The 277,516-nt window shown below is 51.5% G+C and overlaps 6 protein-coding genes, 1 long non-coding RNA gene and 1 pseudogene across 27 annotated transcripts; 6 read left to right on the top strand and 2 right to left on the bottom strand.

The window, feature by feature from the left end:
* Nucleotides 1–9,937: 9,937 nt before the first annotated feature.
* SLC12A3 (solute carrier family 12 member 3) lies at nt 9,938–41,918 on the top strand. Of its 5 annotated transcripts, none has more exons than XM_045533681.1 (26): nt 9,938–10,239; nt 11,247–11,390; nt 12,748–12,823; nt 13,559–13,654; nt 13,898–14,037; nt 14,396–14,506; nt 15,418–15,529; nt 15,697–15,827; nt 17,601–17,685; nt 18,564–18,718; nt 18,983–19,090; nt 19,529–19,652; nt 21,332–21,433; nt 22,446–22,601; nt 23,091–23,190; nt 24,015–24,126; nt 24,489–24,629; nt 25,561–25,667; nt 27,013–27,095; nt 28,216–28,293; nt 28,958–29,059; nt 29,762–29,873; nt 30,407–30,493; nt 33,531–33,666; nt 35,134–35,201; nt 41,213–41,918. In XM_045533681.1, exons 1-26 carry the CDS (start codon nt 9,958–9,960, stop codon nt 41,352–41,354), a joined length of 3,090 nt encoding a protein of 1,029 aa, XP_045389637.1. In that variant the 5' UTR covers nt 9,938–9,957; the 3' UTR covers nt 41,355–41,918. The 5 variants fall into 5 exon arrangements, with proteins under 5 accessions (XP_045389637.1, XP_045389636.1, XP_045389634.1 ...); XM_045533680.1 differs by having other exon boundaries at nt 11,244–11,390; XM_045533678.1 differs by lacking the exon at nt 28,216–28,293.
* A 7,542-nt stretch (nt 41,919–49,460) lies between these two features.
* HERPUD1 (homocysteine inducible ER protein with ubiquitin like domain 1) lies at nt 49,461–60,042 on the top strand. Of its 2 annotated transcripts, none has more exons than XM_045533675.1 (8): nt 49,461–49,798; nt 52,451–52,528; nt 52,618–52,692; nt 53,844–53,974; nt 55,959–56,081; nt 56,666–57,016; nt 58,312–58,417; nt 59,288–60,042. In XM_045533675.1, the coding sequence occupies exons 1-8, from the start codon at nt 49,652–49,654 to the stop codon at nt 59,450–59,452; spliced, it is 1,176 nt and encodes a 391-aa protein (XP_045389631.1). In that variant the 5' UTR covers nt 49,461–49,651; the 3' UTR covers nt 59,453–60,042. The 2 variants fall into 2 exon arrangements, with proteins under 2 accessions (XP_045389631.1, XP_045389632.1); XM_045533676.1 differs by having other exon boundaries at nt 49,528–49,798; nt 52,621–52,692.
* A 6,926-nt stretch (nt 60,043–66,968) lies between these two features.
* On the bottom strand, nt 66,969–68,086 carry LOC123625296 (annotated as a pseudogene).
* Nucleotides 68,087–69,153: 1,067 nt separating this feature from the next.
* LOC123625295 lies at nt 69,154–72,490 on the top strand. 2 transcript variants are annotated; one of them, XR_006730450.1, is made up of 3 exons: nt 69,154–69,213; nt 71,560–71,744; nt 72,442–72,490. It is a non-coding gene; the product is annotated as an uncharacterized LOC123625295 (long non-coding RNA). The 2 variants fall into 2 exon arrangements; XR_006730451.1 differs by having other exon boundaries at nt 72,439–72,470.
* Nucleotides 72,491–84,654: 12,164 nt separating this feature from the next.
* NLRC5 (NLR family CARD domain containing 5) lies at nt 84,655–151,625 on the top strand. 7 transcript variants are annotated; one of them, XM_045533667.1, is made up of 51 exons: nt 92,545–94,647; nt 95,033–95,364; nt 99,183–99,300; nt 101,260–101,668; nt 102,868–103,178; nt 104,027–104,086; nt 105,507–105,575; nt 106,726–108,400; nt 109,388–109,471; nt 109,617–109,700; nt 111,400–111,483; nt 111,620–111,709; nt 112,351–112,410; nt 113,857–113,922; nt 114,370–114,453; nt 115,881–115,964; nt 116,945–117,034; nt 118,697–118,765; nt 119,552–119,620; nt 120,316–120,414; nt 120,803–120,886; nt 122,202–122,291; nt 123,044–123,088; nt 124,076–124,165; nt 125,120–125,203; nt 126,855–126,938; nt 129,300–129,389; nt 129,580–129,642; nt 129,954–130,037; nt 131,858–131,941; nt 132,715–132,804; nt 133,166–133,231; nt 134,195–134,278; nt 134,365–134,448; nt 136,636–136,722; nt 137,657–137,737; nt 138,491–138,574; nt 138,833–138,925; nt 140,696–140,779; nt 141,160–141,243; nt 143,887–143,970; nt 145,465–145,548; nt 145,925–146,008; nt 146,342–146,425; nt 146,550–146,627; nt 147,355–147,438; nt 147,524–147,595; nt 147,868–147,951; nt 149,213–149,296; nt 149,571–149,654; nt 150,513–151,625. In XM_045533667.1, the coding sequence occupies exons 4-51, from the start codon at nt 101,457–101,459 to the stop codon at nt 150,613–150,615; spliced, it is 5,850 nt and encodes a 1,949-aa protein (XP_045389623.1). In that variant the 5' UTR covers nt 92,545–94,647; nt 95,033–95,364; nt 99,183–99,300; nt 101,260–101,456; the 3' UTR covers nt 150,616–151,625. The 7 variants fall into 7 exon arrangements, with proteins under 7 accessions (XP_045389624.1, XP_045389628.1, XP_045389629.1 ...); XM_045533670.1 differs by having other exon boundaries at nt 92,546–94,647; nt 119,570–119,620; XM_045533668.1 differs by lacking the exons at nt 92,545–94,647; nt 95,033–95,364 and adding an exon at nt 84,655–84,713.
* A 7,220-nt stretch (nt 151,626–158,845) lies between these two features.
* Nucleotides 158,846–201,857, top strand: CPNE2 (copine 2). 2 transcript variants are annotated; one of them, XM_045533659.1, is made up of 16 exons: nt 158,846–158,955; nt 173,554–173,765; nt 176,865–177,044; nt 178,672–178,746; nt 180,723–180,794; nt 181,900–181,983; nt 182,265–182,354; nt 183,254–183,352; nt 183,798–183,884; nt 185,287–185,346; nt 186,500–186,633; nt 188,151–188,205; nt 192,117–192,168; nt 193,409–193,542; nt 199,929–200,165; nt 201,458–201,857. In XM_045533659.1, exons 2-16 carry the CDS (start codon nt 173,586–173,588, stop codon nt 201,563–201,565), a joined length of 1,647 nt encoding a protein of 548 aa, XP_045389615.1. In that variant the 5' UTR covers nt 158,846–158,955; nt 173,554–173,585; the 3' UTR covers nt 201,566–201,857. The 2 variants fall into 2 exon arrangements, with proteins under 2 accessions (XP_045389615.1, XP_045389616.1); XM_045533660.1 differs by lacking the exons at nt 192,117–192,168; nt 193,409–193,542 and having other exon boundaries at nt 158,886–158,955.
* A 5,049-nt stretch (nt 201,858–206,906) lies between these two features.
* PSME3IP1 (proteasome activator subunit 3 interacting protein 1) lies at nt 206,907–240,072 on the bottom strand. Of its 5 annotated transcripts, XM_045533662.1 has the most exons (8): nt 239,814–240,011; nt 239,409–239,523; nt 226,449–226,586; nt 225,620–225,718; nt 225,101–225,222; nt 220,679–220,812; nt 216,942–217,006; nt 206,907–207,877 (listed from the first exon to the last, which is right to left on the bottom strand). In XM_045533662.1, exons 3-8 carry the CDS (start codon nt 226,573–226,575, stop codon nt 207,660–207,662), a joined length of 765 nt encoding a protein of 254 aa, XP_045389618.1. In that variant the 5' UTR covers nt 226,576–226,586; nt 239,409–239,523; nt 239,814–240,011; the 3' UTR covers nt 206,907–207,659. The 5 variants fall into 5 exon arrangements, with proteins under 5 accessions (XP_045389618.1, XP_045389620.1, XP_045389619.1 ...); XM_045533664.1 differs by lacking the exons at nt 239,409–239,523; nt 239,814–240,011 and adding an exon at nt 240,018–240,072; XM_045533663.1 differs by lacking the exons at nt 239,409–239,523; nt 239,814–240,011 and adding an exon at nt 231,684–231,975.
* A 205-nt stretch (nt 240,073–240,277) lies between these two features.
* RSPRY1 (ring finger and SPRY domain containing 1) lies at nt 240,278–277,216 on the top strand. Of its 4 annotated transcripts, XM_045533658.1 has the most exons (16): nt 240,470–240,781; nt 240,886–241,026; nt 250,619–251,123; nt 255,779–255,831; nt 257,144–257,256; nt 258,275–258,401; nt 259,092–259,150; nt 261,025–261,091; nt 261,784–261,915; nt 263,020–263,135; nt 264,080–264,223; nt 266,238–266,349; nt 268,276–268,378; nt 268,711–268,863; nt 272,697–272,801; nt 275,703–277,216. In XM_045533658.1, the coding sequence occupies exons 3-16, from the start codon at nt 250,774–250,776 to the stop codon at nt 275,797–275,799; spliced, it is 1,731 nt and encodes a 576-aa protein (XP_045389614.1). In that variant the 5' UTR covers nt 240,470–240,781; nt 240,886–241,026; nt 250,619–250,773; the 3' UTR covers nt 275,800–277,216. The 4 variants fall into 4 exon arrangements, with proteins under 4 accessions (XP_045389612.1, XP_045389611.1, XP_045389614.1 ...); XM_045533656.1 differs by lacking the exons at nt 240,470–240,781; nt 240,886–241,026 and adding an exon at nt 240,278–240,438; XM_045533655.1 differs by lacking the exon at nt 240,886–241,026 and having other exon boundaries at nt 240,302–240,781.
* Nucleotides 277,217–277,516: the final 300 nt, after the last annotated feature.

Below are 277,516 nucleotides of genomic sequence, written 5' to 3'. Positions count from 1 at the left end.
CCCCTTCTCCACACCCTGCAAGGAAGGCTGCTAAGGCCTGCCGGCCCCTGGGTCTGCCAAGTCCACAGAGGTCTCTGTAAGTACAGGATTCCTGTCCCAGCCCTGAAGTCTTGCTCTCCCCCCGTCAGCCTCAGAATTCTGTCCCCTGACCAGGCTGTCTGTGCAAGGTCAGGTTCTGGCTGGAGGTGTGGCGGGATGATAAATCGAAAGCATCGTGGTGATAAGTCCAGCATGTAGCATGCGTTCCGGGGCTGGGAGCAGTTGCAATCTGTGACCTTTTATTTTGGACCTCAGTGGAAAGCATTTTAAATGGGGTTTGAGAGCCAGTTACTGGCCCTGAGGACGGAGAAGCAGGACTGGGGGCTCTGTTTTGGTCGGATGGTGGAAGAGGCTTGGGCCTGTGTGTTGACCAGGAGGGGCATTTTGAGGACCTGGGGCAAGGGATTCTGCTTGGGGACATGCAGACGGCTGGGGGGGTGGGGTGTATCCATCCTCTGCCTGAAGTGGCGGCTCCAGCTGCCGGGGGCCTGCGTTCTTTCCCTGGAAGGGGCTGCACAGAAGAGCTTCAGCTCATTCCCTTTGCATGCCCCCCCCACCTGCTTGTGTGCATCCTGGGGCCTCTGGGTGGCCATTTCCTTATGAATCACCTGGGAATGTGGGTCTCATACAAGTGCCCCTGCGACCCCATCGTGGGGTTTAATGGTACGCTGTGGGACAGCGCAGCTCCTCCCGAGCTGGGGCTGGTGGCCTGTGACTGTGGAGGGGGAACTCACTGTCGAGGGGGTGGTGGCAGATGGGGCGAGGGGCCACTGCGGTAAATGTGTCCCTGTTTATCCAGCCTTCTTAGAGCTGAAGGCTTTTCAGTGGGGTGAGGCTTCTTTCCGAGTCCTCAGTTAAAAAACCATTCAAATGCCACCCAGGTGGCAAGGGAAGGAGACAAAGTTGGGGCCACAAAGTTGGGGCCCCCCCAACATGAGTGGCATCTCAGCTGTTCCCTGGAAATGGCCAGATGTGTACAGAAGCGAACAGCGCCAGGCACATGTGAGGAACGACAGTGGGAAGTGAGGCCGCAGAGCTGGCAGTGCTAGGCGGGGGCGGGGGAGACATGTTCGCTGGGGAGGTCGGCTGGAAATTCTTTTTCCTCGGTTGTCCCAAATGTCTCCTTCCTATAGTGCCAGGCTGCAGGCACCGCCCTTACCACACTGGGGACTCTCCCTCCCTCGGGGTAGGTCTCTCGGGTGAGCTTTTGTGCTGATCAGCCTGGCAGATTGGCTGGCTTGAATTTTTAGGAAAAGGTAAACCAAACCAAAACGAGCACTTTGATTCCTCAGAAACAGATGTTTGGGATGTGCCCCTGGTGGCCGGCAGCAGTCATTACATCAGAAAACACAAACTGCCCAGGAAGGGTTCTGGAGACTTCTTTGAAAACTAAATTCTGAAAGTAAAGAGCTCCACAACAGTGGGGGTGGGGGTGGGAAGGGGAAGGGGTGAGGAGTGTTGGGCCGGCGGCCCCCAGGCCGAAGGCTCCCGAAGCACAGAGCCCTGAGCCCGGGGACCAGTTCTAGCTGAGCAGCAGCTGGGCATTGCAAGATGGCCACGAGCTGTGCAGCTGGACCGAAAGCTAAGATCCCTTTTCCTGCACTCGGTAGTCGTGGGACCGAGGGCAGTCGGTGATCAGTCTGAGCCAGCTTGCTTGTGTGGAAAGCAGGGATGCCGGGTCCTATCCCACCAGGCCACTGGAAAGATTAAGTTAATTCACACAAATCGCCTGCCTGTTCCCAGTCACAAATGGGCCTCAGTACGTACAAGTGAGTTTTGGCCGCCCTGCGCCCTGCCGCTTTAGATGGGTCGCTAAGGCTGTGGGTGTGTCCTCTACCACTGGGCTTCTGTCTTCGCGACAGATTCGTCACATGCATGCAGGTGGAATCCATTGCCCCCACCGCAGGGATGGTGCTTTGGGGAGGGTGGGCAAGAGGCAAAATTAGGTCAATATTGGTGGGCCAAAAATTTGCTATCAGGGGACAGCAGACAGTGATATGTCAAGTTCCACCGTGGTTCTGTTTATTCAGTGACTGCTAAATGGAGAACGCGATTCAACAGACATTCATGGGCCTGCCCTGTGCCGGGTGGGGAGCTGAATGGAGATCCCTGCCCTCCAGCGAGTGACAGTAGGGATGCCTGTGAAACGGATCCCTCCTCCCAGGCTGACTCAAGAGCTTCACTGAGCGCTGGCCGGGGCCTTTGGGGCTGAGAGCTATGGGGGGTTTCTGATGCTGAGGCCCCGTCCCTGCATTCTGAGGCTCGCAGTGCGGCTGGGGAAAGAGAGGAGCAGGTATATGTGCACGTGCACACAGACACGCCATAGTGAAATAGAAGCCTTAAGAAATGCCACAGGAAGGAAGGGACATATGCAGAAGGATTCCCAGTGGCCGGGGGTGCGGGGGGCCGGCCTGAGCGAGTCGAGGCTGCGTGGGTGTGCCCAGGATGTGGCGAGCCCCAGGGCCCCTCTTGGCCGGGCCCCAGCTGGCCTGTTCCCTACGTGTCCGGCAGTGCTGTGCAGCTGTGAATCTCTCCCACGACCTTGAAGCAGGAGAAACGGCGGGACTCAGGTGAGTTGAGGGGCCTGCCAGAGGTCACAGGCCTCACGCTCAGCCCCGCCCCGGCCGAGCGGAAGCCTGACTGTAGGGCACCACCTCGTCCAAGAGGTGAGTACGTGGGGGTTAGGGGGGCATCTGGAGTATGTGTGGCCCGTGAGGCAGAGAGGTGAGTCAGGGGTGGTCTGATTTGGGGGCACACACTTGTCTGTGCAAACGAATAAGGCTGCCTGCTGCCCTCGGGCAGAGTCCAGCACAAAAGGCTGGTGGCCGTCTTACGTAGTCATGTGTCTGAACACGAGGAAAAAGTTCTTTAAAAGCCTTTGATGACCTGAAAGCTCATTTTTTTTTAAAGATCCTAAATCAGCAATCCCTTTATTGAGAAGAGCCAGATTCCGTGCCACACACGGCCTTGGTCAACACGTCGTCTTTCCTCTAGTGCCGGCTCTGCAGTTCCCAACCGTGGCTGCATCTTAGAATCACCTGGGAGCTCTTACAACTAGCGGTTTCCAAGCCACTGTTCCCCCTGAGCTCCTGACTTAATCAGCCTGGGGAGGGGCCTAGGCGCTAATTCGTGTTTTTTAAAAGCTCCCAAGTGATTTTCCTGCCCTGCCAGGGTTAGGAACCCTTGTTCTGGCTGAAAGCAGGGAGAGGCCAGGCAGGCCAGTGGGCCTAAGTGTGGACACCACCACTGCCACCATCCCCAGGCCCGTGGGTCAGCTCGCCCTCTCTGTACCCAGCATGATCAAAGCCAGCTGTCCAGCCTGGTTTTTGATGGTGGGTGGTTAACCAGTAAAAATGGCATCAGATAAAGATCATCAGTGTGTGTGGGCGTGGGGGGGGTCAGGGGACACACTTTCCAGGAAGTCACAAGTGAATGAGCATCTGACAGCTCTGGTTGAAGCCCTGGCCACTGATCAAAGACGCTTTTTTCTAGTGTCCAACTGTCCCCGACCTTCCTGTGCTCACCGCTGGCAGGCACATGCTCTGATGGGGGCTTGTCCCGAGCCTGCCTGTTCCGTGCACAGCTCTGCCACTACAAGCTCCCTGGGCTTTTTCACAAATCCCCTCTCTTGATCATCAAAAAAACCATTGGCTGGGTAGAATGATCTTCATTTGACAAACTGTGAAACTGAGGCACCTGGCCAGGAAGCCGGTGATGCAGAGCCAGGCCAGGCCTCTTTCGGCTCACGTCCCTCCCACTCCCCTCAGGTGTCCAGGGCTGGGCCTGGCTTGGGCTCAGGCAGCTGAGCTTTTAAAAGCAGCGCTGAGATTCTAGGCCGCTAGACCCCGTCGCAGGAGCAGGTCATAGGCTCCTAGGCTCCAAAACTGTCCTTTAAAGAGTGTTCTGATTAGACATGCACCTGTGGAAATCAAAACGGTCCAGAATGACCACGTGTCCCCTGTTGCTTTCAAGAAAAAAAAGTTTCCATCAAAGTTTGAGAAAGTAAAGGTGTGTTTATAAATGAAAGGCTGAGGGTGACAGTGGGCTTGACGCCTTGGTTTCCCGGGAGGGCACATTGGCAGAGCCATCGGGGTGGAGGAATACATGGTCCTAGCTGTCAATACAGGGCTGAATTTTCACTGGAGTCACTGATTCCGTTTGCGTTGCTGCCCCAGGGCTGAGCTGAGGCCACTCTGTGTTGGAAATCTGGGCTAGGCCTAGATGGAGGGATGAAGGGCTGATGGAGATTATTTTCTTTATGAGGAGTGGAAGAAGGAAAAAATTGAAATCTTACTTTTTTATCAGATAGCAACTACTGAGCATGACTCCACTTTTCATCTTGGAAGCCAGGAAGCTCAAAGCTAACATCGGGCCTTCTCTCTCTTAAATAATTGCTTATCTTTTTGCTTTATTCTAATTGAAATGCCCTATACCCCAGTCTACCCTTGCCCCGGCCAGAGGAAGTTATCCCTTCTCTGGACACATGTAGCGTTTTATCCAGGGGTTTATGCTTTATGCCTTGGCATGTCGCTATTTGCTGGCCTCATCTCCTCTGACAAACTGTGCTCCTGAGGACGGTGACATTGTAGCCTGTCTGTGTCTGATACATTATTAATATCTACGCTCCTTGTGGAATGAATGTTGGCCAAATAGGTTTGTTTAAACATATCTGTCCATGAAGAAAAAGGAACCAGTAGTCCTTCCTTCAACAATGAAAATGTCTTAACTCATATGAGTGTTTTCCTTTTTGCTGTAGCTATCAGTAGCTTCGAGGACTTTAGTGTCCAACTGCTGTGACGTTGTTCAGGTAGAGGACCAGGATTGCAATAGACACAGCCATGTGCTCCGCAAGGCTCCAGAGAAGCCCCGATTCTTGGTCCTGGCTGCTGGAGAGGCTGCAGCCCAGCCTGCGGCTCCCAGGCCTTCCCTGCGCCTGGTACCTCCACAGCTGCCCTGCTGTCCCCGTGCTGTGTAGGGCTCTGTGTCTGTTCCCTCTTCCCCGACGTCATCAAGTCTGTGAGCCCCTTGCGGGCAGGGACCCAGCTTCACTGGCTGGGGAAGATGTTTGCACGGGCTCGTCACTGTGCCAAAACCGGAGGAGCCACAGCCCAGAGGAGGAAGCGGCGGAGCTCTGGTATTGTTGCTGCAGCTGGTGTTGTGAATCAGGCCGACGAGCAGCGCATCCTCTTACCCGGCTATTTCACGACACCAGGGTTGCATCATACCCATCCTCTCCAGGCGAGCCTCGCGGGATCGGGTCGGAGGCAGGACGTGGGGCTGGGCTGGGCTGGGGTGGGGAGTCTGTGTGTGAACGATTGTTCTGTGCAGCCCACTGGATCCCAGTCCAGACTGTTCCTCAGGATCACTGCTGATGCCTGCCCCTCACTCCCTCCTCTGCCCAGGCCCGCGGAGTCTCCAAGGTGGGCTCCGGAAAACACCTGCCGGAGGTTCCAGGTGATACTGACGTCCGGGAGCAGCCAGGGTCAAGCCCTAGGGCTCATGGCTGGGGCTCTTGGCTACTTTGGCCTGACCATTGCCATAGCCTTCTCCTGGCCCTGTTGCCCTGGGCCGGCTTTCCAGAAGCAGGTAGGATCTGATACCCCAGGACAAAGGCCGGCCTGCTTGCCCTGGCATTCCAGGCCTTCCCTACTCAGAAACAATGCCACCATCGCCCCCGTTCCCTCCTTCCTTCCAGCCCCTGCCCTACACGGATCCACATGGTGGTCCTGTCGGCTCTGCCTTCAAAATGTATCTCGACACCCTGCTGTCCTCAAGGCATAGGGCTAAAAACAAAGCAGGACAGAACAAAGTGTCTCAATTTCGAACACTTCTCCCCATCCTGCCATCCCGCAGCTACTCCCCTGGCCTGGCCACCACATCACACGCCTGTGGTGGCCCTGACTAGGCTTGTCTTGGCCTTGCCTCCCTCGGCCCATTGTCCACACAACAGCCAAAGTGACCTTTGAAAAATATAAACCTGACCATCACGTAGTAGAATATGAAACTTCCAACTCCGGCCTATAAGGCCAGATGTGCCCTCTGCCATGTTTCCAGTCCATGTCCTTGGTCTCTCTGCTCCAGCCACACGGGCCTCCTTGATGTTCTGGAAGCCCGAGCCACACTCCTGTCGCAGGGCCTTTGCACGTGCTCTCCCCGCCGTCTGAACCCCTGTGCTCGTACCTGCTCGCTTGTGGGTGGCTCCTTCTCACTGTTGGAGCCCAGCTCAAAGTCCTCATCCTCGGAGAGGCCTAATGCTCTTCCTAAGAAAAAGCTTTGTTTTCTTAGTAGCATTTATCACTAAATGTACGATAACAATTGCTTGTTTATTGTCTGTCTCTCTCACTAGAATGTGAGCTCCGGGAGGGCAGGGTCTTTGTCTTGTTCCCTGTGGTGTCCCTCTTCCCTAGCATAGGGTGTGGTATATAGTAGGTACTCAATAAATGTAGAATGAAGAAACAGTTGGACCCCGAATCTCCCCCCATTTCTTCCCTCCTGTCCCCCTTGCTTGTGACAGCCACTCAGCCCAGGCCTCCGCCGGACGGGCGAGAGATACCTGGCACCGGTGCGGGTGTCATTTCCATTTTGCTGCCTCGGAAGCTGAGACTCGCCCAGGTCAGGCGACTCACGCAAAGTCACACGGAAATTGCCAGAGCTGAGATTCCCGAGGGCAAATCGCTCGGCTGTGCTCAGGGCGTGTAGAGTCTCGGACCCGCAGGGCTCCCAGGCTGCCTGGCCTGTGGCTTCTCCCGGAGGCTAAAGTCCTGGAAGGCAGGGACTGTGTGTGACCCAGCAGTGTGTCCCCCAGCAAGGACAGTGCCTCTGTGAACGCTTCTCAAGTTGGTTGAATCCCATCTAAACGCAAGAATCCCCTCTCCTAGGGGTCTGTGCTTTGGGACAAGGTGCCCGACAGCTGCTTGTTCTGCTGATAAACCGTCCAGGGGTCCTGCTCAAACCCACCCCACCCCACAGAGCGGTGGAGGGGCACGGAAGTGTAATGGAAGCAGCGAAGTTCCCCTGCAGGTTTGGGAGGGTCTTGGCACTGACACGGGCCAGGGGTTCTGGTGGGAGGAGGAAGTGACCTGCCCAAGGTCACCTGGCACAGTCACGGCCCCTCACTGCCCATGGGCGGGCGTGGTGTTGCTGGAAACCAGCCCTGGCCCCCTCAGGCCCCTTCCTCTCCCCAGATCTTAATCAGGAATTTTCCACGGCTGCCCAGGCTCGGGGTGTGTGGGATGGTGTGAGGGCATGTTGGTCAGGTGGCAGTTTAAGAGGGAGACAGACGATAAGATCTTCCCTGGGGGCCTCGGGAGGGAATGAGTAACTGGCAGGGAGGGGCCCCCACAACTCCTCTCCTGACACCTCCCAGATGGGGCCCAGGGAAGTGGCAAATGGGCCATGACAGGGCCTAGAGCGGGGGCTGGGGACACACACCTGCCGAGGCCACTCTGAGGAGGGGCTGGAATCCAGGGAGGGGGCGGGTAGGCCTGGGGGGCCGTGAGAGGAGCCCTGAGATTTAAAAAGTAGCGCGAATGATAAATATACACACTTTGCAAAAAAGTGCACAGTTGTCATGACCTTTTGGGCTTGGTGCTGGGGTCCTGTCGCCCTCGGCTGGCCCTGTGATGCCGGACTAGGGGCCGGATCCTGAGCTGGGGGAGTCCTGGGGAGCGGCCCCTGCATCGGCCCCGCTGGTGGCAATGGGCAGCCAAGGGTTTCTATGGCAGCCGCGCAATCCGGCGTCCCCTTCGTTATTCAATCAACAAGCGTCTACTGGATGCCCACCTGCGCTGTCACAGGTGCTCGGGATGATTACTGGACAAAACAGGGCCAGACCCCTGCTCCTGCGGGCTTCCGTTCTAGTGAGCTGGGTGAAATTTACGCCCTGGCCCCGGAAAAATGCACTGTGGCATGAGAACTTGACCACGACCTTGTGGGGCTCCTGGACCCTCACCTTGGAGGGCGACTCCATGATGGTTTGCTGCTCACGCGGTCCGAGCCCGGCCAGCTGCCCCCTGTGCACCCCGGCCTGTCTGGACAGGGAGTGCCCGGGCAGTCGGCACCCGCCCTGTGAGTTCCCGACTAGCTAGTGCCGACTCGCCGTTGGAGGTCGTGGGGCCCCAGGGACACGGAGCTGGCCCCCTGGGGGCCGGTGTGAGCTCTCAGAGCCCCGGCCTGAGAGGCAGGGACGGGAGGGAGAGCAAATGTGTGCCCCCCATGTTCCTCCTGAAGACTGGAGCCTGAGCACAGGCCTAGCTCAGACGCCCAGAGCTGGCGGTGGCCTTCTGGCCTCTGTCCCTCCCCTGCCTCCAGGAGCAGCAACTCATCCCTGAGGCTCAGGTCAGGGGTCCCCTCCTCCAGGAAGGCTTCCTTGGCTGTCCCCACCCTGAACCTCCTCCAGGGACATCTCTGCCATCATTGCGCTCCCGGCGCAGCTGTTTCCATGCCCATTGCCCCTAACTTAGCCCTGGCCCTGGCTCTGGGCTGGCACGCGCATTGCCTGCCGTCTGTGTCTCTGGCACCTGCCACCACCCATGGCTTGGTTGTCGAGGGAATGGCTGCAAGATGGAAAACCCAGAAGAGGTGACAAAGGGATCAGTGATTCTCTTGTGAGCCGCTAGGCCACCCCACCCCCAGGTAGCAGACTCCGAGACAGCGGTGAGTGTGCAGGGCTCTTGGGGTCGGTACCTGCGGGCAGAGGGAGAAGGGGGCTGCGGTGTAGACTCCAAGCCCAGCCAACCCCAGCGAGCTCTGGAGCCGGGATGGCCCTTCAGAGTCGGGCAGGGCCCCAGGCCTTTGTGCCCCAGACCCACCAGCCACGGGATGCTGGTATCTGGGGAAAGGTGACTGCAGGTGAGGCCATCGCCATAGGGGTCGGCACCACGAGCCCGGGTGGCAGCTGGGGGACACGTCATTCATTTCCAGAAACACACCAAGCTCATCTGTTGAAACCTTGACCCACCTCTTTCATCCCCCACAACTCCGATTCCAACCACTGCCCCCTGCAATGGCCTGAGTGCCTCTGGTGACCAGAGTGCTGCCCCCACTGCCACTGTGCATTCAAGGCAAAGCTGGGTCCCAGTGTGGCGCCTGGAGGAGCTGGGAGCACTTTGTCCTTGATGGCGTCAGTGGAGGGGGGAGGCGCTGGCTCCCCGGGCTCTATAACCCGGTGGCCCTGGAGGCAGAGCCTGGGGCAGCCAGGCCCACGTGTGAGGGGACACTGAGGGGACGCTGAGGTGCCCTGGAGGCCGCTGGCTGGCCACAAGCCCCGTTGGTGCACACAGAGCACAGCTCGGATCAGCTGAGCCCTGGCTTGGGCTCCTTGTCGACAATGGCTTATGTGTACGGAGGAATGTCCCTGGAAGGACACACGAGACGTTGGGAGACAGAGGTCGGAGCTAGAGAGGCTGGATTTATACATATACGTGTGTGCATCTTTTAAAATGTCACGCCATTCATCTATTCAAAAATACTAAATAAATAAAGACCATATGCTCATACGAGAGGCTTTTGAAGCTGCGTAGGGTGGGACCTGTAGCAGGTCCTCAGGCCACCAGGCCATCTCTAGCGTCCCTTACAGGGTCCCCTAGGGTCCTCTCTGCTGACTGCCGCTTCCTGGATCCTGGCTGGTGCCTCCTGCTGCCCCCAGACACAGACGAGCCACTGCAGGACTCAGGGGCGTGTCTGGCTCTGGGCCAGCCCAGCCCCCCAGACCCAGGCGGGTCCCCTATCTCAGTGATCACACGGTGGGTGGAAGCCGTGGGCACGTGCTCACCTCCCGCCCTGCCGGGGACCCTGCTTGCCAGCCGTGGGCGGTTTGGGCCGACCTCCCTGCCTCCTCCCTGGTGCAGGCCCAGCCTATAAAACCACCCTGAGTGTCCTTGCCGGCCCTCGCCCCCTCCCCCGACACCCAAACGCACAATGGCAGAGCTGCCCGCGTCAGAGACGCCCGGGGACCCTGCCCTGTGCAGCGGGCGCTTCACCATCAGCACGCTGCTGGGGGGCGATGAGCCCCCGCCGCCAGCGGCCTATGACAGCAGCCACCCCAGCCACCTGACCCACGGCAGCACGTTCTACATGCGCACCTTTGGCTACAACACCATCGACGTCGTCCCTGCCTACGAGCACTATGCCAACAGCAACCTGCCCGGGGAGCCCCGAAAGGTCCGGCCCACGCTGGCTGACCTGCACTCCTTCCTCAAGGTAAGTGCGGCTTCAGAAGACTGGCCACTTCCCTGCTGTGTGGCTTTGACCCAGTTACCTAACCTCTCTGAGCCTTGGTTCTGTTTGTGCCATGAGGACAAATGAATGCCCTCATGGGCTGAAAGGCCCCAGTGACAGAGCAGGAGTGGGAGCTGTAAAGCTTTGGCCCATGTTATAATGTTTACTGTCTAATCACTGGCAGCCCAAAGGTAGAGTGGGCAGCTATAGAGGTAATGAGCCTTCAGTCAGTGGAAGCATGCAAGCAGAGGTTGCCCATACCTGGGCGAGACGGGGAAAGGAGGGGCACGGAAGGTCCACCTTGGAGAGGGGGCTCACTGGGTTTGCCACCTGGGAGGTTGGACTGTGAAGAGTAGGGGGCTGGGAGCTGGATCGTCACAAGCCCTGTCTGGCCTCACTTTTCCCATCTGACAGTTGGGCAGAATCATTCTTGGTTCTGCAGCTGGGACTTGCTGAATTCACAGGGCTCCTCCCCACCCCAGAGCAAACCCCGGGGTTGGTCCCCACGGACCAGACATGGCCCTTTGCTCCACACGGGGCTGCTGAGTGGTGACACCAGGAAGAAAGCCCTGGAGGAGGGGGCTTCAGTCACCTGGGGCACAAACTCCCCAGAGGTAGAGGCCTGGGTCCCAGGCTCAGCCCTGCCAGGGACCCGCTGTGTGGCCTTGGACAAGCTGCTTCACCTCTCCAGGGTGACGCTAACCCTGCCCCCCCCCTTCCCAGGCTGCACAACTGCCTGGTCAGCTCCAAGGCCACTGCGCTCCCGAGGGGAGGGGGTGCTACGAACAGGCGCGCCCAGGACTCCCAGCCTCCCGTGGTGTCTGCTCCCCGCTGCCACCGGGGAGCCCCTCAAGCAGCTTGACACCCAGGGAGGCCGAGGGGTCTGGGGATACCTGTATCCCACAGAGGCACAGGCCAGGGGCTGGGTACAGAGACCCAGTCCCTAGCACCCCCGCCTGGCTGACGCGTGGTCTCCGGGCTCCCAGCAGGAAGGCCGACACCTGCACGCCCTGGCCCTCGACAGCCGGCCCAGCCGTGAGATGACCGACGGGCTGGTGGAGGACGAGGCAGGCGCGGGCAGCGAGAAGAGCCCAGGAGAGCCCGTGCGCTTCGGCTGGGTCAAGGGGGTGATGGTGAGTGGAGCGAGGCTGCGTCTGTGTCCAGACGTGGGGGTGGGGAAGCGCAGCCCCGTCGGGCTCGGCTCTGACTCTCAGGTCCCAGTGGCCGGGGCAGACCCAGGGCCCAGCCTGGGCCTCGGTTTCCCCATCTGCACAGTGACCTCAAATTTTCTCCGGTTTGTGCTTCCGGACCCCCTTTTTATCCCCTAGGCTGAGACCTGGCCCGGGGGAAGATCTCTGCTTGGCCGCTCACTAGTCGTGTGGCAAGTGACCTACCCTCCCTGTGCCTCGGTTTTCTCATCTGTCACACGGTGGGAATTAGATGAGTTAATGGATGTGAAGTCATTGGCTCAACACCGGCCGGGGAGTTATTAGAAGAAGTTGTATTTCCCCCTCAATGCCACCAGGTGGCAGCACCAAACACACAAATCCACAGACTAGTATAGTAATTTTTTTTCTCGTTCTCCACGGAGGAAGGGAAAGGTCTGACGTAGCGTAGGACACGAGTAAGTCCCCAGACAGGAAGGGAGCAAGGGAACTTGGCTTTGGAAGACATTATGGGACTTTACAGAGAGGACCACATGGGATGTAGGAAAAAGCTTTAGTCCAGCTCTGGGAGGCAGGAGGCCGGGTTTTGATCTTACTCTGCCAGCTGCCAACTGGCTGTGCCTCAGTTTCTCCATCTGACTCACAAGCCCTCCCCCCGCCCCCAGAGGCTCATATTCAGAGTCTGGGGTCCCCTCCCGACTGTGCTGGCTGGAGGCTGGCGTGGCCCTGTCGAGCATCTCAGAGCAGATGGAGGACCTCAGACACTTCCCTGGGCTGTGAACGCCGCACACCCCTTTCCCAGCATGCAACTGGTGGGGCCGAAGACCACACCAGCCCCTCCACCTGGGAACGTCAGCCTCAATCGTGGCCTCTGGCTTTGCTTTAAATTTGGAAGCTGAAGTCACAGCCATCTGAGCTCTGATTTCTGCTTGTACACGGAGCATGGGCTCAGCTGGCATTTGCTGAGCTCCCCCTAAATGCCAGGCCCTGGGCCAACAGCCAGCCGCTGGGGCCAGGCGGGGGCTGGCAGACACAGGACCCTGGGCTTGGGGCAGGGTGCGGGTGGTGAGGCTGCAGCCATCCTCAGCCCTCGCTGGGAGGGCCGGAGAGGGCGTGGGAAGGACAGGCGGGTCTCCGGGTGCCTGTCACCCGCCTGCCTCACAAAACCGGAGAGTCAGACCTACTGAAGTGGGAAAAGCAAAGAAAGGACCCGGTGTCCCCTAAGCCTAGGTGCCTGATGCCACGCCATGACCAGGGACAGGGACTTGTGTGTTTGGCCTTGGGGTGTCCACCCAGGTGGCCTCTGACCCCACTCTCCCCCCAGATCCGTTGCATGCTCAACATCTGGGGCGTGATCCTCTACCTGCGGCTCCCCTGGATTACGGCCCAGGCGGGCATCGGTGAGTGCCGCCTCCGGGGAGGGGAGGGAGGGAGGGGTGCTTGTACCCTGGTCCTCCAAGGCCCCATGGGCTTGGGCTGCAGAGACCTCAGGCCAGGCCTACTCCTCCCCGGTGCAGAGCTGGGCCCCTGAAGTGACAGGGGTCAGGGTGGTGTGGCAGAGGCACACTGGTTGTGGAGTCAGCAGACCTAAGGGCTCTCCCTGACTCTGTTTCCCCTCAATAAGCCACTTAACCTCTCTGAGCCAATTTCTAATGTGGACCATGCACTCCGGACAGACTGGGATTCAGATGCTAGCGCTGTACCATGCTGTGTGACTTTGGGCAAGTTTCTTAACCTCTCTGAGCCTTGGATTTCTCATCAGTAAAACGGGGGTGCTAACTATGCCTGCCTCACAGAGCCATTGTGGGGTTTATATGATGCAGGTAAAACAGCACAGGAGTTGGGACCCAGAGGTGCTCATCAAGTTGTAAGTGTTACTTTATATTTTATTATTAAAGGAGGGTACCTTCCCTTCCATACCTACCAATCCTTTACATGTTGGCTAATGAGCTCCCTGGCTATTCAGAATATGCCAGGAGGTAGACAGAGACCCATTTTTCAGATGAGAAAGCTGAGGTTCAGAGAAGGGAAGTGACTTGACTTGCATGGTGACTTAGTAGGCAGACATAGGTTCCTCCCGAGGCTCCTCCCCTGGGAAATGCCCTGAGTGTTGGGGCGCTCACCCCCCCCCACAGTCCTGACCTGGATCATCATCCTGCTCTCGGTGACGGTGACCTCCATCACGGGCCTCTCCATCTCGGCCATCTCCACCAACGGCAAGGTCAAGTCAGGTGGGCCCCCCGTCTCTACCCTGGGGACGGGTGGGTCTTTGAACTGCCCCTCCACGGGACACCCCAGCTGCTCCTGTGGTCCCGGTGAGGGCTCCGGGCAGGCTGTCCACACCACACGATGGCTTTGGCTGTCTCCTGCCCCGTGGGCCCCGGGGTCACCCCGTCCTCGGCCTCTGCCTGCCCCGAGTCCGATCCGGCCACCCGACCCCTCTGGTTTCACGGCTCCTGGCTCTGCCCCGATAGGTGGCACCTACTTCCTCATCTCCCGGAGTCTCGGCCCAGAGCTAGGGGGCTCCATCGGCCTCATTTTCGCTTTCGCCAACGCCGTGGGTGTGGCCATGCACACGGTGGGCTTCGCGGAGACCGTGCGGGACCTGCTCCAGGTGAGGCCGGGGCGGGACCCCGGGCGGAGGGAGCCTGGTGCCCCCCCCCCCTCTATCTGGGTCAGCTGGGGCCTCCTCCACTCCTCCCCCTGGATTTCACCTATCAGGAACCAAGGCCACAGTCTGATCACCGTGGGTGACAGTAACAATCTTATTAAATAAGGACCATTCCCACAAGTCTCCCTCAAGGGTGCACGTGGCCTTTGGGCCACATTTTGTCCAGGCCCGTGTGCAGCGGCTGCTTTGAGGGACCTATTGGCAGGGAAGGAGCGTGAGGTTGCACTTCCCGTCAGAGGCCCCTAAATGAGAATGAGGGGGCGTCCGGGGGGCGGCAGGCAGCCTGGCCTGTTCCCCGCAGGAGTACGGCACGCCCATCGTGGACCCTGTTAATGACATCCGCATCATCGGGGTGGTCACGGTCACGGTGCTGCTGGGCATCTCGCTGGCTGGCATGGAGTGGGAGTCCAAGGTAAGGAGGCACAGGGAGCCGGGACGTGGGGGTCGTCGGGTGGAGAAGTGGGAATCGTGAGACCTGGGTTCTGGTCCCGGTCCTGCGTCCTGTGTGTATCGGCTGGGCATCACGTTCTGCAGCTGTGACAAAGGGCCCCCAAGGACCGGGGCCTGAGCCAAGAGAGGCTGTGTGTCTCTGTTGTGGAACAGTCCGGGTGCAGCATGTGGCCCAGGGCAGGCGTGGTGGCTCTGGGGGGTCCATTACCCAGACCCCTTCCGTCCTGTGGCCTCCGTCCCTTGGTGTGGCCCTCGTTCGCTTGCTCCGTGGTGGCCACGGCACCAGGCCCACGGCGCTGTCAGAGGGAGAGGGAAGAAGAGCCGGTAGGGAGGGCATCCCCTGTCCCTTGCCCGCCACGCACAGCTGCAACGGAGGCTGGGCAGTGTGGGCTTCGTTCAAACCATGTGTCCAACCAAAAGTCCGAGGGCGGGACCCGCCCCCGCGGCCCTGCCTCTCTCCCCCGTGTCCCCCGCTCTCCGGCTCTGGCTGCGCCAGCCTCCTGCCCTTCCTCGATGCACCAGGCTGAATCCCCGGATCGTTCTACGGCTCGTTCATCCTCCTCCTTTAGGGGGCTGCTCAAACGTCTCCTTGGAGACTCCTTCCCAGGCCACCCTGCTGCAGTAGCCACCCGCCTAGTCCCCATCACACCGCTTGTCCTTACTCTAAATTCATCTTCCTCATCCGCCAAGACGAGAGCCCTTGGCCATCCTGTCCACTCTGTTCCCCCAGCTCCTTGGGCAGAGCTTGCTGCGCAACGGGTGTTGAATGAATGAATGAATGAATGAGTGAGTGGGTGGGTGAGGAACGGAGGGAGGGACCCTGGGCAAGTCCCCCCGGTGGGGCTTCCTGAAGCGGCGGCATCCTCTCCCCAGGCCCAGGTGCTGTTCTTCCTCGTCATCATGGTCTCCTTTGCCAACTACTTGGTGGGGACATTGATTCCGCCCTCCGAGGACAAGGCGTCCAAAGGCTTCTTCAGCTACCGGGGTACGTGCAGGTTGGGGCCCCGACCATGGCTCTGGGGACGGGGACAGTCTGTCCGGGAATCTGGCCCACTATGTGGGCACCGGGAGGGTGGGATCCAGGGGTGCCGGAGGGGCTGACAGCCCGCCAAGCCCCCCCCGCTGTCCCTGACTCGGCCCTCGGTTTTCCAGCGGACATATTCGTCCAGAACTTGGTGCCCGACTGGCGGGGCGCGGACGGCAGCTTCTTCGGGATGTTCTCCATTTTCTTCCCCTCAGCCACAGGCATCCTGGCCGGGGCCAACATCTCCGGGGACCTCAAGGTGAGCTGAGTACTCGTCCCTCCGGCGTCCTGGCGCTGCAGGGGCTGTGGGCAGGGTCTCGCTCCCTGCCCAGCAGGATCCGCCTCTGGCGCTGAGACCAGTGGGCAGAGCTCCTAAAATACAGTCTAGTCCGGTCCAAATCGATTCCATTCCACCCCTCTGAGACTGTCGACGACCCCAGCTGCGTTCCAGACCTCGGGGGACACCCAAAATGCTAATCTCCCTACTTCCTGGGACTCTCAGCCTTAGGGGAAGACGGGCCCCGCTGTGACCTTCCAGAACTCAGCCTTGATCACGCACATCTTTGCTGGGCTGACAGTCCAGGGCTCTCCACTGCCTTCATGCAGGCAGGCTTTTTGGCTCGGCATTCAAGGCTGCAACCTGTCTGTCCAACCTCATCCCTGACTGTGGCCACCATTCCCACAACCCCTGCTCCAGCCCCAAGTTTCCTCTGCTTTGCCCATGTTGCCTGTCCCTCCTCCACACCTCTGCCTGTCCTGCGCTCTCTATCTGCAATTCCATATCCTTGCTTTTCTGTCTTACAAAGCTCTGTTTGTCTTTCAAATACCTCCTGCAACTTTATATCTCTCCCAGCCCTTCCATCAGAGTCATGGCTCCCCACGAATGTGGGGCCGGTCATGTGTCAGTTCCCCTTGCATCTGAAGAACCGCCAGCCCCCACTGTCTCCCTCTTCCCTTGCAGCTTAGAGTCCGGCATGTACTGGGTGCTCAGTACATGTTTGTTGACTGAATACTAGTGAAATGCAGTGTTAGAGTAGAATACAAAGCGCCGTACAGTGGGGGAGAAGGCAAGGCTGATATTGGCAGGGGCTCCAGCAGAACTTCTGGGTGGAGGTGGGGCTGGGGCTAGAGCTTGGCTTTGAAAGAGGAGAAGCCGGTGGAGCCTTTGTGGGCAGGAGGATCAAAGGAGGTGGCGGCCAACGAGGCGATCGGCCAGGAACCTGGCACCGTGCTGGAATCACAGCCACCCCTCAGCCCGGTCTCCAGTCCCGCTCAGAAGATGCTCCTTGACGCATTTTCTTTTTTCTTTCTTTGTTTTTTGAGACAGAGGCTTGCTTTGTTGCCCGGGCTAGAGTGCAGTGACATCATCATAGCTCACTGCAACCTCCAACTCCTGGCTTCAAGAGATCCTCCTGCCTTAGTCTCCCGAGTAGCTGGGACTACAGGCGTGCGCCACCACACCTGGCTAATTGTTCTGTTTTACAGAGACAGGGTCACACCCTGTGACCACTATGTTGCCCAGCCTGGTCTAGAACTCCTGGCCTCAAGCCATCCTCCCATCTCAGCCTCCCAAAGTGCTAGGATTACAGGCGTGAGCCCGGCCTGCTGCATGTTCTTAACCGGATTGAGAACTGTGCATTGGAGACAATTTTGAAGCACGACGGGCTCTAACTGGCTGTGCCCTGGGTGGTTCAGGCGGGCCCTGGGAATCAGAGAGTGTTTGTCTCAGTCCTTTATCTGGGGCGGGGCCGGCAGAGGCCTGGTCTGTGTGCCCCGAGGCGCCTGCAGAGGTCGCCCGTGCTCAGACAGCCTGGATCCCCCCAGCCCCTGGGCCTTGGATGGGGTCTCAGCCCCTTGATCTTGGTGGCGTCCGTCCGCCTCTGTGGGTCCTAAGCACCAGGCCCCTTCCTCTCTGTGCCAAGGTCACGGGAGGCTGCCCCCCGCGTTAGCCTCAGACAAGAGCTGGGGCCTGGGAGGAGGCCAGAGGTTGCCTGACGCCCTCCCTCCCTTCCTCTCTGTCCCTCTCCTACAGGACCCTGCTGTGGCCATCCCCAAGGGGACACTCATGGCCATTTTCTGGACCACCGTGTCCTACCTGGCCATCTCAGCCACCATTGGTAAGTGGCCGGCCCAGCCACCCCGCAGTGTCTGTGAGCCCAGACCACTAGAGGGGACCCGCGGGTGGGGTTTGACTCTCTAACAGGGAGAGCTGGGCTGGGAGGACGTGGCGACCCAGGATGTGAAGCCTTGAACCCTATTCTGGGGTACCTTGGCCATGATGGGAGCATCTTCACGGGAGGGGTAGTTTGTGGTGGGGTTGGGGGGTCAGACCGGGCTCCTCTGATCCCTCCAAACCTTGAGGTTCCAGATTCGCAGCATAGAACGTGCTCCAACCCTAGGAATAATAATGAGGAGGAGGAGGAGGATACTAGCAACTGACTCACCACGTGCCAGCCCTTGACGTGGCCCAGCACATTTAATCCCAGTACTGTCATTTCCCCTGTTTTACAAAGGAGGCAATGGGGGCTCAGAGAGGTTAAGTGACCAGCCCAAGGTCACACAGCTACCGAGTGGTGGAACTGGCTTTCAACCCAGGCCTGGGCTGTTAACACCTTCCTTGACCAGAGAGCCTCACAGGTGCGCCTGCTCCCTGCGACCCGCTTTGAGGCAAGCTGTGCACAGGTGGCCAAGGGACTTGGCCCGGGCCTCTGCTTTAAGGAGGACATTGTGATCGTGGGCAGGTCACTTAGGCTCTCTGCAACCCTGTAAAATGGCCACGACAAGAAAAATAATAGTAATACCTGCCTCCTCGGGTGTGGCCAAGTACTTAGCGCGGCACCTGGCACGTGGTAAGCGCGCCTACGTATTAGCTATTGTCATTATTATCACCTGTGCAGCTTGCCCTCTGCAGCGGTGACCCGCGTTTTGGGGGTGGGAGAGGACAGAATGAGGGAGGGAAAGGAGACCCCCCCCATGCCCTCCTTCCTCCCCTCAGGCTCCTGCGTGGTGCGTGACGCCTCGGGGGTCCTGAACGACACGGTGACCCCGGGCTGGGGTGCCTGCGAGGGGCTGGCCTGTGGCTACGGCTGGAACTTCACCGAGTGCTCCCGGCAGCACAGCTGCCACTACGGCCTCATCAATCATTACCAGGTCCCGCAGGGTGCCCTGGGGCTCGGCAGGGGGCCGCCCGCCAGAGGCAGGGCCGTGGGCCGGCAGTTTGCAAGGACAGGGTTTGGGGGCTGCAGCGCTCGGTGCTCGGTCCTGCCTGTGGGCGGCCCTGGGATCGCCAGGGGAGGGCTGCGGACTCGGTGGAGGCTCAGGGCCCGGCTCCTGCCGGCAGTGGGGACCGGGGTGCCCCAGGGGGGTCTCGGCTCTGCCCCACCGTGGGAGTCCCTGAACCCCTCGCCCCCGCAGACCATGAGCGTGGTGTCAGGCTTCGGGCCTCTGATCACGGCTGGCATCTTTGGGGCCACCCTGTCCTCTGCCCTGGCCTGCCTCGTCTCTGCCGCCAAAGTCTTCCAGGTGAGGCCACGGAAGGGGGCGGGGTGGGCGGTGGGGGGTCTGGGTCGGGAGGCCCAGCTAGACGGGGCCCTGGGTGACCACTGCGAAGACCCGGAGGTGTCATGTGACCAGGGTCTCCAGCTGGAAGGGAAAGGGGCGTTCTGAGCCGACCCCTGCAGCAGGCAGCCCCTCCCTGCGGTGTGACTTGAAGGACAGCTACGGTTCCCACCCGCACCTCACCTGTGCCCCTGCCGGCCTGTGTGCACCCCCCCGTCCGAGTTTCACCCCAGGCGATCGGCCCCTCACTGTGTTCATGGTGAGGTGGGGGGCTCACCGCCACTGGACAGAGACAGGCATGAGGACCCAGACGGGGGACGCCCTGCTGAGGCCAGAGAGGGCCCGGGGCAGGGCAGGCGGCGCGTCCCAGGCCAGGGGCGAGCGAGGCGTCCGCTGCCGCAGTGCCTGTGCCTGGACCAGCTGTACCCGCTGATCGGCTTCTTCGGCAAAGGCTACGGCAAGAACAACGAGCCCGTGCGCGGCTACCTGCTGGCCTACGCCATTGCTGTGGCCTTCGTCATCATCGGTGAGTCTGCCTGGCTGGGGGGCTCCCTCCCTGCCGCCCACCTCGGCCCCAGCGCTCAGCCGGGCCTGGCAGTCGGGGGGCTGTCGGCGGAGAACTCTCGAGGGGGGGAGGCCCCACCCGGTTAGACACAGGGGGAAGCCATGGACCCTTTCCCACCCCCATGCACGTGGCTCCCAAGCCACGCCAGGCAGTGGCCCTTCTGCTTCGTTAGAAAGGGACTTACCTGCTCTGCATCCCTGTGTCTTGGCAGCTGGCAGCCCCTCCCCAGGTCTGAATGAGCCCCCAGGACACCTTTGGAGCCCAGGACAAGCTGCCATGTCCCTCCTCGGGAGCGGACACAAATGGCTGGGTCAACATCCTCATAGGTGTATAAACTAGACAAACCCATTTCCCAAACCTTGGGCTTCCAGACCCCTTGGGCTTCAAGGTGGGAGATGCCTTAGGAGAAAGAGCCCAGTTAGTCAGTTGCTTAGATTGACTTTCTGTCCTGGCTCTGCCGCGTGCCAGCTGTGTGATGTCAGACTAGTCACTTGACCTCTCTGAGCCTCCGTCTCCTCATCTGCATAATGGGAGCCATAGTGCATAACAGGTGTGTCACAGATGGGCCGGAAGATACCGTGCGTGCATGAACTCACCCACATGGACACACCCACACCCTCGTGTGCATGTACCCAGTACTTCCTGATTAACTTAGCCAAAGAGGCAGAACTCGCTAGAGACAGGTGGCCATGCCAGCAAGGACAGTGGCCATGCTGTGACATGCCATTGCCCTGCTCCCTAGCAGGAGTGGGGTTGGGGGAGGCTGCTGGCACCTTCCTGCCACTGCCGAATCCCTGCTGCTCGGGCCGGCACCACCAATCCGTCCGACTTGCCTGGACAGTCTAGTCACTGTCGCCCGAGGGAAGCTTTCCAGACACTGGGCACTCCTGGATCCCAAACCAAATGAGGAGGCAGCAGGGCCACACTCGGGATGGAAAAGCCTAGTCAGGCCTGGTGTCCCTGGGCCCAGACACCCATCTCCCGCCCAGGCACCCTGACTGAGATTCAATGTCCTTCTGTCTGGGTGGTTCTGGCTTGACATCAGACTGGGGACCGTGACTTCGGACGCTCGGGGCGGGGTTCTGAGGGTCATTAAATGGAATCACAGACAGAAGAACCCAGCACATGAGAGGCGCTTGTCTCGTTTTGGGACCCCCAGAAGCAGGCCCTGGGACAGGGATCACACGCAGGTTTTATCTGGGGGTGCTGGGGGTGCTGGGGACAGTGGCAGGGAGCGGGACAGTGAGACAGGGAAGAGAAGCAGCCAATTCTTGAGCAGGTCACCACTGTGGGCAGAACTGTGACATGGTCTTGGGTGTCCTGGCTCACGCTGCAAATGTATTTCTTACCGTAATTTGTGATCCAAAAAGCGTGACAGCCACTGCCCTTGGTCCTCCCATGCCCTGATGGGGTCTACTCCCACGCTGCCCCCCACCCTCTTAAAAGCCAGCTTACAGTTTACAAAACATCGTCCCTTTGAGCGTCACAAAATGATGGACCCATTTCACAGATGAGAAGATTGAGACTGACTGAGCCTCCATGGCTTGTCTGGGGTCCCGCACCCTGGGAGGGAGGGTGCCAGGCGGCTCCTTGGCAGAGTTGCCCAACAGGCTGTCCTCTTTGTCCCTGGGTCCCTGAAGCCGAGCTCAACACCATAGCCCCCATCATTTCCAACTTCTTCCTGTGCTCCTATGCCCTCATCAACTTCAGCTGCTTCCACGCCTCCATCACCAACTCGCCCGGTAAGCAAGCCCTTCGCCCGCTGCACGAGGGGGCACCTAGGGGCGGGGGCACTGGGGGTGGGCGGGAGTGGAAGGCACAGGTGGGGGTGGGTGGCTCCATGTCTCCTCTCAAACTGAAACCGATTAAAGGGAACATTCATATGACAATAACAGCAGCTGTTCTCTTTCAAACACTGCATTTTCCATGGGTTAATATGCTGTCTACAGTCTGTAGAGGATTCTCTAGTCCCTCTGTCACCAATTTTATAGAAATTAGGAATCTGATTCCTCAGACAGGGAAGAGAATTGCCCAAGGTCGCAGCTGGGGCTGTCACATACGGTGTTGCAGGTTGCACACTGCACAGCTCTGGGGAGTGCCATCCATACCATAGATATCACAGATTCATGGTGAAAAACTCCTGGCAGATGGCAGTGAAGGGTCTTGAGGAAGCCGGGCGTGGTGGCGTGCATCTGTAGTCCCAGCTACTTGGGAGGCTGAGGCAGGAGGATCGCTGCAGCCCAGGAGTTTGAGGCTGCAGTGAGCTATGATGATGCCACCGCACTCCAGCCTGGGCGACAGGGTGAGACCCTGTCTCTAAAAAAAAAAAAGAACCTCAAGGAAAAAGACTTTTTTTTAACTAGCCCCAAATTGCCAATGTCCATTACCAGGCCACCCTTTATGTAGGCCTCAATGTGCATGGTGTCCCTGTCACTAGTGGCAGTGGCAGCCCTGGTGTGTCCTGCGGGCGTGGAGCTAGGCAGAGTCATGTCCTTCCCCCTCCATCTCGCCCCAGCACTGTTGCTGACGTGGGACGTCCCGTATTTGGCCACAGCTGGACGTTTCCTGCTTGGTGTAGGCTGTGGCCTCGGGGACGTGGCAGGGAGTCGGGCCGTGGTCCTCTCCGGAGCCTCCAGGCCCAGCCCCGGGAGGGACCCCTTGGGCCCACTGCCGCCCAGCCCTGCCCGGCAGCTCTGGCCCAGGAGCAGGTTCCCGAGTGCCAGCCGCGCCCCCTGACCCGTGCTGCCGGCCCAGGGTGGAGACCCTCGTTCCGGTACTACAGCAAGTGGGCGGCGCTGTTCGGGGCGGTGGTCTCCGTGGTCATCATGTTCCTGCTCACCTGGTGGGCGGCCCTCATCGCCGTCGGCGTCGTGCTCTTCCTGCTGCTCTACGTGATCTACAAGAAGCCAGGTGTGTCTCCGCTGCGGGGCTCGGCCGGCCCCCCGAAGGGGTGCGCCCGCTCAGCGCCCACCCCTGGGCGCCTGCACCCGGGAGTTCCCTGCCCGAAGGACGCCCAGTCGGCTTCCGGGGCCCGCACCTCTTCCCCAGCCCGTCCTGGGAGAGGGCCCCTCTGGGGTGCACGCCTGGGCCTCGGGGCTGCTGCTGGAGGGCAGGGGGCCCGGCAGGACAGCGAGAAGCAGGACTCCAAGGAGGCCCAGAATTCTGAATCTGAACCTGGGCTTCCAGGGCCATCGCGAAGGTCTGTGTGACAAGGGGATTTTGCAGAGCTCGATATCTTGACATACAACTTTTAAACATGCAGCCATCCGGTCTGGGTGTGGGCGCGGGCTGTCCGCCCCCAGGTGCCCAGCACCCAGAGAAGGCCGGCCTCCCCTACTCCTGCCCTCTGCGTGTCTGGGCTCCTCGGGGGAGTCCTGATCCTGCTCTCACCCCCTCCAGAGGTAAACTGGGGCTCCTCGGTGCAGGCCGGCTCCTACAACCTGGCCCTCAGCCACGCCGTGGGCCTCAACGAGGTGGAAGACCACATCAAGAACTACCGGTGAGCAGAGCTCCGGGGGCCCCTGGGCTGGCCCTGCCCCTGCCCCGGGCAGACCCAGGGTGGGCGCAGCCCCCACTCAGGGGGGAAACCAAGGTGGAGGAGACCCGCCCAGCCATCAGGTAGAGCCAAGCAAGTCAAGGGACCTCTCTGTGCCTCAGTTTCCACAGTGGAACACGCTCTGTTGTCTGGGCAGTTTGCTGTTATAATTCCCACTGTGACAATCCCTTGAGACCGATGGGGATAAACCTCCCCCGGGTGCTCTTCAAAGCTGACTCCCCCCTTTGGCGAGGAGAATACACACCTGCCGCCCCTTCCCACCAGGTGTGACAAAGATAATTGGGAAATACCTGTCATGTGAGCCAGGTACTTGCAAAGCGCCTCACACAGCCTCACAACGCTCTAAGGTCCAGGAAATTGCTAACCCCAGTCCCCAACGAGGACACTGGGGCACAGAGAGGTTAAGTAACTGGCCCCAGGTCACACAGCTGGTGAACTGCCGGTTAAGTCTGGCTCTGATTGACCTAGTAATGGCCTTTGACCACAAGCCAGTGCTGCCTGTCGACACACAGGCTGAGTCACTTGCCCAGGTAATATGGTGGCTTTATCAGTGACGGGCTTCCTTACGGCCAGTCTTTATTCTTCCCACCACCATGCTGGGCCGGGCAGGGCAGGGAGGAGCACCAGGTGGCGAGTTTGGTGGCTTGAGCAGGAAGGACAAGGGAGACCCGGTGTGGCAGCCACCAAAGGAGGTGGGAGGTGCCTTCAGCATCCAGACCCCTGTGGACTCTCCGGTGATGGCTCACGCCCTTGTCTCTCCCCCTCAGCCCCCAGTGCCTGGTGCTCACGGGGCCCCCCAACTTCCGCCCGGCCCTGGTGGACTTTGTGGGCACCTTCACCCGGAGCCTCAGCCTCATGATCTGCGGCCATGTGCTCATCGTGAGTGTCCCCTGGGGGCGGAGCAGGGTGGTACGCAGGGGCAGCGGCCTGATGCAGGTCCCCTCTCGGGGCAGAGTGGGGACCCAGCTCCGTCCCCTTCCTGGCCCTCTCCCCACCACCCTGCCTCTTGCCCGGTTCCTCTTCTCCCTCTTCCCCCTTCCCTTCCTCCCCCTTCCCTTCCTCCCCCTTCCCTTCCTCCCCCTTCCCTTCCTCCTCCTCTTTCCCTCCCTCAACTCTGCAAAGGAAAACTCGGACCTCTAGGTGCTGCTGGGCCCATGCGGCAGCCCCAGGGCAGGAGAGGGGCTGAATCTAGGCCGGAGGGTAAAGGCAGCCCCCGATGTCACCTGCCCTGCCACCCACAGGGACCCCACCGGCAGAGGATGCCTGAGCTCCGGCTCATCGCCAGCGGGCACACCAAGTGGCTGAACAAGAGGAAGATCAAGGCCTTCTACTCGGATGTCACCGCGGAGGGCCTCCGCAGCGGCGCCCAGATGCTGATGCAGGTGCCCTGGGCTCGGGGCCTCCCGACAGGGCTCGCTACTTGGTGTGACACCGTGGGAGGCAGAAAGCCCTGGGGGTCGCGTTGAAGCCCCCTCTTTCCCGTGACCCAGATGTGCCGATTCAGGGCACTTTCTCCGAGTGCCCGGGACCCGGGAAACTGACTCGGAGGGCCGTGCGACCTCGGCCAGTTCTTGTTTTTATCTTTTAAAGATACAATTTGCATACACTAAAGTAAAACGCATTAAAGGTATGGTTTGACAAATGTTTACATACAGAGACACCACCCAGTGGTGTATGGCCACCCCTCGGATCGAGATCTAGAATGTTCCACTGGACAATTCATTTTACTACTCAGTTTTCTCACGTGTTAACTGAGTTTTCTCATATGTTCTGAGTCAACATATGAGAATCCTTTTCAATAGTTTTAAATGTGTCTCAAAGTTAGAAAAAACTATCTGGGGTCTCTTTTTGGGGTTATGGACATGTTTGGCAGTAGAGGTGACGGTGTTGTGAACCTACTAAACATAGCAGATGTACTAAATGCCACTGAAGTGTGCACTTTAAAATGATTAACTTTGCTGTGTGAATTTTGCCCCCCATTTTTTTTTAATTTTAACGTAAAAAAGAGATAAATACAAAAGCTGTATGTATTAGATGACGCAGGAATACCCTAAGCTTGACATCCAAATTCAAGTGTCTTAGCAGGAGCTGGGAGTAGGACAGTCTGGTCCTTGGCCCAGGCTTGGAGAAGCCACAGGGGACGACTGTGGGTGACCGGGGGGCTGTGTCTCCTGAGCCCCCGCAGTGTTGGGTGGGGGGTGGCTGGAGCTGAGAGAAGCCCCCCTAGTCACAGAACAGAGCCCCCACGGGCCGTGACCGATGGTGGCACTGTCCCTCTGCCTGTCCCCTCACCTCGCCCCACCCTCCCGGCAGGCTGCTGGTCTTGGGAGAATGAAGCCCAACATCCTGGTGGTCGGGTTCAAGAAGAACTGGCAGTCGGCTCACCCAGCCACGGTGGAAGACTACATTGGCATCCTCCAGTGAGCGCGGCACAGGGGCACAAGCTGGGATCTGCTGATTTGGGCCACTGGGGTTTGCTGGGCCTTGGGAGGGGGGAGGGAGGCAGTAGGTGCTAAAAGAAGCTGAGTGCACTTGTTCAAAGCTGGGGAGAAACAGGCTGAGGCCGCCCCACCCTGACCTATGGGTCACGGACTCCAAAGTCGGCAGGGATCGGGCACGTAACACCGAGAATGACGTGGGTCAGGTGTGAGACAATAAGGAGCAGTGGGGACTGTGGTAACCTGCAAAGAGCAGCTGCTACTTGGCTCTAGCCTGCTGTGCCTGTGCAGAAATGTAGGCCCGCTGTTGCCAGATAGTTTAATTTTTCAAAGTAGCTGAAAATGTGGGTTTTAGGTGAAAACCTTGTGCCCCCCCGTGGGCTTTGGAGGGCCCACAAGTAGTCCGCTCCAGAGCCACTAAGGTGGTGGCACTGAGGACTGAACTCCCTGGGGATTTCAGGGTTGAGTCTAAGCCCTGTCTCCTTCAGCTCTTGCTGTGCAAGGTCCCGAGAGTGCCTGCCGGGGTAGCTTCCTACACGGATGTTGCAGGGAGAGGCAGTGTGCAGTGTCGCTAAGGAACTCGAGGCTGAGGGTTGGGGCCTGGGGCCTGCTGCCAGGTCTGCTGTGGCCCAGAGCAGCTGTTTCCGCCGCCTCTAACACAGTGACACCAGGAGCCGTTGCGATACCTCCTCTCTAGGCTCCCTCCTTCACAGCGTGCAGTCCTGGAAGGTCCCTGTCCCAGGGACGTGTGATTAAAGGTGTTCAGAGAGGGAAATGGGCTCATACCCTTACGGTGGGCTCTTGCGCTCTGTGTCAGTCAAGAAGGAAATACACTTTTGGGGCAGGAATCTTCTAGACATGCCATAGAGATGGCCTACTGCATGAGGGAGGCCGTGGCTGTGTGCATGTCTTTCTTTAGGTTCACAGTCTCAGCTGTGTCATTCTAATCCCAGCCAGTCACTCCCTTAGTTGTGTGGTCACAGGCAAGTTACTCCCCAAAACTCAGTTTTCGCATCTGTAAAATGGGAGACAATGATTACTATCCCCACCTCTGCGGGCAGAGTTGTGAGGATTAGCCAATGTACCGGGAGAACAGGGCTTGACTTGGTTTCCCCCAAATACAGAGTCCAAAGACCATAGAGCTGGAGGAGTCCTGGGGGGGCTCTCCAGTTCTGCCTGCATGTTATACAGATGGGGAAACTGAGGCCCAGAGAAGAGAAACGGTATGGTAGGAGGCAGGGCTAACTCTGGACATCCGGTCTCCTGGGAGCCAGGTCACCCCTGGGGGGCGCCGGGGAGAAGCGAAACCCACCTCCTGTCTTTGCAGTGACGCCTTTGACTTCAACTACGGGGTGTGTGTCATGAGGATGCGCGAGGGGCTCAACGTCTCGGAGGTGATGCAGGCGCACAGTGAGTACGCGCCCTGCCTGCTCAGCACCTGTCAAAAACCAGAACAGGACCCCAGAAGGTTCTAGAACCCAATTTATTAAAAGCGTGGCAGGAAGCGAGGGAAAAACTAGTAAGGAATAAAAGGTCACAGACTCATAGAAAGTCAGCCCTCGATGGCCCCTTAGAACCTATGATGTTTCCGAGTGGAGAACCAGGGCCCAGAAAGGGGAAGTGACCATCATAGTTCAAGGTCAAGCTCGCAGCTGGGAGCAGAGCCAGGACTAGAACTCAGAGCTCCCCGAATCATAATCAGGGGATAAAAGGGTCCAGCAGAGAGGAAACAGGGAGAGGGGACAGGAGATGCTTACATAAAGCCGCCGAGTGTGAAAACACACAACGGCAGCGGAAACGGGACGTTTGGTCTGGACGACTGTCTCTGGGCACCGCGTACGGCTGTGTTTACGTCTTACAGTCGTGTGTGGCCACGCAGACTCTGAATTGGGACTATTTAGGGGTGTGAAAGAAATGGCACATATATGACAAAAACTGGGGAGCCCGGGGGGCTGGAATCTACGTGCCTTGCAGCAGGGGCCAGGTCTACTCTGTGCCGGGGGCGTGCCTGGCACGGTGCGGCGGGACAGTAAATATTTACGCCACCACTACTCCCAGAGTAGCAAATATTTACTACGGGCCTGACTGATGCTCTCTGAGCACTCTGGGTACAGCAGGGACCAAAGCGAAGTCTCTGTCCTCGGAGCTGACATTCCAGTGGGAAAGGCAGACGCTTAGGTAGACCCATGAGTCGTCTCAGATCGTGGTCATGGTCTAAGGGTACGAACGCGGGGAGTGGGGACAGGAAAGGCCTCTCCGAGGAGGGGGCCTTTCGCTGAGAGTGCCAGGGCCGGGCCACCCACCGCCAGGGCCCCGGTGGGGAAGAGCTCAGCCTGCTTTGGGCGCGGGAAGGCAGCCCAGTGGGGCTGGGGCGTGGGGGGCCAGGACAGGCGGCAGGTCAGAGGGAGGCTGCCCCGGAGCGGGGTGGGGGGGCCGTGGAGGCCAGGCAGCAGCCGGGCCCTTCTTCCCAGTGTTAGGGGAGCCCCCGCCAAGGAGAGCCTGTGAACAAGGCTGCCCCCGTCTTTTGCAGTTAACCCTGTGTTTGACCCGGCAGAGGACGGCAAGGAAGCCAGTGCCAACGGAGCCAGGCCCTCTGTCTCTGGAGCATGTCGGTCCCCCACTCAGAGGCCCAGGGCACCATCTCCCCGTGGGGCAGCTAGCTAGTGGCTGGTCACCTAGGAATGTGGTCGAGGGCAGCCAGTGTTTGCATGTGACAGTGGCACCCGAGTAATGGGGGTTGGGTAATAGCAGAGGCTCGGCCTGTGTCAGAGATCGCAGGGCCTGGTGGGGAACTCAGGGTGAGGGCGTCATGGGGACCCACGCGGAGGGCTCTGGGGCCTGTGTTCTGCCCCCTCCCAGGCCCCTCTGGCCATGCTCGCTTGTTCCGGGCAGGGAGCACTGGGAAGGGGTTCTGCTTCCTCCTCTCCCACTGGTGCCCTGGGGGACAGGGGACCTGCGGTGCAGGGCTCTGTGCGGGGCACAGGGGGGTGACGAAGAGAGCAGAAAGTGCTCCCTACCGACAGGACGGGCGGCCTTAGGGGCTCCCCCCACTCCCATGCCCCCCAGCGTCCCGGGAGGGAGGAACTGGGGGCAAGTCAGGTCCACGTCCCAGCACCGTGTGGCCCTGGCCCAGCTCCAGGTCCCCTGCCCGGGAGCCCGAGTGTCAGGAAAGGCATTAGCGGTGCCCTGGCCAGGCCTGCCTAGGTGCGAGCCTGCAGCACAGTGCTCTTGGCCCGGGGGACGGATGGTGACCTGCCTGTCCCCTCCTGCAGCGGCCCCCAAGGCCCTGGTGCAGGAGGAGCAGGCCAGCACCGTCTTCCAGGCCGAGCAGGGCAAGAAGACCGTCGACATCTACTGGCTCTTCGACGACGGAGGTCAGTGCCCGGCTGGCCAGGGGTCGTCCCTCCATCCTCCGCCTGCTTGGCCTGCCCTTCCTGCCTGCTCTCGTCCAGGCCTCCGGGGGGACCCAGAGCCCAGCAAAGGGGACAGGGACCCCTGGGCCCACCACTGAGCTCGGGGGAGCCTGGCTGAGCCCCTCTCCTGGGCCTCCTGTTTTTTGGTGGTAAAATGCGGAGCTTTAAGGGAGGAGCTGAGGTCAGCATGAGCTGGAACCTTCCGACTGGACAGCCCTGAGGTGGTCACAGGCACATGACATAAAGGGGGAGACAGGCCAGGGCACAGGAAGGCTGCAGGAAGCATTTTTCTTTAAAACAGGACTGTCCACTTCATTGTTCCTACCTTTGATAGAGTCACAGGTGGACAGAAAATGTCTCGCTCCAATAGAACGTGGTCCAATTTTCAGTCTTCGAGAACTGCCAGCGACCTAGATTTTCATGTGCGACACCCCAGTTGTTAGATGCCAGTTTGTTTATTTAAACACATGGCCCAGGCCCAACAAACCTGGCCCCACGGAGCACCACACAAAACCTGGGTCTAGGCAGGTGTGTTCGTTACACAGATGGGTAAACTGAGGTGCAGAGACAGGAAGGGGCTTGCTACCAGGAGAGGGGCCGGGACCCCGCATCCTGCTCTGTTCCAAGAGTTTCTGTCTTGACCCCTGGGACCCTCCCTGCCAGGCCTCACCCTCCTCATCCCCTACCTCCTCGGCCGCAAGAAGAGGTGGAGCAAATGCAAGATGCGCGTGTTTGTCGGGGGCCAGATCAACAGGATGGACCAGGAGAGGAAGGCGTAAGTGGGGGGACAGCACAGGGCCTTTGGCGTATTAAGCCGTTGCCATCCGGCTTCATACTCTGCGTTCTGTGCTGAGTTCTTGCGTGTTGTTTTCTCGGGCACTCCATAAGTTCCTTGGCTCAACTTTCCTATCCCTCAGACCTTCACTACTCAAAGTGCGGTCTGTGACCAGTAGCGTCGCGTCCCCTGGGGGTTGGTTAGCAATGGAGACTCGCAGGCCCCAGCTGAATTAGAATCCGCACAGTAACAAGACCCCAGCAGATGCGTAGACACGTTACGGTGCAGTGGTACAGAAATGGTCGCCAGATAGGTGGGAGACACTGGTCAGTTATTTTCCCACGTCACTCGTCGTCATCGACATACTGGATCTGTATTTTTGTGCATTGTCTGCCCCACCCCCGTGTTAGAATGGCGACCCCACGAGGGCAGGGTTTGACCTGTTTTGCTCACTGCTGTGTATTCAGCAGGCACTCAGTAAAAACGAGTTGAATGAATATTTGCAGTTTACAAAAGCTCCGTCTGTCCTCCAGGATCATTTCCCTGCTGAGCAAGTTCCGACTGGGATTCCACGAAGTCCACATCCTGCCCGACATCAACCAGAAGCCGCGGGCTGAGCAGTGAGTTCTCTGTGGCGGGGGTTCCAGGCAGAAGCACCAGCTGTGTCCCCCACGGTCCCCTCTGCCCGCGTCCCCCTTTCTCCCTGGTGAGCCCAGAGCGGGGGCTGCCCCCCAGCCCCACCTAGGCGGGGCTCACGGAAAGAAAGAAGAGTCACTGTGTACAGCATTTATTTTTGCATTTGTGTTTCTGCTCCCCGCCCTGCTGGTCTTTTGCATATCAGAGCTCTGGTCTTTGCCAGAAATACGCCTGGCCTTGGAGACTGATGAATGTTCACATTCATGCCTTTCTTGGATCAGGTGGTTTTTAAGCTCTTTCTGGTGCAGGTTGTGGCTGTTCTGCCACTTGAGCCAAAATTTCATCATAAGGGACCCCCCCACCCCCACCGTCCGGGGGTCCAGAGAGCCTCTGGCTTTGTACTCACGAGCTCAGCCTGCTTGTACTCACGAAGGCCGATCTTACCCACGAAGGTGACGCTGGTTCAGTATTCTGAGACCTTGCTGTGCGTCAGGAGACCCTGAAGGGCTTGTGAAGACACAGCTTTCTGGGTCTCACCCCCAAGATTCTGATGCAGTAGGTCTGGGGTGGGGCCTGGGAACCTGCATGTCTAACAAGCTCTCAGGTGATGCCGTGCTGCTGGCCCAGGCACCCCACTTTGGGAACCCCCGTCTGATGGCCCACCCAGGTAAAGTGCTTAGCGCAGCGCCCAGCCCAGAGTCAGTGTTCAGTGAATACTGGACTTGTGGCCTCTGCCTCCTCATGGCTTCTGAGCGCTCTCTGCATCCCGGCCTTCCCCCGCCCTGCCCGCTCCACTACAAACCGCCGTCTTCTCCAGGTGTGGCTGCCTGATTTCAGTTCCTGTAGAAGGGACTGCACCTGGCCCGGCTTGTACCTTCCTGCCAGGCCAGGGTGGAGGTTACTGTGCAGCCTATTTCTTGGCTAACTTTGGTGCCGTTGACCACAGCCAGAGGTGGCAGAGTCATGTACCCAGAACCCAGGGTCAGAGAGCACAGCTTCTACAGGGACTGTGGCAGGGCACGTCCCTTCCCAGGGGATGAGGGGACCACTGGGCAAGGCAGCTGCTGCCCCTGCTGTTATGTTAACATGTTGGTGCTGGGAGTGGGGAAAATGTTGAGTGGGGGCCACACATGGGGGCTCACATCTGTAATCCCAGCACTTTGGGAGGCCGAGGTGGGAGGATCACTTGAGGCTGGGAGTTCAAGACCAGCCTGGGCAACATAGCCAGACCCCATCTCTACAAAAAAAAAATTTTTAAAGACGAAAAAAATGTTGAGTGATCTGGGCAATAGCTTCCTTTCTCCCTCCATGCAATGGCAAGTGCAAAGAGTTTCAGCAAAGCCCCGTGCGAAGTTGTAGCAAGGACCAATCGTGGGGTCAGAGGGGATCATTTGCTTTCTAAATGATACAGCTTCATATTCTTAAAATATGAGATTTACAAACAGGATTTGCATTATGTCAATTAGTCTGCACGAGGTTTTCCAGGCCTCTCTCTCCTCAGTGAATTAAGTTTCCTCCTGAAACCTCCTAGCCCTGACGTCTCCCTAATCTCCCCCAGCTGTGAGCTGCACGGGGAAGGAAACCAAGATGAGGGGAAAGAACTGTTTAATAGTGATGGATACGCTGCCTGCCATTTGCAGGGGCCGTGCTAGCACTGCAGGGGCGGAGATGAGAAATTTGCAGCCCTGCCCTCCGCGCACAAGGGCAGGCTGGAGGAGGCCAAGGGCAGTCAGAATGCTGCAGAGACCAACCAGGGGGCCAAAGAGAATAGGGTGATCGGGGTTGGTGGAGGAGCAAAGCTTTGATGAACAGAGAACGCTGGGGGAAGAACTTCCGGGTGGAGGGGACAGTGGCAGTAAATTACAGACCCCCCTGAGCCCCTCTTATCTTTAAAATCCCCTTCCCCCAGCCTTCAGCTGCCTCCAGCTCCTGGACCACTCCTTTCCTCCCTTGCACAGCCCAACCCCAGAGACATTTGTGTTCCTCGTCACCCCTTCCTCCTGCCTTCGTCCCCCAGCTCGTGCCAGTCTGGCTCCACCCCTGCTGCCCCTCTGTCTGGGACCACCATGGCCAGTGTCATCAGTGACCTCCACATCCCCCGATTCACAGAGCCCGCTTCTGTCCTCACCTGTCCCCACCTCTCAGCTGTGCTCAACACAGGGGTCCTCCCACCTCCATGGTCCTTCTGCTGGGTGGTCCTGTGCTGGCTCTTCCCCCTTTACGTGACTTGCACTGTCGGCACCCTTGGGGTGTGGCCCAAGACCCTCTTCCCTTCTCTCCCTTTACTCTGCCCCAGGTGAGCTCAGCCATCCCTGTGGCTTCAGATGGTGTCAGCTGAACGCTGACCGGCCCTGACTCTCTCTCTGTAATGACGCAAGTCAGATTGCCCAGAACCCCCCAGCAGCTTCCTGTCTCACTCAGGGCAGGTGACAAAGGCCTGTCCGACCAGCCCTCCCTGCCTGTCTGTCCTCACCACCTCCCTCTCTCCCTGGAGCTCTCCTTGCTCCAGCCACGCGGGCTGCTTCGCGGCCCCTCACCCAGGCCAAACCCGCTTCCGCCTCAGGGCCTTTGCACATTCCTCCTCTGTGCTCCAGCACCCCTGCCCCGTGCACAGCCGGCCTCGGCAGGACAGATGTCCGTCAGTCCCAGACAGGCCCTCCCCACCCTTGTTATTCTCTGTTTGTAGCTACACAAAACGTTCTCTCCATATTTATTTGCCTATTGCTCATAGCCCAGCAGACCGTGAGCTCCGTGGGGACGGTGGGGAGGGGGCACAGTCTGATTCGTTCCTTGTTGTGTAACCCAGAGCCTGGCACAGAACCATGCTCAGTGAACACCTGCTGAACGGGCGGGCGGGCAGAGGGGGGGTCAAAGCCACTTCGATGTACATGGCAGCGTCCCGTGGGCTTCACCCTGAAACGCAAGTCCCGTGACACCCACCTCCAGCCCCTCCACGACCTGCTTCCGGGAGCCGGGGGGTGGGGGCGTCTCACCTGGCCTCACCTGCTCTCTCATCCTCAGCACCAAGCGGTTTGAGGACATGATCGCACCCTTCCGCCTGAATGATGGCTTCAAGGACGAGGCCACCGTCACAGAGATGAGGCGCGACTGCCCCTGGAAGATCTCAGATGAGGAGATTAACAAGAACAGAGTCAAGGTGCAGGGGAGGGTCGGGCCCTGCGGGAGGGGGTGGGGGTCAAGGTGCCCACTGGGGCAGGACTGCGTGTCCCGTGTGTCCCCTTGACCCTCAGCCCTGCCTTCCCCTCCCTGCCCCGAGCCCTCCTCAAGCCATAGATGCCCAGGCTGGAGGGCAACCCAGCTGTGGAACTCAACGCTGTGCTGGTGTGACAGCCTGGTCCTCCTGCCGCCTTGAGTGTCCCCAGCAGTCCTTCTCCCCCTCCCGCCCCATTCCTGTGTGCCTGGTGGCAGGGATTTGCGAGATGCGTGGTGAGGGTGGAGGTGTAGTTTGTCCTGTGGCCAACAAAGCCACCTGGCCCAGACACGGCCCAGAGCCACCCTGCCCCCTTCCTAGATGGCCCCTGCAGGACCCTCAGGGCTGAGAGAGGGGCGTGTGAGTGCGTACACGTGGGGATGATGTGTCAGCACTGCTTAAAAGGACTGTGTGGCCCATCAAGGTGGGCCAGCACCAGGAGGGCTGGGGACAGGGCCGGACCTCAGGGCTCGGGGCAGGGACAGGGACAGGCATCAGGGCTCCTCCCAGTGGTTCTCCGCGAGGTAGTGTTGCCCCCAGGAGCACTTGGCAACCTCTGGAGACATTTCTGGTTGTCACAGCCAGGTGTAGGGGGTGCTGTCATGTAGCAAGCAGAGGCATGGGTGGCTGCTGAGTGTCCTGCCATGCAGGGGACACTTCCCACAACAAAGGGCCATCTGTCCAGAATGTCAACAGTGCGAGGCTGAGAATCCTGGGTCTAGGTTAACTCCCTTGCCCTCAGTTTCCCGGTCTCTAGAATGGGGTGTGCATTCACCATTAGACCTGAGTATCAACCATCCATGAATAATTTGGAGAGAGACCCCCGGCGCAGCCCCACGCAAGCTTTGGGGAATTCATTGATCTGTCGGCCCGAGCTCCTGCCCCAGAGGCTCACTGGGAAATGCTGGATAGCGCCTGGTGTCCACAGGAGGCTCCCGTGCTCTGTCGGAGAGGACTGGAACCTTCCATCCGTGCTCTGAGTCCACTTGTCTTTGCCGTGTGCCGGGCCCCGCGCCTGCCGCTTCCGCACTGGTCATCTCGGCGGATCCTCCCCGAGCCCCTGGGGGTATCATCAGGCATTGCACGGACAGGACAGTGGCTCGCTCAGGTTCTCCCTGCTAGGAAATGTCAGGGCCGATTCGGACCCAGTGAAGTGTCCCCTCTTCCCTCCACCCCGCTGGGGACGGTGACGAAGTCAGGCGAGTCGGCCCGGGAGGAATTCTTGCCGGAGGTGAACTTGGTGCTTGATTACCGCGGGGTCTCCTTCCTCCCTGGAGGTGGGAATGTCCGTAATAATTTAGGGGGAATGATTCACATATCCAGTTGGAAACATTAAAAGAAGCCCGAGGACTTGGCAAGGAGTCGAGGGCTCTTGAGGCCGTGGGGAGTGACCGCTTGCCTTTCCCGCCCCAGTCCCTGCGGCAGGTGAGGCTGAACGAGATCCTGCTGGACTACTCCCGGGACGCCGCCCTGGTCGTCATGTGAGTAGCGCCTGGCCGGCAGGGGACGGGTCTGTCGGAGGTCAGGAGTCTGGGTCCGGGAAGGGGCTTGGCAGGTGGGCACCGCTGAGGACCCGAGCTCTCCCCTGGGAGGCAGAAGGGCCCCAAACTCCTGTAGACACAGTCAACACAGCCCTGGCGGCGTCTCCTCCCATGGCCAGGCCTGCGTGTGCCCCACGGCTGAGCGCCAGCTGGCAGAGGTGTGGGGCTGCGTGCGTCCCCAGCTTTGGTGATCCCCTCTGGCCACTGCTTTCTCCTGTGGGCCGCCTTTTCCTGCCCAACTCCTCATGGCAAAGGGGGACCCAGCTCATTCCAGAAGGAAATCGATTCCTGGTTGCTCAGGGACCGTCTAGCCCTCTGGGCATCGGCCATCCCCAAATGATGTTGGTGCCAAGGCTGCGTGACTGAGACGGGGCCTGTCCAAGCCCGGCTGTTCCTATGGAGCCCTGTTAAGTTCTGAGCCACCCACAGTGGGTGTCAGCCAGGGCTGAGCAAGCAGAAGATAGGGTGGGAGGGGACAGTGGCACAGAAGGGGTCTCAGTGTGGCTGTGCTCTCTCAGAGTCCAGTAGGGAGAACACAGTCAGCCCAGCCGAGCCCTCTGAGTCCTCAGCTCAGCTGGGAAGGGCCTTTCTTACACTCCCTGGGAGCCACCAGCCTCGAATCCCGCAGGGCAGCCAAGAAGCCTGCTGAACCTGTTTTCTCATACCCTGAATCCAGGACTGACCGCACAATTTGCAGAGCCTGGGATAAAATGGAAACATGGGGCCCCTTGTTCACAAATGATTAAGAAGGTCAAGACGTGGTCCTCCTTTTCAAAGCAGTCTCCTTACATTCTGGTGTGGGATGTATTGAATTCATTTTCTTAGAATCTCATGGTGGTGGGAAGAAGGAAAGGGCAGCGGCGGGACACAGTCGATCACAGGTGGTAACTGTCATAGAGGACATGGCCCACGCTGTCTCTCAGTGTTCACGCAGTTGAACGTTTCCACAAACCTGCAAAACGCCTTCTGCCCTGGGGAGCAAGCACAGATAGGGCACTGCGAGCAAGCTTGCACCTCTCTGCAGAGAAGGCCCCAAGCCTGGCGCCACACCCCGATCCTGGAGTGTGTATGCGGATACCCCATTCCCAGACCTGCCACCGTCTGACCTGGACTGCAGATGCCAGGACGTAAGGACGGGGATTTTGTGGGAAGGGACCTCAGACCACGCTGCCCACGGAGGGTGATAAAAGCAACTAAAACCCTATTTTTCCAGCACTTCGGTTGCTCAACTACTGTACAAGTTGCACAAATCCCCACTGTTGTATCTGCAATACCCTCTTTCGAGAGAGTGCCGGCAACGTCCCTTTTAGGCTTTGTAAGTCCCCCTTTGAGGAGATCAAAATGGCCCATAGGTTCAAGCAGATAAATAGATAAAGCCTGAGGACACCCTCCCCCAAGGAGTGCCGAATGGTCGCAGCTAAGCAGCCAGTCTGGACACCTGGCCCGGGGGTCTCTGCACGTCCAGTCTCGTCTAAAGAGGTTCACGAGGGTTCAGGAGGCGCCAGCATCACCTACCCTTCCCTGGCAGGACAGAGTGAAATGTTTGCTTCCAGTTTGGTCAGCAGAAAGTGGCCCAGGCCGTGCGAGACATGCTCAGACAACACTCAAATGATACTCCCCACACTCGAGTGGAGTTTAGGAATTAATCCATTCAGGCTGCTATATCAAAATACCATACACCAGGCGGCTTAGAAACCGCAGAAATGTATTTCTCACAGTTCTGGAGGCCGAGAAGGCCACGATCAAAGCACCAGCAAATTCAGTGTCTAGTGAGCACCCGGTTTCTGGGTCACACCCGGACTTCTCGCCGTGTCCTCGCTTGGCAGAAGGAGCCAGGCGGTTCTCTGGGGCCCCTTTTATAGGAGCCCCAATCCCATCCATGAGAGCTCCATGACCTTGTCACCTCCCAAAGGCCCCACCTCCTAATACTGTCATCCTGAAGGTAACATTAAGTTTAATTTTGGGGGGACGTGAATATCAGACCATTGCAAATGGTTGTGATTTACCAAGTTTTTGTTCCTCCCGGTCTCTTCGTATGTGTCAGTACACGGCAGCACATACAGATTCCTAACGACTCCTGACATCCTACGCAGCGTGGGAATCATTCTTGTCAGCAGATTAGCATAAGAGCACAGAAGTCTGACAGCAGACCGTTGCTAATCCTTTCCGGGGACTAGGCACTTCCCATGCCCCAGATGCCACCCATGCCAGCGTGTGCTTTTCCTGAAGGATGACTTGCTCTGTGTGTTCATTTCTCCGACAGTGATATAACTCACAGTGTAGTCAACTGGGAGGAACACTCGCAACACTTTCCTGTGTGACGTAAACAAGGCATTTAAAAAAAAGTGTCAAGATGGTGACAGCAGAGCGTTAGACCAAGCATGGGACCCTTCTGAGCACAAGGCCCCGTGCAACTGTGCAGAGTGCACACCCAGGAAGCTGGCTCTGCCCAGAACGATGCTTCCTGGGGCTTTAGGGACATAAGTTTTTTGTACATAGAAAGTGCTCTGTGCTTCCTTGGTGTGAGAACTGGGATGAGGCAAGGGGCTGGGTTTATCTCCAAGCCTCTGGCCAATACCTAGCAGAAAATGTTCCTCGGGCAGCATTGCTAGGGTGGGGTCAGGGTCAGACAGTGGACGTGGCTGCATCCTGGGGTAGCTGCCCAGACTTTTCCCTGCCTGTGGCACCTGCCGTGTGCGCGTGGGTGTGCCAAACCCTGGCTTGATGAGTGCCACCGCTGTTCAGAGAAGCAGGCTTGCATTTTGTCTTTGCTATTAGCCCACTGTTTGGCCTTAAGTAACTGCATGTCCCTCTAGCCTCAGTTTCCCTAATTATAAAAAGAAAAGTTTAACGAAAGTATTTCCAAGATTCACACTAATGTGCTGTGATTCTAAGTTTATTTGCCATTAAAATGAGTCAGTCTCTCAGGCCACAAGATGAAGAATTTCATCCTGGGAGGTGACCACCTGTTGACATTTCTCCCTTCCCACCCCTAACCCCTACCCCCAGCCCCTGACCTCATAGGCAAAACCAATCCCCCACCCACCAGCCTTTGTGGGATTAGCTGATACAAGCAATGATTAGTCCAGTCGCCTTAGAGAAGACGCCTGCCCACGTCCCACCCCACACCAGCAGCTACAGCTGTTGCCCAGAGGGCCCGGCTGCTGGGCCAGCTCCCCTGGGAGGCCAGAGCAGCCGCGTCTCTGCACAGCTGATCTGCCATTTGGACACATGCCCGCGAACCACCAGGGGAATGTGGAAAATGCAAATTCTTCAGTTCCTCCCAGATCCGGGTTTGGGGTGGAGCCCAGGAACCTGCATTCCCCAGAAATTTGGAGGGAGGAAAAAATCTCCCAAGCCTTGGTGAAATAACAAAATCATATAGTCTAGCATTTCAGAGAGCACATTTGAACCATTTTCTACAGCCGGTTTGAGGCAGCGCCTGGGGGGTTGCTGTCTACTAATCAGCAGGTTATCTGCCTAAGGGCCCCTGCTTGAGCTCGGATACCCCTGATAAGCCCGGCTTGTAAACAGCCCCACGGCCCTTGACTAGACTAACAACCTGTTCCTCTTGGGTCCAAACACCTCCTTTTTCTATAAAGACTCCCTCCTCAAAGCTAAATAGTCCTAATCAACGTGGCATCTAACTGATTGGACCTCTGTGATACTCAAGGCATTGAGCTGTATAAATTTTCAAAACTCTACAAGTCCCCATTTTAGAGACGAGGAAACAGCCTCAGAGGAGTGAAGCTACTTGGCCAGAATCCCACAGGTGGGAAGTGGGGACTGGATCTCGAGGTCTGACTCCGGTTCTGGAGCTAGCAGGGCTATCGTTCCACATCTAGGTTAGGCCCAAGGCTGCCTTTCTTTGTGGCTAAGAGATGCGGTTCTGAACACAAAGATCCTCTGTTCTGGTGCGGCTCATTTCTGCAGATTAGCAGCTTAAGGGGCGCATAGCCTGTGAGCGGCAACAGAATGCGTCACTGATTGGCGCGGGGGTGGGTTGAAGGGCAGGTGGACAGGCTTTGTTGGGGGAGGAAACCTCATGCTGAAGCCTGAAAGTCCACGGCAGGAGTGGCGGGTGTCCCCTGCCCTGAAAATGCAGCCACCAGTTCCCTCGTGGTCTTTGAAGTTCCTGAATTCAGTCCCTAAAAGTCATGTGGTCGTTCCCAGATGGCGTTTTCAGCCTCTGGCATCACTGTTGAGTCAGAAGAGTTTGGTTTTGACACTCCCATGTCCGTTTTCCCTGGAAAGTCACCAAACGCATTTGAACTGAGATGACAGTAGCTTGATGAAATGCCCTTGTTCCCACTGGCCTCCCCCAGTTTTCGGGATCGTGCCTTTCCGAGGAGAGCCGTGGTTGTCCCAAGTGAAGTTGCTGGAATTTCAATCACGAGGCAGCTGCTCAGGGATCCCAATTACCCTTCTCAGCAGAGCGGGGCGTTGCAGTGAGCAGAGGCAGCTGGGGTGGGAAGACCCCAAGACCTTGGTTCCAGTCCCAGCTCTGCCACCATCGCTTGGTGGCCTCATGCCGGTCGATAATGACAAGTGTGGACAATAGCTGCTGGCGCCGTGAAGTGCTCACTACGCGCCGAGCATTGTGCTCGCCCTGTGTGTGCTTTGTCTTCTGTAGAGCTCACGAACACCCTCTGGGGCAGGTGTTTGTGTTCTCGCTTTGGGGAAGAGACAACTGAGGCCCAGGGGCAGGGAGGCATCGTGCCAGGGTCCTGTGGCTGAGGGAGTGGCCATGCCACACCCAGCTGCTCTGACCCCAGTGTGGCTGGCATCCTCCCCCTGCCTGGGTTCCCTCGGCTGTGAAGGAGGCGATGCCGCAGCCCTGCCCGCTCCCAGGGCAGTCCTGAGGTTCAGGTGAAATAAGGGCTGTGATGTTGATACTTTAGGAAAACACTGCCAGGTGAGTCCCACGTAAGGGGCTGGTGGCCCAGCCTCGCTAGGCCAGCTGGATCTGAGAGACGCGGCCTCCTCCAGAAGCCAAGAGCTGGGCAGCCATGGCCATCCCGATGCATTTTTGGAATTCTCAAGATTTCAGGAGAAAAGTCACTTGCTGACATAGCCGGGAACACATGGCTGAACAGCGTTTCCCGGCGTCCTGCTAACTGCGCAGCGTTGTGCGGTCGGGACAAGGGGCCCTCCAAAGGCAATGGCGGAGCTGCTCCCGGACTTCCACCCAGGGCAGGAGGTAGGGCGAGGACACTCAGGTGAATCACGCAAACACATCATGCTGTTGTGGCCGCAGGCAGCTGTGTGGCCAGAGAAGCAGGCCTGGTATGATGTGGGTGACCTGGGTTCACCCTCTTAACACCGTGCCAGACTGTGTTCTAGGCTCAGGGACAGGGGTGAACAAGACAGACCCAGCCTGCTCGTGAGTGAACATACATCCTAATGGGGGAGACAGACAAATCAAAAGATGCTTTTGAGATTGTGGAGGGCCGTGAAGACAGTAAGACGGGGTGATGTGAGAAAGAGGTGGCCTGCCCTGGAGAGTGACCAGAGAGAGATGCACTTTCAGAGACCCGAGTGATGTCAAGGAGCCCCCAGGTGGAGCAAAGGCCCCGGGGCAGGAGCAAGCTTGGCAAGTTTTTTTAAGGAGTGGAAAGAAAGCCCCGTGGTGGCTTCCAGGTGTGAGCGAGGCTGGGGGTGGGAGGAGGTGAGGTTGTGCGGGTTGTCACAAGGATCCGGGTTGTCACAAGGACTAGATCCCTCGGGCTTTGAGGGCCATGGCTTTGTTTAGAAATGCTTCAAGGCTGAAGACACATTTTGAATAATGCATTTAAGGAAAGCAGAGAGGTATCTTTTGGTTGGGTGGGAAGGAACTCTGGTTGGGTGGGAAGGGGACAGTAAACATACCTACTATTCAGAAAACCTCGGGCTGGGCTGCGTGGGCAGGCCCCTTGGTGATTTCTCTTGCACTGCTTCTTCCTGCCTTGCAGCACCTTGCCCGTCGGGAGGAAGGGGAAGTGCCCAAGCTCGCTGTACATGGCCTGGCTGGAGACCCTGTCCCAGGACCTCAGACCTCCGGTCATCCTGATCCGAGGAAACCAGGAAAACGTGCTCACCTTTTACTGCCAGTAACTCCAGGCCTGGCCATCCCTGCCCGAGGCTGAGAGTGCGTGGGATGGGTTGGAATGTGACCTGCTCCAGTTCACGGGGACAAGACTCGGATTTTATTGCACTATAAGTGCTAGCATCTGACAATCCCGCTGAAGACGACGGAAGATTTCCCAACTGTGGCTGAACTCCACTTTCATCTGATCTGTCTTCAGGGCCTTGTTTTTATGGGCTGGAGAAGCAGCAGATGGAGTAGCTCTAAAATTATCTGAAGGGTCCTATTCCTTTTAAAAGTTTTCTTTTGATCCTGATAACCACTCATTAAGATTTCAGCCTTTGATTGATATGCAAATTTGGGTCAGAGTGGTGGGTGTGAATCGGCAGGAGTTCCTAAACAAAGCCTCCTTCCTCCTCCTGCCGGGGAAACAAGAGCCCCCACTGTGTGCTTGCAGAGTGCCCCCAGGAACCAGGGCTCCTTGAGCCTCCACAGTAATGCACGTTCCTTTAACCCTCTCACTCCCTGCACTTTCAATACTGGGTCTTGTCAATAGAAAAAAGGCCAAACTCCATAAAATAATTTTAAAGAGATTTATTCTGAGCTAAATTTGAGGATTATGACCTGGAGCCACGGCCAACAAGCCTTGAGCAAGTGGACTCCGTGTGGCTGGGTTACAGTTGGGTTTTATACATTTCAGGGAGACAGGGGTTACAGGGAAAGTCATAAATCAATACATGGAAGGCATATATTGGTTTGGCCCAAAAAGGTGGACCACCTCGAAGCGGGGGCTTACAGGTTACAGGTGGGTTTAAAGATTCTTTGACTTGTAATTGGTTAAAGAGATAAATGAAGCTTTGTCTAAAGGCTTAGAATGTGTTAAGATAAGAAGCTGTTAATCAGAGACAGGCCACCAGACATACATTTGTTATGTAAATTGAGGACCCGCAGGTTGGTCTTAAATACCCTTAGGCCGGTTAATGGGTTACAAAGGATGTCTCCAAGAAGGGAGGGGGCATGATGAGGCACGTCTGACCCCCTTCCTGCGGGCAGGCAATTTAGTTGTAGGGTATCTCCTTGGCCAAGAAGGGGTCCATTCAGTCAGCCAGCGGGGGATAGCCTTAAGATTTTTATTTTACTTCACAGTCTTCGGAGTCTTCCTTAATGCTTTAGACCAGGGACTGTCAACCCTTTTTGCTGCAGCCCACAGTAAGGAATGTATTTTATGTTGAGACTTGCAATGTACAGGCACAGCGACGGGGAAACAAAAGTGTTACAAAACAATACTTATCTTACTTTTTTATTTCTCTCTCTCTCTTTTTTTAAATAGAGACGGGGTCTTGCTCCTGCTCAGGCTGGTCTCGAACTCCTGAGCTCAAGCGATCCTCCCGCCTTGGCCTCCCAGAGTGCTAGGGTTACAGGCGTGTGCCACGACGCCAGGCCTCTTTTTCTCTTTTTAATGTCGGTTGTAATCCACTGAAATGATTTTTGGACCCACTGATGGGTGGGAACTGACAATTTGAAAAACACAATTGACTTTCCCCGGCGCCCTGCATTTGTCCACGCATGGGGAGCTCAGCTCATTTGGGGAAAGGCCACTGCGGGACATCGCTGCAGTTTACCCAGCTCATCACATAGGGAAGAAAAGGGAATTAACAAAACAGGCAAGGAGGAGGAGGAGGAATGTGAGAGTGTGGGAGTGTCAAGAAAGAGTTCTAAAGAAGGGGCCAGACTGAGGAAGTCAAGTGGAAGGGTGTTAATTTCAGGCATGGTTAAGAATGGGGAACAAAGATGTCAGGAATGGGGGAGCGGAAATGGCGGTGAGGTTGGCAACAGATGGGAAGGACCTTGGGCAGGTCCAAGCCCAGCCCAAGGCCAGTGAAAGGGTAAGGGAGGGGGAACCACCCATAAGAGGTGGGAAGAGAGCAAGTGGCAGACCAGACGGGGCTGGGGGGGTGACTGTGAGATGGGGCTGGAGGTGGGAGAGAAACTGGGATGATGGAGATGGAGGAAGGACTTAAACCCGGCTCAGGGAAGGTGTTCAGGTCACCACAGGTTGAGTGTTTGTGCCCACAAAGCAAGGGTACAAGAGCCATTGAACGCCAGTGGGTGAGACAAAGTGAAACGGCTCTAGACATAACCAAGCAGCATAAAGGTGAGTTGACTGGCGAGACAACTTCTTCTGATGGCACTAGGGGGATGGCACTAGGGGGACTGGAGGAACAGGCATCTTTGGTTTCATCAGCCTCCCTAAGGGCACTGCAATGCCCACTTAGTGATGAGGGCTGAAGTCTCCTTCTTTGGGTTGGAACCCAAAGGACTTTAGCATTTCTCAGGTCATCCCACTGCAAACACCAGAAGACCCTGGGTTCTGAGGCTGTTCTACAGCCCCCACCGTCCTTTGATGGCATCAAGCTTGCGGTGAGAGACTACGACTGGCCGAGCTTGCTGGGGACGGCTCCTCTGCTCCTGAGGGACCTCGAGAATGGGCCTGAGCCTTGCAGCTGGACCCCGGGACCAGCCCCCCAACTCCAGATAAGGCAAAGCCTCCACCAGGGAATGCCTGCCTTTCGAGAGCCATGTGGAAAACAATTTCCTGGTTCTCCAAACCTCAAGGAGTCCTTGGTCCAAGAACAGAGACTGTTTTGGCTTTGGGGGCTTAAAAAATTTTTTTCACTATGTTAGAAACAGTGAATTTTTAACAATAATAATAGCTTTGTTTAAAAAAAAAGGCTTTGAGTTAACAGTGAAGCCATAAACAATGAAATGAATAAAAAATATGTTCACTTAGTCAACAGAACTTATTTGTTTTGGAACATGCTGTTTTTCAACTCTGCTGAGTGTTTTGAAAAAATTAACTATTGTTTTTTCAACCCTGGATTGAACTTTTCTCTGAGCTTCCACGAATTCTGTAGGTCACATTACCAGGTTTCTACATAAATATTTATAGGAGCCATTTATTTTCCCTTTGCTTCGTTTACACACGTTTGCAGACTCACAGGGAGCCCGTTTTCCTCAGCCTTTATGAAAGTTCCCCCCAGCATTTTCGATCTTGCCTCAAGCCGAGAGAAGAGAAGTCGAGTGGAAAGAGTCATGCCATGGCCACCAGGGGACTTGGATTTGAGTTTTTGTCTCTCCCCCAGACTGCTGTGTGACCTCAGATATGCCCCTTAACCTCTCTGAACCTCAGTCTGTGAAACGAGAGAACTGGACCAAAGCAGGTGTCACCAGCCAGCTGGCCTGCTGATGGCCGTGGTGTAGCCCAGGCACAGTTGACCAAAACTGTTGGTGCAGCAGAAGGCGGGGGCCTGGGGGAAGGGGACACATTCTTCAGTCACCACCGCCCTTTCACTTCCTGCTGCCCTGCTGTGTGAACCTTTTGTTCAGGGGATCTCGAAGGCTCTCCAGCTCATAGTTTGGCCTATCAGGCAACAGGAGGGTAAAAGATTTTGGTCCATGCTGGCCTCTCCCTGCCTTTAGATGACAAAGTGCTTCACATTACTGAGCTTGTGTGGTGGGAAGTCCTATCCCCGAAGTCCTCCCTTTCGCTGTGTGTGGAACACCTGACCCACGGGGGGCGGTCACAGGGCCCGGCCTCGGCCACACCGGCCACCCCAGCAGGGTCTCTCCTCTTCTCTCCCCTGGGATCCACTGGCCAGTTAGCTCCCGATCTTCCCCTCAGCATTTCAGCCTCCACATTTAGTATCCTCCTTCACTTCCTGCCCAGACCTGCTGTGGCCTGGAAGTTGGTACGGGACGGCCCATTCTCCATCCAACAGGCTCTCTGAGCGCCACGTCCCCAAGCAGAAAACTGTGGGACAGTCCCAGTTGGGACTGAATTCCCTTTTAGACACCTGCCTGGCCTCTCTAATATGACGGCAGGGGGAGGAGGGTTTCACAGGGATAAGATCAGCTAGAATGTTCCAGAAGAACCACCTGGCCGGGAGGCCCCTAAGCACATGCAAAACAGCCAGGTTTCGCTTGTAGCTATGTATAGCTCAGGAAGTCAGAAAAAATGCTGCGAACTCCAAAATTGTTCACAGAAACAGGCCCCAGGAAAGCCCAGCCGCCAGCTTCACTGGTAACTCCCTGCTTGAAGCGAGGTTTAATCCTGTGACCGAAAGCACGAATACGACATAAGTACCCGCTTCCTGAAAGGGAGCACGACAAACTCAGTTCCTAAAAATACTTTGAGAAGAGCAACCTGGCTGGGAGGCCAGAGAACAGAATGTCGCATGGACGAAAGACGGTGGCAAAAAAGGACAAGTGTTTTTATTCCAACTCATATGAGATTTACAAATAAAACGCTCTATGTTTGCAGAAGAGGGAGCAAAGATAAAGTCAAGGGAATTAGGAAAGATTGGTAGGATTCAACAGAAAGACAGAAATGAGAGCTGGGTGGGGGTGGAGGAAGGCATTCCAGGTGGCAGAAATGGCTTGAGCAAGGGCTAGAGTAAGGACAGCCCTAGGCACGTTTGGAGAACAAGAAATAAACCAGTTTTCCTAGAGTCTGATGGGTGTGGATACAGGAACGTAAGACTGAGAGAGTCGTAACGTGAAGGCCCCAGCTATGAGGCTGAGGAGCTACTGAGTAACTCAGAGGCACTGGGCTCAGCATTTTCCAAGTGGCAGAGGGAATGGAGAAGAGGGAAGAGGTGGGGGACGGCATGAAGAAATAGAATATTCCAGAACTGGGAACTGCCAGGATGTATGTGTGGAGATAGCACCCCAAACGTTGAGCCTAGGCACTTGTAAGATGAAGAAGCTGTGTAATATGGAAGACAGGAGGGTAAGAACTGGCAAATAGGTTTGGCTTTGGCGCTCTAAGTGTGAGAACACCCAGCTGGTCGGAACTGGTCCTGGAGCCTGGGAAGAGCTCAAGGTGTTCCTCGTTAGCTGAAGCTCTTTGAGAACAGTAACATAAGGACATCTGGGAGTCACGCTCACGCAAGGGCTATGGAAGGCACAGCTTGGGCGAGATCAAGAGGGAAAGTACAGAGAACAGAGGGCCGAGGCTAGACCTCGGGCAGGACTGTAGTAGGAGGCAGGATGAAGAGGAGACAGCCAGTAAAGCAGCCTTGAAAAGAGCAGTGCAGGGGCAGGAGGAAAAGCCAGGTGAGAAAGCACCAGAGACAGGGTAGGAGGACAGAGGCGACCACGTGGTATCTGTCTGAAAACCAGCTGCAGCCACCAAGTGCTGTTGGATTTGGGGTTCTCGGCACCACTGGGAGCCTTGTATAGAATAATTTGGTAAAGTGGTGGGTCAGAGACCAGGGATTGAGGAATGAACTTGTGGAGGGGTAAGGAAAGCAGTGGACATGCTCATAGACCTCATACTTGAGCAAGCCAGCAACGGGGAGAGCAAGGAAAACAGGGTGGAAACCTGAGGGAACACAGGCTCGAGGGAAGGTGTTCGATTGCTGTTATCTTAGGGGGTGTACTAGTCAGGGTAACGCTGGGCTGTGCTGCGTAACAAATTAGCCTCTAAATGTTAGTGGCTTACATGACAAAGATCTATTTCTGTTTTACAAATATTCCTGTGACGGCCAGGCAGCTCTTCAGGGCCCCTCTTCTCCACATTGTCTCAAGACTCAGTGATGGAAACTACTCCCATCTTGTGAGGCCACCACCTCAGCCAGTAGCTTCTCACCCGTTGGCGAAGGTGCTGGGTGAGATCTTGGGGGACAGCCCTAGAGGGCAATAGATTGTACCTGCAGACAGGTAAACCTTCAGATCAAGAAAGGCTGCTAAGATGCAGGCCACCCTAGGAGGAGCAGCGGGAGGGAGGGAGTGGGGAAAGAGCTTCCTTCAATGAGGCGAGATTCAAGGGTTCTTTCCTGGAGAAAGGCAGGTTGATTAATGTGAGGAGGTTTTCAGTACCAGCAAGGTACAGGGGGAGGGGCTGGCGCCTGTTCACAAAGAACCAGACCCAGGATTAATTCCTGAGACCTGCGCAGTGGACGTGGGTATGGGGCAGGAAAGGCTGACCCGACCAGGTCAGAGACAAGAGAGTTGGAAGAATGAGGTGTTTGCCTGGGCTGGTACAGACAGGAGGAAAAGTCCAGGGTTGAATGGGAGGGCTGAGCAAGCAGAAATAAATTCATAGAGGAGATGAAAAAGTCCCACCATTTTAACAAGGATGTTGCTAGAAGCTATTTCTGTAGCATTGTTGCCGAAGTGCTCCGTCTAGTCTGAAATCAGCTTGGGGAAGGTGTGGGTTTTATTTGGGGAAAACAAAAGAAAGAAAGAAACATGCAATCCACATTACACTTACGGTACAGAAAAGATTCTGTGTACATGAAAAGGTATGTGAAATTTAAGAGAAATAATTTTTTTCTTTTCTCTTTAAGGCACAATGCTGGACTGCAGTCAGAATATTTAGAAGCAGACTGATGGGGAAACAAGAGCATGGGCTTCTGAGGTTACCTGGGGCCTCAGAGATCAGCCATGACCCTTGTCCTAGAAGCTGGCCCTGGAGGGCAGGGTCCACCTGACTCTTGTTTGTCCTGGAGCCAGACCAAGGCAGCCAGGAGGGTCATAAACCTAGAGCAATCTGGAGCATTCACACAGAGAGATTATTAAATCAGGTAGACGCCACCTGCCTACTGTCCTGTCCAAGACTTTTAGTAAGGATTTTTGTTGTGTGGTGATGGTTATTTTATTTGGATGCCTCCCTCTGTTGGAGGAAAGGCTGAGAAATAGCCTTTAGAACTATTTCTGAGAAATAGCCAATAGAACAGAAAAGCCTGGGCAGGTGTTTTGTTTTGTTTTGTTTTTTAATTGTGGTAAAAGACATAACATAAAATTCACCATTTTAACTATTTTTAAGTGTACAGTTCGGTGGTATTCAGTACAGAATGTTATGCAACCATCACTACTATCTAGCTCCAAAACATTTTCATCACCCCAAAAGGAAATTCTGGACCCAAGCTTGGAGGGAAAATGACGTGAACGTGCACACACGCATGCACGCATGCACGCCCAGACGGAGAATGCCACGTGAAGGTGCAGGCAGAGATTGGGGTGATACACCCACAAGCAAAGGGATACCAAAGATTGCCAGCGAACCACCAGAAGCTAGGACTCTCCCTTACAGCCTCAGAGGGAGCCGACCCTCGACACCTTCATCTCAGACTTTCAGCTTCCAGAACCGTGAGACAGTATTCCTGTTGCTCAAGCCACCGGGTCTGTGGTTCTTTGTCACGGCAGCTGCAGCAAACTAATACATCCGCCAACCAGACCAGGCTCCTCCTGTTATCCTCCTGCCCTTGTCAAGCTCGGGACACACCTGGAAAAACAGGTGTCCCAACGGACTTGGAACAACAATGGGACCAGGACAATGTCAGTTTTGTTTTTCAAGACTTTTTTTCCTACAAAGGAGGAGGGAGCGCCCACAGCGGAGTGGCCTCTGTGGTCACATTTCAGGAATCTGAGAGCGCTGCCCTCTTTGTCTGAGCCCGAACTAAAGGAAGCACGTGTGTGTCCTGTAAAGAGGGTCCCTCAGGGTAAGCCGCAGTGGCCGGCTCGCCATGGTAATAAGGGTGCTGTCATTGGGGGTGGGACGTAGCCAGCTAAATTGGCAGCAGCTGCCTGGATGTCGCCTGTCTCCGTCTGGGGAAGATCGGGACTTGCTTCTTGCTCGCCCTTCTGCCGGCGTCTGGGCAGCGCTCTGGGTGGGCCGACACGGGGGTCCGCCCAGCTATTCTGGGGACCGAGGCCAGTGTCAGGCGGGGAGGCTTCCCCTGTAGGCCGGCGGCGGCGCGGCCACCGAGGGGGGCACGGGGAAGTGGGCCCTGTCGCCAGGGTGCAGATGGGCGGGGCTGCCGCTTTGTGAGGAAACCGTTTGCAGGGCCGCCAGACCGGGGTCAGCCGGGCTGCCCACGCCGCACCCCCGCCTCAGGCGCCTCCAGCGTCCCGAGCTGGAAGCGCCCCCCAGCCCAGCTCCCCAGGGCCGAGCCTCGCGCAGGCCGCCGCGCACCCCAACATGGCCGCCAAAGCCGGGCTCCCGGGCCGCGGCCGCGACCTGGGGTGACGCAACGGCGGCGGGTTGCATCAGCCCGCGCCCACGTGCTCAGCCCGCCCCGCCGCCGCCCGGATCTGGGCGCCGATTGGTCCACGTTCGGGCAGTGCCTCCGCCTCAGCCAATGGGCGGCAGCCACAGAGCGTTCTGGCCGCGGCGCCTGGGCGCGGGGCGCCGATAAAAGGCTTCCGCGGCGGGGGGCGCGCGCCCCAAAGACGGGAACCGTCGTTTCGGAGCTCGCGGGCGGCCGGGACTCAGCCGGCCTGGGACCTCCGAGCGCAGCCGAGCAGCCACAGCGCCGCCGACATGGAGCCGGAGCCGGAGCCGGAGCCGGTCACGCTCCTGGTGAAGAGCCCCAACCAGCGCCACCGCGACTTGGAGCTGAGCGGCGACCGCAGCTGGAGTGTGGGCCACCTCAAGGCCCACCTGAGCCGCGTGTACCCCGAGCGTCCGGTGAGAGAGCCCCGACCTCCCGTTAGGGGCTGCCACGTCCGCCTCTCCTTTCCCGTAGCCGCCTGCTTCGCCGGCTTCCTCTCCCGGCTGACCCTCGCCTGGCCACCTACCCCAGGGCTGTGGTCGCCCGCTTCCCTACCCCTCCGCCCTAGGCGCCCCTTTCCTTGCCCAGTCAGTGGCTGTCACCTCCTGCTAGGCCGCCATCACCCACCCCTGCGGCGGGCTGCCGTCCTGTGTCACTGGCCTCCCCGTGTCGTGTTCTCAAGCCCCCCAAGGCTGTCACACTCCTGCCCCACCTCCCCAGACCCCTTCCTCGTCCCCAGGTCTGGCTTCCGTCTTTAGCCAAACCACTGAAACAGCAGTTTGACCTTGGGTGAGTCGCTTCACCCTCCAAGCCTCAGTTTCCACCAAGTGGCCGAGAGACTAGGTGTTCCTAATTTGGCTTGCATCCGGTGGCCAGAAATAAGAAACAAATAAATGCTGTGAAATGAGGTTTCTGAATGTAGCCTCTGCACGGGGAGAGGAGAGTGGTGCCAGTGCCCGGCCGGTGGCCAGAGAAGGATGGTGCGCGCCCAGGCACAGTGTGCTTAACGTCCCACACCCAGTAGCAGGACGTGGCTCTTCCGCTCCCTGTCCACCTTCCGCCCCGGCCCCTCCCTGTCGCGCAGGACTGCACGGCCATTGCTTGGTCCCAGGGAGGAGCCCCGTGCACTTTGTGGCAGAGAGAGATTTAGAAGGGAAGCAGGCAAGAGTCGCCTTGAATCTGGTTTTAAGACTTCAGTCCCTCAATTAGGGCGACTTCCTTGCTTTGTTTTGGTTGACGTATCTGTCAGCATCAACCTCAGCGCAGCCCGCCCTCCCTACCACGTGATGAGGCTGTGAGCTGGACCTTCCTGTATTTACTTTCTGCTCTGATATTATGTAAGTGTCAGCAGTGTTCTTTACTGCCCACAAGTGTAATACTCGATCAAACAGGAGAGGGCATCCAGGCAGAAAAAGATCGTGAAGTTGTGCGTTCTTCTCTGAAGAGTTCCAACCCGTGGTAGCTCCTTGTGTCAGTTTTTTTTCCATATGGTCAAGAATGTAGAAGTGAGTTTTCCTTCTCAGTTGGTATACTAGAATTTGCTTATTGATTTAGTAAGCTTCCTTTCCAGTGTCCTTTAGAATTCACCTCGGCACACTCTGCAGTTTCATCATAGCTGCTTGGAAGAAACTAGATGGTCATGCTGCTGTGAGATTAGGTACACAAATTGGTGAAGCAGGTGTAGCCTCTAGTTGCATCATTTGGTAAAAGGCAGTGTTTTGGCAGAGAGTTTTCCTTGAGGATTTCCTTGGGTGAGGGACATCACGCCTATCTGTTAAAGTCTAAAGACCTAGGACTGTAATGTAAATAATAGATCTCTCGAGTGTACGAATTTGTGTTTAAAAACTGTTATGGCGGAAGCATACTTATCATTTGTTTTCTGTAGTCTAAAATGGGTAATGTGAAAAACTCTGTAATAGTTGTTTGTTTAACATATTTAATTTTTTTTCAAATCAGCCCTTCTGGGTGAGGACACAGTGTTAATTCAGGTCTTTAAAGGCGGGGAGAATAATTCAAAACCACGGGAAACTGTGGTTTTCACCTCTTTTCTGGTGGTTGAACTCTTTACTGTAAAGCAGGACTTCACGTATATATACAGTAGATAGTACTTTACAAATTCATGTGTATAGCATTTACCTATAAAGTCCATCAGTGAGAACAGTGGTGAACACAGCATCCAATATGTTTATTTTGCTTTAGTTACACAGTGCCAAAAAGTCCTGATCTATGTAGATAAGTAGATGCACTTTTGTTTCTGTTTTCTTTTGTTTGTTTTTAAAAGCTTGCTTTGTAATCCTAGGCTGTTTGGCAGGAACACCTTTATCCCAACTTTTGCATAACCAGTTATTCTGAAAAGAATAGGTTGACAAATTGGTAATTGCCAGTGTACTGACTTTGGTACGTATAATTTTAGACTTATTTTTTTAGTACAGTTTAAGGAGTTAAAAATAGATTTTAAAAGTGATGTTTGCATAAAAGTGTGTGAAGTCCCTAAGGTATGGGAGAGAAGAGGGGTTGGTATCTTGACTCTTTAGAAGCAGGTGACCTTGGACAAGTCAATTTCTCAGACTTTCTCCCCTTAAAATATAGATACTAAATCTCATAGGGTTGTTGTGTTTGTATGTCGGGAAATCCATGGTGTGAGCTTCAGTTTAGAATTGCTTCATGTTATTTCCAGGGCAATGCTAGGTGGTTTTGGTGAAGGCTGACCTTGGGAGTACCCTGAGTTTTCTCTGAAACCAAACTCAGTTGCTGTAGGAGCCCTAAATAAAATCTGTGTTTTTAGTGACACAAAGCAGTTTCACTCGGAGTTAAGAAGTCAAGTATGTTGCCATAGGTTTTGTGGACTGGAGATAATTTGCCATCCTAAATTTATTTGCATGTGAGAGACCAGTAAGCACTTTCTAAATAAAAGTTTTGTATATAGGGCCTTTGAAACCGTATTTTCTTGTGATGCAAGAGGGAAAACACACATATTAAAATTATTTGTATGAAACAGTTTCTTATGTGTTTGGAGACTTGTGAGGGCTAAGTGCTAACCTATGTTTACTCTTTCTTTCCATGATCAGCGTCCAGAGGACCAGAGGTTAATTTATTCTGGGAAGCTGTTGTTGGATCAGCAGTGTCTCAGGGACTTGCTTCCAAAGGTACAGCACTTCCACGTTCACTTGTGAATGTTTTTAAGCATCTACCAGATTGAGTTCACGTCCTTGAGTAATTCCTTTATTGCTTTTAGCAGGAAAAACGACATGTTTTGCATCTGGTGTGCAATGTGAAGAGTCCTTCAAAAATGCCAGAAATCAGCACAAGGGTATGCCTGCTTTTTCATGATTGTAACAATTTGTATCATTCAGACTCTCAGGGGAGTAACAAAGGAAGTTGAATAAAACTCTTCAGAGAGATTTTATAGTCTTTTTACCAAGTAATATTTTACTTCTTCCCCAAGAATTAGAAACTGTGTTACCAATACAAGTGAGCATTTACTATAATAGTAGTAGACCTATCTGTTAGTGCTATACTGGAAAAGTGGAGTTAGACATTACAACTTCTTCTGGAATATGATTTGATGTACAATACTGTGTAACCAGATCACTGGACTCGCAAGGCACTTGAAAATGGGTTTTTATTGATTTTTAGCACATAAGTTTCTTCTAAGGAACTATTAACTTTATAAAGAGTAAAAAAGTGAATATATTTCCTTTGGAAATTTTCACGGTGATTTATTTAGTTGGATTGGAAAAGGCCACAGTATTTATCAAGTGATCTCTAAAGACTTACATATGTTTTGCTTTCTTTCCTTTTTTTAAAGAGATGGAGTCTTGCTATGTTGCCCAGGCCAGTCTTGAACTCCTGAGCTCAAGCGATCCTCCCGCTTTAACTTACCGAATATCTGGGACTACAGGCATGTACCACGGTGCCTGGCTCTAAAGACTTATGTTTGATAGTCAAAAGCATTAATTTTTCATTTCACAATGTTTATTCAAATATGCACTGTTAATATTCCAGTGTGGTGATTCAGTCTAAATTTGTATCACAACTGTATTTGCTAAGACGTCCGAGCATAGCATAGGAAATTCCATTTCCTTTAGGTTGCTAGCTAGGTTGTATTTATAAATCTTGTTGGTCAAATTTAATTTCTGGGATGAGTAAATTTAGTACCATAAGACGTATAAAGCGTTATCAAGAAACATTCTCACCAATAACATCCTTGGGAAATTTTAGTGCAACCTGTAGCACAGTTACTCTAGGAAAAAAATACGAATTTTTTTAGTGTCTATATATTGAAAATTCTGTTGAACAAATTTCAGAATACTTTTTGCGTAACATTACATCTATTTTATTTTGTCATGATCAAAGGTGGGAGGTAGGAGACAAGCCATTTACAGCAAAATAATTGTTTTGGCTTGATTTCAGACAGTTGCATCAGATCCTTTGTTCTGTGTTCATATTACACTTACTTAGGTCGCTGAATCCACAGAGCAGCCTGCTGGTCCTAATCAGGGACGGTATCCTGGGGATTCCTCAAGCGACGGTGTAAGGCAAAGGGAAGTTCTTCGGAACCTTTCTCCCTCGGGATGGGAGAACATCTCAAGGTGAGTGTTACAATAAAGAACTAGGTTTATACAACATGCATGTGCCTCATTTGCATCAATTTAAGAATAAGATGTGTTTACACATATGTAGTCAGAACTTCAAAACGTACAGAACTTTTGCTTTATGAGAGATTAAAGATCTCATATATTTAACTTCTCTTAATACGCAGCCTTTTAGTAAAATATTTTTAAAAGTGGGTGACACATGTATTGAAAATGCAGGCATTTGTCTTCCTGCGTGGGTGTGCTCTCTCCATTGTGCTGACCACTGGGGTGCCCTCACGATAGGAAATCAGTGCTGCTGTGGAAAGAAGGGCTGTGGTTAGCATTGTGCAGCTGCTTTGCTGAGTGGCTCTGTGCTTTGTTTATTGTAACAATGGAAAAAACGTCCATTTCTTTAGAGCAAAAGCCAGAACTGACTAAATGCTCTGATGTTTGGATTTTTATCATTCCTGGAACCACCTTGTTATGAAAGTACTTTTGGGAAAAAATAATTTGTTAAGTACAAGTTGAAATTCTCCAATTCCCCTGTGCTCGTTTTCTTAGATTTTTGATAAAGCGAGGTATTTGATGAATGATGTTTTCTTTTCCTTAATGGAACCTTCAAATATACACAGAAGTAGAGGGGACTGACTGTATAGTGAATCCCCACACTGTCACCCAGGCCCAATGATGATCAAAGATTTGCCATACTTGCCTCATCTATTGCCCCCTTCCCTTTTTTTTTTTTTTTTTTTGAAGTATCCCAGACATGATGTTATTTCATCCCGACATACTTCAGTATATAACTGTAAAAACATTTTAGTTATCTTATGTGTTTAGAATGCCATCATCCTCAGATGTAACAAAATTTAAAAGCACTTTATCTTCTCATTTCCATGCACTGTAACTTTTTAAATGATCAAAAGCAGTATCATACCAAGACTTAGTTGTATTGGAATACTATTTTAGAAATATTCAGGGTATGGAATTTGGTTAAAAGATTGTCAGCATATAAATTGGGTAATTATTGGATAGAAAAACTTAAAATTCCTTCCCTTATTCTGGCTGAACAACTTGAGAATTGAGGCCCATATTTGACTACTTGAATTTCACCATATTTAAGCTTTTTGATTTCATCTAACAAATATTTATTGAACATCCAGTGCATATAACTTTGCTTAGGGATATGACTTGACCTGCAGGGATGACCACATAACCAACTCCTGATCTTCCTGCAGTTCTATTAAAATGTCCATTTTGTGAGGTGCTGCCAAAGGAGTTGGCTGTATAAGAAGCACAAAGCCAGAGTTGACTCCCACGCATGTGCCCTGCCTTAAACGGTTGAAGGCTGTGTTGCATGATTGAAGAAACATGAGTTGGCCTCAAACAAAGCAGGTCTCTAATCCAGCTCTGCCACTTACTGGCTCAGTGACCGTGTACAAGTCCTTTGGCTTCCCTAAGCTGTGCTTGGGCTCTCCTCTGTAAAATGGGAGTGAGAGCCTCCTCCCCACAAGATTGCTGGGGATCTAGTGACCTGTACGAGACACCCAGTGGTCAGTAAGCATGCCCAGGTGATACCACACGCACACATAACTATCGATTCAGATCTAGGCTGGGGGGAGAAATTTCCTTCAGGAAAGACTTTGGGAGAAATGTGGCTTTTGAGAGGTTCGTGAGACTCAGCAAGTCAAAAATTGGGTGGGATCTACTTAACCTGAAAAGGTTAAGCGTGTTTATACGTCTGTGCACAAAAGCAGCAGCTGGCAAGGGCTGTTGTTTTCCCGTGGGATCTGGGCCGTGGTAGGGAGGGCTCTGTCGTTCAGCACTTTCCGTGCTTGGGTTACACAGGTGCATCGTGCAGTCATCTACCGTGTAACCACCATAAAGCCCATTCTTCTGTCTCTTTGATTTGAATATCTGATTTTAAACTTAGTTTTAATTTAGTCCTAACCAACTCATAATGAGTGGGGTTTTTTTGTTTGTTTGTTTTATCTATGTATAGGCCTGAAGCTGCCCAGCAGGCATTCCAAGGTCTGGGACCCGGTTTCTCTGGCTACACACCCTATGGGTGGCTGCAGCTCTCCTGGTTCCAGCAGATGTACGCGCGGCAGTACTACATGCAATAGTGAGTCCTTCCCACCATGCTAAGTGTGGCTGGGGCTCCCAGGAATTGCGGGAAATTCCACCCATGTCACCTGTAAAGTTCAGAATGGAGAGATGAGTGTATTTTCATAAGTCTCTGCAGAGCCCTGCTCTGCCTGATTCTGAGGGTGGAGTGGAGCGTAAATGACAGCTGCTACCTGATTTGTGTATTGATGCAGGGTGTGTTGTCTGATACATAGTTTAATGACTTTATTTAGAATATGTTACTTCCTTTTCAATTTGTGATATCTTTAAAGCTTTGTGAAAATTTTAATTTGCTACTTTGCCATAATCTTGTAGTGAGTGGCCTTGATACTTAATTCCACATGAAATTTACCATGTGGCTTCTCTTAGAGAAGGTATTTACAGATAGGACCCAGAAAAGACATTTATAGATATGACTGTTAGTAGAGAAATTCTTCACTAAATTGAAGAAAAATCAAATGTGTATGTACTTACTTAAAACTCTTAGCAGTAAAAGACTTCACTATAAATAAGGTTATGAGAGCCACAGTCTTCATGGTGCCTTGCTCTCAACAGTATCTGCCTGTATCATTTTTATTTTAGTTTAGCGGCCACTGCTGCATCAGGGGCTTTTGTCCCATCACCAAGTGCACAAGAGATACCTGTGGTCCCTGCACCTGCTCCAGCCCCTATTCACAACCAGTTTCCAGCTGAAAACCAGCCAGCCAATCAGAATGCTGCTCCTCAAGTGGTTGTTAATCCTGGAGCCAATCAAAATTTGCGGATGAATGCTCAAGGTGGCCCTATTGTGGAAGAAGATGATGAGATAAATCGAGATTGGTTGGATTGGACCTATTCAGCAGCTACTTTCTCCGTTTTTCTCAGTATCCTCTACTTCTACTCCTCCCTAAGCAGATTCCTCATGGTCATGGGGGCCACCGTGGTTATGTACCTGTAAGCAGATGGTTTCTCTTTCCTTTCACCCCCCCTTTACGACAAATTACACTACACTGTGATTCAAACCAAGTAGATTTTGCTCTTTTTTGAGCAGTCGGTCATTACTAAAGGAGTTGTGTTTAAATTGTATATTATTCCAGTACCTTCAGTACAAGGAATTCATGGTTTAGTTGTATGTTCACAAGAGCACATTAATATTGTGCTAATACACGAAGAATATTTCCTCTTTCTCTGCAGATAAGGTGCTTTTCAGACTCATGAACCACAATGATATAGCCATGCTGAGGCACGGAAAGGAAAATTTTATTTGTTTTGAATAAGAACATATTTGTCTTTATCAGGCTGCATCTGCCTTCTAGGATAAAGTCAGCCACCGACTGTTAGTGTAGTCCTGAAGGGCCAGGGGAGCTTCACAGAGCTGATGCTTGGCTTTAGCTGTGGCCTAGAGCAGTAGTTCTCAAATGGGGATGATTTGCACCCGCCCTCCCCAGGGAACATCTGGCAGTGTGTGGAGACATTTTTGGCTGTCATAACTGGGAGAGGAGGTCCTCCTGGCATCTGGTAGGTGGAAGCAAAGGATGCTAAATTGTCTACAATGCACAGGACAACTCCCACAGTAAATATTTTGCCCAATATGTCACTAGTGCCAAAGCTGAGAAAGCCTGGTCCAGAGTAATGGGTCTTTGTGGTTGAAACTAAAAGCTTTTCCTTTACAGTAAAAATGGATTTTTTATTTCAGTTTTTAAAAATTAAAAAAATTAGGGAATATTTAGAATATAACAAACACTCATATATACACAATTAATCATTGTTAATATTTTGTCATATTTGCTTCAAGACTTGGATTGGTTTATCCAAATAAAACCTTTAGTCAATTTTTTCTATAGTCTCTAGAATCATACATTTAAGTGACCAAATTTAGGATATTGTCATTATGTTATATACTGCATATAATTACAGCTTTGGGTGTGTGTGTATTTTCCCCCCACTGTGTTCAGGTTTTCAAGTGTGAGGTTCAGTTCCACTAAATAAGCATGTATTGAGCACATACTGTGTGCCAGGTGCTGTCTGTGTTCCTGGGTGAACAGTGATGAATAAAACAGTCCCTGGGTTCGAGAGCCTGACAAGCCAGTGAGAAGGTCTAGGAGACAGTGTTATATGTCTCTGCGGGTGGTCTTACCCACAGCTTCTCACCCAGGTGCTGCTGTGATTAGAGGAGGGGAGTCTTAGATTCTTGAGTCAGTCTCACTGTGCCATTAGCTAAGACGGACTTTTATGTGCTTCCTTTGAAGGCATCATGTTGGGTGGTTTCCGTTCAGACAGAGGCCAGTTCAGAACTTCCCAAATGATGGTCGTCCTCCTGAAGCTGTTAATCAGGACCCCAACAATAACTTACAGGTATGGAGTCTCCACGGAACCTGGGGGAGCTTGACGTGATATGCCAGGCCCTCAGATCCTGAACCTTTAGATTTCTAGCCTTATGGATTACCATTTTATTAGGCTAAATGTTTCATGATTTTTTTCAAATTTATTTTTAGAGTAGCAGCTATTTTTGTTTTTTTTTCTTTTTTTTTTGAGACAGAATCTCACTCTGTTCCCCAGGTTAGAGTGCCGTGGCATCAGCCTAGCTCACAGCAACCTCAAACTCCTGGGCTCAGCCTATCCTCCTGCCTCCACCTCCCAAGTAGCTGGGACTACAGGCATGTGCCACCATGCCCAGCTAATTTTTTTTTCTATATATTTTTAGTTGTCCAGCTAATTTCTTTCTATTTTTTTTAGTAGAGATGGGGTCTTGCCCTTGCTCAGGCTGGTTTCGAACACCTGAGCTCAAACGATCCACCCTCCTCGGCCTCCCAGAGTGCTAGGAATACAGGCATGAGCCACTATTTTTAAAGTGTCGAATGTGCCATAAAACCTATCAGGTACTTTAGTCTTGTGGCAATTTGCATTATTGCATATGTAAATAATGTTTTTTTAAAGCAACTATTTTGAGTGTTCAGCTCTATGAAGTGGTTAACTTAATTACTGGTTTAATAATAGTTGAAGATATTTGCTTCATTTGCTTTGTTCTTTGCTGTCTGGAGTATTCAAACTATGAAGACGTCATCGGCACAGTTGTGCTGTAGAAGTTTGAGAAAGAGCCCTGCCCAGCTTAGGGCGTCATTTCCTGAGGTCCTGGCTGCCTGGCTGCTGCCTCTGGGACAAGGAGCCAGTGGGGTGGTGTCATCGCAGCCGAATTGTTGACTCATTGTGTTTCATTACCTGTAGGAAGATACCGATCCTGCAACTGAAGACGCCAGCCACCTCCCTCCAGACAGGGACGCGCTGGATGACGAGCAGACCAGCCCTTCATTTATGAGCACAGCATGGCTCGTCTTCAAGACTTTCTTTGCCTCTCTCCTTCCAGAAGGGCCCCCAGCCATAGCAAACTGATGGTGTTTGTGCTGTAGCTGCTGTAGGCTTTGACAGGAGTGGAATGGATCATCTGACTCCAACCAGATCCTCCTCACCTGGACATGGCAGTGACAGAGTTACTAAAAAACCAACAAGGATGATACGCTTTTGTGATCAAGCAAAAGCAGAAAGACGTGAAGCCATGATACAAATTGACGAACAAAAAATGCCCAAGGCTTCTCATGTCTTTATTCTGAAGAGCTTTAATATATCCTGTATGTAGTTCAATAGGCACTGTAAGTAGAAGGCATTAAGTGTCGCATGTTTATGCTTGAAGAACTTTTCCAGATGTGTCTGCATGTGTGTTTGTATATAGAATTCATAGATGCAGAAATGGTTCTGCTGGTACGATTTGATTCCTGTTGGAATGTTTAAATTACACTAAGTGTACTACTTTATATAATCAATGAAATTGCTAGACATGTTTTAGCAGGACTTTTCTAGGAAAGACTTATGTATAATTGCTTTTTAAAATGCAGTGCTTTACTTTAAACCAGGGGGAACTTTGCAGAGGTGAAAAACCTTTGCTGAGTTTTCTGTTCAATAAAGTTTTACTATGAATGACCCTGGCAGAGCCTCCTGTCATCCTAGCAGTTTATTCTGTGTCCATTTTCTCTAGATAGTCAGCAGTTGAGTTGTTGATTTTTAAGTAACCTGAATGGTTCTTTTTATAAAAAGACTATTTGTACTAGTGAAGAATGATGAAGTAAGGCCATGACAGTGGTTTGGTGTTTGTTTGTTTGTCTGTTTGAGACAGGATCTTGCCACGTTGCCCAGACTAGAGTGCAGTGGCTGTTCATAAGCATGATCATAGTGCGCTACAGCCCCAAACTCCCAGGCTCAAGCAGTCCTGCCTTAGCCTCCCAAGCAGCTGGGACTATAGGTACGTGCCACCGCGCCCACCTTGAAAGTTTTAGTTTACTAAGAATAAGAATATACTTGTGTTTCCCCCCATTTCCTTATTTAAACAATACTGGCTTATGCAGGAACCCATCAATGTTAAATTCCCAAAGTTCAAAGCCAGTGCCGTTGAGTACCTTCCACCTTGGCGATTCTGCAGTATTTTCATGCTCAAATGTCATGCTTTTGTAAGCTGAGCTTACTTATGTGATACTAATCCATTCTTTATTAATCTTGAGACTAATCTTAAAAGCAAAGTTCTATGTATTTTCACGTGTAATATTTAGGGGTAGGATGCTAAAGGCCTGGTCAGTAGTGTTCTTTTTGGCAAAATAGATCAGCCTTTTGTATCATGGTTGTGATCATTTAACTTAATTTTTACTGGAAACGTCACTTACATCAAATAAACATCCACTGAGCAATTCATAGCAAGATGCTGGGTAGGTACAAAGTGTTTTATGTACGGTTGGTTATGCTTTCAAGGGCTGCTAAGATCGTTAAGGAATTAAATGGCAAAAAGTTTCAAATAGCAGCCTGGCTCTCCAATAGAGGAACTACCAGAAGGCTGTGATTATTGACAAATTGTGAGCCGATGCTTGAAGGCAGAAATGACTCAACACTGGAGTTCTTAGAGTTTTACAGGCAAGGAAGTAGGTGTGAAATGATGGAAAGGGTCTTTGGAGCTGGACAGAAGGGTCACGGCATGAGCAAAAGCACAGCCATGGGCCTTGCCCCTCCTGCCAAACAGCTGGCTTCTGGGCATGCTTGGGAATTAGGTCTTGGTGGTTTATTAAAACGATCATTAAGAACTCATAAAATTGGCCGGGCAAGGTAACTCAGGCCTGTAATCCCAACACTTTGGAAAGCTGAGGCGGGAGGATCACTTGAGGCCAGTTCAAGGTGACAGTGAGTTAGGATGGTGCCACTGTACTCCAGCCTGGGCAACAGTGAGACTCTGTCTCAAAAAAAAAAAAAAAAAAAAATTCACGAAGTCTTGGGTAGAAAAGCCTGTTGCTTCTCTGAGGCCAGGACATTACCATTTGGCAAGGAGCCTGAGGCCCCAGGTTGGTGGCGGGGCTCATCTCCTGTTTCTACAGTAGCAAGGCCACGCCCCCTGCGGTGTCAGATTGTGGGTTAAACTATGGATTCCATGGGCCCAAGATAAAGAACGCCAGGAAGCTGCCCCTGAGCAGAGCTGACCAGGGTTCAGATGGGCCCAGTCCCCACTGGAGCGAACGGGGGACCTTCAGACAGCAGCTAAGGCCCTAGCCAGCCGACGGGCCGGACGTGGGGGAAACGGCAGTGGTTTTGCAAGAGCTACCAGTGTGGTATGATAACATGCCACATGCTCTCTGAATACTTAGGAAGTTACTGGTTTGGGTTTTTATTAAGCAGTAATTAAATAGCTGAAAAACAAAACCCCAGATGTCAGCTTTGGCCCATAGCAGCTTTTTAAGTTTGCTTATTTTAAAGTGTATTTTCTTGAATCCTAGTTCTGTAGTAGAATCACTCCAGTAAATGAGCTCTATGGTCAAGTAAATTTTGGAAATCTCAGGTTGAGGCCTTCTGGGGCCTTTAATATGCTGATGTGCCTGAAGCTTGGGCTTTTCCTTCCTGACAACTGCCTAGGACTGGTCCGTGCGGCCACATTTTGGGGAATACAGTTATAAGTTATTACTTAACATGTTTGGCATTCTAAATAGCAGATACTTTGTTAAAAGTGACATTTTACACAATAAACAATGGAGGTAAATTTTTTCTTTTTTTGAGACACGGTCTTGCTCTGTCACCCTGGCTATAGTGCAGTGCCATCACCATAGCTCACTGCAACCTCAAACTCCTGGGCTGTAGCGATCTTACTGCCTCAGCCTCCCAAGTAGCTGGGACTACAGGTGCAAGCCACCATGCCCAGCTGATTTTTCTATTTTTTGTAGAGACGGGTCTCACTCTTGCCCAGGCTGGTCTCAAACTCGTGGTCTCGAGTGATCTTCCCACCTCAGCCGCCCAAAGTGCTGGGATTACAGGTGTGAGCCACCTCCCCGGGCTGATGTGAATACTGTTTACACAGCCAGGAGGGAGGTAAGGACTCGTACCTATCTACAGTCTGACAAGGGAGAGGCTCCAGGTCACCTGAAGAAATCTCAGGTTTTACATGGTGATCACTTGGTCCTTTTCAAAGTACTTGGATGTGCATAGTGTAGTCTTTGTCTGAGAAGCTCACCCCGGGATCTAGGTGCCCTCCCGTTCTGCAGAGGCTTGCAGAGGGGCGACACTTGCCCAGGGTCACAGACGCGCAAGGGGCAGTGCAGACGCATAAGGGGCAGTGGAGACTACAAACGCTGCCTCTCAGGCGGTGGACTTTCTCTTTCGCATTCACTCATTCAGCAAGCATTTTCTGAGCAGCCTCAAGCCCCTTTTTTATAATGTGGACAGCCCAGATTTGGTGAGTTAATCCTTCACCGCACGCCCAGCGATGCCAGATCCAAAAGTTGTGACTGGGAGAATGACAACTGAGATCTGGAGGTTTCTATCCGCAAGCGCACTGCGCACGTGCGAGTGCAGTGTCCTCCCTCGCCACTGCGTGTGCTCCTCCAGGGCAGGGACCGTGTGTGTCCAGTTTGCTCCTGGATGCCGGCGCACGGCAGATGTGCACACAACATGCTGGAGGAATTAATGGGTCTATGGTGGGAAGGAAAAGAGGGCTCTGTTGGTTGTTTTTCCCTTCACCCCTGTCTGTCCCCTCCTTCAGTCCCGAGTTCCAGTCCCACCTGCTCTGTCACCTGCCCACCTGTGGTAGGGCCCTCTCTGGTCTCCAGGGTCCTCATTGGTGAAATGGACATAGCATCTCTCTGCCAATCACGCATATTCATGCAGTGATATAAATGATGTGAAAGGGCTTTGAAACGTGGTAAATTAACGAGACTGGGTCACAGCTCTTCCTCATTTCCCAGTTCCTGCTCAGAAATGCCCTGCAAGGTCCCCAGCCCCTAGCTCTGTCCTAGCCCTTGGAACACTCTTTGCCTGCTTTGGGGAAGAACGGCATCCCAAGGACAGGGAACTAACATTGCATCTCCATTTCTCCCCTTTGCTATTTCCACGATCGCTCTTCCACCGAGACAGTAGGGCCGTTTTCCTGGCTGCTCGGCCTACTCGCTAGACCCAGGGGAGGGGCTTGTGCCTGTCACAAAGGGCATTCCGTGACAGGGTGATGCAAGGGGCGGGTGTGACATAAATACCAGAGAACGTCTGGGCATATCCCAGTTACTCATTCTGACTTCTCTGGACCAGCGAGTACTTAGAAGTCTCCTTTGAAGATGACAAGAAAGCTCCCTCCGATTTCTCGGCCTCGGCCCCAGCCTCCACCTCCCGCTGTTCCTTCATGCTCTTGGCCCAAAACCGTCCTTCCTCCCCTTGCTCCTCAGCATCGCGCCCCGCAGCCTCCTCCCCAGAACCACGCGGCTCTTTCTGTTCTCTGCCCCACCGGTTTCCCCGCTCTGACTAATCCCCCCGCTTCCCACCGCCCCACCCCGAGGCTCTCCATGTCCAGCTCCACCTGCGTTCCTGCCCGCCTGCCGCCCCTCTGCCACCCCCCGGTCCACCTGGCTCCCCTTAGCTGCTACTCCCCCCTCCAGGCCCCCACCCCTCCTCCCAGCCCTGCATCCTAGGCCCCTACACTCTCGTCCCTGCCTACTGTCCAGTCACCCCTGGCCAGACCTGGCAGGTCCCAAATCTCCTGGGGAGATGGTGTCCCTACTACTGGGACAGTTGTGGGCAGCCCAGAACTGCTGGGACGGCAGCCTGACCTGGTGGACGCCAGGCAGGCAAGACACTGGCAGCCGGCGTGCACCTCGGTGAGTTACAGGACCCTCGTCCACGCGTGGCCCCTGGTCATCTCCTGTCTGCGCTTGGCCTTCACCCCATCTTGTTAATCCCCTTCGCATGCCCGGGATGCCTTTAACAATTCCCCCCTCTAGGCAGCCTGGTCCTGTCCTCTCCTGCCGCACCAGCCAGCCTGCGTGAGCCGCTGCTGCTGTGACTGGCCTCTCCGTGGAACTCGGTCTGTGACCACAGAGCACCCTGGGGGACCCGCGGCAGAGAAGAGCAGGGTGAGGAGTGGGAAGCGTCCCGCCCGTTGGCAAGGAGGCGGGTGCTGGGGTGTGGTGAGTGCAGGAAAGGGGAGCCCTGGCCGCCCCCCTCCCCCCCTGCCCCCGGCACACAGGGCACGAGGCCCTGCTATAGAGAGACAGGGACTCAGGGTGGCTCGGTTTATAGTTTTTGGTCTGTTTCCTCCCAGACTCCATTTTTTTTTCACCCCAGGATTCTAGAACCGTGCCGGGGACTCTCTGCCCTTCCGAAATGTCTCCTACAAAAGGGGGCGGGGCCTTCCATTGTGTTCTCATCAGAGGTCTGAGGCTGAGCCCCTGTCTCAGCGAACGGGACAGGGAGCAGGTGTGGCAGGCAAGAACATGTCCAGAGCCTGCCCGAGTGACAGCATCCAGTGAACAGATGACATTTTTTAAAAAGTACTCTCCTCAAACTGATATCTTTTTCTTTTTTTTTGAGACAAGGTCTTACTCTGTTGCCCAGGCTAGAGTGCCATGGCGTCAGCCTCGCTCACAGCAACCTCAAACTCCCGGGCTCAAGTGATCCTCCTGCCTCAGCCTCCTGAGTAGCTGGGACTACAGGCATGTGCCACCATGCCCGGCTAATTTTTTCTATGTATTTTTAGTTGTCCAGATCATTTCTTTCTATTTTTAGTAGAGACGGGGTCTCGCTCTTGCTGAGGCTGGTCTCAAACTCCTGAGCTCAAACAATCTGCCTGCCTCGGCCTCCCAGAGTGCTAGGATTACAGGCATGAGCCACCGCACCTGGCTTGATATCTTGATTAAATAAAATCTCAATCAAAATTCCAACAGATATTTTTAGGGAATTTGACAAGTAGCTTATAATTTGTATGGAAATGGACAGGGACAAGAATAGCCAAGACTCTCCTAAGAGGAAATTCTCTCCCACCAGATACCAGAACTTCCTACAAAAATGAGAGTAATTCAGATTAGTGCAGTACTCCTGCAAGCAGAGAGAGAGAGAGAGAGAGAGAGACAAATGACGTGGCATAGAGCCCAGAAACAGAGTCACACGTGTGTAGACACTTTCTTTAAGACAAAAATAGCAGGTCACAACAGTGGGGACTGGGCTGTCTTTTCAATAAATTGGTGCAGGGTCTATTGGATACTCATTTGGAGAATAAATTAGGCTGCATGCCTCCTTCCCACGACACACAAAAATCAACTTCAGGTGAAACATAGATGTAAATCTGAAAGGGTAAAAATAAGAAAAAATAAAAATATAATAAAAAGAATTTTACAGATGTGATTATATTAAAGATTCTGAGATGGGGAGATTATCCTGTATAAACACAGAGGAGGTAAAAAAAGAATGTTAGAAGTCCAGGCAAAGCAATCAGGGAAAGCTTCCTGGAAGAGGTGCCCTTAGAGGCAGAAAGGTGAATGGCAGGAGCCGAGGGCCGGTTGGTGGAGCCAGGCTTTGAGAGCCAGTTGAGCTGGCAGGACAGACCCTGGGCACAGCCTGGTTTTCAGACTCTTAGTCAGTGGTGCGAGGGTAAAAGTTCAACAACAAGCCCTTGGGGAGTAGGGCAGGAAGCCTGATCTGCAGCCTTTGCCGATTTCTAGGATGTCAGTACTCCCAGCATGCCCGGTTTGCAGCTACCAAGGTGATGTCACGGAATGCAAAGCTGGTAAGAGACGCACAGCGGCTCCCCGCTGCACAGCAGTCATTTCCACTGTACGGAGACAATAAATGGCATCAGCAACCACGCGAGCATTCAGAGTAGTAAGTCGAAGTCAAATAATTCAGAAGTGACGAATTTTGAGTAGTAACTTTGTTTTGTTTTGTTTTGTTGTTTTACTGCAACACTTTTATTTTTCCTTACACAATGACGTGTTGCTGGGGCCCAATGTTTTCACATAACAGTAGAAAACCAAAATTTGGGATCTCCTAAAGAATTGAGTACAAAAACCTTACATAAATTAAAAGGATGAATAAATTTACAGGTGTAAATGCAAACTGCTTCCAACTGAAGCCAAGTAACTGCCCTTGATGTTCCCACAGGAAAACGTCAGGAAAGACAGGAAAACTGGGTCCTCAGGCTTGGACTCCTCCAAACCCTGCTAGGCTGGCAACACAGAAAGGACTGGGTCAGGACGCTCGCCGGCCCCTGCAGAAGTCCCGGAATGGGCAGCTCTGACGCACGGATACCCTACACACACCGAGCCTGCTGGCCAGATACCCCGGGCCAAGAAGTGACTGAGCCACAGGTCTTAAGGGTTCAAATCCAAGACATGGACAGGGTATTAAACAATCAAGGGAACAGTAAACTTGACTACAGGGTAAAAATCAGCAACAAGTTCTACAGTCCAGTGCTGATACCAGATATAAGCTTCAAGGACAAATTTCTTTTCAAAGGCTTATTCCAGTTGCGTGAGGCTAGCATGAGGTGTGTGCATTTGCCAGAGCAAATGGATACCTCTGGATCAACTCAGGCAGCAAATACCACGCATATCTGCTCGCAGTCCACTTAGAAGCATTTGCGGTGGACGATGGAGGGCCCGGACTCGTCGCACTCCTGCTTGCTGGTCCGCCTCTGCTGGACGGTGGGCAGCGAGGCCGGGATGGAGCCGCCCGTCCACACCGGGCACTTGCGCTCACGGGGAGCGATGATCTTGACCTTCATGGCGCTGGGCGCCGGGGCGGTGATCTCCTGCATCGTGTCGGCGATGCCCGGGTACCTGGTGGTGCCCCCAGACAGCACCGTGTTGGCGTACAGGGCCTCGCGGGTGTCCACGTCACACTTCGTGATGGAGTGGAAGGTCGTCTCGTGGATGCCGCAGGACTCCATACCCAGGAAGGACGGCTGGCAGAGCGCCTCTGGACACCGGAACCGCTCGTGGCCCACGGTGACGGCCAGGCCGTCGGGCAGCTCGGAGCTCTTCTCCAAGGAGGAGGAGGATGTGGCAGTGGCCGTCTCCTGCTCCAAGTCCAGGGCAGCGTAGCACAGCTTCTCCTTGATGTCGCGCACAATCTCCCGCTCGGCCGTGGTTGTGAAGCTGCAGCCGCGCTCCGTGAGGATCCTCATGAGGTAGTCTGTCCCGGCCAGCCAGGTCCAGACGCAGGATGGCGTGGGGGACAGCGACCCCCCGTAGATGGGCACCGTGTGGGTGACCCCGTCTCCAGAGTCCATGACAGTGCCAGTGGTGTGACCAGAGGCGTACAGGGACAGCACGGCCTGGATGGCCACATACATGGCCGGGGTGCTGAAGGTCTCAAACACAATCTGGGTCATCTTCTCCCTGTTGGCCTTGGGGCTCAGAGGGCCCTCGGTCAGCAGCACCGGGTGCTCCTCGGGGCCACGCGTAGCTCGTTGTGGAAGGGGTGGTGCCAGATCTTCTCCATATCGTCCCAGCTGGTGACGATGCCGTGCTCGATGGGGTGCTTCAGGGTCAGGATGCCGCGCTTGCTCTGGGCCTCATTGCCCATGTACAAGTCCTTCTGGCCCATGCCCACCATCGCTCCCTGGTGCCAGTGGCGGCCGATGATGGAGGGGAACACGGCTCGGGGGGTGTTGTCCCCAGCAAAGCCAGCTTTGCACGTGCCAGAGCCATTGTGGATGACGAGCGTGGCAATTTCCTCTTCCATGGTGATCGGCAGGGGAGCTGAGCGGCCGGCCAGCGGCGGTGAGTGAGACCGTAACTTTGTTTTTTATGTCACTTATTCCATTGTAATTTATAGAATTTAATTTTTAAGAATAGCTGTGTTTAATAATTGGCTCACAAAGTTCCTAAAGATGTAAAAAGTTGACTCCCACGAGTAGACCAGTTTCCTCCAGCGCTCCCTGAACTCCGTGAAACCGCCTCGTGGAACTTACGGAGCTCCAAGGAAGCGGATTTATCAGCGAGTTCTTGCTGTTGAGCACTTGGCTAAAACCGAGCCAGTGTTGACTTAAGGTTTTGATACTTTGTTCATTACGGATCTTTTGCATAAATTTTGATTATTTTTACAGCAGTAAAATATACATAATATAAAATTTACCATTTTCACCATTTTAAGTGCACAGTTTTGTGTCACGGAACACATTAACACCGTTGTGCAACCCATCTCCGGAACTTATTTCATCCTGCAAAACTGAACCTCTGTACTCAGTAAACACTAACCCCCCATCCCCTCTTCCCCCAGCCCCTGGCAAATTCCATTCTACCTTAATAAGAATTTATGAATCGATACTGACATAAATAAATGATTGAATAAATTAATAAATGGGGAAGAAGAGAAAAATCTATGTAGAAGAATTTCGAATAAATCACATAGCTGCTTCACCCGACAGGAGGACAAACATAACTGAGGGCTGTCTGAGCGACTGTCTTTCAAAGAGTACCGTTTAGAAGAGGGTGGGGGAATAATTACCTTTATTATTCGTATTATCCGTAGACATCTGACAAGTATTACCTCAGTCTGGTGGTCAAGGTCACCATGAATTATGTCGATAGTAGGTGCCCTTGATGCCATGTGATGAAATGACACTTGACCTGTGATCTTCCTCCCAACAACCCATAACCCAAATGGTTTAATCATGAAAAATCAGCACACAAAGCCCAACAGAGGCGCATCCCACAGCACGCCTGACCAGTGTTCCTCAGAACTGTCACGGTCATCAAAAACAAGAACAGTCTGAGAAACTGTCACATGCAAGAGGAGCTAAGGAGACACGACAACTAAATGTGATATGGTATTCTTGGTGGCATCCTGGAACAGGAAAAGGATATTAGGTAAAAACTGAGGACATCTGAATAACTATAGATTTTAGTTAATAGCCATGTATCAATATTGATTCATTAATTGTAACAAATGTACCATACTAATGCAAGATTTTTTTTTTTTTGGGACAGAGTCCCACTCTGTCACCCTGGCTAGAGTGCCGTGGTGTCAGCCTAGCTCACAGCAACCTCAAACTCCTGGGCTCAAGCAATCCTCCTGCCTTAGCCTCCCGAGTCGCTGGGACTACAGGCACACCTGGCTAATTTTCTATTTTTAGTGCACTTGGGGTCTTGCTCTTGCTCAGGCTGGTCTCGAACTCCTGAGCTTAAGAGATCCTCCCGCCTCGGCCTCTCAGAGTGCTAGAATTACAGGGTGAGCCACCATACCCGGCCTAATGCAAGATGTTAATCATTTCACTTATAGGGGGCATAGGATGTATATGTGAACTTTGCTCGGTTTCTCTGTAAATCTAAAACTGTTCTAAAAAATTAGAGTCTATTACACATTCACATGGGGTTTACCTTCTCCTCCACAACACAGTTGTGCAGGTTAGAATTAGGGAGGAGGGAGGATGTGCCAGGTTATCCTGTGGCCCAGCACTCCCTGCCCCCTCCCTGCCCCAGGAAGCCCCTTCCCCAGCTGCCATGCTGCCAAGGTTCTTGTCCTCTGGCTCCATTATTCTCAGAGGATGGGCGTCAAAGAACAAAGGGTCAGTGTGTCCCAGTGGCTGGGACTCCAGCACTGGAGCCCAACTTCCTGAGTTCAAATCCTGGCTTTAAGGCTCAGTGTGGTGGCTCACACCTGTGATCCCAGCACTTTGGGAGGCCAAGGTGGGAGGATCGCTTGAGGCCAGGAGTTCAAGACTAGCCTGGGCAACAGAGTGAGACCCCCATCTCTGAAAATTTTTTAAAAATCCTGGCTTTACATTCCTGTGTGACCTGGAGCACGTTGCTCTTTAATCTATAAAGCGGAGGCACTCAAGACACTTCAGGCGGTAGTTGTGAAGATTAAATGAAGACAGGAAACAACACAAATGTCCACCGATGGTTGAAGAAGCCAACAAAGTGGGTACAGCAACACAATGGACTGTTAACCGCATAAAGGAAGGAGTGCTGACACATGCCACGGCGTGGATGAAACTCGAATGCATTATTCTAAGTGAAGGAAGCCGGGCACAAAAGGGCACATATATGATTCCATTTACACGAAATGTGCAAAAAGGCAAATGCATAGAGATGCAAAGCAGCTTCGTGGTTGCCAGGGGGTGGGGGAGAGCAAAATGGGGAGTGGCTTGTTGGCTACAGGGTTTTATTTAGGGGTGATGAAAGTGTTCTGGAACTAAATCGATGGCTGCACAACACTGTGAGTGTACTAAATGCCACTGAATTGTACATGTTAAAATGATAAACATGGTGAAATTTCACTAAGTAGTAAATATGATTCAACTATAATAAAAATGATTTGATCAGGCGCAGTGGCTCACGCCTGTAATCCCAGCACTCTGGGGGGCCGAGGTGGGAGGATCGTTTGAGCTCAAGAGTTTGAGACCAGGCTGAGCAGGGGTGAGAGCCCGTCTCTACTAAAAATGGAAGAAGTTAGCCAGGCATGGTGACGCGCGCCTGCAGTCCCGGGGCTGGTGGTGACAGCCAAGGGTGGGCTAGTGGCCCGGCCTTTACAAACGGTATCTCATTTTATCTTTTTCATATCCCCCCAATGGCCCTGCTTGACAAATAAGGAAACGGGAGCTCCAAGTGGCTAAGTGGCTTGGAGGTCACACACAGAGAGAGGAAGTGGCAGGGCTCACATGCAGCCCAGTCTGAGCACAGAGTTGTGGCCCTGGGACTCAGCCACCTTCCTGGCACGTCAGGCTGTCCCGGGGCCTGGGTCACTGTTTGTGTGTCTGTCTGAGGCCCCAGGAGTGGGGCAGACACTGTTCGGGGATCTGATCTTTATCTTAAAGCCAACTTTGTCCTCCCCAACCCCCTGAACAGGCTCAGCAGAGGTGGGCTCTGCTGTATGCAGGTACAAGGTACCGGAGCCTTGGCGATGTTTCCAGGCCACTAGGGGGCGCTGGCGACGCTGCTCTACCTTTGGTATGAAAATTCTTGCCGCTAAGTGGGTGGGGTGGGGACGCAGGTCGGCTCAGCTCCTGCTCTGTGTGACCTGGGACTCCAGGTCACCCTTCTGTCAGAGAGGATAATGCCATCCTAGACCAACGTCAGAAGAGATCGAAGATGGCAAAAGTGCCTTGAGAGGTTAAAAGAAATATTGTTGTTATCCTTAATACATCATCAATAATTCAGTAAGACCAGACTGCCATAAAATAGATTTCATTAACATATAACTGTTATTCATAGTGGCTTAAAATACAGGATTTGGAGTGGAGCAGACCCAGGATCAAAGCCCAGGAGCTGTCCTCGCCATATCCACCTCCGTTCGGTGGGTACAACAATAGTAACGGCCTCACGGAGTGGCTTTGCGGATTAAACCAGGAAATGCATGTGAGCTCTCAGCACAGAGCCGGCCACACAGCACATGCTTGGTACGCGGTAGCTGCTTTTATAGTGTCGTATTCTGTGTGCTCAAGCCGGGACCCTAGCCAGAGGCTGGTGTGGATACAGGGCCAGAGAATCTGAGTGTGTCCCACTGACCACCTTGCCTCTGGTCCCTGCCCTCTGGTCCCTGACCAAGCCCCCTGCAGCACAGATCCTCCATCGTGCCCACCCCTGAGACCCAAGGCCCGACTCTTCTCCTTGCGTTCAGGGCCCTCCCGGGCCTAGCGCCTACCCTCCAAACCCCTCCCCTACCCCCGGTGGCATCTCAGCGAAACCCTCTGTATTAGCTTCCTATTTTCTGCTGTAACAAATTACCACAAGTTTAGTAGCTTCAAACTACACGAGTTTATTTTTTTACAGTTCAAAAGGCTAAAAGTCCACCACGGATCTCACTGGGCTGAAGTCAAGGTGTCAGCAGAACTGGCCCCTTCCGGAGGCTCCGGGGAGAATCGATTCCCTCGCCCTTTCCGGCTTCTGGGGGCCGCCCCCGTGCCGTGGCTGGTGGCCCCTGCCCCATCTCCGTGCCAGCGAGGTCTGGCCGCTCTTCCCTAGTCACACCTCCCCCTCTCTCCTCTTTCAACACCCTTGTGATGACACTGGGACCACCCCCCGCCCTCCTCCCCGCAGCCCCCGGCCCCTCCTGGGCCCGTGACGCCTTCCTCACTGGGATTGTCCCCCCAGCAGCCGGAGCAGCCACTTGTCCATCGCCAGCGGCCGGGAAGAGCAGGCGAAGCCAAGTGCATCCTCCTCTCTGTACAGAACGTGCCTGGGAAGCCAAGGGGACGCTGCAGTGGGCTGCACGGCTGCCTGGGGTCAGCGCTCCCGCCCAGCTGACGCGACCCCCGGCCCTCTCTGGGCTGGAGGGCGGAGAGAGGGTCCTAGGTCCTTGGCTCTTTGCAGATCAGTCTGTCGCCTACGAGACCAACTCCGCCAGCGACCTCCATGTCAACACACAGCTGAGTGGGGCATGGACACGCTTGTAGCTCTGACTCGGGTGGGGCAAAGGCAACAGGTGCAAACCTAAACATTTGTTTATTCTGAAATTTTTAAAAAAGACAAAAAAACCCAAAAATACCCACGCAGCTGAGTATGTGTCCAGTGTCCCCTGGGGAGGAAGGGAGGCTGGACTCGGGTGGGTGGTGGCCCCAGCAGAGCGGGAGGGGTGCGGTGTGCATGCCCAGGGCTCCGAGGCCACCCATGGAGGCCCAGCCTGGGAAGCTTGTGGGGTCCGGGAGCCCAGAGCTGCTCATGCCCTCGTGTAGTGTTGGGGTCACTCTGCAGCCTGCGGCCCAGTGCCCCCGGCTGCTACCCATCTTTCCGTACGCTGCTCCTGCATGTCTGAGGGGGGCCTGGGTGAGTACGCCACCTCTGTGGCCCCCTCTCCCGCACGGGCCCCATCCTGTGAGTGCGCCCACAGCCCCGCCAGGGTCAGCCCCACCCAGGGCGTGCCTGCGGGCAGCCAAACCTGGGGGAGCGATAGTTTCAGTGGGGTCCTTTCCACCCCTCCCCATCGACACACCCTCAAAGGCTGGAAGAAACAACTAACAGCTATTGAGAACTTGCCATGTGCCAAGCCCGTTGCATGAATTAATTTCATCCTCACAACCCAACCCTAGGAGATAGATTCTGTTATTATCCTGCTTCTTACATACGGGCAAACTGAGGCACAGAGCAGTTAGGAGGAAAAGAAAGACTCATATCCATCATCCCAGGCATTACACTAACTCACAGCTAAAACTCTAGCCAGGCTAAATAGCTTGCTGAGGACACACGGCCCGCCACCGGGGGACGGCAGCAGGATTTAAACCAGCATCCTCTGACCCCAGAACCTGAGCTCCCAGGTAGCATCCTCTGACCCCAGAACCTGAGCTCCCAGGTACCCTCCTCTCCTGCTTCCCAGGGCGAGACTCTTTGTCTTGGCCAAACCCCTCCGTCAAGGAGCTGTAAGTAGCCCCGTTGCACAGAGGAAGAAACTGAGGCTCAGAGAGGCCCAAGTCACACAACCAATGGCAAACCTGGAATGCAGGAGGGAGCTGGTGGGTGGGGCCTGGGGAAGAGCCCTTGATTCAGGCATTTCTCTGCCCCTTGGAGCAGATGGACACGTGTGTGTGACAGGTGTGGGCGTCACGGGAATGCTGGGATGGTGTCATGGTTCATGGTCGGGCCTGGGGCTCTCCCTGAGGCTCAGTGTTCTCAGCTGTGAAATGGGAGCAATAATTCCTCCTTCCTGAGCCGAACGAGGACTCCGAGGCTAGCAGAGCCCTGAACGGTGCCCGGCAGGCAGAAGGCGCTCAGTGGACACACAGGGCTAGTCAGGGGGTCACCGTAGCGCTTGCTGCCCTCAAGCCCGAGTGGATCAAGGCTTGAGGTTTGTTGAGAAACTTCATCTCCTTCACCCTGAAGCTGGTCCTGAAGTGAGGCCAGCTGACCGACTGCAGTCCTGGGTCATGCCCAGGAGGCTGGACACCCGCCACCCCTGCCGTTCCCAGAGAAAGTGCCCCCCCCACCTCCCCTTGGAGGCATCCTTGCCACACCCTGAGAGGTGGACAGGACGAGGAATAGCCTCATTAGCACATAGATGAGAAAACAGAGGGTCAGAGAGGACAAGAGTCCTGATTCGCCAAGTCAGTGGCAAATTGGTGATGGAGTAGGGCCGAGGGCACAGGCCTTTGGAGCCCAGCCGGGCCCTGAGCTGCTACCCCGGGCTGCTTCCTTTTTTCCCAGCCCTGGGACCCCGAGTCGGCTTCATCCCTCCCACCTCTGGGGGAGCGGCTGCCACTGTTCTGACGGTCCCTTGTCCTGGCCATAGGACTCCGGTCTTCCATCGCTTGTCAGCGGTTTCCCCACCAGCCATGGCCAAGTAACCATCCACTGCCTCAGGTTGCCCAAGATCTCCTGTCAAAACAAGGGCGTCACGGTCAGTTCTTCCGTGATGGTGAAATTCTTCTCCCCACGCCCAGGCAGGTGGCATTTTGTGACTTACGCTCTTGAAGAGGTGAGGTGAGTGCAAGGGAAGGCGGGGAGCAGGGGACCTGGCCCATAGATGGGCCACTGGGGCAGGGGTCTGGGGGCCTCTGAGGCCTCAAGATTCTTTTCACCACCTCTGCTGGGATTGATTGTTTCTTATACATGACTCCTGATGACCAAAATCATATGATGCAAGCCATGAGGGGTGCACAGGGGGTTTCCACAGTTTGAGGAATATTTTCTTCCTTGAGTGGAGGGACAGGGGGTTTGTTTCACAGGTCCACAAGCCTCCGGCCACAGCCGTTAGGGCCATGTGGATTTCCACATTCAGACCGTGTGGATTTGGAAAGGCAGTACCGTGTGTGTGCACACTGGGTCCATTACAGAGCACCCCGATAAGGTCGGGGTGACTCCCCACAGTCCAACACTGGCATGTCTCCTCCTATGAATACGCACATGAAGCGAGATAATAAATACCATTAAAATCGCCTCCCGTCCAATGGCCAGGTTTTGGTGCCAAACTTAAGAAAAAAACTTGCAGTTTTCAGACCTTGTTTGATCTTATAATGGTAAATAAGGGAGTAAGGATCAGTAGTATCCCTTATGCTCGTTTGTGTAGCGTCAGTATTTCCTAACACCTTCAAAACTAAAGAGAAAAGCAATGTAGTAAGCACATTGTGGAAAATAGAGAAAAGTACTAAGAAGAAAACCACACCCATAATCCCTTGCCCAGAGACACCCCCTCCCTGTCCCCACTGTGGACACTGGGTGCATTTCCTTCTGGCGCTTTATTATTTTTTAATAAACTTTAAAATTTGGGGATAATGTTAGATTTGGATAAAAGTTGCAAAATAGTACAGAGAGTTCTCACATCCCCCTCACCCAGTTTTCCCTGATGTTAGCGTCTCGCATAACCTGCCACACTTGTCATGGCTGAGAGACTAACGTTGACGCACTACTGTAACCAAAGTCCAGACTTTATTTTAATTTCCCTAGTTTTTCCACTGATATCTTTTTTCTGTTCCACGATCCAATCTAGGATAGCACATTGATTTAGCATTTATCTCTTTGTCCCAGAACTCAGCAAGTATTTAGCTTTTCAAAAATCTCAACATTTTTTTTTTTTTTTTTTGAGACAGAGTCTCACTCTGTCACCCAGGCTACAGTGCCGTGGTGTCATCATAGCTCACTGCAATCTCAAACTCCTGGGCTCAAGCAATCCTCCTGCCTCAGCCTCCCAAGCAGCTGGGACTATAGGCATGCGCCACTACCCCCAGCTAATTTTTCTATTTTTAGTAGAGACATGGTCTCGCTCTTACTCAGGCTGGTCTCGAACTCCTGAGCTCAAGCGATCCTCCTGCCTCGGCCTCCCAGAGTGCTAGGATTACAGGCGTGAGCCACCATGCCTGACCCTCTTTAACTTTTGTATTATTTTATTTTGGCCTTTTCCTGTGGATATGGATGTATTATATTTTATTCACTTATTTTTTGTTATTTAAGAATCTGAAAAATTCAGCATCCTTGTTAAAGAAAAAAAATTATGCAATGACATTTGTGAAAGCACAGTAAGGAAGACTCTACTCAGGACCATCGTGCTAGGCATGGGGACCGTGGCAGTGGGGTCTGGCAGCGATGGGGCGAGACCAGACTCATACCGAACACGGCGTGGGCCAGGGGGGACTTGCAGCCACGGAGCAGGGTGGGGTCAGCGGGGCGAAAATGACTAAGGTTGAAACCTCAGGGGTAAGGGGAATTCCGGCTAAACTGACGCGGCCAGGATTCTTGCTGCAGTCAGGCCATGGGCGTTAGACGCCACCCGGGGAAGGTAGAGGCTGAGGGACCCAATCAGATATCAAGGGGGATCAAATATTGAGGGTGGGGGGTCCTTGCCAAACTGACTTGCAAGAGTTCTTACTAAAACTGGATTCACAAGGAAGTGCACAAATGGTCCTGGGAGAAGGTTCGGGAGCCTGACTAAATAAAGTTTGGTCAAGCAGAGTCTTTGTCCTACTATAACAAACACCTATTAAACACTTACCTGCCCCCGACCCCCACCACCCAGAATGTCCTGTTTCATTCCAAAGAGCTTCGTTCCCCCAGCTTTCCTAGGCTTCTGCTCTTGTTTCTGGTTTGTGAAGACGTCCCTTCTCGATCTCAAGTCTGGCTGTGGACATGTTTGTTTAAACGTCTGTGTTAACCGGGACGTCCCGTCCATGTGTTGGAGCTGAAGGGAGCGCTTCCAGGAGGGGGGACCTTTGGCTGGATCTCAAGGGGCAGGGACAGAGCCATAGGAAGGTGCCCTGGCCGAGGGGAACATGACGAGGGCGTAAGGAGGGCAACACCAGTGTGGCTGGGGCAGGGTGGTTTGGGGTGAAGGTGTTGCGGGTCAGGCCGACAGGTATGTAGAGACCATCTCACGGAGGCTTAAAGACCAGCTGAGGGGGAAGTAGAGCCCACAGAAGGCTTTGGGGTCAGGGAGGGAGGAGATGACACTGTTGGTTCTAGTATAGGACCGTGGGATTGGGGATGAGTCCTGGCCAAGTGACAGAGAGCAGGAGCCCTCCAGGGTCAGCTGGGCCCACCCCTTCTCTGTACACAGGGAGCTCCAGAGGCCTGGAACCAACAGGACACTTGGTCTAAGTCACACATCACATTCATATTAAAGCCCATAGTTTCTGCAACCCCAGCAGTTCATTCATTCATTCATTCATTTTCAACAATATCTGTTGGCTTTTACTCTGAGCCAGGCCCATATAGTCCCTGATATCATGAAGCTAATAGTCTAACGGGCAGAGATAGACTATAACTAACTAGCCAAACAAAAGACTATGTAACCACTAATTGTGCCTGGGACTGTAAAAATAAAAATCGGTGGTCAGGGAAGAAGGTGCGTATACAACTGATAGCTCAAAATCAAGAGGCCATTTGAAAATTATCTAGTGCCATGGGCCTAGTGCTCAGACTCCCGGATCCACCCCCAGAGTTTCTGGTTTGGTAGGTCTGGGGTGGGGCATTTCTAACAAGTCTCCTCTCGCGTGATGCTGATGCTGCCAGTCCAGGGACCACACTCGGAGTGGCAGCCATGCAGTGTGTTCGTCTCTAGAGTGTAAAAATGCGGATCAATCCAACGTCCAGCAGAGGAAGCCTCACCTGGCTTCGACCGTGGTTTCATTTTGGAGGTGGAGGAAGTGAGCCCCACAGGAAAGTCCTGAACCACCTTGCTTCTGACCAATCAGGAGGAAGCAACTGGGAATGGGGCTAAGTCAGAAACCGGGAGAAGAAGTGCCCACGTGACTCCCCAGGTCCTCACCCCAAAGCCACAGGTGCTGGGAACTTCCCTCGGTTTCCAGAGGACAAACGGCCAGGCCTGACCCAGTTCCCAGCTGCGCCTGTCCGATTGCTCACGTGACTGGGTATTGGTGGGGCAATATGGCTCCTTCCCTCCGGGGCTTAAGGCCTGGCTGCAGAGAGGTAAGAGCCCACCTAGACAGAGGAGGAAGGGACGCCAGGAAGAACGGAGGGAGGCCCAGCGCGGGGAAGGCACTGCCGGGCAAAGGCCTGGCAATCTCCAGCGAGTGCTGCGAAGGCTCCTACGGAGGGAGGGCCGTGCAGGGTGCACGGTGCTCTCCTGGAGTTTCTTTCTCGGGGCTGTTGCAGGAGGGGCCCACAGAAGGTCAAATCCTCATCTCTTGGATTTCAGAATTACGCCAAAGACCGTTTCCAACTTGACCAAGGTAGGTGCTCTTGGGTAGACTGGGAGAAATGAGCCCTTAGGGCCTCATGCCCTAAGGAAAGCAGACGGAGGGCCCTAAAGGAAATCAGGAAACGGGACCAAAAGAGATTTGACCAGATGATCCCTTCGCGTCTCTCTCAACCCTTCCCCCTGCGTGTCTGCTGGGACAGCCCTTGTGTTGCGGAAAGGGGATCGTGGTGGTAGGCATTGGCGTTGGGGGAAGAAGAGTACTAGCCACGTGGCCCCGGGACCTTGATTTCCCCTCTGTAGAATGGGCTGACAATCCTAGCCCTCCCCAGGGCCTAGGAGGGACCACTTTGGGGAGGCACCCTCTGCGGGAGAGGAGGAGGAGGTGGTTGGGATGTATTTCTTCATGGATGGGTATGTGGATGAATGCTCGCCCGGGCTGTGTGGCCATCTGCCCCGTGGGTCACTCCCAGGGAGCGCTCACCATGGGCCTGTGACTGGCGGAGCAGCTCCGATTCCGTCCAGAGCTTCCTGTGGTCGGTCATCACCACATGGGCATCCCTGAGGTCATGTGTCGTAAGCGTGGTCTGGAGGGGAGGCTGGGGCAAGCCAAGCCTGACAGAGGCTCTCACTTCACCTCGTAGGCCCCTCCCAGGGAGAGCCCCAAGGGCCTGTGACTCCCCAGACTTAGCAATCTTGGGTCCCTTCCTCCCAAGACCTCTCTCCCTGCTGGTGGCAATGCATGCCCAGAGTCACTTCCTTGTTTACTGCAGAATCTTATCTCTGCCCCCCCCACAGGATGGCTCAACCCACCTTCAGGACACAGGCCCCGTATTGGCAACCTGATGTGGCAGAAAGAACCCTGGGCTGGGAGGTCAAGACCTAGTTCTAGCCTAGCCCCAAGCCTCAGTTTCCCTTTCTATATAATGAGAGCGTTGAATACGGTGATTCCCAAATTCCCCTTGACCCTGACATTGTAGGATACTTGGAGACTCTAGTGGTGGAATCAATCTCAGACACTGTAACAGAGGTGTGCCAGGGGTATTTTAGACAAGGCTCTGCTGATGGCTTTCTGTTCCCTTCCCCACAGAGTATGTTAAGCTGAATGTGCCTTCATTTTGAATATCTGCTTGTCCGTGTGGTTTTGGTAAAGAGGAAGGGGTGAAAACTGGAACTTTCCTGGCTGGGGGTCTTGGCCAGGCATCCTGGCCTCATTTCCCTATCTGTTGAAACCATGGGGTGGATTAACTGTGTTCCTACAACCCCTGCAGGGAGACCACTCTGCATGGTTGCAAAGAAAACTTTGAGAAGCTCCACGAGGTAAGAAGTGACCTCCCAGGTGTGCCTGAGGAGTGACACCTGCTCCCTAAGCTTCCTCCCTGGGAGGGCAGATCAGCTAACTGTAGTTTTTGTGGCCACTGAGGGATAGGAGGACACAAGTTTGGAACAGAGTTGAATTTCTTGGGGCAGCACAGTGACAAGTCCTGCCACCAGGCAACCTCTGCTGTTCCCATCCCCAGAAGCACTTGCCCTCTTTTCTAAATCCAGGAGAAACAAATGTTTATGGGATGTTGGTCCAAAGGGGCCTCAATATGTCCTGCTGACCAGGGTGCCTCGAGCCTTGGGCAGGCCCCGTGCCCCAAGAAGGGGTGACTGGGGCTCCCTCCCCTGCCCCAGAGCTCGACGTGGTGTTTACAGCCTTCATGGACAGCAAAGGCCCGGACCTCTGCAAAATCATCAACCCTGAGGTTATCACTCACGATGAGTAAGTGAAAAGCCGCCCACCAGCCCATGTCTTGGGGAGAGAAGCTCAGACAGCATTTTTGGGGTGATTTGTGGCTGTTGGGGAGACAGGCAGAGGGGTCTCCACCGGCTCGCTGCTGGTGGCCTGGGAGTCAGCCCAGCCTGCTCCTCTGCCCTGCTGCCCTTCCTTCCAGAGCTTCCATCTGCTGCTGCAGATGGACTTTGGCTCCCCTGAGCACCTGCTGGTGGATTTCCCCAGAGCTTGAGCTAGAAGGCTCCAAAGAGGCTGGGATGGAGCTCAGCCCGGAAGGCGCACAGCCGGCTCACAGCCGGAGCCCTGGCGTCTCCTCCATCGTTCTGGGGCTCAGGGCGGGAGCAGGGGACCTGAGACTGGCTCCCAACGCCTCCCTATCCTAAAGGCCCTTTGGGGTTAAAATACTGCACTCAGGAGCTGGGGGGTACTTCCTCTGCGGCCGGGGTACCGGGGACGGGACAGGAGAAGGGACATGTCTCATCACCCCTGCTCCTTTGCTGGACAAATCTGACAAACCGAGCCCTGACAGTTCACTCCTTTCCGCTCTTCCAAGGCAGCTGCCCTCAAACCCTCCGAGCTCCCCAGTGCCTGGAGGAAGAAATCCAAAACTGTTTCCTTGGGACCGAAGGTTCTCCCTGATCCGGCCCCTGAGTACCTTCCGAACTCATCTCCTATAACCCACCAGTCTCAGCCAGCACCTGCTGGTGCAGCCCCTTTTGTAGGACAGTCCTAACAAGCCCTTCCCTGGCAGGCCCCCTCCAGGCAGCCTTCCAGAGCCCCTCCCAGCCTCCAAGGCTAGATCAAGGCCCAGCCTCTCTGGGACTCTATGCCGATCACCCACACCCTCCAGCACTTCCTTCCAGGTTCGGGAAGCTGACACACCTGTGCACCACTTACAGGCCTCAACTCAGCGGGCTTGAGGCTCTGACGCCAGGTGACCAAGACATACCTGAGTGGGCAACGAGTGGGGTGCCCCTTCAGAGGGGGAAGTCTTGAAGGGATGGCACCATGCTCTGTACCAGGTCTTCCAAATCCTCCCCTGTCCCCGCCAAGTGCTTTCTTAGGCCTGTTTCTCTTCCTCCCTCGGGGCCCAAAGTGAGGAACTGAGTCACTAAACTGGCAGGCGCACTGGCAGGGCTGAGCAGGCCGTGCTCAGAGGGCCCCTGCCAAAAACAGTCAGGGCTTCTCATCAGTCCCTGAGTCAAAAGTGGAAATTCCAGGCCTTGGGATATTAGCCTCTGGGCTGGTGACACCAGGTAGGAGCCACTCTCCACCCAAGAGTGCCCCCTGAAGGGGGCTGGGACGGCCCTCCCTTTATGCCACAATGACAAAATCAAGATAACTTGGCAGCTCTGGGCAGTTCCTTCCTTAAACGGAAACTGTCGCCATCACAAGGGACAGACAGAGGTCACTGGCACCTTGTCCCTTGTACACCCCAGCCCAGCTGGGACCCCAGAAGACCCCAGGGCTCATTTTCTGCTCCAGGAAGGAAGGTAGGTGCATCCTCCAGCTTCCTGCACCGTCCTTGGAGAGCATCTCCCCGGGTCTGAGCTGGGAGGTCACTTACATGTCACTGTACCATCCAAGCAGTACATTTAGCAGAAGGAGATACGGTATCCCAGAGGGCCAGAGGCTTACCAGGATAGGACTGACCTGGCCCCTCTCCTAAATCCCGCCCACCGCCGTACAAGCCTAGAAGCTCTGACCTAGGTCTACCTCAAAAGACCAGGATATCTCCTGGCCTCGGTGGGGTCCTGGCCCCACCCAGATCAGTCAAGTTCTGCGGGAGAAAACAAGGGCTTCCCAAGGCCAAGGCCCTGTGGAATCACATCCTGCCACCTGGGACCAGACCTTAGGCAAATGGCAAGTGTCAGGGGAAGGCCTGGCCTTCAGACCGGGGTCTAATTTCAGCACCCGCAGTTTCCAGTCCTGCCACCCTGGGTCCCTCTATGCTGCCATTTCCTCCTCTGTTAAGTGGGGTGATAACAATACCTTCCGCACAGGGCTCTGGCAGGGACTGGGTTAGCCTAGGGGAGTATCCCATGGTGGCCAAGAGCAGGGGCTCTGGAGCTGGCCTGCGTGGGTCCACACTCACTCCTCCACCTCTTGCTGTGTAACCTGGGCTTGTTATTTAGCCCCTGTCTGCCTCCCTCCCTTCCCCTGTAAAAAGGGAGGTCACAGAGTTGCCGTGAAGATTAAAGGAGAAAGCACACGCACCTGGAACCGGGTCTGGTGCCTCCTAAGCACTCCATGAACCCAGCTCGTTGTGCTTCATGCAGATGAGGAACGTGGCACACACAGGGCCCGGCTGATGTGGTCTCACTCCACCCTCCAGTTCCTGGACTCAGTTTCCCACTCGCCTCCTGTGTTCTCTCTACTGTCAACCTTTCCTCTCACAGCTTAAGTTCCCACCCAGAAGTCCCAACACTCAAGATTCCCTCTGATCTCCAATTAGCTTCTTCACACTCGAGTGTAAATGACTCAGAGCCATTTATTTGATACTGCAGGAGTGCACACCTCCAACCAAAGGAGCGGGGTGCTAATGGCAGACTTGCAGGCCACAGGCCGGGCTGAGGACAGGGAGAGCTTGGGGACGTGGCTCTCCTAGAACCCTTTGGTGATGACCTTTTCTGGCTGGCCTGGAACCACCAGCGTGACAAGGGCACTGGGTGTAAGACCCAGCTCTGCTTCCGATTGCTGTGTGACCTTCACCAACTCACATGACCTATCTGAACCTCAGCTGCTTCATCTGCCTAATGGGACAATAACCTTTGTCCTGCCCTACTCACAGGGCTGCTCAGAATAAAATGCATCTGAAAGTGATCAGCATTTGTCTCTCTAGACTGTGGTTATTTGTCATGGGTCTGTCAGCACAGGGGGGCAGGCCACAGTCTTTCCTGGACTTTGTGTAGGGCCGGTCGTACTGTAGGTGCTTAGTGAACGGGAGCTGAATCCTGACTTGGAACATAATCAATCCCTCCCACGAACAGAGCTGACAGGCCACATCCTCATCCACTCCCTCGCCACGTTCCGCAGCAGCCTGGCGAGGTGGGGAATACCCTGTTTGGCAGATGAGGAAACCGAGGCCAGGGTGATCAGGGCATTTGTGTAAGGTTACACAGCTAGGAGTTGGTGATGCTGGGAGTCACGCACAAGTGATCAACTGCAAAATGCACGCCCTTCCCACTCCGGGCTGTCCTGTCATTTCTAGGTATCTGAGCTGGTCCTAGAAGGGAGGCTGTTCCAGTCTCGCTGGGATGTGGGGCCTGCAGAAGGGGACGAAAATATAAGGGCGGACTTCAGGCACAGACTGTTGTCAGCCTCAACGGCAGGTCATCCAATTCTCATGACCACCCCACGGGGAGGTATTATTATCATCATGCCCACCTTACAGAGGGCAAAACTGAAGCTCAGCAGAGTCAAGGCATTCGGCCAACGTAACACAGCCTGATCAGTTGGAGAGTGGGACTTGAACTTGGGATGTCTGATGCTGATGGTTGACTCTTGACCACTACCTTGCAGTGCCCTCACCTGGCCTGGGAGGAGGGGAGCAGGAGTGGTCCGGGAGGGAAAGCTCTTCACTGTGGGAATGTCACCCGGAGGCGGGTGCAAGGCCTTCCTAGCAGGGGGCAATATGTCCTCGGCAGGAGGAGGGCCGTCCCTGTCCCAGGGCCAGGGCAAAAAGCTCGGGAGGTTGTAGTTGGACTGGTGGCCTCTCAGGACTGCCCTGACCCTCCTGGGGGAGTCACCTCCCCTTGGGCCCCTTTGGTCCCCACTCTCGTTCCCTCCCTCCTTCCTCCTCTCCCACTCTCTGCCTGTGATTCCTGTGTGACTTGGACAAGTTCCTTCACCTCTCTCCGCTCTGAGCCTCAGTTGCTCATCTGTGAAACGGAGTGACGCTTGCATCTGAGTTTTAGAGTTACGTTGAGGATCAGAGGAGACAAATTAGTAGACGGTGTCCCAGGTGAGCGGGCCAAGGGCTCAGTTAACGAGACATCCCGGAGGGCACCCAGGCCAGCAGTCTGGACCCCGGCTTCCAAGTCTGTTTCTCCTGCACAGCAGCGTCTCCTCCCTCCCATGCTGTCCCGTCTCCACCGAGGCACGGAGAGGGGGACACAGCCCCGGGTCCTCCCGCAGCTCCCCGACTCCCGCCCGCCCGCGCTCCGCTGGCGAGCCAGCCTCCACCCGTCTGCCTGAGCGTCTCGCATCCACGACAGGGGAACAGGGCGAGCGCTCCATCTCCCGGGAGTGTCGCTGGGTCTGGGCCGCGACGGTGGCGGGGAGGCGCAGGGGCGCGGGCGCCGCGGGAAGCAGGTGTGCCGGGCCCCCGCCCGCCTGGCGCCCGCGCCCTCGGCGCTCTGGGTCCGGGCTGGCACCCCGAATCCACGTGATTTCTCGGCAGCAGCCGCGGCTCCCGTGCGCAGCGAGCCGGCCGGCCCTAGGCGGCGTCCGCTTTCAGTTTCGAGCGGAGCGCGGCGCAGCCGGAGCCCGAGCCGGAGCCGAGCGCGGCGGGTGAGTGCGGGGCGCGGCGCGGGGCCGCGGGGCGCTCAGGGGTCGGACTCCGCACGGAGCGGGGAGGAGGGCGCGCGGGGGCCCTGCGCTGGTGGCCGGGTGGCCGGAACGGTGGCAGCGCGCAGCCCGCTACCTGCGGAGCCCGGAGGGCGAGTGGCGCCTCTGCAGGGGAGGGCGGGCTGGGGGCCGGGTGCGTGCCTGTGCCCCCCTCTCCTCGCGCGGCTCCTGTCGCCTCCCTCCCTTGTTTTTCTGCTTTTCAACCTTTCATGATTTTCTAAAGAACCACGGAAGTCACACCGTTCGTTGTACACAATTCAGACTTTTTAGCGTCAGAAACTTTTTATTCTGGAAAATTCCAAACATACACCATAGTAGAAGGGTAGCGCGGGTGGAGCCCTGGGAACGTTCAGGTTTCGATACAACGAAGCCGCATCACTCGGCTTGGGGAGTCACCGGCCCGACCCCGCTCGGTTTCATCTCTGCGGCCCCTTATTTGGAAACAAATGGCAGATACCCCGGCAGCTCAACCGAAACGTTTCAGAATGTGCCGAAAGATAAGGAGTCTTTTAAAAACATAACCACGGTATCATCAGCACACCTCAGACATTTTAACAGGAATTCCTTAATATCAAATCTCCACAGACTATTTCTTCTTCTTTTTTCTTTTTTTTAATTTCAGAATATTCCAGGGGTACAAACGGTTAGGTAACGTTTGCACCCCCCAGTCAGAGCTGCAAGCGTGCCCCTCCCCCAGACGGTGCGCACCCATTAGGTGTGAATATGCCCGTCCCCTCCTCTCCCCTCCACGGACTATTTCTAATGAACATTTTAACCTCATAAGTGTGAACACATGGGTATATTGTTACTTGCTTTTTGCCTTTGCATGTGGTTTTCAGTCCCTTTTGTCACCCAGAAAGCCAGGACCTGGAGTTCTCCGGGGTGGCCATTTGGGGAGGTTGAGGAGAGGCCCCAACTTCGGCACCTTTCACATCCATTTTATAAGTTGGAGTTCTTAGCGTTTCATTTTTAAAGGATTGGGAATTCTGCAGACATAAAAAGCACTTTAAAAACTGGCATGGTCGGGCACAGTGGCTCACGCCTGTAATCCTAGCACTCTGGGAGGCCAAGGCGATAGGATCACTTGAGGAGGTCAGGAGTTTGAGACCAGCCTAAGCAAGAGTGAGACCCCCCCCCCCAATCTCTACTAAAAAAAAAAAAAAATTGGGGCAAGGTGGCGAGTGCCTGTAGTTCGAGCTCCTGGGGAGGCTGAGGCAGGAAGATCGCTTGAGCCCAGGAGTTTGAGATTGCTGCAAACTAGGCTGATGCCACGGCACTCTAGCCCGGGCAACAAAACGAAACTCTGTCTCAAAATAAAATAAAAACTGGCAGTTTCCAGCCTCTAAAACCCATGGGTGACAGGAGGTGGGTGGACCCCAGGCTAGTACCTGGAACCTCATCCTTCCAAATTGCTTTCCTTCTCTCTAAGGGAGAAATAGCCCTGAAAAATGCTAGAGCTTTGTCTCCTGCCAGAAAACACAGTGGGAGGTCAAGTGGATGACTTTCAGGTGTATAAAGACCATCAGCTTGCTCTCCTTAACCCTTATTGAGCCATGGTCATTGATTAAGCCACCTGCCTTGTCTCCAGAAGAACAGCACCAGGTTGACTGGCACACTGCACTCTAGCCTGGGTGACAGAGCAAGACCCTGTCTCAAAAAAAAAAAAAAAAAAAGTTGATGAAGGCATCCAAACAGAAGGGAAAGTTCTCTGGAAGAGTTTCACACGATTCTTAGCCTCATTCCCAGACCAGCTCCAGAGGTGCCCGGCCGTCAGCAGTGCCTGGGCAGCTTCCCCGCATTCAACGCAATACCCGCTTCCCCTCTGGGGAAAATGCAGCAAAACTTCTCAAAATTTCTTTTCCCGTCTGTTACGGGTTGAATTGTGTCCTCCCCCAAAAGACATGTTGAAGTCCTAACCCCCAGAACCTCCAAATGTGACCTTATTTGGAAATAGGGCCATTGCAGATAGAACTAGTTAAGATGAGGTCATATTGGAGAAGGATGGGCCCCTAATGCAATGCCTGGTGTCCTTCTAAGAGAGGCGCGATGGGCAGGTGTAGACAGAGACACACGGGAGAAGGCAGGCATGTGACAACCGAGGAAGAGATTGGAGCGCCGCGTCCAAGGAATGCTAAGAATCGGCAGCGGCTGCCAGAAGCAGGAAGGGGCAAGGAGGGATCCTCTCCTCGAAGCTCCCGAGGGAGCACGGCCCTGCCCACAGCCTGATTTCAAACCTCCGGCCTCCAGATCATCGAGAATAAATTTCTGTTGTTTTTAATTCCCCCAGTTCGGGCTACTTTGTTATAGAAAGTACAGCAGTGCTGTGACAAAGCTTGGGGACTAGCACACCCTCCCGGCATCTCTCCTTCCCTTTCACACAGGGCTGGACTAAGAATTAAGCAAATTAATGCAAGTGCCAACACTTTGTCAAAGCTCTGGAGCATTCTAAGGACTTCGGCTGTCTTTCTTGGCCGGGTCTGTTTTCTGAATGTTGGTTGGTGGCCGAAAGTTTGCTTTGGCTACAACGCAGTCAGCAGGGAAAACACCTAGATGATTTGGAAGCAAAAGAAAGAGAGAGAAGAGAATGAAGAAAATTGGAAATATTGACTCGTCTGGCTGTTGCTGGGTGCTGTCTGAAGAAAGGGGAAGACTCTGGGCCCCTCAGACCACCATGGGGAACATGTCGCTCCCATCCGCTGCACCCAAAACCAGGTGGAAGTGGTGAGGCAGGCAAGCACTTGGTTATGTGTGGGACTTGACACCCATAAAATAAGCATGATCACATAACCCACATGATGGGTAAAGTTGGCGCGATCCCACATTCTGTGCTTTAGGGAAGTCCTGAGTGTTCTCAAGCCCTCTGTAGAGTTGAAAGGTAGGAATAGGTGTGAACTTAGTTTTCCTGGTCACTTCTGACTCCAGACTCCTCTTCTGCACATATACAAGCTACACACACACACACACACACACACTTCCCCCCCCTCTCGCAAATGGTAGTGATCTCCACCTTGTTTTTATGGTTTTCTTTTTTTTTTTTTACTTCTCTTCTGCTGGCTTCCCACACCCTCCCCAATACCTGTTATCAGGCTCCCGTATTTGCAAATCTCAGAGATAAATAATGATGTCACCTGTAGGTGGGTCCATAAGCTGTCTGTTAATATCTCTTGCCCACTTAAAAAAAAAAACAAAAAACTTTTTTTTCTTTTAATAATGATTTGAGACCTGAAAAAGAAGACTTTTTTATTGAGATGGGGTCTCGCTATGTTGCCCAGGCTGGTCTCAAACTCCTGGGCCTCACTCAGCCTTTAGAGTAGCTGGGATTACAGGTGTACGCCACTGTGCCGGCTCTTTTGCCCACTTTTCTATTGGATCGTTGGTGTTTTTCTTATTGAGCTATAAAAGCACTTTTAATAATAAGGAAATTAGCTCTTTGTCTATAATATGTGTATACTACCATTTTAAATGGTGACATAGTTGTCCTTAGAATGGCCAAACCCTATCCATCATTGTTAGACATTTAGATTGGGTCTCATTTTTTCCTATTACACCTGGAATGTTTCCCCTGTTTTCTGTAAAAAACAAGATATGATATTTTAGTTCTTCCAATCGCTCTCACCAGAATTCCCCTTACGAAAGGAAGTATTTCTGGGAAAACACCTTGATAGGATTTGGGGTGGGTGGGACCTGTGTGCAAGGTGGTGCACGGGGACAGGGCAGGGAGGCTGGAGACCCGGCTTTGCAGGGGTGAGGTGCTGGATTTGCTCCCTGGAGGAGGGGAGGAGGCGAAGGCGGAGGGAGGGTGGCGAGAGGGCGTTTTCAGTGGGTTGGGGAATGCCCCATGCTCCGTGGGAGGTGGGCACCAACAGCAGGCTCTGCCTCCACCCCTGCAATCGAGAATGCTGAGCTTCCAGTGCATGCCAGGCCCTGTCCTAGGCCCTCGGCTACTGCTGGGAACACAACAAAGTCCCTGCCCCGTGGAGCTGAGGTGCCAGTAGAAGCAGAGGAAAAACAAGAAAATAAGACTTGCAACACAAAGTCAGGTGCTGGTGGCTGCATTGGAGACAGATAAAGCGGGTGAGGGGTGGAGCGAGCTGGGGCAGAGGGAGGGTCACGTTTGGAATAGAGAGGCCAGGCATGGCCTTGTTACTCATTAGGTCACACTTGGGACACTTGAGAGAAGACTTGAGGGGACTGAGGCAGGGAACCATGAACCACGATGTCTGGAAGAAGAGGGAATGAGGCAGAAGGAATGGCAAAAAAAGAAGAAAGGGGAGAAGAGGAGAAAAGGAAGGCAAGGAAGAGAAAAAGTTGTTTAAAGTCTGCTTTCGTGCTCACAGTTGCTGCTTGTGAGTGAATTTTTTGCAAGCAGTTTAACAAAGGGCTGGACCTGGAGCGGGAGCCCTGGGCAAGGGGACACCGTGGCATTGCAGCCCCCCACCCCTGCCGCAGGAACTCCAGATCTGTGGGGAGGCCGCAGCCTTCCAGTGCGTGGTGCTGCAGGCGGATTGGTTGGTGGCCCAGCCAGTCTTCTCTATCTGAGCAAAGGTGGGGCTGCATAAACGTCAAGGTGAACGTCCTTGTAGCGAGAGCCCTGCTTACGTTCTGGATTGCTTCCTTAGGCTACATTCCCAAAGTGGACCTCTAATAGGATATCTGGACTTCTATTTTTGAAGTGCTTGAGACTGTGTTGCCAATGTATAGAGGCTGCAGACCCTGGGAAGCTTCTGGATCCCCCAACACCCATCCCCTGGGCGGAGGGATGGGGCTTGTACTGTGACGTGACCCCACCCCAGCCCCTTGCCTCTGTCCCTCTGCCCCTTGGGGTGCAATGGTGGAGCACTCACGCCTTGGGGAGCTGGCACTCTGAGGCATACAGATTTTATTGGGGTGTCATGTTTGAAGAGGGAAATAGCTTACTGTTTTATGCTAGAGAGTCTTTTCCCTGAGTGTTTTAAGGTGTTCTGTGCATTTCTGGGCTTTGGAATCCTCTTATTGAAATGGACAGGTCAGTGTTTCCCCAAATACTCATCCAGTAGACGACAGCAAGAGCATCTCAGGAGGTGTGTGGACGGGACATCCAATTAAATTGATCGTCAACTGGGAAAGTTGTTCTCTTTTCGGTTCTCTTTCATTCTTCCTCATTAGTCAACGAGAATGTCCGCGTCAGGTGCTGACGTGTCTGTCAACCTCTCGTTCTCCCGATCTCTTCACCGAGGGGAGGCCAGGCCTCAGTCCCAGCCCTGGGCCGGCAGCAGTACCCAGCTGCAGTTCAACAGCGTCATGCTCTTTTGTGTTTTCCTTGGGTTTCTTTTTGACTTTACCTTCATTTCATGACAAATGACACTTTTTAATAAAGTTAAAAGTGAGATGGTTGCTAGAAAAACTTTAAGGAAATGATGTTCTGATTCTCAAATAAGGCAAAAACAAAACCAGTCCTGAAACATGGGTAAAAGTCTTAGAAATTATACACATTCCTAGAGAGTGGGATTATAGGGGAAACGTTACGTTGTATATTTCTGCAATGGTTAGAACTTTCCGCATGAGTGCAGGTTATATTTGCATGCAGAAAAATAATAAAGATATATTGAGGCCGGGTGCAGTGGCTCACACCTGTAATTCTAGCACTGTGGGAGGCAGAGGTGGGAGGATTGCTTGAGGTCAGGAGCTAGAGACCAGCCTGAGCAAGAGTGAGACCCCGTCTCTACTAAAAAGAGAAAAATTAGCTGGGCATGGTGGCACATGCCTGTAGTCCCAGCTACTCAGGAGGCTGAGGTAGGAGGATTGCTGAGCCCAGGAGTTTGAGGTTGCTGTGAGCTAGGCCGACGCCACGGCACTCTAGACCAGAAAACAGAGCAAGACACTGTCTGGGAAAAAAAAAAAAAAAGACATATTGACATGATACTTTCATTCTGAAGGAAGACATTTGTTGAAGGCAGTATTGTGTTTCAGTTAGGAAACAGCCTCTGGAATCAGCATAGACTTTAAATGCATGTTTTGCTGCTTGACTTCTTGGAGGCTGTTTTTTCATCTGTAAAACGCAGGAAATATCTGCCTAGAAACGTTGAGAATCAATGGGGAAATGCAGGTGGAGTGCTGTGGCCTGATGCCCGGCCTGTGCTGAGAACTCAGGACCTAAGAGCTCACTAGCATTGGCTGCAGACTGGACATGTCCTTTCATTGTTCATGTCTCCAACCCTCATAGTGACTCTGTGAAAAGGATGCAAAATCATCACCCCCATTTGCAGAAGAGGAAACTGTGGCACAGAGAGGTGAAGAAACCTGCCCAAGGTTGCACAGCACTAAAGTGTTGAAATCAGGATTTGAACCCAGGCCTCCTGATCCCAGTGGCTCTTTTAGCAGCTCTACAGTTGGGCTGGGTAGAAAGAAAGTAACACCTGTGCTTGACATATACACGAACCATGGCTCAAAGAGGACAGGGACTTGTCTGTTGTCACCCAGCAAGTCAGCTGCGGCAGTGGGGCCCAGAACCGAGGCTCCAACCTCCAGCCCCTCAAGCCTTTCTGTTTTGTGGGTCTAACAATGTTGGCTGGGATAGAAAAGAGTAGAGTTCAGATGATCCAACCTGGAAGCAAAATTCCTCTTCTAGCTCCAAAGGGCCTACCCTTCCAGTCACTGATTTCTTTTACTTTTAAAAAATTTTAATCCATATAATACATGACTAAATCCTCCTTGCAACAAGTTAAACACCTTATCCCTAAAGCTGAAATCTCCTTTACTCACTGCCCCTGACCCCATGTCTGTCCCCTCTGCCGAGGTAACCACTGTTTGGCATGTCATTTCCAGAGTGCTAAGCCTCCACATAATAAAAATAATATTTACACAGGGCTCACTGACTTCCCGGCACTGTTTTAAGCACTTTACATCTATTAATTCATTTAAACCCCACGACAACCCCGTGAGGCAGGTGCTGCTGTCATCCCTGTTTTACAAATGAGAACAGAGAGGCTCCATAATTTGCTTGGCATCACACAGTCTGAAAATGGTGGAAAGGTCTGTCCCAAATCTAGACCATCTGGCCCCAAAATTCATACTCTTAATTTCTAAGTTATAAAACCATGCTATTGTAGACCTGTGGGTAGAAATGTAGTATTGCTGTTTCGTCGTTATGTATTTTTAAGGCAAGAGATATCATTTTGTGCATATCATTGTACAACGTGTCTCGTTGATCCCGTATTACGTCTTGAGGGTCCAGCCAAAGATCAGGGTGCCAGCGTGGTCAGGTTCTGCTCTGCTCTCTTCTGGGTGCAGACTTCTGACTTCTCGTTGTACCCTCAGGTGGCAGAAGGCGGGCTAGAGAGCTCTCTGGGGTCCCATTGACCAGGGCTCCATCCATGTGCCCTAATCACCTTTCAAAGACCCCACCTCCTGATACCATCCCACGGGGGTTAGGATTTCGGCGTAGGAGTTGGGGAGGACGCAGACGTTCAGTCCATAGCACCACCCATTCGGGGCCTTGGGGGTCTCCACGTGGGTTTCCACTGAGAAGTTTAGTTGTGGGGGCAAAAGGTAGATGCGCTTTGAGATTTAGGTAGACGTCCGTGCCAATTTGCCCTGCAAAGTGGGCAAACCGATTTCCAGAGCGCACATCTGAACCGCGGGATGCAGGCCTTGTCCCCTGTGCATCTAGAGCTTTCTGTGTCCCCTCCCTCCACTCCCAGACGGGCGCGAGACTCCTCTGGGATCCTCAGGCCTGACCCCTCTGCACGGCCGGAGCCGAGAAGGGAATTTCCAGGCCTCAGTTTTATTTTCACTTTGGCGCGAGTGTGCTGAGCCGCGGCCCGTGCGGGAGGAGCTGGCGGTGCCACGGAGCTGGGGCAGGAGGTGCCAGGGCAGGGCCCGGAGGCTGAGGGAGGCGCCCCGCACGGGGAGGGGCCAGGGCCGGGTGTGGTCGTGGCAGACACACTCAGGGTGTTCGTTCACCTGAACATGGCCGCCCCGGTGCCCTCCCCACCCGGGGCCTTTGAGGCCTCTCGAAGGGAACAGTCACCTGCTCCGGTGGCTGGAGAGGCAGGGCAGGTCTGGGAGCGAGGACCCCCGGTCTCTCCCCGCAGGGATTGGGGAGCTGGGCGTCACCTGCAGCCTAGAGCAGTAGCTCCCAGACTTGGCCACAGTTGGCACCCGGGGAGCTTCCAAAAGTGCCCCCAGGAATTGTGCTGCAATTAGTCCGATTAGTCCGGAGTGTGACCTCTCAGAATGTTTAAAAGATTTCCCCCCCGCTCCCCACCCGGCGATGCTGATGTCAGACGAGCTTGGCAAACGGAGAGGGCTCTGGAGGCTGGAACGTGCCGGGGGGCTTCTCCTAGAGCCCTCACCAGCCCCCAGCCACTTCCCACGGCTGCTGGACCCAAACTGCCAGGGCTAGGCAGGAGAGGCAAGGCCTGGTCACCTGCTGTCCCAGCCAGGCTAGGGCCGGCAGTAGGGTCCCTTGGTCCCTGAGGAAGGTGCGTCTGGAAACCCTCGGGTGCCCTTCGGTGGGAAGTCCAACAAGCCTCTTGAGCAGGAAGGTGCTGGGGTGAAGGGGCGGTTTACACACTGACGATGTGGGCTGGGACGCAGATTGCTGGGTTTCCAGTGACAATGAGAGAGAGGCCTTGTTGGATTTGGGACAGCGACCACCCAGGCTCAGGCCTGAGGCCCCGAGCGCAGACTTGGATTGGGGTGCAGGCTCTGGAGTCCCGCGAGAGGCTGCGACTTTCTAGCTGGTGACCTGGGCGGGTCCCTGCACTGCTGGGAACCCTGGTTTCCTCGTCTGTAAAGCCCTGGGACTTGTGCTTTACGTCCTGCAGGGCCCTGCCCTTGTGAGGGACCCTAGAGAGGATGGTTTTCAAAGGAAACAGTCACGCCCGCATCATCATGGCCCCACAGAAATGGCGGTGCCGTGTCGAGGACGTTTGTCACCTGCGCTGCCAGCGTTGGTGGGTGAGGGAGGAAACGGCTGCGAACCTCCTGAAGGCTCCCCCCGGGGGGCCCAAGGGAGGGGGTGCTGCCTCCCCGAAAGAGCCCACTGGGCCAGTCTGGCCCTGCCCTTGCTGCTTATTCGCCGTGAGTGCCAGCAAGGCCTTGCCCTCAAAGGGCCTCAGTTTCCCCATTTTTACAGTGGGCCCGCGTGGACCCCACAGCCAGGGCTCTCAGCTCCGCCCCCTTTGGGTCCAGGCTCGGCATCCTCTGAAGCCCTGACGTCATCAGCCTCCCCTGGGGGAGGCAGAGGCCCTGGGGTCTCTGTCGTCTCCCCTCACAGGGCTTGGCGTGCAGGATTCTGAGAGGACCCGAGAGTCTCTGTGGCCACTAGTCCCCCCCAGGGTCCCCACTGCAGCAGCACTTTCTGTGTCTGTGGGGTGTTTCTGTCCAAAGTCTGCAGCCATGGCTGTCTTATTGCCCCACGAACCACATCCTCTCTCACCCTGACGCTGGCCCTGGCGCCCCTCCCTTCCCGCCGCCCTCCGCCCCTGTCTCTGTCCTGTCCTCTCCCCCCTGCCCGGAGCCAGGGCCGTGCCAGGGCCCCCAGCCCCGCAGCTCCCTCTGGCCTGGCCTCCCGGATGCCCCCGGAAGCAGGCAAGGCCGGGGAGACGCCCCGGTACCGCTGAGGAAACTGAGGTCCCGTCTCCACCGCAAGCCTCGCGGGGGCTCCCCCATCCAAGCCTCGAGAGGCAGGAACAGGGAGGAGCCGCAGAGGCCTGTGACTCAACTCACATCCCCCCTTCATCCCTCCCTTCCTTCCTTGTACCCTTGGCCGGGGGCGGCGACACGGAGGAAGCAACATCAGTGGCAAGAATAGCTAACGTGGTCTGAGTTTTTATCGCGCGCCCCGTTCCGTGCCAAGGACTCTGCGTGCCTCCTCGCACGGCCGCCTTGCCAGGTAGGCACTGTCGGACCCCCGTAGCAGACGCCCCACCCCAGCCCGGATTGCCCCACCCACCGTGGGTGTCGGCCACCAACACCTGCAGCCTTCTCCAGAGGACTGCCCGTGGCTGATGGGCGTTTCCTGGCCCACGGCAATGACGCCTCTCTCCCCACCCCACTGGGCAGGGACTGACGTGAGGTGTGACAGCCCAGACCCCGTGCCTCTGGGCAGGACAAATCTGGGTCGGGCTGAAGCTAGATTCTCCTGAAACCACATCTTTGCATAGCTTCTTCTGCTACCCTGTCTTCCTTCCCTGACCCCCCAATAAATAACTTCTACGAGAATCCCCATCTTGGCCTCTGCTTCTAGGGACTTGACCTAGAACATCCCCATTTTACAGATGAGGACAGCGAGGTACCAAGAGGCTAAGTAACCTCCCAAAGTCACACATCGGGGAACGAGTGGACTCCAACCCAGCGCCCTGGAGCCAAGGCATTTGCTCTCACCCGAGGTCAGGCTCTGCCATGCCCTCAAGGCGTCCCCTGAGGGAAGCTGATGGGCCCAGAGGAAATGACACTGCATATGGCAAGACCTGAGACAGAGGAGAGAGGGCTGAGGAATGAAGCCCAGGGGCGGGGCACGGAACTCAGTCTGGCGAGGCAGCGGGAAGACTTTCCTAAGAAGGCAGCCAGAGCTGCGCGGGGTCTGGAAGGAGAAGGGGAACTCTGCAAGGTGGGAAAAAGGAGAAGGGGGTGTGAGGCAGGGAGCCGTGGGAGAGACAGGCGAGGGTGGGGGGCAGCGTCTCGTGGGCAGGCCGGCAGGTGCAGGAGATGGGGAAGGGGCGTTTGCTTATTCAGCCTGGGAACCTTTCCTGGACACCTGGTGTGTAGCTGCCTCGTGGAGGCCCAGTAACGTTGGCGTGACTTTATCCTGGAGGGGTGGGAAGCTGATAGGAGATTGAGACAGAAATGAGGCCGCTCCAGAGCTGAGCTGTAGGGGTAACTCCGATCAGAGGGTATATGCACACGCGCGTGTGGGTACATGCATGAGAGTGGACCAGAGATGGGACAGCTCTCCAGGCAAAGGGAAGAGGAGGGGCGAAGGCCTGGGGGCTGCAGTGAAGGAAGTGGCATTGGTGTCTCTGCTCCCTCCGCTAACCTCTGTTCCGGCAGCACCTTTAGGATAGCAGGAGATTCCCGAAGAGCACAGCCCCCAGGACAGTCGAAAGGGGCCATCTGCTGCAGCACTGGAGCCAGGGTGGGGTGAACCTCCCTTGAAGCCCCCTGGACTAGAGCCCCCACGAAGCCTCCAGGGGCACCCCTGCCCTTCTCCCTCTTGCTGTCCCGTCCTGCAGTGGCAAGAACGTGGGACTGCAACCCCGTGTGCCTGGGCTTCCGTTCTCACTGTGTGACCCTGGCTGTTTCCCCGCCTTTCTCTGAGCCCCGTATTTGATTACCGTGTCTCAGGGACACGTTGGGGATTCCTAGAAGTAACATTTTGAACCGAAGGCCCCATGTCCCTGGCTAAAATGCAAATACAAAAGCTCGAGAATTCGTTGGGTTTCATTTTCTCTGTTCCGTTTGCAGCAGTTTCGCTCTCCTGTTTTCCTGTGGAACGGTAATAAAATTTTATGCATTTCGATCTCTCAAACCTCAAAATTCATATGCAAAACAAAAACTGCTGGCCATGCATGGAGAAATTTTTTTTTGTTGTTTGAGACAGAGTCTCGCTCTGTTGCCCAGGGTATAGTGCGTGGCATCAGCCTAGCTCACAGCAACCTCAAACTCCCGGGCTCAAGTGATCCTCCTGCCTCAGCCTCCTGAGTAGCTAAGACTATAGGCACACCACCACACCCGGCTAATTTTTCTGTTTTTTGTACAGATGGGGTCTCCCTCTTGCTTAGGCTGGTCTTGAACTCCTGAATTCGAGTGATCCTCCTGCCTCAGCCTCTCAAGTAGCTGGGAGTACAGGCATGTACCACTGTGCCTGGCTAATTTTTCCATTTTTTGTAGAGATGGGGTCTCACTCTTGCTCAGGCTGGTCTCTAACTCCTGAGCTCAGGTGATCCTCCTGCCTTGGCCTCCCAGAGTGCTAGGATTACAGGAATGAGCCATTGCGCCCGGCCTTAAGTCCTGCCTCTTTCTTGTTAATGGCTGCATAGAATTCCATTGTATGAATGCACCATAATTTAATCATAACATGTCCCCTTTGATGGACATTTAGGTTTTTCCAATCTATTACAAGCAAGGCTACACTAAATATCCCTGGACATATGTTATTATGCACATTATGAATATATCCATTGTTTAAATACCTGCATATAGAATAATTGTTAGGTGTGGTTCCATGACATTTACAATTTTGGTAGGTAAAGGTTGTATCAGTCTGCATTCTCACTAGCAAATGCATCAAAGGACCTGTTAAGTCACAACCTTGCCAACTGTGAAATTTCCTCGAGAATCTAAGAGCTAGAAAATAGCATATCATTTTTAGTTCTAATGTATATTACTTTCATTTTGTGTGAGGTTGAACATCTTTTCATACATGTAAGAGCCACAGGGCCGGGCGCGGTGGCTCACGCCTGTAATCCTAGCACTCTGGGAGGCCGAGGCGGGTGGATCGCTCGAGGTCAGGAGTTCGAGACCAGCCTGAGCAAGAGCGAGACCCTGTCTGTACTAAAAATAGAAAGAAATTATCTGGCCAACTAAAATATATATATAGAAAACATTAGCCGGGCATGGTGGCACATGCCTGTAGTCCCAGCTACTCGAGAGGCTGAGGCAGTAGGATCGCTTGAGCCCAGGAGTTTGAGGTTGCTGTGAACTAGGCTGACACCACGGCCCTCACTCTAGCCAGGGCAACAGAGTGAGACTCTGTCTGAAAAAAAAAAGAAAAAAGAAAGAAAGAAAAAAGAGCCATTAGTATTTCCTTTTTTTGCTGATGTTCTTTGCCCACTTTCCTACCAGGTCCCACTGGATTTTTTGTTATTGGTTTTTAGTAACTCTTGATATATTAGAAACATTTATACATTTATGTCTTTGCAATGTGACCAGCAGATATTTTTCCAGTTTTTCATTTGTCTTTGACTTTATCTGTGGTATTCTTTGGCAACACAAAAATTTTAATTTCTATCTGGTCAATTTCATCCAGTTTTCCTTGTAGGATTTCTGAGTATTGTGTCATGCTTAGCAAGGCCCTCTCTACTCTGAAATTATTTTTTTAAATACTTTTTCCCATGTTTTGTTATGGTACTTACTTTTTTCAAACTTCTTTGTTCTTTCTATGTGAAATATATATAACACGTAGAAAAATATAAATGTACAGCCCTGTGAATTGTTATAAATTGAACCTATAGTCTTCTGGTATTTTCATGGTTTTACTTCTTACATTTAAATTTTACCCTGATCTACACTTTATTTTGCTATAATATGTGAAATACAAATCCATATTTATTCTAAAAGAACACTTTTTAAATGTTCATGAGATATTTTAAAATTAATTACATAACAGGCAAAAAAGGAAAATCTCAACATATTCCCCAAATCAGAAATTGTACAGGATTTATCCTTTGTATGGTAGAGAAAACAAAAAGTTATTGACAAGGACTTAAAAACAACCCTCAATTAAATGACTCAATTCCAGATTATAATTTCAATTTACTTAGTAACATAAGGAGATTTATGGAAATTGGCCAAAAGGGCTTTATTATTTTTTAAAAGGAAAAGATCAGAAATGGCCTAAGCAATAAAGTTGATAAATTTAAAGAATAACAAATGGCCTCAGTAAATCAGGCAAAAGAAATAAAAAGATAAAAATTTCAAAACTAGAAAAGGGAAAATGCTAGCAGAATTGATAAATGAAAGCAAAAGTTTATTTTTTAAACATAAGAGATACCAACTGCTGGTGTATCTGTTAAGAATAAAAAGACAGTAAAATAGCCGCTTGTGTTCCTGTCCATTCCGTGTTCTTAAGTGAGATCTCTGTGTGTTAGGCAGGAATTTGTGCCGGAACATCTTTGGATCATGCTCTTTGTGACACAGCGACCCGTGCCTCTGGGTTTTCTCTTGAAGCAGAATGTTTACTCATGATTGTTTAAAAACTACTTTATAATGTAATAGGAAAGAAGATTGTAAATCCCAACCTTTGGGGAGTTTTATATTTGGGGGGAAAAGGTTGTCATCCGCAGTGAGGATCGTTCCATTTTCATCTGAGTAGATTATCCGTAATAAGTTTGCTGGATTTGCTGCGTATGAGGTGATGCCGCAGGCCGCTGTATAGTGAATGTCCGAACTGGAGGAGGAAAAGGTCACCCTTGGGGCTGGGTGTGGCGGGAGGTGACACTGGGGAGGGTCAGGCTTTGCAAACTGCAGCTACACAAAGGGTTGTGGTGGAGAAGAAAGGTCTGTGCATGAAGTTGAGGGGACTGTTTCTGGCTCGAGTGTGCTCAGAGGTGTCCCTGGCAGGCAGGGACAAGGGCTGGTGCTCTCTCTCCAGTGCTCCTCTTGGAGTTGGGAATACCAGGGAGAACTCCCTGTCTTCTCTCTCCTTAGGGGTCTGTGCTGTGGGAACAACCTGTAAATGAAGCTCAGGGCACAGGACGCAGCCCAGACACCTATGAGAGCCTCTCCATGGGGACCCTAGAGCACCCATGATGAACCAGGAAGCCAAGTAGGTGGTTTTCTCTCCCCTTCTCCTCCTCTTTCCCCCTCCCATGCACTCCCTCGCTCTCCTGCTACCACTGACACTGCTCCCTGCCCTCGTGGGCTGCCCCCGACACAGCAAACCTTCAGCTTGAGAATGAACCTCATCAGACACAGAAAATCAGGAAGGGCCTTGAGGCAGCATCTAATCCACCCAATTTATAGATGACATAACTGAGGCCCAGATAGGGAAGAGACTTGCTTGAGGCCATACTATGAGTGTATCAGCTAGGACAGGCTAAGTTATGCTCCAGTAACAAACAACCTCCAAAATCCTGGGGGCTCCTGATAACAAAAGTCTATTTCCTGCTCTTGCTTCTGTGTGTTGTGGATTGAATGGCAGCTCTACTCCACATCGTCCTCTCTCCCGAACCCGGGCTAAAGGAGCAGCCACAGTGTGGAATACTGCCAGCCCCTGCAGTAGAGGAAAACAGAGCACAGGGGATCACACATTGGCTCTTAAAACATCTGCACAGAGGGGACACGTGTCACTTTTTAGTGTAATTCATTGGCCAAAGCAAGTTTCATGGCCATGATCAATTTCAAGGGGGTGGGGCAGTACAATCCTACCAAGGGCCTAGAAAGAGGAGAACGTATCTGTGAAGAGCCTGGTGCCTGCAGCAGAGGGTCAGGAACAGAGCTGGGACAGGAACCCTCGCTCTTGACTCTGGGCCCAAGGATCTTGCAACAATCGTCCTCCCCAAGGCTGTTTCCCACAGAAGTCTCGGTGACTAATGATGATATCATGTGCTTTTTTTCTCCCAAGGATGTTTATCCTTAAAAAGCTTCATGTCTTTTCTTTTTTAACTTTATAATTTTATTTTTTATTTCAGAATATTGTGGGGGTACAAATATTTTGGTTGCATATAATGCCTTTGCCTCGCCCAAGCCAGGGCTACAAGCGTGCCCTTCGCCCATTAGTTGTGAGTCTACCCAGCCCCATCCCCTACTTCACATCTTATTCTAAGGGGATAGAACACAAATGGTGGAAACAAAGACAATGTGTTAGGCTGATTGGAGGAGAAATTTGAGGATGAGGAACATCCCCAGAAATCACACCATCCAGGCACCGCTCCCTTCCACCTGGCACCATGCTGCCCTGGGTGATCTCTTTACAGAAAATATGGGCTTTGGACACCATGGCCTGGAGGAGAAGTTATGCCCATGGCCACGCCCTTTGACCAAGATCACACGAAGTCCAGGAGCTTTGCCTTATCTGCAGCCATCTAGGGCTCCAAGGCCTTGGAACTTTACTGGCTTGGGGAGCAAGAAATCTCAGTTCTGATGCTGGCTCTGCCGGGGACTTGCTGTATGAACTGGAGCACATCCTTTACCAGCCTTGGCTGTAGTGTTCCATCTGCCAGTGGGGATGGCCATGCCTACTGAGGATCACGGATGTGAGCGTGTTTCATGAATTCTAAATCTCTGTGCCTGAGCAAGGACCCACTGCTGCTGGTCTAGTTGAGGAGGGTGACCTCTGGGGACATGCCCAGTGGGCCCCTGCTGGGTGCCTAGGGAGCAGCTGGGGTCTAAACCCAGGACACAGAGTCTTGTGTCCCAGCCTCTGGGTGTTGGTGAGGCTGGATCCTGGGGAGCCTCCCACTCTTTTCAGAGTTAGAGGTGGAATCTCTGGAGTTATAAAGATAATATAAGATATATATAAAGTGCTTACAACAGTGCCTAACACATAGTAAGTGCTTTCCAAGTGTTTGCTACGATTATTAAGGAAACACGAGGTGTGTCTGGAAAGTATACAGCCATGTACTATGAAAAATAGAGATCTTTATTGAAGAAGATACAAGAAACATTGTACATAGGACAATGACACCTCAGTCCCCTTCAAAGTTGGGACCTCACACAGTTCTCCCAATGTCTCTTACCCTAACCCATACTCGTTCAGCGTTCTCAGGTGTTCTGCTTGTTGCAGGCCTTCCAGAACGTGGATCACTTTCACCAGATTCTCGACCATGTTTGAAGCGTTTGTGCCACACTTTTATTTGCACTGTACTCATTGCATCGTCCCGAAAGCCTTCTGAATCATCCGAATAGTTTCTGTGGAGGAATGTTCAAGCCTAAAGCAAAGTTTGAAGCAGACTCGTTGCTCTGCTCGCTCAGTTATTTTGAATGCCACAGCCATGCAGTACGCACGCTCACTCCACGGCATCTAGTGCCCCACGGACTAGGACAGTAATATCGTCATTGTGCACGCATGCGCGTCCCAGTCCATTCTCCTCGGCTGCCAGGTTACATCGATGTTGTGCAAACAATTCTCGTTATATTAACAATGACTGGATACTTTCCGGACGGACCTCGTACATCTGTGGTTCTTTCCTAAGGTTAGAGTAATAGGAAGGAGTTGCTGAATCAAATGTACTATGCACTGTTTAGGCTTTTGCTATCTAAGTGCCCCTGGCCCTACTCCCACCAGCAATTCTGTGAGAGTTCCAGTTTAGAAAAGGGAGAATTTTCTTAGAGAGAGGAGATGGTTTATATTAGCTGGGATTAGAGTTCATTGTGAGTAGCATGAAATCCTAAACAACGGTGGTTTAAATAGAAGTGCATTTCCCTGTCATATAATGGAAGTCCAAAGTCAGAGAGTCCAGGGCAGGTGAACAGCTTGAGTCTCCACTGGCTTCCACCTCATGATTCAACATGGCTACCCAAGGTCCAGCCATCACATCGACATTCCCGCCAACAGCAAGAAGCAAAGAAGGATAGACAGTACTTCCGCTTACATCCCACTGGCCAAAACGTAATTACATGGCTACATATAACTGCAAGGAAGACTGGGAAATATAGTGTATTCTAGATGACCAGGGAATGTTCAGGAGTTGTAGTACTAAGGAAGAACAGATTTGGGGGGACAACTAATTGCCTCTGCCATGAAGTTAGCTCAGACTGAGATTAGCACAAATTGTCCATGGAAACAAGAATGATGGTCCACAGGGGACCATCCACAGGGGATGAACTAGACCATTCTGGAGAGCCAGGATACAGGTACAGATGGGGTTAGGGAGGGGTAGGGAAGAGGCAGAGTAATGTCTGAAACTGATCCCAGGGCAGAGGCATCAAGACTCCATGGAGGCCAGGTGCGGTGGCTCACGCCTGTAATCCTAGCACTCTGGGAGGCCGAGGCGGGAGGATCGCTTGAGGTCAGGAGTTCAAAACCAGCCTGAGCAAGAGCGAGACCCCGTCTCTACTAAAAATAGAAAAAATTAGCCAGGTGTGGTGACATACACCTGTAGTTCCAGCTACTTGGGAGGCTGAGGCAGGAGGATTGCTTGAGCCCAGGAGTTTGAGGTTGCTGTGAGCTAGGCTGACGCCATGGCACTCTACCCCGGGCAACAGAGCAAGACTCAAAAAAAAAAAAAGGCTCCATGGAGAGGCCAGTTATCTGCCTATTTTCTGTTGCTCAGTGTGGCTTCTTGAATGCATGGGTTCCCCCCAGCTCATCTGTTGGCCAATTCACCTGTCTCCCACCTCACCTGTCCGCCAGCTCACCGTCCCCAGCTCACCTGCCTACCTGTCCCTCTAGGCAGGTCCCCATGGACCCCGTCGGCATCCAGCTGGGCACCGGGAACCTGTGGAGCTGCCTTGTGAATCTGCTCAGCAAAGACCCAAAATGGCTGAGCGACAAGATGAGCTTCTTCTTCCCCAACATGGACCTGGGTTCCCAGAACGAGGTCTCAGACCCCGAACAGAGGGTCATCCTACAACTGAGAGAATTGCACAGCCAAGGTCTGGACACCTGGCAGTCGTTCATCTACTGTGTGTGCATGGAGCTAGACGTGCCCCTGGACCTGGAGGTGCCACTGCTGAGTATTTGGGGCAGTGAAGACGGAAAGGGTAGGTGGGACAGATGCACAGCAGGCAGCCTAGCCCCCGCGTCACGGGCAGTGGGCCCAGAGAGGCACAAGAACCCACCTGAGTCACAGAGAGAGGGCGCAGCTGAGCCAGGAACAAAATTCTGTGTTTCAGGGTCATTCCCAAGCAAATTCCCTAATGCCACAAAATCAGCTGGGGCCTGGAGGACCCCTCCGTCCACCCTGCTTCACCCCAGTTGCTCAGGGAGGTAGGATGCACGGAGAGAAAGGACCGAATGACTCCTTCCAGTCCTAAAATTCCAATTAGCCCATAATGCCCAAGAAGTGTCTTTTTGCAATGTGGTCACAAGCTACCACAGGGAGAGACTTCTGACCTCTACTGATAGGCAGGTTTAACTCTGTTCAGTGGGCATTTATTGGGCACCTTCTGTTTATACACTGCACTGAGGGGAAACAGAGGACACTGAGGGGCAACTGCATCCTCGGAGAGCAAGTAGGAACTCACTCAAGGACTCTACCACAAGGCAGATGTGGCAAATGCAGGAGGTTGGGGACACATACACACACATGCACACACACAGTGCATGCATGTGCACAAACATGTATACATACGCACACAAGTGTGCACACATGCATACCTGTGCATGCACACACACAAACATGCATGCACATGCACAGACCTTTCTGCCCACCACTGCCTGCAAGGCTCACCACCAGCTTTGCCCTGCAACAGATAACTGCTCATTTTATCTCTCCTTTGCTGGGTACCCGCCCTGTGGGACGAGCCCTGAGCCAGACACCGGGCCAGAGCCGGTCCCCGGGCATCCCGCTACATCCTGGTGGTCCATTATATTCTCCTCTCTCTCACAGGGTCCCCCAGCCGGCTGGGAGGCAGTGAAGAAAGCCAAACTGAATCTCAGCTGCACCACGGTGAGGCCCGGGGCTGAGGAGCAGGAAGGGGACAGGGAGCACTGCTGAGTCCCCACCTGCTGGAGGAGGCTGGTGGGGGCTGGTCACAGCCGTTTCCCATAGACCATCCTCCTCATCTGTCCCCAGTCCGTGTGCATGTGTGCCACGCCCCTCACTGTGTCTCTCAGCCCCGCCTTCTCCCACTCGTGACTTTCAAGGCTTTAGACTGTCCTCTTGTGGGTTCCCAGGGGTCTAACCTGGAGCCCCTCGGGGAGCCTGTTCTCACTTTCCTGTCCCCAGCCCTCAGGGCCTGGTCTCCCAGCCCCAGAGAGTCAGGCTTCACCAGGGAGCCCTAACCACCTCCTCCCCATTTTCACACCTCGGGCTTGACACCCACAAGTGCTGTCTACACCCCGGGAGCTCAGGGGGTCAGTAATCAAATGGTGGCCACCTGCTGATTCATGGGTCACACTCGAGTCTCAGGGCCTTTACTTCTACAGAAGTATCGACTTCTTAATTATCACCGTGCACGGCAGTAATGTTAACAGAGAACACCCGCCCTGCAATCCCCGCTCCCCAACGAAGCACAGCTGTTTGTCCAAGTCCCGGGTCCGTGCTGCCCCTCACCACTGAGCTGGCGTGATTGTCTCACGGCCGTGACCAGCTCTGGCTGGTGCTTGGCCAGTGAGTCCCTTGTTGGTATAGGACGTGGCTAAATATTGACGTACTCTCAAACGGGTTCCAGCCCCTCTCTGCGATTCAGCAACTAAAATGTCAACACCTGGCAGGTCGAGGGCCCCCGTGCACTGCTCCAGGGGCTGTTCTGATTGGTCGCCAGTGCCTGCAGTAGGAGTTTCCTACTTTGCTTCTTAAAATTCTTTCCTGGGTCCTCTTCCCTTTCTTCCCCCCCTCACTTCTCTCCCCCTTCCTTCTTGTTTTCCTTCATTTCCCAAACTCTTCCAGAATGGCAGCAAAGTGACTCTTGGAAATCCAAGCAGTGAGACAAGACTCATGAAACCATTAAGGGAAGTGAGGAAACGTGGGTGATAAGAAATTGGGGTGATAAAACACGCTAGCGCAGGAGGGAGGTCGCAGGCCTGGCCAAGCCCACTGGAAGCTTCGCTGCCACGGCCAGCGGTGGCCGCCACAGAGCTCGGTCCTGCCCGGCTGGGAGACGGCCATATAGTGCTTGGGGCTGAGTGTCCAGGGGGCTGCTGGCTGGCGGCCCTGCTCCCTGCGTGTTGGGCTGGGAGACCCCCAGGCCCAGAGCCTCCAGCCCTCCTCCTGGGGCCTGGAAGCCCCCTCTGCAAAGCGAAGCTGGTGTTGCTGCAGCCTCTGCCTGCCACCTGCCTGTGGCATGGAGGTCCCCCAAGGTGCTGAGTAGCCCCTTGGCCCGTGTCCCCAGGCCCCACCCCCCACCCCTGCCTCTGCTCTTTTTCAGGCCTCAAGCGCCCTCATCAGAGCTATGAGTCCTCCCCTCGCCGGAAGCAGAGCAGGAAGCAGCAACTAGGTGGGTACCAGGGTGGGGGGGACCTGAACGTGGGGACGGGGTTGCCTCGGAGACAGGACGCAGACTCTGGATGCTGCCCCTGCCAACAAGCCTCCAGTGACTCTAGGCTTCCAGGAGAGAAGGGTTGGAGGTCTGGCGGTCAGAGGGCAGGGCTGGGCTGGCGGGGAAGGGCGTCCCTGTCAGGCTGCAAGGGGCTTCTCCAAAGACGGCTCTGCGGGAGGAGTGACAGCACCACAGCAGGCTCCTCCAGGGACACCCTATGTCCTCAGGGTTGAGGGAGCCCCAGGGAGGGGACCGGCGTGACCAGTATGGGTGGTGAGCAGGGAGGGAGAGTGATGTGGATGCCTGGGCGAAGCCCCAAGCAGAGGCCTTGGGGGCCCATGGGGGACACGGGGTCACAAAGGGCTGGCCATGTCAGGGGCAGAGGGGAGAGAGAACTTCTCTCCTTCTTGCCCAGTCGTCCAGAATGTTCCTTGTTCTCGGCTGGTTGTCCCACTAACTGGAATTCTGCCCACCCCCACCACTTCCAACCATGGGCATATCCAGAGGATTCACATCTACACAAAATAGGCCACTACCTCAGCCACCCTCCCCAGTCTCCCCTAACGGTGGCCCCAGCCCTTCCCCTGGGCCACCTGAGACCTCCCAGTGACCTGGGAATTAAAAGGTTAACACCAGGCACTGTAGGGCCCAGCTCCCACGGTTCCAATTGGTCAGTGCCTGGGCCCACGGACTGTCAGCCTGGGCGTTGCACTGCAGAACTGAAATATTGGGGAGGGACACAGGGGACTCAGATGTCACAGGAAGAGGCTGTTCCAATAAGATGTTGCAAAGTGCCCCGTTTCCCTCCCCCGCTGTGACTGAAGACCTTACCCCACGTATACTGTTGCAGAATGCACAGAGCCGTGACCCGCCCTTCCGCATCCCCACCTCCCTGCTCATGGGCCTGCCAGAGCCTGTGATTCCGCAGAGCCGACTTCTTCTGGGAATCTGGGTGGCACAGAACCCCCTATTGTGCTCTTGACACCTCCACCCCGCCCCCCCCCACCCGGTGCATATGTAGCTGGGGCTAGAGGCTCAGTAAGGGGGTGGGGCGATGTGGCAGAGGACCAGGGGCTCCTGCCCTCATGCCATTTCCCTGCCCCTGCAGAGTTGGCCAAGAAGTACCTGCAGCTCCTGAGGACGTCTGCCCAGCAGCGCTATGGTGACAGACTCTCAGGGTCAGAGCAGCCCCTTGCCTCCCACCAGCCCTACATCCCCCCAATCCTGCAGTGGACGCGAGCCACGGTGCCCTTGGACACTCAGCAGGGGGCCGTTATGGGAGACATCAAGGCAGAAGATGGCACTGACGTGAACATCTGGGACCTCTTCAATCCCAGGACCAAAAAGGGCCCAAGAGTGACAGTGCTCTTGGGGACGGCCGGCATGGGCAAGACCATGCTGGCCCACCGGCTCTGCCAGAAGTGGGCTGAGGGCCAGCTGGAGCACTTCCAGGCCCTGTTCCTTTTTGAATTCCGCCAGCTCAACCTGCTGACAAGCTTCCTGACGCTGCCCCAGCTCCTTTTTGATCTGTACCTGAGCCCCGAGTCGGGCCCCGACGCTGTCTTCCAGTACCTGACGGACAACGCGGAGCGAGTCCTGCTGGTCTTTGACGGGCTGGACGAGGCCCTGCAGCCCTGCTCCGGCGGGGACACGGGGGGCCTCGAGGGCCTGGGCCCAGCCCTCTCCCTCTTCTCCGGTCTCTGCGACGGGACCCTCCTGCCCGGCTGCCGGGTGATGGCCACCTCCCGCCCCGGGAAGCTGCCCCCCTGCCTGCCCGCGGAGGCGGCCATGGTCCAGATGTGGGGCTTTGACAGTCCGCGGGTGGAGGAGTACGTGAGCCACTTCTTTAGCGCCCAGCCCTCCCAGGAGGGCGCCCTGGCAGAGCTGCGGGTGAACCGACGTCTCCGGAGCATGTGCACGGTGCCTGCCCTGTGCCGAATTGCCTGCCTCTGCCTCCGCCGTCTGCTCCCTGCCCGTGCCCAGGGCCAGTCTGTGGCCCTCCTGCCCACCGTGACGCAGCTCTACATGCAGATGGTGCTGGGCCTCAGCCCCCACGGGTGCCTGCCCACCACGACCCTGCTGGGCCTGGGGGAGGTGGCCCGGAGGGGCCTGGAGACCGGGAAGGTTGTCTTCTATGCGAGAGACATCCCTCCTTCCGTGATGGCCTTCGGGGCCGCCCACAGCCTGCTCTCCTCCTTCTGTGTCTACACTGGCCCCGGGCACCTGCAGACCGGCTACGCTTTCACCCACCTCAGCCTGCAGGAGTTTTTTGCCGCCCTGTACCTGATGGGCAGCCCCGAGGTGGACAAAGACAACCTCGCCCACCACGTCACACTCAATTCCCGCTGGGTGCTGCGGACCAAAGCCCGAGTGGGCCTCTCGGACCACCTCCCCACCTTCCTGGCGGGCCTGGCGTCCCGCGCCTGCCGCCCCTTCCTCGGCCAGCTGGCAGGGCGCGGCGAGGCCTGGGTGGGCGCCAGGCAGGCTGCTGTCGTGCAGGTGCTGCGGAAGCTGGCCACCCGCAAGCTCACGGGGCCCAAGGTCATAGAGCTGTGCCGCTGCGTGGACGAGACGCAGGAGCCTGAGCTGGTCCGTCTCGCTGCCCAAAGCCTCCGCTATGAACTGTCCTTCCACAACTTCCCCCTGACCCGCGCCGACCTGACCAGCCTGACCAATGTCCTGCAGCGCAGGGAGGGCCCCATCCACCTGGACTTCGAGGGCTGCCCCCTGGAGCCCCACTGCCCCGAGGCTCTGGTGGGCTGTGGGCAGGTAGAGCATCTCAGGTGAGTAGGGGTGGGGGAGGACCAGGGAGGGAACTGGATAAGAATCTGGAATATCGGAACAGATGGCCCTGACTGCCCCTGGCCTGGGATGCCAGTGAGGAAGCTCCTGGCCCCGGCAGCACCTCTGCATCTGGTCAAATCCGTCCCTGTCTGGTTTTTGAACTCTCCGCCTCTCCCCGTCTGTCCCGGGCTGGAGCCTCAGTCCAAGCTGTGCTGCTGGAGGCTGTTTGACTTCAGGCAGGTCATGGCACCTCTCTGGGCCAGAGTTTCCTCCTTCCTAAAATGAATTCATAATAACTAAGACCTAACTCCTACGGCAGTTGTGAGAATGTGATGGGAGAATGCATGAAAAATTCTTAGCCCAGAGCCTGGCAAAGCCTCCATAGACATTTTAGCCAGAGAAAAGGCTACGCTGCAGTTACAAAGAAACCTCCCAAATACAGCAGCTTAAATCATGTAGAATTTTGTTTCTCTGTCATGGAAGAGCCAGTGGTAAGTGGCCTAGGTCAGTGGGATGGCTCAGCTCCATGTGGTCACACAGGGACCCAGGTCCCTTCCATTGCTGCTCCGCCAACCCCTTGGCCACCCTGTCTGCACAGTCAGAGTCGGGTCCTGGACATGTCTGTGCTCTGGCTTGGGGAAAGGGAAAAAGCACAGAGGAAACACGCCAATGTGTTAACGCTCAGTCCTGGAACTAGATCACGTCCCTTCCACTCACACTCCATGGGTGAGAACATAGTCGTGTGGCCGCATGGAGCTGCAACGGAGGCTGGGAAGTGTCATCTCTGGCGGGAAACCAGGTTCCCAGTTATAGGTCTACTGCTGCAGATGGAGTGGAGAGTGGATTTTGGTGGACAATGAGCAGTCTCTGCCATAATGTGTTTGTCACTGTTGCTGCTACTATAATAGACCCCATCTGTCCGGAGGGATGACCTCTTAGCCCTGCCCAGCACTGATCCTCTGCCACTTTGCTTCTTCCCGTGGCAGCTTTAAGAGCAGGAAGTGCGGGGACGCCTTTGCAGAAGCCCTCTCCAGGAGCTTGCAAACAATGGGGAGGCTGCAGAAGCTGGGGTGAGCCGGGGCTTGGAAGGGAGAAGGGTCTTCATCCGGTCACGCCTGGCACTCTTCTCCTCTCCCCCCATCCTACACGGGGCCGATCCCCAGCCTACCCCCTGCCCCATCCCATTCCTCCCCACCATCTCTGCCCACCCTGTAGGCTGGCAGGAAGTAAGATCACTGCCCAAGGCATCAGACATCTGGTGAAAGCTTTGCCCTTCTGTCCGCAGCTGGAAGAGGTCAGGTGAGTGATCTCCAGGAGGGCTCTCTGGCTGGGGACAGGAGTCACTGCCTGGGGCTCCCTTGGGGCAGGGCTGGGTCCTGCATATTCGTCAGAGTATGACCAGCAGTTTTTCAGTGAGACCCAGAGAGGGGAGGCATCAGTCCAAGAACGGGGTGGGGCTGAATCCAAACACAAGGTCCCCAAAGACCACAGGGCAGGGTTTCTCTCTCCTGATATTTTTGGCCATCTTGGAGGGACATGAGTTTTGAGGCTCCATTCCCTTCTTTCAGCGACCTTGGGAGAAGAGAGGCAGTGTGGAGGCAGGAGTCAGGCACTGTGGGTACACGCCCCTTTATGTTAGTGCACACATGTATGTACTTGCACAGACGTGCATGCTCATCTGCACAGGCATATGCCCCCCACACGTGCTCATTCATAGGTGTGCACACGTGCGTCACACACGTGCACACTTAGATGCATGTGCACACCTAGACGCGCACACACACTAACTAAGCTCATATGCACGAACACATTCCTGCCCTGTGTCTGGGGCTGAGTACCGTGGGGAGGGGGAGGGCCAGGCGCCCTCCCCAGCAGCTCACGGGCAGGACTCCTGCTAGTTTGTATGGCACCTTTATGAGCTTTGGAAAGGCACCCTTTGTCCGGGCAGATGCAGCCTGGCACTAGGTTGCGGCACTCGTCGTATGGAGCATAAGCTGGACCACAGCCCCTGTCGTCCCCTTGGCTGGGTGTCTTTGTACACTGATCACTCTGGTCAGGACAAAGGTTTGGCAATATTGAACCTGTTGACGCTTTTCTTTCCTGATTATTGAGAGTGACTTTATTTTTTTATTTTTTATTTTTTTTGAGACAGAGTCTCACTTTGTTGCCCAGGCTAGAGTGAGTGCCGTGGCGTCAGCCTAGCTCACAGCAACCTCAAACTCCTGGGCTTAAGCGATCCTACTGCCTCAGCCTCCCGAGTAGCTGGGACTACAGGCATGCGCCACCATGCCCGGTTAATTTTTTCTACATATATTTTTAGTTGTCTAGATAATTTATTTCTATTTTTAGTAGAGACGAGGTCTCGCTCAGGCTGGTCTTGAACTCCTGACCTCGAGCGATCCACCCGCCTCGGCCTCCCAGAGTGCTAGGATTACAGGCGTGAGCCACCGCGCCCGGCCTAGAGTGACTTTAATCTTTTCTCCTGTCACCCACCATTGCTGTCATTCACCCTCATCTGTCCCCATAGCCAGGCACCCAAGCGAGGCTGGGCTGTGTACTCCATTTGACAGGTGGGGGAAGTAGGGACAGAGAGGAACATGCTTGGCCTAGGGCTCTGGGGGAGTCTAGACTTTGCTCGTCACCCGGGGGCCAAGAGGCCCTGATGAACTTGGGCCTTGGGCAGTTCCCAGACATCAGCCCTGGGAGGAGGGTGCTGGGTCTCGTTATTCCACCTCATGAGGACTTCAGACTGTCATCTGGATCCCTTGGGCCACCAGGCAGAAACTGTCCCACAGGGGATGAATAGGGACAGATGTGAGACCCGAAGAGGGTCTTTCCTCCCAGCTGTGCCTGCTGGGTGCCAGGGAGAAAGTCATCAACTCTTTCTGGGCCCCTGTATTATGTCTCCCACGTGAGAGTGCCCATCCTGTCACCTGCCGACTGGGGCTTCCCAGTCCCAACCCCAGGGCTGAGAGACTGGGCCTTGATCTCCTTGCAGTTTTCAGGACAACCAGCTCAAGGACCAGGAGGTGCTGAACGTCGCGGAAGTACTCCCGTGCTTGCCACGGCTCCGGAGGCTTGAGTAAGTGGTCTTTCCACTCCCCTCGCAGCCCAGCCCCTCTCCCTGCCTGAGTGACCCCCCTTCCTTGCAAGGCAAGGAAGGTCTGGGGCCCCTGGGGAGGGAACTCACTCCTGACACCTCTGCCACAATCATGCAGCCTGAGTGGCAACAACGTCTCTGTGTCGACCCTGCTCTGCTTGGCCAAAGTGGCGGTCTCATGCCCTACCGTCAGGACGCTGCAGGTCAGGTGAGCAGAAGGAATGGGATCCTGGCCTTGGGGACTTTGAGAAAAGGGGGGGGGGTATGGGGAACGGGAAAAGGAGGAGGCCCCAAATCTGAACGATAGATCTGCATGTGTGTGCCCGAGTCTGTTTTACTCATGACTGTATCTTCAGAGCCTCACTCAGCCCTGGCACCTGGGGTTCGATGAGTAGCGAGTGGATGGATGAACGCATGATTGCATGGACGCCTGGGTGGGTGGACGAAGGGATGAATACAGGAAACACAGGTGCCGCCTTGTCGCTCTCCATGGTGCTGAACCAGCACTGCCAGTTCAAATCATAGGGTAGGCTGGGCGTCATGCGTCTTAATCCTAAAACACTCGCAACTTCTATGTTTTAAAAGACTCTCAGCTTTCCTAATTTTTCTCATATTTCTTATAAAAAATTGTTTTCCTGACTTTCTGAAACACTCTTGCAGGCTTCATCAAGCAATGACACAGTCAGGATTTTACATGCCTGTTGTGGAGCACTTTTGCCAGTTCTGTTTCTCAGTCAGTCATGAAGTCAGCTTTCTCTGGACGTTTGGGGCAGGAAGTGGTTCGCAGGTGGGGGCTGATGTGCTGGGTCCCAGCCCGGGGGGTTCATGGCTCGGTATCTGACCCTGCAGGGAGGCGGACCTCATCTTCCTGCTTTCCCCACGCGCAGAGACAGCTGTAGAGCTACAAAGGTAAGAAACCAGGAGGCGACAGGTCTTGGCCCATCCTGAGACGTGGCCTGGGCCCAGGCAGCTGAGGGGCGGGGTGGCTAAGAGAGCCCAGGAAGAGCTGGAGTGTGGAGGGTCTTCCTGTGACTGCAGCACTGAGGAATGAATTGCTGCTCAGAGTTGGCAAAGGGCATTAACTTCCTCTAGCATGTCTGGACCCCGTCTGGCTCCTGTGGGAGGCAGCAGCCTCAGAAGTCTCGGAGTGAGCCAGACCCTCGGGGAGCACATAAGATACCGTGAGACTGGCAGCACTTGTGTGGGAAACTCTTCCCACTGAAGAGAAAGGGGGAGCTACTGTGGTCCCTACATCTTAGGGTTGTTCTGAGAGTTAAAACAGTGAAGACATTTAAAGTGCAGTTGGCACTCAGACGCTGGCTATTCCAGCCGTGCCCGGATTCCAGCTCAGCCAGTCTTGGATGGGCGAAGAAAGGGAAGCTGCTTTCCCCTGGAGGAACATTCCAACTGTGCCCCCCACACTCCTCCCTGGCTGAGACTCAGAGACAGGTGATCTCTGTCCTTGAGCATTCTCTGTCCCTGCTCCGACCCTCAATTTCCTCGCCTGTGTAATGACCCGCTAGGACCAATGTCACTTTCCTCTCCAACCATCTAGAGCTGTGATGCCCAATATGAGTCACTTAGCGCCATGTGGCTATTTCAATTTAAATTAATTAAAATGAAGGAAAATGAAATTTGCAGTTAACTAGTCACATTAGCCACACTTCAAGTGCTCAGAGGCCACGGGTGGCTGGTGGCTCCCCCAGTGGATGGTGCAGACGCAGAACGATTCCATCACTGAAGAACGTGCTGTTGGCACCAATCTAGAAGTCTGTGGAACCGGGCTCGTAACCCCTGAGCTTCCCTGAATCCCCTGTCGCTGCCCTGGCCCAGTGGGAGGGAGTCTGGAAGCTCTGTGCTTTCCCACAGCCTGGGCCCACTCACGTATGGCTCACGCTCCCCAACCACAGACAGCACATCTGTCACGCGAATGGAGACCGTCACATCATAGACAGTAGCAGCGTCTGTTTACTAAGCTTCAGTTTGGTGCCTATGCTGTGCACTTGAACACACAGGGTCTCATTCCATCCTTCAGGTACTCTGTGTGTTAGATGTTGTCGTCCCATTTTAGAAAACGGAAGAGGGAGGCTCAGATGGGTGACGTGACTTGCCCAAGGCCACACAGCTACACAGGACAGAGCCACAACTTGAATAAAGGTTCCATTTGATCTCAAACCTTTTGTTCCTGCTGCTCTTCTGAATAGTACCTGAGCGCTTTCAAGCAATCGTCTCTGTTCCTGATTCACTGTGGGTTGTGCTGCAGGGTCTTTAGCCCCTGGAAGCCAAGGAAAGAGGCGTGGTCTACCAGGCCCTGGACTCCTGAGCCCAGGCCAATGCTTGCTTTGTTCTTGCCAGAGCTCCAGACCTGCAGGAAAGCGACAGCCAGAGGAAAGGGGCTCAGAGCAGAAGCCTGACACTCAGGTGCCTCAGGGGGATCTGTTGCCTTAAGGAGAGGGATGTGGGGGGAGTCCCGGAGGAGGGATGGCAGGGGCAGGGAGGACAAGGGGAAAAGCAGACGGAGGGGAGGGAAAGGCTCTGAACAACCCATCCTGGCTTGAATAAGAAGCATCTGTCATGAGAACAACACTAGCAACAATTTAAAGGACCGTTGCTACATACATGCCGGGCACTGTGCTAAATGTTTTATGTCCACTGCCTCATTGTAATCCTTTTAAAATCTCTGCACATTATTATTCCCATTTGATAGGGGAGGAAACTGAGTCTCAGACAGGTTAAGTGCCTTGCCCAAGATCACGCAGCTACTAAGAGGCGTGGCCAGGACTAGACCCTAAGTCTGTCCCTAGAGGCTGGAGGGGGAATGGTGTAGCTTTTTGCCCTGAGCTCCTGTGTCCCCGACCCCTACCCCAGGCTCCAGAAGTGTCAGCTCCAGGTCCATGATGCGGAAGCTCTCATAGCCCTGCTCCTGGGAGGCCCCTGCCTGGAAGAAGTAGAGTGAGTGTCACGGGAAGCCTGTGGCCGGAGCCAGGAGGGGGGCGGGGCAGAGTGGGCGGGGCCTCGCCTTTGGGTGGGTGAGTGGGGGAGGGGTGTGCTGGCTCCTGTGCTGGAGGAATGAAGTCCTCACAACAGCTGTCACTATTGAGCCTCTTTGGTGCTTGTCCTGCGTGGGGTGCTGGCCTAGGGGCTTTGAGTACGCCCTGTCATTCAATCCCCACGTGTCTGTGACGTAAGTACTGTTGCTATCTACATCTTACAGAGGAGGAAATTAAGCCACAGAAATGTAAATTTGCTCTGGGTCACACAGGCAGGAAGAGTCTAGGCCGGCGTCCATGCCCCAGGCAGTCTGGCTCCCAGCCTCATCCTCCTCGTACTGCCACCTCTGCCATTGAGGTCCACAGTGACACCACACCTGGGTCTGTTTTCCAGACCACGGCCCCTCAGGGTCCCTGCCTGCCCCGCCACCCTCTGTCTTTCTCCCAGAGTAGAGCGGGATGACCTCCTCTTTTCAGGATAGAGAAATTTCCACGATGTCCAGTTCTTGGGCAGAGCCAATGAGAGTAGGGTTTGGGGATGGGTGGAGGTCCTGCCATGTCACTAGGAGGGGTTCCCTCCCAGGAAATCTCCAAACAGGCATGGAGATGGAGCGATGGAATGCACTGATGTGTTTTGAGGCGAGTGGCCCCACCAGAGGGTGAGGTGGATGGGGCGAGGGCTGCCTTGGTGATCAACTCTTGATCCTTGACCTTGTCCTACTGGGAGAACCAGGACAGGATTAGAAGGTGGCATTTACCAGGCTCCACTACTTCCAGCCACCTCGCTACCACTGAGCCACCCCACCCCCAGCTCTGTCACCTGCAGAAACAGCCCCTGGCCCACCTGGTTACGCACACCAGACACCACACAGCTCCCTTGCCTTCCCCTCATAGCCGGTCCACCCTGGGTCCGCTTACCTCCTCGGTAGCTCTCAAACCATCCTTGTCATCCACCTCCTTCACCCACACCACCCTCATCTCTCCCCTGGATGACCTCCTTGCTGGCTTCCCTGCTGCCACCCTGGCACCTGCACCTGGCAGAGTGATCTGCATTTCACTGATGCCTGCCCCCTTCGCTCCTGCCCACTGCTCAGGGCAAAGCCCAGATCCTAAAGTCCTGGGCAGTGCAGAGCCCTGCCCCCGCGTCCCTAGCCCCATGTGCCCCCACCGTCCCACTCAAACTCCCTTTCGGGGATGAAATACGCCATTCATTGTGGAAGCACCTAGGGCGTTGCCAGGCATCTAGTGTGCAGTCTGTCCACTTTAGTTATTATTACGGTTCCTTCGTGGGAGTGATGCTTTGACTGAAGCACAAAGGACTGCGTGAGCGCTGGGGCTGGGGAGAGACTCCAGCCCGGCAGTCCAGGGCAGCAGGCCCCTCTGTCTCAGCCTCTCAGGGAACCAGCTGGAAGACGAAGGCTGTCGACTGATGGCAGAGGCTGCACTCCAGCTGCGCATCACCAGGAAGCTGGAGTGAGTTGCCCGCCCCACTCCTGGGTAACAAAGAGGGCCCCAGAGAGCCCCGGATGGTCGCTGCAACCCCGGTCCCATGCCCACGGTCAGCAGCAACAGTGCTGACCCACTGCCATACCACTTCCTCCCACCTCCTGCCAAGTTGGGATGGTTCAACCACACCTTGCCTTTGCCTCTGGCATGGGCTGGTGTCTTAGATCCAATCATTTAACCCCCCACGTGTGTAAAGCATGTTCGTCGTGCATTCCAGGTCGTCCTTGCAGCAGCCCCAGCGTGGACTGGGGCAGGGTGTGGCACTGGGGCGGCACTGGGGTGTTGGGTGCATGGGTGCTCGGGTGCTGGGGTAGGAAGTGGTGTGTTCGGGTATGGTACAATGTTGGGGGGAAGGGGCAGGCTGTGGGGGTGGCGGGATGGAAAGCAAGGACATTGGGCTGCCAGCTGTGCTGTGGTGCTACGTGTATGGGGTGGGGTGGTGTTTGGGGGAGTGGGCAGGGGGGGTCTTAGGATCGTGTGGGTTGGGCTGGGGGAGTGTTGAGGTTGGGTAGCGGTGGTCTGGGGCTTTGGATTTAAAGCCTGGCTCTGTCACTTAGTAGCTTTGTGACCCTGGGAAAGTAACTGAATGTCTCTGGGTCTCAGTTTCCCCATTTGTAAAATGGGATTACGTGAAGCCATATATGTGTAAAGCCCTTGGTACCGAGCCTGGTACAGGCAGTGCTCAAAAGTGGTGGCGATTTTACAGATGAAGAAACTGAGGCTCCAAGAGGTGAAGACACCGCGTCAGTTCTTGCCACTTTATTCCCTGAGTGGGGCAGCGGGTCATGCATCACCCACATGGATCCTTTGAAAGCCCTGGTCAGGGACTCCGGACATCCCATGGGTGACAGCCAGCAAGCTGCTGAGCCACGAGGAGGGGGCTGGCGCTGTCTGGGGCTGGGGACCTCAGCCACCTGCTGACGGCTGCCGCCTCCTCCTCTCCACAGCCTCAGTGACAACGGGCTCTCGGTGGCCGGGCTACGCTGCGTGCTGAGCACACTGAGCACGTGCAGGACGCTGGCAGAGCTGCACATCAGGTGGGAGCTCCGCTGGAGCTACCTGCGCCCCCCTAGCCCGGAGCACGCGCTCTAAAGCCCTTGGAATTCCATGCAGACCCAGGCCTTTGGGACGGATAGAAGATGCTGCGGGTGCCCTGCCCAGGCCCCGTGACAGCCGGTGCCCCTGCTCCCGGCTGCTGCAGGCACTGGCTGCCCACAGCTCACACCGCCTCTGGAGATCTGCCCTTGGCTGACGGGGGCCAAAGATGCCCGGGAAGTGGCACCCCACCCCATCCCCCAACCAGGACTGGCCAGTGAGAGGCAGAGGCTAAAAGTCTCCAGCCCCCTGTCTCTGGGGTGGGGGACAAACTGTGGTGCCCCTCATGCTCCAGAGCTGCTCGGGGCGCCAGGCTGAGGACCTGCCTTGCTCGGCTTCCTCGGTCCTGTACCTGTTTCTCCCGGGAGCCGTCCCTCAGCTCATGATGTGCCTGCCCCACTCACAGGCCAGGCTGTGCCGCCAGGGAACCGACCTCGGACGGGGCTCAGTCTCATTCCTGAGGGTCTCGCTGTGTGGAATGGGGAACTGAGGACAAATGCTAATTGATGTCAACACAGCTCCCACTCGGAGGGAGGCCCTGTCGTTGGCTCTCAGCTGAACAGGGTGGTCCCTGCTTTAAACACCTATCGAGGGAGGACAGGGTAGATTAGGGGACCTTGGTTCACTTTACACGTTAATTCAATAAAGCGTCCCTAGTGTGTTCCAAATGACACTCTGTTCCCGTCTAGGAACTAGACTAAAGAAATCATGACTGCAAACACACGTAGCTGCAGGGACGTTCACCTCGGTATTAGTTATAATAGGAAAATAATGGAAATAACTTGAATGTTTACCAGTTGGATATTAAACTAAGTTACTTCCAGAGAGAACTCAATGGAACCATGAAGAAAGGATAATATAGTTACAGGTTTAATACGGAAGGATGACTTATGGTTTAGGAAGTAAATGTAAAACATTTTAATTCATCATCTTAAAGCTTTTCAAAATGCTGAATGGTAGAAAGAATGGGATAGTCCATTCCGATCAATAATTAGCAATTATTAATAATTATAATTATTTGTCACCCTTGCTTTTTTTATTTTTATTTTTTCTTTTCTCACAGCAGTTAGAAACCATGAAAACCCTTGCTGCTTCTATGTCTTAAAAGACTAAATTTTGAAAGAGAATCTATAATTTAATCTATATTTTTTTAAGAAAAAAATTATTGCATTAGAAAGCGAAAGTTTTGAAGGGCCCTCTGGGAAAGGCTGGCAGTGGCGATCCAGTCAGCTGAGTGCAGGAGGAGGCCACCCTCAACTCCGGGGAGCAGGGACACTGCTTAGCAGAGGCGGGAGGGGTGCAGCCGGGGGCGAGAGAGGGCACAGAAGTGAAGTTTTCTTTCAAGGGCTTGCCCAGGAAAGGAGGGCTGCTTAGGCAACACATACCTTTGTGCAATCTCTGTGCAGAAAGAGGTCAGGCCTCGAAAGGTCAGAGGAAGTCAGAGGAAGTGGCTGCAAATGGAGGCGGGGGATGGGGGGATGGGGGGGGCAGGGGGGGTGGCAACTGGCACCTGAGAGGCCCCTCCAGGCCAAGGTTTAGAAATGACACAGAGCATCAGGGACCCAGTAGCCTCTCACTTCTTCCCTTCTCCCTTGTCTCTGCAGCCTGTTGGACAAAGCTGTGGTCCTCACGTTTGCCCAAAAGACGGAGGAGCAGGAGGGACCCCAGAAGAGGTAGGCCCCAGCCTGACCCCAGCCACACTCCAGCTCAGGGCCGTCCCCTCTCCAACCTCCACGCCACGGTGCCAGCCCACTGCCCAGGAGACCCGGCTGAATCCACAAGGGAGTGGGAAGGGAGCAGGCTTGGCAGAGGATGCGGCCCCGAGGGGGAGAGTCAAAAGGCAGAACGCCTCCATCTTTCATGGTACCCAAAGACAGCCCCGAGGGTAGGACGTAGACAGCACACTGGGCAGGCACGGGGTGGCCAGAGAGTGATGTTCTGGAGACTGAGGCCCTTCAGCCTAAACCCAGAGGATTTTCTGGCCTGTAGCTCTGATCTTGGTCGGAACATCTGGCTCCCTTTAGCACAAGGACACCTGTTGGGGATGTCTGCCTCCTCCGGGGTGCCTTCCTGGATTGCCCCAGCCCAGCACGTGGGCAGAGACTCAGCGCTGTGCTCCTCAAGTGCACCCATGATCTTTTCGGTGGGGTCTGAACTGTTGAAGGCTTGATTAGAGCTGGGACTGATAGCTTTGGAGCACTGATGAGGAGGAGGATGAGCTTAATGATAATGGAGCCGAGGTTCACTGAGCGCTTACTGTGAATACACCAAGCACCGGACTCGGGAATTCATAATTCTCCAGCGAGAGGTTAAGTCCAGGGTCACACAACCAGGAAGTGGAGAAGCCAAATTGGAACCAAGGTCTGACCGACTCCGGGTGGAGTGCGGTGACTGAATGGGGAAGGCCAGGCTGAGGATCAGGCCACTGCTCAGCCTGGCCTTGGCGTGTGTCCCTCCAGCGCTGCATTTCTTGACAGCCTCGTGTCCCAGATGCCCTCTGAGCTGCCCCTGAGCTCCCACAGGATCAGGTACAGTGATGGCTTCCGGGCCCCAGGTGTCATTCCAGCCCCTTCCCTTCCTCTGCTCAGAGCCTGTCCCCAGGCCCCACATACTCCCACAGCAGGGGACACTGTGACCCGCTGTGTCCAGGGGTTGTGGCCTGGCTTCCCTACCTCCCACCTCCCTGCCCAGCCCACCCGTCACCTTCTGCAGCCCAGGGGGGCCCCACTCCCCTTAGCTCCCCTGAACCCCACAGCTGAGGGGCCGGGGGAACTCTGGCCGGAGAGCGTGGGGAGCACTGACCCCTTCTCTGCTGAGCCTGGGGATGAGGCCAGGGCTCAGCTCAGCCCCCGGAGGGCTCCCATCAATTCACTTCTCGCCTTCTCTCTTGTTCTGTGTCTGTCTGATCTCCCTGTCTGTCTGTCTGTCTGTCTCTTCCTCTCGTTCCTTGTCTCGCTCATAGTTTCTCTTTTTCTACCGCCCCCAGACCTGTCTGTCCTCCTTTGGGGTGCTCGTGCTTTTTGTCTCTCATCTCTGGGTCCGTCTCCATCTCTGCGCCCCTCTCTCTGCCTCTTCCCTGCCCGTGTGTGCTGTCCTGTGGCCCCTCTTTGCCTGCCTGTCTGGGTGCTGGATGTGCCCCGTCCGCCCTCCTGCAAGCCTTGCTCTCTGCCTGCGTCTTGAGGCGGGGCGGGCGCTGCAGGGCTGTGGTTTTGCCCCTCTGCAGGCTGACACGCTGCGGCTTCCAGGCCAGGCACCTGCAGCAGCTCTGCAAGGCGCTGGAAGGAAGTTGCCACCTCGGTCATCTCTGTCACCTCCAGCTCGAGTGAGTGGTCTGTTTGTTGTAAGGCACGTGGGTGGGGCCGTCAGAGTTAGCAGATGCCAGTGTGTTGGTGTCTTGTCTTACTTTTTTAAGATTTAGGTCAGCCGTTCTTCCCCTGATGAAGTCAGGAACCCCTTAGAGAATCTGGTGAAAGTGGTGACTCTTTCTCCCAAAATACAGGTCCCCCACATTTGACGCCAGGGGTCCATGAACCTTGGCATCAGAACCTGGGGGGAGACCCCGGCAATGGGATCCCCCAGTGAGATCTGGCCTGGCAGCCCAGGGCTGTGTCCCCAGTTTCAGGAAGTCACATGGCTGGAGGGGAGGGACAGTGCTGCTGGCCACCCACTCCCACCTCCACTAACGTTTTCTGTCCCTTCCCTGTCCCCAGCTTCTCAGGCAACGCTCTAGGGGACGAAGGTGCAGCGCTGTTGGCTCGGCTGCTCCCAGGGCTGGGCGCTCTGCAGTCCTTGGAGTGAGTATCCACTTGGGCAAAGCCTCTAGGCTTGTCCCCAGCAGGATGGGGGTGTGGGGGTGTTCTGTGCTCAGTCTGCCTCCTTCCTGGGGTTATTGTAAGGATTAAATCAGGAAATGCACGTAAATCACCCGACACACATGCTAACTGTAATAAACGGCTAGCTAGTACTGTGATTCTTATTCAAATAGAGATCTGCCTCTGGGACTCAGTAATCCAGCTGCTGAGTCAAAGTTTCACTTCTCGGTGGCCCTGCACCTGGGGCCGGGCAGCATGGTGGGAAGTATTAATATTACTGATCAACAGTCGGCAGCCATTCTGGCCCCGGGTGCAGGGAGGGGCTGTTTGATAGGGTTAGGACAGGGAAGGCAGAGAGGTTTTATACCCCAGAGGACACCCAAGCGGGGTGCCCAGGGCTGTGGGCAGGTGCTGAGTCCCTGGTAGAGAGAGGGTGTTGAGGGGAGTTTCTGGGCCAAAGCTAGAGGAGCCCTGCGAAGTCATACACAGGGCCTATATTCCAGGCTGGCTCTGCCACTGGCTCTGCTGTGTGACTTTGGGCAAGTTATCTCACCTCTCTGAGCCGCTGGTTCCCAGTCAGTAAACACATAAACTGCAAGTGTGGCCGCTGCTTGTAGCTACAACCTCTGGAGTGAGTGCTGTGGCCTGAGGGTGCCTCCTGCCCAGGCAGTCTTTCTTTGGGATGCTGGCAGGGAAAGGTGTCCTCTGTTCCTGTCCCAGCCTCACAGTCACAGGCAAATTATGTGCAGAGAGGAGCTTTCAGGCACGTCCCCATGTGACCTCTCAGTAATGCAGACGCCTGGACGACCTGACACTTGTCAGAGTCTGCACTCACCCTAGCAGTGTCCCCATGCCAGAGGAGCAGGATGTTAAATGGCAAATAAAAAACACTATAAACAGTTTGGTGGGGAGATCACGAAAAGAAAGCACAGCTTTTTCCCTGCTTTCTCAGCAAGAGGCCCCGTGTTTTCATTTTGCACTCGGCACCACCCCCTGTGGCAGGTGGGGAAACAGAGGCCCGGCTCTAGCCCGAGAGCTCTCCTCAGATCCGTCACAGCCCAGGGGAACCACCGGGTTCTCAGCTCTGTCGCCATGTCACCAACCTTGGGCAAGGCCTTGCCTGTCTGTGGGCCTCGGTTTCCCCACTTGTACGATGAGGAGTTGAAAGGGGCACTCTCCGACCATCCGGGGTTCTGTGTCCGGAATCGGGGACAGCCCTCCGCTGCCCCATGCTCTGACCACAAGGGGGTGTGTTGAGTCTGGGGGACGCCCATGATGTCCCTCCTGTGCTCTGCAGCCTCAGTGGGAACGGCTTCTCCCTGGACGCCGTGCTGGCTCTGGCCCGGTGCTTCTCTGCGCTGCAGTGGCTCTTCCACCTGGACGTCAGGTGAGCAAGGGCCTCTCCCCCTGCCTCCCCCACCCCACCGCTCCCACGTGGGGCCCCTCATCTGTCGTGTCCGTGATGTCTCATCCTCAGGGCCTTGGTGATACCAGGTCCCGTGAGCACGCGATGAGTGCTGAATGAATGAATGAGTGTGGCCCTGGGACACTCAAATTTCTTGAAATTCATCACGAGACAGTCCATTCTCCCTTACTCACTCTCTGAGCAGAGACTTTTAAGAAAACTGGGAGCTCCCTGGGGGCCACTGGGTGCACAGGGACTTGCCTTAACTGTGGAGCTGAGGAGGACACGGAAGGGACGGTCCCAGCCAGCCAGGTGGCCCCAGGACATTCAGGGCACAGCAACCATGGCGTCAGGGGGGTCTGCCTCCCCTCTCCTTCCCCAAGGATCCCAAAGAATGGGAGGTGCCATCGCAGACGGACTGGGCTTGGTTGCTGAGCTGCTGTGCAGCTTGGAGCAGGTCCCTGGGCCTCCCTGCCTCAGTTTCCTCATCTGTAACATGGAGATAATAATAAGCCCTTACCTCATGGTTTTATTGCGAGAATCAAAGGAGATAACGTGGGTGGTGTGCTTCGTACGAGACTCGGTGGATGCAGTTGCAGATTAATCTACTTATTATCGTGTTTGCTGAGGGGGCAGACCACCCGGGCCCCCTGGACCTGGCTGGTCTGCTCTCTGGCCGCTGCCTGGGGAGGGGCCCTCTGCCCTGTCTCAGGCTGCCGCTCCTCTGCTTCCAGCCTTGACAGCCAGCGCGTCCTCCTGACAGGCGCCAGGAGAGGCAGGTGAGGAGGGGCGCTCTGGGGAGGGGTGGGCTCCCCGTTTGCTCTGGCGCCCCCACCCCAGACCCGTGCTGACCACCCTCGGCCCTGGGGTGAGCCACCCGGGTCTGGCGCGCTAGAATCCCTCACTTCCGCAACCCCGTCCCCGTGTGACTTGCCAGCAGTCAGCTGCCGGATCTCTGTCCTGGAAGAAGGCAGCCCTCGGGGCGGGCAGCGGGGCGGCCCGGGCGCCTGGAGCCGAGCAGGTGCCAGCAGAGGGCCGCTGCAGGGGAGCCCACGGGGAAGCAGTCATGTCTCTGTCTCCCGGGGACTTTTGCAGACTCGTGACTCCATATGAGTCACTGTCCTTTCATACTCTGAATATCGCGTTTGAGAAGCCAAGAACCGTTGGTGCTCTGGAAAAAAAACATTCCACATCTTTGCAGTAAATGGGCAACGCTGGTTTTAGCCCTTCGCGGATGTTCCTGGCTGTCCCCTAGCGGGGCTGGGCCTCCTGGCGTCACTCGGGAGTGGTGGCAGCTGGCCCCTGGGCACAGGGAATCCACAGCTAAGGTGTCCGGGGGAAGCATGGGCTTTTCAGACAGGTGGGCTGTCTGAAGCCGGGGGGTGGCCTGAGGCCGGGTGGTCTTGCGTCCCAGGCTAGACTGTCTGCTTCTGGGGACCCTCTGGGTTCTTGAAGCCAAAGGAACTGAGGTACAGGGAGGCAGAAGTCACGTGAACGCCAAGTTCATGGTCAGAGAGGGGAGGGACTCTGTCCTGCATCCCCCTACCTGGTCAGGGGCTGCCCACCTGGACAGGTATAAGCTGCTGGCTTTGTTCTCTCTGCCTTCCCTTCCCTGGGCCTCAGTTTCCCCATCTGAACAACAAGGGGCTGGACTAGGATCTAGTGGCTTGATTGTCTCGACGGTCCCTTCCAGCCCTGACTTCTGAGTCTAGGAGTCCAGTGCGGATGACTTGAACTTTCTTTCCAAATGGTTTCCCCCCTCCTAGGGACATACGGGCTGGTGGATTTTTGCCGGACATCCCAGCTGGAGCCGAGTTCTCGGGGTCCGGTCAGCGCTGCGCCCCCAGGAGCTTCTGGTACCGTCTTACCCACTTCTTATCTGGGGGTAACCGCAGGGCTGGTGAGGGGTCAGGGAGGGGGCGGAGCTGGGGGCCTTGGGCTGCGGATTGGGATGCAGGGAGGAGAGTCTGAGAAAAGGAGAAATAAAGAGGGCGAAGGTGAGGGCTGGTGGCGGGTGGGGAGCTGCCGGCCCCTTAGGGAGAACATTCTCTTTGGAGAGAAGATTCCGCATTTCTCTGAAGCAAAGAGAGCAGCCCAGCCGCTCCCTGCCCGGGGTTGCCATCGGCTGTGGGGGCCGGCCTGTCCCCAAATGCACCACGCATCGCCGTGAGGGGCTACGAGACCCCCGCTGGGGCTCTCCCCTCTCAGGCCCTGATTTCCTCACCTAAGAGAGAGCGAGAAACTTAAGCTGAGGCCCCCACAGTTATCCAGAGAGGAAAGCGAGTAGTGCAAAGGCCGGGGGAGCGGAAGCTGGGCTCCCGGGAAGCGTATCGGTGTGGCTGGAGCACAGACGGGGGGCCGGGGGGAGTGAGGCTGTGGGAAAGGCATTCGCCTTTAGCCTCAGGGTAATAGGGAGCCACAGAATGTTTTAAGCAGTGGAGGGGTCTGGTCAGATTCACAGTGTTAACAAATGACGCACTTTCGGGGTAGACAGGGGTTGTGGGAAGGCAAGAGTAGATGCCAGGAGGGTGCCACATGGTCCAGGGGAGTGAGGAGGGTGGCCTGGGCTCAGGCAGGGGTGGCAGGAAGGCCTTGGAGAGTCACTGTTGAGGGCAGCTGGGCACTCAGGGTCCTGTACTGTCGCTGTCGGTTGTGGGAGGGGGAACAGGGGCTATTGGGGAGACTTTCTGGGAGAGGAGAGAGTGCCCTGCAGGGGAAGGAGCCTGCAGCTTGGGGTGAGGACTATTGGGAGAAGGAAAGAGCCCCTGGGTCCTCTCTGATCCCCTGCCCTGCCCACTGCCCCATTTCAGCCTCAGGGAGTGTCAGCTGGAGCCGCTGAGCCTCACCCGCCTCTGTGCGACTCTGGAGCAGTGCCCGGGGCCACTGGCAGTCCAGTAAGTAGCAAAGACACTGCCCCAGAGGGCACCATGTGGGCATCTGTCTAGTGACCCTGGAGGGGCTTCCTCATTAGAGGCCAGGAGGGCCTTGCGAGTCCCTTCCCCGCAGACCCCCTAGCCCAGCCCCAGGGGAGTGCCCTGACCTATTGTTGAAAGGTGGGCTATCTCCCAGCAGCCCCCAGCCTCAGGCACCTCACCCCTCCCGCTGGGAGGTGCTGTACTGGGCCTGGGGACGCTGTCACCTGCCCCGTCCACTCAGCTCAGGGCACGTCCTGAGCCCCACCCTGGCACTCACTCGGGCCTGCCTCATGGCTGGAGCTTATCCTCAGCGCACCCCTCTGCCCCCGGGGTTGCCACCTTCCCCACCCCAGAACACCTGGGTCTGAGACCAGAGACTGGGCTTGGAATCGGCCACCTGCAGTCTGGGTGACTTTGGACAAATGGCTTTAACTCCTTGGACTTTGATATTGTTTGACAGGCAACTAGCGTTTGTCTCATAACTGTACAGCTTGGCTTTCCCTGAGCGTCAAGACATAGGGATCCAACCCATTTGTTAATAAGCGATTTTAGAATGGTTTTAGACTTGATTTATGGAAAAATTGTAAAGAGAGTTTAGAGAGTTCCCTCACCCAGTTTCCCTTGTTATTAACATCTTACGTTACTGTGGTACATTTGTCACAATCGTGTGGCCAGACTTGGTGGCATGCACCTGTGATCCCAGCTACTAAGGACCCCAGGCCATCCCTGGGACAGAAAATGTGCGACTTGGGCCCTGCAGAGGTTCCACAGGAGGCTTCTGGCTGCAGAACCATGGGCTGCTCCCCCCACCCACTCCCCCACCCAGGTTTCCCCCACCACCCAGAGATAAAGCAGGGGAGGTGGGCAGGCCCCTGGAGGCCCCAGTGAGGGGAGGATGCAGCCTGCAGGGGGCAAAGAAACTGGGTGGGAGGGAAGAGTAGGCGGCAGAGGGAGAATACAGTCCACAGGCCTCTGGGGGGCGGGGGGGCGGCTCCAGGCCCTGAGGGGAGGGGCCCTATGTGATCCCAGGGCACACACAGACTCTGGCCATCCCTGTCCTCCAGCCAGAGCAAAGACGGAAGGGGGACTATCTGGACTTTCTCCTAAGTGCGTTGGGTTCTGATAAATTATCTGGACAAGTGCTGAGCTGGTGGGTCTGGATTTGATGGGCAGAGACCAGAGCCAGCCCACACCCCTCCTTGGCTGCCCTGTTGACGCTGAATTTCTAGTACCCTATTCACTGCTTTGGCTTAAGGCAGCATTCTCTTCTCAACAGACGTGTTCCGCAGAACACTAACCTTCATGGCCCTCAAATAGCAACCCTGCTAGTCCACTTGGTTTGGAAAACAGTCTGCCATAGCCTCTTGGAAAGTCATAATGCACAGCAGCACATTAAAGGCTCAGACAAGTCCTGCAGCCAAGAAAACTAATTTCATTTAACCTAGTATTTTACAAACCTGCAAGATTGTCCTCTTCTTCCAGCCCCAGGGATAACTCAAGGACCCAGTGTTGGGAGGGAATGTCTCAGGCAACACTGGGTAGGTCCCATGTCCAGAAGGCTGTGGCTGTGAGGCCGGCTCCCTGCTTTCCGGGCAGTTTCCCCACCTGACTCACATGCTTTGCTTCACAGACTGTCCTCTGCGGTCCTGAGTGACCAGAGCCTGGAGACCCTGCTGCACTGCCTGCCCCGACTCCGCCACCTGAGCCTGCTGCAGTAAGACCCCCATTCCCTGCGCCTGTGGCCCTGAGGCTCGTGTATTGCAAAACCGGCCCCCGCCTCCCCCTTCTTCTTTCCCTGGGGCGCTTTCGTCATTTTATCTGGCACAACCGGGACTTAAATCTGCTTCCAGCTCTACCCTAATGCTTTGTCAACCTGGGGAGGGGATGACGTTATTTGTCCCTCTGGGTCTCAGTTTCTTCATCTGACAAATGGGGTTAATATTCCCCAACCCCTCCCCTCCCCTTGGGACTCAAACAAGGTCCTCTAGAAGCACCTTAAAGATCGGAAGGCCTGTGACAAGTGGAATGTCACACTTCTCCCCGTCCACAGAAGGTCACACACCCCTAGAAAGGGACTGTACAGCTGTCACTCACTGCTTTTCAAAGGTCACCATCTCACTCAGCAAAAGGGAAATTGAAACAGCTCCCCCCAAAGTATTTAAAAACTCTATTTTCTAATTTCAGCTCAGACTGGTTAGAATTTAAAAAGGATTTACTTGCAGTATTCTTTTAGCAGTGGGGAAAAGCAGCTGTGGCTGAGATGAAAGAATACGACAGGAAATTAAATGATAATATAATATTAATAACAGTGACGTAAGGGCTAAGGCCGAGGCTCTCCGGGATGCCTAAGGCGGCTCACATCACCTCCGGAGTCTCGCTCCTCCCAGTCGGGGAGGGAGGGAGGAGACGTGTGACAATGTTGCAGAGGTGGCAAGGGCTGTCCTGCTCACAGGCCCCTCTGTGGTCCCGCCTTGCCTGGAGAGAATGGCTCAGGAAGGGCTCCTTTGGACATAGCAGGTGGCAGGTTAAAATGAACAGGTGGGAAACTGAAGACCAGAGGTGGACTTGTCCATGCCTGAGTCACGCAGCATCACCCCCGACTCATCTGGCGTTGGAATGGGTGGCTAGCCCATTGCCAGGACTTAAATGTTGTACTGCTCAGCCAATACACTGTGCGCCTGCCATGGGCCAGGCAGTCTGGGGTGCTGGAGGGCACAGCAGAGGACAAAGTGAGTAGATCCTTGTCTTCTTGGCACTCACCTTGCAGTAGTGGGCGCTGAGCCATCACCTAAGTACAATCACTTCTTCCAGGGGATGTAAAAAGTGGCTGGAGAGGTGATTTAAATGACAGCAGGAGTGGTCAGCGAATGTTTCTGAGAAGGGGCACTGAGGTGTGACCTGAAGGAGGAGAGGGAGCCAGTCCTGTGCAGAGCAGGGAACTGCATTCCAGGCAGCGGGAACAGCATGTGTGCGGCCCTGAGGCAGGATTGAGCTTGGTGGGCTCCTGGAGGAGGCCAGTGCGGCCAGAGCACAGTGGCTGGCGGGAGAGGAGGAGGGGAGAGATGGGCGGGGGTTGGGTCGTGCAGGGCCTGGTAGCCATGGTGAGGAGTCTGGATTTTTGTGCAAGGCAATTGGAGGGGCAGAGGAGTGATTTGCGTTTTCAAAAGCTCGGTCTGAGTGCTGGGTAGAGAAGGGGTTGGGGACAGGACGAGAAACGAGAGCGGGGAGAGCTGTGCACAGCCAGGCAGAGAGGTGACCGAGCTGGTCGGTGGTGGGGAGGGGACAGGGGGAGGACTCAGGGTGGACCCTGCGAGCAGAGCTGACGAGACAAGCTGAGGCCGGGTTTAGGGTTTACTGGGTCAGGAACTGGAGGTGCTGAGGCTGCCTCCGAGGACAAGGTGGACCCGTTTCGCTTTCGCTAAAGCGGTGGCTCTCAACTGGGAGTCACTTCGCCCCTCAGGGCACATGCGGCAAGGGCTGAAGACATTTTTGGCTGCCTTAACTGCGGGTGAGGGGTGCTCCTACTGGCACCTAATGAGTAGAGATCTGGGTGCTGCTAAACGTCCTATAGGGCACAGGACAGCCCCCAACAACAAAGAATTATCAGGCCTCAAATCCCAGTAGTGCTGAGGTTAGAAAGCTCTGTCCGAAGGGCCTGAAGCTTCCCTCCGTCTGTCGGCGAGGACTCACCCGCTAAATCTGCTTGCAGGGAAAGCAGCGTAATGGTCCCAGCAAGCAGGAGTGTCACGCCAGGCAGTGCACCCGCTTGTTGTAACTAAATCCTGGAACACACCAGGAGGACCAGCATGACGGGTCCTGTTTTCCAGATAAGGAAACTGAGGCTCAGAGAAGTTGAGTGACTTGTCCAAGGTCACATAGCCAGTAAGCAGCACTGGGACTCAAACTTAAACCTGCCTGAGCCCAAGCCCCAGTTTGTCCCCCCTGAGCCCCCCCACCTGCTTTCTTAGCACCCCGCTGAGCTGCCAGCCTTCCCCATCCTCCCTTTCCTCACCCTTCAGCCTGTCCAGGGGCCTCGTCCGCTGATTTCGCTTGGCTCTGCCCCTTCCCTTCCCAGGCTGAGCGAGACGGGACTGTCTGCAAAAAGCCCTTTCCTGCTGGCCGACGTCTTCAGCCTGTGCCCGTGGGTTCAAAAGCTGGATCTCAGGTGCGTCGCCCTGGGACGACCGGGACTGGTCTTGGAGGGTTGTGCCCTGAGTCTGGTGGGTGTGAGGGGGCAGGATGAAAGCAGTGGGACCCAAGTCAGAGGCTGGGCTTTGGGGGGAAGGACTGCCGGCCCCTGGGGGACATCCTGAGGCTACGGCCGAGGGCGGCTGACCCAGTGCTGTCTGCTCTAGGTCCCTGCGTCACGCAACCCTGCACTTCACATCTAGCCGGGAACGGGAAGGCGTGTGCTGTGGGTAAGTCCCCGAAAACCATGCCCAGGCAGCCAGCGGATGTCGGGGACCCGTGGACCTGCCTCCTGGGTGGCCAGAGCAGAGTGCAGACTGCCTGCCACAAACATCCCCCGGAAGGCCCCTGGGGGGCACTGGTTTCACCCAACGTGAAGAAACGAGGTGCAGCGTGTGCTGTGGGGTGGGAGCAGTGGGTGTGGACACTTCCAGAGGGTCTGAGCTTGGTGGAGTCCCACCTGGGGCTCCGTGGCTGCACCCGGCCAGGGGAGGGGTGGTCTGAGCGGCCAGACACGCCATCCCCGCCCTCCGCCCTGCAGGTTCACGGGCTGCGGCCTCAGCCGGGAGCACGTGGCGTCACTGTGCCGGCTGCTGAGCAAGTGTGACGACCTCAGCCAGCTGGAGTGAGTGGAGGGGGGGGAGGAGACATGGGACGCACCCTGGGTGGCTCTGGAGGGGACCATGAGTGACCGTGTGTGCGCCTGCATGCCCGTGTGCCCACCTACACCTCTCAGGACCAGCCGTCGGGATACCTGGGACTTCGAGTCACGTCCCTAGGGCTTCCGTGTACCCATTTCCTCTCTCCCGTCCCCGCTCCTGCTGAGGTGGAGCTGGTTCCATGGTGTCCCCCTAACTTGGACAGCCCCTCAGAGCCGCAAGTGCGCGCGAGCTCTGCTGGCAGGTGGGGGCTGGGAGGAAGGATCCACTGCTGGCCCGGCGGGTGGTTAAAGTAGCAAAGGACTCAGCCTGACAAGGGACCCAGAGCCGGCAGGGTGGGGTCTCGCGGGCTCTTATGTTGCTGAGATGGGGTGTTCGTGCACCCAAATGGCGCAGCCCCCATGTGGCTGGGAAAATAATAATAGCTAACCCCTGCTGAGCCCTGCTCTGCTACTCTAAGTACTTTCCATGTTGTCTTTGTCTTTCCCGTAACCCTAGGTACTGTTACTGTTCACATTTTACAGATGAGGGAACTGAGGCACAGGGAGTTTGGGCACTTGCCCAAGGTCACACAGTTAGTGCAATGCCGGGTCTTTGCTCATAGTCATTAGGAGTCCGGCCCTGGACCAGTGGGAAATAAAAAGAGCTTGTCTACCAAAAATCCCAAACAAGTTAAATTTCTGTTGTGATGTGGCCAAGAAGATAAATGTGGCTGATGAAAATCAAGTATTTTTTAATTTTAATTTTAATTTTTTTAATAGAGACAGGGTCTTACTCTGTCACCCAGGCTGAAGCGCAGTGGGGCAATCATAGCTCATTGTAACCCCGAACTCCTGGCCTCAAGCAATCCTCCCACCTCAGCCTCCTGAGTAGCTGGGACTACAGGTGTATGCCACGATGCCAGGCTAATTTTTTAATTTTTTGTAGAGATGGAGTCTCACTATGTTGCCCAGGCTGGTCTCAAACTCCTGGCCTCAAGCAATCCTCCCATCTCAGCCTCCCAAAGTGCTGGGATTACAGGCATGAGCCCCCATGCCCAGCCTGAAAATCACATATTTTAAAGAAAGATGAATAAGCAATATGTCTTTGAGTTTTTCTGTTTGTCATTGTAGAAGGAGATTTTTCTTATTTTAAAGACGATTTTATTAAGTGGCTTCATGAGACAAACCAATTTTTAAATGAAGTTTCTCAGCAAAAAATAAAATAAGCATCAAATGTGTCAAAGACATAGGAGGAAAATCAGATATTCCTGGGCACACTGGTTACATTGTTTCAGAAACTGTAGCTAAATGAATGCTCCCTGAAGCGAAGTAAGGAGGTATTTAGGGGTTTCTGATATCGCCTTCCCAAATTGTAAGAAGAAATCTATGGGGTCAATGCATCCCCCATTTTTTTTTTTCCTGAATTTCCTCTTGTCCAAAAATTGTGGCTCCCAATGGATGCAGGCCCCGGGCATGGTAAAAGCTAATCGGTTTTTCTCTGACCCCCGAAAGCCTGCGGGAGGCACAGGGGCCCTGGGAGTGGTCGCCAGCTATGGGAGTGGACGCTGAGGACTGGTTACTGTGGTGCTGGTGAGGGGGGTGGCAGGGATATAGGAGTCGGTGGTAATTCTAGTGGTGACAGAAATGGTGGTGGTGGTGGTGGTGGTGCATCGTGGTGACAATGAAGGTGGTGGTGGTGGCCGCATGGGGACGTACAGTGACAGCGATGGTAGACGGTAGCTGTGGGGAACAGACACAGGTGGAGGGGACATGTCTGACCACCAACCACTTCTTCCGTCTTGCAGCCTCTCAGCAAACCTGCTGGGTGACGACGGGCTCAGGTGCCTTCTGGAATGTCTGCCGCAGGTGCCCGTCTCTGGGTCACTTGAGTGAGTGGGGGCAAGGAGGGAGACTCCCTGGGCCAAGAGCATGAAAGCATGAATGGGCTTCTTCCGGGGGCATCCGTAGGGACCCCCAGAGGACAAGAGCTGGGGAGGGAAAAGGGGTGATTCTTACCTTGACCCACCCCTTGGGTTGTCTCTTCCATCCCATATGCCCACCATGGCGGGCCCCCCACCAGACACCCAAGAGAGGTTATGACTCATGAACCTGCCCCTCAACCTACCCCTTCAGCCAAGCTGACCCCAGGGCAGGGAAGGGACATTCCATCCCTAACCAGCTGATGTGGGATTGCAGCCACCCCGGCTCCTGGTCCATCCTGTCCCTGATGTTCCTCTGACCCAACTGTTGGGACACGAATTTGGAGGTGTCCCCGCAGCAGGGGGAGAGTCCTTAGGAAGTCATCCACATGCTTGCCCGATCTCCCCAGTGACGTGGGAGACTGATGGCCAGAGCCAGGATGTGACCTGTTGCTAGGCAACTGACCTTTATGCCCTGGGAGTCCCAGACCCACATGGGGCTGGACCACACGGGCGGCCCGTGCAGTGAGTGCAGCTCGGAGGACTCGGGCTGGGGCCAGTTCTGCCTGTGTGGTGTCCCTGCCGGGCCTCGTTCTGGGCCTCAGCATCTCCATCTGGAGAATGGACGCTTAGACACCGAGGCCTCTCTTCCCCAGAGACGACAGCCGGAGGGGCTGGGGGGCTGGGCAGGGCTCCACGGAGGTCCTGTCCCCACCCCATCCCGAGCCTCTTTTCCCTTCCAGTCTGAGTCACAACAGCATCTCTCAGGAAAGCGCCCTGCGCCTGGTGGAGACTCTGCCCGCCTGCCCGCGCGTCCGGGAGGCCTCGGTGAAGTACGAAGTCAGCGCCACTGGCTGACGGGGGGAGCTGGACTCCCCCACTCGCGCCCCTCCGCTGTGTGACCCAGGGCGACCTCCGCCTCTCTCTGAGTCGGAGTTCCCTGAACGTGGGCTCGTGGTGCCCAGGGGCCACGGGGACCAGAGATTGTGGGGGTGGGGCAGGCCAGGTGTCACCATCCTCACAGGGTGAGTTGGGAGTCTCCGCTGGTCAGCCAGGGGCTTGCCTTCTGTGGCTTTCACCCTCCCTTGTGCCCGTGGGCACAGGCCCTGTCCCTTTCTGTGTCCCCAGGCGCCCTGGTGCCCAGGATGCTGGCACGCCTGGGCGTCACGCTTCCTCCCCCTCCTCTCTCTGCAGCCTGGGCTCCGAGCAGAGCTGCCGGATTCACTTCTCCAAACAGGAGGAGGCTGGGAAGACACTGAGGTGATCCCCGGGGACGTGGCGGGGACAGGGGAGGGCAGGCGGGAGAGGAGGCTGGCCCAGTGGTGGCCTCCATGCCTCCCTCCCCCCTGGGCCCTCCCCTCCTTCAGAGAGCCTGCGTCAAGCTCACCGCCCCCCACGTCCTTCCCCACCCACCTGGCCGCACGCCCCACGCACACCCGGCACACACACGCCACCTGTCATGCACACCCCACATAACACACACCACATACACAGGACACACCACGTCCCGCAATACACACACATACCACCTGCAGCACACACATCCCTTATGCACATACCGTGTGCTCACAGCACACTCCCACACATGCCACACACATGCCGTGGACACACAACACATACATACAACACACGCACACACACACTTGAGCCACAGGGGACTTCGCTGTTTGTTACCGAGCGTGCTCTGCCCGAGGAAGCGGCCCGGCCTCTGCTCACACGGGCACTCGGTCCGACGTTGTCTTCCGTGCCCTTTCTGAGATAAAATTCTCCAAATCCTCTAAGATTAAGGGGGCACACGGAGGGCAGGGCTGTCGCCAGGGTCCCAGGCGCACCCCGCTCCCGAGGGAGCTCGGCCGGAGCGGGCTGTAGGGCAAGGGAGTGGCCAAGGGCTTGGGGTCCACAGTCAGACCTGGATCGAAACCCGGTTCTGCCCGCACCTCCCGCCAGCTTTGTCTGGGCTCGCCAGTTTCCCCCACCGCGAGAGCTGGCTGAGCCTGGGGTCTCGGGCTCCGTGAGTCCCTCGCTCCTAGCACTTTCTTGGCGGGTGGCTTCTGCCCAAAGAGACAGGAAGCTCCCAAGGCAGGAGCCACATCTTGGCCTTTCTCAGACCCTGCTCAGGCCTTTGCCCCCAGGGGCTCCCCGGTGGCCCGCGGGGAGGCCGGGAGGAAGCAGACGGGGCCCCCACTGGCCTCACCCCGGCTCCGCCCGGCCTTCTGCCCTCAGGCTGAGCGAGTGCAGCTTCGGGCCAGAGCACGTGCCCAGACTGGCCACCGGCCTGAGCCAGTCCCTGCAGCTGACAGAGCTCGCGTGAGTGACCAGCCCAGCCCGCGGGGACAGTTGAGGGGCAGGGGCGCCCTGGCAGAGCCACCCCAGTGACTGACCTCTGTCCCCAGACTGACCCGGTGCTGCCTGGACCAGAAGCAGCTGATGGTTCTTCTGAGCCTGCTGAGGCGACCAGCTGGGCAGCTCTGCCTCAGGTACCTTCTTCCTCCCCGGCCCTGGGAGCCCCCGTGGCATGAGTGGGGGCAGGGAGTACGGGGCCCCCCGGGATTATGGCCATGGCCATTTCCTGCACCCAGAACCCTGCCCCCTGGACCCAGAGTAGACCCTGCGCATCTGTCCCAGAGACAACTCCCAAGACACCCAGAGAAGCTCTCCCTCCCTGGGGTGGGGACTGTACTTTGGGATTTAAGGGGGAAAAAAAAAAGCTCCAAAGGCTACCCAACGGGTGACAAAAATAACATAAAACAAATACCATGTTTGTCTGTTCACCATGTTAATTTTAAAACATTCAGAATAAAAACATAAGCAAAAGGTAGAGGGAATAGTTTTTAAAAACCCCTATTGCTATGACCTGAGTTTGACAATTGTTCGTATTTGTCCATATTTGCTTTCATGTTTTAGTTTTGGTGCTGAAGTGTTTTAAAGTAAATTATCGATCTTATAAAATATCACTCCTAAATATTTTACTACAAATCTCTGCAAAATAAGGACATTTCCTACATAATCACAGTTCAGTTAGGACACCTGAGCAACTCAGTGGCCATCCTTAGCGTCGGGTGTTGCCTGGTCAGATGTAAAATTTCCCCGCTGTCCCCCAGATAGGGCAGCTGGCTTGTTGGGTCCAGGATCCAGACGGGGTCCACATTTGCATGGGGTGGTGACAGTCTCATGATTCTTCTCATCTGAGTCACCCCCCAGCGTCTTCTCCCATGTCCCTGTCAGTTGACAAAACCAGCCACCCACCACGCAGTCGACTGTCCCCTTTCTGACTCTGTCTGGTTGCTGCCTCGTGATGTCAGGGAGTTTCTTCCTCTAACCTCTGACTTTCCTATGAACTGGAAGTTGGAGCGACAGACTCAATGACATTCAGTTTACATATTTGTGCCCAGACAAACTTACTTCACAGACAGTGCTGGGCACTTCTCCCTGCAGCCTACAATGATGCACATGAGACCCGGTTGTTCCCCAAAATCACTTTTTAAAAAATTGTGATCCTTATACACATAAAATTTACCATTTTAATCATTTTTTTAAGAGTTGGAGTCTCGCTCTGTCATCTAGGCCGGAGTGCAGCTGCACAATCATAGCTCACTGCAGCCTTCAACTCCTGGACTCAAGCAGTCCTCCTGCCTCAGCCTCCCGAGGAGCTAGGATGACAGGCGCGTGCCTCCGCACCCAGCTATTTTTTTGTTTTGTGTAGAGACAGGGTCTTGCTATGTTGCCCAGGCTGGTCTCAAACTCCTGGGCTCAAGCGATCCTCCTGCCTCAGCCTCCCAAAGTGCTGGGATTACAGGCATGAGCCACCGCACCTGGCCCATCTTAATCATTTTTTAAGTGTACAGTTCAGTAGTGTTGGGTACATTCACGTTTTTACACAACTAATCTCCAGAACTCTTTTCAGCTTCTAAAACGGAATCTCTGTCCCCAGGAAAGAACAAAACCCTGTTTCCCCTCCCCCCGAGTCATGCCAAGCACCCTTCTGCTTTCTGTCTCTATGAGTTTGACTACTCTAGATACTTTATATAAGTGTAATCACGCAGTATTTGTCTTTTTGTGACTGGCTTATTTCACTTAGCATAATGTCCTCGATGTTCACCCATGTCATAGCATGTGTCAGATGTCCTACCTTTTGAAGGCTGAGTAACTTTCCATGGCGTGGCTAGACCACGTTGTCATCTACTCGCCAGGGTTGCTGCCACCTTGTGGCTATTGTGAATAATGCTTCTATGAACACGGGTGTGCAAATATCTTTTTGAGTCCCCGCTTTTAATTATTTTGGTTATAGCTCCAGAATTGCTAGATCACCCAAAATAACATTTTAAAATAAAACTTTCCTTAGTCTAAAAATAATACAAACTCGTTGTAGAAATTTGTAGAAAATCCAGAACATAAACTAGAAAATAGTGCTTTAGAAAAATTCAACATAGCTTTAAAAATAACATTTTCTGCTTTGATCGTTGCAATAATTGTTGGAATAAGAGCGATGTTAATTTCCTTTCTTATGCTTATGCCTAGCTGTATAATTTTTATAGTTTTGAAATAAGCACAAAAACAAAAAGCGTCTAGGCCCCCTTTGGCACTCCTCCCCTCCCCGCCCCCAAGTGTGCCAATTGGCTGCTGCTAACCCAGGGGGGCCCTACCTGTGTCCCTTTCTGTGACAGGGTGGAAGAGCCGTGGGTGGGCAGAGCCAGGGTGCTGGCCCTGCTAGAAGTCTGCACCCAGGCCTCGGGCAACATCACTGAAATAAGGTGAGTCCAGGGAGGAGGAGTTCTTGGGATTCTTCTTCTTTTCATGACATTGGGACCTTCCCTCCTCTTGTCCTGTGGGGTAATTGCTGTGTCGCCAGTGAGGTCTCTGTGTCCCCAAGATGGCAGGAGTTCCTGGGGCATACTTGTGGTGCTACACGTTTGCTAGGACCTGCGCGGTAGTCAAGCCGCAGTGTCAGAGCAAAGCTTCCCCAGGGTCGAGATGAAGGGCTGCTGGGTCCAGGCAGCCGTGGCCGGGAGCCCAACACTGGTTGCTGGGAAGTGGCCCCTGGATGCAGTAACACACTTCATGGCTCTGCGACCAGAGATGACAGGATGACGTGGAGTAGCTAAGAGCAAAGGCTTCGGCATCCCACTCCCCTAGTTCAGATCCCAGCTCAGCCACTCTGTCCTGGACCCCCTGCTGCTCTAAGCAAGGGGCGTAATCACACCCCTCATGAGAGCAGGTAAAGACGCTGTCACCTGCTGCTTCCTCTCCTCCGGGAGTGACCAAGGAGATACTTGGGGGCCTTTAACATTCCCCTGAGCCCTCTCCCCGTAACCACCCCCATTAACATAACACTCAAGTAAAGGCAGAACTCAGGGTGCAAATCCAGCCTCCAGACACACCCCCACCTCTTCCACCACCCTGTGGCCTTGATCCCGTCCCTCCGGAAACCTTGGTGCTCTCCTTGGACCTCTCTGGTGGCTTTTTGTCGTGTTCTGAAAAGCCTCCTCGACTTACTAACTTACAGTTGTTGCAAAGGCACCACTTTGAGTGTATGTGACTCAGGGAAGCAACTGCTCTGCCATCCTAAGCTGGTCCCTGGAGGGCAGGAGGGGACCCAGGCCAAGGGTCTGGGAGTCAGAGGCCAGGTGGCCCCGGTGCCAGGGACAGCCACCTGGGGCCTCACGCCGGCTGCCCCTCCCTCCTCAGCATCTCCGGGACCCAGCAGCAGCTCTGCGTCCAGCTGGGATTTCCTCACCAGGAAGAGAACCCGGAGGCTGTAGCCCTCAGGTGGGACCAGCGCCTGGGGCTTCGGGAGCAGTCGGCCTTGGGAGGGGCGTGGCTGCTTCTCGCCTGTATTCCTCATGCCCAGGCCTTTGATGTCCAAAGTCTTTGCTTGACCTGTGAGGTGTGGCCCAGCCACTCAGTCTGCATTCCAGCCCCGCCCCACCCCTGTTCTCAGCTCCTCTCATCCCCACTGGCTTTTAGTTCCCTGAACACCGCCTTGCTGTCTTTGACCTCAGGACCTTTGCACAGGGTGTTCCCTCTGCCCAGAATGTTCTCTTCTCACCCACCCTCTTCCTCCTTCTTCACCTGGCTAACTCATCCTCATCCTCCAGGTCTCAGCTTAAACGCCACCACCTCAGGGAGGCCCCCTAAACCCCATGACTTAGATGCTCCTGTCTCACAGATGCCTGGACAGAGTACCCCTCATCCATACAGCACAGTTTGGGAAATTAAATTGCCACCTCTTTTGAGCAAATGCAGCCCTCCAGGTATACATCCTGGGGAATAGAGCATGATCTCAGCCCCAGCTCACCTCCTTGGCTGGGTGCCCTTGTGCAGTGAACAGCCTGCACAGCCATACCGGCTGCCCCATTGGGACCCCGTCCTTCCTGGGACATCTCATAATTGAATAGCAAATGACGGGACTTTGATCAGCATTTATTTTCCCCTACACCATAAGCTGCCTGCAGGCAGGGACTGAATTGCCCATGCCGGAGCAGGTGTTCAGAAACTGGCCCCCTCCCTGTCTCCCTCCAGGTTGGCTCACTGTGACCTTGGGACCCACCACAGCCTTCTTGCCAGGCAGCTGACGGAGACGTGTGCCAGGCTGCGGCAGCTCAGGTCAGCGCCCGGAAACACCTGGGACCCTGAGTTCCCGGGTTGACCCCAGCCCCCACTCCAGGCCACGTGTGACCCTGGCATTGGCATTTCCCTGTGCGGGAGAGAATCACGTTTGGCCAGTGAGGGGAGAGCCCAGGGTGGCAACGAGGAGCTCTTGGGGGGGGTCCTTTCCCCACCCTTGGCTGCCCCATCTGTATGTGACAACCCCTGAGCTGTGTCCAGTCTGAAATTTTCTGGAATGTACTTGGTCCCTTTCAGCTTGTCCCAGGTCAGCCTCTGTGATGACGATGATGCCAGCGTCCTGCTGCTGCGAAGCCTCCTGCTGTCCCTCTCTGAGCTGAAGAAATTCCGGTACGCTGCCCCCTGCAGCCCCGCCCCGCCCCGACACGGCCCCTTAGCCCCCCGCCCGGGCTCAGAGGACCCTGTGTCCCACCCTGTGGACAAGAACCACAGGTCGCCCTGAGGTGATGATAGGGGTGCACAGTGACAGACATGACTTAGTAACACTGAGCCACATGGCAAGAAAGTTATTCCCTTTTCAATGCTCTTTCTTTGTTTTAATAATTGCCAACTAATAAAAAAGCTACAAGAAGACTGAGAAGAACTTCTATGTACCATTTGCCCAAATTCACCCTTTGTCAATATTTTTCACATTTGCTCGTTTCCTCCCTCCCTCCTTCTTCCCCCCTCCCCTCTCTCCTCTCCGTTTCTGAACCATTTAAAGGTTAAGTTGCATCATCATGCCCCTTTGCCCCTTAATATTTTAGTGAATTTCCTAAAAATAAGGACATTCTCTTCCATAACCCAGTCAAATTATAAAACTCAGGATATTTAACAGTGATACACTACTGGGATCTAAACCACAGTTTATACTCCAGTTTTACCAGTTGTCGCAATAATGTTTATTGCACTTTGTTCCCAGTCTTGGGTCTACTCCAGGATCACACACCGCATTTAGCGCCATCCGTCTTTAGTCTCCTTCAGCCTGGAACGCTTCCTCAGCCCTTCTTTGTCCTGCACGCCGTTGTCTCGGACATGTACGGGCCAGTTGTTTTACAAAATTTCCTTCAACCTGGGCTTGCTGATGTTTCCTAGTGCTTAGATGTGGCACCTGCATTTGGGGCAGGAATGTCACACAAGCGACACTGTGTTCTCAGCACCTCGCAGCAGGGGCACATGCTGTCTCTGTGTCCTCTTGCTGGTCATGTTAACTGTGATCGCCTGTAAAGGTGGTAGCTGCCAGGCTCCTTCACTTGCAAAGTTACTGCTCTTCCCTTTGTAACGAATATGTATGGTGTGGGGAGATACTTCGACTACGGAAGTACCCTGTTCTTCCCCCAACTTTCACCCACAAGTTCTAGCATCCATCCATAATTCTCACCTGAATCAACTGTCAGCATGATGGTGGCAGAAGGGAGTTTTCCCAACTTTCAGTTTTCTTTCTTCTTTTTTTCTGAGACAGAGTCTCACTCCGTCACCCCAGCTAGAGTGCAGTGGCATCATAGCTCACAGCAACCTCAAACTCCTGGGCTCAAGCGATCCTCCTGCCTCAGCCTCCTGGGTAGCTGGGACTACAGGTGCCTGCGGCCACGCCCAGCTAATTTTTTCTATTTTTGATAGAGACTGGGTCTCGCTCTTGCTCAGGCTGGTCTCCAACTCCTGAGCTCAAGCGATCCTCCCTCCTCGGCCTCCCAGAGTGCCAGGATTACAGGAGTGAGCCACCTCGCCTGGCCCTTCAGTTTTCTTTCAATCCAACTGATTACCTCAAGAAGAAACTCTCTGGGACTCACAGGTCTCTCCAGTACTTCTTTAAGGATGCAGAGCTTGTGGTATACACAGTAGCGAGCTAGACTTTACAATGATACTAAGATACGGCATAAGTTGTGAAGTTGCTACCTGAATGACTGTGGTTTAGGGAATACTCAGCTAGCCCACGCTCTTGCCTGCAAGCTCTGTCTTGGCTTCATGAGTCCACGGTGGAAGAGATTTATGCAGGGAAGGCCCTCACCCACTGTCCCCGGGAACCACATCCTGCCCCACACCCTTGCCCTCTGCCACGAGCATTCAGAGCTCTGAAGACCCAGGACTTCTGCCTGACCTGTTGCCCTTTGACCCCCCCAGGCTGACCTCCAGCTGTGTGAACACCAAGGGCCTCACCCACCTGGCCTCGGGTCTGAGCCGCTGCCACCACCTGGAGGAGCTGGAGTGAGTCGCAGGGCGGAAGGGTCTGGGAAGGGACGGCCCAGCTGAGGGCAGGGGGGGGGGGAGAAGACAGCCGGGCCTTAGGTGCAGTGGACAGTGGGGGCTCAGCGGGTGACCTCTCTCCCCGACGAAGGCCAGCAGTTCCGGGTGTTGCCCAGGAATGGCTGAGCACTGTGTCCTTGGTCTCAACCCCACCTGTGGGACTCCAGAGCCTGACCCCTGGGGCGGGGCATGATGCCCCGGGGCGGCTGGACCGCAAGTAGGAGCTGCAGACCCGGCGGCAGCATCCCGGGCACTGGGGAGGTGGGGGAGGGACTTTCACAGCTCAGCTCCAGGGCCCGAGCAGACTCATCTAACCCTCACCCCACGCTTGGTCCCCCCAGCTTGTCTAACAATCAGTTCTTCGAGGAGGGCACCAAGGCGCTGCTGCAGGCCCTCGAGGGGAAGCGCAGTCTGAAGACGCTCGAGTAAGTGGTGGTGGTGGTTAATGGGGAAGGGGGTGAGTGGTGGTGGTTGATGGGGAACTGGGGTGAGTGAGTGGTGGTTGATGGGGAAGGGGAGTGAGTGAGTGGTGGTCGTGGTTCGTGGGGAAGGGGGTGAGTGGAGGTGGTTAATGGGGAAGGGGAAGTGAGTGAGTGGAGGTGGTTGATGGGGAAGGGGAAGTGAGTGAGTGGAGGTGGTTGATGGGGAAGGGGAGTGAGTGAGTGGAGGTGGTTAATGGGGAAGGGGAAGTGAGTGAGTGGAGGTGGTTAATGGGGAAGGCGGGTGAGTGAGTGGCGGTGGTGGTTGATGTGGTGGGGGCAGCGGGGAGCATGCCTAGGCGTCTATGCATCTCTTGTGAACACAAACTATCAAGTCTCTGGATGGACCCAGCTGAGCTTTATGTCCTCCCAAGAACTGTTATTTCCTCACTGGGCTCTGAGCACCGTCAAGAGGCTTGGTCACAGGAAACAGAATGCATAACTCAAACCAATCCAAGACAGAAATGTATTGGCTTATGTCATGGAAAATTGCAAGGCAGCTGACTTCAGGCATGGCTGGATCCAGGGGTCATATATTCGTCAGGTTTCTCACTCGCTCGTGCCTTCTCTGTCCACCGTGGCGTCTTTACCAGGCAGGCTGTCCCTGCAGCTGCAGGCCTACTTTCTACCTGCTCATTGGAGAGGAAGCACCATTCTCCCTGTGTATGCCACAGAAGGCCCTAGATCGAGTCCCACCGGACTTGCATGGGTCACGTGCCCACCCCATCATCTGGACTTAGGGGTGGTATTTCAGGGTGCTACTAACAGAAGAAGGGGAAGTAAACTCTGGGCAGAAGGAACCCAAAGATGTCCACTGCCATTTGTCTACAGTTGTTTCCTTAGTAACTGGCAACTCTTACTCTCCCCTGTAATTTGAAGGCACCAAATTCTTAGAAATGCCTGAAACAGCCTCAGTCTAAAAGACAGGTTCCCATCCTGCAGAGGTTCCTTTTTAAACAGTACCTAGATAGAAAATTGAACAGGATGTTTTCTGCTTCTAATCTCTAAGTTTTTCTGATGACCAAAAATACACACTGGCTATAAAAAGTTCCGTCATTGTAGAAATATGTTGACAATGAACATGAAATCCCCCGGAGATGACACCCCCTGGGACAACTGTGAACGAAAAGTTTGTGAATTTTTCTCCAGAGCCTTTTGACTTTTTGCCTCTTAGCAATAAAATTCTTCCACTTTGGCCCTGTTTGCTTGTCCTGGGAGAGGGTCAGGTGGGGGGAGGGGTGGGGTTGAACTTTGACCACGGGGCCCTGCTGTCCTCCCACCAATCTGGGTTTTTGCCTGAGCCCTCCATGTGCCTGCACCTCTGCTTAGCCATTTGGAAACTTTTATTTGGGTGCTTGGAGGCCCAGTGGGGTCACTCATTGGCTCATTCATACATTCAACAAATACGTATTGACCTGGGCGCCTGGTCCAGGGCGAGTTGCCGGTGGTACCGTGGAGGACAGGACAGATAGATCCGTACCCCCGAAGCACTCCCGGTCTGGTGGGGGCCTTGCCTTTTCTTCTGATTTCCCAGGTACCTCTTCCTGCTCCTTAGCTCTTGCTGCCTCAGTTTACCCTCCCTACAAAGTGAGCATAATGGTATCTTGTCTGTCTGAAGGAAGGGGATGGCTCCTCGGTGCCCAGAGGCCTCTTCCAGTTTCAGATCTGTCATTTCCAAGTGTCTCCTCCTACAGGAAATTCCCCTCAAATCCAGCCAGCTGGTTCCAGCTGTCTGCCTGTGACGGATTAGGTAGGGCGTGGACCCTGCGTGGAAACCTCACTGCCTGGGTTCTCCTGTTGACAGAATAACCCGCTGTCCTAGTTCGCCTGTGGCTGTCCCAGTTTTAGCACCAAAAGTCCAGCGTCCAGATAACCCTTCAGTTCCGGGCCACCCAGGACAGTTAATTGTCCCTTGGTTCCACCTCTCAATGTGTGAGCTTGTGCAAGTCCCTTAACCTCTCTGTGCTCTGGTCTCCTCATCTCCGGGGATAAGAGCTGTCCCTACCTCCTAGGGTTGTTGTGAGATTAAATGAGATAATGCATGTTAAGTTCTTTCAACAGAGCCTGGCACACAGTTCGTGCTCTGAGGGGGCCTTGAGCAGCGTGCTCCCCTGGTAACACATGGTTGCAGCCCAGGACCAGGACTCCTCCAGCCCTGGGTCCTGTTGCTGAAGCTGCCACTTTCTGTGTGTGACCTTGAGCAAGTTCTCTAACTCTCCGAGCCTCTGTTCCTCATCTGTAAAAGAGGGATGATAACAGACCCACCTTCCCAGATGGCCCCAAGCCCTGTGTGTTGGCTAAATATCTGATCGCCGTTATTACTGATCAGCAATCTGAGTCCAGTGTGATTCAGAACACAGAACTTCTTTCTGCCTGGCCTCGATAATTCATGCAGAGATACAGCGTTTGAATCTCCCAGTGCAGTTTGTTCTGTATAATTTTTATACCATGTGGATGTGAGTGGCTCTCTTGAGGTCCCTGGGCATGCTAAGCACAGAGGCCTCAGACCCCCAGACTGGACAGGGCCTCAGTCTGCACCTGGGACCCCACCCCAGTGATGCCACCTTCATCTGGCCTCCTTTCCTGCAGCCTCAGTCATCTGCCGCTGGGCGGCTCCGCCCTGGCCATGCTCACCCAAGGACTAAGCCACATGACCCTCCTGCAGAGGCTCCGGTGAGTGAGCCAGTGACCCCACGGGAACGAGTGGGCGGGCACGCCTGGCCCTGTGGGAACCACCGCCCAGGGAGCACCGGGGACACCTCCCTGGGGACCTCCACGGCCCCCTCCCCCCCACAGCCCCATGCCTTCCCAGGTCAGTGCCCCTTGCTTTTGCCTTCCTTCTAATGCCACCAGCTTCCTCCTGGTTACAAAAGTGAACTGAAGGGCTTAGGCCCAAATCCTAGAACAATCCTTTATGTGTACACAATTCACCCTGGGTTCTTGTTAAAATGCTAATTCTGATCCCACAGGTCTAGAATTCTGCCAAGATTTTGCTTTTTTTATTTTTATTTTTTATTTTTTTGAAACGAGGTCTCACTATGTTGCCCAGGCTGGAAAGCAGTGGCTATTCACAGGCATGATCGTGGCTCACTGTAGCCTCAAACTCCTGGCCTCAAGGGATCCTCCGGCCTCAGCCTCCCAAGTAGCTGGGACCATAGGCCTGAGCCACCAGGCCCGGATTCTGCATTTCTAACAAGTTCCCACGTGATACCAGTTCTGGGGGCCACAGACCACACTTTCAGTCGTGACGGTCTAGACTCAGATCTAGTGGCGTTCATACAATCCCTCTGTGATTTCACTCTCTGCCCACTAGGATAAACACACATCACACTTGCTTTTAATGTGATTTTCAAAATATGAAACATTGTGACTAAGGACAAACCCCAGCAGTGGTGAGGTTTATTTTTAACGTGCTTTATTTTTATCCAAGTCCCCACCACCACGCACCCCTCCCCGCCTCTGGCCGAGTAGAGTGGGGAGGAAGTGAGGTTAGAGAGTTTGGGAAGCCATATCACGTAGCACGATTGCACCCAGAATTAATTTACGGAAAGGCGGTTCACTAAAATTTAATTTGCAGAACAAAAGAAAGCAAAAACAACCCTCAGATAAGTTCTTAGTGAGGGGCTAAGACGGACCGTTTGCCTCTGTTGTTTTGTTTTGTTTTGTTTTTCCCACTCACTGAGGCTGGGCAAGGTTAGGCGCAGAAAAGACAGTCACCTGGTTAAGGAGGAGACTGCCATTTGCACAAACGAGAACCCGATATGCCCCGGAGAACTGATTTGCCCGAGTCGTGGAACCCAAGTGAACTTGGCATTCAGTGGGGCTGGCCTGCAGTTCCCTGACGCGGAGGCCGAGGCAAGACCTGGCAAAGCCAAAAACTGTAGCGACTGCTCCCAGGCCAGGGGCTCTGGGTGTCACCTCCACCCAGCCTGCAAGTCACTGCGAGTCACTGTCGTGCACAGCTCAGCCCTGGGCCTCAGTTTTCCCACCTGGACACTGGGGACAGTCTTCCCACCCTGCTCACCACTGCCCCAGCCCCAGAAGTTTTGTGACTGGCACACGAGTTCCTGGTGTGTAAAGGCTTTGCAAACTGTAGAGTTCTTAGCACAGCTCCTGCAAAGACCTCTAAGCTCCTAAAGCCTCTTGGCCTGTTTGCTGCTTTTCCAGACTGAGCAGGAACAGCATCGGTGATCTCGGTTGCTGCCACCTTTCTGAGGCTCTCAGAACCGCTACCAGCTTAGAGGAGCTGGGGTGAGTTGCCTGTCCTTCCCCCAGACCCAAGACAACTTTGGCAGGGAGGGACGGCCAACGCAAGAGGCCACTTGAGCACACTCATGACTTCTTAGTCATCCACTTCCCCTCTGTGTAACCAACCCCAGGCCTAGGACCTTGGGAGACCCAAAGATAGGATATAGGAGTGTCCACTGCAGCAAGAGGGATTTGGGTCAGACAACAGGGAGAACATCTAAACAAAAGCCAAGAGTTAGGAGCCCTCACCCAACATGGGGTGATGGGGTTCTCACGGTGTGAGCTGAAGCCCTTCTTGGGACTTCAGCCCCTCTTCTGCCTGGGGGGGTGTGGACAAGGGGAGATGGTGCAAGGCTGAGGAAGCTGTTCTCTCCCCAAGATTGAGCCACAACCAGATTGGAGATGCTGGTGCCCAGCACTTAGCTGCCATCCTGCCGGGACTGCCTGAGCTCAGGAAGATAGAGTGAGTGGCCAGCCCTACTGAGAGGGGCCCGCAGGGGTCACACCATCGTCCTGGGAGACACCGGCCCCTGGCTCAGGCCAGTGTTGTAAAATCTCCCCCGCCCCAACCTCAGTGTCCAGGCGGTGGGGCTGGGTGACCTCCTGGCTCTGACTCTGGGACCTAAAGCCACCCAGTCCCTGCTCTTCTCTGGGTCTTTCTGCCCCACCCGGCTGGGAAGGAACATGGTGGGGGGTTGTCTCTGAAGCCCCCTGCAGCAGGGGTGGCAGCCCCCACAGATGCACTGGGTGGGGCCGAGGGGGCGTCAGGGGAACCGATGGCTGTGTCGTCCCGCAGCCTCTCAGCGAATGACATCGGCCCCGCCGGGGGAGTGCAGTTGGCGAAGTCGCTCACTCTTTGCAGGCACCTGGAGGAGCTGATGTAAGTGTCTGCCCTCTGTATCCCCCCAGGCCCACCTGGCCCTGCCCCTCCCCCAGTGGGCACAGGGCAGCGCGGGGGCCCAGCGGCCGGCCGGTGCTCAGTGCTCCTTCCTCTCCTCTTCCAGGCTTGGCCGCAATGCCCTGGGGGATCCCACGGCCCTGGGGCTGGCTCAGGAGCTGCCCCAGCACCTGAGGGTCCTGCAGTGAGTGGCTCCTGCCCACAGTGCATGCGAGGCTGGCGGGGGCGGGGGGGGTGTCCCCTGGGAGCAGCGGGCGTCAAGGCTGAGCTGCCCTGCCCGAGGGCAAGCTGTGGCAGGTCCTGGGGCTGGCCGCCCCTCTCCTGCCTGCACCCCCCGACCTCTGACATCCAGAGCAGGGAAAGCAGGGGCCCAAGCTAGTCCTGGCTCTGCCACCACCCCTCTGCGTCCTTGGCCAAACCCCTGCCCCTTCGGAGCCTCAGTTTCCTCATCTGCAAAAGAAATATGACGATCCCTGCTCAGCCTGCCCCGTGAGCCAGTCTCTGAGGGCGAATGAGAAATGCCAGCAAAGGGCTCCGTGGAGAAAGCACCAAGCAGCACGTGCTCGGCACTCCACAGTTTAAGTCCGTGGCCTCATTTGAGCCTCACGGCGGCCCCGTGGGGCCAGGAGTTTTACGTGCTCCGTTTTCCGGGCAAGGGAAGGCGGCCAGGGCAGGTGTGGACGGCTCACCTCACTAACACACGAAGGAGCCGGGCGCTGAACTTGGGATCTCAGACCCCAAAGCCAGGCCCATGCTGCCCACCCAGGCTGTGTGCACGGGGAGGGGGCTCAGGGTGGCAGTCACCCAGAGACCGTCCGAGATCTGGTGCTGCAGCCCGAGACAGGGCTGGGGGCTGCTCTGGAAAGGACCCCAGCCCCCCAGGCTCCCCTCACCCCTTCCCCGTTCCCCAGCCTGCCGTCCTGCCATCTGGGCCCGGAGGGGGCACTGAGCCTGGGCCAGGCCCTGGACGGATGCCCACACCTGGAAGAGATCAGGTACGTGGGGCTGCCCGGCCGGGCCAGGGGACAGGCCAGCCAGGGTGTGAGGGTTCCCCTCACAGCTATCTCCCCTGTCCTGCAGCTTGGCAGAGAACAGCCTGGCCGAGGGGGTCCCACATTTCTGCAAGGGGCTCCCGCTGCTCAGACAGATGGAGTAAGTCACCTCCCCTGGCTGGCTGGGGACCTGCGGCTGGCGGGGGGGGGGGGGGGAGCAGCCCTTCTCTGGCTGAGCCTGACACCTGGGGAGGCCTTGGAAGAAGCCTCAGGGGTGGTGTTGGGGCCGGTCAAGAAAGGGGCGCTACTCCCAGCCTCTGCCCCAGGGCCTGGCCGCTCTGCTCCCTTCTGCTCTGACGGTGGGAGAAGGGGACCTGCTGGAGGTGCCCCGGACTCAGACACCCCCAATCTGATCCCCTTCTGCATCCGCAGCCTGGTTTCCTGTAAGATTGACAACCAGACGGCCAAGCTCCTTGCTGCCAGCTTCCTGCTCTGCCCGGCCCTGGAAGTGATCTTGTAAGTGACTGCAAGCGCCCTGAGCTGAGAAAAGCAGGTGTCTGGCAGGGTGGGGGCAGGGCAGGGGGGGTGCCCAGCCTGCCGTGTGGCCTGGAGCTGCTCCCTTCCTCTCTGGCCAGTCCTCCCGTCTGTAAATGGGGAAGGTTGTTCTTGCTCAGACCTCTTCTCCAAGACTTTTGAACACTTGAGCTGCCAGTTAGCTTCTCCTGCCTGTTTCCCATCTGCGGAGAGCTGGGAGGGGAGGTGGGACAGACGGTCTCTAAAGGAGCTTTGTCCCTGACCGTCCCTTTGGGAGGCAGCCGGACAGACACCTTGCCTGGCTTAGGAAGCCTCCGCCCGTGAACCTCTGTTGGTGTGGAGAGGGGCTGAAGCCCGCAGGCGCCCCCACCCTGGACTGCCTGCTGGCTGTGCCCGGCTCCCTCTTAGCAACCAGCATCCCTAAGACTTGGGGACCCTTGGCGCCGCGCCATGGGCAAACCAGACTCCAGGACTAGCCTGGGACCCGAACTATGGAATAGAAGAAAATGCTGTTTCCCAAAGTACAGGACACAAATGATCACAGGATTTCAGTTTGCATCCTAAAGGTTCTAACCCTTCAAGAGAAAGTCTCACGTGGGTGCTAGCCCATCGTTAACACCGGACCCTGGTGGTTCTCCCCTTTGTAACCAGCAGGGGCAGGCCACGGACCCAGCACCTTAGGAAGGACGTAGGTTCCAGATAGAAGTTGATACTGTCGTTTGCACTGTATTTATCCTTGTCACTACCCTCTATTTTGGGTCGTTAGCACAGGTTTTCCATTAGTAATAGTGGTAAATGTTTCCTTTTAAGATTAATTTCTTACAGTAAGAAAAAGGCGGGGGAGGGCCAATTAAAAACCGTGACACACAGTAATATGGGAGGTGCGTGGCTGTGGCACAAGTCACGATGGAGGCACGGGCATGGTGGGAGTTAGGATCATGACAAGTATCTGTGAGCCACGGGCTCTGACGGCCAGCCCAAGCCTGGAACCCTCGGGACGGCCGCGCCCAGGCTGTTCTGGGTTCCTTAGCGCAGGACTGGGGTGGGGGTGGGGGTGGGGAGTGGGGAGGAAGGATCCATGTGCACCCTGACGTCTTCAGGGGAGGGTGCACAGCACCCGATCAGGTGGCCTCTCTTGCAATCCCCCCACCATTGACCCCCAGCCCGACCCACCCACTGCCCTGTCTCCACCCCTCGACCTCCCTGCTGTCTTGCCGCTGACCTTGGGACCCCTCCCCTGCAGGCTGTCCTGGAACCTCCTCGGGGATGAGGCAGCTGCTGAGCTGGCCCGGGTTCTGCCGCAGATGGGCCGGCTGAAGAGAGTGGAGTATGAGGAGCACATCCAGGGGGGCAAGGGAGGCCGGGAGGGCTGAAGGGGACCCAAGTCTTGGGGAAAGCAAGAAGGCCACGGGGTCAGTCCCCTGCCTCCCAGAAAGTCCCTCCTTGAGTTGCACACTCTGGGTTCTAGCTTCAGCCTTCACACTGCACCTGCCACAAGCCCCCTGTGTCTGTGGGTCCCTGAGAAGGTGGTGTGGGGAGACCCCTCACCGAGTCTCATGCCTGTCTTTCCCTCTCCCCTTCCCCTGCTGCCCACCGGAAAGCCTGGAGAAGAATCAGATCACAGCGCGTGGAGCCTGGCTCCTGGTTGAAGGGCTGGCCCAGGGGTCTGGCATCCAAGTCATCCGGTAAGAGGCTTACAGGGGCTGGGATGGTCGATGGGAGGCCACACCAGCTCTCAAATCTAAGAGGACTCCCTGTAGGAGGAAGCAGGGCCTGGGTTGGGGATTATCAAAGGAGATTTAGACCACTCCACCAAGAATTTGACAGCAAGCAGACCTGGATCAAATCCCATCTCTGCTATTTGCAAATTATATAGCTTTGTATTGCCAATTGTATAACTTAATTTGTGTTATAAAACTCAACCTCTCTGAACCTCAATTTTCTCATCTATAAAATGAGGATATTGATAGTGTCTACCTCAGAGAGTTGTTGTGAGACTAAATGAGCATATAAACACTGAGCCCAACACCTGGCACATAGTAAGCACTTAAAATGGTAGCTGTAATTAGAGCGACCACATACAGTTGTTTAGGTTGTGCACTGTACAAGGGCATTGCCTCCTAAGGACACCACTCACATCATACACACATTAGATTTCTAGTGGATGGTAGTAAACTATCTTGTTCTACCAAAATCAGTACCTTACGACAATTTCAGACAGATGGAAGTAAAGTAGCTTGAAGAAGGGGGAGCCTTTTCCTTATTTACACAAATGTGCCATACAAGCATGGCCCTGGCTGGGATCACTGGCTCTCGGGAAGAAGAGAGCTCTCTCCTGCATGGGGGAAGTCAGGAGGTGGGTGTGGGGGACACTGTCCCCCCAGGGCAGCCATGCGGGCCTAATACCTGCCTCTGCTGGCTACCTCTGGGCACAGCTCTTCCCTTTCTGGGCCTGGTCACCTAGTGTGTAGACGGGACAAGGGGCGGGGACAAGAGGATGGATGAGCAGCTCCCAGTGCTCAGTGCCTGTCTCTGCCCCGCAGCCTCTGGAATAACCCCATTCCAGCCGACGTGGCCCAGTGTCTGCGGAGCCAGGAGCCACGGCTGGACTTTGCCTTCTTTGACAAGGCCCCTCAGAATACTTGACGGCCCCTCGAGACCTTCGGAATCCAGCCAAGTGACGCCAACTTCACCCACCGGGACAGAGGGATCAGGAGAGCCTCCGCTGGGTGCCCAGGAGGGAGGGGCGTGTTGGTCGTGCTGCAGTCCTCAGGGAGGACTTTTTGGGGACCGAGAGCCTGGTCTGGCCAAGGGAGTACTCCGCATCCCATGTGACATGTGTGACCAGTTGGGGACACGTGGCACCATGAGGGTGCCATGACAATACATGACACGTAAGGTTATACGCAGCAGTATGACCTTTTGACATATGGCATTACCTGAAACACGCAGTTTGGCACATGTGGTCAAAAGCTGGGTCTCAGCACTGCAAGTGGTAGGAGGCATGATTGGTGAGCCATATATGACACATGACAAATGTCCATGTCACATGACGTGTGGCTGGCTGGCTGACCTCAGGCTGGCTCAAGATCTAATTTATTACTTTTTAAACCAATATGTATTTATAGACTGCATCTCCGGCTTGGCTGGGCCGGGGAAAGTGTTCTGCTCCGAGCTGGGAGGGAAGAGTAGCCAAGCACTGACCGGCTAGCGGCCCGAGGGCCAGGGCCGGGGAACAACCTGGGGACTCAGCCATAAGGTCCCCTCCTGCTTCAAGCCTCCGTTTCCCATCTGTAAACTGGATTATCTGTCTCCCCCTTAAATAATGGCTTGCAAGGACTCTGGGCCCAGGTCTAGGTAGATCCAGCCTGACCTTGGGAGTGACGGGCCCAGTGTATCCTGTGTAAGGGACAAAGCCGGGTCTGACGGGGGGAGTGTGCACTGCTAAGACAGTTAGTCACATCCACTGGATCCAGCTACTACCTCAGCAGGGTGCACGTGAGCCCCACGAGCTCCACATGCCATTCAGTGTTCCTGTTACTTCCAAGGAGGACCAAGGGTGGCCCTGCTATACTCCAAGCCTGCAGTCCCCAACCCCCAGGCCATGGCCCAGCACCCATCCGTGGCCTGTTAGGGAAAGGGCCGCGCATCTCTGCCTGAGCTCTGCACCACACCCCCCCCACCCCATCCCCAGTCCGTGGAAAAGTTGTCTTCCATGACACCAGTCCCTGGTGCCAAAAATTTTGGGGACCACTGCCTAAGCCAAGTTTGATTAATAAATGTTGGTCTTCCACTTCTAGCCTGAGTCTGATGTTTCCTGCTACCCCACTGAGGTCGGGAGTGGTTCACCCCCAGCCCCGGGGCGGGGGGGACTGGAGAACAGAGCAGACAACAGACAGGTATGCTGAGAGGAGCACTGGCCAGGGAGTCAGGAGACATGGGTTCAAGTTCAGACCCTGTCTCTAGATAGTCACATGATCCTGGGCAAGTTACCTCCTCTCCCCAGACCTCACCTGCTATACAAGCGTGTTAGAGAAGCTCAGACGGAGAGTATCATAGAAGCTCAGGATGTTAGAAAACAGGTGATATTTGGCTTGCGTAAAATTTAAACTCTTTTCTAAATTAATTGTCAATATTTCAAATTGGGAAGTTTTACATAAAAATCCAGACCCTGGTTTCTTTTCAGTGCGAGTCCAGCATTCCCACTCAAGAGTAATAATCTGCTGGAGCCATGTGACTGTGCCCTTTAGATGGGCCACATGTCCCCCCATTTGCTGCCCTCCCCACCATCCCCCATCTTCACACCCCGACCCCACTCTCTGTGGCTTCCCTGGTCCTTGCGGAAGCTGGCAGACCTCTGGCCGAGAGGGTTTAACGTGGCTCTGGAAGTCAGACAGGCATGGAGCAGAGTGTGCCTTAACCCCTTGCGAGCTGTCTTTGGGGGCAGTAACTGCGCGTGGGTTAGTGACACCCCCACACGCGCCCCCCAGGACTGTTGCAGAGGTCAGGGAAGCAAGGTGTGCAAAGACCCTGGCACAAAGATGTAAAGACTGGTCGCATGCTAGTTCCCTTCCCTTTTTAGGGTAGGATATCATGTGACGGGGAGAGGTGCCTGCAATGACAGATGAGCACCCTCTCATGCCAGCGGGTAGAGCAAGTTCACCGTAGCCGGAGCCTCCTGCTCCGTTGTGGACAGACGGGCCCGGAGGGTGCAGTTACGGCTGAGCACCACTGGAGGGCGGGCTGGCCCACTGGCGAGTCCTGGGCTACCTCCTGCAGCGCCGGACCCAGAAGGAACTAGGAACTTGGCAGGTGATGCTCACGGCTCGTCCCCCCTGGCCTGGGAGCCTGGGGTATCCCAGCCTGCTGGTGGCTCACCCAGAGGACTTGGCCCTGACCTTTGCCGCCCTCCACATTGTTCCCGGCCCCCCGCCAAGCATGAGGAGAAAGTCCTCCGGCGGCGTGCCAGGCACCCACATGCCTCATGCAGGGACACGCTTATCGGGCCAGGGTCAGGGCACACCTGGCATCTAATGGGCCCATCAGCCTGGTCACGGGGGAGGAAGTAGGCAGGTAGAGAAACCGGGAAGTTTACCCAGAAACCCTGGTCCCCGAATTCTGTCTCCGTTCCCTGGGACATGACGCCAAGTTGACCTTGGGCCTCCAGTGTGTCCCTTCACGCCGAAGGGCTGGAAGGTGTCACTTCTCCTTGCCCAAGGCTGGAGGATGAGCCCCTCAAAGCCTGGAAACGCCTTGACAAGGGAGTCAAAACCGAGGAAGGAACAGAAAGTTCCAGCCAGAAACGCCTGGCCAGGCGAAATGTACCCAACGTGGGGGAACCCAGAGCTCTGGGACCCTATTTTCATTTGCTGCCTCTACATTTTACTTTTCTCTTTTTTTCCCTCCTCCATCTCTGCCCAAATTCTGCACTCCAAGAAACTTTCAACAGCTTCCCTGAAATAAGCCACAGTATTGTGAGCAGGCAGAGCTGGCTGGGCCCGTATCAAGTTGGTGCGAAATCGCGTTGTTCATTTTATTAAGAAACTTGCTCTCCTGCCACCTGCTTGCTTGGAGGCCTTGACTGCTTTTCTATCCAGCACTGACGCGATCCAGTCTCCCTGCCCCCTCCCTCCCAAAAGTAGGCTCAGTTTAAACACATACATGAAAACAAAATTCAAAGAAAAGTAAGGCTATGGGCCAGCGAGCAGAGTGATCAAAATGACACGGCTGGTTTCCGCACGTGAGTCTTCTCACGAAGACTGTGACCGGGCTGGTAAGTGCGCACGTCTATCTGCAAGGCTGGGATAAGCTCATGTGGCTACTTTGTCACTTGGCGTCCGTCCTATGACTTTACAGATTGCATGTCCACCTTTCTGACGGATGTCACAGAATCTTCCTTCCCATCTGCACACACCTGAAGTCCTCCCAAATTGCCTCCTCTGTCCCAAACACACAGCTGTCCGCAATCCACTGACCAGCCAGTACTTCCCAAGCCGTGAAACTGCAGTTAGAAAAGCTGTAATGTGCATCGAGCCACCTGGGGATCGTGTCGTTATGCAGATTCTGGTCCTGCAGTTCTGGGGCAGGGCCTGGGATTCAGCATTTCTAAGGAGCCCCCAAGTGGCGGCCATGCTGCTGGACCCCACTTAGCTTAGCGAGCCTGTAGACGGAGTGGATTGCAACCTGCCCGCACATTAGAATCACGTGGGGAGCTTTTTAATACACCTGTTTTCAAAAAGGAGTATTTAGAAAGCTCCCCGAGTGATTCTACTGAGCACCACAGCGGCGAGCCCCTGGTCTGGCGTGTGCTGTCTCTTGGAGAGGCTGGGCAAGCCTCTGCACCTAGACCCTTATTTTGTCCTGAGGATCCTTGTGACCCTCCTTGCCCAGATGATGACACTGACCCCAGAGATTTTTCCTAACTTTCCCAAAGGCACAGAGCTGGTAATTGGTAGCACCAGGAATCGAACCTGGGAATTTGTGATTCTCTGTGGTCACCCACAGGTGATGCCTCAGTTTCCTCACCTGCATGGTAAGGAGTGAGCAAAATGAGATAAGGCACAAGGACCTGCTTTCTTTGGCTTCAAGGATGACCTTACAACTCACTCCTGTGTCCTCCTGGGGAGAGTTCTGGATCCTGTGTTCCCTCTCCTGCCTGGCTATGTGCCCTGCGCTGCCTGGTTGTTTCTGTAGAGCATCACAGCATGATCTTCTCTACCCAACAACCACAGGAACAATCTAGTCCATTTCGCAGATGAGAAAACTGAGGTGCAAAGAGGGATCTCTACTTGCCCAAGGCCACACAGCAAGTATTTAGTGGGGATCGGATTCCAAGCCTGGCACAGAAGGGAAAGGGGGGACCTTGAGGCGGTCCCCGGCTGGGGATTTAACAGCCAGCAGGTGTGTGTGCTCGTCAGCGAGAGAGGGGCCCTCGGGACGGTGGGCGGGCCGTGTGCTTGGCTTCTGCTCTCAACTCCACCCTGCATGGCCAAGGCCAGGCTTGAGGCATGGTGGCCCCCTGCCAGGGCGGGACACACCATCTGGACATATCCGGAGGTTCCAGGAGAGACCATTCAGCAGCTGGTTCGGTAAAGATCCTCCCAGGGCTGGGCTCAGGAAGTTCTAGGGACAGCTGGTCTTCCTCCAGCCTCCCAGCCACCCAAGTGGAAAACTCCACCCCCACCCCGTGTGTCCCCAGCCCCCAGCACCCTCCCCCTGGGCCCTTGGAAACCACACTTTGTGTCTCATCCCACGCACTCCAAACCCATCCTGGCCGCCCAGAAAGGCACCTTTGTTTGCCCTAGGAAGGAGGGAACAGAAGGGGAGCTTTCTCCAGAGGCCCACTGGGGTCCCCCGGGCTAGGAGCCTGGGCCCTCAGGCCCCACCACACATGCACACACACGCATACTCCAGTGCACGGTGACCGCTGAGGGAGGTGTCTGGGGCTGACAGGAAGGGCTGGGAAGACCTGGGGGCTGCCAACCCTGCATCAGGGTGACCACAAGCCTGGAACTTAAAAACAGCACTCACACACTGGCCCCAGTGTCTACACATGCCTGGCACTGTGCTGGCCAAATCGCAGTCTTGCCCAACTCTGTCTCATTAATCCTCGCGACCATTCCATCGGGCAGATATTAAGTCTATCCCACTTGACAGAGGAGGAAACTGAGGCCCAGAGGAGTGAGTGCTCTCGCGCAGGCAGTACCTGGAGTGGCTGGGATTCAAACCCACGAGCATGACTCCACGCCTGAGACCTGGCGCTGGAGTCGGCCACACCTGCTCCAGCCAGGAGCTCCTTGACGGGACGTCTGCTTCACTGCCACGTTTCCATCTCAGCCCCCTGCGGCAGATGGCATTTTCTAAAGACTGGCATCACAATACCTCCCATCCCACATGCTCTTCCTACTATGTGACAGCGCCACTCTTCTGTGACTACAACAGCAGTGACATTATGGGACTTCCAAGGTTACATCCTATAAAAGATGACAAAGCTTCCACTTGGTTCTCTTGGGATGCTCACTCGTGGAATCCAGCACCATGCTACAAGGCAGCCCGGGCCACGGGGCATGGTCACGGGTAGGTGTTCCAGCTGACGATGGCAGCTGAGGCCCCAGCGGACAACCGGCACCAACTGCCAGACGTAAGCGTGAGAAAGCCTTCTGGACAACTGCAGCCCCGGGCACGGTCTGGCTGCAACTGCACGAGGAACCCCGGGCAAGACCTGCCCTCACGCAGCCCAGTGGCCAGAGATGGCCCAGAGATGGAAGAGGGAAGGTTCGGGGTGATTTGTGAGGCAGCGCAGATAACTGGAACACCCTCCCTCCCCTTCCCTCACACACACCTGAGGCCCAGCCAGGTCCTGGTGAACAGGTGATGCTCCTTCAGCGTGTCTTTAACTCCCAAGTGTACGGACAACCTTGGCTATTCTGCTCTGTCCAAACAGCCTGGACTTTAAACACCTGGACGGCAGACACTGGCACACAAACAACCCCCGATATGGGTTTACTTCCGGGAATTCGGGCCTCCCACTGTGCACAGAGAGGTCTCTACCAGGGCAAGGAAAGACTTCTTGTGTCGCGTGTGGATTCAGGACAGAGTCTGTAGACAGTTTTATTGAGATACAATTCACATCCCATGACATTCACCCCCTTAAAGTATGTCAGTGGTTTTGATTGTTATCTACAGTTGTGCAACCATCACTATAATCTAACCCTAGAACACTTTTATCATCCCCCAGAGAAACCCTTTGCTGATGGCAGTTGCTCCCGATTGTCCCCTCCCCGGCCTGGGCAACCACGATCTGCCTTCTCTCTCCATGGATTTGTTTATTCTGGACATTTCCTCTACATGGAATCATACAACAGGCAGTCTTTCGTGGCTGGCTTCTTCCGCTGGGAACAGCAATGTTTTCCAAGGTTGTCCACGTTGCAGCACGAATGGGTACTTCCCACCTTTCTAGGGCTGCATAATATCCCGTTGCATGGATGGACCACACTTTGTTTTTCTGTTCATCAGTTGATGGACACTTGGGTTGTTTCTGTGTTTTGTTTTGTTTTGTTTGAGACAGAGTCTCGCTCTGTTGCCCAGGCTAGAGTGCCGTGGCGTCAGCCTAGCTCACAGCAACCTCAGACTCCTGTGCTCAAGCGATCCTCCTGCCTCAGCCTCCCAGAGTGCTAGGATTACAGGCATGAGCCACCGCACCTGCCCTGTTTCTGAATTTTGCCTCTTATGAATCATGCTGCTATGTACATTCCTGTATAAGTTCTTGCATGGACATATATTTTCATTGTTCACGGGTGGATGCCTAGAAGTGGCATTGCTGTGACCCCTGGCCTTTGCACTCTGTCCCCTTGGTTAGGAATCCAATACCTTCCTCCCTCTCAGCAGGCCCAACCAACTGCCTCATCTTTCAGGTCTCCTAGCAGAGCAGTGGTCCCCAACCTTTTTGGCACTAGGAACTGGGGGTTGGGGACAGCAGTCTTAGAGGAAGCCTCCCTGACCCCCCATGGCTGAGCTGGGTCTTCAGTGCCACTCCGCCTCCAACCTTTGCACTTTTCATAGAGCAATATGATTGCCTGGGTCCTGGACCTGCCCCCCAGAGGTGAGCCACCTCAGGAGAGGGACTATTTGCTTTGAGTCACCACCATCCACCACAGTCCTGGCTCTCCTGCTGCTGGAAGGAGAAGAAAAGGATTCTGGGGGCCAGAGCAATCAGGAGAGGCTTCCTGGAGGAAGTGGGGCTGCAGCTGGGTCTAAGAAGGCCTACAGGTTGGTTCGCCCCAGAGCTGGGCAGAAGGCTTTGATGGCTTTAGGTGGAAGAAAGGTGAGGAGAGCTTGGAGGAAAGGATGGATGGGGGACAGGCAGGCAGAGAACAAAGCTCTGAGCCCTGGAGCTGTTTAGTGTCGGCCCCCCTAAGGCTGCAGAGTGCCTGTGACTCAGACGTGGAGCGATGTTCCATGTTCGCAGGCTGCAGCCTCAGGCTCCCGCCTTAACCCTCACCTGCCGGGAATGGAAAACCTGCAACTGAAGCGCCAGGCGTTAACCTTCAGCTGCTCAGTCCTTGAGCCCGGGGGGCCAAGGGCTTTGCACATGGCCTTGAGATCGCGAGGACAGTCCTGACCCCCAGAATCTGGTTAAACGTGGCTCAGCTGCCTGATGCCCGGCGGTGAACTTTCTCAGAGGGCATATAAATACCGCTGAGCGGTCAGCAGCTTGAGCAGCCACGGACAGATTCGTTTTTTGAAGAATAGGCGTCTCTTCCAGGGAAAAGGAAGCCTTCGCACCACGGGAAGGCCTCAGCTGCGGGCCCTTAAAGACCCGCCTAATCGCCCTCACGCCGCCTAGCCGCAAGCCCGGTTCCGATCTGCCTTTATCTTATCGTCTGTTAGAGAAATATGTCATCTTCCCAGGCTCTGGCAGCAAGAACCTGCCGAGCTCTTTCGCAACTGGAAAAAAAAAAAAAAAGGAAGAAAACACTGCGGTCCTAGTGCTGCCCAGTACAGCCCGGAACCGAGCCCTGTGGTGTGTCCCCCGAGGGCGCAGAGGGGCGCCCGCCGGCGGCGGGGGTCGAGGCCGCACCGAGGCCCCCCACCCCCCGAGCCGAGCCGAGCCGAGCCCAGCCGAGCGCATCCCTCCGTTCCCGCGTCGCAGGTGCCCGAGGCTACGGGGAAGCACGCGGGGGAGGGCGCGAACCCGGGGCGTTCCGACCGCGAGTCCCAGCCCGGAGAGGCGGGCGGGCGGGCGGCGGGCGGGACAGCGGCCCCGCCCCGCGGTGGCAGAGCGCTCGCCCCTCCAGGAAGCGCCCGCCGCGCCGCCCCCCGGCCGGAGGGAGGAGCCGCCGCCGCCGCCCGGCCCGCGAGGAGCGCAGGACGCGAGCGGAGCCCCGAGCCCGTCCCGCGCCGCGGGCCCGGCCGAGCGGGGCGGCGCCCAGGGATGCCCGGGCGGCCCGGAGCGCGGGGAGGGTGACGGCGCCCGCGGGACCCGCGGTGAGTGGGGCCGGGCGGGCGGGGCGGCCGCGCGCGAGTGCTCAAGTTCGGCCTTGGGGCTCGGCCTCTGGCGCCAGTGGGGGACCCCGGAAGCCGGGTCCCGCCTCCGGGGGCTGCGGCGTCCCGAGCCCCCCCCACCCCCCGCCACCCGCGCGAACCCGGACTCCGACACTTGGGGGACTCAGCTCCGACCCTGCCACGCGGGGGCGCTCCGCCCGCGCCCGGACTGCGGGGCGGGCTGCCCGAGGCGGGTGGCGCCCTCGGGGGTCGGAGGCCAGCTGCCTCGGGGACCCTCCTGCCTCCCCGGCGGAGCCTGGAGGGCGTCCGGAAGGTGGAGTCCCGCCGCCCCCGCAGCTGCAGAAGGCGTGAGGTCGGGCTGGCTGGTGGCGGCGCGGGCCCCTCCCCGCGCCCCCCACTCCCCTGCCCCGGCGAGCTGCCGAGGGCCGCTCCGAGCCCCAGAAGGAGAGCGAAGAGGGGAGCAGGGCCAGGCAGCTTCCCAGAAGTCGGAGTGTGTTTGCAAACTAGTTTTTGCGCAAAAGCTGTCTGGCACCTGTGTGTTTAGAGCGGGCTGGGGGGGCGGCAAGGCCCGCGCTTCTTCCCGTCCCCGCAGCGGTGCTTCTCTGAAAATAGAGGGGTCTTACTCTCCTCTTCCCTTCCTGTCCCATCTGCCAGCACCCCTCCCCCGCCCCCAGCTCGGCCAGCTCTCCTTTGGGGCAGGGGCTACCTCAAAGGGGGCTGTGATTTGCCCAAGGTCGCAGGTGCAACTCGGGGCTCTGGTAGCCAGCTGGGGGCCTATCTTACCGTCGGACCCCCCTGCCCCAGACGTCTTGAGGGAAGGGACAGGGGTCTGGGAGAATTATCTGAGAGGCCCTTTGTTTTGTCTGCCCTTAGTTTTTGCTCACTTAGGGGTGTGCGCCGTCACCAAGGGGTAGGGAGCTTCTTACGCTCCTTGGGGCATTTCCTGCAGGAAGGCTGGGGGGACGCCCTTCACCCGCAGGAAGATGGGCATGGTCCGCTGGCCTGTAATCTTTGACAGCGCAGCCTGCCCGTGGACAGCCCTGGTGGGGAGGGAGCCCTGGAAGGCCTCCGCCTGAACCCCGGCCTCTACCAGCGGCTGGACCTTGGCCCAGACCCTTGGCCTCTCCCAGCCTCTCGGTTATCATCTGTAAAATGGGCTAATTAGCCAGGGCCTGCCTCGAGGAGAATGAGCACGAACCTAAGGGGGTGGTTTTATTGCATTGCCCCTGGCATGGAGCCCAGGGAGCTCTGACTGCCCCAGGCGGGTGACAAAGCCAGCTGGAGTGGGAGGAGTGACCCAGGCATCTTTCTCCATGGAAAGAACCAGGGATTAAGAATGGGGCACTTGGGTTCTCCTGCCTGTGCCACTTCCTGTCACCCCTTGGGCTGGGGGTTTTTTCCATCTGTAAAATGAGGCAAACTGTGACCCGGTCTAGCTTACAGGGCTGCTGGGAGGCTGGGACCAGGGAATGGGGGGCAGGTGTTCTGCAAGTTGGGGCACACTTGAGCAGCAAGTGTAGTGTCTCTGGGGTGTTTCAAGGGTCCCTCCCCTCAGAATGCCATGAAAATTAAAAACCCAGGGGCATGAGTGAAGAGGGTCGGGAATGGAGCCTCAGTTTCTATGTTTGTGCAAGAGTGAGGACGATACTCTGTATGCCTTTATAATGTTTCAGGGTAGTTGTGTATGTCTTTAAGGTGGTTGTGAGGATTAAATGAGATTGCAGAGGACCGTGCCAGCACTCACTGGTACATGGGAAGCACCTGGCAACCATTAGCTGCCACTGCCATTATTCGTGGCAATGTTAGGAGGCCTGGTGTGGGCAACTGCATTCAGGATTCCTTCTGGGATTTTCTCAGACCGGCTTGTACCTCCCCCTCCCGCAGCACTTCTGGGCTGTTCTAGGGGCAGGGCCTGGGTGGAAAGGTTCTATCATCTGGGCTGGCTTGACAGGGCTCTAAGGCATGAACAGGAAACAAAAGAGCATACTCCAATAATTTCCTCATTCCTGTTGGACTAGGAAGCATCACTGCTGGGCAGGGTCCCCTAGTGAGCCCCCAGCCTAGGGTCTGTGTCCCCCTTGCCTCATGGAGATCTCCCTCCTCTCCCCTCCTCTGACCCTTACAGACAGCACACAGAACACTTCAAGAGTCCAGCCCCTTCCCCCTTGGAGCATATGGCCTTAGAAGGGGACACAGCATGGGCTCTGTGGGGGCCAGGAGGCCGGGTCACCCTGCGATCTTGGCCGGCAGCAGCTGGAGAAGTCGTGATCAGATATGCCTCCCCCTTCACTGTCCAGAAGGGAGGATGCGGGGGTCCCACAGTGCCTGAGGGCTGAGCTGGGACCAGAGGCGCCTCCCGGCTCCGAGCCCAGTGTCCCCTGCCTTCACTGGGCCACCCAGCCCTGGCTCCCGTAGCGGAGTCAGGCAGACTGCGTTCCGTCTCTCCACTGGCCCTGTCCGCACCTCCTTGCTCGGGGTCTGAGATGAGGCTCGTTAGCGGGGGTCGCATCACTGTTTCGTCACCTGGCTGTATTGTTCTCGGGGCGTTTGCTACTGTCTAAAGTCATTTGTTTGTGCATCAGCTTATTATCCGTGCCCCCCGCCCCAAAAAGTGTCAGTTCTGCAAAAGGAAGTGTGAACAGTGTCCATCTTGTTCAGGGCTATGTCCCTGCATTTAGAACAGTGCCCGGCACGTCGTAGGTGCTTCGTAAACCTCTGTGCAAGGAATAAGTGAGCCTGCCCCTCGTTGGAGCCCCCTGTGAAGCGAGTCTGTGTCTCTGTGCCGTTGGGTAATGGAGCCTGGAAGAACTATGAGCTTGCCCCGTGGGGTCTCCGGAGAGATCCCTGTCTCGCCACGCTGAATGCTGGGGGACTGCCGGAGGTCAGGGGACCCACCCCTGGACAGCTGTGTGTCTGAGAGAAGGTGGGGTTTGCCTGGCACTGAAAGACCAGGGGCTGGGGGAGGATGAGGAGGTGGCAGCTGCTACCCTGTGTAGGGCATCACCTGCTGCCATTGCCTCCCCACCCAGGGGACCGAGAGGTATGCTAGGAAGAGTCACCCGTTCCCCGTGTGACCTGGGCCAAGTCGCTTAACCTCTCTGGCATCAGTTTCTTCATCCAGGCAATGGAGCCCCCAGGAACAGGAGCTCACCCCCTGCTTTCTCTGTGAAGGGCTGATACACTGAAGAGGGCTGTGCACAGATGTTGTCATTCTTCTTTCGCTTGTCGCTTCAGGTCCCCACCTTCCAGGAAGGCTCGCTCGTCACACAGCCACCCATTTGGTCACAATTGAGATGTTAGTTCAGCGGCTCCTCTGGGCCAGGGGCGGCACTGGGACACAGCCGTGATCAGGACAGACTCAGTCCCACCCGGGTTCAGGAGCTCGGGATGTGGGGTGTGGACAGGGAGGCGAGCAAATGACAGAGGCAGGAAATCTCAGATAGCGGGAAATGTCACGAAGAGAACGCGGCAGGGTGATGTGATTGTAACAGGGCGGCACGGTGGGGGCCAGGCAGGCCCCTAAGGAGGAGGCGGCGTTCGACCTGAGACGTTAATAGACTGCAGCCCCCGCGAGAGCAGGGCGTCGGTCTCTTGTGCCTGGCTGTATCCAGGCCGTACCTGGAGCCCGGCAGTTGCTCAGGGAATATTTTTGACTGAATGAACGTGGGAAGTCAGGAGCTGAGGGTGTCTGGCCTGCCCGACGTGCAAGATACAAGGTAGAGTGTGCTCAGCTCCCAGAGATGACTCCTCTAGTCCCTCCCTCTAGCTGGGTCCCCAGATCCTGGTCACACCACTGGGGCCCTACCTGGGGTGGTGTGCCGTGCTGGCTCAGAGCATGGTGGACGGTGGGAGCAGGCTTCCTCGATTCAAACTCTGCTTTGCCACGGACTAGCTGAGAACCACTCGTTGGACGGCTTTGAACAACAGAAGTCTGTTCCCTCACAGTTCCGTAGGGCACAAGTGTGAAATCAAGCTGTCGGCAGGGCCATGCTCCCTCCGAAGCCTCCAAGGGAGGATCCTTCCCTGCCTGTCCCACCTCCTGGTGGCCTCCCAGGCATTTCGTGGCTTATGGAAACACCCCTCCAATCTCTGCCTCCTTCTTGCATGGCCATTTTCCCTTTGTGTCTTCACATTGTCCTCTTGTAAGGACATCAGTCATACTGGGTTAAGGGCCCACCCTACAACAGTTTGACCTCATCTTAACTAATTACATCTTCAAATATTGTATTTCCAGTAAGTTCACAGTCTGGGTTACTGGGGGTATCTTTTTGGAGGGTACAACTCAACCTGGCAGGTTACTTAACCTGTCTGAGCCTCAGTTGTCTGGTCTGTAAAATGGGGTGATGATAACAGGGCCCGTATCCTGGGGTAGCAGGGCCAGGCACACAGGAAGCATCAGTCAGTGCTGTGATTTCTCTTTGGGGAGGACTTCCTGGGAACCGGGACTAGGGGCTGAAGAGCAGATGGTGGGTCCTTGGCCAGAAGGACTCGCCCAAGGAGGTCCTGGGCCTGAAGCAGGGTTTGCTTCCTGGGGTGTGGGCCTCTTGCCTGGGTGCTGGGGTTCAGAGGGCCCCCTCACTGTCTGGGTGGGAAGAGGTGGTGGGGCACCTCTTCAGTGTGGCAGGGTGTGGGGTGGGCAGCAGGAAAGCTACCAAACAGCAAGGAGCTGCCAGCAAAAGGTGGCAATGTGAGCAGAGTACCCAGCCACGGTAGGAAGCCGCAGAGGACACGGGCACTGGGTGAGTCCGGGTGGCTTTGCAGGCCCTGTCGGCACAGAGATTGTGGGTGGGAGCCTGTGCAGCCCAGGAGAGACTAGAGGGCATTTGTAGACTCCTTGAGGCTGGAAGGAGGCTCCTGGTGCCGCAGCTGCTTTCTCTTCACGGGCAGGGAAACTGAGGCACAGAGAGAGGAAGGGACTTGGAAGCCTCCTGCAGCCTCGTTGCCCCATGGTACTCCCGCAGCTGGGTGTGGGCACCACATGGGAATGCCCAGGGCTGTGCCCCTAAGTCCCCTTTGAGTGAAGCCACAGTGGAATGATTCGGGCTGGGTGGTCTCTGCCACCAAGCCCTCAACCCTCCATTAGCCTGGTCTACTCTCAGCCTGGCCACACCCACTCATGCGGTCCCCTAAGTACTCACAGTGCTCCGGAACCCGGAGTACCTCCACGCCCGTCTCCTTATGGGGCTTCCTGGGAGGTGGCCGGACAGGCCCCCCCAGCCCCACTTTGCAGATGAAGGAGCTGAGAAGGGAGGGGGGGGAGAAGCAGGCCTGAGCCCAGCCCCTGCACTCCCTGGGGAGTAGGGTGGAGGCTGCCTCTTGGCCGGCTTGGGCCAGCCCCTTAGTGACAGGCTGGGGAGACCCCCCCCCCCGGGGCCAAGCCGTCCAGCACAGCCTGAACTGAACCCGGGGCCTGGAGGGTCCCAAGGGAGGTCCCCTCCCCCAAGAGCCAGAGCTTAGTAATTAGGTGGGGGTTGCAGAGAATGGCCTCCCTCCAAGTGTGGTCTGGTGGAAGCTGAGGGTCCCAGGGGGGCATCAGGGCCAACCCCTGCTGCAGCCTGCTTGCCATGCTGTCTGCGTCTATATTTATCCCCGTAATGGCCTGGCTGCCTGTCGGAGTGTGGTGGCTTCGGAGTACAGCAGCCAGTGCCATAGCTGAGGTGGAGAAGTGATGTGTGTCAAGATGCCACCCCCCCCATCTTGTCGAGAGTGCCAGCCTGCTCTCTGGGGGCTGCCTGCCACCTGGCAGGAGCCGGCATGGCCCTGGGTGTGCAGCAAGGCCCCAGGGGGCACAGGCAGCTTGGGGCCGGCCCGCCCTCCAGAACCGGGATGCTCGGCTGTGGCCAGGGTTCAGGTGTGGCTGGAAGGTGGGACCAGATAAACTCTAAAGTCTTTCAGCTCAGAGGCTTAAAGAACTCATGATTCTGAAGTCCTAGAAATCCCAAATCCAGGAATTCTGTGACTCTGTAGTCCCAGGCTTCTGTTTTTCCAAGATGCCACAGTTCCCTTCTCTCGGGCCTTTTCGCTCTTCCTCGCTTGCAGCAAATGCGCGTTGAACTCCCATTCTGTGCCTTTGAGCGTTGGGGACAATAGATGAAAATAGGATTTGGTCTCATCTTTAAACTCAAGTGAGGGCGACATTTCCTAAGCCAGTGGTTACAATATGGTGATTTTGTAAGTGATTCCCCATTGGGGACCAGGGAATCTGGAAGGGCTTTGTCGAGGAGTCCCTGGATTGCTGCTGCTGTTCTTAATGTCGTACTTGGTGTGTAACATACAAAACAGAGCACACATCCTACACGTACAACTCGGTGACTGTCCACCCGGATCAGAAACAGACACGAGCAGCAGTGAAGCCCCCTGCTGTCTGTCCCCTGGTAGTCAGTCACAGCCCTCCACCTGCTCTGCTGCCATCCTGACTTCCAACAGCGTAGATTCACTTTGCCCACGTTTAACGTCATATAAATGAAATCACACAGGGTGACATACTCCTTTACGTCTGGCGTCCTTGGCTCAGCGTGTTTGTGAGACCCGTCCACGTTGTTGGTACGCTTGGCGTCCTTCATCCTTGATGCACGTTATCCACTGTGTGGACGTTCACCATGTATTTATCCCCTCTCCTGATGACGGGGCGGGGGGTGTGGTTTTCCAGTTTGGGGATATCACAATTAATACTGGTGTGAATATCCTTGTGCATGTATCTTTTGGTGAACATATGTGAATGTTTCTGTTGGGCATTGCTAGGGGGATGCATTTATTTAGCTTTTGTAGACACTGCTAAGCATTTCTCCTAAGGGGTTGCACCCATTTCCATGCCCACTGGCAACCTGTGAGAGTGATGGGAGATCCACGGTATTGTCAGCCTTTTAAAATTTTGGCCATCCTGGGGGTGGGGAGTGGGCGCATGGTGGTGGTGCATTTGGTTTCGCTGAGCTGAGTTTGAAGAAAGAAAGAGCTTAGTGAAGAAGGGAGAAGGGCGTTCCAGGCAGATGGAACAGCATATGCAAAATTAGGGAGGCACAAGAAAGAATTGCTAGAACTGTGTAGTGAACAGCATAGCTAGAGCAGAAGGTATCTGGACTTGGGGAGACTCATCAGGGAGTCTGAGATTGTTCTGAGAATGGTGAGGAGCCACAGAGAGGTTTTTCTCATTTTGAGCCGGTACCTGCAGTGTGTCAGGTATTTTGTAATTTCCATTTGTTGGATAAGAAAACTCAGGCTGGGCACGGTGGCTCACACCTGTAATCCTAGCACTCTGGGAGACCAGGGTGGGAGGATCGCTTGAGGCCAGGAGTTCGAGACCAGCTTGAGCAAGAGTGAGACCCGGTCTCTACCAAAAATAGAAAAATTAGCTGAGCATGGTGGTGCACGCCTGCAGTCCCAGCTACTTGGGAGGCTGAGGTAGGAGGATCGCTTGAGCCCAGGAGTTTGAGGTTGCAGTGAGCTATGATAATGCCACGGCACTCTACCCAGGGCGACAGAGCAAGACTCTGTCTCAAAAAAAAAAAAAAAAGAAAAGAAAACTGAGATGCAGAAAGACCAAAGGACTTGTCCGGGGTCACATTATCAAAGGCTATGGAATGCAGATCCCTTCAGAGGTTGAGAGTGGTATTGGCCTTGGAGCCAGAGGGCCAGAAGTATTTGGGCAAGTGATTCAACCTCCAAGCCTCAGTTTGCTCATCTGGAGTATGGGAGTGGCGATAACTCCTCACTTGGGGACGTTGGAAAACTACAGAAGTTAAAGTCCATAGCGTACTCAGCACAGGACCTGGGGCAGGTGTGATTATTACTCTCATTTTATTATTGTTATTTCTTCATCTGCACAGCCGTCACCCTTGCAGCTGACTGGGGTGGGGCTGTCTTAGCTCCCACACTGCAGAAGGGCTAGCCCAGAACCCCTGCTGCCCTAACACCCCATTTCCCTGCCCCACAACAGGTCTCCTGGGAACTAAAGGTGGCTGTGATGGTTAATTTGTGTCAATTTGGTTAGGCTTTACTGACGAGTTGTTTGGTCAAATAAAGGTATTTGTTAGATGCGATTAACATTTAAGTCAGTAGGTTAGAGCGTTACTCTCCATAGCATGGGGGCCTCATCTGATTGATTGAAGGCCTTCCGAGCAAAGACTGAGGTTTCTGGAAGAAGAAGGAATTCAGCCTCAGGACCACAACCCAGAAACCCTGCCCGGGTCTCCAGCCTCCCGGCTTGCCCTTCAGATTGCAGACTCTCCAGCCCCCACAATCTTGTGAGCCAATTCCTTAAAATGAATTTCTCCCTCTGCGTGTATCGATATCCTATTGGTTCTGTTTCTCCGGAGAACCTTGACTGATACAGTTGTCATTTGCTGTCTTGGAGCGTCTCATCTGGGAAGTGCGTGAAGGAGGCCATTTAGACCCGGGTGCATTTGAGACACGTTCCATTCCCCGGAAAGTTCAGTGGGCTCCGCAGCCGGCGGGACCAGGGGGAATGCGGGGACTGGTGTCCGGGCAGCGAGGCTCTGGCCGACAGCACCGCCGTCTACAGCCGTGGTTGCACGCTCACCGGGCTGCGGAGCCCTGGCCGGGCCCCAGCGTGTGATGCTGGCAGGGCTTGTGTGAAGACCATATTGACATCTGCCTCATTCTGCCGGGTACAAGCTTGGCATCCCCCCCGGCCGTGGTCAGCCTCTGATGGAGGGCGTCGGGGCTCAAAGTGCGGTCCCAGGTGGGCAGCCTCTGGGAGCTCACTGGAAACCTTCGGGCCCCCCTCCCCGCCCCACCCCAGACCTGCTGAATCCGAATCTGCAGTTCAACAAGACGCCCCACCTGCTCTGCTAACCCGTGATTTGTAGTACTCAGCCCACAGCCAAACCACCAGGAGGGCTTGTTAAAACACAGGGCGATGGGCACCGCGCTACACTTCGGGTAGAGCCCGGTGGAGCGGCGGGTCTGGGGGGGCCGGGGATGCTGCATTTCTAACATGCTCCCGGGACATGCTGAGGCCTCTAGTGACCACACTTGGAGTGGTGACAGCTCTGAGCCACCTCTGGAGCCTTTGCTGTCGGAGATTAGACCGCAGCGAGCAGGATTCGATGGATGGAGGAGAACTTGGAGGGCCTGAGGGGCCCAGGAGCCACAGCCCCTAAGAGTGGGCGCCACCTTGGAGCATGTGTCGTGTGTCGGTTGTGTCACCAAGCCCTGCCGTGTCTGCCCGCTGAGAAGGGGGGCGGAGAGCCGTGTTTCTCAACCAGTTTTAACTGCTTCCCCCTTTCTGTAAACTGTGAACTTCACACATCCCGCAGGTTTTTGATCTGGTCCCCTCCCCAGCAGCCATTAAGAATGAAGCTGCATAGTATTTTCCAAGTGCTTTACCCACTACCCCTCACCACAGCCTGGGAAAGCACTCTCATCGTCCCCATTTTACAGAGGGAGAAACTGAGACCCACAGAGCTTAAGTAACCTGCCTGAGGTCACAGAGCAGGTGAATGGAAGACCCGGGGACTCAAACGCCAACAGTCGGAGTCCAGGGTCTGTGTCCCTAACTACTGCATGGTACCGACTGGGGGACAAAGTCCTTTGTTACTGCCACCAGCAAAACAGAGAGTTTGTTTTTTCTTTTTCCAAATGTCAAGTTGAACATGCTTTTTCTGCTGGTACCCGATGCCTGTGCTAGAAGTCCAGTAGGCCACCCCACCGTGGCTCTACACTGTTGTCGCCACCGGTTGAGAACCGCTGGCATGGGGACTTCTGTCTCCCTGGCCACCTCAGGCCTGCCCTTCAGTTTCCGTCTGCAACCTTCCCCGTCCGGTCGCCCAGGTCCCCGCTCAGCCTCCCTGTGCCTGCCCCTCTCCATGTCACCCTGCTGGTCACCGCCCAGCTGTAAGTGGGGGTCCTCCGGCCTGCTCAGCAGCTGCCTACCGCAGGGGTCTCTTGCCCCGGCGGGCTCCTGGGGCCAGGCTAGGTGGGAAGCACTGAGTCACGGCGGCCGTGGCTCTGGCCCCAGGCACCGTCATTCCCTGGCTTTGAGAAACCCCTGCCCCTTCCTGGGCCCTAGTCTCCACCCCTGTGAGGTAGGACACAGCCCCTCTCCGGCCGGCCTCGCAGAGGAGTTAGGAGGGTCCAGGGTTGGAGAAGCGGCTTTGTGATCCCTGGGCCGATTGTGCGGGGCAGGTGGCTGTGATTCCTCTGGGGCTGCAGAATAAGGAGCGTGCCCTGTGGGGGGCGGGGGGGGGCCCTCCCTGCCTCGCTCTTTGGGTGCATATTTGTTAGGCCTTACTCTGCAGATGCTGCTCTAGATGCTGGGGAAACAGTGGTGACGCCTCCCTTGGGGAGCTTTCTAGAAGGCGGACGGACACACACAGGCACACAAATATGTAAAATGATCGTTCGTTGCAGTGATGTGTGAAGGAAACAGCGTGGGGCTGGGACAGATTACAGCAGATCGGGTGATCAGGGAAGGCCCCTGAGGATGTGACATTAAGCTGACAACTAAGACCCTTCGTGTGAAGGAAAACGTGTCTGGCAAAGGGGGCAGCAAGTGCAAAGGCCCTGAGGCAGATGAGAGGTTGGCATGTTGGCAGAGCAGAGGCAGCCGGCGTAGCTGGGGCGAAAGGAGTGAGGGCAGGGTGGCAGGAGGAGGCCCTGTGGGCCAGGGGAGGATTTGGGGTCGGTGGGACCTGGGAGGGGAAGGCAAGGGACGATTTCCAGGTGGAGCGGTGGTGGCTCTGGTGTGGAGAAGAGAGTGTGGCCGAGGTTGGATCAGGGAGGCCTGTCGTGGCCTGGGCGTGGCTGGGCACAGGATGATGGGCGCCTGGCCGGGCCAAGGAACGGAAGTGGGGAGACAGGACGGGGCTGGACGCAGCTCGGAGGGGCTTCGGCAGCAGCAGTGGGACATGGGCGGTGAATGTGAGAGGGGACAGGGATGAAGCGTTCCTAGGCTTCCGGCTAAAACCGTAACGTTCGGGACCTGTGTGTGGCTCCGCACCAGAGTCTCCAAATCCTGTCCTCCTGCCCAAGAACAAGCTGCCTAGGTGCGGGGCCAGCGGACCCTGTGGAACCGACCCTTGTGTGGCTTCTTCATGGCGTAGCCTCAGGGTGCTCAGGGAAGGTTTGTTGAATGAATGCATGAATCCATGACTGGGAATTCCCAAGCCCTGCCTTCTCTTTGCCTCAGTTACCCCATCTGTAAGAAAGGGATTACCAGTTTGGTATCCCTGCCCTCCAGCGCCTTCCCTGGGGGTCTGGTCACCCCAGAAGGCCTGTGCCCATCTGTGCCAGGAGTCAGGACCATCCCTCAAGCAGGCCCTGGCTCCCCACGCCCCCCCATCCAGCCTGAAACCTCAAATTACCTGTGGGGCGGGTGCCCAGATGCACATGGCAGGCCCGGCCCTCCCTTAATGACACCTTGCCTGCCCGCCCTCCTGCCGGGGTAGGAGGGGAGGGGGCCCAGCCCAGCCTAAGCTGTGGTTTCTTTTTCCATTGCGTCAGGCCTCAGGGTCCAGCCTGCCTGCCCGCCGCTGGGCTGGCACAGAGGGGCCCACTCTGACCCCCACCTTCCCCAACTCCGGACAGCATGTGCTCCCCGTTTCGGGGATCCAGAAGCTTCCAGCCAGAGGGTGAGTTGAGGATGGGGGACCTGCCCCTGGCTGGGGGAGGCGTCCCCTTCCCCGCCCACCTGTGCCCATCGCTCACTGCAGCTGGGGCCGGCGCTGATCCAGGTGGGGTTCAGTGGGCCTGGGGGGCTCCCAGTCCAGCCGCACCTCCCCCGTGACCCGGCCCTCCTGGCCACGCCCTTGGCCGGACTGGAGGGAGTGAGAGTAGGAGGCTAGTGCGGGAACCAAGGCAGGGTGACAGGGGCTCGGACGGGAGAGAGGGTAGCAATGGGGACAGGAAGCAGTGGCCCTGGAGTGTTCCTACGGACACATGCCTTTGCAGCTGTCAGTCTGGGTGCGTGTGTGTATTGTGTATGTGTGACACACACGTGTGTATGGATGAGGAAGTGTGTGAGTCTGGGTGTGTATACCTGACGCCCTTCAGGGTGAGAACAGATGTGTCTGACTTGGTAGCAGGGGACGGTGGCCCAGGTGGCATCTAGCATGTCTTGGAGGGGGCCTGTGTGGAGGAGAGGAAGTGGGGGAGCTGGAGTCCACCCCGTCAGTGACAGTGGGAGACGCAGGGGTGTGGACAGGGGGATTTCAGAGGAGCTGGTGACCGTGGGCACTCTGGGCCCATCGTGGGTACTTGTTAACATGGAGGAGTGTCCTTGGCTTCCCCAGCTTGCAGCCCTGATCACACCCTGCCCCCTTAGCCCCCGGATCCCCTGGCCTGGCTAGTTCCCTGGCTGTCCCTGCTGAGGTCCTAGGTCCTGGAGCTCTATGATGCCCAGCAGTCCTGGCAAAAAGGCCAAATATTGGCGTGAGAGTCTGGAGACCCCGTTCATATCCTGCGTCTGCTGTTTTCTGGCCATGTGACCTTGGGCAAGTGACTTCCACCCTCTGGGCCTCAGTTTCCCCACCTGTAAAATAGGGGTGATTGCCCTGGCCCACTCCCCCACCCCCAGGCAGGCATAAGCGTAAGCAGGCACTCTCAGCCACCAGCGAGGTGTCCGTTTTGGACATCCCTCTCTGCCCCGCTCACTGGGCCCAGGGTTTGCTCAGCCCCCGGGCCCGCCCCGGCCTGGCACCGCTGCCCGGATGCACACACAGACTGCGCGCAGTTAGCCAGCTTCAATGGAAGCTGATTTCTACACGACAAGAAAACAATCCTGCAGGCTAATTGTAGTGCTGTCCTGACACTCCGGGCTCGTGTGATTATCATGAGCTTCTAGGGACGTATGGTGGGAGCGAGAGGGCTGAGGACTGGCGTCGTCACTGTCCCCACCCTCTCCCTGCCAGGCGTGCCCCGGGAGCTTTGTATCTGGGGGAGAGGGGGTCTCGGCCGCCAGCCCCACACGCGCCCTGGCCTCCTGCAGACCGGGGCCCGCGTGTGCCCGGCACGAGGCTGGTGCTCACAGGGAGGAGGAGTGGAGGCAGCACAGCAACTGGCTCGGTCCTTCCTGCCTGGACGCCGGCAGCTGCCTCCTCGCTGGCCTCCTGCTGCCTCTCCTTAGCCTGATAGTCCCTTCTGCCCAGAGGGCCAGCAAGCTTTTAAAACACGGATCAGATCGTGTCACTTCTCTGTCCCCCAAGACGTCCCATGATTCTCAGAATAAAACCCGGAGTTTCATCAGGGCCTGTGGCACCCCGCACGACCTGGCCATCCTCCGTGCTCTCTCTCTGTGAGCTCTGTGAGGGCTGAGACGGGACAGTCTTCCTTCTGCAGGGCCCCAGCGCGGGCGCAGTTCTGGGGACCTAGCAGGCACTCAGCACACCCTCTAGAGCCAATGAATGAGCCTTGCTTTCCTCCTCTGGAAAATTAGGAGCACTGTCATCTGCCCCACAAGAGTGAATGGGGCTTAGAGACATCATGCAGGTGATGTGGTCAGTCGGTGCTCACAAGCACAGCAGAGGAAGCCCGTCCCCTTAGCTGCCTCCTCTAGGGAGGTGCAGGGTCAGTAACCCACTCCACAGCAAGGGGACGAAATAGTAGTCAAGCAGTAGGAGCCTGGCGTTTGTGGGGTAAGTGTCTGGGGCTGGACTCGTCTGCCTGGACGACGTGGCCTGTGTTACACGCACACGTGCCTGCGGAAGTGAGACCTGACCACGGGAGTTTCACAGGACCATGTCATGGTGTCTCATGGGCGGGTGGGGAACTGAGGCACAGGGGACTGTGATGCGGGGACCCAGGGCTGTCCTCCACCCCTTGAGATGGGTTCCTCCACTCCAGCTCTCCACACCTTGTACTCAGAGGAAAACAACTTCTTAAAGTGAGCAAATGTCAGAATTAGCCTTGATAGGAGAAGGGTACGTGAGGCCCAGAGCGCAGAATCTGAGGAAATTGGGTACAAGTGAAAGGGTAGATTCTGTGCTGAAGATAAAGACCAACTTGGGCAGGATCTGAGCAACATGGAGGGTTTGTCCATTCATTCATTTATACACTCGTCCTTTGTTCATTCAACAAATATATACTGAATGCTTCCTCTGCATCAGTCACTGTGCTTGGGCCGGAGATATAGGATGAATATGATAGACAGTGAACAAGGTTGAATTTTGAGTAAGTTACCAGAGTGAGTTTCCCAGTGGCCAAAGCAATGAGGGAAACCTCAGCAGTTGTAAACTCCACTGTGGCCACAAGTTGCCTACAAGTTAGTTTTCAGGCAAAGCCCAGGTTTTCCTGGCACAATGAAGGTCTGGGACACCCATGTCTACTGTCATTTGTTGCTGATCTGACAGGAGCAACCCGTAGGGACCTATGTGTATCTCATGGATAAAGGCTGACCAAAGCAGAGAAAAACTTCAAAGGCAATCTAAACACACTACTAGAGACTCCTTTTTCATGCATTTCCTTGCATTATCCTCTCTCCAAGCCTTTGCCTGTGTTCATGCCCTCACTCCTACCTTGCCTTCCATCTCTACCTACATCCTGAAGGCCAGGTGGTGACCCCTCCTGCTGGTGGGGGAGAATAGCAGGTGTCTGTCCCCTCTCTGACCCTTCCTCTTGTTCCCCTAGACTGCCAGGAACTGCTGCCGCCCCCGGCCCCCATGGCCTACATCCCGGGTGGGGGTGCCCCAGCAGCGGGGGCAGCCCCCGTGGGCTCCCAGTACTGTGTGTGCAAGGTGGAGCTGTCGGTGAGTGGCCAGAACCTGCTGGACCGGGACGTCACCTCCAAGTCCGACCCCTTCTGTGTCCTCTTCATAGAGAACAACGGCAGATGGATGGAGGTGAGGCCTCTCCGTGTGCGTCTGCGGTGGGTGAGGGGACATGGCTATGTTGGTGGTCCCCCTGGATCCAGGGACATCCTGGTCAGGCCCTTGGAAGTAGTCGGAGTCCGGGCGGGCAGAAAGAGATTATTTGGAAAATTGTTATTCTTAAAAGTAAATTTAATTGTAAATATATTTACAATATTACTTAAAATAATTATATGGGTGTTTAACTTATTGTAATTGTAACCCATAGATTTATATTTATGGTCACATAATGTTATATTTACTGTTTTATAGCACAATATTTCAAATTATTATAATATGTACTTAAAGTTTTATAGTTTTAGAAAATGCTCTTTTCCACTTTTAAATAACCTCCCCCCATTATTTCCAAATGAACACCCGATCAGGGGAAAGCAGAGAGCTCAGGCTTTGGTCCTAGAGCTGGTCCAAAGCCCAGCAATACTGCTGTACCCCCTGCTGTGCGGCCTTAGGCAAGTGGCTGTTTCTTTCTGAACCTGTCTGTCTGCTCATCTGTGAAATGGGGATTTTTTTCCCCCTGCCTACTTTGGAGGGCCCCAGAGCTGGGGATGTTGATAATGCCCCAGCCCAGGACTTCTGGGCTGGAAGACTTTGGCTTGAGGGTTGGGAAAAGATGTAGCTTGAGGAAGTCTACTGAGAAACCTAAATTCTTAACACTTTCAGGTTTTATTTTTTTATTTTATTTTTTTTTTTTTGAGACAGAGTCTCACTTTCTTGCCCGGGCTAGAGTGAGTGCCGTGGCATCAGCCTAGCTCACAGCAACCTCAAACTCCTGGGCTTAAGCGATCCTACTGCCTCAGCCTCCCGAGTAGCTGGGACTACAGACATGAGCCACCATGCCCGGCTAATTTTTTTTGTATATATATTTTTAGTTGGCCAGATAATTTCTTTCTATTTTTAGTAGAGACGAGGTCTCACTCTTGCTCAGGCTGGTCTCGAACTCCTGACCTCGAGCAATCCACCCGCCTCGGCCTCCCAGAGCTGGGATTACAGGCGTGAGCCACCACGCCCGGCCTCACTTTCAGGTTTTAAAAACCTGCTTTAAGGGCAGGCACGGTGGCTCGCACCTGTAAATCCTAGCACTCTGGGAGACCGAGGAGGGAGGATCACTTGAGCTCAGGAGTTCAAGACCACCCTAAGCAAGTGCGAGACCCCATCTCTACCAAAAATAGAAAAAATTAGCCAGGCGTGTTGGTGGCCCGCGCCTGTAGTCCCAGCTACTCGAGGAGAATTGCTGTAGCCCAGGATTGGAGGTTGCGGTGAGCTATGATGATGCCACTGCAGTCTACCCAGGGTGACAGAGGGACACTCTGTCTCAAAAAAAAAAAAAAAAAAAAAACACACCCAAAACTTGCTTTGCTTCCTGTTCCAAAAGAAACTATATTTATTGTAGTGAATTTAGAAAACCCAGATAAGCTTAAAGAAGAAAATCAAAACGGTTAGGAACCCACCAATCAGGGAGAACCACTGTTGACAGTTTGGCATCCAGCCTTCCAGATAGTTTTATACGCGTGTATATTTTCCAAAATATGTGTCTATTTTCTAACAGACAGTTAACTGGGCCACAGTGGTCGTCCAGCTGAACACACTGTGGCTTACAACGAGTTTGCACAGACATTGGCTCCTTCCGTGATCCCGAGGAAATGGTGGGGTTGTTGGCCCATTTTACAGAAGGGAAATTGGAGCCCGGAGTGGGTAGGGACTTTTCTGTGTCACCCAGTGTGCTGGCAGTGCAGCTGGAAGTGGGAGGTGGGACACAGGGTCAGCTGAGGACGCCAGGTGGAGTCCCAGGCCTGTGATGGGCGTGCCTGGGGCCCTCTGCCAGGTCTCTGGACCGCCTGCCTCTGCCCCTCAGGGAGTGGCATCCCCTTCCCTCATGGCACTCCCCCCACCCTCCCTGACAGTCTCTGCTCCCACCCAGGCCGGCCACCCTGGCTAAAAATAGCCCAGGGCCAAGACCTCTTCCGTTCCTGCTGCTGGAGCCCTTGGAAATGACCTGGGTGGGAGGAAAAATCAACACAGCTTGGGCCCCAAAATAGACTGTCACCCAGACTCCGCGGTTTGGGGCCTCAGCGTCAAGAGGCCAGGAGGCAGGTCCTGTCCCAGTGCCACCACTGACACGCAGCACAAGGCCCCGTCCTCTCCCAGGCTTCTGAGTCCACAGGGGGTGGAGGTGTCGGGCTGCACAGTTCCAGCATTCTGTACAAAATACAAACATCTACCCCTGCCCCAGGTGGGGAGCCTTTGACTCCACCTCCCCCTAAGAACCCCTCCTTTCTGTTTCTTCGTGCAGCTTCCATGTAAAATGTGATTTGAAAGAAGGGTTTTCTCAAAATAAAAAGTACAAAAACTGGCTGGGTGCGGTGACTCACACCTGTAATTTCAGCACTTTGGGAGGTCAAGGTGGGAGGATTGCTTGAGGTCAGGAGTTTGAGACTAGCCTGGACAACATAGTGAGACCCTATCACTACAAAAATTTTTTTAATTAGCTGAGTATGATGGCACACACTGTAGTCCCACATACTTGAGAGGCTGAGGCAGGAGGATCGCTGGAGCCCAGGGGTTTGAGACTGCAGTGAGCTCTGATTGGGCCACTGCGTTCCACCCTAGGCGACAGAGGGAAATCCTGTCTCTTAAAAAAAAAAAAATGTAGGAAAACCACAGATAGTTAAATCTCTTCATTTTACAGAAGTGGAAACTGAGGCCCAGATGGGGACTTGTCCTCCATCCCTTACCCAGGCAGGGACAGGGCCCGAGCTCTTACCTGGGCACCTGGGGATGAGGCCAGAGTTGAAAAGCTAAGAGTGTGGGTACTAGAGTCAGACCAGGCTCTCGAATCTTGGCCCTGTCCCACAAGCTGTTCAGCCTTGGGTAGGTCACTTGACCTCTCTGTGCCTCATTGTCCTCATCTACGCGCTGTGGGTAATGACTGCTTCAGACACACAGATAACTGACCGCGAGTGCCCGGCACACAGTAGGTGTTGAGCGAGTTAGCGGGATGATTTCCGGTGGCCTGAGAGTGGTTGAACCAGCAGCTGCCTGACTCTGACTGCCATCTCCCTGCCCCCCTGCCAGTACGATAGGACAGAAACCGCAATCAACAACCTCAACCCCGCGTTCTCCAAGAAGTTCGTCCTCGACTACCACTTCGAGGAGGTGCAGAAGCTCAAGTTCGCCCTGTTCGACCAGGACAAGTCCAGCGCGCAGCTGGACGAGCATGACTTCCTGGGCCAGTTCTCCTGCAGCCTGGGCACGGTGAGCCGAGTGGGCGCGGGCAGCCCCTTGGAGCATCTCTGCCGCTCCCTGATTCCCGGGCCCCACTTTCCCGGGGGCTCCTGAAGTGCCACTGCGGAGGGAGGAAGTAGCCTGCTGGGTTTGGGACCAGGCTGAAGAGCTCAAGGGGCAGCGAAGCACAGTGCCAGCCAATTGCTGCCACACGGGAACTGGGGCCCCATGTGGCCAGAGCTTCTGATTGTTAGAAGTAATCAGGTGTGGTCTTGACTTCCTGGGGTGGGAGCGTCTGATGGCGACACCCAAGTCAGTCCCATTTTGTGGCTGAGTTGCTGCGTGACCGTGGGCAACTTTCTTTCCCTCTCTGGGTCACACTTCCCCTTCCAGCTCAGTCCCTGGTAAGCTTCTGGGGGCTGGGAGGGGCAGGGCTAGGAGCCCCTGCCACAGGTCCCAATCATTCCTTATGGCTGTGTTCCCTTGGGCAACCCCCCACTGCCTCTGGGCCTCAGTTTCCCCAGATTTTACTTGGGGATCATGATGACTTCTCTGCCCAGCCTATGGGGACGGTGAGGGAATAAAATGGAAGGTGATCTGAGAGGTCCCAGTGGGCACTGGAATGCCCTGGGCCTTTGAGGAGAGGAAGATCGCGAAAAAAGCAAGGGCTGGCGGTGGACGGTGGACGTGACGTCCTCCTTTGATGAGAAGCGGGGTGCAGCAGTGAGGGTCCCCACCGTGTGTCTACACCGTCCAAGGGTAGCTGCGGAGAGAGCTTGAGGACTCGGGGACAGCAGCAGGGAGCTGACCAGGGAGGGGGAAGCCAGCCCAGCCACCCGGCCTGGCGGGAAGGTGGGGTGAGGAAGTGGCATTGTGGGGCCTGGTGAGACCCAAGGCCGCGGGAGGGAGGGAGGGGGGTGGAGTGAAGCCTCCGGCAAAGCAGCAGGGAAGCTTCCAGCAGCCCATGGCCCCACGGGCTGAGCCCCCAAAAGTCAGAGGACAGAGGAGACTGGTGGTGCCGTCCGCAGGGTGCAGAGCAGGCGGAGGGCAGGGAGTGGGCCAGGGGAGAATGACCAGGCCAGGGGCACAGGGACAGATCATCCTGGTGTGTGCTCATAGCTGCAAAAGGAAGCACTGGCATTTTACTCAAGAAGCCACTAACCGAGGTGGCCCATGGCAGGGGTGGGCGCAGGGTGGACAGGCGGGTGGGAGGGTGACTTTCCCGTGTGCTCCGCTTTTCCTGTCTACGTTGTTTGGATTATTGAACACTGTGACCGTATCGCCCATTCAGCACAGTGAAAACACAGAAAGGTCAGAGTTGGACCCTCTTATCGGCGTCTGGGGACAGCTTTGGGGGAGGGCTTGGGCCTCCCCCGCCCCCTAGTTTCCCGCAGTTGTCTGCAGAAGCCTTTTCTGGGGCCAGACCAGGGCAGGGGGAGGCAGACTGGGATTCCCTCCTCGCTGTGAGACCCCAGGCAAGTTTCTTAACCTCTCTGGGCCTCGGTCTCCTCCGCTGCCCAGACTGGCTAATGGCGGCCGCCGTCTGCTGCCCTGCGAGGCTCCGGCAGGAGGCTGCTCGCGGCGGAGTTTTCCTCTCTGGGCCTCCCCAGCCGCCCCCACAGCCCCACCGAGCGCCCTTCTCTCCTCTGTCCCCCAGATCGTCTCCAGCAAGAAGATCTCTCGGCCTCTGCTGCTGATGAATGACAAGCCTGCGGGGAAGGGCTTGATTACGGTACCAGCCCCCTGCCTGCTCCCCGCACCCCGCTCGCCCTCCCCCATCAATGAGCCGCCTCCCTGGCGCATAATCACCGGCTTTGTCTGGAGTAAAAAGGCCCAACTTACAACTTAGCAACAGGTCTCTTAGCAACGGGCTCCTGGCTCCACACATGATGCGCTGGGGGCCGCCAAGCTGGGGAGACTGGCAGAAGGCCCCGGCGGTGGCCAGCTCCGGGGCAGGGACGCTGCTGCTCTTCCCTGCGGGCCCCCCCACCCCACCTGGCCTCCTCTGGGGTCAGGCCGATTGCCTCGCGACAGTGGCTGGGTGGCTGCTATGCGCCAGGCTTCCTCCAGCCTGCAACGTGCAGCCCCTCTGCAGGGATGGGCTGCTCGGCCTCGCGGGCTCCCCGCAGCCTGGGCAGCCCCGTCCTGCGGCTTGAGCTGTGGCCCAGAGGAAGCTCCCTGGCGCGGTTCCAGTGTCTCCCCTGGGGTGTCCCTGTGTGCTTGTGTGATGCCTGGGGAACTGGCCGTACTGGAGGGTGAATGCCACCCTCCGTGTGTCCCTGTGGCCATCACTCGCCTGCTCCGGACCCTCAGGTGGCTCCTCACTGCACGTGCATCCTCACACCCAGCTGTGGGGGCCGCATCGGTCCTTGGGTGGCTTCCTGCCTCGGGGGGGTTTTGCCTCCTCCGTTCACTTCAGCGCCCTCGGCTCAAGGCAGATCGAAGGCTTAGCACACCCTGAGCACAGGCAGGCCCTCGTGCACTCCGTTCCCGCCCCTGGACTCCCCCCACCCCTGGCAGTTCCATTCTAGGCCTCAGTCCCCTCCTCTGGGAAATGGGGCAGTAATAGAACCTGCCCTACAGGGTGGTTGAGCAAGTCCAGCTGGAGGACAAGAGGGGACAGTGGGCGGTTGGCTGGCCTGTGGCTGCAGAGGGCCGAGTGGCTCGGGTAGCTGAGGCCGTCCTAAAGGCACGAGAGGAGAGGAAGCCCCAGCGCACAGTGTTGCCTTGGGCCGGGGGTCTCCTGCCCCTCCGTGGGGAAGGGAGGGAGAGGGGCCCAGAGAGGGCTCTTAGCCATCTCGAGGTCACCCAGCTGGTCCATCTGTGGCTGGGCTGGGGTCAGAGGACCATGGCTGATGGGGAACTTGTGGAGGACAGAGGACTGGTGTGAGCTGATGAGGCAGCAGAGGGCACTCAGTGTTTTCTGCCCCCCCGCTGGGCCTCAGTTTCCCTAGCTGCACAGTGAAGCTGCTGTAGTTCTGACGCCGTGGTGTTTTGAGGTGGCTGTGCCCTCTGGGTCTGCAGGGGGACATGAGGAGGCCTGTCCTGTCCTGTCCCACTGATCCCTGGCCCAGAGCCTCTCCCAGGGCTCCAGACCATCCCCTGCCCCGTCCCCCGTCCCCCGTCCCCTGGGCCGTCTGCTGAGCCGCATGGAGTCACTTCCTGATTCCTCACACCCAGGGGGATAGTTACCCCGTTTTCTTTTTTCTTTTCTTTTTCTTTTTTTTTTTTTTTTGAGACACAGTCTCTCTCTGTCACCCAGGCTAGAGTGCCACGGCATCATCATAGCTCACAGCAACCTCAAACTCCTGGGTGCAAGCGGTCCTCCTACCTCAGCCTCCCGAGTAGCTGGGACTACAGGCACACGCTAATTTTTCTATTTTTAGTAGAGATGGGGTCTCGCTCCTGCTCAGGCTGGTCTCGAACTCCTGAGCTCAAGCAGTCCTCCCTTCCTGGCTTCCCAGAGTGCAAGGGTTACAGGCGTGAGCCTCCGCGCCCGATGATTCTTAGCCCCATGTTCTAGAAGATGGACATGGCGGTGTAGGGAAGACGGCAGACTCGTCCAGGCTCACCTGGCTCTACCCCTCCCCTCCTTTCACCCCCGTCGCCTGGAGGACTGACTCCTGGGGCACCCTGTGCCCACCCTGCCTGGCAGGAGGGGGTGGGGGCGTCTAAGGAGCAGCCTGTCACAGTCCTCTGGCCTTACAGATCGCCGCACAGGAGCTGTCGGACAACCGGGTCATCACGCTGAGCCTGGCGGGCAGGAAGCTGGACAAGAAGGTGAGGCGGCAGAGGAAGGGCTTTTCCACCTGGGCCGTGTCCCTCCCCCGGCCCTGTGGTCCAGCCCTGGGGCCTCTGGCCACCAGCTTCATCGCACCCCAGGGACGGGCCTAGCACAGAGCCCTCGTGGCCACTGCAAGTTAGGACTCCTTCACCAGTGAGGTAGTGAGCTTCCCATCACTTAGAGATATTCAGAACACAGCCGGAAACCTACTCACTGGGGCGCCCGCCTCACTTAGTGTAAATCCCAGGGTCCTTACAATACCCTGCAGGGCCCTACTGCTGTGTCCCCAGTACACTGACTCCCTGACCTCACCCCTCCTCTGCTGCAGCCCAGTCAGCCTCCTTGTTGTGCTTGAATAAACGAGGCACCTTCCTGCCTCAGGACCTTTGCACTTGCAGCTCCGTGTGCCTGGGATACTCTTTGCCTTGAACACCCCCTAGCTCCTGTCACCTCCATCAAGCCTTTGCTCCTCCGTCACTTTCTCAGCAGGCCCTCCCCGAAACTGGTCTTCGATCCCTGCTTGTCCCTCCCACTTTGCTTGTCTCCTTGACACTTACCGCCATCTAACACAGATTCTTAGTTATTTTATTTTCCGTCTCCCTCACTTGAATATAGCCTCTCTAGAGTGACACTTTTTTTTTTTAGCTTAAATAAATGAATTTTTAAAGGACATCATGTCCCCTCTGTAGTATGCAGGACAGTTTCAGTTTTTCAGATTCCCACTAACATAAATTAAAATCCCGTCCTGCCGGGGGCTCTGCCTCGCGTCGGGAACCATCACGCTCTTGGAGTTCTGCCCCGGCTAAGATGCTGGAGTTCTAACTCCCGCGGGCTCCGGGGCTCAGGGTCTCTGAGCACAAGCTCTGGCTACCTCCGGGTGGGGGGTTTCTGCAGGGGGAGCCGGTGGGTTCCAGGGAGTTGCACCTGCCCTGGGCCTCTTGCTGAGCCTTGCAGAGGCCGAGGGGGGAGGGGCCAGGCTGGCTGTGCCCACAGCGCCCACCCTGACATCCAGCCGGGGGAGGCAGCGGGGTCACACCCCCGTCCCGCTGGAAAATCTGGTGGGGTCCCACCTCCCTCACCCGTATCCTCCGCTCCTCCCAGGACCTCTTTGGGAAGTCAGACCCATTTCTCGAGTTTTATAAGCCAGGAGACGACGGCAAGTGGATGCTTGTCCACAGGACTGAGGTGGGTACGTGGGGGCCCAGGGGCCCCTAAGCCGGTGGGTCTGCGGTCCAGCTGCCCCCAACAGCCCAGCACGGGGCCGCGCGGTCACAGCCATGCAGCGTGCCCAAATGCCCACGATAGCACCTGAAGGCTTGTTCCTGCCCTGCCACGGGGATGTTCGCTTCTGTCTCCGGAAGTGTGGCAGTTTTTCTAGCTTGTCACCCCGCCCCCACTGGGCCAGACCAGCCCCCGAGCATTGCTGCCCCGGGCCTGAGCTCACGCCACCCTTCTCTGTCCTGCAGGTGATCAAGTACACGCTGGACCCCGTGTGGAAACCGTTCACAGTGCCGTTGGTGTCCTTGTGTGATGGGGAAATGGAGAAGCCCATCCAGGTGAGGGGGGCTCTGGGGACCCTGCTCCCTGCCTGCCAGCTCTGGCCTCCCAGTCAGAGGAGTGGCTCCTGGGGGTGGCTTGTCAGAGCTCTTTATCACTAAGATGGAAAGAAGCCCGTCCTGGGGGGAGGGAGGACAGGAGACTGGGTCCTTGTCCCGGGTCTGCCTGACCCTCTGGGCCGCCTGGGCGGGGCCCCCAGCTCTGCGAGCCCGTCTATAAAACCGTTCTCCCCTTCCCGGAGGGCTGTGCAGCTGTCACCTGGGGTAGTGAACACGGAGACACCTTGGAAACAGTCAGATGACGAGGACAATGATGACTAGTCTCTCGAATAGCCCTCAGGGGCCGGGTCTGAGAGCAGATGGGGTAGAGGGGACAGCTGGGTAAGGACAGGCAGCCCCAGAGAGGGTACCAGGAGTCTTGTGTTCTAGTCCTGGGCCTGCTGCTGCGAGACTTTGGACAAGTGCTTCCCTCTCGGGGCCTCAGTTTATCCATCAATAGGGTGGGCACAATAATTCCTGCCTTCCTCATAGGAGTGTCGTGGCAGCTAAGTTAGAGAGCATAGAAAGCTGGGGTTTCTGTGCCTGTCTCAGAGAGAAATAGTCTAGAGAGGGCCCCAGGCCAGGACAGAGGAGGAGCCAGTTGTCACGTGTGTGAGGAGTCGGGCCTCCCGCACTGGAGGGCGCAGCCCCATCACTGGGCCAGGCCCACTTGCTCCTTTTCCCAGCAGTCCTGGAAGGCTTCCTGCAGGAGGCAGTTCAGGAGCTACCGAGACCAGCTGGGCAGATGCTGGGGGAGGCAGCTCCCAAACAGGAGGCATGGGGTTTGCTCGGGGAGCCGAGGGGCTAGAGAGTACCTCTCGGGGGACAGCTCTCAGGTGACCCTGCTGGACCCACCCCAGGTCATGTGCTATGACTATGACAACGATGGAGGCCACGACTTCATTGGCGAGTTCCAGACCTCAGTGTCACAGATGTGTGGGGCTCGCGACGGTGTCCCGGTGAGATGTGCACTTGTGCCGCGACCCCAAGACCTCAGCAGGGGCCGGGGAAGGGGCACGGGGCTCGAGTGCAGCAGACCGGGGCTCAGGTTCCACCCCTTCTGGCTGTATGGCCTTGAGTAGGGCCTTCCGTCTCTCTGAGACTCAGTTTCTCCATCCGTCCACGGGGGCAGAGGATTAGGGTGGGAGCCAAGTGAGGTGATACGGGTAAGGTGTCTCACACGTAGTGAGTGGTCAGGAGCTGGACATGATACGGATGACTCGTCTGGAGCGGGCGGTGGCTGATCCTCCTACCACTTCTGGGTGTGACCATCTGGGGGGACTCCCTGGAGGAGGCATGCTGCACCCCTTGTCAAGGCAGTGGAGAGGGTTCTGGGGCCTGGGGGAGGCTGTGTCCCCAGAGAAGCCCTAGCCGAGCTTCTCTTTCCTCTGCTGTGTTGCCCAGCTGGAATTTGAGTGCATCAACCCCAAGAAGCAGAGGAAGAAGAAGAACTACAAAAACTCGGGCATCATCGTCCTGCGCTCCTGCAAGGTGAGTCGGCCGGTGTGAGCACAGGCTGGGAGCCAGGCTGGGGCCACACAGACAGGTACCAGGGACAGACAGAGCGTTGGGCTGGAGCCCGTGAGGCCTGGGTTCAAATCCTGGCTCTGCCATATCCTGGCTCTGCGACCTCCCGAGTTGACCTTGCTGGGCCCCGTCTCCTCGTCTGCAGAACGGGGATGTGGAGGAGGCGGAGCAGGTGAGGGGTTAGTGTCACATCACATCCCTGTGCAGAGGCTGAGGGGGCATGAGATGACCTTCCGGGGCCTGTCCTAGTTGGAGGGGACCTGGAGGGAGCTGCCGCCGCCCTTGCTGGGGACCCACCCTTTGCATGTGGGGCGTCCAAGGGGCAGAGGATGCCGGGTGGGGGCACGCTGGCCTCTCTTGCATCAGTGAGGGCCCAGGTGACTGTGACTCCCATGGTATAGCTGGGGCCACTGAGGCCCAGAAAGGCAGCAAAGCTCATGTCAGCAGTGGTCGGGCTGCGCACGGGGCAGGGGGCTGCCGGGGCGGGCAGGGTGCTTGGGAAGCCGGCTGGGCCGGGAGGGCAGCAGCCCTGCACGCGGGGCCTGAGGCTCGGAGCTGGGTCCTGGCACTGCCGCCTACCAGCTGGTGGGTCCCGCACCCCAGGTCCCACGTCCTCCTCTGGAACCCGGGCTGTCTGGCTAGTGTTTACGAGAGCATCCAGTGACATGGTGACGAAAAAGTGTTCTGTAAAACAGCATCCTGATTGACGGTCCCTACGTCCGAAATCTCCGTCACTCACATCTCTTTTCACAACTTTTGGCACCTGCCTCACTTAATATTTTTTATACTCGGCCTTTCTCCCTCCCCCCAGCCCAATTTTGTTTCTTTTTTTTAAAACTTAAATATATTTCTTTGGAAAGGAACCCTTGGAACGCCACCACAATGGAAAGGCCAGGATTCTTTGCCAAAACGAGAAAAAGACCACCGAACAAATCCAGGATTTTGACAGCGTCATTCATTTATAGCGGAAGGCCTGGGGACAGGGGCCTGCTTTTCCTGTTGTCATAAGGGTAGATTAGTAAGAGCTGGGAGGAGTTAGGACCCGACAGCAGCTGGTGGAGACTTTCTCTGTTGGGTCCTTGGTAGGTGAAATTGACTCTGGGCCCTGGAACCCTGCCTGGAACCGTCCTGTGTGTGTGTGTATGTGTTGGGGGCTGTCCCTGGGTCCCCACCCATCGGGAGCCATTGCTCCGAAGGCTTCATTATGGAGAGATTTGTTTTGTTTTAACCAGTTCAGGCCCATCTGCTTGTCTTGGCCTCCTTGTCCCCACTGAGGCTGCAGGACACGGAGCAGCAACTCCCCACGGGCATTTGCGACAAGCGTGACCAAGGCAGGGGACCCACTAACTCACCTGCTCCCTTCCAGATCAGCCGGGACTACTCTTTCCTGGACTACATCCTGGGAGGCTGCCAGCTCATGTTCACCGTAAGGCGCTCCCCTCTGCCCCCACGGCACCCCCACCCCGGTGAGGTCCTCCCTGCGGGCTTGGGCCACCACTGCAGCAGGAGGCACTGAGGATAAACTTCAGGAAGGACTTCCCTGGGGCAAGGGTGTGCCTGGCCCAGCCGAGAGGGCCTGGGTGGTTTGGTCCTGCTGGGTGGGCCTAGCTGGGACTCCCCTGCAGGGAGGTCGGGCCCTCCGTTCCTCCTGTGCGGCGTTGTTCATTCAGCACGTTCGCACCGGGCACCGCCTTTGTGCCGTGCTCCAGGCTGTGTCCCTGCAGGGTCCCTTGAGGACTAAGGCATATTCCGCCCCGACCTTGGGGAGCTGACCCTCCAGCAGCAGGAGGATTTGGATGGCTGGTCCCTTCTCTCCCACCCCACAGTGACTAAGTTCCACGGGGTCCCTCTTTCCCTGGTTTCTAGTCCTAGTCCTCCCCTGCTGGGGCCATTCTTGGCCATCCCTCTGGGCTACCCCTGCAGGGGCTGGGCTGGGATTCCCTCGGGGCTGAGGGCAGGCCGAGCCCCAGCGCCTGCCCACCCACCGGCCCCCAAGTCCCTGTCGAGCACCTGCCCTTTGTGCTGTCCCCAGTCCTGGGCCAGGCTCCTTGAGGCCTGAGCTCCCAGCTGACTGGGGAGACAAGCACCACCCTGCCAGGCAGCTCCAGGCCCCTGGTGGGCCGGGAGGTAGCTCGGGTTGGGGGTGAGGTCTCTGGGAAGGCTTCCGTGGGGCTGTAGCATCCGAGTTGGGTCTGGGAGATGGAGGAGAAGGAGACAGGGAGAAAAGATGGCCTGGCTCTTCAGGTGGAGGGAACTGCATGAGTACATGCCTGGAAATGGGAACAGATGAATGTGGGGGTCGGGATAGTGAGGAGAGAAAGGAAGCTGGGGCCGTCAGTTAGCCTCATATCACATCTGGGCAGTGGACTTTATGCTTGGGCAATAGGGAGCCGCAGATGGTATTAGAGCAGAAGAGTGATATAATCAGATGGTTTCTAGGTTTCAGACTATCTTATTAAGGGGAGGGCTGGGAGATGAGTGGGCTTCCCATATCCCATTAGCCTCCCCTATTCCTGGCCTGGGATAGGGAGCTGGGGTCCCCTGGCCACACTGGGTAGCCTTTATCTCCCCCCCTGCAGGTTGGAATAGACTTCACAGCCTCCAATGGGAATCCCCTCGACCCTTCCTCTTTGCACTACATCAATCCCATGGGCACCAACGAATATCTGTCGGCCATCTGGGCTGTCGGGCAGATCATTCAGGACTACGACAGGTAAGCTTGGAGGGGGCTCAGAAGGTCAGCTAGGTTTCCATCAGCCTGGGAAGCTTAGAAGGGACCCAGAGATCATCAAATCTAGGAATGGCCAGCGCGTGGCACACACACACTTGCCCCTGCCTACACCTGTGGCAGACATTGCCAATTGATTGCTGTGCTCTTACCTGCTGAGCCCAGCATCGTTGTCACAGATGGCGCTGGTTGGGAGCTCCAGGTCAGAGGGCGGAATGACCAGGAGGCTGACATGTGGCAGCAGGGAGGAAGGAGCCAGTGCCAGCGACCCGGCAGGCGCAGCAGTCCTGTGTGGCCTCGGCTTCGTAGAGAGAGGCAGCCCTAGGGCCAGCGTCGGACTTCCAGGAGACTCGGGGCCTGAGGGTGGCTGTGACTCCAGGCCACATTAAGAGAGGTGCAACAGGCAGAGCAAGGGAGGTGGAAGTCGCCACCTGCGTGGCCGGGTGGAGGCCCCTGGTGTAGCTGCTCCAGAGACCCTTTGATCCGGCTGCCCATTCAGCCTGTCACTGAGCCACCTAATGCCCATTCGACCTAGCAAGGCCCCAGGGAGCTCTGGACGCCTGGTTTGAGCCACCATCACCTCCTGCCCAAGTCATTTCATTAGCCTCCTCACTGGTCTCCCTGCTTCTTAGGGACAAACGTTTGTCCCTAAACGTCCGTACAGCAGCCGGAGGGATCCTCCATAAATATATGTTGAATGAATGAACAAATGAGCCATGGTCCCTGCCCTCAGGGAGTTCTCACTTAAAGAGGAAGAAATCATTGGAGTTTACCTGTGAGACAGGAGCTATGGGAGCACAAAAGAGAGAGGCATTATAGGGAAATCTACAGAGAGAAGGGGCCATTTTGATTGGGCCTTAGAGGATGAGTAGGAGTTTGCCAAGGGGCAGCATATTAGGGAGAGATATTTCAGGAGCGGGCACAACGGAATGGAATTTTGGGATGTGAATGTAGCCTGTGTGTTTAGGGAATAGGAGTGACCAGAGCTCAGGGAGTGGGGTGTTGGGGAGAGAGGACAGGTGTAAGAAGATGAGACTAGGCTCTGGGGCTGGATGATGAAGGGCCTTGAATGCCAAATCAGGGTTCTCATTTTAGGAGAGTTTTCCCTAGCTATAAACGGGAGGTTGAGAGGCAGCCAGTACATTCCACTTCCATCACAACCTTGGTTTAGTGGCTGCCCGAGATCTCTGTTTGAGAAGGATCTAGAAGCTGCACCCAGGCCCATTGGTTAGAAGTGCTGTTGTTGATTAGCAATGTCTGCTACAGGCGTAGCGGTGGTCAGGCCACATGTTCGCCAGATACCCAGAGGTGGGTTTAGGCTTATTGGATGGATCATTCTAACGGAGCTTTTTCTAGAGCTGGCAAGCTTTTTCTTTCTGTCCTTGGAGATGCACAAGGCAGGATGGGCCCACCCGTGGGTAGGGGCTGGAGGGGTGAGCGTGGGTGGGGAGAGGTTCCTGTCCAGCCGCTTCATAGTGTTTTTCTGTCCTCTCTCTGATTAGTGACAAGATGTTTCCGGCTCTGGGATTCGGGGCCCAGTTACCCCCGGACTGGAAGGTGAGTGAAGGCGAATTAGTTTCCTTTTGGTTGCGAGGGGACTTGCGAGGACCCCAGTGGCCTCTCTGGGGTCTTTCTTGGGCTGGGAGTCCGGCTGCGCTGCCTTCCCTGCGCTCACCCCGGGTCACACTCGCTTCTGAAGCCCGCACCTCTTGCAGGCACTGAGGCTGTGACAGGGGACAGAACAGCGATGGTCTCTACTCGCGGATACCCGTGTCCAGTGGGGGAGACAGAAGGGGCTGTCAGATTTAGCAAATAAAAATACAGGACACCCAGTTAAGTATGAATTTAAGACAACAATTTTTAAAGTATAAGTCTGTCCTGAATATTGCATGGACATACTTACACTAAAAAATCATCTGAAATTCAAATGTAGCTGGGCATCCTGTATTGTATTTGGCAACTCGAAGGACAGGCAGGGTCATTGGTGCTGAGATGGGGACAGCATGGTCCTGGGGTGAGCCCAGAGGAGGGGGGACCCACCCCAGCCTGGGGGCTTCAGGGAAGGAACCCAGAGAGGGGAGGTTTGGTGGCCCAGAGAGGGAAAGTCCATGAGGGTAGAGGCTGTAAAGCTGGGGAACATTGTCCCATTTTACAGGTGAAAAAACTGAGGCTCAGAGCTTTAGAGTGACTTGCCCAGGGCCGCTGGGTTCCTGCAGGGCAGATGACTCTAGAGTTTATTCTCAGCATCTGTTGCCTCCCGGATGAGAAGCATGCGGGGTGTGGGCACAGAGGAAGCCCACAGCTGCACATCTGTCTCAGCCAGTGCCCCCTCGTCTGCCCTGCCGTGCCGCATGCTGTTTCCAGAATGAGCTTTTGCCTCCCATCATCTCTGGTCCTCTCTGGGGAGGACGATTTTCACCTAGAATTTCAGGGACTCTAGGGCCGGGGCAGGAGAGGTGGGCACCCTGGCCCCGGCTGGTGGGAGACGCGGCCCTACGGGACCAAAGCTGGGCCTCTGGACAGACACAGCGGGGGGCAGGGCCAGCTGGCGCGGCCAGGCCCAGCACGAGCCCGTTGCTAGGACACCAGCCAGCTTTCAAAGAACACGGCTGAATGAGTTGTTTTCCTGAGCAAGAGCCTCCTTGGAAATGTCACAAGGCAATTCTGGGGAGGCTGGGGTGCGGCCAGGCTGCAGTGCCCGGTGGTGCCAGGAGGGATGCGGGCAGATGCTCTGCCCCGCCTGCCCCTCCGCCCCGCCCTCTCTCCTCTGCATTCCCACTTGCCCACCTCCTGCCACCCCAGGGCCTTTGCACGAGGCTTCCTGTGTGGAGGCCCCTCCCCCTGCCCCTGGCGCTGTCCTCAGGGGCCTTTGCGACTTGCTTGTGAACTCTGGGGAAGCCACTTGGTTTCCTTCTGCTGTGTCCCAGCTCCTGGCCTGCCGGAGGTGTGCGGTACTTGTTTGTTGACAGAGTGAATTTGGGACCCAGCCCGGTTGGTTCAGTGCGGGTGGGGAGCTGGGAGGAGACCTGCCTGGCTTCGGGACCTCAGTTTCTCCCTGGGGCTGGCCCAGGGCAGCCCAGAGAGGACCCCAGCCCCAGGTAGTCGCTGAGGGGGCTCAGAACACGCCTCCCTGAGGACACGGCATGAAGTCTTGCACCTTCGAGATGAGCCAGAGTCCCTCAGACAAAGAGTAGGGTGTGGGCAGAAGGAACGGCCTGTGCAAAGGTCTGGAGTGGGGAAACTGAGGCTGAGAGAGGACAGTTCTTCTGAGATCCCTTTGCTCTCCCCACCCCACCCTGCTGCTTCCCCTGCCAGGGCAACACGGAGCTGAGTCTTAAGTAACTCCCTGACCGCAGGGCTGGGGCAGGTGGGGTGAAGGGGCCGCTGATTGTTGGAAGGCAGCAGGGAGTCCCAGGACAAAGACCTGTGGCCACCAGCTGGTCCCCAGGGGCCCCTAATCGGCTTGGTGTGGCCTCCAGGAAACTTCCTGTTTACCGACATTTCTCAGGCAAACCAGGACAGCAAGCCTGGGAGGGGGCTGGGCTGCCTGCTGCAGCCAGCAGGGCCACCTGTCCCCCGGGTCTGGCCCTGGCTCTGCTGTGGCCCTCTCGGAACCTCAGCTTTTCCACCTGTGAAGTGGAGCCGCGGGGTTAGGCAGCCCCCGCTGAGGCTCTGGGGTGCCCGGGCAACCGCCACAGCCCCACCCACCCGGCACGGGGCCAGGCGCCCCCGAATCAACAGTGGGGTGGAGAGGTTGGGGGCCGAGAGAGCAGAATATTCATCCATCCCCCCGTCAGGAGGGGGCTTCTCCACCGAGGTCTCTAAAATCTGATTTTGCAGGAAGTGGTTGGCCCGAGGGAGGCCCGTTTCCCTGGCAACCATGCTCTCTCTCAGCCCCTCCGTACATGCCCCTCTTTTCATGTCTGTCGAGGCTCCTGAAGTCTCCATGGCAACGAGGACCTCCAGCCCCTACACCTCTGGCCCAGACTGGGGACAGGGTGAAGAGGGCCCCTGGGCATGGACAGGGCCCAAGAGGCACATCTGGGGACTGTCCCTTGTGGGGCACCCAAGGCTGACTGCAGAGAGAGAAAACCCCATTCCCTGAACGGGGGTGGCAGGGGAGGGTCTTTTCAGGCCGCAGTCCCCCTCCCAGGCTGCCAGGCCCGGGGCAGTGTGGGGTGAACACTCATTGCCAAGTCCCCCGCCTTGGCCCAGGAGTCCGGCCCGTGTCCCACCCCCTGGTGAGTTTACTTGTCAAATGGGGGCACTGGCTTTACCAGCACCCCTGTCGTCTCTCGGAGCTAAAGGGTGTGTCTGGGCTTGTTTGTGCCGAGACTGAAGCTCTGCCCCAGCAGCTGGGACTCGGGGGTCCCTTTGCCCTGGGCCTCTCTGTTCACCGGCCCAGCTGAAGCCATCTGGGGGAGGAACACCTTCCGAGTCAGTGGGTTCGTGGAACATGAGCTCTGGAGGGTTCTAGTCCCAGCTCTGCCCTTCAGTAACTGCGGGAAAATTCTAGTCCATTCTGTGTCTCAGTTTTGTCATCTGTAAAATGGGGGGATAACAAGCCCCCCATTGGGGTGTTGTGGGGGAGGAGCGAGGGGATCCCTGCACGTGGCAGGAAGGGGGCTGTGCGGAGGCAGGGAGGAGGGGGAGAGGGCCGTCCTCCGTCTGAGCTCTCCGGCCTCTCCTGAGGCCCCGGGTCCTGCAGCCACGGCTGTCTTGCCCGCAGCCCTGAATGGGGGCAGTTACTGGTCCCTCTGTGTTCCCGGAGCCAGGAGGACAGCGACAACCGGGCTGTTGTTGGTCCGGCGGCGTCCTGGCATGTGCAGGTCTGCCATTGACGGCCCAGCTGGGCGGGGGCTGGGCCTGGAGGCAGAGAAACAGGACCCGTCCCCGTCCCCGGGAGGGCCGGGACAGCCCCACCTGACCCCCTGCCAGCCCCGTTCCAGTCCCTGATCCTCTAGTGCGGCTCCCAGTGGGGTCAGCTAGTCCCAGCCTGGCTGGCACAAGGCGGGCTCCCTGCCGAGGCCCTTTGCTTACTGTGAAGGTGGGGAAACGCCTTCGAGGCCCCCAGAATTTCCAGTGGTGGACCCCACACACAGTGACAGCTATGATGAAAGGGTTTTCCAAGTGCTGCTTGAACCCACTGCCCTCAGAGGCATCCCTGTCCCCCTCAGGGACTCTTAGAGGGGCGAGGGGGCCTAGGCAGCCCTGGTCCCCCCCAGAAGAGATTGGGGTGATGTGCAATGGCCTCAGTTTCCCCCACTATGAAGTGCGGGTGGTCGGGCCTCTCTGTGGGTGAGATGCAGCAATGAAGGTGGAGGCAGATGTGGGGGTATCAGTAGCCTGGTCGTGGGGAGGGGATAAGGGCCAGGTGCCCCCAGAGGCAGCCTTGGCTGATGGTGGGAGGGGCTCGGCCCAGGATTGGGGGCAGGAGGCTGCGGCTCAGCCTCTTCTCTGCGTTTCAGGTCTCCCACGAGTTTGCCATCAACTTCAACCCCACCAACCCCTTCTGCTCCGGTGAGTGTCAGATGCACCTGCACCAGGCCCGGCCGCCTCCCCGGGCAGAGGGAGGGCAGAGGACAGCTTTCCGTCCCTTTCTTCTGTCCCCTCCCCGTCACACTTGCTCCTGACTAGAAATGGAGCTGGAGTCAGACAGCCCTGGATTCGAGGCCAGCGGCGGCCCTTCCCTGGCCGTGGGACCTTGCAGAGAGGCCAGTGCACCCTTGGCCTCCTTACCTGCCCCGGGGGGGGGGGCGTGCCACCTGCTTGGCTGCCTTCGTGCGTGGTTAGGTGAGGATGACGCGACGCTGTGGACGGGGAGCCCCGTGTAACCCGGAGGAGGCCAGGCCAGTGTTACACGTCTGCTCTCACCTCCTTCCTGCCCGCCCTGCTCTGCAGGAGAGGGTGAGGGGGCAGGGGCAGCAGGGGCTGGGCCGTGAGTGCCGTCATGTGCTCACCCCCCTCCCGGGCCTAGAGGGGCTTCTGAGCCTCCTGGGGGCAGGTGGGAAGCTGGAGGCCGGAGGGGATGCAGGTGGGTGTGGAAGAGGGTGGCTCCTCCCACCATGACACCTTTCAGCCTAGGCTTCGGCTTGGGCGTAGCATCCACCTGCCGCCCGCGAAGCTGGGCCAGGTGTGTACTCAGAAGGGAAACCATCAAGCCACCAACTTAGGGACTTGGAAACCGTCAGCATCTGTTGCTGGACACGTGACCCTCTGCCCCTGCTGTTTGTGTCTGACCTGAGGTTGGGTCAGGCTGTCCAAGCCCAGGTTGGTCGACTCATCCTTGGCCGGGTCTTCTGGGCAGGACCACAGGGCAGTGGGATGCTCGCGGGCTCCTTACGGCAGCTGTCTGCAGAGCACCTACTGTGTACAGGAGCCGTGCAAGCACCTCGATCCCCCGACCTGAGCAGAAGGCCACAGTGTGTCCAGAATGGACCTCCAGATGGCTTCCCGTGGCCTCAGAGCGTCACTTTTCTGGAAGGGTCTGCTCAGCGCCCCTCCTGCGAGCTGCCTGCGAGTGTAGGTTGTCAGTCCCCTCGACAGCGGGGGAACAGGCTCAGATTAGACAGCGTGCCCCAGGTCCCACAGCTAAGAACGGCAGGATTCAAACCCGGGGCTGTCTGACTCCACCCTGGCCCTGCCGGCCGGCAGCTTCCGGCCTCACGGCCCGGCAGGGACGATCTGAGTGAGCACGAAGCGGGATGAGGGCGGTGCGGGCCGGGCTGCCGGGCTGATCCGAACTCTCCCCTCGAGGCAGGCGTGGACGGCATCGCCCAGGCGTACTCCGCCTGCCTGCCCCACATCCGCTTCTACGGGCCCACCAACTTCTCCCCCATCGTCAACCACGTGGCCCGGTTCGCGGCCCAGGCCACGCAGCAGCAGACGGCCACGGTGAGTAGGCGGCCACGATCTGGGGGGCACAGGCGGGGGTCTCCTTTCCTACGCCAGGCACCCACCCCTGCGGGGCTGGCAGCGGGACGTTGCGCCTTCCCTGTGCTTTATACCCCAGCAGTGACCCCGCTTCTCTCTGAGCCTCGGTTTACCTGCACGTACTTTAAGGGGCTTGGACCACGCTGAACTCGATTGGCCCTGGCTTCCTGGGGCGCAGAGCTGAGGGAGCAGTTCCGTTCGTGCTGAGCGGGAGCAGGGCTGTGGTCACTGGGACATGTCTCCCCAGGGCGCGCACTTGTCACTCCTGGGATGGAGGGAAACCAGGTGACCAGGGGTCCCCAGGACCCCCATGCTGGCCCTTCTGAGCCACCTACTTCTAGTTAGAGCAGCCCTGCCTCACGCTGAAGGCCGCAGAGCTGTCTGGCCCTGGCCCTGAGCTCGGTAGCAAGGCCAGAGCCTTGCTGGCCTGGCCTGTGGTTGCCAGGGCTGCCGCGTGGCACCTGGAACACGGCCGTCCTGGTTCTGCCACCCTGGTCCCCCTCCCCGTCTCCTCCCCCCACCCCAGCTCCAGGTTGACTGCCAGGCAGGGCCTGATGCCAGTGTTGGGGTCACCAAGGGTCACCTTGCCTGCCTCCCCACTGTCACCATGACCTCAGTCTGCAATGTGAGTTGAGGGGTCTCCCTCCACCCGCCAAGGGCAGCTCTCTGACACTCCCTCTGCCTCCTCCTGACCCCGGGGACGGGCTGGGCCTGACTGACTGGCAAGTCCCACTTGTTGGACTTCCCGGCCCGACCCCAGTCCCAACCCCTCAGGCTCGAGCTGTGACTGGGAATCTGGCTCCCAGCCCCAGGGGGTGGATCCTGGTCTGGGGCCGAGGAGACTTGGGTCTAATTCCTTCCTGGCCACTACCCCCTGGGAGGCCTCCACCCCTGTCTAGGTTTCCACCTCCATGGAAAGGAAAGCATTGCTAAAGTCCCTTCTAGAATGTTCTGTTCACTCTATTCCAAAATATCCCAGATTCACCCACTTCCCTGTTGCCACGGGTCTCTCACTGGACACTGCAGCTGCCCCACACTGCCCTTGTCCCCTACTGTTCGTCCTCCCGCCGGAGGGTCAGGTCCTGCCACTCCCCTGTGGAAAACCCCCTGCGGTCAGATTAAATCCTGAGGCCTCCTCTCCCTTCCTCGCCTACTGTGCGGCCCCTTCCTTCACCAGGCGATTCGGCCACCCGACCCCTCCGTGTGCCTCAAACACCCCGAGCTGTTGCCCTGCGGAGCCTCCGCCCGGAGGTCCTTGCCCAGACTTTGCGTGGCTGGTTCCGTCTCGTCCCCCAGTGTCCCCTCCATGGCCGCCTCCCCCGAGCAGCTTCCTTGACCCCCGTTTGCAGACCTCCCGCCTTCCCTGCCTGTTCCCGTCTGACTCTGGTGGCGGTCGCAGCGTCCAGCTCACATACTCCGCATCCGCCTGTCTGTCGTGTGTCTCCCCCGTGCACTGGGCCCCACGGGGGCCGGGGCTGCGCTCCCTGTTGTGTCTCTGTCCCTGGCACAGTGCCTGGCCCGCGGCAGGTGCGCGTCCTGCCCCGTGAATGGACAGATTCACGTCGGTCCCTGCCACGAGCCATGGGCAGCTCGGGAGGCGTGGTCGAGGCTCAGTCAAGAAAAGGGAACCAGTCCCATGAGGCAGGGGACCCCACAGAGGAGGGAGGGACCTGGTCACTAGCGAGGTGGAGGTTGGCTTCCGGGGTGGGTTACAGAGAAGAGGATGCAAGGGCCACCCTCGGGGAAGGGAAAGGCCTGTTCTGATTGCTACAGAAGCAGCGGAGGGTCGTGGGGAGCGGGAGCCCCGGAGCCAGGTGCCAGGGCTCGAATCCTGCCCCTTCTTCACCCTGTGACTCGGGCGGATCATGTAACCTCTGTTTGGACAATGGGATTCCTGATAGGCTGTACCTGGAGGAGGTGGTATTAGGATTAAATGAACTAATGCAGTGCCTGCCACCCCCAAAGACCTGAAGGAGGCGAAAGGACAGGCCAGCAAAGCGCTCAGGGAAGCGGGGAGGCAGGGACAGGCAGGAGGGAGGTCAGCGTGCGCGAAAGAGGGGTGAGGTTGTTACTGCTGCGCCAGTGTGGGATTGGCTCTGGCCCCCCTGGCCGTGGCAGCTGAGAGCCTGAGACGTGTCCCTTCCCTGCTCTCCGCCTATTTCCTCTAATGAAATGGGGGTTGCACCCCCAGGGTGCCGTGAGGATCTCGGGTGACGTGAATGGGCAGTAACTGGGAAAGGCCTGGGAGGGACATACTTTTTAAAAAATTCCGGAGGGTCCTGGGGCAGAATTGGTTGGAGAGGGCGGAGCCGGAGGCAGCCTTCAGCTTGCGCTCCCTCCTGTTTGCACGCCAGGCTCTCGTCCACCCGCTCTGTCATCAGCCTGAGCTGGCTTCCGCAGGAATGGGAAACAGGCCTGCGTCTTTAAGGGCGCGGGAACGGAGCCCAGTGTTAGTGCCAGGGCTCTTTCGCCTGCTGCCCTGCCGAGCCGGGGTGGGGCAGGAGAAGTGGGCCTGTGCCTGCTGGACTCCAGGTCTGGAGGGGGTTTGGGCCCCAGGAAAGGCCAGGAAGGGTTTGTTTCTGAGAACAACCCCTGAGGGCCCCCCAGAGAGAACTCCAAGCAAGGGGCACCTAGTCCGTACCTTCTGGACATCCCACTTTTGTCCTGACTTGGTCCTCCCAGCCTGGGGGTGGGGGGAGGGACAGCCGCCTCCTGGCTCCTGTACCCTCAGAAAGCTCTGCCACCCACTAGGCTGTGTGACTTTGGTGATGTCCAAGCATCTCTGGCCTGCAGGAGTGGGGCTGGGAGGTCTCTCTGGGCCCCCCTGCTCTGATGGCCAGGAGCAGGTGCAGCCAGTCTGCACCCCCTGCCTTACATTGTCGCTGGACTCAGGGTGCACAGAGGTGGGTGGGGGCTGCCTGATGGTTCAGCCTCATGTTCTAGAAGGTTCCAATCCCAGCTCCCCTACTCCCTGGCTGTGTGACCCAGGGCGGGTATCTTAAACTCTCACCTGTACAACGGGGATGATGGAAACAATACCTGCCTTCTAGAAGCATTATGAGGCTTCAACTGCATAGGCGTACAAGTTGCTAGCAGAGTGCCTGGCACAAATCTTTTGGGGACACCTCTTGGGCTAGCGTTTGGTGATGCTGAGCACATTTAGGCCCAAAGAAAAAGGAAGTAATTGTGGATTATCTGGCGCTTTTGTTGAGCTGTTTTTTGGTTTGGGGGGAATATTTGGTACGGCTTCACCCTTCCTGTCCCCAGACATATGTGCACTGGTGCACACCCACGTCCAGGAAGTGGAGCAGGTGGTGGAAGCATCTCTCTAGGCAGGGCTGCGCGCTCTCGTGCATTCATTCAGTGCATCTGTGCCGAGCGTACACAGCGCTGGGGAGACCACGAGGAACAAGACGCAGCCCTGCCCACCCTGTCAGGCCAGGAGGCAGCAGCTGTGGTGCAGTCTGATCAAGCCACAGGTCGCGCTTCACCCAGGCAGAGGGCTCAGGGAAGGCTTGTTGGAAAAGTGACATCTGAGCTGCGACTAGGAGGATGCTTGAGAGTTAGCCTCATGGGGGTGTGTGAGCATGGGGTGCCCGGGCAGGGGAGCAGTACATGCAAAGGCCGGGGGGCCTGGTGTGTGGGCATTTTTGAAGGAAGGAGTGTGGTGTAACAGGAGTGGGGCGACATGAGGCTGAGAAGGCAGACGAGCACCCACAGCCTCGGGAGCCGTCAAGGAACCTGCATTTTCTCTTGGCAGTGGGAGTCACTGGGGGGTAGTGAGCAGTTTTGGGGGGGGCGACCTGGGCTTTGCTGTCTGTGGCCCATTTCTGGCTGGTCACCGAGGTGTCTGGTGTCCGAGGGGAGGGGAAGCCGGGAGGCAGCCTGGGAGTTTGTCCCCACTCCCACCTCCAGGGCCCCTGGCAGCCAACCTCTCAGAAATAAGGTGCAGAGTGAGCGTGGCGTCCTCAGACTCTGCCTGGAACTGTTGTGGTCAAGTCAGTTTCTTAGAAATCAAATCACACACTAAATGCATTAGGGGAAGCAGCTATTTACAGCCCTGGAAACCTGAAGGACCTCTGGGTACAGGGAGGAGATACTCCAGCCTTGAAATGTGTTGGGAGTTTGGGTCTTTGGATTCGACCTGACCGTGCTTGGCTGTTTCTGGGGGTGGGAACGCCGCTAGGGTGGACCAGTACCGACTGCGGGGACAGCAGGGCCTGCAGAGCCCCTTCCCAGACCTCCCGCCCGGTTCCGCCTCTCATTCTCCCCATCTGGAGCCCCCCGCCGCCCTTTGATCCCTCTTGGAGGTGGGGCTGTGCACCCCTGGGATTGTAACGCAGCTTCGAGGCTCCTGCACCACGCAGGCTCTGTCCGGGCTGGGCGAGAAGCCCAGGGCGCGTCGGCTCCACTCGCACTGCCCAGGCCCAGGCTGCGGCCCCTCAGGCACAGCTGCGCAGAAGCCGAGGCCAGGCGCGTGGGTCTGGGCGTGCCTGGTGGGTGGGCACACGAGTCGGGGGGGCTCTGGACCCTAAGCTGGGCGGCTCTCTTGCACATTCAGGCCCTCAGACACCAGGGTGCTGAGGGGAGGAAAGCTGCTCTCTGCCAGGCTCCACTGCTGGAGAGACAGTGACAGGCCACTGGTGCCCGGGGGCTGTAGAGGACATTGTGGAAACAGCCCCAACTTTGGAGTCAGCCAGACTTGAGTTCGAATCCCCGCTATGGGGCCTTAAAATTCACTTAACCTCTTGAGCCGTCTTGTCGTCTCTAAAACGGGAGTGACAATGTGAGGATTGCAGGGAATATCCATGTGGACACTGTCATTGTGTTATGGCCGCACCCTGTGCACTGGTGGCCACAGTCCTGTATGAACCCGGGCCCTGTCTGCGCCACGTCCCTGGGGCCGGGCGGAAGGCTGCAAGGCCTGAGCCCCACGAGTCTCCTAGACACGTGGCTGATTTGGTGGGAGAGCCAAGGGGGCCACGTGGGGAGGAGGGGACTGCCGGAGTTGGACGGGGCTTGGAGACGAGTGCCACCCCCTGCATGGTGGGGCCTGTGAGACCGAGGTTGAGCAGTCTCTGTTTCCCTCATTGCCAGGCCTTAGTGTCTTCCCTCCTGTCAGCTTCTGTGTCCTAGAAACACTGCCCTGGACTATTTCTGGAGGGACTGAGGTGGGGTTAGAGGCCACCTGAGGGAAGGGGCCTGGAACATGGGTGGGCTGTGGGAGGGCAGGATCTGGATGGGCTTATGAGGCCCCTCCAAAGCCAGGGATTGGGGGCTGGCAGCAGCAGCCCTCCACTGTGGGATTCAGGCTGCCATCTCCATGGGAACAGGTTTCCCAGCCAAGGGATTGGTCTCTTAAAGGCACAGTGCTAGAGCTCAGCTCCCACTGCATGGAGCTGGCGGTGAGCATGGTGAGGTCCATGTCTCCCCCTGGCTCTTCCACTCCTTCCCTCCACGGTTCGTACTTGGAGGACAGACTGGGGCGCAAGGCACCCCGGGAGGCTGAGCTTGTACCCTCTGCAAGCTCCCCAGGGAGCAAGCAGCTTTGCTGGATGAGAAGGTGGCACGTGTTATCCTGGGGGCTGGCTTGGTTCCACCCTCCTCCGCTCCAGGACCTCTAGTAGTCTGGGCTCCAGGTTCTTGTCTGGAGATCCAAAGGACAAAACTAGAGGACAGAAGTCCCAGACAGAGAATACTAGGACCACAGGCCGGTGTGTTTAGTTTATGGATGGGAAATCTGAGTTTCCCCAACAGGGGCGCGAGGGTGCTTGTGTACCAGCAGAGTCCCACACTCCCGGAGGCACGGCCCGGATGACCTGCTCTTAGCTCCTGCAAGGTGTCTCAGATGCCCCGTTGAGTAGGGAGTGGGGTCATAAGTGGTATCCGTGCCCAGGTGGGGTGGCTGGTCCTAGAGTCTGTCAGCCAGAGTCCTCCTGACCCAGCCACGGGTGTGGCAGGAATGCGGGTGACTGAGCTACTGCCACCCATTGGGCATGTTATCTCTTTGAAATAAGTGCACCTCCCACAGTGTAGTGACTGGCACAGCCAGGCCTGGAGGCCAGGGCTCTGAGGCCACTAGAGGGGAGTCTGAGATGACACAGGGCAGGACAGAGCAGTTTGTGCTTCCTGCTGTGATGGCCGGAGTTTACAGGCAGAAGAGGCCTGTGGGGCACTGAGTGCAGGGTGCTTAGGGTGGTGGCTGGGCCTGGGCTACAGCAGGGTAAGCAGCACTGCTTTCCTCCAAGAGTTGGAGGGTTTGGGGGGCTGGGGGAAGGAGGGGGAGGGAGAAGGGGTGCCAGGGGCCTCAGGGCCTTGCTGAGTACCCTGCTGACCCCTCCCTGCAGCAGTACTTCATCCTCCTCATCATCACTGATGGTGTCATCAGCGACATGGAGGAGACGCGGCACGCCGTCGTGCAGGCTTCCAAGCTGCCCATGTCCATCATCATCGTGGGCGTGGGCAACGCCGACTTCACTGCCATGGAGTTCCTGGATGGTGACAGCCGCATGCTGCGCTCCCACACGGGGGAGGAGGCAGCCCGCGATATTGTGCAGTTCGTGCCCTTTCGAGAGTTCCGCAATGTGAGTGTGAGCCCAGGCAGGGGGCGGGTGGCAGATGGGGGACCCCAACAAACACAGCTCCTAATCAAGGATGTGTCTTGGGATTGTCCGGCCCACTCCTAGACTCTTCCACCCTCAGCTCCCTCGACTGTGTACTTCCTCGAGGCCTAAGTGCCCGGCCCCGCGCTAGGCCTTGGCCCAGAGGCCCTTATGACCGTGTGAGCACTTGCCCCCACAGGCTCAGTCCAGACTGGGGGTGTGGGGCAGGGTCTCCCGGGTAACCCACCCCCAGGGGACCCACCCTCTAACGGGGGTTGTGAGAGAGAAGTTATCCATGTGGCACAAAGCATTCTGGGCAGCCAGAGGGGCTATGGCAAAGGCCTGGAGATGAGGCCTGGTAGTCACGCCTCATCTAGCGCCCTCATTTTGCAGATAGAAAACACGGCCCTCCTCCTCACAGGGGGCCTCCTCTCCCCAAAGGCCTCTGCCTGGGGGACTGGTGTGCCCAGCGTTACTTGCAAGTGATCCCAGGTCCGCCCCCAAGGAGTCTGGGGTTGGCTTCCTGGTCGCTGCCTGGCAGCAGGGTACTTGAGGCGTCCCGGAGGGGAACAGCGTCTCAAATGCCACCTGACATGGTGGGCCTGGGCCTACCCCTCCTTTGACCAGAGGGTCACTGTGTGCAAGCCCGGACCTCTCTGGGCCCAAGTTCCCTCGGCTGTCAGGGCCTCTCAGGGGGTGCTGTGGCTCGGCTCCTGGGAGCCAGCCTCCGCGAGAACTGCCCACGCTGGTTTACACCCAGTGGTCCGCCCATCCCTGCCCAATATCCTCTGGCTTTGCCGGAGATGCTTCTGCACCTTCCTCTAGAGCATTAGCTTCCTGAGGACAGTGACTGAGCACCTCCCCGTGCCTGGCCTGGGGCTGGCCATTCAGCAAAGCGACAGTCACAGCCCATTTATACCGGCCAGGGTGCTCAGGAAACGCCTGCCAGCGGAGTAGGCTGTGCAGCGCCTCCACTGCCTCTTTCCCCAAAAAGCCTCCCACAAACAAATTCTTCCTAAGACGTTGTTCTGAGGCATCTCACAGTGCTCAAGGTTAAGAGTTACATTTAACATAAAGGCAGGCCCTGCTAATGGTGGCATTTCAGGCACGGGCTGGGGTGAGGGACGCTAGTGTTAGGCTGCCCTGGCCCTGCAGCCCTCGCTCTGTCCACCATGGACACCTGCTGTGGCAGCCCTCTGGGCACAGCGCCCCTCAAAACTTCCTTGCGCTAATCCTTATTCTCTCTCCTCCCCACCCCACCCTCGACCCTACAGGCGGCGAAAGAGACCCTGGCCAAAGCAGTGCTGGCAGAGCTGCCCCAACAAGTCGTGCAGTATTTCAAGCATAAAAACCTACCCCCCACCCACTCGGAGCCTGCCTGAACCCCACCCAGCAGCAGCATGCCGGCTGGGCCTCCCCCCAACCCCCAGAACATGCACGCTCACCCTGCGTCCTTGTGGGTGGCATTTTTTACCCATCCACATTTTTATTTTTTACAAATGGACCCTACACCCCCAACTTTCCCCAGCCCAGCTGGGTTTCCTTTGTTGGAGTCAATTGATGATGCTTCCAGGCCCCACTTTCTTCCTCCCCACCCTTGCGTATTGAATGTACTTTGTATAATTTTAGTGGAATTATTGTTATTAAAGGAGAATAAAATTTTTACAATCACAACTGGCTTTTTCCAAGTAATTAGCTGCAGACTCTGAGCGGAACATGTCCTTGGTGCATACCTTGTGCTGTAGCCTGCACCTAATTCCTGCTGTTTTTTTATACTGTGACTGTGTTCTATTTGTTATACTCAGGGTAATAAAGGAGTTTCAGACATCCCCGTGTCCACTCCTTCCTCAGCTGGGCCCTCATGGGCTCACCGATCTGGGAAGGGAAATATAACGTGAAAATCCCTTCCCCCACCCGGCAAGCCTGCAAAATTGGTGTAATCCCTTCTGCATGGGGACATGCGTTCCTTAACAGCGGTAACGTCTGTTCAACTGGCACACACGAGTTATCTGTGGATGATCAGCATGTGCAAGCCCACCCAGTTCCTGGGACTCCCCATTCAGGCCTACCTGACACCACACCTCTGTCCCCCAACTGGACAGCAGCCCAGCCACCCATCTGCTCCTCCTTCCGGTCTCCCAGGCATTGTGGTCCACCACAAGAGGAAAGCCTCTTTGGCCTCAGGACCCGAAGGAGAGCTGCTTCTGTCCCTGCTGTTTCTACCACGTCCCCCTCTCTGGGCTCAGGTCCAACTTTATGAAACCAGCCAGAGGACCACTCTCTGAAACCCCAGCTCCTCCCAGATCCTTCTTTCTCCCACATGACACCTCTCTTTCACCTTCGCCTTTCCACCCCATGCTGGGAGTTCCAGGCAGCCCCCTGGACACAGTGACGCGCAACCAGGAACAACTAACCTTTCTATTAAGCACGGGGTGTCCAGCTCCATGTTAAGTGCTCCACAGGCACTATCTTGATCTCTTCCAGCAGCCCTGACTAGGACCATTTCTGAGATGAGGAAACAAGCAGAGAAGTTAGTCAAGTCTCCCAGAGGCAGAGCCAGTTCTATCTGAGTCCGGCTGACACCACACCCATCCATCCTTGTCCCACTATGTCGAACGCCTGCCCTTGGCTCTGCAAGGGCTGCTTCTGCTCAAGCTGCTAACGCACCTGTCACTCCACGCCACTGAAACTTCATCCCCACCTATTCTCGGTAGGTAATTCTCACTGGGGCCTGCCAGGATTAGGCAGCATCCAGGCAGGTCTGCACCTCCCAGTGCCTGGTGAACTCGAGCCGGTTTATGTGGTGGGAGCGAGTGAGGGACACCTTCACCCTAAGCTTCCGACGCCTCTGCTGATTCTGTGGCCGCCAAGAGTCAGCCGAAGTGTGCTTTCGGGACACCGTCACTTCTCTCGAGAGGGCCGCAGGACTACATGGAGCCCTGCTTTTGCAGACTGTCCTTCAGGAAGGCACAGTTCACCGGTCCCCAGGCTGGCAACACAGATGGAACCTGACTAGCACATCCGGTTCATCTGTTCAGCGCAGACACAAGACTGCGTGTTACTGGAAACATCAGCACGGCATGCTTGTTCACCCTCTCGTTTGCCAGCTGAAGTGAGTCTAGTGGATGGCACACCCAGCGAAGTCTACCACCCCAGCTTGGGAGAATCCGTTACGTCCCATTACCAGAGGCATAAATATGGGAGCAGCCTCCTCCCAGCCCCACGTTCCCCAGAAACAGACCTCTCCACCTCCCCTCACAATTCCCCACGGGAGTGACTTACCAGGTAGTAACGCTGGGGAGACTGCCACCCACGGGGCCATTTAAGGGCAGAGCTCCTGCCTTGCACCGGAGGGTCTGTCCCAAATGCTCCCACTCTCACAGATCACTTGCCTCAGGTGGGGTGGCTTCATGTCCTAAAACTGGGTGGTAAGTCAAGCAGGCGCTTTACCTGGCCGGCTTCAGTTCACAACAGAAAGGAGTGTGCCTAAACTCTTGACAAGGCCAAGTCACTTTTTTAAAAAAATCCTTGGTGCTGCCATTTGGTTCCTGTACACAGATGGCAGCCTGATTGGAAATCTGACCATAAAGCCTCCTTCAGCCTTGGGTCCCCTCCACTGAGGCTCGGGTGCTGACATTTGTTTAAAAGTTTCATGGGTTAAAAGTTCTGCTGAAACCACAGAAAGCCAGACTTAAGAGTTAAAATCGCAAATGAAAATTCTGGTTCTGTCACCTAGCTATACAACCTCAGTCAAGTCACTGAGCCACTATGAATTTTGATTTCCTCTATAAAATATAGAGAAGGGCCGCTTCACAGGACTTTCTTTTTTTTTGTGGATGAGAGACATTCCAGTCCACAAATAGAGTGCAGAAATGCCCCAAACTGCCTGGCACATTCGTAGTGAGCTCTCAATATATACTGAACGAACAAAGAGTCAACACAAGGGATGATGATGTGCATGACTCATACTGAAATAGTAAGAGACCAGCCTACAGTACAGAGCTTGGATGAAGGGCTGTCTCTCTAGGTTTTTCTGCCTATCCCTTCTGCAAAGCTCTGATGCTGGGGCTATATTCTGCCTGTTATTGCTGTGGGACTCCCTCTCTCCCTAAACCCTTGCTCCAGCAGGTAAGGGAGCAAAATGCCCTTGCCAGCATCGCTAAAGCATGAACGTGCGACTGGCTTCTTGTGTTCAACCTGTGACTCCAGAAGCGTTGCCAAGATCTTAGCCTCCCACTGAGTAGAACTTGCATTCCATCCTGTTACGCCAAGACATCAGAAAAATACCCAAGGCCAAGTAATTGTGCTTTGCCACAGAGCTCTCCTTTTTGTTTTTCTGGAAGGGCCTAAGCTGACAGCTGAGCCATATACCCACGACTAGGACATCCAAGCCAAGGAACCGGGTGTGCCTAAGCAATTAACATTTAGCTAAGAGGGAAGCATACAGCAGGAGCTGATGGTTGGAGCTTTGACGACCAGATCTGACCACCCTTCATCACGCCAGTGTTCTAGCTGCAACAGAGGAATGCCAGTGGAATGCATAAAGCTGCATAAATCTCCACTAATGGAAGCTCTGGACACGTCACCCAGAAACAAGGGAAGGCCAGTGGCAACAGCACTGAGAACGGCTACCACTCACTGGGCACTGTGTGCCAGATACACCTCATCTAGATGATCTGCCTAGGAATTTGGTGGCATTACTCCTGTTTACCAAGGAGAAAAGTGAGGCCCATAGAGGTTACCCTAACCTTGCCCAAGTGACACAGCTAGCCAGGGTGGAGAAGCAGAAGCGGTGGGGAAAGTCCGAGGCAAATGAAGCTTCTCTCTTGGGGGGGAAGGGGAAGAACTCAGGGGCTAAAGAGTAAAAGAAATTAGGATGCAAAGGACTAGCTCAATGTCACCCCTAGTTAGGGGCTCCTGACTCCCATGACAGAATGCTCCTGAAAAAAGCTGAAGCCCCCACTCTGGATTTGGGAAGTCAGTTCTCTCTCCTCCTGGGTCCTGAGACCCTAGCAGAGTACACATACACGGGTAGCCAGCCACCTTTTTGGGTCTAGTCACATCAGCCTCCCTGTTTTTTTACAGATGGAAAAATGGATGCTTCGAACTTCATGCCCCCTCTCCCCACCCAGGCAGTGACACAAGCTAGATCATCCTCCCCAAGAGAGCTGCCAACGGGATTCCTATTAGCTTTCTCCCTTATATGATTGGAGAGTTGCAGGAATACTACCACTCGGGACAACGTAAGCAAGCTTAAAGAAACCCACCCCAAACTTTATTCTTATCTTTTACTACTAGTTATAAAATCCCAGCTATTAGGGCAGGAGCACTACACATTTTGGTTTAAAGCAGAGTTTCCTTCCATTCCTGTTTATTCTGTTCTTTGGGTTTGAAGCACAAGGTCTACACTAGATGTTTTCCAAGGCTGCTTCCTCTGCTGGGCAGACCACACCCTGCCGGCTCACAATGGTTTCTACAGAAGCCGTTTCAGTTCCAGGGCTCTACGCTAATGGGCACAATGGAATATGATGAAATGATCACCAGCGATTCTCAATCTCTCCTGAGACAACAAGAGCAGCAATCTCAGTCTGAAGTCTCAGCCTTCTCAATACAAGCTGGCTGTGACAGATGGGGAGAGCTGGAAGCACAATATTCAGTGGAGGAAAAACAAGATCCTGTTCTGACAGGTTTACTAACTTTTGTGTTAACGTATGTTTTTAAACCCTTCGTCAACTTCTTCCAATTCCAACAGAGGCCACGAGTTATAGTAATGGCCTCTTAAAAAGTCAAGCCACATAACGAAGGTGACTTTGATTCCCTGGTCTGCTTCCTGAAATGATGTGAGGCTGCTTTGGGTACTTGCTATCATAATGACAACACAACCGTAGGAACAACGAAGCAGAAGGTGCCGACACAGTTCTACCTAAGTGTCTTGTTAGGATGGAGCTGACGTGCCCATACCGACAGTCAGGAACAATTAGCATAGAGTAGTTCTGAAAGGAGGAAGAATTACCAAGGCATCAGTTATGGGTGAAGTGAAGTCACCATCTGCCAACAGACACCAGAGTGTCACTGCATTGGAAGGGGAAAAGGAGTGTGGTTGGATGAGCTCCAGGGACCTCTCTGCCCTTGTTAAAACTGAGTAGCTTCTCCGCCCGCCGAGTGGCAGTGTCAACACATTCTACGTGTCTCACTCAGTCTCACACCCAAGTAAGTAGAAACGATCGACATAGGAACCAAGGGAGAGAAAGCTGCACCGGCTCATCCTCCTGAGGAAGGGAGCCTGCAGGTTTTTATTAAAGCTCATGCCTACCTTTGTCCTTGAGGTCTCCGTACCTTCTCTCCCTGCCTCCTTCTCAATCCAAGGGATGAGCCTGTGTCCCTTTACGAGACACCGAGGTGGAGCAGTACCTCCAGTTCTGGGCTGCACGGCCTTGCAGCTGCTCTGTTGGGGAAGGGAAAAGAGCAGTAGTGGCAGCAAATGAAAGAGGAGAAAAACACCAGGGCAGCACCTTTAGGCTAGAAATAGCTTCCACAGCTAAAAGCTGCAACTACACTACGCATCCAACAGAGAAGGGCTCCACAGAGTACAGTCCGAACATGCAGGTATGTCCCACTGGTTTGCAGTGTTCTGAGTCCAGGAGCTGCCAGAACTCAGTCATCTCATTAACATACCTACCGGCAGTTCTGATTTCTGGTCATGATTAAATAAACCCTCTGAGGTTTAGAATCTTAAACTAAATCCTTTATTTCAAAACAAAAACAAAATAATTTGCCAGTCTGAGTAAAGGTCCAAGGAGAAAATGGAAGCCTTCTTGTTGCCAGTCCTCTCCTACACAAATGGGACTGGATGGGGGGGAGAAAGGATGGCCAAGGGTGAGGAAAAACTTCACAAGAGTGTTAAATGACACCCCCTGCAGATAGAATTTATCTTTACTTAGTCACACAACATCAAGGACTAGTTAGTTCCAGGGAAGGGCCCCATTTCATCACCTGGGTGAGTACCCTATCCCCACATGCTCCACAATGCAGTGGGACCAAATAACATGTCTATCTACAAGAAATGTTTACTAATACCTGTCCAAGAACTGCCCTTGCTTCTTTGTACTGTTGGGAGAGGAAAAAAGACACTACCAGAAAGCAATAAAACCCAAACCCCTCTGGCACGCCAGCTGGGGCCTGTCCCCCCAGGGCATCGCTAGTGGCATTTCTGCAGGGCCTTGCCCCACATTCCCTCACGTTAGTGAGGAAGGAGGCAGAAGGACAGGTATGGCCATCTGCGCTGGAGTGGGAAGAGAAACCAAACACAATTCGGGCTACAAGTAGATTCTGGCACATTTTTAGATTAGGTTAAAAGTGTCACGGTGTACACAGGAAGCAGGCAAAGGAGTTTGTTGAGGGATGTGATGCCTGGAGGCAGAATGAACCGTCCAATCTACCCCTGGGGAGCAGCTCCCTCTGGGAAGGACGGCGGAGCTAGGGGGCCTCGAGGAAGGTGTTGGTTCGGAAGATGGAGGACACAATCTTCCCAGTGGCGTTGATGGTGCCTTCGCTGTCTGAGCTGGATTCAGAGTCGCTGCTCCCAGAGTAGGCGCCCAGGCCTGGCAGGATGCCAATGCAGACTGCGGCCGAGGGGCAGTGGATGGACGGGCCGCTCAGGGAAGTGTTCCCAAGAGATTTGCAGGACGAGGCTTCTGCAAAAAAAGGAGGAAGGATTGTTACTTCATCACCCTTTTCCAAAGCTGAGGAAACTTACCGTGTTCCAGGTATGGTACCATGGGTTTTACCCACAGAAACCCACGGACGCCGCAAAACCACCCATGCAGCCAATACTATTGTTACCCTCATTTTATAGATGGAGAAAAGAAGGAAGTGAGGCTCCAGGAGGTGAAATGACTTTTCAAGGATAAAGGGCAAAGCTGGGACTTGAACTTTTTATTTATTTATTTTTGGCTTCTGTCATCTATTTTAAAATGACTAAATTTCAATGTATTCCTCAAAACATAAGTTTTAACATATACCTCAAAACCATTTGTACGATACTTCAAAAATAACACAAAAGAAATGTCTTAGATATTAAGACATGGATCACAAAAATCACAGAATTTAAGAGCTAGAAGGGAATTTAATAATTGAAATAATCTTTGAGCTAGAAGTTTCTTTAAAAACCTAAACTAAACCCTTCATTTTAAATACAGCCAATCTTGGGTCTCTGAGAGGGAGGGAAAGTCCCCAAGTGCTTTTGAACCCCAGAGCCTGACGACACTCGCTTACTCCCCATCAGATCCCCACAGGCTCTGGGAGTGCAGCTAATCATGGTTTGATTTCCCTGGACTCAACACAGTCACGGCATTACAGCAAGTCAGAGTCACGTCTAGGGCAGGAAATGGACATGGGGAGACTGATGACTTCCACACACTCTCAACAGTAGGGATGAAGACAGATTAAGAGAGACACTGTGAGCAATACTATTAATAACAATTCTAGTCACTTCTCAGCACGTTATACCACTGCATATTATTGACCAACATGTGAGCTAGCACAGATACGTTTTCAAGGCCAAACACACACCAGCTGCAGAATAACAGCTTTATCAAGCTGTTTATCGTCTTTATCGAGAAGGGCTGCTTTTCCCTGATGGGGGAGATAAGCAATTTAGAAACTGATTTAACATGACCTTTGCTTTCCAGTTGTGTACCTCTTTTACTACTGAGAAAACTGAAGCCTGTCAGGGAACATTTTAAGACCATGCAGAATGTCATCTAGGAGCTGGGACTCTTTTCTTCCCAGGAAGTGCAGTTACTCTACCACCCCAATGATGGAAGGTCTCAATCTAAAAAATGCAGAACTTGAAGGTTAAAGGAAAAGTTAAGAACTCTCTTCTTGCCTCTAAATGTTTCTGGCCTCATTTAATCTCTACAGTGACTTGATATGTAGGTATTACCCCCATTTTACTGATGAGGAAAGTCAAATGACTTGGCAAGGTTATAGGTCACTTATGAGTAGAAAATGTTAAACTAAACCTGAATCAAAAGCCAATGTACTAAAATGATACCTAAGCTCATGGTGGAGTAACGGTTGGGGTTCATACTTCATTGCCTCGGACTGACAAGCATACTGCCTAGGGTTTTGTCTTAGATACACTAACACCTCACTTAAACAGACAACTCAACTACATGTGAAAACACATGGCTCCAAGTATGTGAAACCAGGAGTCAGCAAAAAGCACCACTGAGAAGCTAAAAAAGATACCAAATGGCCAGTACACAAAGTTCAGAGGATCTGTGTAACTGCTCCTCTTTACAAGCAGCTGTGATAGGGGAAAAGGAAATTGCTAAAGATAAGCAATGTTGAAATATGGAGACGCAGAAAAGTAGAAGGAGGCTGACCATGATTACAGAGATAGTAGTAACAGGGCCACAATAAGCCAGAGGCAAATATTTGCAACAAATACTACAAAAGCTAATTTCTTTATGAAGCGTTCTTATGCATCTGTTAAAAAACAACCAACTGAACAAAAAAGTGGACAGAAGATATGAACAGTTCACAGAAAAAAGAACTGATGAATTTTAAACATAGGAAGATAAATAATGTATTAGGAGGGGACGTGTGGGAAACAGCCAACTTTATATGCTGCTGAGGGGAAACAGAGAAATTTGGCAACGCTCTTCCAATTTAAATGATATTCATAGGAGAACATTCACTGCAGCGTTATTTACAGTAGCAAAAGACTGGAGACAACCAGAATGTCCATTAATAGGTGACTGGCTAAGTAATGGACTACTATTCAGTCATTAAGAAGAAAAAGCATCTCTGTGTGTGCTGATACTGAATGAGCTCTAACATACTGTGCGCTAAACGAAAAAGGCAAGGAGCAGAACAGTATGTAAAAGTTATAATTTGGGGGTGGAGGGACATGCCCATGTACATACATGACAGTATCTGAAAAAATACATAAAAACTGGTAGCAATGGCTGATCTGAGAAAAGAAATTGGGTGTTTGGGGAACAGGGAAAGACTTACTTTTCACTCACACTCTTTTGTCTCTTTTTTTTGGTTTGTTTTGTTTTTTGGTTTTTTTTGAGACAGAGTCTCGCTCTGTTGCCCGGCTAGAGTGAGTGCCGTGGCGTCAGCCTAGCTCACAGCAACCTCAAACTCCTGGGCTCACGCAATCCTACTGCCTCAGCCTCCCGGGTAGCTGGGACTACAGGCATGCGCCACCATGCCCGGCTAGTTTTTTCTATATATATTTTTGGCTGTCCATATAATTTCTTTCTATTTTTAGTAGAGACGGGGGTCTCGCTCTTGCTCAGGCTGGTCTCGAACTCCTGACCTTGAGCAATCTAACCACCTCGGCCTCCCAGAGCCACCGCGCCCGGCCCCTTCTTTTGTCCCTTTTGAAATTTTTGTTATATGCATGTGTTACTGATTAAGACAACTTTTTAAAAAAGGTGAATGCAAAAATTCAAAGATCATCCTGGGCCATTTAAATTAGGGAATACTCCTACATATCTCTGTAACTCCAAAGGCATCCCTGTATTTAAGCTAAGAAGGCTCTAGAAGACTAGGCAGGGGTTGCTAGTCTGTACTCTCCAGTAACTGTAAGCCCCTTGAAGACATGGGCTCTTTGTTCACCACGCCACCTCCAGGACATATAGCAGAGGGCCTGGCACAGAGCAGGCCAGCGTCGACAATGTGTAAGAATGCAGGACTATGTGTGAAAGACACTGTACAGAGTTACTGTATTGAATACTGTAGTCAACTGTAACACAATGGTTAAGTATTTGTGTATCTAAACACAGAAAAGGTACAATAAAAATACAGTTTTATAATCTTATGGGACCACCATCTATATGCTGCCTTCATTGACTGAAATGTCATTATGTGGCACATGACTGTATTTCAAGGGTGAATTGAATTTAACGGTCTATTTTAGATAGAAAAGAAGGATTAACTTCAGAGTACCTATGGAGGTTGAGAACTGGCCTAATGGAAGGATGAAAGCCAACTACAGAAATGCAACCAAGGAATCTGGACCACTGTGGCATCAAAACAGTTTAAGTGAAAAGACCAAATCTCCCCATTATCTAGGCGGTTTCAAGGAAAAAAAAGAGACTGCAACTCTGACAAATTTCATTCCAAAAGCAGTTAACTGTTCAAAGAGAACAAAATGGTGCCCTCTGATCTCACCCATTTGGTGAAGTTTCCTGCCAACTTCTGCATTTGCAGGGCCACATTGTCACACTAAATTAACAAAGAAAATTACTATCAGAGAATGTTCTTGGGATCCAGACAGATGCGTGACTCGGGAGTAGATGGGGCCAACTTGTGCATTCACTGGCTCTGCTTAGAGCTTAAGTTCAGAGTCTTCAGTGGGGAAAGCATGAATCTCCATCAGGGTCACAGGGTTATCTTCTGGAGACGAAGGAGCAAATTCTCCTACTGCCGGGGAGGACAAGACTCTGAAGGAAGCTTCAAGGAACATTCTTCTTAGGAGGCCTTAACTCCTAGTAAAGAAAGATATTTCTTGCCTAGCTTCTGCTGCAAGAATGCAGGGGTAGGTGAAGAGATTTAGCGTGCCAAAAAAAGATGGCTGTAAAACACAAGTATATCTGCCTGAGATAGATAGTTCAAAGAAACCACACAAATTTTCCTTTCTACTGGTTCATTTAAATAGTTCCTAACAGAGAATAAGTACCAGATATAGGGCAACTAGTTTACACTTAAGATTTCTATGCCAGGCACGGTGGCACACGCCCATAGTCCCAGTGAGGCAATAGGATTCACTGAGCCCAGGAGTTTGAGTCTATAGTACATCATGATTATGCCTATGAATAGCCTGTACTCCAGCCTGGGCAACACAGCAAGACCCCATCTTTGAGAAAAAAAAGATTCTTATGAAAGTATTTTTGCGTATGTGCACCCATATATAGTATATATTTATCCTATCTAAGCAGCAATACTTCAGCAAGTTTCTTATATGTTAAAAAGATGTCAGTGAACAGAACTCCTACATTACTGATAAGTCTATAAATTGGAATGTCTTACCCTGAGAGCAATTTGGCAATACTTACCTAGATTACAAATGTATATCCTCTTTGACCCATCAATTTTAAGTATTTATGCAGATATATTTGTGCATGTGAAAAATTATGCACATGCAGGGTTACTATTAAAGTACCACAATAGGAAAAGAATGAAAACAATCTAAATGGTCATCAGAAAAAAAATGGGATAAATATACTACGATACGACCATACAATGGAACACTACACAGCCTTAACAAGGAATGAGGACACTCTTTATGTCCAGTTATTCAATGATTTCCAAGGTAAAATAACAAATGAATTAAGCAATGAACAAAAAGTACGTTAGGTTAAAATACTGCTAATAATGATAGAAAGTATAAAAATAATGTATGAAGTATTCTTGCCAAAAAAATTAACTTGAACTGATCAAGCTTCTAGATCTAATTACCATTTTACAGGAAATACAGGGTTTAAGCAACATCAATGGGAATACAATCAACAAAATCTAGAGTGTAGGAAACTCCACAGTATAAAGACCAGTTTCTCCACAAATAAAATGCAAAGGAAACAAAAAATAAATTCAGACAGGAGGAAGAACCTATAGGTTAAATTCGACTTAAAAGACATATTAGCCTATTAAGAAGGTATAAAATGGCAATATTTCCAAATTAATCTACAGATTCCAACAATCCCTCTATCAAAATCTTAGCTGTCTTTTTTGCAGAAACTGACAAGCTGATCCCAAAATTTATATGGAAATGCAAGGGACTCCAAATAGCCAAAAGCATCTTGAAAAAGAAGAACACAGTTGGAAGACTCGCACTTCAATTTCAAAATTTACACAAAGCTATACTGATCAAGACTGTATGATAATGGCATAAGGAGATATATATGTATATATCTCAATAGAAGAGAAAAAGAGAGTTATTTGTGGTCAATTTTCAACAAGGACGCCATGAGGAATTAGTGGAGGAAAGAAGAGTCTTTTCAAAAACCAGTGCTGGGACAACTGTATATCCACATAGAATTAAACTGGATCCCTACTTCATGCCATATATAAAAATTAACTCAAAATGGATCAGACTGAAATGTAAGGGCTAAAACTATACAATACTTTGAAGAAAACATAGGTATAAATCTTCGTGCCCATGTATTAGGCAAAAGTTTCTCAGATATGACACCTAAAGCACAAGCAACCAAAGAAAAACTAGATAAACTGGATTTCATTAAAATTAAAAACTTTTGTACTCCAAAGGACACTATCAAGAAAAGGAAAAATAACCTACAGAAGGGGAGGAAATCTGTGCAAATCATCCATCTGATAACTGTTTAGTACACAGAATACAAAAAGAACTCTTACAACTCAACAATACAAAGATAAATAACTCAATTTAAAAATAGGCTAAGGATTTGAATAAATATTTCTCCAAAGAAGATATACAAATGGCCAATAAGTACATGATGTTCAGTATCATTAGTCATTAGGGAAATGTGAATCAAAACCACAATGAGATACCATTTCACACCCACAAGGATGGATATAATAAAAAAGACAGTAACAAGTATTGGCAACGATGTGAAAAAAATTGGAACCCTCATATACTGGAATGTAAAAATGGTACAGCTTCTTTGGAAAATAGCGTAGCAGTTCCTCAAAAAGTTAAACATACAGTTACCATATGACCCAGCAATTCCATTCCTAGGTATATACCCAAGTTGTTTACCCAAAAACTTGCACATGATTTATATTAGCCAAACAGTAGAAACAACCCAAATGTCTGTGAACTGGTAAGTAGACAAACAAAATGTGGTATATCTTACAATGGATATTATTTCATCATTAACAGAAAGTATCATTACATGCTACAACATGTATGAACTTTGAAAGCATTACAGTAAGTAAAAATAAAACAGACAAAAAAGGCTACAAATTGCATGATTCCATTTACACGGAACGGTCCAAAAAGGCAAATCCACAGAGACAGAAAGTAGATTAGGCCAGGCGTGGTGGCTCACGCCTGTAATCCTAGCACTCAGGGAGGCCGAGGCGGGACGATAGCTAGAGGTCAGGAGTTCAAGACCAGCCTGAGCAAGAGCGAGACCCTGTCTCTACTAAAAATAGAAAGAAATTAGCTGGACAACTAAAAATATATAGAAAAAGTTAGCCAGGCATAGCGGTGCATGCCTGTAGTCCTAACTACTCAGGAGGCCGAGGCAGAAGGATTGTTTGAGCCCAGGAGTTTGAGGTTGCTGTGAGCTAGGCTGACGCCAAGGCACTCTAGCCTGGGCAACAGAGTGAGACTCTGTCTCAAAAAAAAAAAAAGGTAGATTAGTGGTTGCCAGTGGCTGTAGGGGAAGATGGAATGGAGAATTAACCACTAACGGCACAGGGTTTCTTTTGGCTGTTGAAAATATTCTGGAAATGGACAGTGGTGACGGTTGTAGAACCTTTTGAACATACTAAAAACCATTTATTTGCATCCTTCTAAAGCATGAATTTTATAGTATGTGAATTATACCTCAATAATTTTTTTTAAAAGCCATATTAACCAAATACAATGTCTGGTTGCCCTTGCTTGGATCCTGATTTTTAAAAAAACAATTGTCAAAAAAAAATTTTTTGAGACAATTGGGGAAAATGAATACTAACCTAATATTTGGTAATATTGGGTAATTATCATCAGTATTGTAGATATGATAATGATATCTCAATTGCTGAAACAAAGAAACAGGCCGGGCGCCATGGCCCACACCTGTAATCCTAGCACTCTGGGAAGCCGAGGTAGGAGAATCGCTAGAGGTCAGGAGTAGTTCGAGACCAGCCTGAGCAACAGTGAGATCCCATCTCTACTAAAAATAGAAAGGAAATTATCTGGACAACTAAAAATATATATAGAAAAAATTAGCCGGGAATGGTGGCACATGCCTGTAGTCCCAGCTCCTTGGGAGGCTGAGGCAGCAGGATCACTTGAGCCCAGTAGTTTGAGGTTGCTGTGAGCGAGGCTGATGCCATGGCAATAGAGCGACACTCTGTCTCAAAAAAAAAAAAAAAAAAACAAGAAACAAAAAAAGAACCTTTATTTTTTTAGAGACATATATTGAAGATTTATGAATGAAATGGTATGATTATTTAGAATTGTCTCAAAGTTGGGGAGGTATAAATTAAATAAGATTGGCTATGTGTTAAATATTGTTGAAGCTAGGTGATAGGGCTTCATTATACTATTATCCCAACTTTTGAATATGTTTTAAATTATCTGTAATAAAGCACTTAAAAATATATACATTTATAATGTATGTATGTATACATAAGCAGAATAGCTCTGGAAGGATACATAAGAAATGTATAATGCTCTTTCCCTCTAAGGAGCATTGGATGGAAGTAGATATGGGTAGAAGGAGTCTCTTTATTGAATGTCCCTTTTAAAAGTAAGTTCTAGAGCCAAAGGGTAATAGCAACAGCTCACCATCACTGGTGCTCAGTAGGTATATATTAAAAAGTATCCATTATTTTTTTGAATGAGTAATAAATGTAAGCCCTGTTGACCCATGGAGTTTAGTTCAGAGTATTAATCCCACAGAGAGTTGGGGGTAGAACTAAAACCAGACTCTTGAATTTTTCATCCCTAATCCAGCCCCCAGGAACATTCACCTTTGCTCATAACTTCTTGCCCCTTAATACAGAGGCAGATTTCATGACACAAAGGTAAAAACCAAAGCAAGTGTACTCCTAGACACTATGTTAAGCTTCTAGGCTCAATCCAATCCAGCAGTCAGCAGGAGCAAGCATTTTACCTCCCACCAGTAGCAAGCCAGGTGAAATCAAGAACCTTGACATTTGAGGGAGATAGGAAAAAAAAAAACTTTGTGAGAAGTGATATGACCAAGGCATTCCTGGGAGAGCACAACTGTCATTTACGAGCTCCACTGGTTTTGAAACCGCCCTTCAATAATGGGGTACAAGCTGAGAACTATGGTAAAGGCCTAGTGAAAAATAATGATAATAATTAGTCGCTTTTCCCCATTTGCTTCTCTGTAACTGCCACTCTGGAGCCATGTAGCTGGTGGTCATATAGATTCTTAACTCCCCCCCCATAGCTGGTGTCCATAAAGATTCTTAACTTTCTCCATAGGTAACACCACCTTTTTGAAACCTAAAGGTAGTTTTTAAGGTACCTTCCAGGCCCTGCATTCCAGTGAATTGACTGACCCACGCAGACCGGTGGCCCATACCAAGAAACCGACTCAACTGGATTTGTGACCCCAGGGACTGAAACAACACAAGATGATTCCCATACCCCTATAATTTTGCCCCAGTTAACAAACCTAATTGCCTACTCCCTTGCCTGCCAAACTACCCTGAAAAACCCTGTCTCCCAAATTCTCGGGGAGGTGGATTTGAGAAATTTCTCCCATCTCCCCGCTTAGTGCTATGCAGGATAAAGACTCCTTGTCTGCGGTAAAACCTGCTGACTCAGCATACTGGCGGCTTCTTGGGCAGCGGGCATTGAACCTGGATGGGCAGCAACAGTTTCTAACATATTATTTCTGCAAGGCAACTGACAAAATCTTGGATATAAATCCTGCTGAGTATAAAATGGTCTGTAAATTAAGTCTAAGCAGGCTTGCTTGAAGAGAGACAAATACATTCATCTGCAGATGCAATGCATTCCAGCCCTTTACTGTGGTTCACGTGTATTATGAGAAAGGAATGAAGGCTGCCACCAACCTTGATTCTTGTCATCTGGGTCAGGGTCTGGTTTCAGTCTTTTCACACTGCTGCCACTCTCTGAGCTGAAACAAAAAACATGGTGATCTGAGCTACAGCCAATCTTGGGGATCAAAGCTTAAGGAATCAGGATCTCCAATAACTATTTACGTGAGTCTTAGGCAGCCTCAAGGAGCTGATATAAAGTGAAAAGTCTTCATTTCCGGTTCTTAATCTCCTTCAAATTATAACATTAGTTATAAAGACAAACTCCTAACAAATCCAAGGAGTGAACACTGTGTCCTCAAGCATCACTTAAACTTGTTTGTCCTTATCATTCAACTTGGTTGGAACCACAGATGGATTTCAAGAATATCTGGACATGTTCACAAATGACAAAATTTTAGTTATTAAAGATTGAAGAAAACATCTTCAGTGACATGTTAGAGATTCTGAGAGTCACCCAAAAGACTTTCACTAAAAGAAGATCTAAAGAACGTATTTCAATAAAGAAGGAAATTATCCCAGATGGAAGGGATGGTGAACAAAGAAACTGATACTAATATGAAATGTAAATATAAACATAAATATCAACAAATATTGTCTGCATAAAAAATATCTACTTTGTAGTGTTAAACATGACCATACTAAAGTCCTGGACAATAGTAGCACATAAAGAAGGAAGAGGGTAATTGTAGCTAAAGGTTCAAAGGTCCATGTATAATTGTGTAGGATGGCAAGACAGGTATTTACATTGGGTTTTGCTGAGTATGCCTGGTAAATTTCAAGGTTAGCTACTAAAAGAATAGAAATAGAGTATATAAATCCAAAGTAGTAGAAAGAAAAAAAAAATGAGGCTGGGCGCGGTGGCTTATGCCTGTAATCCTAGCACTCTGGGAGGCCGAGGCAGGCAGATTGTTTGAGCTCAGGAGTTCGAGACCAGCCTGAGCAAGAGCAAGACCCTGTCTCTACTAAAAATAGAAAGAAATTATATGGACAGCTAAAAACATATATATAAAAAAATTAGCCAAGCATGGTGGCGCATGCCTGTAGTCCCAGCTCCTTGGGAAGCTGAGGCAGGAGGATTGCTTGAGCACAGGAGTTTGAGGTTGCTGTGAGCTAGGCTGACGGGACAGCACTCTAGCCCGGGCAACAGAGTAAGACTCTGTCTCCAAAAAAAAAAAGAAAGAAAAAAAGACAAATAACATTAAGATTGCAGAAGTATGAAAAATCTTAATTATTATAAATAGACCAAACCTACTAGCAAAAAGAGATTAACAGACTAAATTTAAAAGCAGCTATTTCTAAGAGACACATCTAAAAACTTGACAGAAGAAATACAGAAACAATAACCAGAAAGATTCAGAGTAAAAGAATGGAAATAGAGATACTAAGGCAAATAATCTAAACAAGGCTGTGGTACCTATATTATTATTTGGAAAACAAGCTGGGTGCAGTGGCTCATGCCTGTAATTCCAGCACTTTAGGAGGCAGAGGCCGGAGGATCTCTTGAAACCAGGAGTTGGAGACCAGCCTGGGCAGCGAGACCTTGTCTCTACAAAAAAAAACTTTTTAAAAAATTAGCTGGGAGCAATTGTATCCACCTACAGTCTCAGCTACTAGGAAGGCTGAAGCAGGAGGATCACTTGAGCCCAAGAGTTTGAGGCTGCACAGTGAGCTACGATCATGCCACTGCATTCCAACTTGGGCAACTGAGCAAGACACTGTCTCAAAAAAAAAAAAAAAACAAAAAAACAACAAAAGATAAATTTCCTAAAACACCCTAAAACACCATTGATTATGAGGTGGTAAAATGCAGCAAAGGGAAAAAGGTTTATCTTAGAACCAATGACACATAGTTATCTCAATATACAGATTTTAAAAATATACTTCTAAATAATTCCTGAGTCAAAGAAGAAATCATAATGGATATTTAAGAATACTTAGAAGGAAGTAGGGGGGAGAAAAAAAAAAAAGAGAAGGAAATACAAAACTCATATACACTGAAAGCTAAGGAAAATTTATAGCTTTAGATGCCTATAACTGAAAAGGCTGCAAGTTAATGAGCTAGGTATCTGTCTATAACAATAAACGAAAGAAAAAACTAGAAGAAAGCAAAGAGTATTCCTTTAAACAAGGTAAGAAATAGGTGCTTGTTTTGTTTTTATGCTCTGTAACGTAACACACACCAGTGGCATCTACTTTCAGCAGGTTTCATAATCACCCATGGAACTTTAAAAATTGTAACACCCAGAACTCACTCCAAATTTCCTGAACCAGAATTGGTGTAAGGCCTGGAAATACATTTTACTAACAAACTTCCAGGTAATTCTAATAAACCCAGGGCCAGAGAGATTGGGAACTCCTGCCCCAGGAGACTAATTCGTCATCTTGCTACACAAAGCAACATTAAATGATATAGTTTCAAAACCCAAAAGGGCTTATAAGCAAGTCACCAAATGAGCTAATACAAAGCCCATTCTAAAGGTGATCTAAGGATTAAAGGTCATAGCTCCAACACCCATTCTGCTAGCAGCAAGACCACTCCCAAGAGGTAACTAATTGCCCACCTGAAGAGCCCTTCCTCCGCAAAGTCCAGTAAAACTGACCCAGGTTCAAATCCTGAAAGACACCGGGCCTCGCAGGAAAGCTTATGTGAGAACTTGAAAGGAATAAATTCATAGCTTGGATAACAAGCCCTTTTCAGGTCACTGATACTCCTCCCCTGTGCTGTTGTACCATGATGACATTTTTACATGTAGGCAATGTTCCTAGGAACATCTGCCGCACATGGGTGGTGTGCCAAACCACAAGACTGCATCCAAAGACTCCCTTCAAAACATATGGCCGGCTGCCAATATACTCCATTGATTTTCTTAATAGACTGCACTTAAACGTAACATCATTTTGCCCATTGATTGGTTGGTCAAATCGAAATGACCAGATTCACTCACTCTGGTGCCATTTCAGGATTGGAAAGGGAGAAGCAAACATAAAGGACTTATCAAAACCTCTAGGTAGTGCTACCACTCCTACATCAATCAAACACAGCCACAGCCAGGTCTGTAACCCTGTCACAGCTGCCATGTTCTTTCAGGCCACAATGCCTTTGCAGCAGCTGTTCCCTCTGCCTGGGCTGTTGTCACCTGTGTCTCTTCTGTCCAAACCCTAGTTGTCCTACCTGATCAACATCTTCCTAATGTCATACCTGACTTCTCCAACATGAGCACACACACCTTCCCCACCAGGCAAAGTTATGTCCCTCCTCCTTGCTCTCACTGCACCCACACCAATCCTTTCACAGGACCTGCTACCTCACTTGCCTAGAAACACAGAGGCCCAAATATTGAACTCTAGCTCTCATATACATGACCTTAGACAAAGAAGGTTCTCAACCTCAAATTCTCAGTCTTCTCAGCTGTAAAACAGGGATTACAATAATCTGTACTTCACGGGCACCTCCACAAGCACCCGAGGACTAAATAAGATCATGCACAGGAAGCACTTATTAACACAATGCTGGCACATGGCAGGTGCCCAATGAAGAGTAGCTGTTATGTTTGTGGAAGGAATGATCAGAGAGACAAGGCCAAAGGCTATAGAAAACACCAACTCGGGAAGGGGAGAGAGAGGCGGGCACACCAACGGAACTTCACCAAGGCTTACAGTAGGTAACCTTTTGCTCTGGCCACCATTACAAGCGGCATTTCAGAGTGCACGGCCAGAGAGAAACCTAAGTTGTGTGAGTGCTGGCTGACCTCTTATGCTTCACAGCTCCTGCCAACAGCTTTGCCTGGGAGAACTTGTTCTTGGTTTCTACAGGTTTCACAGCCACTTTCTTCTCCACTTCCTTCTTGTTTTCTGAAGAAATTCCAACCTTCTTAAGATTATTGTGAGTTACAGGTTAAGGATCAAATCAAATAAAAAGAAGAGCTATCACAGGGCAATGGTAAATCGAGAGAAAGACAACAAATACAACCCACTAGCCCTTGAGCTGTGCCATGTAATGTGTAATGTCTAGTCTACTTACAAAAAAAAAAAAAATGCCCCTCTTCTCTATTCCACCTGATTTAAAGAGAAATGAAGGTGACCACAGAGGAAGACAGCATCTCAAGCCCAAAATAATACAGAAAAGCCAACTTTTCTTCGGATTCTCAGTGAAAATCTGAGCACAGCCAGAAAACTAGCTATTACCAAAGACATTGCCAATATCATGCTTGATAGGGAAACAAAGATCTTAAGGAATATAAAGGAATCAGAAAAAAATATGGCTTCTCTGAAAATATGTACTTTCCCTCCACTCCAAGGGTAAAATCAAATTTTGCAGAATGTCCTTATAATTATCAGTGGCATTTAATCTTAGACATCATGAAGACTAATTCCTGCTCTACTGGGACAAGGGAACATCAGAATCACTCAATCCTCATTAAAAATGTCAAGTCCCTCCCCTGCCCCAAACCTACTAAATATGGCTCCCTAGAGGCCCAAGAGTCTGTTTTAAACACTCTCTCGACCAGGCATAGAGGCTCACTCCTGTAATCTCAGGACTTTGGGAGGCTAAGGCCAGCCTGGGCAACATAGCAAGACTCCATCTCTACAAAAAATGAAAATTAGCCATGCATGGTGGCACATGCCTGTAGTCCCAGATACTTGGGAGGCTGAGGCAAGAGGATCACTTGAGCCCAGGAGTTTGAGGCTGCAGTGAGCTACAATCATGCCGCTGCACTCCAGCCTGGACAACACAGCAAGATCCTATCTCTAAAAAAATAAATTAATTAATTGAACACTCTCTCAAGGTGATTTTAATGAGAAACCTTTGGTGCAAATATAACACAAGAACTAAAAGGCTGTTTTTAAAAGCATAACCAGTTCCCTTGTAACATCACTTTTACATGTTAGATGTCAACCTCTGGCTCTCAAGGTCTGTCACTTTCGCTTGTTCTTTCCACTAGCCCCCACCTATCCCTCCGTTTTATGCTCTAACAACTTATGAAACAGATAAGTATTCCACCACAGTGCAAGTGCTTATTTAAGATGCAGTAGTGCCTTACTGGAACAACAGTGACATCTAGTGCTCAAGAAATCTAAGAAGCATGTATTACCAGCCCAGGAGGTAGGGGATATATTGTCTAGGCTGTTTGTGTCCTTGAACAATAGAGAAAACTGGGTACCAGAAATAAGAAAATTCTAATGCTAATCACTCTGCAGGTACTAATTCTGTTCTTATGGGCACCAGCTACCTTAAAAATTTGCAGTATTCAATGGGGATTACGTATAATGCTCAGTACCATTCTGAGTTTCATCAATTTAATGTTTTTAAGGAAATCATGGAAGCAGAAAACATTTTAATAATAATTGTTCATTTTTATAGAAAAAAATAAAAGAGATTTCATCTACCTAGTAGAGGATGCCAAAAACCATTAGCATGTTGTGATTTTTTTTACCTGTAACTCTATCATCAATTCTCAAAGAAAACTCTCAATATTAAACTTTGAAAAATGAAACAAAAATGGAAAAAAAAAAAACCAAAAGCACACATGTATTTATAATACCAAGTCACCAACAAATCCCAACATTTAACTTTTTATTCTTTCAAAGTGAAGACAACTCCCAACCTTTTTGGGGGGTAAGAAGGGGAGTGGTGGTAATCATCTTATTTTTCATCTACATCCAAAGCCTAAGTGATTTTTTTTCCCACTTAAGCCCCTCCCTGCAAATGCTCTGAAAATACAAACACACCTTTAAAAATCTCAAACAATTCATTAGATGAGGCATTAAAAAAAAAAAAACTCATAGTTTTAAACATACAAAATATTGCTAAATACCGGTTTAACGTGAGAGGAAAGAACAAGAGTTCTGTTGTTCAGGTGGCACAAACCACAGCTTATTTGTATCGATAAGTTTCACATCATAAAATGTATCATATAATAATCAAGCAAAGCCAAGAACCAGCTTCTGATTTACAGCTTCAATAAACAAACCTCTAATCTTTCAATTCCTATCTCAACATGTTGCTGACTACCTGCGCATTTGGGATTAGTGCATTATAAGTCAGTAAGCTGGAAGGCCTGCTTTTCTTCAGTATTTCTAAACAGAACTTTCCAAGTTTCCAATTAAAGCCAATATCCCTGGAGTCTCTTCAATGCTGAATGGCAATGTTATCAGGCCAGAAACGTTTCTTTTCCTCACTGCTGCCCTGTTCATTCTTTCCTTTTAATTGAAAACCAAAAGGTATCTCACCCTTGCTGTACCACTCTGCAGAATACTGCTTTTGGATACATTCTATGTCTTACTTGCTAGTCTGCCAATATAAAACAAGACATAATTCAAGCAAGTAAGTGTAACGAATGTATTTCCTTAGAGGAAAAAGCTGGGTGTCTGAACACAATGCAATACATGTATCCGCCCATTTGTATAAACAAACACATATTATTATTATGGGGTCATCAGGGTGGGGGAAGGGGGAATTCAGAAGAATCAGTCTCGATCCTACAGTTGAGATTGAGGTGTAACTTCCCATCAACTCCTATCTTCATGTTGCACCTGAATGCCACTAACAGAATTGGGACCAGAAGCTACCAGTTCAGATCTAAACCAAACCCCAGGGAATCTGTCTTCATTATCTCCTACATAACTCTTTAATGGAACCTACTGCACACTCTCTGCAAGAAACTACCAACTAACACATACACAGTGATATCACCAACCTTAGAGGTGAAGCCTGTTCAATCACACTAGTGAGGTTACTCAACGTGTAAGTTTGAAATATCCAAATAAGCTTCCTCAGAGGAGGAAACAAGTTAGGGTGGCCTTATTAACATCTCCTATGAAGCGCTCATTAATTTATTCACATATTTACTGAGAACCTACTATATGCCAGGAACTAGGAAAATCAGAGGTGACCAAGTCAGATAGTTTGTTGTTATGGAGCTTACTTTACATTCCAGCAATAAGGAGATAATCAAACCAGTAAGCAAATAAAAAATGGTGACTTTCCGATAGTGACAACTGTTATTTAAAAAAATGGTATTATGGACAGCGATAGGGTGGGTATGGTTTTAGATGGGTGCTTAGGGAAGGTTTCTAAAAGGGAGAGCTGAGCTGAGACCTGGCATGAAATGCCAACCCTGTAAAATCCAAGGGCAGAACATTTCAGGCTGAGGAAACCGTGAGTCTGAGGCCTGGACATGGACTCACAAAGCTTGGCGAGGGGGTACACAGAAGGCCAGCAGGCTGGAGTGCAGTCAGCATGAGAGAGAGTGGTTTCAAGATGCAACAGGGAGGCAGGCTGGCCTAAATCATACAGAACCTTGCAGGGCCTGATAAAGAATCTAGACTTTAGTCTAATGCAAAGGTGAAGGCACCAAAGTGTTTCAAACAAAAAACTGACAGGATGCCATGTATGTTTTTAAAAGTTCCTTTTCTTGTCTAAAGAATAGCTTATCGAGGGAGAGTAGAAATAAAAACCAATTAGATGGTCAGAGAAGTCCAGAGGAACATCTGTGATTACTGCAGTGGCAGTAGCGACAGCAAGAACTGGAGAGATCTGGAGTACATTTTGGAAGCAGTTTTTGGGCCAGGCGCCTGGAAGTATAGTACCATCAGTTACGGGATTGTAAGACCAGAAAAAGAAGAAACTCTGGGGGAGGGCAGTGTGATGCGAGTGGGGGTGATGTGACATGGAATTGAGAATTTTGATCCAGCCAAGTTAAATCTGGGATGTCACTATAAAGACTTTCACGTAGATGCCAAAAAGGCAACATTGAGTCAAAGCAAAGTCATCTTCACTGCTTTCTCAGCCCCCCTATAGGGACAGACCATGCTGTACCAGCGGGGAGGATCTTACTAAGGACATAGGAAAGTTGCAAACATGTCCTTTTAAAACTCAAGCCAGCATCTCCCTTGGATGAGGTTGATTGAATTATCCATCTGTCTCAGAACCTAAACCTACAAGGCAAGTACTATTAGGATTTATGCCTTTAGTTAATCCTAATGGATGTGGACTTTTGACTGCAACAGACTCTTGCACACAACATCAACTCCATAAATCACTGCCAGCTACTCAAAATTATAGGAATACCAGTGTTGAAAGAGACTTTAGAGATCACCAGGTAGAAAACCCTCTTCTACTGAGGAGGAAACAGACACCCGACAGATTTCTCTCAAAGTACAAAGGATATTCTGTATTCTGTCAGTTCTTTCAGTTCTTCTTCTCTTCGTTGCTTTTCTATTAGTTCCTGCTGCCGAGAAACCTCATCAAGGAAGTTGGTCTCATCTTCATCTAGGCCTCTTACCATGTTTTCTGAGGAAATAATTAAACAAGGAACACTTAGCAGGCTAAAGGGAAAGATAAGATTTTTCCTTTTCCTTTTTTTAATAAACAGCATATTCTTTGGGGAATTAGAAGAAAGAACTGGTAAACACCATGGCTTCTGGATAGATAGCACGACACAAAAATCAAGGCATTTCTCCCATTACTAGATATGAGCATAGAATTAAAATGGGTATCTTGAGCCTTAAACAAACAAAAATGTTCAATGTGGTCTAGAAGGCAGAGGCTTCTGTTTTCTACCAAATGAGAGTCTGGAGACTAGGTAATCAAGACAATTCCATAGCTAGTTAGAGAAAGTGTTGCATGAGGCAAAAGTGCTTCAGAAAGATCCTGCAGAGTCCCTTGAACTGTATTTTCCCAAGCTTACTGAATTTGAACTGCTCCTCATACTCCTGCTGCTTCCTGTCTTTCTGTTCCTGCAGCCTTTCATATAGAGACCGAGGGTCATAAACCTCCTCTGGGCATTCTGAAAGGAAAAAGAGGGGTGAGAGAAGAGAGGAGAAGGGGGAGAGATACATACTTTAGAATTTTTTAAATATTATTTTGGAATCAAAAAAGGTTTTGAAGATAAAGTCAAGGTGCTGCATGATCTGAGGTTGAGACTAACACAAAAATAGTACAAAGCCCACAGTTACCCTTTGGACCTCAGAGAGGGGCCAGCAGTTCTCACAGCCAACTCTCAATGCCAAAGGGCCAATGGCCTGAGACAGTTAACTGATTGAGGGGTCAGCCCAAACCCTCCATAACAGCAACGTTCTTGGTTGTTCAGACCATGGATCCACCTGTATAGATGGACTAGACTAGGAGAATCTCCCAGAAGGCAATGCGGTAGACAGGAAAGGGCAAGGATACGAGCATTCCGGTTCTGCTCCCAGCTACGGAAGGCCTTATATAGGTTACTTCACCTGAGTCTCAAGTCCTCAACCCTAAAGTGCAGACAATTGCTGGGCATGCAATCCTATAATCCTAGCACTCTGGGAGGCCAAGGCAGGAGGATCACTTGAGCCCACGAGTTTGAGGTTGCTATAAGCTAGGCAGATGCCATGGCACACTCTAGCCCGGGCAACAGAGCGAGACTGTCTCAAAATAATAATAACAATAATAAAAGAATAAAGTACAGACAATAGCTACCTTGCAGGGTTCTTGTAAGGATTAAAGATAGTTATGTCAAATGTCAAAACTATAAGCCTATCTACCTTGTGGATCTTCAGGTTTTCGAACTTTCTCCCATTCTTCTTGCCTCCTTTTGCGCCGTTCATCTAGTTCTGCCTCAGACACAAACCTCTTTTTGATAACAAGGTTACCATCATCCCCTCCATCCATAATGGAACAATCTACAAAATAAAAAACAAAAAATCATTTCAAGTGAGAACTTCAGTTAAAATTCTAAACAGAAACAAGGGGAGTTGCTCTGTCTCACTCAGCAACAGGGTAAAAAGTCTCTAACTTTCAACTGAAAAAAACCCTCAAATAGTTAAATTTATAGGTCATTGATAAAACATACAATTATATTTTCCCTAACATATCAGGCAGTTTTTATTAACATCAATGTTATCTACAAAGTTAGTGAGAAGACCTGGAATAATCTCATTACCTGGAGTTCCACAGTCAATCTCACATTGCAGCTATTTCTCTGTCCCTCCAATCCAGACAAACTGGCCTCCTGGGCACCCCATCCTTTCCCCAGTTCTCATCCTCCTTTATTTCTGTAACATCTAACATTGTTCCTTCTTGAAATTCCTGTTTCTAAGACATTACACTATCTTGATTCATCTGCTCTTGCTTCCAAGTAGATTCAGATGGAGAATCTCAGGTATTAAAGGAGCCTTAGTGATCGAGTCCAGTCTGTACAGCAGAGAAGGTGCACAAACCACGAATGCAGAACGTGAGACTGGAAGAACCTGGATCTCCCAACTTCAGGTTCAATGTACTTTCCAGGATACTAAGCTGACTCCTCCTTTATGTCCTCCCAGACCTTTCTCCCTATAAACTCCTTGTCTGCGCCACTTAATCCTTCTCTTTTCTCACTTCCACAGTAACTTCAACCACTTTATGCATATTTGGATGCAGAAGAGTCCCAAATCTATTATTTCCACCTGCACCTTTCCTCAGAGGAAAGAGGAGAAGGAAATAAAGATAGAATGTATCGTTCCTTTTAAACCACACCTCTTTCTGCTTTTCTTTACAGGTTTCTTTCCTTTTGAAAAACTGTGGGGTTAACCCACTACTCAGACATGTTAAGTGTTATTCACAGGATTACGCCCCAAGGAGGCACATATTCAACCCAATGTCCATTCCAAAATAATCTCTATAAATAGAAATAAGTTTCTACTGCTACCACGAAAATAAAGCAGCTAACATTTACGAGCTCTTACCATGTACTAAATACGTTTTGTGTATATTATCTCATTTATATGCACATTGACCCTATGAGAAATATTCTCTCTTTACAGATGAAGTTGAGGTCCAGAGAAGTTAAGTCACTTGTCCCGGGTGATACAGGTGGTAAATGGTAGAGTTGACACTCAAACCCAGGCCTGACATCAAAAATTCATACTTTTACCAACTTCACCATACTCCTTCCCAGAACCTACTAAACCTTGGTTGAAAACAAGGACATGTCAATTTGAGCTTTCTTCCTAATTCAACTTCCATTGCTAAGAGAATGTTCATGCAATATTTTAATTTAGTAAAGATGGAAATGGAAGCTGAAATAACAAACCGAAACATTCAGAACAACAGAACAGTCTCAGCCCAAATACTACTGTTGCTGAGGTTTAGTTCAATGTAATGAGAGAATTTTGAAAATTACTAGAAAGAAAACTAAATCAACTGACAGAAGCTGTTGTTCCCACCTAAAGCCCACAACCTGGACACTTCTGATTTAGCATCTCTCATGTCTCCAGCCAGAGGCTTATTACAGAAGCAGAATTATTCAGTTTCTGTGATCATGCCAAAAATTCCTCAAGTTCTGCAGAACAACCTCTCATGAAATAAGAGCCAACAATTTCTCAAATGTGTCTGGCATTTAAGAGAAAACGTGAACTTTACAGGACTCTAATGGATGGGAAAAACCTACCAAAGGCTCAATTTCCCCCTTTCTTGTCCTCTAATAGCTATCACTCTCCATTCTCACCCTGTATTAGCTGTTTGGTGTCTTCCCCTCACCCCTACTTCCTGGTAAATAATTCAGAGTGGGACACGTCCTTTACCCTACCAGACACCTGAATCTACCATACACACCCAGGAGACTGTCAAACAAGTGAAATATTAAATGTTCAGAATGGACCACTGCACTCCCTTCAAAGGCAGGCAACACCCTCTCTGAGCAGATCTGTTAGAATAGTTCTTTAAACTGAACTGAAATCTGGCTTCCTATAAATTCCACACCTAAATTTAATCCACTGGGACTACACAAAAGGAATCAAATCTTTTCTAACAAGGCAATGCTTCAGTTGTTTGAAGACAACTCCCATGTTCCTAATTTGTTGTTTTTTTAAGACAAATATGCCTAGTTGCTTTAATCTTACAAGACAGAGAAAAGTAATAATGTCTCAAAGCAGTGAATTTATCAGATTATATGATTTAAAAACCTAGGAAACAAATACTAGGATATACCAATGCTACTGGCATTCCATTAAATGCATCTCTTCATTCTTGTTATACATTTTTGAAATGAAATAATAGGACCAGGCGCAGTGGCTCACACCTGTAATCCTAGCACTCTGGGAGGCCAAGGCGATGGATCGCTTGAGGTCAGGAGTTCGAGACCAGCCTGAGCAAGAGTGAGACCCCCATTCTACGAAAAACAGAAAAATTAGCTGGGCGTGATGGCACGAGCCTGTTATTCCCAGCTACGCAAGAGACTGAGGCAGGAGGTTCACTTGAGCCCAGGACTTCAAGAGTGCAGGGAACTATGATGATGCCACAAATGCACTCTAGCCCAGGGCAACAGAGTGAGAGACACTGTCTCAAAAAAAAAAGGAAAAAAGAAAAAAGAAAAAATATCTATCATAATAATACTAACAAAAAAACCCTTCTAATATGCCAAAATAAAACCTTTTACATTTCCACCTAAATAAAAATATTTATTCTTATACATGAAAATTAAGAAAGTAAAATCATTTATTTAATTTTCATGGCTTGTTGAGTTCTGGAAAAAAAGAAACTACCTTCATTTAACGAAGATACCTGAAATTCAAGGCACTCCCTTTTACAAACTTTCTAGGTACACGTAAATAAGAGATTGAATTTGAAATAGAAATTCTAGAGAACGAGGAATCTTCCCAGCATTTATAAATCACTTTTTAGAAAAGACAAATTTATGGGATTCCAAGAAATTCTTACTCTCTTTTGCATCAATCTTTCCTATTAAGCTAGAATTCCCCTTGTACACAAATGGGTTTAGTGTGCTATTATTATCATCTTTCACACATAGGGACAAAACCAGGAATCACAGTTGGTTAATGAAAATAAGAAACAAAGCAAAAGTACATTAAAAAAATTTAAAGACGAGGGTTTTAGAATTTGACAGAGAAACTGTTTCTCATCAGTTCTCAGTGGGTTGGTTTCCTGAAAACACAGTTATATGGTCAAAACTAATGAACTGAGAAAACACTAATATCGTTAATGTTCTTTAACACTAATATCATAATTCTGATATTCCCTTGATCCCAAAATAAATAAAATAAAGCAAGTTAGATGACCACACATCTAACTTTTTTGAGTTTAAAAGGGACTAGCTAACACAAAGACTGCCTTATCCATCTCTTTGAATTTGCATTTTCTTCTGTAGATCCTCATTCCCTGTCACTTTAACTGCTATTGTTCCCTCCTTGCCTCCAATGCTGCCAGGGCACCCTGGCTAATTAATTTGGTCACCTTTCTACATCAGGAAAGGTCAAACATAGGGACAGAAAATGTTGATGAACATACCCCTGAGTATTCTGGAAATATTCATATTATTTCTTTTCCAGAAACATTCAGGTCTTTTCAGTTGTACAGGTAATGATAAACACCATAGACTCTGAAATCAAGAGACCTTGGTTCAAAACCTGGTTTCACCGCTTACCAGTCGTATGACATTGGGCAAGTCACTTAACTTCTCTGGGCCTTGGTTTCCTCATCCACAGATTACACTTACAGTAGGATTCAAAATAGTACTGCAAGTACTGCACAACATAAAGCTTCTGTGAGGATAAACAAGATAACTCAGGCAAAGCACTCAGCACAGTGTTTGGCACACGATTAAAAATGCTTTGAAAGGTTTGCTGTTAACTACAAACAACTATGCTGAGCTCTGGACAGGCTATAAGAGTGAGAGAAATACTATCTATACTCAAGGAGTGGGGATGTGGGGGGAGTAAATCAGTGACATAAATAACCAATCAAAATATTTTACATACAAACAATGAGAAATTAGGAAACACATACACATTTCACTTCGTAATTTCCAAATTTGTATTAATACATACACATTTTCCCTTTGTGTGGTTCTCTACTTTACTGTTTTACTTTATAAGTTGTTCTGTTAGGGTGGGAACCGTGGCATCTAGTTCAATTTAAACAAATTCAAAACTGTGCTGAACTCCACATGTCCAACACTGTGCTGGAGTCTATGAGGTGTATAAAAGAAACAAACTTTAAGACTTAATACTCTTGCACTAGTTATACCAGATAATAGTGTATATGATAAATTACCAAAGGGAATAACATAGGTAGGAGGCAGTACTGAAGAGCACAAATATGGATCAATCCATTTTCCCAGGCTGGAAACCTGGACATGTACTTAGACTCCTTCTTCCTCTTTATTTCCTTACACCCCACCAAGTTCTGTTGTTTCTACCTCACAGTAACCTCTTTTTAATCTATCTTCTTTTCTTCTTCTTTTTTTTTTTTTTGAGGAAAGTATCCCATCCTTTCTAATTCCTTCTTTTCAGGGCTTCATCTTGCAGAGACTACCCGCAATAGCATTCCATTAGCCTCCCTGTTTCTATTATAGCCCCTTTCAATTCATCCTCGCCAGCGTCAGGCAACTCTAATAGCTACTGTCCCACTTAAAATGTTCCAAAGACTCCCTAGTATCTCTAGGGCAGATTTCTCAGTACTACTGACATTTTGTGCCAGATAATTCTATGGTGTAGTCTGTCCTGTGCATTGTAGGCTGTTTAGCAGCATTCCTGGCCTCTATCCACTAGATGCGATGCCAGCAGCATCCATTCAGCCACACCAGCTGTAAAAAAATAAATAAATAAAAAGTCTTGAGACTTTGCCAAAAGTTCCCTGAGGAACAAAACCTGCCTAGAGGAGAGTCCATTTCCATTTGCACGATTCTCCATGACCCCATCTTACTTCTCCCCTACCTTTCTCAATCTGTCCGGGCACACTGCTTGCAAGCCATAATGAACCACTCACAGTATACTGTGTCTCACCTCTATGTGTGGCTTTGCCCAGGCTGTTCCCTCTGCCAGGAATGCCCTGCTTCCTCTTCACTCCAAGCAAACTCCTGCTCCACCTTCCCAGAATCAGATCGAAGACCACCTCCTTTACGAAGCTTTCCAACACCTCCTAGAGTAGTTGATACACACTTCCTTCCCTTGTGTTCCTGCTACAGCCATTGGTAAGTCTACCACAGCCCACATCCATTGTGTTCTATCATTTACAACTATTCTAACAGCTCTTTTTATTCACAGTGCTCATTAGCATAGCATCTGACATACATTAGGTATATAATAAACACTTACTGAATAAACCAACCATGAGAATTTAAAGAATTTAAAGAATCTGAGCAGGGAAGAATGCCCTCACATGATTATTCCTGGGTACTGTTCAATGTATGGTACAGAGAATGTTAGCCATCAAACATGAAGATTCAATGTCCCATAGGGACATTGCAGTAGGAAACAAAGGATCAAAAATTAAATCTTTCACTATATTATATAATTGATATGCTCTTTCAAGAGTAACTTTTGCTACTTTCCTTTAATTTCAACTGATTATTATACTGAGAAACTAGTATGTGCTGCACAAAGCATTTTTCTTTGAAGTGTCAAATATTCACTGGCTGTTTATCCTGCAATAGGAAGATGAAGTACCTGCAACTTACCTACCTGCAAGTGGTAAATTTTCACAAGTCTCTTATTTTTCCCTTTTGTTTGCTAGAATAATTAAAAACAAAACAAAAGACAAACAACACAGGGTCATGGAGATGTGTCAAGATCCATGCAGGAATGCAGAGAATTTACATTGGGAATGCTTATTTTGTCCTCACTGTGTTCAATTTTAGAAACAGTAAATGCTGTCAACTTTCCTTTACTCACATAGCTTTTTTTAAAGATGACTCAACTTTAATTATCAAACTTAACATTACATTATTTTTTTTTTTTTTTTGAGACAGAGTGTCACTCTTTTTGCCCGGGCTAGAGTGCCGTGGCGTCAGCCTAGCTCACAGCAACCTCAAACTCCTGGGCTCAAGTGATCCTCCTGCCTCAGTCTCCCGAGTAGCTGGGACTACAGGCATGCGCCACCATGCCCGGCTAATTTTTCTATGTATATTTTTACCTGTCCATATAATTTCTTTCTATTTTTAGTAGAGACAGGGTCTCGCTCTTGCTCAGGCTGGTCTCGAACTCCTGAGCTCAAACGATCCACCTGCCTCAGCCTCCCAGAGTGCTAGGATTACAGGCGTGAGCCACCGTGCCCGGCCACATTACATTATTTTTAAAAGGATTATTTAAGTTCTTCAAATAGGGCATTCATGGAAAACCAAAACCATAACAAAATTACTTTGTCCAAACTTAAAAGTTTCAAACTGGCACAAATAAAGAACATGGTTTTCAAATTTGCTTGACAGCCAAGAAAACAAAGTTCTTATATTTCAAGGCAAAATTAACTGTTAAACACTCACTACTGTGTTTACACTGAAGACTGTGGTATTTAATTTCCAAGGTGATGAGACAAAATGGGTTCAGTGTCTTATATAGCACACTGTACAATTTTTAAATACAAAACTTACATTGCTGCCCCCTGAATAATTGCTATCCCTGGCTTGAAAAATGACTACAGTTAGCTAGTGCCATGATACAAGTTACTGAGATCTGGATTCCTATGGAACTGAATTTTGTGATGGCAGACTACTTAAGCGTTTACATCACTGGCCACCATACCCTCCTAATTCTAAAATTAGATACACTGTACATGTAAAAATACACCAGGGAGAATCAGATTTCTGTGTTACAGTGTTCTAAGGCTTCACTTTGAGTACCAAAAACAATAGCCCAAGCCATTTCATTTTGTCTATAAATACACATTATTGCTTCCCAACGTTTTTTACCCTGATATTCAAGTCATATTGTATTTCAAAATCCAGGACAGCAACTAAGAGGAATTTGCCATATGGTTAACTCAACTATATTCCAAATAAAGACTGCTTTCTGGCCAGAAGGCACTTCTACCAAGATACAGTAATTTGGACCAAGCCAACTTTTCCTCTATTATAAAACTTCTTCAGAGAATGACAACTACTAACAGAGAGCACTCTGTTAGTACTTATTACTAGACAAAGTAGTCACTCTTCTAATACTGAGGCTTATTTAACATACTCCAGTAGCAAAGGCAACTAAAAGAATCTAAAAGACTACAGAATAAGCAATTTAATCTACTTTTTTAAAAATATAAACAGGGTCTCCCTCTGTCGCCTAGGTGCAGTGGCATTATCATAGCTCACTGTAACCTTGAACTGCTGGGCTCTAGTGATCCTCCTGCCTCAGCCTCCTGAGTAGCTGGGACTACAGGCATGCACTGCCACACCTGGCTAATATTTTTTATGTTTTGTAGGGATGAGGTCTCATTATGTTGCCCAAGCTGCTCTCCTGGCCTCAAGTAATCCTCCCACCTCCTCATCTCCACACCTTGGCCTTCCAAAGTGCTGGGATTACAGAAATGAGCCGCCACCACACCAGGCCTTAATCCATATTTAAAATGTTTATCATAAGGAGCAATTTGTAGTAACCTAGGCATCTAAGAAACACATGCAATAAGTTAAAACATAGGCCGGGCGAGATGGTTCACACCTGTAATCCTAGCACTCTGGGAGGCAGAGGTGGGAAGATGGCTTGAGCTCAGGAGTTTGAGACCAGCCTGAGAAAGAGTGAGACCACGTCTATACTAAAAATAGAAAAAATTAGCCAGGCGTGGTGGTGCACGCCTGTAGTTACAGCAACTCCAGAGGCTGAGGCAGGAGGATTGCTCAAGTCCAGGAGTTTGAGGTTGCTGTGAACTAGGCTACCGCCATGGCACTCTAGCTCAGGCAACAGAGCAAGCCTCTGTCTCAAAAAAAAAAAAAAAAAGTTAATATATATATCTTTCCATAGTACAAGAGCAATGTGTCATCATATGTGAGTTTATCTTGAATTCATTTATTCACACTGGAAGAAAAAAAATAGAGAACTAATGTAAATATCGGTTCCCTTAGCTGACCCTCAGTTCCCCATTTCACATGTACCTCTCAGAATATAAACACCTCTCTCAATATGGATGATTCTAACATTAGTTGTACTTTTTACATATTAATGACTCCTAAATGCAAACCAATTACTTCATTTGGGGCTCCTAGGAAGATAAACAGCAGTTTTTTTCCCCAAAGCTGGAAGAAAACCTGACTGAGGATATAAGGAAAAAAAACCAAACCAAAATACTTTACCTATCCCTCTCACTCAACAAGGAACACAGAACACTCTGGGGGGAGCCGGGGCGGGGGAGTTGTTTCAAGCAATCAACCAATTTGCAGCTGATTCAATTCAATTCTGACACTATGGACCAGGTGATAGCATCAGATCCCACAAGTTGAGGGCTCAATTCTGCAAAATTGCCCCCCATTTTAAATACCCATCACAAGCTGCAGGCTGTTTCACCTGTGTGCCTGACCAATTAGCTAACATCAAGGTTCCCACTACTCCCTCTTTGGGTTTCATTAATTTGCTAGAGTGGCTCACAGAACTCAGAGAAACATTTTACTTAACGTTTATCAGTTTATCATGAAGGATATTATAAGGGCTACAGATGAAGAGATGCATATAGCAAGGCGTGTGGGAAGGGGAATGGAGCTTCCAGGCTCTCTACAGGCACACCACCCTTCAGGAACCTCCACATGTTCCCCTATCCGGAAGCTCTTCAAATCCAATCTTTTTGGATTCTTATGGAAGCTTCGTTACTTAGATACAGCCAATTAAATCACTGGCCACTGGCGACCTACTCGACCTTCAGCCCCTCTCCTCCATCCAGAGGTTGTGGTGGGAGACTGAAAGTCCCAACCTTTAAATCCTGCCCGAGTCTTTCCAGTAACCGGCCCTCATCCTGAAGCTACATAGGGGCAGCCAGCCATCAATCTGCTCATTAACATACAGAAAGACAAATTAGCACTTTAGAGATTCCAAGGGTTTTAGGAGTTGAATGGCAGGAGACAGGAAAGAAGACCAAATATAAATTTCACAATATCACACTGGCCATGTTGTAATTTTGCAATGCTTGTATTCCTACATCCAAAATGGTGCCTCCCTAAGAGATTTTCAAGGGTAGCTTTGATTTACACTATTTTGCCATCTGGGATAGCTTCAGAACCTAACCCACACACCAAATCATACTCCATCCGCCCTCTCCTCAACCTGATGTAACTCCACACTCTAAAAGCAAACTTAAAAAAATAATAGTAAATAAAGTATTAGCCTTTACATTCTGCTGTGAAATAAAAATAAGAAATAAAAAAAGGTAGCTGGTGTGCTGGTGGGCGCCTGTGATCCCAACTAGTCAGAAGGCTGAGACGGAGAACTGCTCGAGCCCAGGAGTTAGAGGCTAGCCTGGGCAACATAGCAAGACTCACATCTCTTTAAAAAAAGGTTTTGCGTTACGCTAACTGTACACTGCCAACTAATTCAGTTTGGGGGGCGGGGGTTGGAAGCAAATCTTTACAGAGAACCTTTTGTGTGCAAGGTACAGTGCTAGGTACAAAACAGGCCAAGTGAGGAACTTGCACTCATTTAGTAAAAGAGATAAGGTTGGTGAAAGAGGTGACCTTGCCGAAATAACAGGAAAATATCTAATCCGGCAATTTCCTGATAACATCTAAGGATCAATCATGAGCTCTCCCTACTCTGTGCTCTAGCTAGCCAGCAGGCACCCTGCAGGGTTCCCTTTCACAAACATCTGAAAGGACCCCAACAGACAGGAAGGAAATGTAAATCTCTTTACATTCATCAGCTCAAGGCCTTTAGAATGTTTCTATAGCCTCAAGGTGTTCCGGAGAAGCCCCAGGATGGACAGCAGGGGAGCTAACTCCAGGCCTCAGTTTCCTGCCCAAAACCATATCTTAGGGGCAAAATCCCATCCCCTGCAATAAGCCTGACTACATTTCAGAGATAACCAAGTCTCCAGCAGCAGAGAAAAAGCAAGAAAGATGGACGACCTGACGCCTCACAGCTGTCTGCTAATTACTCCACAGCTGCTTCGGTTTCAGCAAACAATAATCACTATTTTTTTTCCTTTCTCTTTGTCCCCATAAAATCAGCAAGCCACTTCACCTCACTGCTGGTACCCCCTCCTCTTTCTTTGCGAGACCGTGCTGTCTCCCTGCTCTCTTCCCCCCATTTCCCCTCTCTCTTCCACTCTTACTCTCTGTCCTTCTAAAGGATAAAATAAACTTTTTACTTTTAAATATCCTAATCTCTGCATGAGAAATCTTTCTCCTCCACCCACGCCATAAGCACCTACTAGGCTTTCCACTCTCATAGTTGGCACATGAGCAATTTAAGGAAAAGCAGGTTAAATGCCTTAAGAGTAGATACTAAGCACTAACGAGTTCAGAAAAAGAAGACTAGCATAAAAGCATCAGAGAAACTTAATTTTGATAGAGGCTGTGAAAAGTGGTATAAATTTCAGGTATATGAAATTTCAGGTATATCTTTAACTTAAGAGTGCCAGAAGTCACACAAATTTCACATTCCAAAAACAGAATAAAGGGGGCTTTCATTTCTGGAAATAGTGGGCTAGGTAATTGAGACCAATCAATCTTCCACCTCTATGCTAAAAAAGCTGCAAATTTTTAAAAACATAATTCTTAAACAACAAAATAAAGCTAACAGGATAGCAAAGAATTTGGACAAAATCTAGGAGAAGGTGAAAACCAGAAATTAAGCCCAATATGCAAAGTGGATTTCATACTGAGGACTTCTCTGACCTAAAAGCTGCAGTTTAGTGCCTTTATGAGGCAACAGAAACAAACCAAAGCCAGGAGCCCATCCACAGTGCGGAGTCTGAACCATCTCCTTCTCCCTTTGTATCTTAATCTGGTACCACAAAGAAAGGTAAAGGTGCAGCAGGAATACTGGACAACAGAAACAGACCCCATGGAAACTCAGAAAGTGGAATTAAACATAAGAGATTATAAAACTATGCTTATCATGTTTAAAGAAATAAAAATCAAGCCTCAAAATTAACAGCAGAGAATAAGAAACTGCACAACAATGGCATAAACCAAATAGAACTTCAGTAACTAAAAAAACACAATAACTAAATTTAAGATTTCAGTGGGCCCAGCACGGTGGCTCACGCCTGTAATCCTAGCACTCTGGGAGGCCGAGGCGAGCGGATTTTTGAGCTCAGGAGTTCAAGACCAGCCTGAGCAAGAGTGAGACCCCGTCTCTACCAAAAATAGAAAGAAATTATATGGACAGCCAAAAATATATATAGAAAAAACTAGCCGGGCATGGTGGCGCATGCCTGTAGTCCCAGCTACTCGGGAGGCTGAGGCAGGAGGATCACTTGAGCCCAGGAGTTTGAGGTTGCTGTGAGCTAGGCTGACGCCAGGGCACTCTAGCCCAGGCAACAGAGTGAGACTCTGTCTCAAAAAAAAAAAAAAAAAAGGTTTCAGTGGATGAGTTTAATAAGAGATTGTCAATAACTGACAATTAATAAACAAATTATCCAAACTATAATATAGAAAAACAGGGAGTAAAGAGACATAGAGAATACAGTGAAAAGGTTTATGTTAAATCAGTAAAGAAACAGCCAATGGAGAAGAAGCAATATATGAATATAAAATGGTTACAGAACTAATGAAAGACACTACTCCAGATTCAAGAAGTCTAATAAATACCAAACAAATTGCCTACATCATACTGAAAATGCAGAAAACCAACGACAAAGACCAATCTTAAAAACACCTATAATAAAGAATGAAACAGAACATATTTAAGAATGAAAATAAAGTATGTTCAAAAGGTGACTAACAGTGAACACATGGAAATTGCTTAACTTAGCTGCCACAAAGGCATAATTACACTATGACTGGGCCTATTGCTGAACCGTACACTTAAATTACTTCATTTACCAGATATGTGGTTTTCTATTTCTGAAAGAGCACCTCGACTTTAACCAAACAGCAAGATTCTTGGCAGGTGAAAGTGAAGAGTGATAATCAGCTAAAAGGTGTTGACAATTCTTCCTGTCTTACAACCATAAAGAATTTCCCCATAGGGTAAAGGCATTAAGACTTCAGCTGAGAAAGATATTCCAGCAGCCTCTACTTTCAGACTCTTACAAATCATTCACAGCTCATCTCAGATTCTGTCTGAAAGACTATAAAAGATGTCTTTATCTCAGCTCAATTTCTTGCATCAAAAAGGAGTCTGCACACTGATTCCTTTCAAGGATTTCAGAAGGGTGTTCTCTAAAACGTTTCATGGTGTCCCTGTGGAAACAAACATCAATAAACCAAACTGAAGAATGGACAAATCTTATCTCACAGTTGGCCCCAAGAGGTCATTGGGAATTCTGGTCACCAAGCAAGCACTTGGCTTCCTGGGTCCCACTCCTGACCTACCCAGTTGGACTACCTGGGGGTCCGAGAATCTGCGTTTTAAAAGGGCCGCAGGAAATCTGTTTTTCCGCTGACCACTGCTATGTACGAGTAGGTCTCCCCTTTTTCTGTGTCCACTGACATTCACAAGGGCAACCAACTCTCAAGACGCTTCAAGTTTCGGTCTTAATTCCTTACGTTTTCTGCAAAACGGGCCAGCTGGCTTGTTTTCTATTAGAAGAAAATGCTCTTGGCACAGCAAGTGGTACACGGCACATGATAAATGTGTTCTCCGTCCTGCACTTACATTCTGGGATTCAACCATTTCCAACCAGGAGTGCCCACATCTCCTGAGTAGCCTGAGCTGTTCCAAGACCTCTGGAACAGAGCCGGCTCTTCACTTGAGGCCTGGGTGGTCCCACCTAGCAGAAAAGGGGAGAAAACCGACAGAGGCCTGGCAGTCCTGGGCCCACTTGAAAGGGTCGGGGGAGCTTCTCCCCACGACCAAGATGCTTTCCCATGGGCTCCCTCGGCTCCCCTCAGGCTGGGCCCCGCAAGACCCCGGGCTCTGGCGACTCAGGACACTGGGCGCGTGCATGGACTGAGAACAGGCCTGTCCCTGACCCTAACATCAGCCGCAGCTCCCCATCTCTTCAGCGAAGAGGCTAGAGCCCAGGTTTCGCCGCCAGGCCAGGACCCAGGCCTCACTCACCTACTAGCGCGCGGGAGGCGAGACTCCCTCACCTCGGCGGCGCCCGCCCCAAACCGCCAGCGCAAAGCCGACCGCTCTCAAAAAAAAAAAAAAGAAAGAAAGAAAGAAAGGAAGAAGGAAAGGAAGGGGGGCGGGAAAGAAAAGAAAGAAAATAGCCTTTGCTTTTGTATTCCCTTTGACCCTTTAGGGCTTCCTCTTCCTCACCGCCACAACACAGTTCCGCCCCGCTTCCGGCGGCGAGACCCAATCCGCAGGTCTCTTCCTCCCCCGGAGCCCGATGGAAATCCGGTGCCCGGAAAGGGAGCCGGGGAGACTTGATTGGGCCGTTCACAGCCCGGCAAGACGATTGGCCAGCTCTCGCCTGGGGGGCGGGCTGGCCAGTAGGGTCACGTGACGCAATCCCTGATGGATGATTGGCTATTCATGGGAGGGCTTGCCACCGAGGAAGGGGCGTTTCCTAGGGGACTGAGGGAGGGCCAGGGCGGTACGAAGCGGGGGTGGGCCCAGCGCGTAATGGTAGCGCTGTGGCCTCGCGTCCATCTTTACCGCTCTCTTGGACCTGTCACAAAGGAGTCGTGCCGCCGCCGCCGCCCCCTCCCTCCGGTGGGCCCGGGATCTAGAGAAAGTCAGTGCCGCAGCCCGGCCACACTGCTCTGGGAAGTCCCCTTGGGCACGCGGAGCGGGAGGGAATCCGAGGGCTGGGGACGACTGTGAGGGAGGGAAACAGCCGCTTGAGCCCGGGGCGGGCAGACCGGACTGGGGCCGGAGCCGGCTCCAGAAAGGGCCCGGGAGAGGGGTGGCGGTGGGCAGATCCTGGGAAACAGCCAGGAGGTTCTCCACCTAGGCCCGCGCTTAGGGCGTCTGAAGAGGTTCCTGGAGGAGGGTGTTCCCCCCTTGGGGGGTTGTTCACCAGAGGAGGTTCTTGCAGGTCGCCCTTCTGGAAGGAGGCTGCAGCTAACGGGGCCCAGGTGAGAGGCAGGTATCTCCTGGGGAGGCCCCTGGCATTGAGGGGTGCTCCTCAGGGGTGCCTGGGGCAGCAAGGGTAGATGAGAGAACGCTTCCTTTTGTGGAGTTTGCGGTTTAGGTGGCCCGGGTGCGAGGCAGATCTCCCCCAGTGAGATTTAGAAACGCCCTGGGGTCGAGAGAGAGGGGCTAGAGGTGGGAGCCAGAGCTAGCGGATTCTCCTACTGCGGAGGCCGGAGCTGCAAAGTGGGTAAGGATCTTGGGGAGAGGGAGTTTCTGGGTGATTGTGGGAAGACACCCCCATCCAGAGGAAAGTCCGAGTGAGGACTGGTGCGAGGGAAACCGGAATGGCAAGAGCTTTTTCTTCTCTCTGGAGACCAACCAGGTGTCCCAGACACAGGATTCGGCTACTTCTGGGCTTAGTAGTGCCTGGGTAGGGTGGGGGGAGTCCATCCCACAGCAGCCCCTGCGTGACTCCAAATTAGGCATTTGTCGTTGCCTGTTGCCTCACTTTCCTCGTCTTTGAGGAGGGAGACCAAGGCAGAGATGGTCAGCTGAGACTCTGAGGTCCTGTGTTGTACAGCTCTCTGAGTGAGGTTGCTCCCTCTGCAGTGTTGTACTTTGAACTTTTAAGGGTTGGAAATGTCTATTACGGACTGGGTAGAGTCCCGCAGTTTTCCAGGGCCCTCACCTACCATCTGTTTGTGCTTAGTGAAGTGACTTAACCTCCTTAAGTCTCTTCTGTAAAAAAAAAAAAAAACCAACGCAGCATGTGGAAAGTACAAACTGCAAGCTGTGTGACAGTTAGGTGTTGTGATTCTACCACCAATTGGGTTGCTGTTGAGGAATAAAAGTGAAGGCACTTTCTAAACTGTAAAGTGGTATGTAGATGGAAGGGGTTAGCATTAATACAGTTGTTGTCTATCACCTATGGAGTGCTGGGAGCCATATTGTACAGCAAGCTTCAAGGTTCACAGCTTCTTATTATACTCTAAACCCATGATTTCAAACCCTGCTTAGATGGGGGTGGAAGGGTTTTCAGTTGTTGCTTTAATTTGCTTTGAACTTCCAATGGTGCTGGCAAGAGTTTGCACTATAATATAATCTTTTCCTTCAGGAATTTTTTTTCCCTGACAGCCGAAATTTTCCTCCAAGCAATTTGATCTCAATATTATAAACCTCTTCACCCTTTTTCCAATGTATATATTCATGGCTTTTGGATATCTACAGGTAGTGAATTTCATGCTTCTTCCTTCAGTTTGGTTTGTAAAGAGACTGCCTTTTTTCCTCCACGAATATTGGGCTTTGTTGTGGTAGCCCCAGACTATATGTGAGGCACATTTGAGATTGCTTTTAAATTTTTCTTCCACAGTGGTTCTTTCTGTTTTTGACCTTATGTACAGTTTGCATTTCCTGGGATGACATCTTTGTAGACCCCTTTGCTTTGTAGACCCCTCTATGATATTATTAATGTAAGATACTTGTTTCCATGTGTGACATATCACTAATGTTTGGTTGGTGGCATTTATGAGAGCTGGTTTTCCAAATATTAGGTAATTTATTTGTGATTTGTGAAGTAGGTTTTTTTTTAAGATGGTCTGAATTTCTTGTTTTTCTAATCTTATATGCCATGGGTCTTTTTTAAAAAATCACTATGGTGATTTTTGTAAGCTCTCTGATTTCCCAGGATACTTGTTGTCCTGACCTACTGCTTAACTGTTTAACGTCTTTCTGTGTCCTGCTTTTTGCTTTTTTTTTTTTTACAAGCTTTTCGTTGTTTCTGTACTCAATGATTATTTTAAACTTGATTATAGGAAGCGTTCCAGCATACTCTATGTGGACTTCTTCTGCTTTGTCAGCAAAATAACTTTTCGTTTAGCAAGTATCAAGCGGAAATAAAAACTTAGCATTTTGTATAATAGTGCGTTATTCTATAGTGAATAGGGAGAAAAACCTACAAATCTGAAGTGTGTTTTGGCAAGAACAATTGTGTGTTCCTGAAGTTCATTTACAACAGTCTGTTTCAACTTAGGAGCTTAATTCAGTCTATCAAAAATTGTATGTACTTTCCCTAATAATGAACCAATTTGTTATAATGAAGTGAGAAATCCCTTTGCATCCTTTAAAATACAACTTCATTTGGTACTCAATCTGCATAGTTTGGAGAAAATACTAGGAATTCTTGAGGATGGTAATTACTATTACACTAAATTGGAAATCATCTGTATTTGGTAGCGGGATCCTTGTAAAGTAGGATGTGATAGTCACAGTATTGCAAAAGTAAGTGGGAAGTCAATATACCACAAATGGGAAACACAATGGAACCAGTAATCTATTTCAGAAGAGTTATTTGGAGATAGTAAACCATAGATTTAGCTTCTCTGCAAGCTTTTGGCATTTTCAAGGCATTTGCCATTGAATTTGGGTAGTTTTTCCCTGGTATTCAGATTAAAAAATTGAAAAACAGAATGGTCAGGAAGTAGTAAATGCCAAAACTTGTGTCACAACTTTTAGGAGGAGACTTTTACAACTTTTAGAAGTGCAAAATAGTATTTTTCTCTTTGGGTTATCTATTCAAGTAAGTCAGCTTTTGAAATAGTTTTCTTGCCAACCTCTATCACTAGAAAAAAACATACAAATCTGTTCTTTCCAAAAGGGTGTGGTTGCTGGTTAAATATGTAAAAGCAGTAACTATAGATAAATGGCAAATATATAAGGCTAACTCAGGTAAATAATGGTGGGCTCTTAGAGAATATTCCCCTTTGTTTCTGAACTTCTGAAACTGAGAATACATTTGAAATAGCAACGAATTGATGTACTCCTTAAGTTTATTAAGAAAAGAACCTTGCACATAGCTTTCTTATTACTTGAAATTACAGTTTCCAGGCATAATTTCATGGGTCTATACAACTCAAATAGAAGGTTTGTAATACCTTATTCAGCCAAGTATATTATTACCTCATAGTTTAATGTATCAGTGTTAGGTTTTTTCTTACCCCCTACCTCATGAAAAATTGTTTCCTCTCCTGTGTTCCCTTAATGAAGTGATTCTCAAAATATGGTTCCTGTCCTATCCCTCCTCATGGGAAATGCAGCTCCTTTTTTTTTTTTTAGTTCTTATTGCTTCGCACTTGTTCCTACTTACATAGGCCTGAGGGTTACTTATTAATAATGTACAAAGTGAATTACTAAGGTTTACTAAAATATGGTATTCATAACATAAAACTAGAACCATATTAGAGTTTACTGTGGTGTCTAATACCTTTTTCTCCCAGGAATTTTGTCCTGGAAAACTTGGCACCATTGCAAAGCTTGTCACATGTCATATGCAGAATACGGATTCCTACAGTATTCAGGAAGGGTGCTTAGTTTGGGGTGCAAATGATCTTGAGTTTTTATTGTGATTCTTTTTGTTTTTTAATCAAGTATTTAGCTTTAGTTTTATCATTTTATTTTACGGGCTTTTGATTAACCTTTCACTGTGTGAGCAGGGATATTTGTACCAACAATATTTTGGCTTATAATTTAAGACATGAACGTATCACAATGCAAATATAAGTCCTCTGTTCCCCTTTTTGCTATTGCTGATCTGTAAAGTCACCTAAAAACTTGCTCAGACAGATACTTCCAGTGTTATCAAGATCCTTATCCACTGGAAAACTGGTAAGAGAGGCCATCTTCTAGTAGACCTGATGTTTTATCCCTGGGCTCGGGGTAGGGAGCTAAATTTGTTCCTAACATGGGCTCCCTTTGCCAAGAGCATGAGGAACCTTTTTTTCATGTTTCCTCAGTGCCTGTCATATAAGCATTGGGTATATAAATATACTGAATGGTATTGTCTCCGTGTTTTACAATTTTGGAAATTCTGTCTATTTTCACAGACTTAATAATAAATTCACTTAAAGTATTTATTGAGTATCTGTTAGGCTCTAATAGGTATCCAAGTAAGTAGGCAAGTGAGTGTTTTTAGACACCATTTTAAGTAGATATTACTAAGGAAAGTGTTACTATTCATGTTGTTCACATATATACTTATTAGCAAAGAGTTTTCTATAATAGAAAAATCCTTTTCCATCAGATTTGTATGTATTTGAATAACTTGGCTATATGATTCCTGTTATTTGGCCTCCTTGGGGGGGTAGAAAACCCAAATAGTATAGAATATTACATTTGTTTTTCTCCCCTCTACTGAAGCTGTCATTAGCAATTACCTCAATTTTTCCTTAGTATTTCCTTTTGGCTCCAAGGCAAATTTTTCAATCCTTGAGTCTTTAGGCAGGGATTATTTACTTCTCCTTTTTTTACTATTATTTGCTTCTGGAAGTTCCTTACTCTAACCCAGGCCTAAATTTTATTTTTCAATACATTCTTTGAATGCTAAAAGGATTTCTCCTTTCTCCTTTGTACTGTTTCAGGTCAGGAATGTATTGTAATTCTTTCTGGCAAATGGTTCACCTGACCACAGATGCCACTGCTACTAGGTTAAAGAGCTCTCAACATTTTAGGGGAAGTTTTTTCCAGATACTCTTTTCGTAACAGTTCAGCCAGAAAAATTATCTACTTTTAAAGGTGTACTTTCTTAAAGATCCTTGGTGCATAAGAGAAGTATCAGAATCATCCAGTGCTTTTCCCAAAATGCTTAAAGGTTACAATCCAGGGGATAATCATACCGTGTGACTTAAACCTCAAATGCCCACTGCCACTGCACATAGATAGTTTTGGACACCCGGGTGATACGTAAAAACACCTTATCAAGGCTACCTTTCCTTTTGGGGGAAAAGTGAAATTCCAACCAAATACTTTACAATCTTCTCCCTTCTCTCCTCCCCCCAACAAAATACCACATGCTTTAGAGTCTTGAGATAGAAACACTCTTGTTAAAACATCTTTAGGTAGTTTCTGTTTCAACTAGAAAGTGTACTCTTGATATATATGTACTTATCTACTTATTGCAGTACCAAATAATTAGTCTTCTTGACTTCCAAGTTTTCTCCATTTAAACACAATCTTCAGTAAGAAACTTATGATCTTAGGGGTGTCCTGCAGGATATTTTTAAAGCAAATATATGTTGGTAATGTTCTCTGTCTTGAGGGTTTGAATATACTGGTGTATGCATTTGACAAAAAGCACATTTATCAGTAAGATCTGCACATTTTATTATATGTAAATTTAAACTTCTAAAATTATTGAAGTCTAGTTAGTGATATGCATACTGAATTATTTAGGGGGAAGTACAGTGATACATGCCATTTACTTTGAAATATATTTTAAAAATTAGATGGATTGATGGTAGACATAGAGATGGCTAGACATGTGATAAAACAAATACAGTATTAATAAAATGTTGATGGTAGAATGTAGGTAATGGGTATATAATGTTCACTGTTTATAGTGAATTTCAATTTTGCTCTGTTTGAAATTTTTCATAATAGAGTGTTGGGAGAGGGGAATAGTGTGACACTGGAAGCTATGGCTTTAATGCATTCACTGTCTTAGGGAAAAATCTGAAAACATTTTCTGATGTGAGAAAATCACTAAAATTTCCAGTGTGTTATATATTGTTGCTGTTCATGCTATTCAATTTAGCCTTTCGTGGGGGAGGGTTGGAAAAAATGCTGCATCCTTTATCACTATTTTGGAATGATGAGGTGAAAATTACAGCTATAGTAATTTTGTGCCCAAAGTCTGCTTTTCCTTCCTTATGGTCATTCATTTAACCAGCTTTTCCTTTCTTGGCAGCATAATCCTGAAGTCTTATTTTCAGGGGAAAAAAATGTTCTTTCTCACTGCTCTGTATTATGACTGAATGCAAGCAAATATTTGAAGAGATGAATCATTGATTCCTGGACCATTTGTTAGAGAGGGTTAGACCAGTTGGCCAGATGTCTCTGTGGTGAGCTGTTTATGATGGTAGATGTCTGTGTTTTGTGCTGACAGTGAGGAACAGAACCTCACTGCTTTAACACTAAACTTATCAAGACCCCCAAGTTTGATGACTTTTTGTCTCAGAACAGCTTTAAAAAATATAAAATGTGAAAATCTAATCATACATGATAGATTAGAGAATGGAGAGAATAGTGTTTAGTTTGTTTTTTAAAAAGGCAAGGATCAAAAGTAATAATACCACACTTAAGAGAAATAGATTTTCAAAGGAGATGTTTGATTATAATTATGCTCTTGCAGCAAAATCGTTATTGAGACTCTAATGATTTAAAAAGCATTGCTATTTAGATGGTGAGAAAAGTCTTTCTACTAAGCAATGGCATCCAGTGATAAAAATTATCATTAAATCAGTTGATGATTGCCACCAACGCAGATGCAACATTCATCTATAAGATTATGTGACTGGCTTTTTTTTTTAATCTCAAAGTTGACTTCACCAGCTAATGTTGAGTAGTCTTCAAAGTTAAGGCAAAGTATACAGGTATTATAGATTGTGTTGCCTTTACATAATCTCATTTTCCATTCCACTCAGTCTATCTACCCTGGATGATACTACCCAGAAGCAGGGTACCATCTAGGTTTATCTGATGCTTCATAGGGTGGATCTGGTGGGAAATATATACAGCATTTTTTTTTCATTGTGTCTCATACACTGTACATATCACTAATGTATATAACTGTATTCTGATGGTTATTTTGGCTGACCTTTCCAAAGGACTACATTCAAAGATAGTCTTAGTTCATTTTTCTGGAAAGGGAGATTAACATTTTTGACCCCAGAAAAATCGCTCTTTAGTTTTTCAAATTGCCCCTTAATTCAGTCAGTAGGGCCTGCCTGCCGTGCCAGGTTTTGTGTTAGGTTCTACACACAGTGATTTCGAGACATGGCCACCATCGGAATCATCTGAAGAGCTTTTAAGAAAACACAAATTTGGGCCCCGAATCCTAGAAATTCAAATTCTGGCTATTTGGAATGGAACCAAGGATTTGCATTTTAATAAGTACCATAAGCAATTCTAATGCCACCTATGGGATTATTAAACTACAATACCTCCCCATGTTCTTTATCTAAAAGTGTAGATATGTGTAGATTATAGATAAGTAAAAATTATTTTTGTTCAGGGTAGATGAATTCTATAAAAGATAAATTCTTTAGTTTTCTTAGTATTCTTAAGTCTTACTCCAAAGTCATCCTCCCAGGTTATTTAGTTATTTCTAGTTTGATACGTGCTCATTTTATAATAACATCTTGCATTTTTGGATCCAGTTAAAGTGTCAGGCACTGTGCCATGTTTATTACATGCACTATTTCATTTAATCCTCACAGTAGTACTGTGAGGTAAGAGCTATTACTATCATCATTTTTTAAAGTGTGTCAACAGTCAGGTTAATTAGGATGCATAGCAGTAAATATTGCAGGGCTAGGACTTGTGCCCAGGTCTGTCTGACTGCAGAACCTGGGTACGGTGCCCACAGTGGCCTAGCAGCCTATGTAAAATCTGTAAACTGAGTATCACTATCTTAAAACAATAGTCCTTGGGCCACATAATGCTTTTTTTATTAATGAGATAAAACAAAGTTGTCTAAAGTGCAATTGTTTAGCTTTCACTCTATCTTTTGCCTATAGCAGTCACAACTTCTCTGTTAAAAGTATCATGAGTGACAACCATTTCCAAATGAAAAGCTATACATTTTTAGTGCTTAATAAATCTGAAAGATTGTGTACTTTGTTCATTTATGTGTCCTGGCTGTGGCTGTAACACTGAAGAGTATTCTGTGGCATTTCAGAAATTCTTTAAAGGCAACAGCTCTTGTGTTTTTCCCTGTATGCTTCATAGGCTTTCCTTTGTGAAATGCCTTACAACTTCTTCCACCTAATTAACCTCTTCTTTACACCTGGTTTTTGCAGCTGGTCCCTTTTTTTTAGTCTTTGGCTTTAAAGTATTTCAAAACTTGTTTTTTTAAACTCCATTTCCTCCTCTGACAAATTTTATAGCTGACATAATTTTCTGGGTCATTTAAGGAAAATGACTATTGGAAGAAATTGACTTGAGATACACTTTAGTTCAATTTGAAAATGAAAAAACTTAATTTTTGTCTTTTCACCTCCAAATTAAGTCAGATTTTTAAAAATACCTGCATGTATTGGGTATCTTCCAGTTACCTTGTACTAAATGGAAATCTACATAGATTAATTATTCTATATTCAGCTTATATAATTCTTAGGAAAAACTTTTTGGATAGAATATGAAGTTTAAGAATTTGAGATTCAACAAACTTTTTTTTTTTTTTTTGACACAAAGTCTTACTCTGTTGCCCGGGCTAGAGTGCTGTGGCATCAGCCTAGCTCACAGCAACCTCAAACCGCAGGGCTCAAGTGATCCTCCTACCTCAGCCTCCTGAGTAGCTAGGAATAGAGGCACATGCCACCACACCTGGCTAATTTTTAAATTTTTCGTATAGATGGGGTCTATGTTGCTTGGACTGGTCTTGAACTCCTGGCCTCAAGTGATCCTCCCACCCCAGCCTCCCAAAGTGCTGAGATTATAGGCATGAGCTACCACATCCGGCCTCTCCTCTCTTGTTCCATCACCCCATTCCTTTCTCTCCCCTCCCCCTTCTTTGTATATATTGCATTAGCTATTTCGATCTTCATCTGTCTCATATTCTTTTTCCCCTGTGAGTACTAATTAAACTGGGAAGATATTGGAAACAATTTGCTGCAAATCTGTCCAGAATAATGGAAGTAATTTTTTTCTTCTAATCCCACTGAATTATAAAATTTATATCTATTCCTGAGACAATACCCAGGATATGAGGAATTAATGGTAAATGGCCAAATGTTGCATAGGGACTACACACCAGCATGGTCTATTCCTTATGTTGCCTAGTCTCCAGATGGCATGTTTTTTTGCCTTTTTGTCACCAGCCCATGTCAGGCTCTTGCTTCCAGATCTTTACTTCTTTCTAGAATCTAACCAGATTTTATCAGCTTAATGAAGAGCTAGTTCTTTCATTGGGTCTTTTGATGATAAATATACTGTGTGATGAGAATGGCCATCCGTGAATTTCTGGAGGGCAGAGACTATCCCTTGTTTGTTTTTATTAACCTAGCCCAGCCGTAGTGCCTGGCACAAGGTGCTTAGTCAGTATTTTCAGACAAAGATAATTGGAGCATCTTATTCTGAACTTTGTAGCAGACATACTGTGCAATAAACTGATCATTGTGAAAATGTAACTTTGTGATATTAATTTGCCTTTCCCAAAACAAGAATTTTGCTTACACAACAGAAAAACATTGTAACAACTTATGTGATTTCTGTAAGTTCTTGAAACTCCAGTTGGGAAATCTATGTAGTTTTAGTAATTTAAGTGGAACATTCTATCCTTTTATTCTTCTGGTGCTATCACATTTGTATCATAACTTTTTTTAAACAATAAACATCTGTTCTGTCATTAGATATTTTATTTGAAATATTATATTTCCCATATATATAATAAAGACAATTTTTTTTTTGCTGTTTCTACCTGGTTAGACAATTCATTTTTTATCATAAAGGGAGTCCTTGAAAAAGTCATACACATTCTTCTAATGTATTTCTGTATAGATAGGGAAAACTACATATGTTTTTAAAAAATTAGTTATAAAAAAACTAAAAATGAATAAAACTCCTGTGGTTTACAAGATATGGTTTAGCAATCAACTTATTAATATAATGACAAAAAAGGAATTATTTATTATAATTCTGTTTCCAAAGATACTTCTTTGTGTTGGAATCCTATAAAAATAACCAAAGATGATTCTTCATTGGAATCCTAATGTCTATAAAATCAAGGATGAATAATTGAGTGGCCCAAAATCCTTTTATTCATTTTCCTTTTTCTTGTTTTATTTTAGAACTGCCATTGGATGACCAGGATTCCCTGCAGTTGATAATGTTGGAGATAAACTCTCAAACTTTCTTCAGCATTCAGTTACTAAAAACAAATAGGATGCAAGTTCCTCAACCCCAGGTTATGGAAACAGTACTTGGAAAACTCAAAACTATCTAAATGATCGTCTTTGGTTGGGCCGTGTTCTTAGCAAGCAGAAGCCTTGGCCAGGGTCTGCTGTTGACTCTTGAGGAGCACATAGCCCACTTCCTGGGGACTAGAGGTGCCACTACTACCATGGGTAATTCCTGTATCTGCCGAGATGACAGTGGAGCAGAAGACAGTGTTGACACCCAGCAGCAACAGTCTGAGAACAGTGCAGTACCCACTGCTGACACGAGGAGTCAACCCCGGGACCCTGTTCGGCCACCAAGGAGGGGTCGAGGACCACATGAGCCAAGGAGAAAGAAACAAAATGTGGATGGGCTAGTGCTAGACACACTGGCAGTAATACGAACACTTGTAGATAAGTAAGTATCAGACTCGCAGTCACCTCCAGTGTAATGGAAAGGGTTCTGCCAGGAACCATGACTTTTGGACTCCTTCAGTTCATTTAGGACATAGTCACCAAGCCTTGTACTCGTAGGGCAAGGGAAAATATTTTATTTCTCCTCTGATGGCATAGTAAATTACAAGGTTTGATGTTTTTATTTGCTGTCATCTACTCATATCTGGAAATGTCTAAACATTTCTATCACAGAAAACACTAATTAAAGCTATGATCTTTATTAAGGAATAGAGTAAATATGGAGTGAGTTTGTGTTGCTAGCTCCAGTAGGAAATGGTTTTGTGAAGACTCACTGTTAGTCTACTTGCCTATCTATTCCACTGACCAGAGATTCAAGATAAGTTGTTTTACCAAGAACATGGCTGCATGCAACTTCTGTTGGCAATGTAAGGACAAAGGTCAAGGAGAATTTCCATCTCCCTCCTTTTTTTATATCCCTTATTTGGCTCTCTTAGATCCATTTAGGGAGCTTGTCAGTTTAAACTGCAAGGCACAGCTGTACCTGTTTTGTCTAATTCTAAGTACTAAACCTCAGAATGAATAACAGTGACATCAAAGAGCATTGTTCAAGTTGAAAAAACATTTAACTTAAGAGTACACAGTTCAGGCCGGGCGCGGTGGCTCACGCCTGTAATCCTAGCACTCTGGGAGGCCAAGGTGGGCGGATTGTTTGAGCTCAGGAGTTCGAGACCAGCCTGAGCAAGAGTGAGACCCCGTCTCTACTAAAAATAGAAAGAAATTATATGGACAGCTAAAAATATATAGAGAAAATTAGCTGGACATGGTGGCACATGCCTGTAGTCCCAGCTACTCGGGAGGCTGAGGCAGGAGGATCGCTTGAGTCCAGGAGTTTGAGGTTGCTGTGAGCTAGGCTGATGCCACAGCACTCACTTTAGGCAGGGCAACAGAGTGAGACTCTGTCTCAAAAAAAAAAAAAAAAAAAGAGTACATAGTTCAGTAATTAAGAGCACAAATTTTAGAATCATGATGGACCCACGTTCAAATTCTGGCCTGCATGACATTGGGTAAATTACTTTAAACCTCAGACTCCTCATCTATAAATGAGGAATATACTTATAAGGATTATCATGAGATAATATATATAAAGCATCTAATACATAGCTTTGTACATAACAATTGCTTGATAGATGGTAGTATTTTTTAAAAAGTTATTTTTGGGTTTGTTTGGTTTTTTTTGCTTCAGGCCCTGCTAATAAATCTAAGAATACAAATATTTGATAGTCATATTTATAAAAACCCAGTTTTGTTTAGTGCCTCAAGAATTATAACATAAAACAGGGTGTACCTACGCATACAAACAAATCCTTAGAACTATATTAAACTCTTCCATGAAACACTGGAGCATTTGTTAGTCTTCAACAAGAATAATTTTTTTATTTTCCTCATACTGTAAAATTGGAATGAAAAGTTGTACTTCCCAAATAAGGAAGTAAACGGCAAACAATGTTAATTTAAGCCCATCGGAAAAACAGGTGCAAAATAGACTTTGCCATATTTTGAAAGTGACTGATTAAAGGAATATGAGAGTAAAGTTAGGAGCCTTATTTTCAAGTTCTGGAAAATGTTACAAATTATAAGTGACCTTGTTGATAAAGCACATGATTCAGTTACAAGAGGCAAGTGTTGTACATTTGAATAACAAGGTAACTTTTACCCTTAAACCTCTTTTTTACTGAATTGTAGGTATATAACTCTTCTGAGAATGGAAAAATAAGGTATGGAGCAAATGTGGAAGGGACTTGTTGGAGAAGATAATGGTAAAACAATTCAGACAGTTGATAAACATGGATGTATAGCTTGTTTTTTAGAAGGTATTGCAGGAGAATTTTCTAACCTATAAAGTGTATAAGGCCATTAAAACCAAACGTGAAAGATAACTGGGACAGGTGGGCTTAGTAAGAATATACTTAAATGGATATATGCTGATAATTGCAATTATAAAATGGTCTGAATTATGGTCCTCTTCTTGCTACTTGTTTACTTAGGAAAGGATGACACTGATCAGAGAGAAGAGCACTGTTCCTAATGCCATAGTGAGAGAGTTGCCGTAGGGAAGCGTTTCATGGTGTTGGTTTCTAGTTTCCACAACTCTATTTTGAAATAAATTGCCTATTTGCAGCCTGTCACCTCTATATCCAGCTTTCTTTTCATCTAGACAAAGTTTTTTTTTCTTATTTTTTTGTTGTCTAATTTTAATCCTACATACTTTCAATCTAAAGTCATGTTCTTCAGTTCTGGAAATTTCTCAGCCATTATCTCTGAATAATGCTTCTGCTATGATCTGAGTGAATTCCTTAATACTGTCTTCCAGTTCATTAATTTTCTTTTTAACTATGGTACATCTGGAGTTATACCATCTATTGAGATTTTTATTTTAGTAACTATTTCATTTGTAGAATTTCTAATTATTTTCATTTCCTCTTGATTCATATCTGTTTTTTTAACTTCCTATAACCTCTTATAGTTCCCTTAAGTACATTTATTTTAAAATCATTTTGAAGTGCTATTTTTGCATATTTTTGGCAGTGACTTTATCCTCAGATTGAGATTGTTAATGATCTTAATGTTAGTTATTTTCATGTGCTTTAGGATTTAATTTGCAGCCTCCTCTTGCTAGAAGTTTAGTCTCCACTTGTATGTGTGTGTTCTCCCCACCCCACCTCTCTCTCCCTTACTGTTCTGTCTCTGTTTGCAGGGATCTTCATTCTATGACTACACCTAAAATTGGAATTGATGGCTCTGAGTTCCCACCCCACTATAAGATGCCCAATTGCTGCTGCATAGCTTTCTTTCCTTTTTCTCACTGGAGACTTGCAGCTTTATACCACTTGTAGCTCAGATTATCATTCATAACTTTTTTCAGCTCCTTTCATTTGGAAAGGAACTCTACCCCAGGTTCATTTAGTGAATCTGTTCCATCCTTTTTACAGGTGAGGTTTTGGTCTAGTCGCCTCTGTCCAGTTTCTGACCCACAGCCCACTAGCTCTTTGGCTGTAGCTCCTGCTTCCCACCAGAAATTTCTGCTTTGTTTCTGTTCCACAAAGGAGTTTATCTTGTTTTTTGATTGTAGGGATGTGTGTGTGTCCATTAAGTTATCTCTGTATAGAATCAAGATGCTCCTATTCCTTATTGGTTGCTGACTCTTTGTTGTATGTTATTATTTTTCTTTTCTTCCCTGATCCCCTTGTCCTCTTCACTACCCACCTCCAAATATCGGTAGGAAACCATACTAGTGAATTTAAGGTATGTTCTTCCAATTTGCCCCCTATATGTTTGTTTATGTCTTTTGTAGGAATAATATTTATTTAGAGAGTTTTGTGTATGATTTTAAAACATTACATAACTGATTTAGTTATACAAACTTCTTTGTTTTTAACTTCTCTTCACATTCTTTGAGATCTACGTTGCTGTATGTAAATCTACAACTGCTTCTGACTGCTATGGAGTATCATTCCTTTGTATGGCTTGAAAGTACTATATTTTGTTAGTTTCCATCTGGTGATGGTCACTTAGGTTACTGCCACATTTTTTTCCTACAAATAACACTGCAGTGAACAGCACAAATATGCATCAGTTATGGACCTGTGTAAAAGTTTCTCTAGAATTGTTGGGTATGTGCATGCTTAATTTTATTATTGTCAGAGCACTCCTCAGGAATGTTGGTATCAGTTATTTTTTTCATTTTTAAAAAATTTTTTTTAAAAACTATTTTCCCCTATGCAAGGCCACAGGTTATATCAGACAGCCAGCACCTGATGAGTACCTGAAATGAACATAGTAATTCTCATATCACAAGGTGATTCTGAGGGTTAAATACTTAAGACAATAGTTTTTATGGGTTTTTTTCCACAGTAAAACAGAGACCCACAAATAAACAAATAATGGTGAGTTCTTAAGCAATTAGAATTATCATTGTTTCACTGACATATTTATCAAATATTTCATTATTGACCTTCCCCTGAAGCACTTCCTTAAGATTTCTGGGATCACAGTTTGAAAACCCACTGAATTAAGGTATCTAATGCCACTTTTAGAGCAATGTGTAGGATATTAAACAGATCCTTAATTAAGTTTTGTTTTGTTCTAATACCATTTTACAAAGTATATGCATGGAGTGATATTTCCCAGAAGAAAACTTTAACATGAAGATGTTTATGTAGGCTCTTGCTTCCCTAAGTCCTCAGATGAGATTGTCATCTCCCTTCTGGGCATGTCTTTGAAGTAAGTCTGAGGAAGATGATATTGACCTTCTTGGCCTGTCTCAGTTGGCGTTGGCCTCAAGACGTAAAACTGAGAATAGGCTCTCATCTCCAGTTTTAGTCCTGTGCTTTCACCTCAAGCCACATGGTGGTCCTTGCTTGTACCTACCTGTGTTTGTGGACCATCATGGGCAGTGACCGTGGAAATGAGCAGATGTGGTGTATGCACTGGTCTTTACAGGTTGTAGGTCAGGTTGTCTCCTCCATCTCTTTGCCCACACTTATCTGTGTTCCTTTCTTCTTTATCTTTCTACTCACATACTCCCAGGTTGAATTTTTATTTGGAATTGTCATTTGTCATTTCCTCAAATTTAATGTCTTAAATGTTTTTTTTCAGTGATCAGGAACCTCCCTATTCAATGATTACATTACACGAAATGGCAGAAACAGGTATTTTTAAAGTTTTTAACACTTTCTAATGAATTAATAATAGTGAAAAAATGTGGCTGCTTTGTTTTTTTTTTTTGTAAGATAAAAGATTCCAGAAATACTTAGCATACATAACAAAGAAAAAAGCCCTTAGTGTATGGAGCTTTCCCTGTACAAGTTTAATAGACAATTTATATTATATCCTGAATATATAGATACACCTCTGAGTGATGGTTTTATCTCACTTGAAATTTAGAAAAATAATTTTTATTTTTTTTTAAGACAGAGTCTCATTCTGTTGCCCAGGCTAGAGTGCTGTGGCATCACCCTAGCTCATAGCAACCTCAAACTCCTGGGCTTAAGCAATCCTCCTGCCTCAGCCTCCCGAGCAGCTGGGACTACAGGCATGCACTACCATGCCCAGCTAATTTTTTTCTATTTTTAGTAGAGATGGGGTCTCCCTCTTGCTCAGGCTGGTCTTGAACTCGTGACATTGAGCAATCCTCTTGTATCAGCCTCCCAGAGTGCTAGGATTGCATGAGCCACCCCACCCTGTCCCCCCAAAAAATGTTTTTTGTCATTAACAGATCTTTGACCATACTGTTCTAGAATGGGGAGAATAATTTTTTGTTCCTCAGTTTCCTAAGTATTATTCTGAAAATAAGGCCAACTGCTGAGTATACTTAGTTTTCTCAGTTAACTCCTATGTAGTAAATAAGATGCTTAAAACTATAATCATAATTTGAGAACTCAAGATCATAGCTTAACTTTTTTCCAAGTAAATGTGCCCCCAAATCACCAAACTCCTCTAACTTAGGATTTTTTTACTCCACCATATTGACTAGCAACTGATGATTATGTCCATGCCAAATATTAGCTGCTTAAAAGCTGTAGGATGCGAGCTGGGCATGGTGGCTCACTCCTATAATCCCAACACTTTGGAAGGCCAAGGCTGGAAGACTGCTTGAGGCCGCAAGTTTGAGACCAGCCTGGGCAACACAGCAAGACTCCATCTCTACAAGAAAATAAAAATTAGCTGGGTGTTGTGGTGTATGCCTGTAGTCCCACCTACTTTGGGAGGCTGAGGCAGGATGGATCGCTTGTGCCCAAGAGTTGAAGGTTGCACTGAACTGTGATCACACCGCTGCACTCTCCAGCCTGGGTGACAGAGTGAGCCCCTGTCTCAAAATAAACTTAAATAAATAAAAGCTACAGATGAAGACCAAAAGTGTTTCCTTTAATGTGACGTCATCTTGTGTGACTTTATAAGTTATATATTTTCACATTTTTAAAATAATGACTCCATCATATAATCTTCTTGATTTGCTTTTAGATGAAGGATGGTTGGACGTTGTCCAGTCTTTAATTAGAGTTATTCCATTGGAAGATCCACTGGGACCAGCGGTTATAACATTGTTACTAGATGAATGTCCATTACCCACTAAAGTAAGTTAATGTTTATCTTTTATGAAACTATCATCTGTACTTAAGTACAGGATACATTACCACAATGAACATTTGATATGCATTTCTTCTTTATATGTTTGGGGTCTGTTTTATGCAATATTGATTTCATTATGTAAATTTGTTTTTTTTAATGAACTGTTATGTCCTTTATCAATAGCTTACTACAAGGCTTTAATTTAAAATTTTAAAAATGTTAAAAATAGAAGCATTTATATCTGAAGTGGTGATCTTTGTTTGGAAGCTAGAAAAGAATGTTCAGTTGTGGAGCTGATTTTCTTATCTTTCTCAAGGTAATTTCCTCATAACAAAAGTTTTGAAAATATTTTCTATTAAGAAGAAAAACGGAAAGCACTTTTGAGTCTTATCAAATCAGTGTAACCATGATTATCCCTTACGTAGAGCAAAAGTATCAAACTTTCATTGCCTTAGTCCCTATGTTCTGTGGAATCTTTTTAAATTTGGATTCTGACATCTTTCACTTGTCTTTTTAAGCCTCAGACATTTGGGCCCAATACAGAAAAACATTGTGGACAGAAAGGAAAAGACTCCAGCCTAGTCACTGTTGAATTGACCTTTGCCTAGGCTTGTATGAGGTTTCTGTTTTACTTTGCCTCAAAAACTATTAGGATTTGTTCTTGCTTGGTAAAACTTTTTTTAAAAAGTAACTTTTTACTTCAATGTCACTAACCCCTAACGTTATCAATCATAATGGCATCTGAGTGGGTTTAATCTGTTTAATGATTCTAGATTAGCATATATTTGATACAACTGTACGTTTCAAATGAAATGGAATCCAGCGATTCATGTGGGAAAACTTTTCACGTTGATCAGATATTTCCCATGAAAAATGGTATCATTGGGGTACATTATGTAATTTTTGTGTTGTCATTCTGAGATTATTTAACAACTGGTTATAGCTTTAGTCTCAGAAAATTAACCTGGAAAAAACAACCTGAGTAATATATATATCAAATCCACTTGTACATTTTTGTTTTAGGATGCACTCCAGAAATTGACTGAAATTCTCAATTTAAATGGAGAAGTAGCTTGCCAAGACTCAGGCCATCCTGCCAAACACAGGAACACATCTGCAGTCCTAGGCTGCTTGGCCGAAAAACTAGCAGGTAACTCTGGGTTGCTCCACAGAGGAAGATCTTAAGTTGTCTGACGTTAAGGGGAAATTTGTACTGCAGGTCTCTGATCAAACCTGCTACACCAGAAGGAAGTGTCTCAAAAGAAAAAAGTTGTACTTACGGCCTTTAAAATTAAGAATAAGGGAAAAAGTTAAATTCAGCATAACAAATAAAGATTATATATGTATGCATGTATGTAATAATATATAATAAATATACAAGCACACTTGATAAAATTTAGCTGGATTATAAAGGCATACAAAGTCAGGGAAGAGGAAAAGTAGATTGGAGCAATTCCTGAGAAGCATATATTTAATTTGTTTATGAATATTACGCATTTTAGGAAACTTAACAACAAAGTACAGGTGCATAGCTCTGCTAGTTACACCATGTGTCGTGGAAGAAAAAATGGATTAGAAATCAGAACCCATGGGTGCTGGTTCAGACCTCTGCCATGTGCTCCCAAAGTGCCCTGGAGTTAGTCACTTTTGTGGGCTCAGTTGCTCAACTGTGAGGTGGGGACAATACTATTCCCTACCTCAGAGAAGGAGGCTTGCATAAAATAATGTGTGTGAGAATACTTTGTAAAGGTAAAGAGTTCTACCAAAACAATTTGCTTATTATTACTGATTAAAAATATGGCACTTTTAATTATATCAAGTGTTTGTTGTATTTGTCTAGGTCCTGCAAGTATAGGTTTACTTAGCCCAGGAATACTGGAATATTTGCTACAGTGTCTGGTAAGTGAGACATCAAAGCTAGTTATTCTTACTTATATAGAATTGTACGTTTTTCTCAAATTGCCTGCAAATTCACTGGCACAGAGAATGGAATCAGTTGTAAATTCTATTCGCAGGTGTTTCCTGAGTATTTATTTCCTCCTATGTTTCAAAAAGAGAGAGTAGAATAGGAATTTATTACAAGCAAAAACAGCTGAGTTGGTCTGGTTTTAAATTTAGTCTTAACATAGTTGCTATGATTGGCTTTTTTGTGTGTCCTTAGAGTCTGCCAAGTAATAATAGGGACGTCCACAGTGGAAACAAAATTACATGGCATTACAAGCCAGGAGACCATCAGGTCAGATTCCCAGTGTATATAAATCTCTAATCCTCCCGCTCTCCCCCTCACTGCTACTGCTCTTAAAACTGTTGTCTCTGGAGTATTTAATATATTGTCTGTAAAGCTTGTGGTTTGCTGAGGCTATGCCTTCAGATCTCGCATAGCACTAGACTGCAGTCTTGAGTGGTCTGTATTTCTTGAAGTTATTTTTGTAAGCCTAATGAGCATTGGCCTTTTTCAAAACTCTGATCTGAAAGACCTTATTTTTCAGTACCTGCTTGATATGTGCTTAAAACACTTATACACTACTCTAAGTGAGCACTATGGGAATATAGAAGTAGTATGACAATCCTTTGCCTTCATTCATTGTACTGGTTAGCTTAGGGAACAAAACTACTTCGACAAGGACAATTAGCCTCTATTTTAAGACAGAACGTTCTCAAGGGCAAATGACTTGGTCCAGACTAAGTGCCATAGGACCTGAGAGAAGGTGAGGGAGATGAGTGGTGTAGGTGGTGAGAGCTGGGACAGGTATGAAAGACAGACTCCTGACGCAGGTGGACCTTCAGCTGGGCCATGCCATGAGGTTAGGATTTGATCGTGCCCAGAGGAGGAAAAAATGTTTTGTTTTGTTTCTCGGCTAAGGCAGAAGCCCGGAGACAGAGAACTGTCTGGTCAGAGAAGACAGTGTTCAGAGATAGGAGGCCCACAGACTGAGTAGCCAGGTGGAGAGGGTTCAGGGCCTGAGAAGCCAGGCGGAAAGATTGAGAATGGATATGGGAAGAAATAGGATGCTGAACAGGCGTGGCAGCAGGGGAGGACAGTGGTTATATGAGGTTTCAGAACTTAGGTGGGCACCAGGGAAGTGAGCGGGAATCTCATGTGATGTTCTAGAGCTCCTCGGGTGGCTCCTGACACAGCTGTGGGAAAGCACAGCTATGAGAAGACTTGGTGTTAAACAAACAGACCTTTCTTTAATTGGGAACTCATGTGATAAGAACAACTTAAATGTAACTAAAAGAGCTCACTTGTTGCTCTCTCCCATCTACCATCAGCATTTGTAGAATTGCTTTTAGGGAACAGGTTAAAAACTAAGTCATTAGTTGCTAATTTCATTATTTAAAATTTTGGAGCTTGGTAGTGATGAATGGTTCTTTTTAGGGTTCTGAATAAAAGGTCATGTTTAGCTTACCATTCTAAGTTTCTGTTTGGCTTGCTTAAATGAATGTAAGAATCAATATTCTTCTATAACAAAGCCCTAATATAAATGTTACTAAGTAAAATAACACAGTGTATTTACGAGATACTTTTAGAATTTCCAAATCTATAAATTAACCCAGTGACTTCAAGAAAAAAAATATAAGATTAAGAGACTCTGTCTTGGTTCTGTATTACTAACATTATTAGCCAAAGGAATAACTGAAACTTGAATGAGTTAAACTTTCCTTACTGCTCCCCAAAAATCTAGTACATATTGGGCTGAAGATGAAATTGATAACTTGCCACCTCTGCAGGGGAATGATTTTTTTTTTTTTTATCTTTTATTGTCTTTCAGAAGTTACAGTCCCACCCCACAGTCATGCTTTTTGCACTTATCGCACTGGAAAAGTTTGCACAGACAAGTAGGTATAGTGACTCCTTGCACTAATGATCTTCTGCATGGGTTGTTAAAAATCTTGTTTTTCATAGTTACCGGATGAGGCTACACTTTGAACTCCATCAGACAGGCATATATTCTGTTTTTGCCTGGATAGACACTTTAAGGCTAGTGACGTATAACAGGGTCAAAGGCAAGGATTTTCTCACCTAAGAATCAAAACTTGGTAACCATGATTACTTTTTTTTGAAAAAAAAACAAGGTCTTGCTCTGTCACCTGGGTTAGAGTACAGTGACATCATCATAGCTCACTGCAACCTCAAACTCCTGGGCTCAAGCGATCCTCCCACCTTAGCCTCTCGAGTTGCTGGGACTATAGGTGCGAGACCCCACACCCAGCTAATTTTTCTAGTTTTTGTAGAAATGGGGTCTTGCTCTTGCTCAGGCTGGTCTCTAACTCCTGGCCTCAAGTGATCCTCCCACCTCGGCCTCCCAAAGCGCTAGGATTAAAGGTGTGAGCCACCGTGACTGGCTGATATGAAATTGCTACTTCAAGAAAATAGTCAAAGCTATGTCATCCCTAGAACCTTTAATGGAAGTCCATTCTAGTCTTTCAGTTCTCTAATTGCTTCTTCTCATTCCTTACCACCACTAATCTACCCAGCACATCATCCTACTCTTTCATTGTTAATTCAAGGATTACATCTTTCCAAACAGGTGAAAATAAATTGACTATTTCTGAGTCCAGTATTAGCAACCGGCTTGTCACATTGGAGTCCTGGGCTGATGATCCTGATTATCTGAAACGTCAAGTGGGTTTCTGTGCCCAGTGGAGCTTAGACAATCTTTGTAAGTGAGAGTTGTCCTTTATTGAAATGTCTGTTTCCATTTCCAAAAACATTTCTTTATAAGCTCATTGATCATCCTTTTGTAATAGTGAGTGTGAGTCCTTATAAGGTCCCTATTGGTAGGTTGGATGTATTCTAGCAAAAAATATTCTAGAGTCTTTTCAGATAAGACGTATGTGGAATTCTTAGAACGCTTCTAATTCCAGTATTCTCCTGTTCAAAAACCTTTCCTGGCACTCTATTTCCTGCTGCATCAAGGCCCTTAATTATATGGTACTGTCTAACCAGCTCTTTCCTACACAAACTCTCACTATCCTATAAACAGGTCCTGATGATTCTTACCTCTGGACATATTCCCCTCACTTGGAATTCCCTTTCTTTTATCCTCTCCCTATCCCAACTTTGCTCTTCAAAACCCAAATCATGTTTTACCTACACCATGAGAGTTCCTGACTTTTCTCTTTTTCTCCTCCAAGTGTTGCTGGTACAAAAACTACTACAGGTTGATCCTTTATCCAAAATGCTTGGGACCAGAAATGTTTTGGATTTTGAATTTTTTCAGATTTTGGAATATTTGCAATAACCAGGTTGAACATTTCCTTTGAGCATCATGTCAGCACTCAAAAAGTATCGGATTTTGGAGCATTTTGGATTTCAGATTTCAGATTGTGGGTGCTCAACCTGTACTATTAATGCTATATCCTCACTGCCCCCTCCATACTTAGCAACTGTGTTAAAACACAGTTGGACATGTAACCCCCCAACTCCTACCCCAGTATTGTGGGGAGGAGCTTACTGCAGTCAGTGAAGTGCCAGTTAAAAATAATTCTGAAAGAGTGCAATTTGGATTGTGTTTCCTGAAAAACAATAGCTAGAAGGAATGGAAGCATAAACCTAGCAGTGCTGCCTTTCCTAGCATGTGCTTGATTAGTCTTCATGTGGTAGCACAGCAACAAAGCTAAGGATATAAGTCCCCCCACCTATTCTGCCATTCACAAGCACCTCCACTCCTTGGCTAGATGGCAGCCACAGGTGGTACTAGTTTTTTGTTGTTGTTGTTCTATAGCAGCCTGCCTCAGAAACATGACCACTTTTTCTTTTGCAGTTTTAAAAGAAGGTAGACGGCTGACCTATGAGAAAGTGGACTTGAGTAGTATTACTGCCATGCTGAATAGCAACGATGTCAGCGAGTACCTAAAGATCTCGCCTCATGGCTTGGAGGTAAAGCTTCCACAGATGGACCTGGGGGCAGGGGGCAGGAGTCCTTTTGCTCTCATTTTCACATCCTGCTTCTGAACAAAAGCCCTATCTTACCAGAATAGGTGGAAGTTTATTTCATACTTGAAGACTGGTTAGAGGTAGAAGTGGTGGGAGAGAGGGTGTTTGAGGACATTATCTACTCTTTTGTATCCCACATGGTACTACACCTATTATGAGCAATATACTGTTTTTATTGATTAAAAATAAATCTATTTTTAATCTCTACCATTTTATTCAGTTAAAGATACAAAGACCAGTGTTTCAAAAGAAGCCCTTCCTTTTTTTAATGCTTGTGTTGCCAGTTGTCTTAGGTCTGGTGCTTTCCTTTCTCCCTGTATGTTAGAAATGTTGCTGATTTTATGGGGAAGGTTGATGAAAGAGCTACTTATGTACAGGAGGGTACTGTAAGGCACTAGACATGTCAGGATTAAAGAACTGTTTGAAGAATGGCCACAAACAGTTCTTTGATCCTATGTATTGCCAAATGCCTTATGTAGTTTTCTGCTTTAGATTGTATTTCAGTACCTTGTCTTATGTCCTCCTCTTCCCCATCAGGTTAAAGCAATGTTTATACAATTCTAAAAGGTTCTAATATGAAAGCAAAGTACTAAAAGTACTTAAAAATGAAGCCTGTGGCCTTTACTAATTCTTACTGCAGCCATCTTTGAGGTCTTCTAAGCTTAGCGTCAACCCTGTTAGAACTCCTGGAAATAAGACTATAAAATAGTCCTAGAGTGTACTTCATTTAGTTTAATACTTTTGTCACTGAGGATGGACAGAGGAGGAAAGAACAGTCCACCAAATGCTTTAATAAGGAAAAATACACTCAACCTTCCCAGTAGTCAGTTACCTTTGGTGGTCTTCAGGCACTGATGGTGTATTGTCATGCTCTTTGGTTTTGCCAGGCTCGCTGTGATGCCTCCTCTTTTGAAAGCGTGCGTTGCACCTTTTGTGTGGATGCAGGGGTGTGGTACTATGAAGTAACAGTGGTCACTTCTGGTGTCATGCAGATTGGCTGGGCCACTCGAGACAGCAAATTTCTCAATCATGTGAGTACCCTGAAGAACTGTGCAAATGGGGGCAGCTGCACCCCCCCCCACCATGGATGGGTGGAAGATACTTAAGTATGCTTATTTTTCTTTTTTTGAGACACAGTCTCACTCTGTTGCCTGGGCTAGAGTGCCGTGGCGTCAGCCTAGCTCACAGCAACCTCAAACTCCTGGGCTCAAGTGATCCTCCTGCCTCAGCCTCCCCAGTAGCTGGGACTACAGGCATGCGCCACCATGCCCGGCTAATTTTTTCTATATATATTTTAGGTGTCCATATAATTTCTTTCTATTTTTAGTGGAGACAGGGTCTCGCTCTTGCTCAGGCTGGTCTCGAACTCCTGAGCTCAAATGATCCACCCACCTCGGCCTCCCAGAGTGCTAGGATTACAGGCATGAGCCACCGCGCCTGGCCTGGTTTTAGCAGTGTTTCCTAAGCCAAAATATACATGACCAGAAAACAGGCAGTTCAAAATAATCACTTCAAATACCAAACTAGCTGTACCTTGTTCTCTCATTTATCTGTCCCAGTCGAAGGAAATGGAAGTTAATCATATTGGGAATGTTTTTGAGCTGAGAGAATGTATAGTACATCTAGGTTGCTCTCTGAGATGTAAGCTCAAAGGGATTTTGAAAGTGCATTTCTGCTAGGCAGAGGCACCTACTTCTTAGATCTGTAGAAGTTGGTCTGTGGTTATTGGAGTTCCCTCATTGTCCCACAGTGCCACTCTGTTGTGGAATTCATCCAGGCATCAGAGACATTGCATAGCAAAGAATATGTAATGAGTCTGATCCTTAACAACTCTTGGTGGCTAAGAATCTTCTAGGAATATCTTTCCAGTGTTCTGTCAAGGACTTCCTAGGACACTAGAAATTGTACGACAGAAAGAATTCTTGCCTTTTGCCTAGGCCCCAACACCCAAATTTTCGTGGTTTTTAAGTTTCTTACTGACTTGTTCAGCCTATGAAAAGGGTAGCAAGGTGGTCTTTCTAGACTGGTGAATTTCTAAAGCAATCAAATTCAAGTTCATTTCATTTTTGAATAGTATGAATAGTGCATATCAACAGCTATTTCAGAAGAGTCACTTTGAACAACATTCATCCAAATTCAATATATTGTAGTCCAAGAATACATTGTGGTTGAGTTTGTCAGAACTTTTTCCCAGTCTGTCTGCTCTCTGCATTGTTTACGCTATAGATAAGCAGGCCGTCAGGACGGAGATCTTACTTGCATTTGGCCCACATCTTCAATTCCTTTCTCCACTGAAGCTTTTCACCATTGATCCTTAAAGATAGCAGTTGTTGCATTTACATGCTTCTTCCATTTCTTCTGCTTTTTTATAAGCCCTCAAAATAATTTCTTAAAAATCCCATCCACTCTTTTAACAATTCTGTGAAATAATTGAAAGGCAATAAGTAATAAAAGAAGAGTCTGCCAAGAACTTGTATGGTGTTCAATTTGAGCTGATCTCAGATCTTAGATGAGTGTCTACTTTAACCTTTCTCTTGTATCCACTTTTGAAATCTCTGAACATTTGGGGTGTTTTGAAGTCTACTACATTCAAGAAAGTTGTTTGCCTGGTCTGATGTTGTACTGAGGTACAAGTGTACTGATCTTGGAATCAGAAGAATTTAGGTCCAAACCCGGCACTACTTCTTTAAGTAACGTGTCTTTGGGCAAGCTGGTTGACCTCTCTGAGCCTCTGTTTCCTTTTAAAGTGGAGTATAATTCCACCAGCCTGATGGTGGTGAGAATTAAATGAATGAACAAATGTGAAAGTGCCTGGAACAAAGGAGGCACTTGGCAAATAGTTGTTGGTGAAGTCATTATCTGTTCACTTGGAATCCAGCCTCTAGATCATAATTTTAGTTATCTTCCAAAAACCATGAGCTCTTGGTTCATCCAAAAGGCTTAGAATTCCAGCCATCTGGTGAATGGTCATAAAAGACACACTTTCTCTTCCCAGATCAGAGCAGGCAGAGCTTTGCTAATCTTCCGGGCCTTGTCTCTCTCCAGGAAGGCTACGGCATTGGGGATGATGAATACTCCTGTGCATACGATGGCTGCCGGCAGCTGATTTGGTATAACGCCAGAAGTAAGCCTCACCTGCACCCGTGCTGGAAAGAAGGTATTCTTTCTTCTCCATCGTGACTTTATCAACTGGGTTAAGACATCTGGTTACTATGAGGCATTTATTATTTTGGGCCTTCAAAGGTCTCAATGGAGGAAGATTAAATGTGAAAAGGGATGTTAGCTAGCCTTTGTAGTACCACTGCCGTGGATATGAATGGTATTCTGATAAATTCACCTCTGATGGAGTCCTTCTTGTAGCAAAAACATTTCAAAATATAAAATTCTTCAATTAGTGGGAAAATGATACTGTAAATTCTAGTTTCCTCTTTTTGTCTATGTTTTGAACCAGAACAGCCAAGGTCTCGGGAACACCAGAATTGTCATGCCACTAACATGAAAATATTTTCAGAGGCAAGATGGCTGTGGAATAGGTAGTATTCACTGGCCATGCTCTGAGAAAGTAGGGTCATATGGTAGCAGAGGGAACCTTGGGAAGGATTTTATTCCCAGCATCAGAGCTAGATAAAAAACAACCCAGCTCTTTCTCCAAGCATCCCTCCCTTGTTTTCTTACCCCATTCGGCATTATGGATATAAACTGAATTTTTAGGCATGCTAAGGAAGCGGGCATTTGACCACTCCCATGTGGGGACAGCTCCATTTGATTAAATTGATAGTGTGGGAAAGGGGGGAAAAAATCTAAAAAGCCAACATTTAACAAAGCATAAGACAGAGGCACTGTTTTCAAAAACTATCTAGGTTTTTTGGTGTTATTTGTTTGTTTTTTGAGACAGAGTCTCATTTCATCACCCTGGGGTAGAGTTCAGTGGCATCAGCATAGCTCACTGCAACCTCAGACTCCTAGGCTCAAGCAATCCTCCTGCCTCAGCCTCTTGAGTAGCGGAGACTATAGGCATCTGCCACCATGCCTGGCTAATTTCTTCTAGTTCTGGTAGAGACAGGGTCTCCTTCTCATTCAGGCTGGTCTCCTCCCGCCTTGGCCTCCCGGAGTGCTAGGATTATAGGCGTGAGCCACCACACCCAGCCTCTAGTTTATTTCTTAATAAGAATTTTACAAATAATTACTGAAGCAATATGTTTATTATACAAATTTTAAAAATAGAAAAGGAACAAAATGAATAAACTAAAAATCCCCTATAATTTCTCCATCCAGAAATTTTTAAAAAATACTTAAGTTTGGTTTATATATTTTTTTTGCTGTTATAATTAATACCTTGGACAGCTTTCCATGTTATCAAATGATATTACTTTTAATTGTGCCTCAATATTCCATTATAGTTTTACTATAATATGTTTATTAATGCCTCATTATTGAACATTAACATTTTTGCCTTTAAAAATTATTACTATAAACCATTCTGGTTTTCTCAAGATAAATTCTTTAGAAGTGAAACTTTTCTGCCAAGCGGGATACAGAATTTCAAAGTTTTTGCTATATATTGCCAGATTTTCTTCTACCAGCATTTGTGTCCATTTTTCTTGCATATGTGTAATTTAATTTGTTTACCTTATCTTTAAAAAGCAAAAACTAAAATCTCACTGTTTTACTTGATGAGTAAAAATGAATCCTTTGTGTTAAAAAACAGGTTTTTGGGTAGTTATCCAGGGAGATTATAAATCTCACCAGAGAGGCAAATAAGCACATGATTTTGACCTTACCATATTTCATTGATTCTAAAATGCACATGTTTTTTCCAGATTTTCACATCTTTGAAATTGGGATGTATCTTACAATTGATGGCTTGCCATAGTTTAATTGGCAGCATTTTTCTCTAAGTGGTAAATTAAAATATTGGTGTGTAAGGGTGAGATCAGTTTCAGAGGAAACAAAAAAGATGAACATGCCGAATACATGGCTAAAGATGCAAACTTAATACAGTGCTAGTGAAACACTTGAGAAACTTAGCAGAATCCTGGTAGTACACACCATTTTCCTAACAGTGCTTCACTTTATCCTCTAGGAGACACAGTAGGATTTCTGTTAGACTTGAATGAAAAGCAAATGATCTTCTTTTTAAATGGCAACCAGCTGCCTCCTGAGAAGCAAGTCTTTTCATCTACTGTGTAAGTAGCTCTTCTCAGTCAAAATTTGAGTAGCTGCATGAAATGTTCTTTTTTCCAGGAAAAAAAAAATCTTTGTCCATTTATGTAGGCAATTATGATGGGACATGAATTTATTTCAAGTAATTGGGGACCCATTTGATCAGACTAAACCTATCCCAAAGTTTGATATAGGAAAATAAGGACAGGATATTCTGTGGTTCACAACAGAATCTGTCACCCTTCCTTTCTGCTAGGGTGTGTCTGACTCATCCTGCCTTTCTGAAAACTGCTCTGTGTATAAACTTTACTTTGTTTTTTATCAATTCTAATGACCTCTGTACTCTTATATGTAGATCTGGATTTTTTGCTGCAGCTAGTTTCATGTCATATCAACAATGTGAATTCAATTTTGGAGCAAAACCATTCAAATATCCACCATCTATGAAATTTAGCACTTTTAATGACTACGCCTTCCTAACAGCTGAAGAAAAAATCATTTTACCAAGGTAAGGAACATGCCCAGGCTATGTCCAGACTTTCATATGCATCTCATGAGAAATTAAAACAATTTATAATAGAGTTCTTTTCAACTTTTAACAAATAATTTTGAAAACCTGCATAAAATAGATGACTTTCTAAGAAATATAAATTACAAAGACAGATCCCAAAAGAGATACATACAAACCAATTATTATTATAATATTAAGAGCTATGTCCTCCAAAAGCACCAGACCCAGTTGGTTTCACAGGGAATCCCTACCAAATCTTTAGGTAATCGATAACCTTATTGTTATTTAAAATGTTACAGAACCCAGAAAGAAAGAAGGAATGCTTCCAAATTCTTTCAATGAGCAATGAGCCAAATAACACTCGTATAAAGATCAGAATATAACATATGCACACACAAAAACTGCAAACTAACTTCACTTGAATGTCAGTGTAAAATCTCTAAATATTAGGAAATCAAGTATATCTTTTAACAGACTTGGATTTATTAAAACAGACTCCTTGTTGGGTTTTAGCTTCGTGGCAAAGACGCCAACACTGTTCCACAACCATTGGGACAGTGAATGCCATCTTGGATAAAATTTCACAGCCCTTATTTAACAAAACTCTAATTGGCATTAATTATCTTATCAGATGAATGCTTTCTTTTCTTCCTAGCGAGATGAATGTAGTCTGTTCCTTAAGCTGGAAAAAGACTACAGCTGCTTCCTGGTAATTACTTCAAGTTGAAGCTTGTTTCGTGTGTTTTGTGATGTGAGCCAAAGTTTATCATTTTTTAACAGAGCAGCTGCCTGGGCCTTTGTAAGGAAGGGTATTCCTGTTACTAATGACACACATCTTGTATCAGTGAGAGACATTCTCTCAGCAGTGAAGGAAACCATACTGGCCATGGCATAGTTAATAGCAGACTGTTACGCCCCTGAAGGTATCTAGAACGTAATGAATCCTATTTCGGCTCAAAAAGCAGATCTGCAAGCAGCCCTTTGGGCTATACTTCACCGTGGATACGCAGTCTAGTGGTTCAGCAGTTTCCAGATGAACTAGAAACCGTCACGGTGGTAGCACCATTGTGTGCAGCAGCAGAGCCTCAGTAGTATCCCAGGAACATAAGGGTCACTTATATCCCAGCTCAGGGGTCGGAGGCTTGTTCCTAGAACTTCCATTGAGCTTGTCTTGGTGCTTGACAGAGATTCTGAACTTTAAATTCCTCTTGGTGAAAGTCTGAGGTGACACCTCTGTCTTATCTATCATACCCTATTCCTTTTTATCTAATCTGCCTTTTCCTTGGATGAGGCCCACAGATAAGTCTGTCTTTTTACGTATACCCTGAAGGGCACAAATGATCCACTAAGAGTTCCCCTGGAGACTGGCCTTCATTAAAACTGCATCAGCATTTAGCTAACTGCCCCTGCAGAATTAAACTTTCTAAAACCGAGATAGTAATGGACATCAACTGTTGGAAAGTCTCCTTTTATAGGCACCTTATACATACTCTCTTGGTGACCAGGTATATAAATTTGGCACTCATCTTGAATAAGAGTAGCAGAATTACAAGCTATGTCAATCCTATGCTCTCTAGACTTTGTTTTCTCTGACAGTAACAAGATAGGAGTTGTCAGGAGCTTAATTAAGTGACCACCTTAATGTCAACCTCCTGCTGGCAACTTGCTCCCCTTAACATTCCAGTTGCACTTAATAACAAATTGTGGCATTAAGTTTGAACTTGCCTAAAACCATTTTCTTTTCTTTTCTTTTCTTTTTTCAAGACAGGGTCTTGTTCTGTTGCCCAAGCTAGAGTGCAGTGGTGTGATCGTAGCTCACTGTAACCTCCAACTCTGGGCTCAGGTGATCCTCCCGCCTCAGCCTCCTCAGTAGCTAGAACTACACGTGTGCACCACCATGCCCAGCTAATATTTTTATTTTTTGTAAAGACGATGTCTCGCTATGTTGCCCAGGCTGGTTTCAAACTCACCTCAGCCTCCCAAAGCACGGGGACTACAGGCATGAGCCACTACACTGGCCCCTAAGACCATTTTCTATGCCATTAATATTTTAAACCTATGTTTCAGAAACATATTTAGGGATACTTTTATACTCATTGGAATAGTATTCCTTTCTAGCTTCAGAATAGGAGATCATGACCCTGTTACTACTACCTGGGATTTTATAAATAGTTTTGTATTGTATATATTTTCCATCTCTAACTCTTCTCCTTCCCTTCACTCTTTTTTCCTTGACCTTTTTATTATATTTCAAATACATACAAAAGAAAAAAAAAGAATAGTACAGTGAAGCCCCATACCCACCTCAGCCACAGCATCTTCCACTCACAGCCACTGCTTCTCCTACAGTCTTCCCTCTCTTAGTAGCCCCTTATCATTCTCGTTTCCCTGTTAGTCCTGGAGTATCCTTGACACTTCACTTTCTGCCATTCCCACATCTGATCCCTCAGCAAGTCCTGTGGGCTGCACCTTTGGAACAGACTACAAATCCAATTACTGCTTTTCAACCTCACTGTTGCCACCGTGGTCTAAGCCTCCATTTCCCACCTATATTATTTTTGCCCTGCCCCCAACTGTTCTCCCTATTCCTACCTTGACCCGCTTCAGTCCATTCAACACAGCCTCCAGAATGATTCTGTTACAACGCAAGTCAGATTATGCACTTCTCTAGTCTAAAGACACAGTGGCTTCCCATTTCACTTAAGGGAAAGGCCTAAACCCCTACAGTGACCTGCCTACCAGGCCCTACAGTTGATCCTGTCCTTTCCCCACGTTACTTTTCTGACATTATCTCCCACCCACTCCCATTTGCTCATGCTCCTTCAACTACCCTGGCCTCCTGGCTGCTCCTGAAACGTTCTGGGCCTGTTACAGCCTCAGGGCCTTTGCACTTGCTGTTCATGCCACCTAGAATGGTCTCTCTAGAGATCACAAGGCTCACTCCCTCACTTCCTTAATGTCTTTACTTAAACATCACCCTAGTGAGAACTTCTCTGGCCACCATATTTTAAATTGTAACCCCCAACTCTGACACACAAACTCCTCGTACTTCTTCCTGTTTTATTTTTTCTTTATATTATTCCTCTATTTAACATTCTGTATATTTTACTTATTTATCTCGTTTCTGTCTTCCCCCACTAGAGTATAAGCTCTCTGAAGGCAGGGATTCTTTTTAGTCTCTATGCACTGCTGAATCTCCAGGGCTTGGAACAGTGCCTGGCACACAGTGAGCCCTAAGTGAATTGAATGAACATCTCGTGTTTCCCTTGCCCATCCATAGGCACCGTACCTTCAGCAGAGCAGTTTTGCCTGTCTGCTTTTCCGTTCCATGCTGAGTGAGAGTGTAATGGAAGGGCTCTAACTTGAGGTGTCTAGACTTGCAGGGCGTTCACAATGGGCTATCATAAACCCCTTGAAATTGTATAAAAACTTCTGTGTTGTGTTTTTCTTGAGAAAGCCTCTATGCATTTCATCAAACTCTCAGAGATATGTGACTTAAAGGTTGAAATTTGCTGGTAAAATTTTAAAAAGCACTGGACTTAGACCCAAACACTTTAGATTTGATTCCTGACTCTGTTTACCTTATGCAAATCATTTCCTCAAACTTTATTTTCTTTGTAAAATAGCAATGACCATGCCTCCTTCATTCCCTACTTCAGAAAATCATATTAAGATTGAAACGAAATATCATATATGAAAACGTTACTGAACAGTGGTGAAGGAATACCACTCACGTGTACAGAGCATTTTCAAAGCATTTCGTATGCATCAGTGCCGACAGGCCCCATTCACTTATTGACAAAGAGTTTCAAACTGCTTTTTCTACTTAGGCACAGGCGTCTTGCCCTGTTGAAGCAAGTCAGTATCCGAGAAAACTGCTGCTCCCTTTGTTGCGATGAGGTAGCAGACACACAGTTGAAGCCATGTGGACACAGGTAAGAGCATTTGTTCGGTTATTTTCCTCTTTTGTATATTATATTAGGCAAAGTTTCATCCTATTTTTGAATCACTTTTCGAGTATTACTAGTTCCTTAGCTGTTCATCAAGGTTTATTATATCCAAAATGAGCTGAATGAAGAATTCGAGTTTGCCAAGCAGTACCTGGCTGTCTCCCAGAAAGTACCTGAAACAGAAGAAGCTACTTGATTTGGAAAACTTCTGTTTTTGTTTCATTTTGTTTATTCAGTACTATATTTTTGAAACAATGTTGGCTAAACAAAACCTAACAGGTTTAATGCCATTTCTGAGTGTCTTGGGCAACCCCTTTTAGTTTTAGAGCTTCCTCATTTACTTCCTATTTACAATCAACCACTGAGAAGGCAGCAGCCTCCACTGCTGTCTCACTGAATTTCAGTTTTAGGAGATGATCTCAGAGGGCAGCCTGGACCCTCCAGCACAGAGAGGGAGTCTAAGCCTCAGCAGGGGCAGCAGGCTAAGGTGGTCCCCAAGAAGGCCACCCCAGCTGAGTGTAGAGAGGGGAGGAGTTGGGCAGTGCGGTGGCCCTGGCCAGTCTACGTGTGCTGATTGTGCAGGAGCAGCCTTTGCTGGTACTACAGGCCAGCCACCTGTGATTCACCACATTCCACAACCTGCCTTGCTCTTACTTTTGACAAAGCTCTAGCCACCTGGTTCTGCAGGGGGTCCAGAGCCTGCAGTGATGGACCCAGTTTGTGTCCCCAGGAGTGACTCAGTCTGGGCCCCTGCTTCTGCCTCTATGCATTTGTTTTCTTTCGAAATGGGTTGTTATCTAATTGGCTGTTAAGGGAAGTACATGCAGTGTATCTCCTATCACCCTCAGCTGTATCAATCTCTCTTCTGATGGAAAGGCACAGTGACTCCTGCTGGATTAGTCCTCCCTACCAATTCTGTAGCACAAAATTTCTCAGTTTGAGCACATTTACAGGTTTTAGTTATCAGGGCCTCACAGGCAGATACAGAATTTAAAGGTTTGATATCTTGATGCCCTTTTTGATCTTTGTTTCTGTAAGAGTGTTAAGATCCCAACAGCAGGATCTGTTCTTATTCATCTTTGAGCTCTCTGGCCCTTCCCTGTGGTTTTGAACACAGTAAGGCCTCATTAATGAGAGCAGAAATGGAAAACCTGAGAGCCAGGCATCTTAAGTATGATCACAGGCTCCATAATAAATATATATCCAAAACAGATTTGGAAGAGGACATTAAAAGAATTATAGGAAAATTTAGCTAAACTTTTAGCCACAACAATTTTAAAAGGACAGAGAAAAGAAATCCACATAAAATGAATTATAAGAACCTACCCCTAGAAGAGATTGAAAATCTAAGCATTCCTTTTACCATGGAAGAAACTGAGATGATTATCAAAGCTACCTTTGCTTTCCCTCCTAAAAATACTAAGCCTAGAAGTTTCACAGGCAGATTCTTCACAATTTTCAGGGAATAGGTAGCCCAATTCTATTTAAACTTCTCCAGACCATACAAAAAATAGGAAAACCACAATATTATTTTTACAAAACCTGCTTGGTAATCACACCAAAAGCCAATAAAACACACAGAAAAGAGAAAGCTATGTTTTTTACTTGTGAGTATAAATCTAAAAATCTTCAATAAAATATTAGCAAACAAAACCCAACAATACAACCTGAGGGGCTTATCTCAGGAATGCAAGGGTGGTACAGTGTAGGAAATCTATTAATATAAAATTTACTCAGATAGGCTGGGGTGGGAGAAGGGCAATTATCACTTTCTCCAAGAATGCTGAAGAGACATTTGTTAAAATTCCATATCTGTTCTTAATGGATGAAATACGACAAAACAGAAATGGATGGAGGGAAGAAAACAGTGTTAGATAGGAATGGATGGATACTTCCTTAACAATATTAAAAACATATATATCTCAACCAAATGCTAGCACCTTTATAATGGTGATGCTCAGGAAGCACAGCAAGAGATGTTGGGGTAAAGACCGGATGCCTGTTGTCACCACAACTCACAAAATATACAAAAATCAGTAGCTCTTCTAGCTATACGTGTAAATAGCAGCCAATGAGAACATATAATTGAAGGCCTCTTTTACGATGGTTTTAAAGCTATCTAAGAATACATACCAAGAAATACGTGGAACCTCTAGGAAGAAAACTTTTAAACAACCATGGAATGTAACAGAAGGCTTGAATAAATGAGTCTGTTATTGGATAGGAAGACCTCTCAGTATTGTAGAAGTGACAGTTTTCTCTAAACTCTAATTTGATCCACATAAAAGGGGGAACATGATTTCCTCCCCACCCCTGAACTAGACGTGCTAATTTAAAAGTTTAAGGCAAGAAAATTCTGAAAAATAAGAGGTATAGAGTACTACCACATCTTGAAATATATTAAATTAATAAATGTCAATAGTTTGGTCCCAGTATTATATGACAGGAATAACAATGGAACAGACTAGAAGCCCAGAAATAAAATTTAACTAAAAATGAAAATTTAATATATGATAAAAGCACTGAGTCAAATCTGTGGTGAAAGATGGATTATTTGATGCATGATACACGGATAATAGCTAGCTGTCTGGAAAAAAATAGTGTTGTATTCCTCCATACAAACACACATCCGTATGTATATCTTGTATACATATAGACTTTCTGGAGGAATACAAATGAACTTTTTACTTGTTCCTCAGAGGAAGAAGATTGAGGATTAGAAATGGGAGGAAGATTTTTTATTTATATGTTTACGTCATTTCTTTAACCATGTATAATTATTACCCTTTCAATTAATGTGTTAACATTTTAGATTTAGTTGGCAGGTAGTCAGAGTTTGACCTTTTGAAGCATTAACTTGACTGGCTTTTATGTGTTTCTCCTCAGTGACCTGTGCATGGATTGTGCCTTGCAGCTGGAGACCTGCCCATTGTGTCGTAAGGAAATAGTGTCTAGAGTCAGACAGATTTCTCATATTTCATGACACATGTGAAGAGGCATCATGGACTTATTTCTACTCAATTCCAGCCAAGGTTGAAAAGAAAAACAAAGAAAGAAACCATCTCTAATCAGTTGTACGCACATTGAAACTTATAGCCATGGCCAGATTTTATGCTAAAAATGGTAGTTTGACAAAGACAAAATTCTCTTAGAATCTAATCCAACTTGCCAGCCCTGAGAAATTTCTTTTAAGGCCAAGGAAAGCTGAATGCTAGCAGCTAGGCCTGTGGTACTTCCATGAAAAACAGTAGGAGACGGTGCCCTCCCGAATGCTGAAACCACGCTGGAATTCTCCATGTTGGGTTCATTTGATTGTTTTAACACAGGATGTTTTGTGTCATATTCTAAAGTTTTTATTTGGGGCAGAAGTCTTTATGGAGAAGTAAATGACAGTGTTTCTGGGTTAAGCATAACTACTCCCCACTGGTCAGAGACACCAGTATATTAAGCATGGATATTGCACTGCAAGACTTGAATCTGTAACATTAGAATCACACAGGTCAGTCCTACAAGCAACATGGAGAACCGGAAAGAAGGTGCACAGACTGTAGAAAAAAACCCAAATTTTTTGATATTTCAGTGATTCCAAAGAACATTCTAGTTTTTTTTTTAACTGCAGAAAATTGGTAGTATTTTCACATTCATGGTGTTTTTATCCAATTTCAGTACCCACATTTTGTGAGGAAAAAACTGTTTTACCAATGCAGGAGGAATTCATAAATTACAATGTTAGACTGGAGAAAATTTGGTATTTAGGGTATTTTTAAGGTACCATCAAATCAGGTTTTTTTTGTTTAAAAAAATTTTTTTTAATCAGTATTGTTTTTGGAAGTAATATACTTTGAAACTCTTGAATTAATAGTCTCAAACTCTAGAGGACAGTCTGAGAACACATATTCCTATTGTTTAAAATAAATACATGTTTTTGAATAGTAAATTCAATCATGAATTGTGACTACGTCTTCATCAAGTGTTAATCCCTCTCAGGGTCTCTGGTGAAGACCTTCAAGAGTTTGGTTTTTTCTCCCAGAAAATTGGAAGGTAGAATTGTAAATTCATAGAACTTATTTTATAATGGTGTACCTCAGCAGCTGCCTTTCAATTTATGCCAAGTCCTTACAGAGTTTATACTTGAATAGTAAATATGTCTTCTGAGTTTTACAGTGTCTTAAGCTCAATGCACCTTTTTTTCTTCCTTTCCCACCCTTTCTTGTTTGTAGTTCATTAAACCTGTCCTATTACAGAGCTGATTTCCTTACTGGCTGTACATGTTGGGTGCTGGATTTTCTCCCATGTCTTTAGTCTTCCGTAAATCCAAAAATATATATAAATATATATAGAGAGAGATGTCCTCTTCTTTAGCTTGTGGTGAATACAGTAATTTGCATTGAAAAATAAAACATCTGTTGCCTTTTTTGACTAAGATCTCACAACTTTCACTGATGCTTACTGCCAAGGTTCCAAGACATCATACTCTCAAATTTTAAGGGCTACTTTTCAGGGCATAAGAAAATCAAGTATTAGAATTAAGAATAAAGTTAATCACTTATTCATCTAGCAAAGTTTTATTTGTGCAGGGCATTGTGCCTATGTGGTGTACAAAACATCTGTGTATGGAGCTTTGGTCTGGTAATGAGAAGACAATATATTTGTGTTCATTGTAACAAACTGTTAGTGCCCTGAAGGAAAAGAATAGGATC

The sequence above is a fragment of the Lemur catta genome, chromosome 20 (genome assembly GCF_020740605.2).
Source record: "Lemur catta isolate mLemCat1 chromosome 20, mLemCat1.pri, whole genome shotgun sequence".
Lineage (NCBI taxonomy): Eukaryota > Metazoa > Chordata > Mammalia > Primates > Lemuridae > Lemur > Lemur catta.
The sequence above is the reverse complement of the archived record's forward strand: the minus strand, read 5'-3'. Positions and strand labels throughout refer to the sequence as shown.

Bases quoted from the DNA above. Each gene is read 5' to 3' on its own strand.
- SLC12A3 (XM_045533680.1), top strand. From the start codon at position 9,958: ATGGCAGAGCTGCCCGCGTCAGAGACGCCCGGGGACCCTGCCCTGTGC. The intron at 14,038-14,395 runs GTGAGGCCGGGG...TGTTCCCCGCAG, and splicing joins CCGTGCGGGACCTGCTCCAG to GAGTACGGCACGCCCATCGT. The intron at 18,719-18,982 runs GTCCCGCAGGGT...TCGCCCCCGCAG, and splicing joins GCCTCATCAATCATTACCAG to ACCATGAGCGTGGTGTCAGG.
- HERPUD1 (XM_045533675.1), top strand. From the start codon at position 49,652: ATGGAGCCGGAGCCGGAGCCGGAGCCGGTCACGCTCCTGGTGAAGAGC. The intron at 52,529-52,617 runs GTACAGCACTTC...TATTGCTTTTAG, and splicing joins TCAGGGACTTGCTTCCAAAG to CAGGAAAAACGACATGTTTT. The intron at 53,975-55,958 runs GTGAGTGTTACA...ATCTATGTATAG, and splicing joins GGATGGGAGAACATCTCAAG to GCCTGAAGCTGCCCAGCAGG.
- NLRC5 (XM_045533668.1), top strand. From the start codon at position 101,457: ATGCCACAGCCATGCAGTACGCACGCTCACTCCACGGCATCTAGTGCC. The intron at 131,942-132,714 runs GTGAGTGGGGGC...TTTCCCTTCCAG, and splicing joins CCCGTCTCTGGGTCACTTGA to TCTGAGTCACAACAGCATCT. The intron at 138,575-138,832 runs GTCAGCGCCCGG...GGTCCCTTTCAG, and splicing joins GCCAGGCTGCGGCAGCTCAG to CTTGTCCCAGGTCAGCCTCT.
- CPNE2 (XM_045533659.1), top strand. From the start codon at position 173,586: ATGGCCTACATCCCGGGTGGGGGTGCCCCAGCAGCGGGGGCAGCCCCC. The intron at 180,795-181,899 runs GTGAGGCGGCAG...CGCTCCTCCCAG, and splicing joins GCAGGAAGCTGGACAAGAAG to GACCTCTTTGGGAAGTCAGA. The intron at 200,166-201,457 runs GTGAGTGTGAGC...TCGACCCTACAG, and splicing joins CCTTTCGAGAGTTCCGCAAT to GCGGCGAAAGAGACCCTGGC.
- PSME3IP1 (XM_045533661.1), bottom strand. From the start codon at position 231,409: ATGCACAGGACAGACTACACCATAGAATTATCTGGCACAAAAT. The intron at 225,719-226,448 runs GTAGATAGGCTT...TTTTCCTTTCAG, and splicing joins AAAACCTGAAGATCCACAAG to AATGCCCAGAGGAGGTTTAT. The intron at 217,007-220,678 runs GTCAGCCAGCAC...TTTTTGTTTCAG, and splicing joins GGAGCTGTGAAGCATAAGAG to CTCAGAGAGTGGCAGCAGTG.
- RSPRY1 (XM_045533656.1), top strand. From the start codon at position 250,774: ATGATCGTCTTTGGTTGGGCCGTGTTCTTAGCAAGCAGAAGCCTTGGC. The intron at 264,224-266,237 runs GTGAGTACCCTG...GTCTCTCTCCAG, and splicing joins ACAGCAAATTTCTCAATCAT to GAAGGCTACGGCATTGGGGA. The intron at 272,802-275,702 runs GTAAGAGCATTT...GTTTCTCCTCAG, and splicing joins TTGAAGCCATGTGGACACAG to TGACCTGTGCATGGATTGTG.